Source organism: Cyprinodon tularosa, unplaced genomic scaffold, assembly GCF_016077235.1.
Source record: "Cyprinodon tularosa strain WSP-4 unplaced genomic scaffold, ASM1607723v1 ctg318, whole genome shotgun sequence".
In the NCBI taxonomy this organism is placed as follows: Eukaryota; Metazoa; Chordata; class Actinopteri; order Cyprinodontiformes; family Cyprinodontidae; genus Cyprinodon; species Cyprinodon tularosa.
In genome coordinates this window covers 137944-426301 of record NW_024039028.1, presented here as the reverse complement: position 1 = coordinate 426301, position 288358 = coordinate 137944, and the positions used below count along the sequence as shown (strand labels likewise).

At 38.5% G+C, this 288358-nt stretch overlaps 3 protein-coding genes and 1 long non-coding RNA gene across 12 annotated transcripts; 2 read left to right on the top strand and 2 right to left on the bottom strand.

The window, feature by feature from the left end:
• Positions 1 to 20415: 20415 nt before the first annotated feature.
• On the bottom strand, positions 20416 to 21890 carry LOC119788463. Its single transcript, XR_005281475.1, has 4 exons — positions 21810 to 21890; positions 21629 to 21716; positions 20925 to 21014; positions 20416 to 20728 (listed from the first exon to the last, which is right to left on the bottom strand). It is a non-coding gene; the product is annotated as an uncharacterized LOC119788463 (long non-coding RNA).
• Positions 21891 to 83864: 61974 nt separating this feature from the next.
• LOC119788482 lies at positions 83865 to 88667 on the top strand. The gene is made up of 3 exons (XM_038292839.1): positions 83865 to 84455; positions 85395 to 85825; positions 88484 to 88667. Exons 1-3 carry the CDS (start codon positions 83865 to 83867, stop codon positions 88665 to 88667), a joined length of 1206 nt encoding a protein of 401 aa, XP_038148767.1.
• Positions 88668 to 116626: 27959 nt separating this feature from the next.
• On the top strand, positions 116627 to 256368 carry slit2 (slit homolog 2 (Drosophila)). 9 transcript variants are annotated; one of them, XM_038292792.1, is made up of 40 exons: positions 116627 to 117487; positions 118195 to 118266; positions 130554 to 130625; positions 144142 to 144213; positions 209882 to 209953; positions 210621 to 210692; positions 211889 to 211960; positions 212193 to 212356; positions 212694 to 212832; positions 213829 to 213900; positions 214043 to 214114; positions 215369 to 215440; positions 215693 to 215836; positions 218103 to 218266; positions 218627 to 218650; positions 221461 to 221478; positions 223656 to 223806; positions 223928 to 224002; positions 224169 to 224312; positions 225300 to 225443; positions 225534 to 225700; positions 225783 to 225915; positions 229797 to 229865; positions 230172 to 230243; positions 231652 to 231723; positions 231876 to 231947; positions 232440 to 232603; positions 236761 to 236885; positions 237110 to 237207; positions 242416 to 242555; positions 244297 to 244320; positions 246688 to 246781; positions 246896 to 247033; positions 247259 to 247499; positions 248578 to 248708; positions 248793 to 248947; positions 250091 to 250442; positions 250545 to 250759; positions 252035 to 252078; positions 254392 to 254623. In XM_038292792.1, the coding sequence occupies exons 1-40, from the start codon at positions 117273 to 117275 to the stop codon at positions 254482 to 254484; spliced, it is 4629 nt and encodes a 1542-aa protein (XP_038148720.1). In that variant the 5' UTR covers positions 116627 to 117272; the 3' UTR covers positions 254485 to 254623. The 9 variants fall into 9 exon arrangements, with proteins under 9 accessions (XP_038148720.1, XP_038148719.1, XP_038148711.1 ...); XM_038292783.1 differs by lacking the exon at positions 252035 to 252078 and having other exon boundaries at positions 116628 to 117487; positions 254392 to 256368; XM_038292791.1 differs by lacking the exons at positions 230172 to 230243; positions 252035 to 252078 and having other exon boundaries at positions 254392 to 256368.
• A 4112-nt stretch (positions 256369 to 260480) lies between these two features.
• Positions 260481 to 266108, bottom strand: LOC119788457 (intelectin-like). The gene is made up of 7 exons (XM_038292800.1): positions 265859 to 266108; positions 265629 to 265778; positions 264361 to 264608; positions 261575 to 261733; positions 261337 to 261454; positions 261131 to 261234; positions 260481 to 261054 (listed from the first exon to the last, which is right to left on the bottom strand). Exons 1-7 carry the CDS (start codon positions 265938 to 265940, stop codon positions 260911 to 260913), a joined length of 1005 nt encoding a protein of 334 aa, XP_038148728.1. The 5' UTR covers positions 265941 to 266108; the 3' UTR covers positions 260481 to 260910.
• Positions 266109 to 288358: the final 22250 nt, after the last annotated feature.

The window sequence follows — 288358 nt, the reverse complement described above, 5'->3', positions numbered from 1 at the left end:
GCTCCAAGAATCTTTGAAGGCTTGGAGTTTTTTGGGGATTCTGCACAGTAAAACCAAGCTCAGCAGGCCTCACAGCTGAGAAAGCAGACAAAAGAAGCAAAAAGATTTGCTTTGTAAATATTATTCACAACTCACTGATCCAGTCATTGACACCAAATATTATTTGTCATTTGAAGTGTAGCTCAAAGTCTGAACCTGAAATATTTTCAAATGTTTTCATTTCAGATATTGTACCACAGGGCCAGTCTTTGCACTGCTAATATTTGATGCTGTCTATGTAATAGTAACATGAAAATGCTGCCGCTTGAATCTAGTGCTTGCTGAAAAAATTAAAATCTGACATTTTATTAAAGCTAATTTTAAGAGGAGATAATTCCTTTGGAAACGATGAAACATCTAATAACCCTCTAATCAACCTGTTCTGATGGATTTATCTTCAGAATATTTGTGCAGCATTCTCAGTCATTCAAATACTTCCTTGTGTAGATTTCAGCTAAAAAGTAGGAAATACTAGGGGTTACTCCAAACAATGAGTTCTGAGTAGTCTGTTTTACAGAGTAATTTGTTGTCATAGTTTTATCTAGAGTAACGCCTTACCAGCTTTCTCAAATGGAAAAGCCAAGGTTTGCAGGAATTAACTCTGGATTGCCACTGACACTGGTTTGTAAAGTGAGATTCTGGAGGAACTGTGCATCCATTCTCGGACTGTGCATCCATCATTATTTAGAGACTTTCTCAGTAATGATGTAACTGCAGCCCCTTATTGTCATGATTTGGAGCCACTTGTCCTATCCTGTGTTTATTGCCACCAGGGGGCATGTCTGTTGGGGGGTGGGTTTATTTAAGCCCAACCATGATTCTGTTCAGGTGTAGTTAATGACAGGAGGCAACAGTTTTCTACAGTGTTTGGTTCTGATTCATGTTGAATTTATGTATATGTAAAGGGGAAAGTAGTAAAACGATGGACATTGTTCTGTTAATAACTTATTGACTTTATTATAAGTCAAACTGAAGATTGGTGTGATAATCTTAATTGACCGCACATAAAACCAACGCCTTTGAAGAATAGCAACCAGTAGCCTAAAATATAAGAGTTTTGTCATGGTTATGTTGTGCTTTACTTTGCTCCTTTTTTTCTAGTTTTATTGGTTTAATTCCTATTTTGTTGTAATTTCTAGATTTATGTTAGTTCTCATGTTTTTCTGTTGTCCTCTGTTGCCCTCTTGTGTGTGTGTTCCTTTCCCCTTGGCTCCCTCGTTGTCTCCTCACACCTGCTCCTTGTCTGCTCGTTAGCCCTCCCTTTGTCTCTGTCAGCTATTTATGCTCTCCTTCTGCTCTCACTCTTTGTTGGTTCCTCTGTTGTCTCTGGTCCTGTCTTCGCTGTAGTCGTCTCCCCTCGTCTCTCCCTGGCTCCTTCTTCGTGTTTTCCCTTGAAGTCTCCATGGTTCTGGTCTGTAACATTTTTAGTTGGATTTTTGGACTGCCTTTGTTAACCATTTTCATTAAAACTACAAGTATTCACCTCTGCCTCTGCATTTGGGTCCTCCAAACCACAACCATCCTTGACAAGTTTAGCCTCTACAGGGCTCTTTTGGGTTTGATTTTGAGCTAGTTTTCTGTTATGTTTATTTTGAGCTTTGAATATTAGTTGAAGTTATAAATTCAATTTCAAGGCAGCCTATCCTTCTTAGGTTCTTCTGGAGTTTTTTTTTTTTTTTTTTTGCAGAAGCCTGTTATTAGATTTGCCATTTGCATCTTTCCTTATTCTGTGTTTTTCTTTTTTTGCTCTTAGGGGTTTGCCACGTTAATTTGGCTTGACAGTTGTTTTGGTCTAAACTGTTACTACAACCTTTTACAAAAAAAAAAGGTTGTGTAAAATACTGTGAGGTAGGCTATTCCTATATGTTTTTTCAAGAAATGATGGTAACCATATAGTTCTTTGCTAGGAATGTCAGGAGGTTCCTTTGCTAAATGAATTGGTGCTATGAAGCACCCAGCTTCCTCTAGCTTGTTCCTTAGTACGAGCACTATACAGATAGCCATCATTATGTCGTCAAGTTTCTGCCGTGGCTCAAGTGTCCTTACTGATTAAAAGTATTTGAATCGAGCCCCACCGTCCCTCAGCCAGAGCTTTCTTATAACTAGATAATTCTCTGCAACTGCATGTCGTCATAATTTTCGACCATTTTCACCTGTTTTCCGCACTACTTAAGGTCTAAGTCATTTGCCAGTATTAATTTGGTCATCATTAAGAGCTTGTCTTCTGGCCTATAATTGTTTAATTTGCCTGAAATTAAATCTTAAAACTCACACCGTTGCCCCTGTCTATCAGTCTGCATTTTGTTTCAGAACAAACAATCTTAACGTTTTACTTTTAAGTAAGTTTTTTTTTTTTTTTTATGAAAATGGTAGTAAATAAAATTTCTCAATAAATCCAGAATCCCAGACTCAAAAACACAGGGTTGGGTATTGCATAAAGTTGACTCAGACATGTGGTTCCAAAGGTGTGTCTGTGTTGGAAGAAGCAAGGGTGTAGTTGGTTTTAACCTTTTCAAACAAGTATAACCCTTTTAAATGATGCTCCTGTGACCAATCAAATAGATAGCTGATATAACTTCCTTTCCTAATTTAAGTTTGATTTGTTGCAATTGTCTTTATATGATGCATCCATGGTCCTGGAATACCCCAGCTCTTACTCCCCAGACAAGCTGCTGGCAAGAGGTTTGTCAAAAACAGGCTCATCGATGAGTCATGAGCAGGGCAGACTCCCATCACCCGAGCCAGTTTACAGTCACTGAAATCCCCAAAAGCGTAAGAAGAGAATCGGGTCTTATGGTTTTTGTGCTGCTAATTAAAGATGCTTTGTTCTGGCATCTGTTGTAGATAGTTTAATTATGACTGAAGCAATGCAATCATCTTCAACATGTACACGCCCTCTTCTGGCAGACAGTTTTCAGGATCTCCTTTTAATCTTCAATTATGTACTGTTACCAGTTTGACTTCTGACCCTGGAGATGGCCTGTGCATGGGTGCCAGGTGGCTGGTTTTCATTTAATATGTGATGTCTGCAGGTTAGTTGTCAGTTTGAGTGTAAAGAATGATCCTTAGTCACATTTCCCATGGTGGATTCCAGTTTCTCCATCACTTCTTTAACCTCTTGTTCTTCCCAGTATCCTCACCTCGCCTCCCTTTTGTCTTCAGTGACTCACTTTAAGGGTGTGGGTGATGGGTGTTTCCTCTCTTATTTTAAGGCACCCTACAAGTATGTGTTTAACATCCACTAGATTTTTTTTTCTTGCCAGTATGAGTCCATTGAGCTCTCTAACCCATTCATAAACATGGAAAGGCTGGTGCGGTTATGCTTACAGCATTGCAGTAGATTTCATTTGTTGTGTACCATCTTGACCCATTTAGTTAACATCACCAATTGGCTTCCAGCTGTATTCTTACAAGGATTTAGCCAAGAGAAGAGTTTGATGTGGCAAAAAGTCTTTACCACCAAAGTAAAAAAGAAACTGTGAGAGGTGCACAAAAAAAACAAAACAACGAGTTACAGAAACATATAGCTGTTGAGCTCTATTAAGAAAAATTTAAAAGACTAAAATGATTAACCTTATATGTCAGCATAATTTTGGCCTGGAGCATTACACTGCTTTTTATGGGCTTATAACACCCCAGCTAACATTTTTCTTGGCCAGAACCTGCAGGACAAGAAATTGTGCCTTTCTTTAATGCATCACTTTCAGTCATGTTTTGAATTATATTTTTCTTATGTGTGGGTTTTTCAGCAGACTTCATTAAACCTTGTTTTTCTGCTAATGCCAATGATTTATGACAGTTAGCATGACTGTGGGAACAGGGAGCAGAGTGATGAAGTTGTCATCTGGTTTTATTTACGTACTACACCAGTGTCTCCAGGAATTAAACTGCCTCTTAGAGGATCTTCACACTGAAGGAGAGAAAGCTCAAAAACAGGCAGATGTTCAGACTTCGTCAGGTTTATCTTTGTTGGGACAACCTAAAATAGGAACAAATAAGAAAAATATGTTATACTACAGATATGCTTTGGGGTAAATCAGGAAAACGTAAGTCTGTAAGAGGTATAAAACGAGAGATCAACGTTTGAGACAGAAGCACAATCGTGCTAAAGGTATTACTAAAAACAGCATAGTTTGTTAATTACAGAGTCATCACAGAATTAATTTCTGTGTTTTTACTGAACATGTACTATAACCACATAACCATTTTTTTTTCACATTGTTATTACTCTATATGAAAAAATGATGGTAAATGGCCTGTACTCATATAGAGCTTTTTCAAGACAGGAGATTTGACCAAAGTGCTTTTCACTACATTCAGTAGTGAATGTGTGTGTGAATTTACCCGTTCACTCACACACTGTTGAAATAACAAAAAAAAAAAAAAAAAAAAAAAAAAAAAAAACTGGAAGGATGCAGACTGCTCCACAACTTCAACTTTTATCTTATTAATAAATATTTCTCATACTATAAAATCAATTTCAGTTTATAAAGCACCAAGGCTGAAAACATACAATCTAAAGGCACTTAACAGAAACAATTCACTCAAATAATACACAAAGTTTGATTCAATTTAAGGAAATCCAGCTGACTGCATATAGTCATTGACTTTGCAGTATTTGATCTCTTTTTTTTTTTATAAAAAACGTAGCTACTAAATAGGGGGGAAATTAATTCCAAATAAAGGAAACAATCTAGATAGAATATACAGGAAACAGAACTAAGAATCAACTAAGAAAATGGACACAAAGGGCTTAACTAAAACAGCACCAGTTTAGAGACAAGAGGGCTCTCTCTACACTGGAAGTTTTTGTTGAATAAAAAAGTTACATTTCTAAATTTTCAGTTGCTCTCTGTCCACAAACAACCACAAAAACACACCAACTTTAATGCAGCTCTTACCATAGGAGGGATTGAACTCTCTACAGCAGGAAATGAAATGAAACCAGATTCAGCTACAGAAAGCTTTATACGAACATTTGTATTCAGCAGTATTTAATTTCTCTAGAAACATGTATTCACAGGTGCACATCAGTTAACAAACTCATTTTCCCACCCAGAGTTTCAGCTATTTTTGTGTTTTTATTTAGTACCAGAAATTCAGCAGGTTTTTAGTTAGACTTACTTCAGCTTAGTCAGTCAAACCAGTGTTTACAAGACATCTTGAAGAGAAAACAACGATTTATGGAGTGACAAACTATTACAATGAAACCTAAATGGGTCACATGTGAGATCTATGGTGACATTTTCTTCAATGAAGGGTATCCCTTTTTTCACTTTATTGCACTAAATGCAGATTAACAGGCAATTAGCTTCACAAAGAGAAAAGGGACAAAACAGAAAAAAAACAATCTTTCTAATCTTTCACACAAGCGCAACATTGTAAAGGGTATAGCAAATATCTTATCTAGTTCTGTAATCCAAAAAGATATAATATAGTTCTAGAAAAGCCATAATAATAATAATAGAAATAATGATAATACCTGCCTATAATATGTGTATCGAAGCCAAGCAAGATATTCAGTAACAGGAGTCCATCTTCTCTTAAAAACAGGTACTTTTAGCTGTAATTGGGCAATCCTGTATTCCATCATCTATACCCACTGAGTGATCATGGAAGGATCAGTCTTCATCCAATTAATAGTAATACTTTTTCTTGCAATCATCAACACAATATGTAATATAATTCATTGTTCTGTGGTAAACAGGTGGTCAGGGAACACATCCAAAGGAAATAACATAGGGTCCAGAGGAAGGTCCACTGTCGAGTTATGCATTTTATAAAGAAATGAAAACATCTTATTATAGGTAATTGATACATAAATACAAGATAAAACAGGGACAAAGGAATTCATGACTTTCACAGTAGAAGCAGACGATCCGTCATGGTAAACAGTGACAACCTGCAGCATGGATTTTTCTGTCGTGCAGAATTTCCTTTTGACATGTTTGACTATTTAGCTTGAGGACAAATAGGCCCCGCATACATCTTTTTGTGTTTCAGTCGAGTAGTAAAAAGTGACAGGGCCACACTGTGGAAACCAGTACACTAATGGCATGTGACAAGGTTGTACAGCTCTGACCTAGTCTCAAACTTTTTTACCCCTTTTCATTCCTTTTTGAATCATTTTTCTGCATCTGTTTCTGAGCCTTGTTGACAGCAGTTCTGTTGAGGCGAAGCCCTTCAGGATTGTTTTTCCATGTCACAGCGGCGCACTGTCACCGGGCCGCGCCCCCTCCTGCCAATAGTTATCAGCTGTAAATCTCTTTTATGCACTTTGTGTTACAGCGAAGACTATAAGCACACTAACCAACTGATGTGTAACTTATAAGAGTGAGCTCTGTAAATCTGCCCCTGATTTGAAATGAGCTAATTAGTGCTACTTTATAAGCAGGGGAATGCAGGGATTTGCACAAAAGACCAGAAGAGGTGTTTATTTGTGTGTGTGTGTGTAGGAACCGAGAGCATAAAAATCAGGAGAAAGAAAGAGGATGTTAACCGACCGGTGAGGGTCATGGAGAGTGTGAGTGGGTGTTTGTGCATGTCTTAGTGAGGGAAAGAGGATATGATAATGAAGCTGTTAATCACCTGGTTTCAATCACCAAGGAACCCAGCAAGCCTTGAGGTTGAATACGTCGAAGTGTTTATGCGAGTGTCAGCCAGGTATGCAGTGGACGACTGGTTACCTCATAAAGCTCTGCCTGGAGGAAAACTGTTTTTCGCAGCTCTAACTTTAGCTTTCAACCAACTCTCCCAGAGCTCCTCCCGCACCGCTGGTCTGTTTTCCAGCTTCATGACTCTTCAAACTCCAAAAAGCCACAACCTGCAAACCCCATAAAAACGTCTCCTAAAGGCCTCCTCAACGAACAGGATGACTGTCACCGGAGAACTTTAACTTCACCGTCATTTCAACAGCGGAGTTCAGTTTCACCTAGCTGCTTGCCTGTCAAAAAGCTCAAATATCAAAATTGCAACATCTCTAAAAGAAAAATAAAACATCATAACTGTCAGAAGCAGCAGTATCTGATATCTGCAAATATCTACCATTTAAATTTTACTGAAGAGAGAATTTTGACTAAGCACAGCTGTCTGACAAAATAAGAAACCTTTTGTGTGGAAGTTTTATCTTATTTTGTAGTTTTACAGCCACAAACCTTATATTATGTCAAGTGGAAAAGGGATATACTTTTAGAAACAGAAAGAGGCTTCTAGAGACAAATCAACAGAATTCAATAATAAGATGCATATGCCTCCATGTGTTGACTGTGCCTGTGCCTCTACCAGCTTTGTACATCTAAATATTTTTTTTTTCCATTCTTCAGTAAATATTTGACATTTAATGAGAAGGAGCTGAGATTTTCTTCAAACAGCAGTTCTCAAATCACTGAATTTATGTCAACTTTGACTATGCCGTTCTAATGGTAATGTAGGATTCCCCATTGGAATGTAGCAGAGCAGCAAACATGGATTTCTTTGCATTTCTATATTGCATTTCAGAGAAGTGGAGACTAATTTAACAATAAGCAGTATTTTAGACTGATTTTATGAGGAAAAAAAAGTAGCCTGAGGCGTGAAACATAATCCTTAAGTATTTTTTACAAGGCAAAGGACTAAAACAAGCACTTATTCATTTCTTTATATCACAATTTATATATAAAAAAAAAGATACAATAAATCATCTTCACTCCTCTGCCAGATGTACAAGAAATCTATAGCCATCCTAAGATTTAAAAAAAACATTACGTTGTGCATAAAAGGTTCTTGGACAGATGTTGGTGTTTGACTTTGGCCCAACTCAACCTACCATAAATCTTCCTTCAGTTATAGCAACTGCAGCATCAATGAGAGTTAGGTTTCGAATATTGAATATTCCTGCCTTTCACATAGCCTCTCTGAAGAGTGTTTGTGGGGCTGAGTTTGTCTGATGACATACAATATATATGCCTATCTATACTCCCTCTGCTTGTTGTGAGTCATTACACTGAGAGTTGCCCACACACATTCACATAACTCAGTGTATCTGGAGGTCAGCCACAGTGTTTTCCTGGTTCTGCTTGGTGATCAAATGGGAGGATGAGAAAAGGAGAAATGATGATGCAGGTCTCTAATGGGAGGACGGCTGATAAAAGGATGTGGAATGAGGGTGAGAGCACTGATATTGGTGGAAAGAGGGGAATATACATTTAACAAAAGGCTTGATGGGTTTATTTATAATAGCATATATACGTTTACATTATCCTTTAACTGTAATCTTATTGAAATACAGCATCTGTTGTTTAAAACCGCCCATGTCGCATTATTCTGGTTTATGAACATATTTTTGAAATCCTAACCAACCTTAAACAAAGTTAGTGGAATGAAAGTTTTTTGGCTTGCAGATGCAAATACAAATATCTTAAGATTTATGATTATTTGCAGATACATAAATATGAGGCAATAAGTAAAATTATGCCACTGTAGTGGATGAGATATTTGTCCTTGTATAACCACATTACTCCCTAAGTGCTCCAATTGGCCACACAGCTTTTGATTAAAAGTATGGCCTGTCATCGGTGCGTTTATGATTTACTACCTAAAAAGCATAAAAAAGAAAGCTTATACAAGGATTTATAGTCTTTTCTTAAAAGACAGTGTTGTAGCATATTTTATAATATTCTTTTTGCTTCCTATGTTTTCTGTGTGTTTATGATAAAGGGTAAAATCCACCTTATTCAGGAACAGGACTATACAATGTATGTGTAGTTAAGGAGACAACTGGTCTCTTCTGGAGCAAACAGATCAAATTTTTTTTGCCACGTTCATCGCTATTTTTTATAAACTAGTTATTAATCTACTGCATTTAGGGTTTGAAATAAACATTGTTCATTATTTTCAATTTTTAAAGTTGAATTCTGACGTTTTCTGTTTTTAATTTTGTCAAATTAAAACTAACATTCAAAACTTATATTCAAGAGCTATCATTTAAAAGTATCACCTCTTCACTGTAAGACTTCTTCTGGTATTGAGTAATAAACTCAGAAGTAGACTTTTCTTCAAGACCTGGGATCCGTTTCAAGAAGCAGGTTTACTGAAAACTCTAAATTTTCTTAACCTGAACTCAGAAAAACAGATTTTCCGTTTCACATGAGAGTTTACTCAACCTCTTCTGTTTCTGTTGCCGTAGTAACATCCTCCCCAGAGCTAACCTTGTCGGGAGCAGGTTTTGTTCAATAAACTCAGAGTGTCCTCTGTCTCCAGCTTTCCTTAAAACCAATCACTGTTTTATTTACTGATTTAGTAAGGAGAGTTTTCTCATAGCTTTGTGCGAACAATAAATAAAACAAAACCGTTTGATAGGTCTGTTAGACACTTTAGGTGTTAAAACACAGACATGGCACGCAGTTTTGAGGAGAATCCAATTAAAGGATGAGATGCATTAATTTGCAGAAAATTTTATATTTATAAGGAGAGGTTTCTTAGATCATGTACCTTTATATTCAATGAGTTATATTCAGTGCTTCTAAATGTCAATATGGCCTGCCATACAAAACTACATGTAAACGTACGCATTAACTCCAGCCAAAATCTTCTTCTATTACATCTTTGGAGCTGTAGCTCTGTTGCTCTGTATTTAATTTAAACATGTTCTTAAATTCCTCATTAAAATCTCTAATTCCAGTGGTGTGAAATTGGCACTTCCTGTTGCCTGCTGTTATGGTGAGTTGTCGAGGGCTCACCGTGGCTCCACTGATAATGGCTTTTCATACTTTACGCACTTGCTAACTCTGAGCGAACCTACTCAGAGTTGATTAAACTAATTCACAGTAGCTTTTATTAAACCAAAAACTGTTTCCAACCATAGGCTAGAGCAATTCAGAGTTGAGAATTTCAGTTTGAATGTTTTAAATCTGGACAAGGATCATGCACAAGGATCCTGATGATTATAAAAATGTTTGAACATGTCTGAAATTGGACATAGAACACACGTTTTTTTCAATTGACTTTCATTCATATTGCATTCAGTTCTATGGTATAACCCTGACCCTAACCATTACCAATTCATGCCTTACCCTAACTCTAACCTAAATTCAATTCACACCTTATTCCCATTCCTAACCCCAACGCAACAGGAGAACTTACAATAAAATAGGCCTCATAAGGTCCCCAAAATGTGACAAATACATAGCCACATGGTACACACACATTTATAGCCTTAGGGAATGTGCAAATCAAAATCTAACCTGACATACATGTTTCTTGATCGATGAAGAAAACAAACAAAAAAACAATGAATCTGGAGAAAACTGTTTAGGGAGAATACACACAGACAGAATACACACAGACACACACAAAGGCCCAAGCTAAAAATCAAACCGATGACCTTCTAGCTATAAGGAGAAACTGAAAAACTCTCCTGCACTGTGCAGCAAGGGCTTCTGAACTTCCTTGATATATTTGATTTGATATTCATCCTATTAAACTGACATACTTCAATATGGAAATAACCTTGGACAAAGAGTTAGCTCATCAATCACACTTAATGCATAAAATATTGGAATGCGTGGTTCAAAGGCAGAGTAAAAACATATTCACACAAGCTCTTAACGTTTAAATGAAGTGCTATTACAGCAGTCAGAAAATTACACGTAATCGGCACTGGAGCTTTGGCCTTGTAGTTCCTTCACCAGTTTGTTTCATGCTCTCTAAGCCAAGAAATACAAGATAAATATGTTCTTTGTTTATTCAGTTCAGAGCATTTCAAATACAGCTTAGTCTGCGTTGCCTCTCTCCTTTCCGGGCCTGTTTTCTCCATCACACACCCATTCCTGTAGGAATCTGACAAGGATATTATTAATGCGATAAAGATTTCTTATGCTTCCTCCCACTCTGCTGGCCTGTAATGAAAAAATAAAATGCATAAACACAGCAGCCTGGTCCAGTTCAGACACTGAGCAGACCCCTGTCATGTTTTCAGATTGAGATCTCTGGCTGGTACTGTGTAGTGGAAACCCAAAGCCAGAGTTTTCTTCATTACTAAGAAATGCTCAAATGTCTGAATTAGAGCATGGCATGCCAACAGCTATGTAAACAATTAAAGAAAACCACCACACACACACATACATACATTGTGTCGCATGATCCTTACAGGGACTTTCCTGTAGACCTGTTACCATCAATCATTTTTTGTGCATTTTTAAGTATTTCATTAGAAGAACTTGATGGAAACAAAGTGTTTTTTTATTTTACAAAAAAAGCATGCTAGCTTAGAATTTTTTCTTTACTTTTTCAAAAAATTGTAAATGAGCTAAAGAGGAGATTGAAAAAATATTTTTTGGAATAAATTCTGACAAAGTGAATAATTATCTTACATGGCTGATTAGTTTTTTCCATCAATGTTCATGTTCTAAATGTAAGAATTGGAATCCCATTTCTCTTGCGATGTCTCCGGATGGCGTGAACATCACTAATACTAGCTGACATAATGAAGTAAGCTACTTTACTTTATTATAAAGCTATTTTTTATTTGAACTCAGAAGTATGATTATTGTTACAAATACAGAAAATGCCATTTAAGTTGATGTTCTCAACAGGAAAGTTGAAGCTAACTAGATCCATCCATTTGTCCGTCTCTTCTTCCCTTCTTCTCTCTGTCCTTCCTCCCTTTATTGTCTTATTTTAAATTGAGCCATAGAGCTAACAGGTCCAGTAGGGATCACACAATTTCAAATTTATTAAAATCATTTAGAAGGATCTGAGGTTGCTCCCAGGCCAGAAGGGAAACATTTTATATTCAAGAAGCCTCACATTTCTTCCCAATTCCACGTGCCAGAAAAAATTAATGGAAGATGATCATTCTGATCCGATTAAACCACCTCAACTGACTTTTAAGGGAGACTAGAAGCAGCTCTACTCCAAGCTTTCTCTGGACAGCAGCGACATATAAGCTGACTTCCCTTGTTTTTATCCATTATTGTTTTATTGCCGCATTCCATTTGTCATGACAATGGGTTAGGATTGGAACACATGGAAAAAGCAAGCAAGACCTTTGCATTCTATCCTTCCTAGTCTTTTCAGGGGTAGATGTAAAGAAATGTCATAAAGTTGCAGCCATTATCTAAATGTTCTGAGAGTTTCTATATCAATGGCATACACATGATAAAAATGTTGTTACTCTTTGTTGAATTAAATAGAAAAACGCAATGGTTACAGCAATAAACTTAACAAAAAACAAAACAATTGAAAGTCAGGTATTAGATATCAACTATGCTTCAGAAGGAATGATTTATTGAAAGAAATTCATGCAACAGGCCTGTACAAAAATGATGATACTCTTAACTTAATACTTTGTTGCGCAACTTTTTGAGGCGATGACTGCAATCAAACAATTCCTGTTAGTGTGAATTCTGCTCCTCTCAGCAGGTATTTTGGCCCAATCCTCATAACCAAACTACTCCAGTTGTCTTATGTTTAAAGGATGTCTTCACTGAGATCGCATGTTTCGGCTCCTTCACTTCAGAAAGGTCTGATGTTTTCCTCTTAGCTATTCTTGTCAATATGTGATTCTGCAAGTTCCATTTTGGCTTTTTTATCATCGTTTTTCAGCCTAATGTCTTCCTTGGTCTTCTCTGATTGATTCCACTCAAACAATCTAATCTATTTAGAAGTTTTTCTTGGCTCTTTTGTTGTTATGATTCCCTTTGATTTGTCATCAATTTTCCTTCAGCAGCAGCATCCAGATTGGCTACAATCCCATGGATCTTCAACTTCTATAAAATATGTGCAGCGTAGTCACAGAAACGTCCCGCTGCTTGAAGATAGTCTTATAGCCTTTACCTTTAATATGCTTGTCTATAATTTTCATTTTAATCTCCTTTTTTGGTGTCCTGTTTTGCCAATATGGCAATGGGAATAGATGTCCCAGAGCTAGATGATATACCAACAGATTTGCTTTAAAAAGCATTATGACTGTTGCTATAAGGTTCCGCTAGATACTTTTACAACATATGAAACTAGGGATGCACGATATAATCGGCCCCCTATCGGTATCGGCCTGTATCGGCCTTAAAACTGAATATCGGACATCGGCCACCACACCGATATTTAACCCGATATTTGATCAGCTTCTGAGTTTCTAAAGTCTAAAAAAAAATAAAAATAAAAAATACTACTTCTTCTTCTTCCTCAAAAACTTCTTTTTTACAGACTTAAAAACTTCTAAGGACGAGGGAAAAAATATTGATACATTAAAATATCACAATATCTTCATATGCTGATATATTGCCATTTAAAAACACCATATCAATCTCTTTTACTAATGAAATATTGCTATATGTCATCGTTATGCTACGAAATCCCCCGAAAATTCACAAAGTTTTGCCATATTTTTATATGTTGATATATTGACGCGGTATTGATCTATTTTACTAACAAAATCTCACAAGAATTAGCAAAATATCACGAGAGTTTGTAACAGAATGATTCAATTTCACGAGATTTTAAACAGTAAAATAGATCGATACCGCGTTTTAAAAAATCAATTTGATATCAGCATATGAAAATATATTTGAGTATATTATTTTTCAAAGTGTCAGAAATGGATAACAAAACTGCTATTTTCAATGACTACTTATTTTTGTCCAGCTTTAACATCGGTATCGATATCGGTTATCGGCTACATGAGTTTTAAAATATCGGCATATCGGATATCGGCCAAACTCCCAATATCGTGCATCCCTATATGAAACATTATTGAAAATTATTACAGGAGTAAAATTAAATAAATTAATATGATAGGGAAATAGAGGTTAGAGAGAAAGAGATAGAGACAAGAAAGACTTCATGAAAAGAGAGAAAATAAAACAAAAGAGCAAAATTAGACAACACAGAAGATAAACAGGTCCCATGGGGCCACGACAGAGCACCCATGGGGAGCCGGTCACACCCAAGGTTTCATTTTAATCTCCTGAGACAACTCTTTCCTTTTCTTACTCTGGTCGTTGTTGAGTGCGGTACACGCTATGTCACCAAACATCACAGTAGCCCTATATATAGCCTCACTGACAGACTACAAAAACTGTAGGCACCTGTGGCACTAATTAGTGGACACATATTGGTTACATTATTTTCAGTCTTTTCTATGGGGGCCACCATTTTTGCTCTGGGCTGTTTAATAAGTTTATCTTTTCAATAATTCTGTTTAATCATGGTTGAAAAACAATGTCCGCTTTCATTGATGTCATTTGATTTTCATTTTTGTCCCTTTTTTCAGATTCAAGTTATTTATGTTACCATTGTAGGTTTTTATATCAATTAGTGAAGGGTATGAACAATTTTGTGCGTGTGTACATAAAACATCAGAGCCTCTGTTTGTTAACATGTTCTTTTAGCTGTGTGAATAAATGAAAACAAAGAGAAAAACTTGTCCATTAGTAGGGTTGGGAATTGAAAAGATTTTCACGATTCCGATTCCCTTTTCGATTCTATGAAACGATTCGATTCTTTATCGATTCTTTTTTCGATTCCAATTTGGGGGGAAAAGGAGAACAAACAGTTTGATTATCAGAATCAAATTTGTTTACTTAACTATTGCACAATCTTACAAACTCAACAAGATCAAGATGTCCACAGGAAATGTGAAACTGGAGTAACATCTGTGTTTAAATGAAAAATCAATATACAAGAACAAACTTAATAACCAACAATGTCTAATAACAAATGATGTGATAATAACCTATTTTAAATAACAAAAAATACTAATTATAAAACAGTAGTAGGGAAAATTAACAGTTATTTTGCAGAAAGATGAGCATATCTGCTTTTTCTGGAAGGATACGGGATCTTTCAGGGCTTATGGTGTCTCCAGCCGTGGAGAACACCCTCTCAGATGGGGTGGAGGAAGCCTGCACACAGAGGTAGTTTTCAGCCAGTCCAGATAGCAAGGGCAGCACATCTTGCTTGTTCCACCACCACAGTGTGGCGCTATCCCTGCAGGGGATGGAGGGCAAGCTTTTATAGAGCTGGATTTCCTGATCTACCCTCTGGGCTAAGGAAAGACGGGGCTTTGATTCACAAAGTGACCGCAGCTCGTTGTCTTCCTCCTCGAATAGTTCTTCCAACTTGCGTAACTTGCGTAACTTGCGTAACTTACGTAAAAACGTGACGTAAGTCGTGCTCCCCAGAGCCGGCGCTCTAGGCTCTGGTGCTGCGGGAATCGAAAAAAGAATCGTTCAGTGAGCTGCCAAACGATGCCATGGAATCGGAAAATACGGAACCGGTTCTTAACAGGAACCGGTTTTCGATTCCCATCCCTATCCATTAGTATTACTTATCATATTTAGCACCAAAACAATTAGAACCAGCCTGTTCCTGTTCTGATCGGAACCCCTGATCAGGCTACGGACTCCTGGACCTGTTTGCCTTCCTGTTGTGATCTCTTTCCCTGACCTGGCTCGGACTCCTGCTTGCCCTCCGGGACTGCGGCGCTGCAGATCCACAGTGTCTGTCATTTTAATAACTGCCACTTAAGTAACAACTTCCTGTCTCGCCTAAATTTTGGGTCCTACCTTCTGAGCTTTATGACAAACACACTGTGTTAAGGTGATGCCATTTCCAAATCCAAGATTTAACAAAAGAGAAAGAAATGAAAACAGCTTACACTTCATGCCTCAGCTTAGAATTACATTTTCAGGCATAGGGCCACTTACAGTCTTAACTGTGAAAAAATAATTTGAAATTGGAAGAACAGAAATTGCTCTCATGAACTTACCTCCACATTTAAAAGATTGCCTCAAGTTCAACAAACCAATAATGTTTTGTAGGATCAAGGTTAGATCTTTTGGTTGGAAGGACCCCAGTCTGCTAGATAAAGTTATGCATTCAAAGCTTAGATGTCAAGACTAACATTAATGAAGTTTTGGAATGGGACTAACATTTGCATGTGGATAGTATCTCACATAAGTGGAGGGTCTGCTGGAGACCAAGGCTTAGCCCTAATGGGTTTTGTGGGTGCTGCATTTTGAAATGAGGACCAATAGCTTTCCCATAGATCTTCAAGGTTAACCTAAATAGTTGATGGTCACATCCACTCTGGTTTCCTTTAAGCAACTCTCATTCTTCGGCGAATTGGTGCAGACATGTAAGAGTAGAACTTAAAACAATAATAGACTTAGAGGGACAAAAAGACCTTTAAGGCAACCACAGTTTGTTCTTTCCACCTGGAATTTAGTGTAGGAAATGTTTGGTTTATGTCAGCTTGAGAGGGCCAAGTTTTTATGTCAGATTTATGACCTCTTGATTCCAGAAAGCACCTGAACATGCGAAGGACTGTAGATCAGAAGACAGGCAGCTACAATGCAGTTATTCCAAGGAGGCATATTTCATATGGTAACAGTAGTTCAACCCTTAAAAGTTGGCCTCAGCTAAAACCTATTGGCTCATTAAGCCTCAGGGGCCCACTGGTGGGCCCTCAATGTTTTACAAACTCAATCCATTTTTGATTTAAGATAACATTCTAATGCAAAGGGGGGATTTAGTAATTGCATTTTTATATTTCCTACTGATACTTAGCATCTAAGAAACTAAATAAGTTTTCAAAAGCTTTGTGTGTTTGACATCTATAAAATTCTGAAATGACAGTAAAGGAATGACAAAGCCTTACTGGAAATATTTCTGCCACCATCATATAGTAATAAAATATATTCATTTCCCTTTCTTCATATTATATGATATGCTGATTCATTAAAAAAATATAAAATAGATTCAAAAAAGTCCTGACCGAGATATGAATAATATTCACAACATACAGGTGCTGGTCATAAAATTAGAATATCATGAAAAAGTAGATTGATTTCAGTAATTCCATTTAAAAAGTGAAACTTGTATATTATATTCATACATTACATACAAACTCATATATTTCAGATGTTTATTTGGTTTAATTTTGATGATTACAAATGACAACAAATGAAAATCTCAAATTCATCATATCAGAAAATTAGAATATTACTGAAGACCAATAAAAACAAAGGATTTATAGAAATGTTGGCCAACTGAAAAGTATGAACATGAAAAGTATGAGCATGTACAGCACTCAGTATTTAGTTGGGCCTCCTTTGGCCTGTATTACTGCAGCAATGCGGCGTGGCATGGAGTCGATCAGTCTGTGGCACTGCTCAGGTGTTATGATAGCCCAGGTTGCTCTAATAGTGGCTTTTAGCTCTTCTGAATTGTTGGGTCTGGTGTATTGCATCTTCTTCTTCACAATACCCCATAGATTTTCTATGGGGTTAAGGTCAGGAGAGTTTGCTGGCCAATTAAGAACAGGGATACCATGGTCCTTCAACCAGGTACTGGTAGCTTTGGCACTGTGTGCAGGTGCCAAGTCCTGTTGGAAAATGAAATCTGCATCTCCAAAAAGTTGGTCAGCTGCAGGAAGCATGAAGTGCTCTAAAACTTCCTGGTATGTGGCTGCGTTGACCCTGGACCTCAGAAAACACAATGGACCAACACCAGCAGATGACATGGCACCCCAAACCATCACTGACTGTGGAAACTTTACACTGGACTTCAAGCAACGTGGATGAAGTGCCTCTCTTCTTTTCCTCCAGACTCTGGGACCTTGATTTCCAAAGGAAATGCAAAATTTACTTTCATCAGAGAACATGACTTTGGACCACTCACCAGCAGTCCAGTCCTGTTTCTCTTTAGCCCAGGCAAGACGCTTCTGACGCTGTCTGTGGTTCAAGAGTGGCTTGACACAAGGAATGCGACAGCAGAAACCCATGTCTTTCATACGTCTGTGTGTGGTGGTTCTTGAAGCACTCACTCCAGCTGCAGTCCACTCTTTGTGAATCTCCCCCACATTTTTGAAGGGGTTTTGTTTCACAATCCTCTCCAGGGTGCGGTTATCTCTCTTGCTTGTACACTTTTTTCGACCACATCTTTTCCTTCCCTTCGCCTCTCTATTAATGTGCTTGGACACTGAGCTCTGTGAACAGCCAGCCTCTTTAGCGATGACCTTTTGTGTCTTGCCCTCCTTGTGCAAGGTGTCGATGGTCGTCTTTTGGACAACTGTCAAGTCAGCAGTCTTCCCCATGATTGTGTAGCCTATAGAACTAGACTGAAAGACCATTTAAAGGCTTTTGCAGGTGGTTTGAGTTAATTAGCTGATTAGAGTGTGGCACCAGGGGCCATCAATTTTGAACCTTTTCACAATATTCTAATTTTCTGATATGATGAATTTGAGAATTTCATTTGTTGTCATTTGTAATCATCAAAATTAAACAAAATAAACATCTGAAATATATGAGTTTGTATGTAATGTATGAATATAATATACAAGTTTCACTTTTTAAATGGAATTACTGAAATCAATCTACTTTTTCATGATATTCTAATTTTATGACCAGCACCTGTATATGTCTGAAAAACATTTAACATTTAAAACAAAATAGGAATAAACATGACTATATTATTTTTAGACTTCAAAAGGGATCTGTTTTGTAATAATTCTTTAGTCTTTGTCAACTTTGCTGAACCTGCTTGTGTTTCGTTTAACAAGGATTGTGGTATTTAACCCTCATTTTCTAACTGTTTTTTAGCACCTGTTTGAGAAACAGGACTTCATATTGTTGTTATGGGGTAGATGATTATTACATTTATATCAGGTTGGGTGGAGGTTTTGGATGACCCAAATGCAAATAGAGGCAGAGATGAGTTCAGGGAAAACACGCATTAGGAGCCAGGAAACGACGAGGAACCAGCAAACAATGACTGAACATGAAGCCTGGAGCAGGTGTGGACAGAGGAATCAAGAAGGGAGCTAGGAGAAGGAGACTGACACAAAACGGCAACAGACAGTAAACAAGAAATACATAAGAACTCAAAAATATAACCAAAAACAACTAGAATAACACAAAATGGAAATGAAACCATTAAACAAGAAAACACAGAAAGACATGAATAAAAGCATAACTGAAAACTAAGCTCAAAAACAAAACTTGCACAGAACCAAAAAGTGCAGAGTCATGAAAATTTAATTTCATGTATCCCAAGAGTATCAGGGGCGGATCCAGGATTTTTCAAAGGGGGGTGCGCACCTAAGGGTCATGGGGTCACGGGGTCAAGGGTCACAGGTCAAGACAATGTGAGGCTAAAAGACCAAAGAATACCATCTTCACTCTTTCACGCTACCCTAATTATTCATCCAAGGGTTTATAATTGATAATTTTAATGGATGAACATAAGTAGAATTAGCATGATTACATTATTGTAATTAAAAAAGGATCTCTCAGTTTTTAAAGCATGCACAAGGTTAAAAGGTAGTTTGAAGAAAAAAAATGATCCTTATCAACAATTAATCAAACAAGGAGTTTCTTTATTTCCAGAAATTATATTTACACAGAACATTAAATAAAAAAAAATAAAAAAAAACAAGGACTTGGGTTCAAGTATGGTTCAAGTAAGACAAAGGAGTTTTGAATATATTTTAACAAGATAAACTGTTGAAAAACAAAAAAAAAACAAAGTTAAACCAGACAAAGAATATTGTTCTCTACTACAAACTTTATGATGATGATAATGAGTTTACAAATGTCAACCTTCTGGGATGCTTCTGGGCAAATGTGTCTATGATTTTGTTGATGTCTAGCTGAATGTCCTTGTGCACATACAAAAGTAGCAAAGCCACAAACCTTTCCTGTCCCATTGTTGACCTCAGCAAAGGTCACTGCTTTAAGACCCGAGTTAGCACGTTCCACAGAAGCACTGGTAACAGGAATGACTGACAGAAGGTGAAAAATCATATAAATGTTTGGGTAGCACTTCATATTTGTTATCTTTAGAATTTCAGGGAGAGAGCGGGGTTTTTCTAGCCTGGGTGCCTTTCCGAAATTAGTCCCGCCCACAAAGTTTAAGGTCGGGGAAGTTCGGTCTGGCTCTGCTCCATAGTAGCGCGAGTATTATTGCCCACTGTCAGGCGATCCAATCAAATTGTCAGGGCGGGCTTTATACGATGATGGACAGATGATAAACAGTAACGTAATCAACCACGTGACCAAAGCGCGCTTGGGTGACAACAATAATGGCTGCCGCTGGAGAGTTGAGGTGAGTAGATTCTGCTATTAGGTCTGTTCTAGAAGATATCGACAGCAAATTAATTTTAAAAGAGGAACAGAGAAACGCGATCAAGGCTCATCTTCTTATTCTAGGCGTGCAACTGCACGCTTTGATTTTTGTGGACAACAACTATGCCTCGCTTAACATACGTCACGCACTCCGTTGCTCTTATTGGTTGTAGATTTATCTATATATTGAGTGCAGAGGCATTTTTTTTTTCTGGTTCGTTCGAAACCACCCCATAATCACAGCTCTATGGAGCAGCATCAGACTCATTCTGACTAGAATTGAGTCGGACTACGTCAGGCTAGGGTTTTTCCACTGATGATACCACTTTGTGTGCCACAACTTCACTTCCTGCCTGAATGTTGATCCTGACGGTAGATCATCTTTATATGATGTAAAAATGATAAAAAGTCATACTTGTCCAGCCAGTCCCTCTGGCATGTTCTTTTGGTCACCCCACTGGCTCTTCGGTTGTCTTTAAATTCTCTGGCAGGGAAATTGAAAGATTTGGGTGGTTTTCTGGTCTGAAGAAGTTGGAATTTTTCAGAGTCGTCCATTTCACTAATCCGGTCCTTGGCCTTTGATATATCTGTAATAACATTGATATTTACATTGTCAATTTTGCATGGGTGCTGGTGGAGTTGTAAATCTGCCTACATGAAGATTTTGTATAGTCTTGCTTTATTACCGTATGAAATAATTATTATAAAATGTAAGATTTCAAGATTAAGCAAAAAAGTCAATCATGTAAAACAAAATTAGTTGTTTTGACAACTATTACTCACCTATGTCGTAAGTTGTTTGGGGCAAATCTGCTTGGTTGAGCGCCGGCTCTTCAGTTGTCTTTACATCGAAACACAGTCCTTGTTGTTCATCTGGAAAAGAAAATTATTTTTGTGATCAGGTGAACCTTGTAATCTCAGGAGGAGCCACAAAACAATTTAATGTTGTGTTTTTATCGTAAATTATTAAATTCACTGAACACATTTCACCAGGTGCACAAAACTGAATTTACTTAAAAGTAAATTGTATTTTTATTGTAAAATATTAAATGCACTGAAAACAAATAACACCAGATTTGTAGTTATCATATCACAATGTTAACAAGACTCCCTTAGACTCCAAGCATGTGCTTAGAGCATTCATTGATTTGGATCCTTACCAATTGATAAAAGTTAGTAATGTTTTCATAAAGGATACCATTCTTATTTTTAACAGTACAACACATGTGGTACAGGTTTAGACCCAAAAATACACACTACAAAATAACTATTGTATGCATGTCAATGGCAACTAATGTTGCTTATTTTTCTTAATTGTACACTCTTTTTATTACTTATCAAACACTGCAATTTTCATAACTTTCCCGTTACTGGTTAAAGTATTTCTACAATTGCATTACTTTGCAACTTTAAACAACTTGTTTATCAACAATCAACAATGTTGATAATGTTTTCTCATTATCAACATTTTCTAGCAATCATCACACCTTTTATCTGTGTGTCTCCAATATCTGAACGTTCATACTGGTCAACGCTGTAACATTGTGGTCATTTTCTGTAGTTGTGCCAGGTCGACTGAAGAATAGAAAACAAGATATAAACATTTCAATCTGTGTTATTTAGATTATAGATATAAGCCTTTAGAAAATAAAGTTGGTTTCTACTTACCCTTTTGTTGGATTGGACCAGAATCTTAAAAGAGATGGTTGTCTGGTTTTCTTGTTTGGCCTTAAATCTTCCAGGTCTCCTCGTGCTCGCAACGACGCTGTGGCAAGCCGATTGGGCCAATAATCGTCCGTACAATAACGCGCAGTTCCAACCCGTATTTTACGCGAGTGCGCGTTTTTTACGTCACCGAGCGTTTCCAGCCACCAGCCAGAACGCGCGGTGACGTAAAAAACGCGCACTCGCGTAAAATACGGGTTGGAACTGCGCGTTATTGTACGGACGATTATTGGCCCAATCGGCTTACCATATGCCAAAGGGGGGTGCGCGCGCCCCCCGCGCCCCCGCCTGAATCCGCGCCTGAGTATGCCAATAAAAAGATTCAAAATTATTATTCCAACTCCTTTAGATGTGGTTAGCTAACCTTGGTAAAACTGTTGGATCAAGAACATGAGAACATACAGTATTTCTCAAGTTTTGCAGAAGAATTTCTGGTGTTTCTTTTTGTTTGGGCTATTTGATATACTTAGAATTAAACTTGTACAACCTTTATTAAAATTAAATTATGTTTTGTACAGCTTTAAGAACATTTCCATTCCATAAAGTGCAGCAGTGATTAAATATACCGTATTTTCACGACCATAAGGCGCACCGTACTAAAAGGCGCAGTCTCAGTCATGTGTGCCATTTCTGTATTTAACACACACATAAGGCGCACCGGACTATAGGGCGCGTTTTTTATATACAGGTACATGTCCTCTACTAACTTTAAATACCTCTACTGCATATTTAAAAATACAGCGGGCCCAAAACTGAGTATGACTGTGCTTTATTCATGTATTTATTACAAAGTATTAATCAAACCTGGGAGCTGGCCGTGAGACAGACACATCGCTGATGACACAGCACTGTGATCACTCCTAAATTAACTTAAAATCCTGAAACCTGCCGACGGAATATGTTCGCTTTTTTAGCCGGTATCCTGGTGCCTGCAGTTTAAATTATTTAGATGAAAAACATCTGCCAGCCACCGTGGTGAACCCGGAGGCTACCCAGCCTAGAGGCTGCTGTTGAAGGGATTTCTACTGTCGGCGCACCGCTGGTATGTGGGGGTCTGAGCGCCTCCGACAGAAATAGATAATCTGGATGAACTGACTGCAATTATGAAGTTTTCAGGTGGACTTTCTCACTTAAAAACATATTAAAACTACTTTATTCCCACTGATCACAGCAACTATAGCTGCAAGATTTAAATTATTTAGATGAAAAAACACCTGCCAGTCGCCGAGGTGAAGAGGAGGAGACCCGCCCAGAGGCTGCTGTTGAATTAAGTTTTCAGGTAGAAAAATAGAGCGGGAGCAAAACTGAGTATGATTGTGCTTTATTCATGTATTTATTACAAAGTATTAATCAAACCCATCAAAGTCATCATCCTCTGTTTCTGAATTAAACAGCTGCGCTAAATCAGACATGCCAATTTCCCCTTCTTCGCTGTCAGAGTCACTTTCCGTGCCGTGCGGCTCCTCAGAAATAATGCCGGCTTTTGCGAAAGCTGGAACAACAGTGCCAGCAGACACGTTAGTCCAAGCATCTACAATCCATCCGCAAACGGTGGCGTAACTTACCCGGCGCTGCCTTCCACTTTTCATTAAACTGTGGTCTCCGTCGGTCATCCATCGCTCCCACGCCACTCGCAGCCTTACTTTGGACGGCCGGTTCACACCGATGTCGAGCGGTTGAAGTTCCTTTGTCAGACCTCCCGGGATAACAGCGTTCATTTGATTCACCTTTTTTTTCACATCGGCTGTGAGATGGGCACGCAGCGATGGTGATGCGTGGAAAAAACCACCTGGTCTCCTCACATACACCTGCCTCAGCCACGCTTTCATCATCTCCTCATCCATCCAGCCCTTTTTATTTGCCTTAATATCATATGTCATCAGAGCGATGTGTCTGTCTCGCTGTCAGCTCCCAGATCAGCTTCTCTGATTGGTTGATGCGGCGCTTCCAGCAGCAAAACTTCAATTTTTCCATCTCGAGCAGCAGCAGCGCGTTGGCAGATGCTTAAACGCACCCGACGCGCTGCGCCTGCTGCTCAAAACGCGCTGCGGGAGCTTTTGCTGTGCCTATACTCGCGTCAACCATTGACTTTGCATGTAAACACGCTGCTTCTGCTGCACCTGCTGGGTCCGGTTCACACCGATGTCGAGCGGTTGAATAACAGCAAGCACAGCATTCATTTGTTTCACCATGTTTTTCACATCAGCTGTGAGATGGGCACGCATGGAGTTACAGATTAACAGCGATGGTGATGAGTGGAAAAAAAACACCTGGTCTCCTTACATTCAGCCACTCTTTCATCATCTCCTCAATGAGGTGGTCTCAAAAGTCGCAGTTACAACACACATAGGGCGCACCGCACCAAAGGGCGCACCGCACATTTTGAGGAAAAAAAAAAGACGTTTAAGTGCGCCTTATAGTCGTGAAAATACGGTAAGCAGTTCACTCACAATTTGACAGATTTGATTTGATCTGATCCAGGCCATTGTATGTGTCTCTGTTTTCTTCAAAGATTTTCAGGTTTTTATTTCCATTAATATTTTTACCAATTTAAATAATGTTTTCTGTTTCTAATTTTGAAACAATTCATATAAAGAATGAATGACCCTTTTTACCTGTTCAGCAACTCCTTCAGCTGGATTTTATTTCAGGATAATAGAGAAACAGGACCTGATTGCAAAAACTGTGTGCCAAAGGTCTCCTGATGTTTCCGGATGGCATGAACCATCACTAATACTAGCTGACATAATAAAGTAAGTAAAATTACAACACTTTTAATAAAACCTTGACCCATCACTTATCTGTGGCCTGCGCTAGTCTACTTCCCGTTTACTACAGCCAAGCATAATCAATGTATGATGACTTGCACCTACTTTAGCCTCATTCATTTATTGCAATGGATAGAAAAACGTCTAATTAACATTTTTGCATTTTGTGTAGTCTGTGTGCCATTAATCATTTTAAGTTATATTAACTAATTATTTTTAGTGTCGTTTTTAAGGAAAAAATATCCTCTTCTTTGAATATTTCATTCATGGAACATTAAAGGGAATCTCGATTCCCTTTTACACATAAACTATTTTATTTGAACTCATTAGTATGAATCTCGTTGCACATATAGGAAAAAAAATGGCATCTAGAGTTGGCGTTCTCATCAGGAAAGTTGAAGCTAGCTAGATCCCTCAGTCTGTCCGTCTCTTTTTCCCTTCTTCCCTCTGTCCCTATCTCCGTCCTTCCCCTCCTTCATTTTCTCATTTGAGGTCGAGCCATGGAACTAACAGTAGGGATCACACGATGTCCATCTCCCCAGCCACTTTCTGAAAATCATTTCGAAGTAAGAGGTTTCTCCCAGGCCAGAAGGGAGACATTTTACTTTCAACAAAGCTCAGATTTCTTCCCAGTGCTTTGTGCCAGGAAAAAAAATGACCAGTAAGGTGACCATCCTGATCGGAGTAAACACCTCAGCTGACTTTTAAGGGAGACTAGCAGCTGCTCTACTTTATGCTCTCTCTGGACAGCAGAAACATTTGAGTTGATTTTTCTTGTTTTTTCCAGGACCACCTTATTGTCCCAATCTATTTGTCATGACAATGGATTAGGGTTGGAATAAATAGAAAATACAGTAAAAATCAAGAGCTTTGTTTTCCAGCCTTCATTTTTCTTCAGGTTTTAGATTTGATTGGGTTCATGACAACTACTAGACCAAGGTATAGACTAAAATGCTGGTATTCACTGTTACTTAATTACAGACATCTATATAGACAAATTAAATGTCAAATAGAAAGAAAAGCTTTCAGAAACAGCTTTAGAATTATTAAGTCATTTTTAAAGTAGAATGGAAATCTCATTTCACTTTATGAGACAAAAGCTGCCTGAGATTTATACTGCAGTCCTTTTGTTCCTCAGTTGTTGGCATCTCTGCTGCTCTTCTAAATGTTAATCCAAGCTACTTCTTCTGCAGTTGTTAGTGGTTGGCATCCATTGGAAAATATCACTGTTGCCACCCCCAGTTTTATAGAAGGACTGCTACCTACTCCGAAGGTATTGAATTACGTCCACATGGGGGGTTGACCACAGGTGTGGCCAGGGAATGGTTAAGGGAGGCCCTATCTTTTCCCCTGTGAAAAATTAAGAAATGTATTATCTGAAAAACATTAATTATAAACCCAAATGGCTAAAAATAAAGATAGTATATGATAAAACCTGTTACAATCAAGTAAAAAAACAAACAAAAGCCTAAAACAAACACCTTTGGTTTGTGACAAATACCCCATAGATGAAGTTTTCTTTACAAATATTTAAGCAGGTCATTTTTTTACATCTCTTAATTTTGCTTAAAACCTCTTTCAAAAGTTTTGTTAGAACTTTACCATCAGATTAGAAAATTGAATAAAAATAAAATTAGTGAATCAAATTACTTGACTCGATTAGTTGTTATTTTTTCTAGCATTCCTTCATAAAATAATAGATCATACAAACGTAAATGAAAAACACTAGGCAATGAAGGATACTTAAAAACTATTTTAAAACTGTTTCGCAATTATTCACATCAGGGAAAATTAGGTGGGCGAACAAGTGCAAAGGACCAACATTCAGTTACAGCAAGGACTTCACAAAAACATGGAAACCAAACACTGGGAGGGGAATTTCTATGCAAATAACAGGTGGTTTAACAAGCATAATGGAAAAAAAGACTGACAAAGGACAGATTTAGCTACAACTCAACAAGCACGGATGCAAACACCCACACATGTGCAGACTGGACTGAAACTAAGAAAAAGAGTAAAACATGGTAGGCTACAGTTAAGCTGTGTGGTAACGTTTACCTTCTTTTAATGAAAATAATTATTGATAGGGTATGACATTGTAATAATATCAGTTATTTTCTAAGTGGAAAATTGTCCATTACTTGATATAAGGACTGGTTTCTGATTTCAAACTGAACAATTGCAATGTGGAAGTTTGATATTCACCAGACTTGTCAGAAACCCCAAAATATAAAAGGGTAATTGTGTCTTTTCTTAGTGGAGTCACGGGACTTGAAAACAGGCAGGACGAAGGCAGAATCATATGATAGTTAGTGCTTTAATGCATAAAAAGTCCACAAGTCAAAAACAATAAATCCAAGGAGGTAATTTCATCCACATATAATTTTTAGAAGTATAAGGTATGGGAGGACTTGGAAAAATCAGGAACCAGAGGGATGACAGCATGATGACCCAACAAAGAGAGATAAAAACAAGAACAAAAAAAACACAGCACTATGATTTTAACATAAACATTATTTAGCCATCTGCATTTCTTTTCAAGATTCAGACAAAGCAGAACAGTTTGGTCTAAAAGTGTTCAAAGCCTTGATTTACATTAAAACTACGTTAAAAATCTGTAAATCAGTATGAATGCATACCTACTTTTTTGGTGACAAATTTGTAGAATCAGTCAAACAAAGAAAAAAGTTATTTCTATTTTGTGACAGCATAAAATTTAACCCATAGGCATAATTACAGCACGTTCTTTAGACATGTGTGTAGTAATTGGTGAAGTGGGGGAGTGTTGGCCTAGTGGTTAGAACAGTGCGCTTGTGCTCTGAGAAGGTTGCAAGTACCCTGTCCGATCCCCCCACCTGGGTCCCTGAGCAAGACCCTTAAACCCACACTGGTGAGAAGAGCGATGAGAACAACAGAGAAGATCATCAGGGCTCCTCTTCCCTTCATAAAAGGGATTTAATCCCAGCGCTGCGTGTCCCGTAACATCATCAATGACCCCTCACCCCCCCACCATGGACTGTTCTCTCTGCTGCCCTCTGTGAAGAGACTTTGAAGCATCCGATGCAGGTCCAGCAGATTATGAAAAAAAAGCTTCCTCCCCACTGCCATTAGACAGCTGAATGTTGAAAAACTCTAAATCAAGTCACAGACTCTGCATCACACTGACATCACCAAACCAAAACAGTGCATAATTGCACCTTATATATTTTTTGCTCTGAACTTCCATATCAGTCATATTTTTGCAAAATATTTTTTCTCCCACACTGTTTACATTTGATCACTGCTGCACTTTAAGAAATGGAAATATCATGAAAGCTGCACAAAATCAAATTTCTTTTTTTCAACAAAATGACAATAAAAGTTGTCTAAGTCCAAGTCACTGCTCCCCGGGTGCCGCACAATGGCAGCGTACTGCTCCTCAAGGGGATGGGTTAAATGCAGTGATAAATATCTCCTATGTTAGATCAATAAAGTTGAATTATTATTATTATTTATTATTATTAAAAAACAACATGCATTTTAATCTTGAGTGTTTTTTTTTTTTTTTTTACATCAAATCTTTACAGGCTGCACTGTTACAATAAAAATTTGTATTTCTGAAAGTTACCCAAAACAATAATACGATGACTGGCAGACATTAAAAGTCAAGGACCTAAATATTACTTGTGCACAATAAAGGGTGTAATTGTTTAACATTATTAAAGATACAATTTTATTTATGGGAAAGACTTGAGTTTTACTGTACCTTCTTTTTACTTCTTATATACTCCCCGATTTCGGCCTGAAGAGGTCTACATTTCTAATTGATATCTAAAAACACACAGAAACAATCGCTTTAAGACCAAACAAGTTTTAGACTAGTTGTCTATGGACCAGTTATTGTAGTTGCCTAGTTACATTTTGTTACAAAAAATGCAGACTTAAGAGGAACAACAATAATTGGAGTGAGGACAACTTACTCTAAAGCAAAGAAGAGGGGCTGACTAGAGAACCTTTGGGAAAAATGGCAAAAAGATCTGGAATGAATTAACAGAGAAACACTTGGCTCACTATTATGGCTGAAAACTAAAAAATCTAAATGCCAAAGCCTAAGAATAAACAGAAACAGAAGAATAGAAAACTGAAAACCAAAATCACTCAGCTCAAAGCCTTAGAGATCATGACAGTTAGTTAAAGTGCACCCGGGTTCAGCCAGTTAGATCAATAAGCTCTTCTCTTTATGACGTGATACAACTCTTACTTTTATTTCTCAACATTACAAATGCCGTCAAAGCGTGGATGTGGCAGTGATTGCGTAAAGCTAATTTTTATAGCCGTTAGTCATTTCTTTCTCTCACCGTTACAGGAGTTTTTCTGCCCTGGCATCAGTCTCTTTACATTTGTCATGTTTATGAGATTCTTCAAGTTACAGAAAAGGTCATTTTCTTTTCACAGTTACTTATTCTCAACTGCATTTAATTTTATGTAATTCTTAACCTCTTACAACAGCGTGCTGTGGATCTATTTGATTTAACATTATAAAGGCCAAAACGCAGCGTTAAAGGATCATGTTACGCTGTAACAAAACTCCGCAATGCCACAAGAATGCAGGTCCTGAATATGTGGTTCAAGCAGATATAAGCCAAACATGTAATTTTAGAAATGTATTGCTATGCAGGCAGCAGAGTGTAAACAGAGTCCACAAATCGGCCAAATTGATTTACAGCAATCTTTAACTTGTTTTCCCCTAAATTCAGGCCATACAACAGTTTCATGCTCTACTTTGAAGGAAAAAATACTTTTTGCTTCTTAGAATAAATTTCAGCCATTTCCTCACTTTATTGTAAAGACAGCTGGTCTTGTGTGTGTGTTAGATGTGTGTGTGTGTGTATATATATGTGTGTTACAGTGGCAGGAGATGATAGCTTTGTGTAACGATACCCTTGTGTATGATACCCTTCCCTCTCACACACTCTCATGCATATTTTTTCCAGCCTATGTAACTGTCCAAGCAGCTGAAGGTGCCAATAGCCTTAAAACCACAGGAAAATTGCATCTTGGATACATAAATTCAATGGTAATACGAATAACAGTCAATCGGAGGCAGGCAGCTCACTGCTTTCCCAGTGACAGCAGCAGCCTAACTGAATGTAAAGATAATGGCTTTTTCCACAGGCTAAGGTCACCTTAAATTGTATCTCAACTTACCGAGCAAACAGGCAGTTAAAATAAAGCTTCACTTGAACCTTGACGGTCACTTCATTTTTAATAGGCTGCTCCCAAGAGCGTCTTCAAATTATTTAGTGGTCAGCAGATGCGAATGCTAAGGAAGTGTATGCAGTGGGCTGCAGCAGCTGAGGATTTGCGGTCTGTTTTGAACCTGAACAGAGGCTTTGCACGTGCAGACCCCATGTTTGTTTGTTCTTGTGTGCTTAAATGCTAATTCTCCATCACACAAACACACATAGTTCCATACTGAAAGGCCTGTTTTCTGAGAAGGCCAGTGAGGTACTCTGGCAGTGGTGGTTGCTCTCAAAACATTGTTTCATTGCTGGCATTTTTCTCCGGTTCTAAATCTGGGGCTGTGTTTGTTGATGCAGAGGGTGGAATGAAGCTCTACATTTGTTTTTCTGTGGCTGGTTGATGAATGGCACTCATCATAGGCCATTTCTAGTCCTCTCAAATCTTGTGGAGTGTATTTATTTAAAGGTGCTAAGGTTTTGGTGTACAGGAAACTTTTTTAATAACTTCACACGCTCATTATAAGTCTGCAGCTTTGCCTCTGTGTGAGTTCCCTCCCTTCAACAAAGTTTTCTGCATTGGGAGAGTGATGAAGAAATTTATTTCACAATGTCCAGTCTTAATTCTTTCTGAAATACAGTTTGTATTTACCCTGTTTATCACAGCACATCTTATTGTGTAAAAGTGTTGATAGCTTGTGAAAGACAGTTAATGGTAAATGGCCTGTTCTTATATAGCACTTTTTCAAAGCAGGAGACTTGACCAAAGTGCTTTACAAACATTAAGTCATTCAATTAATGTGATATAATTGATATTTATGACTAGACAATTAATTCTTTAATGGCTATATGTATATATATATTTATAAAATACATGATTATCGGTGCCCTGCGATGGACTTGCGACCTGTCCAGGGTGTACCCTGTCTTTTGCCTGTAGACAGGTGGAGATAGGCACCAGCACCCCTTGCCACCCCGCTTGGGATTAAATGTGACATGATAGGTAATTTTGACAAAAAAGTATTTTAAAAAAAAGAAGCTAAATGCTAAATTCTATTCAACATTTCCACTCACGTTCAGGTAGAACACCACAGATTTTTATCTAATGTACATAATGGTAGAACAGAAAGATGGCATAGCATTAGGTTTTGAAATATCCAATCTGGGGCTTAAAGAACTAATTGGATTACAGTAATCGTGATTGATCAATTATTGATATGATCATCAACTATTTTAGTAATTAGCTGGAGTTTAGAGATTATAAATCATGCCTTTAGCTGACAGAGCAACACATTTAGAGCAATATTTATATCAAAATTGTATAAAAATATATAAATATTTTGCATTTAAGATAAAATAAAATTTCGTCTGTCAATCTGCTCTATCCAGAACTCCTCAAGTGGAAAAGTTTTAGTTTCATCTGGTTGAGTTTTGTAAAAAAATCTTCTTTAAGAAAACTTTGGCTATCTGATTATTAATTCATTAATCGAAAGAATAATCAGCAGCCCTTATCCAATCACATTATTTTGCCCTTGGAAGCCTAATGACAAACGAAAGGTAATAGGAACGTTTTTTTTGGTTTGGAAGCAGAATGACTGACAACAACAGAATAGGACAGCAGCTGACCAAGTGAGGATGCACAGAGTATGAAACAAATACATCAATGCTTGCTCATGAAATTACATCATTTACTTTATGTATTGCTATGCACACAGGGGGTTGACTGTCTGCATAGCAATGGTTTAAGTAATGCTGGTAGCTAACACCCGTACGTTTAGATGACAAAGTGGTGGTTGCCCTGTGAAACCTATATCGGATAAAGTGAAAAAGAGAGAGGGTACTACCCCGTCCATCATCCTTTGTGATGTTTGATTTCCATGGTTACTGAATAGCAGCTGGTGAACAACCATTACTGACCAAGAAGTCATACATATTTTTTGGTTAAGCTGTTTCAGCATCAGGAGATGTGCCTTCTGCTGTTTGGTTCCGGACACGTGAGGAATAACTCTACTTCACAGATTTTCTTTTACCATATAAATTTTACTATAACTCAAATAACAAGATGGTGCTTACTTTTTACACATAAAGTGGAAAGTAATGCTTAGATTTTTCAAACTAAAATTAAACTAAATTGTCTTTTATTTTCATAAAACATTTACATTTTCAGTTCAGGAAAACAGCTTTTTTAATGTTACCTACATTTCAGTGTCAGTGTGAGTTGCAAATAAAAGGAAATGATAATTCACCACAAAATAAAGAAATAAATGAACAAATAAATAAATAAATAACTGACTGTCAAGGAAAATAAACCCTGGTAACAATTTTATATTGTTAATGTAAATATGTTACATAAAATAATTTTTTACAACTTTTTGAAAACTCAGCTGTGTTATTTTGTTGCTTTATGTTTGTAGCCAAAAATAACTATTTATCAACAACTGATTAAAACAAAAACTTTTATTAAACAGTTTCAGTTTAATTAGAGAAGAAATTAGTTTAAGGCCCTGTGGCATTTCTTTCCCTTTTTGATAGAAAAAAACTAACAACACAATGATTATGAAAACCTAATTTAGCTGATAAGACCACAACTGCATCAATAATAAAAAAATCAGTAAAATATGACTCTTTATAAACCAGGGAAGGTTTTGAAGCACATTCTCTGCAAATATCAGTAGTTATGTCTGATTTAGTAGATTCTGAATCTGTTCTAAAAATATGCTAAATATTTTGCTACATCCTCTTTCCTCTCATATAGTCTACTATACTTTTTTTGTGTACTCCATTTTCAATTCATATGTTTTCTCAAGGGACTTTACAGAGAGAATTCAAACAGATCAAACAGTCAGATTGGTTTGCTGGTGAAGATTCTCAGTCATCCAGGTCATAGTCATTCCAAAAAAAGTTAAAAAACAGTCCACTGGACTTTGTTTCCAAGTTTGAAGACGTTTCGGTTCCCATCCAGGAAGCTTTTTCAATTAAAAATGTCAGAATTAGCGCTGAGTTTGAAGCTTTATAGAGTAGCACAAACAAAGCCTTGTTTTTGCTTATAAAAATGATACAGAATAACAGGTCTGCCCCTTAGGAACAGGCAGTCGTTTGGGTTCTTTGATAGCCTGCAATACCTGATACAGGTCTATGCCACTAAAAGGGTTACGATGATAATGGGAAGGAATCAAGGAGGAAGGATTTTTGAGTGCTGAAACCTCAGTCCACCCCCTCTGTTTAAGGTTGGCTTAAATGGCTTCCTTCCCTTTCAAACGACTTGTCTTCTTTGTCCAAAATGTCACATTGGTTGAATGTTTTCTATCTAAGGAAAACCAGCTGATTGCATCGACTCTGACTTGAAAGCAATCTCTCACACCAAGCATGCTTGTAGTGATAGTGGAGAGGAAAACTCTCTTTTAACAGGAAGAAATATCCAGCAAAACCAGACTGTGTGAGTGGCCATCTGCTGAGGCCAACTGGGGTTAAATGTTAAAAGAAAATAAAGTTTATTAGTTTTTGAAATAAGCCCCACTCACTTGCCAGTAAACAATTTTGGCATATGAATGTGAGTGCATAATAAGGTTGGGAGATTTGTAAGAATTTTCCAACCGAATACGTCATTCCAACAAATGCCGATTGACGATATTCATGCAGGGCGAAGACAAGCACCCCTTTAGAGTACTTCTTCTGCACTGCTGGTAATATTGTTAACCACCTGCACACACTGCTAAAACCCATAAAGTAACCATGCTGGTTTTCTTGTCAAAAATGTATAAGTTTTGTCCAGTGCTAATATTTTTCTCTTTTAAATATAATATTATGTGACATTATATAAAAAAAAAAAAAATTCTTTTTCCTTTTTTTATCTGAATACAAAAAATTTAACAGAAGGAAAAGTGGGGCAGGGAATTTTTTTTGATGGGAAGCATAAAAATGGATGGTGGTACTGGGGAAAAAAGCTGCAGCTGGAAGGAGTTTGTGTGTACCATTAAAAACAGCATGATGTTTTTAGTTTTGTTTTGTGGGCTGTGTCTTAACCCTTTGGTCAAAAAAGAAACAAAAATAATTGCTCTTAACAAAAATAGTTCAAGGGCTGAGTATATTGTCAATGGTTTATACAATTAATTTCCCAACCTTAGTGCATAAAATCTTAAAACACCAGGCTAACATGATGGATGACAATAGATGAAAGCATTATGGTGTGGGGCTGATTTTTTTTTTACGGTAGGTTGTTGTATATATTTGGTAAGACTGTGAATTAACAAGTAATAGAGTGTGTCTTCAAAACAAAAAGTCATGGGTTCAATTCCCACCCCATGGTGATGTGGACAAGACATTTAACATCAGGTAAATGAGTATGAAAGATGGTGTCCATAGAATAACAGTGAATAACAGTGTTTGGTGTAGAAATACTGTAATTGTCATACTCCTAGGCCTGGGTGGAGGCCGTTTTTTCCTTTTTTTCTCTCAGCAGGGCTGGACGGGCAGGTGCTCTTCATCAAGCTGATTTCCCCCTTTCTTAAGGAGCTGGAATCAGGAGGAGGGCGTCAGTTCGTTAATGCTCCAGCGTGGTACAACTGATCTTTTACCAAGCCTTGCTTCTTAGCTTTGCCTAAATCTTACCCCATACTCTCTGCTCCTTTTCTCAGAACCCTGGACCCCAAGCCTGAAACCACTCCACAGAGACCTCTTCGCTCTGGACTCCTGTCAGAAAGGTTTCAGTCAGCCTCAAGGAACCAGTGAGGCTACGGGCCTCACAATTAAAGCCCTCCTGCCTGAGCTCGCCTGCCTGTCCACCCTCTGACTCCACCATCAGATCTCACCCACCGGACCTGCACCATTCGCCTGGACCACTGATCACCATCCTCCCAAGACAGATACCAAGCCGCCCTCTCTGTGAGTCACAAACATCCCTCACTTTTCAAACCAGCACCGAACTGTTGCTCATCTGTCACCCAACCTCTTCCTGCAGTATCCAGAAAACCCTGCATGCCGGACTTCTCTGTACAGCCTCAAACCATCAATAAAAACCCTTTAACTGATTATTGCCTCCGTGATTGTTCTTTTTCAGAGTATGTATACCTAAACAAGACAGTAACTCTTAGATAAAGACAAAATGAAACAAAAATAATTACTTGACTTCATTCCAACTGGATATTTAAAGAAAGAACTAAAGATCAGAGGCCCAAAGAACCTTCAACATTTGGAACACTCTTTTGTAAAAATAAAATGGGTTACTCCTGAGTAAAAAAAAAAGTCACTAGTTTGTTGATAACAAAAAATGAAATAAGAATGATTAATTCTTTATTTTAATTCCACTTTATTATTATCAATTTAATTTAGGGACTAATTTGTTTTCAGTTCTTTGATTCTTTGTTTTATATGGATAGTTATTGATTTCTGGGTAAAACCTGATGTCAATAGTTTTAGAGATAAAAATGAAATGTTTTAAAGGTTATTTGCTTTTTTCTTTGCATGTTTACATAAGAATATTTTTTCAGATTTAAAAGGAATGTTTGTATTTTAAAAGTCTGAAAATTGAATTCTCACACACGCTGAGAAACAAAATACTTCTTAAGGCACAATTTAAGGAAATACAATTTTCTACATGTGTATGTTTTTTTTTTTTTTGTACACATCCAAACAGAACATTTTCCTAATTTATTGTGCCCATTCCTACATCTAATCCCTAGTTTTTAGGGAGACAAAGAACTCAGTTCTTACAATTGCCACCATGCTAATCTGCCTTCAAACTACAAAGGCCCTTCAACTGCCTGCTCCCCTTCTTCTGCAGGGATTATCATTCACTTATTGGCTGGGCTCTTACGAGTCGGGAGCATTTGGAAAGCGGAAGAAAAGGGGGAGTTGTGGTATACAGTTTGGAGGAGTAAAAGGCAAAAACATACTTATTTTCCCCTCTGATCTAAAAGGTTGATTGAAATGGTAATGCAGGTGAGCCACAACAAATTCTCCACTCAGATAAATTTCTCCATCTGATTTTCAAAGCGAAAAAGACAAAAAGGTTTGGAAGAATGTAGAGAGCCAGGTGGAAAGTGTAACAAAGACGTAGAGTGTGGAATGTGGGAACAGCCAGTAAAAGTAGTTTGTATAATTACCATCTTAATCCTTATAAAATAACCCAACAGAGATGGTATGTGTTTATTTCTGTCTGTGAGACTCTTGATCTTCTTTTGCTTATTTATTTATCATGCTAGTTTGAATCTTAAGTATTATGTGAGCTTCAAGATTTCTAGTCAGACCATTCTAATGTGTAATCAGTTTATTTTGTGCTTCCACAAATCTGTACTCCACCCTATCTCTTACATGTCTCAGTTTCCGAATCCTGGAAGTTAATTCCAGTCATGCCTTTCACGTCTGCAACATGCATAAACTGATCATTTACATGGTGCCTTTGAGGAGGATGGTCAAGGATGAAATCTGACATTAACAGGACAAGCTTAAGCTTGAAACTTTTCTGGATTAGCAGTCAATTTTGCACAAAACAGACAATTCTCAGCTCTACACATTGGATTATGTTTTTCGTATAACTCTAATCCACCTTCTTCCTTTCTTTCTTGGTGAATTTTAAGTGGAATAGGACCAGCAACGCAATGTACATCACACTTTGCTCATAAATAATAAAACCTGTACTGATAAAAATATTACAAAGGCCATGCGAAAAGCATTTCAAACTCTGACGCATGCTACAAATACATCCTGACTGTGTTATTGTACTACTGCACATAATTGTTTAGGAAATTAATTCAGACTATTGAATGTGCTCTTAATTGCAATGAATAGAGCTATAGAAATGAAGGGACAGATATAGGTTATCCAGTTTCTTTTAAAAGAAATAACATAAGGTGAAGAAACAGCATTTAGAATGATCCTTTTCAGTCTTTTTTTATATTTCTATGTTAGTTCTTTGTGAAACACTCAAGTGCAGAGATAAAATAAGGAAGGCTGAATTTTAAAATAGAAAGTGAAGACAAATTACAAAAATACTAATGGAAGAGCAGTCATACAGAAAAATCTAGAGGAAAATTAGAACAAACTACAAAGCTTAAGGACATAAGAACAAATAGTTTTCTAAAAGAGATATACAGCAACGATGAATTCAGAGAAAGTTACAATATAAGGACATTAATAGGAAATAATCCATATACCCACATAAAGAAAAAAAAAAGTCAAATACATCAAAATCATTACATTTTATGAAAGTCTGTTGGGTACAGGAGTGATGTCATTAGAGTCCTCAATGTGAAACACAGTTTTAAGAGGATGTTTAAGCAAAATCCGAATAACTGGGTAATCATTTTAAAGGGTCTTTTGTATCTGGCATTGGTGTTGATAACATTATAAACACATCAATCTTTGTGTTTATACTGTATAGCAAAGTTATATCAAAGATACTTTTGTTTCTGTCAAATAACAAGGGGACAAAACAAGCTGCTCCCTTAGATGAGACTTTCAAGTGTCCCTTAATTTAGTATTGCATTCTCTGTTATTTCAGATCCACAGTGTCGTGGGAAAAAAGTATTCAGCTATTCATCCTAGTTAAATAAACGGAGATTGATGGATTTCACTCAGTCGGCACATTTATTCATATCTTTGCAAAGAGAGAACAGTCATCATACAGCCCTAATGGCACAGCATTCTGCCCTGTTCTGATCTGGGCAGTGTTCGTTCCCCCTTACTTACAACAATGGAAAGTAGTCAGAGTCTAACCAAATTACAAACACTTTGGTTAAACAGTAAAATGTTATGAATAAACCTTGAGAAAGAACCTGATTTGTTATGGGAAGAAGCTATGTCTGGTCTACAAACACCATCCTGCAGAGAATTGTGTGGCCTTGAGAGAGAAAGAGACTGAGTGAAAACTTTTATAGTGAGTAAATAGGATAAATTAATATATAATAGAAGAGAGATACAATTTTTTCAACAACAACAGTTACTAATGGTTTGTGAGAACTTTTATTCATGCAGAGAGGAGGAAGGCAGAGATGAAGATCCAAGAACAAAATAGCAGAAACCAAAAAACGGGGAAAACACAAGAGGAGCCAAGCAATGACAAGGATCCAGCACTGAAGAACTGCACAGGGAGAGTATATGTGGGAGAAAGAACAAAGACTGGGGTAATCAGATGATATGGAGCAGGTGTGGATAGAAGTGACTAGAACATAGCTGGGGGAACGGAGACAGGCACAAGGGGGCAACAGAGAGAAACTAAAGACTGCTTAAGTATAACACAAAATGGAAAATAAACCACAGATTAAAAAAAATCAGAATGACTTAGATAATTGAAAACTGAAAACTCTTATTCCAAAAGGGGAGAACCATAACAGAAAGGCCCTTTGAGTTAAAAAAAACAACATTTTTTTTTTTTTTGTCCTGGACAATAATTTAAATTTTTTCCATTCTTCTTTGTGTTCAAATGCACAGCTGTATTTCAATCTAGTTGCCTGCTGCTCTTTGTACCAACAGACTGCCAGTTTTCTGAGAGTTTGCCCATCCTTTGTCTAACACTAGGATTTTGAATATGACTATGTGGAAGTAGGATCCCAAACCCACATTTGAACCAAGCTTTAAATCCATGCAATTATATTTTAACCCTGCACTTATTTCATTATGAGTTGGTTCATACTGACTGCCACAGTTTTACAGCCAGTAAAAAGGATTTATAAACAGCCTCTTAAAATGTTAGAGAAAAAAACTCTTTGAGTCCTATCATGTTATATTGTTCAAAAACATAAACATGATTACATAAATGTTTTTACATTTTAAAACTGGCCTCATGGTGTTGCAGTTTATTAGCCCTGCTGCCTTCCAGCACGAAGCTTCCGGGTTTGGTTCTTGGCCCAGGGTCTTTTTGCGTGGAGTTTGCATGTTCTCCCAGTGCATGTGTGGGTCCTCTCCAGGTACTAAAAACAGGACTGCTAGGTTAGTTGGCAAATTATCTAAATCTGTTATGTAAATTATCACATGCGAGTGCATGGTTGTGTGTCTTTTTGTGTCTCTGTGTTACTATGCGATGGACTGGTGGCCTCTCCACCGTGCACCCTGCCTTTCACCCACAGACTGCTGAAGAGAGGAACCAGCCTCACCGCAACCCTGATGGAAAACAATGGATGGATTGACAGACATTTGACAATGTTATTCTCTTCTCCAATGTTAGTTTAGTTAATAAAATGTTACGTAATCTAGCCCCACATCCCATGGAACAGGACAGAGAACAACACGTCCCTCCTGCAGATGAAACTGTTTAGTAAACCTCACATCCTCAGCATTTGGACCAAACTTTTTTTCTGTTAAAGCTACAGAGATTTGGAATCACTTACCACTGACTATTCAGTCTGCAACAGTTCAAATTTTATGCCAAGAAATGATTGAAGGATGGACAGATTTGTGTTCATTAATAAGCTATATATTGTCACTTATTTATATATCAATTGTGAGTAATCTCTTGCTAATGTGTCTTACTGGTGCTTGTAGTGTGTTTTAAAAAAAATGTTTTTAAATTTCCTGGTATTTTGTACATTGTTACCTGCTGTTTCTTGCCACTGCCCATAGATGACAGATGAAAATGAGCTTTTAGATAGATCTGGTTTGTGCAATACATTTGTTTTGCAATGCCCCTGACAAATAAAAAAGAACCATAAATAAATAAAAGCAATCTTTTAAATAGTGCGATTCAATCTGGGAAATGTGAGAATTCGGAGGGCCATAACAAAGAATGTAGTTCTTTGTTCCTGGTTGGTGGCCCTTAGTTGCATGACGACTGGCCAGGAAAAGATTCCATTTTTCTGAGTTTCTGGGTTTCATTGGAAAAAGCTGGTATATATATTCCAGCTTTAGAACAAGATAAAAAAAATCTTAAATATGCAGATATAAAACTTTATATCAATGTTTCTAATTTTCAAAAGTCAAATAAATGAAATTAAACAGTGACTTTCACTTCTTGCAGCACTTAGTGGGTGTTAAAAATACTTCTCACATAATATATTTTACGTGTATAGCTGAGAGCAAATCCAGGAATGCATTCTGGGAACAATGAAGCCTCCGGAACAAAACTGGGGCAAAGCTCTCACCTTAATCTTTTTTGTTTGGGCCACTGCTGTGTCCTCTGACTGACCTTTCTGTAACCTTGCTAATTCTCTTGCACAGCCATTGAACTCTACATAATCGCTTCTGTGTTCACGTTTACATCTCCTTCTTGGCGACTGTCTGATTTAATGAGTCTGAGACTTTTTCTTGCATGCAGAACATAGTCATGCAAAGATTACAAATCCATTATTGTGCAAGCATAGCAGTCATTTCCAGCAATATGTTTTGTCTAATACAAGCAATTCATCCGTGATGATTGCAAACTTCAGTTCGAATATTCTTTTAAAGTTTATTAAGTTTTCTGTATTTTGGCTTCAAAAAAATGCTTTTTTTTTGGTTCATAATTGTATTTTCCTGGAAAGAAATGAGCATGATATTAAGTCTTTAAAAAGCATTTGTAAAGTACTTGGCTCCTGAAAGGGTGTATAAGGGCAAATAGGCCTTTCATGTGGGTGGTTTCTGTTTTACAGATGTGTGTATTACATTGGTCTGAGAGTGTAGACAGTTCTGACAGAACTTGCCCGTGTTTGCACAGGTCTGATTTATTGTCCTTCCTGGTCGTGTGTGAGTGCTCACATTGGTGCTTTGTGCATATCTGCAGGGCATTATTGCCCCGCCGTTTGCCTGTGTCTGTGTGAGTAAGATGTCGGGCTGATATGTGGTTTACATTAGTTCTGTTTGATGTCTTCATCAGAGGCCTCTCTCCTCCTGCTTCAACGCTACTGTTTGATCTGAACCAATCTGGTCCTGATCACTATGCCTTTGTTTACATTCAAAGACACCTTTTTTTTTGTTTCTCCGCTCTTACTCTTATTCTGTGACTCTCGCTCTGTGAGTCTGTAGGTTGAACATCTTTTGCTCCCTGAACAGATGTGTTTTAGAATAAACTATGTCAAGTTTCCTTTCTTATTTTTTTTTTTACTTTACGCATTTTCAGCATTCCTGTATGGAATTTATTTGTCTGAGGAATTTGCTCTTTATTAAAAAGAGAAGAAGCATAATTTTCTCTGGACATATTTGTGAGGTTTGGATTACAGACATGCAGTTTGTCAGCAAACTGATCTCCTGTGTAGCTGCATTCTTTCCCTAATTTTCATCAGATATTACTTTTCTTTCGTCTCCATATATCTTACCTCCACTGCCTGTACTCCATGCACTGCTCAAAGAAAAAAAATTACCTGTTTAAATATTTTAAAATAGTATCACACAATTATTTCTCAGTCTTTCCTGCTGTCCTTTTGCTGTTATTTGTTTCTTAAAATTTTGTAAGAAAGGGTTAAAAAAAGGTTTATTTTTATTTGATGTTTTAGTTTAAATTCCAATACTTCTCAAGTAGATGAATTTAGTCAATAACATGGCACCCAGTTGATGCATCTAAGCATCTAGATGTTGTGAAGACAACTAGCTGAAGTTCAAACCAAACATTAAAATCGGTGGAGAAAATGAGATTTAAATGACTTTAAACATTTCATGGTTGTTGGTCCATGACTGGCTAGTCTCAGTTTTACTGAAAGTGCTGATCCACAGGGATTTCTAAAAACAATATGTCTCTACTTAACAAAGAATGGGTCAAAAGAAAAAGAAGCGATCAATCAATCATTTTACCTTTGTCATCAACAAAGCATTTCAACAACAAATTATGTTCTTGATGTCATTCATAGGGGCAAAGGCAAACTGGTTCTCCATAATAAGAAGGCAATGGTAACCCAAACAATGAAGAGTTAAATCCAAGGTATGTCCGTTACAGTCTCTCAAAGCACATCATGTAAAACCCTGGAGCAAATTAGCTACAGCAACAAAAGACCAGCTCAGATGCCATTCCTTACCAATGAGTAAATGACTAAAATTAAATGTCAACAACTCAAAAAGGCTTAAAAAATATTTTGCCTGTTCAGAAAAGTCTCATTGTCAGGTTTAACTTTTAAGCCACAGGGGTAATTTGGGCTAAACAACATATTTTTTTTAACCTGACTCCGCCAGATGGATTTGCTCCGCATATCCATCTGGAAACCTTCCGTTGAAGTAATTTTGGGAAGGGGCGAAAATACTGGTTAGCTGATTGGCCTATGTTGGTGATAGACGGGCCAAATAAACCAATCAGATCAACGAAGCATATGACGTACTAACAGAGCGACGACGAAGACGAGCCAATTGGTAGATCAAACTCTTCCCGAAACCAGTCAGGAGAAGAGCAAAAACATCTTTTCCTCTGAGAAAAGCCTCCAGAGCAGTGTTTTGCTCTTCTTTCAGTGAAGAAATACTCTGTAATTCCGATAAAACTTGCTCGATAGCCACGCTAACACTATTTTCATCGGCTGAAGCCGCCATGTTCTTTAGATTGAACTGTCGCGCTTCTCGTTGCGTCACATTTCAACCCCCCTCAAAGCCAACACCGATTGGACGTTCGTTTGGTGAACGGCTCCAAACTTTCTTTAACAGAGAGTCTCCAGACTGATCTGCGAGTGAAACCTTGAAAGCTTGCGAGATCAGGATGGTCTCACGAGGCTATATTTTTTTACCCTATGATGTATTAGCTGTTCATGTTGGTCGGATTGCTGCACTAAATGCAGCCAATAGTTCCTGGGCCCACACTGAGCTCCTGATATCAGTTTGGCACCATTTACTAAATGAGTATTGCTGCCAACCATGTCCATATCTTTATAACCGCAGTGCATCCTCTGATGGATACCTCCAGCAGGATAATGCATGATGTCAAAAGGCTGATCTAGAATTCAGACAGACAGAACAAATGTCTGTTAAAATCAAATGCTTTATTAACTGCTCAGTATATTGCGACTCATCAGCTGGGACTGGCCTGCTTGAATGTCTGTAGAGATATATACTCAGGTTGGTGACCACGAAACTCCAATGAAGAGTGATAACGAGCATGTCAGGCACTAACCTGGTTCTTAAATTCTGTCCATGCCCAGAGGAAGGATGATTTCTCCACAGCAGCGGCTCCCACTCTCTGACTGGAAACAGGCAGCTCAAATAAGTGCTGGAACGGGTGGATCAGATGAGAGCAGATGAAAACTGGGCAGAGCATGACAGAATCGTCATATATTAATGTTTTGAAAAAAAGCATTTCAAAGACAAAAATGCAGTCAAATCTGGAAACATGTAAGGTGTGCCTAATAAAATGGCATATTAATTATATATATATATTTTTAGCATCACATTAGTATTAGTATTGTAACTGTATCTCCCTCATCAGTGCTGTTAGCAACGCTGGAAAGTAAAGTTTTATGATCTTATGATTTTATTCCAACCACAGACCCTCATATGTTGCTCCATCACAGGTTAACACCTTTGACAAAGTTTTTAACAGCATTTTGGTTTCAGTTGTTTTTAGTCCAGATCTGACTTAGTCTGTTTTTTAAAAGTTTTCTGCTAATTTTAGAATGATTTTTTAAAATAATTTAATGTATAACATATTTGAATTTGATTCAATTAGTTACAGATCAAAATAACAGTAAAAGTTGTTCTACTGTTTTATAGATTTTGCTTATCACATCCTAAAATGCAATAAGCAAAGTTTAAGATGTGTTCAGCTCATCTTTGCATGAATTAAAGACTGTCTGTGGGTTTCTGAGCAGACTATTTAGGTCACAAGATGCAAACAGACTCGAGAAATCAACAGAATTTCTTCTTTACTTTGAAAGTTATTTCTAAACGCTTAAGAATACAAAGTTTGCTTCAATTTATCCTGAATTTCTTAGATGAAAAAAACATCTGCGTGTAAAGTGCAGTTTTGCAGGCCTAGCATACAAATATAGGCATTAGCACATTCAAAAAAACAGCAGAGTGTAATCAGATCCTGATCCCAAGTTATAGAACATTCCTTGCATGTGTTTTTCAAGTCACACTCATGGTGTTGCTCATATAGAATGCAGTGTTGTCCTTTATTCGTTATACTGTTCTATAATATCCCAAAGAAAACAGAGTCGAAATGACAAAAAACTAAAGCTTCAGTTTCAGTATTACCATTCAGTCATAGCTCGTGCTGAAGGTCCAATAATGGCAAAGCTAATTTGTCAGCCAACTCTTCATATCACCCCTATTTGTTGTTTAGTGGTAGACAGTTGATACTGTCACCATCTTTTTTATGGTTCAGTGATTGAATTTGTAAAAGTTAATTAGGAGTTAGAACATTGCCCTAGAAATTATATTAGGATAAGTCAGTCACTTCATTTGGATGGGATTAAACTGATTTCAGATGATAAACTAAAAAATCTTGGTGTCATTTTTGATCAGGTCCTGTCATTTAAGTTCCATTTCAAAGAGTTTCTAGAATTTCTTTCTTTCATCTGCAAAATATTGCAAAAGTAAGAAATATATCCCGTCCAGGGGTGATGCTGAGAAACTAGTCCATGCATTTGTTACTTCAAGGCTGGACTATTGTAATTCTTTACTATCAGGAAGTCCACAAACTGTAGTTAAAAGCCTTCAGCTGATCCAAAATGCTGCAGCCAGAGTTCTGATGACAATTAAAAAGAGAGATCATATATCTCCTATAATATCTTCTCTTCATTGGCTTCCTGTTAAATGCGGAATAGAATTTAAAACCCTCCTTCTCACATATAAAGCCTTAAATGGCCAAGCTCCATCTTATATAAGAGATCTGATTGTTCCTTATGTTCCTAACAGAGCACTTCGCTCTCAATCTGCAGGTTTACTAGTGGTTCCTAGAATTTCTAAAAGTAGAATGGGAGGCAGATCTTTTAGTTATCAGGCTCCTCTCCTGTGGAACCGACTACCAGTTTTAGTCTGTGAGGCAGACACCCTGTCTACTTTAAGGCTAGGCTTAAAACTTTCCTCTTTGATCAAGCTTATAGTTAGGGTGGCTCAGGTTATCCTGAGCTATCTCTATAGTTATGCTGCCATGGGCTTAGACTTCTGGAGGACATAGGGACCCCATTTCATCATTCTGCTTCATTCTATCTCTGGTCTCCTACTCTGCAGAATCTGTTAGTTTAATCCCTAATGTTATGCTCTCTGCTTTTTCTAATAGTAGCTTCGCCTCGTCTGTTCTTGTTTGGCTCTGACCCCATTCTGGAGAAAAATATCAGCTGTGCTGCTTCCATCAACACCTTTGTCTATAGATGTTCGAGTTCTGCTTGTTTTTCAGTTAGTTCTTTTTCTCTGACTGTGACTGGCTGGATGTGCTCTCTTCATCCTCTGACATGGAAGTTGGCTTGGAGCTCGCCTGCCTGGCTGTGTGTTTCCTGGCCACCTTTTACAGTTGCTTTTTGTATCTGTGCTTCTCTCTCCTTCAACCCCAGATGGCAATTCACACTGAGCCTGGCTCTGTTGGAGGTTTCTTCCTGTTGAAAGGGAGTTTTTCCTCTCAACTGTCGCTTCAAGCATTCTTTTGCTGTGTTCACACCGGACGCAGCAGGCGCTGCAGAAGCAGCGAGTTTACATGCAAAGTCAATGGTTGATGCGCGTCAAGGTGCAGCAAAAGTTCCCACGGCGCGTTTTAGCAGCAGGCGCAGCGCGTCTGAGCAGCTGAAGCAGCGCGTCGGGGGCGTTTAAGCATCTGACGCGCGTGACGTGCCGCAAACGTGCTGCTGCTGATCAAGATGGAAAAATTGAACTTTTGCTGCTGGACGCGCAGCATCAACCAATCAGAGAAGCTGATCTGGGAGCTGGCAGCGAGACAGACACATCGCTGATGATACAGAGCGATGTGATCGCTCCTCTGAAACAGTTTATTAACGCCTAAATTAACTTAAAATGCTGAAACCTGCCGACAGAATATGTTCGCTTTTATTATCCTGCTGCCTGCAGTTTGGATTATTTTGATGAAAAACACCTACCAGCTGACGCGGTGAACCGCGAGGAGGCGACCCGGACAGGGGCTGCTATTGAATGGGATTGCTACTGACAGCGCACCGCCGGTATGTGGGGGTCTGAACGCACTGACAGAAATAATATTGGTAGATGGGATTGTAATCTTGATGAACTGATTGCACTGATTAAGTTTTCAAGTGGATTTTACCACTTAAAAACATATTAAAACTACTTTATTCCCACTGATCACAGCAAATATAGCTGCAAGGCAAAGAAAGGATAGAGTAGCTCCGCCCAACGCGCGTCAGACACACTTTTGCACCGCGCAGCCAGAGCAGCAAAGCTGCTTCAGCATCAGAACTAACTGGTACAAGCAGCAAAAACGAAGCAGCAGACGCGATTTTGCTGCTCTTGCTGTGTCCGGTGTGAACGTAGCATTAGTGTGAGGGATTGCTGAAGAGTCAATGAGTCAATGCAATCCAGACATGGGCAATGTGGAGTCAACAAGTCATCTCCATGTCATGTATTTAATCTACCCAGTCAATTAACCAGGTGAGTCCAATCTGCACAGGTTAATTCACGGTGAAGATTGGACTCACCTGCTTCAGTGGCTGGGTAGAACAAATACATGACATGGAGATGACTTGTTGACTCCACATTGCCCATGTCTGATGCAATCAACTGGTTTTCCTTACATAGAAAACTTTGAATCAATTTGACTGCATGATCTGGTGAACTATAAAGTGCCTTGAGGTGACATGTTGTGAATTTGTGCTATATATATAAATATATACTGAATTGAATTGAAAATTTAATTTAAATATCTAAACTAACAAGTGGTTTTATAATCTGGAGGCTGCTCAGTTCGATGCTTAAGATAAGGTTTGCAAAGTTTCCAAGATCATGCCTGTTCAATCGGACAGTGCTGAAGAGCCCCACTGGTTCTGTTGTGAAATGATCAGATGAATATCTGCAGGAGAGTGGCAAGCTCCTTAAGAACACCCTTGCAGGTGGAGTTAAGCAGAGAGGCAGAGAAAACATAGAAGAAAGGAACCCCAACACACCCCAGGCTTTCTGCAGTGATATCCCTTGAAAAGTTGTTGAATTTCACATTATAAACATTTACCTTTTTTTGCCCTTATAAAATTTCTGTTATATTTTTAGTATTTTTACAAAAAGTCTTAGCTGTCAAATCATTATTATTATTATTCATTTATTTGTCTTATTCTTGTTCACCTCTGCTTCCAATTCTCCTTTTTTGTATTACAAGGTCACCCAAAAAAGCGTTATTCACAGAAGATGAAATGTGGCAGTTCTTTTGGTTTTATCTTTAATCCTCAGTTGTCCTCATTATGCGAATCACAAAAATGTTGACTGAAATATTGTTAACAGAAACTCTCTCTTTGTCATGACTCCTACTATTTTTCATCATTAGGAAAAACAGGATGAAAAAAAATAAAATAAGGATAATTTGTAGCCACGTGTTGCAGCTTATAATTCTGTTACAGAATGCATACACCAATATGATGTTGTGCTAAAGTTTATTGGATACTTGTCTAACACTGTGGCCTGCTCTGAGTTTAAAAGATTGCTGAATTCTCAAAGGCTGCAGGCGCCTTAAGACCCATTAATACAAAGAGCTGTGCACATATGATGAAACTCCTCTTCCCAACACACACTAACTCAACTTGAAGAGCATTTATCTTGTTCTTACTCCACCCAGCTCTGGAAGACTCTTCCACTGACAAACAGACACTAAACATGAAAAAGAGGCAGACTGGGAGAATTATAGTTGCAGCAGAAGGAACATATTTAAAGTGGATGAGAAAGTAGAGACAACCTGTAGATGCAGAGCCAGCAATGTGAGTGTGAGGAAACTGTGTGACTGTATTTGAGCAGTTTTAATCATGCTGCCATGTTTAGCAGCTCATACTTGAAACAGACGATGACATGATCATGTATACAGCGCTGATTCCACTGACTATGTCCTGATTACATGTGTCAACACCATGGTAACTACAATCCAAAGCTATTCCCTGCAGCAGTGGAAGGGTTCTGTCATGTGCTTGGTTTTGAGTTGTTATGAGATAGGTTGCCACAGAGACACCCATGCATCGGGCTACATTTTTAGATTCAGTCTAATTTTCCAAAGTGCAAACTGTTTGACTCTTGCAAGATAAAAATATTAATTTAGGGGGTTAATTCTTTCCATGTGTTGCAGAATCTATGTGGTGCAAATGAAGCAATCACTTCGTGATTAAATAATTTGTTTGAGTCAGGCCTTGCACTCGTCAGTGTTTAAATCATCCCTGTCAGTCACCTTACTACAACTCTGTAATGAAAACCACACAGCTGAGGACTGAGTGCTGATTAGACTAGATATAATTAGGTCATAGGATTTTGAGATAATGAAAGTCAGCATTGCTCTGCTATCGCTTTGAGTGTTCAGAGGTCCTTTATAAACAAAAAAGGCCTGTTAAACTTTATTAGTGGGAACAAGCTCCCTGAGTCCACAGAACACTGGGCCTGGGACAGAGCCCTACAAACAGGGGCCGTAAACACACCAACAACAGCCTATTGTCTTTGGGAGACAAACGAATGGAGAACAGGGTGGACTGATGAATGAATGGCCTGTTATCCCATGGACAGAGATATCTTTTGAGCAGCAGTAATTCACTCAGGAAGATATATCAACCCCCAAGTAGTCCTTTATAAGCAGCATAATTACAGCAAAAAAACGATTGAGGGTTTAATTGTTGGAACACATCAACAAGCTTTAATGACTGATGGATAAAAAGTGGTTTACTGGACTGGGTTAGAGAGTGCTTCCAAAGGGTTAGAACTCTGAAAAATGTTCACATTTTAATTTTATTCTTTTAATTAGTTACTCAGCTAACATAAATTAGACTCTGAAGATACAAGCTGAGCCTTATGAATCACACCAGTAAGAGTTAGTACTAACTTATGCTTCACTAATGGCCTCAATGTGCTTACTTAAGATTTAGAAGAATCATCTTTGAAAATAAGGTGGATACAAATAAATGGGAAAAAAAATTAAATTAAATAACCAAAATGCTGATTAAAAGATTAGCTTAAACTGAAACCACAGCTTGTTTAATGATGATGTGCATGCACTTCTTTATATTTACATTGTTACTAGAACTGAAACACTGAACTGTATTTGCTACAACTTGTGCTTATTTTTTTTGTTGGTTATGTTTTTCTAGCCAGACGAAACACACAAGAGCTCCATGAACACAAATTATAATATAGAACATAGAAAAATAAATCACAGTAGAATACATATTGCAATAAATAAAACTACTAAAATGTCCTCTACATAACAAAACTTACACTTTTAAAGTGTCATTATGTTAAAGTTTAATCTTTATGTTACTGTCCCCAGTGCTTCAATGACCACTTGCACTACAGTTGCCTTCACCTTTCAGGCTCTCTCTCGAGTTCTTCCCTTAGCCCTCGTATTTTTCCATCTTCTCATTGATCACACTGAATCTTATCAGTGATCACAATGTCTGGTTGGTTGCTCACAATAATAATGTTTGTATCTGGATTTCCCAGAGGATCTTAGCTCTTTCATTCTCTACCACTTTGGGAAGTGTCTCCACTTTTGACCTCAAGGTCTCAATTTGTATGCTGCATATTTGTTTCTGTACACTACACCAGCCATGGTCCATGTATACCTTTCCTGCCAGTATCCTGTTTCTCGGCCTCTTTGAATAACCTGTGTCTGGAATCTTGTCTCGTATTGTAGATCTGGGCTATGTTCCTCTGGTGCTCAAGGCCTACTCCTGTGCTGCCAAGATTAGTGTTTCTGTGTTATACTTCAGCCCGGCCCTCTCTAGCCATTGAAAATATTTCTTAATTCCAATATCTGTCTGAGTTACATGCCATGTAGTGTTTTTTCCTCCCATGATCATTCCTCCAGTTCCTTCATTTCTAGCATTCTTCTTGATCTATTCTTTGAGCTGGGATGATTCATCTTCAGATGTGGCTCTTATGCTCACTAGGCCTCTGCCTCCTTTTTGCACGTAGTATATAGTCTATGGATACAGGATTTGGTGTGGAATCCACCATGCATGGTGAGTAGCCTTCTTGTTTTAAAATCATAGACCTGAATTTCCTCCTTAAGTCAGTCTCTTAACCCAGCAAGAAATCTGATAACTGGTATGGCATAACTGTTGATTGCCTGGGCCTTTTTCTTATCATTGAACTGGCTTTTCAAACTTGCTTTACTCATTGCAGGTATTTGGCTGTTGCAGCTTTCCTCTTTGGTGTTGCTATTTGCCTTTGGTATTCCAAGGTACATTCAGCCCTCTTCTATATCTGCTATTCTCACATCTGGGAGAGTGATCCCCTCTGTGTACATTACCTTACCCCTCCTCATCCCCATCTGGCCCCTCTGGAGTTCTGAGAGTTGGCTTCTTCTTTACATGTTGTCCTGATTTTAGCTTCCAACCCTCTCTCCCATGGTGGACATTGTCAGCTGTGGACACTCTAAATGTTAACTTGACCAAGCTTCTCAGTACCCAAAATCTGGGGTGTTAACAGTGGTCCCCTCATCTAACCTGTTTTGGTCCCTATTGATATAACTTCCATTTTTTGGATCTACTGCCACTCTAACTGTTTAGTGTTTGTGAATGTTTGAACACTGAGCTACTAGGCGTTACTACTAGCTGTTAGTTCAGACTGTGGGTACCAAAGGGCAGTGTTGGGAAAGTTCTCTTTCTATGTGAACTAGTTCAAAGTTCAGTTCACACATTTTAAAATGAACTAGTTCAGTTCATAGTTCATAATTCAAAATTTTTAACTAAGTTCACAGTTCCAAAAAATGAACTAGTTCATAGTTCTTTTTTTTTTTTCATATATTGTTCAATTACACCATAGCCTACTGTAGAACCACAGACAGCAATTATTTTATCAGTTGTAACACTGAAACTGTGCGTCAGATTTCATCTTCATATCCAGTTTTGAATCCTTATCCAACCAGGGTTTACATTAGCATTGAGGGGACAGCATTTCCCCATTGTTGCTTTAATGCTTTGTTGCTGTCCATTCACTTCACACTAGTAGCAGCTGCAGCTTTCACCCCTACAGTATATTCTCAAAAACATCAGGAAAAATGTGCTGCTTGAATGGTCTTTTTTATGAGGAATTATTAAAAGAAAAACAGGAAAGTAGTCTTTAAGGTGCAAATGTTTTTTTTTATTTTAATAATTTTTTCAATTTGAAATTCCATTTCAGTACATACTAAAAAGGAATCCTGGAAATTTATACCAGGCAGGTTTAACAAACAAGTTACATGAATAGTAAAACCCTCAAGAACATTTTACTAACACAAACTGAGGGACCAGGCTGAGGTAGGAATTTAAGGTTACTGAAGTGCGGATTTTTTTACTGAAAGCCGGCGGGCAAAGTTTGCAGAGAAATGTAAGATTGTTGCCATCATCCTCACCAACCACCTGGTCATAAAACTGTTTTAAGTGATCATACTGCTGCTTTTTCGCCTCCACGGTAGCCTCCATGCTGCTGTGGTTTCCACGCTGCATTTTGTTTTGATGACGCACGCGGCTGTAGGCTACGACGCTGATAGCTGGTGTTTTCAGATTGGGTGTTTTCCCTCTACATATTAAGGCCTGTTTACGGTGTGATTTAGCCGGGGTTTCGCCTGGAGGGCTCTATAGAAATCTGGCAACCTATTGAACGAAGTTGAACTGAGAGAGCGTGCCGTTCACAGACACCAGAATGAACGCGTTCACAATAACGTTCATCAGGCAGTAATACGGTACGTTCAGTTCACGTTCGCCCAAAATATGAACGAGTTCATGAACTTTCGTTCAATGAACGCGTTCAGGCACAACACTGCCAAAGGGTCCATAGTTCCAACACTCTTCTCATACTGCCCTGCTAGTAAGGGTTACTGAGGTAGCAGCATTCCAATATTACCTTATTATGTCCTCGTGTCCATTGTTTTCTGGTTTCAGCAGCCATTTGTCAGCACAGTGTCTTGGTCCTTCTACACTGAACAAAGACCTTGTCTGACGTGGCGATGTCTGAGCCAGTATGGTTCTACGTTTATTCACTTACATATTATGAAGTAGGCAAACAGTCAACACTGGATGGTGTTATAAGCTTATATATAACCCATGATATACAATATATTTCAGATGGCTCAGACATATGTATGATGTTCAACTACCAGAGCATGAAAACTTATTTATCCAGCAGCCAATGCAAGTTTAAACTCAACTTAATGTAATAGACTTTGTATAACAGAATATATTATTTAAAGTTATCTTGTAAACCTTTTAGTTAAGTTCATGGATTTTTAGAAAGTTAAAAGAAAAGCTACATATGGGACATACATTACCTCTCTGAGGATTCATTTAGTTTTCTTTTTCTTTATAGCATTTCTTACTCCATTACAGGTAAGGGAACTACTATTTGTGAATTCAGAGAACCACTCTTTACAATATCTAATTCCTCTAAGGGTGTCTCATGCAAGAGCAGCTGATTGTCTTTCCCTAAATATCATTATTTCCTTTTTGAAAATGCAGAGAGCATTTAAGTTTCCTTATTTTTATTTCAGTATTTTTTTGAGAGAAGATTGCATTTGGTGAGAAAGGCCTTCTGACCAGCTTTTGTAACGATAACATTTTACCAGAATTTTTACTTGAAACGTTGTTTGCTCTCATGACTATGCATGATCATGACCCTATTATCCATTGCTTTTTTGAGTTCCCAATGTTTTTCTTGGTTTACTTTGTACTGTTTCCAACACCAGCTGCAACTGAGTCATGTATATCAGTGAATTCATTCTGTGGCAGCAGTTTTTGTTTTCTTTGTAAAATTGTGCTCCGGGTAAAAATTATTAATCAAAAAGTGCTGAACATGTGTACTGAACATCCCTTTGGGATCCCACCTGTCATTTAAGAGCTGATGTAAATTGTAGTAATATTATCAAGGGATCACTGTCCTGATTACCGGAGACATCTATCTTTTAACTGTTTAGACAAAAGGGACAGCTTCTCTGATGGACATGAGTTCACCCCTCTGTGTTGACGTTGAAGAGGCCAGGAACACCTACAGGACACGGACATTTTAGAAAATTAGTGCTGTATAGATACAGTTACTCAAAGTTACAATCAGAGACATGTTTATTTGATAAGTTAATCAATTATGACAGAGGAATAAGGCAAACTTTGGATGGTCTTTCAGTTAATGGTGTTTGAGTTACAGCAGGTGCTCTCTCATCAGTGAGTGCACCTTTTTTGTGCACTGTGTTTAATCTCTTATTACCAAGATGCCAGCATCTTGGTAACAGAAACTTGTTTTGTATTTATACATTGTCGGATGACAGATTCCACCAGTAATTCAAAAATGAAATACTTTATAGATTTCACAGGGCCTTACGTTTTACTAAACGCGGATTATTTCTTTTGTGTCATAACAATTTTTTATGTAACAAAAGCAGAAAAATAAGACAGACAGCAGATGCAGCTTTAAAATGAACTAACTCAGACGTTTCAAAGCCATCAAATGATGTCCCATTGATCTCTCCTCTTGGAGGTCCGTGAGGCATTCCCAGCTGGGTGAAAACCCTGCGTCTGATACAGGCCTCAAAGCAAGGGTTATGTCTCCCACTTTGCCCTTGAGCTCCTTTAGATTCAATCTCCAAACCATTAAGTTGTAGAAGTGGGGAAGGAAGTGTGCTTTTCCAGGTTTTGCTACTGCAAGAAGGAAATGGATCAGGGCTATGATTATCAAGATCTTTGGTCACTCTCTCGGTGTGTGTGAGTCAGCACTTATATTAATGTTCATTGTGAACTCAGCTGCAGCAGGTGGAAATCAATGTGTTTGCAGCTATTTGGAGTTGATGAGTCCCTAAAGCTTGGGCCTAATGGCTCTACATTTTCTCTCTGCTCTGAGAATAATAATTTCCTGTGATTGGAAATTGCTGCGTTATGCGCATTAATCTCTATCCTTGCTGTAATTAATTACAGACTTCATGCAGCATATTTGGTGTTTTACGATTTTGTCTCAAAGGGGAGAAAGTCTAAAACACAAAGAGGGTCTTTTTATTCTGTATAACCTGCAAGGAGAGACATTTTTTCTTTTAAATTTCTTTTTTTTTCATTCTTTCTTTTTTGTGCTTTTAGAACGTCTGCGTCTCAGTGATTCCTGAACTTAATTGTATCCAGAATGTTTGTTTGGAAATTTGTTGAGTTCTCCATCACACGCCACCAGAATCACAGCCAAGGCATCCCTCTCTGTAGGCTCACAAACTTACACACAGAAAATATCACATGGGGTCCTGCTAAGAGCAGGCTGCCACTGAGCAGTGGGTCAGGGATCTTTGGGCTGTATGTTTACATTTGTTTAATACTCTGGTCTGTATGTGCAAGAAAAAGTATTCACACCTGTGGAATGCTTTACCTTTTTGCAGAAACATGTTTTAATTCAGTTTATTGGGGTTACTCATTAACTTGTAAAAACAAAAAAAAAAAAAAATGTAGACTATCTTTTAGGCTTTTACTGAGCCATTTTAACACATCGATATACTTTGACCATAACCATTTTATTAGGTCTCTGGTGATAAAGTTAGGTTTGTTTCCCCAGCTTTCTTTCTTTCCAGTAGCACAATGCTGCTATGTTACAATGTTTGTAAAAAATGGGAAAAAGGAAGATTTGTGGGGTTATTTGTCTATCCTGATATTCTCTTTTGTTTTGTGTGAAGCTGCTTCTCCTCCAAATTTATACCATGGGTCCATTTGTTTTTGCTGTGATTAATCCTCTTATGGTTTAGCCTAGGCTGAGGTAGCAAGGGGTGCTGGTACGTATCTCTATCTGTCAGTGGGCGGGAGGTGGGGTACACCCTGGACAGGTCACCAGTCTATCAAAGGGCAACACAGAGACAAACAGGACAAACAATATTTCACACACTCATACTTAAGGTAGAACATGCAAACTCTGCAGAAAGACCCCAGGCTGGGAATCTAAACTGGAAACTTCTTGCTGCAAGGCAACAGCGCTACCCACTGTTGCACGGTGCATCCCATGATGTAAATCCATTATCAAAAATGTGCTGTGTTCTTGAGATGCAGAAGTTCTATACTAGCCCATCCGCTGTGTTTCTTTAATGTTTATGATGCTATTTCTATACTATGGTTTGTTAATAAATGTCAGAGGCCTTCACAGAAGAACTGGATTAATGCTAAGGTACAACCGAGTTGGAATTTCATCTAGTGATCTGAGGGCAATTATCTGCACTGGATTTTATTTCAGGTATAAGAGAGAGCAGGTTTGAAACCAGCTCCATACAATACTTTTCAGATTTTCATTTGATGTTAAAAATGTAAAAAAACAGACAAATAAAAATTGCTGTTATAAAGATGGACTTTTCAAGAAATATGTTGTCATTAGATCAGGTTTTATACCTGTTAGAGAGAAACCATGTCCATCTGTTTCGTTTATGATTGCTAATTCTGATAGTGTTGTGGCACTTTATGGAACAAATCTGTGTCCCAACAAGTTGTGTTGAACTTAAACACACTGGAAACCCTCCTGTTTGTGTATGTGTTGTCATGGGAAAGCTACTTGCTCTTTGTATCTCACCACAGCACTAAAAAAGGTGAGAGCACCACCCTTTCCCTTCCGTCTTTCATTTTCTGCTCTGCTTTGTTTCCCTTTGTTTTTGCATCCCTCCTGCAGCCCGCTCCTTCCTTCGTCAGTCTTTGCTGTTTCTTTCTCCATCTCTCTGACTCTCAGCAGCATCCCAGGGGTATGGAGGAGGTTCCTTCCCCCCGTATTCACCTATAAACAAATATTAAAGCATTTCTTCTCATTGATAATTAAAGGCAATAGGCCTGTTGGTCACGTAATACACTATCAGCAGATTCTGTGTTTCCAATAATACATTTCACACTGAGCTGAACCTGTCCTCCTGCTGTTGTGGGGCACACCTCTAAAGTAGTGTAGAGATGAGATGTGACAGACGGGAGAGAAGAAAGTGTTGTGCTGGTTGAGACAAATGGTTTGGATGTGGTGAGAAAAGTAGGGAGAGGGAGGAAGAAGGAAGAAAGTGAAGGCAGAGAACTGAGCTGGGTGACAGTGCTTCAGAGGGGCTGTGAGGTGCTTTCCCAGTTCTGGTCTTAAATTCATCCCTAGAAAAACATGTGGTCTGAATTTGTGTGGAAGGAACAGAGGGACAAGATCACACAGTAGGGCTTAACACAGGTTTCTCACACACACACTTCCACTCTACTTACTGTGATGCATGAAGTCATGTCCTGCTGCAAGTGGGAAAAGACAAAGTGCAGCAGACAATCAAAGGCAGGGATGTAAATAAAAGGGGTAATTTTTATTGAGTCTGAATGTGTTATTCTTTGCGGTTGTGAGAGCTCATCGATTAACTTTATTTGACAGTTTAAACACAGCATTTGGCCTGTTTTGGAAAACGTGTGTGTTAAGATACAGTACTTTGAAAGAAATAGATAAATGACAGAGTCAACCATTTACAGAATTTATCAAGTAAAAGATGGAGATGTGCTTGTTTTGGAAATCTACATTTCAAAACTTTCCTTCCCTAAACTTTCATCACCTCTCTTTCCTCGTGTGTTTTTAATCATTGAATAAACTGCTTCTTCAACTACTCAAGTTTCCCTTTGTGTCTTTCTCCTTCGCACCTTCCTTGTTTGTTTTACTCTTTAATTTTCTTTTTTGTCCGACAGGCTTTCATTCAACTGTCAGAGACTACAAAGGGAAAACCTGAATTTTTTTTGGCATTCTTCATGAGAACGCTGTACACAGGATCACATAAAACAAAAACAAAAAAAAAGCTCAAAGTGTACTATCCCATAAGTTCTAAGTTCCCATTTAAACTACCCTCCCTCTAGGAGGCGAGGAATCGTGCTAGTGAGGTTGTTAGTAACCAAACTCGGCACGGATTGGTGTTCAGAGGGTAGTGTATTTGCGGTAATAGTAACCCTAACCCATCATTTATAGTATGATGGATTTCAGGATCAGCCATAGTTATTGTTGTCATGCTAAGTAATGCCTTAATGCTATTGCATGACAACACACAAAGAGAGTAGCAATATCATTAGATGTGTAATTTGTTGATAAATAAAATAAAAAAAAAGCTTGCACATTCAAGACTTTTTATTTAAGGCTGCTAGTGTCTCTCTGGACCAAATATGCAGAAAGATAGTCTGGAGCAGAACAGTTAGTAGAAAAATAATAGACAGAAATAATAGAAATAGCCTAAAACAAAAGGCATGATGTGGATAAAGCAAAACACTGAAAGAAACTCTCATGGATGAAGCACTGGCAAGGCGTAGGCAAGAAAATTGCAGATTTAAAATACAAGACCATAAGTCTAACAAGCCGGCAGCAGATGGACTGAATAAGCTTGATTACATGGCAGGGGAAGGAATTGAACAGAAATACTTGGAAGGATCACCACAGCCTAACACCTCAACATTGCAACATTTGATCCATTTAGGGAGACACAAACATATGGGTATTAAAGGCAAAGAAAAATTAAGAACACAACCTTGTAATGATATTTTGATTTCAAACATTTTCCCCCACATTTTATTACAATGCAACTGCAAACAAAAGAAAAGAAAGTCAAGAAAACTCCCTCACCCCCCCCAAGTTCACTATAGGATATGATAGATGCTCATGCTAAGTCAGGCATTGTTCACACAGAGACAAGATTCACAGTATCTTCAAACTTAGTTTGTTTTTTTAAGCTATGCCTTCACACACGGATAAAGTGCTTTGGGAGATCTGAATTATTTGAAACAAGGTCCCAGAGTGTTTCTGTGGCCACATGCCAGCTTCATGTGAGACAACACCTTTTATCAAACAATAAGGTCTCCATCTCTCTGTGTAACCTTACTGTTTACCTTGACTGACTTTCTATGCCCTGTGTTTTTTTGTGTGTGTTTCAGAGGCAGTAGCTTTACTGTTTTCTGTGGTGCTGTGTCCGCTCACTTATTTTTTTTCTGTTCATGAAAACGCTCTATGCATATTTTTGCATCGATGGTAAATTAATATGCACCTTTTATGTCTGTCTTTTTCTCATCTCCTCTCAAGCAAAGTTCACAATTAGCAGCTTTCAGAGTGCTTCATTTTCCCAAGCATCAACCATAGCACCTTCTATCTTCTTCTCATCTACCAGCTCCATTATAGCTCAGCGAGAGCTGTTTTGCCAGCTTGTTGTACCGTTATATTATACACTTGCACATTCATTTTCCTGGGTAATCCTAGACTAGTCTCTTTGGGCAACTTTCTCTAGTTTTTCAAAAACTATTGGTAAGCAGGTAGTTAAAGTAACATCTCAATCATTGTGCTTTGAAAACCTTAAAAGGTTTTTCCACTTCCAGCAGGTATTGGCCACTCTGACTTCTTAGATCTGTAAAAGTAAACGTGTAAAAATTATTCTTTTTGAGAATATCTGCAGAAAACACCATCACCCATTTACTCTCTGATATTGGCTATCATAAAGAAATTCTTCACTGGAACTAACTCAATTAAGTGACTTACAGTAAGTCGGTTTTAGTCCTGTTTTTGTGTATCTACTTACACCCATTTAGTAAGGTTTTAGACGAGCTTATAATTTCAAATTTAAGTCAAAGCATGTATATTATTTGCACACTGCAAAAAATCTAAATCTTGATAAGTAATTTTTTTCTCAAAATAAGTGCATTTGTTCTTGAATTGAGGAGATAAAAGAGACATCTTGCCAATGGAACAAGACAATTTAGATTTAAAATAAGAAAACAAAATTGCATTCTCTTATTTCAAGTGAATACTATCTAATTATCTTATTTTAAGAGTAAAAATACTGATTCCATTGGCAAACTATCTCATTTACCTACTCAAATCAAGGGTAAATACACTTAATTTAAGAAATTTTTACTTTTTCTAGATCTAGATCGTTTTTCCAGTGCAGGGTCTTCCTGCATACGTAGATGACTGAAATATTCCCTTGCTGACCAAGATGTAGGGCAAAAAAGCTGTACACAATAATTAAAATCTAGCATTAAAATCACTTCTTAGACTTAGACTCATGTTTAGGTGAAGATTCTCAGTCATCCAGGTCATAGCCAAGCCTGAAAAGTTCAGTTTAGGCAACAGGACATGAAGTTTTCTACAAGCAGCCATTTGGATGATAGGCAAAATGTCTTCTAGCAATCTTCACATCCAGTTGCCTAAACTGGACTTCCTGTGTCCTACCTTACATTTAAATACTTAAAACACATATTCATCACCCAACAAGTAAGCTGCCAGCTAAAGAACAAGCAGGATGTTAACAGGTTAACATGTTTTTGATTGATTGATTGATTGATTGATTGATTGATTGATTGATTGATTGATTGATTGGTTGATTGATTGATTGATTGAATGATTGAATGAATTTATTGATCTCACTCTGGAGGATTTTACTCGTTACATAGGCTCAAAAAGCCAAAAAAGAACAATGTACCAAAGGAAGAAAAAGGAGCATTGGGTATATAAGTTATATACAGTGCATCCATATACACTTTTAATAGTATGATCATTATATAGGGTTAGTGTGCACTGTTGTGTTTCTGTTGTTTCTTTAGCATCACAGACACATCAGTTTTTTTAAAGTCCATTTAGAGCATAGCAGTATGATTGATGGCTTGCTATTCAATGGGGGTTTAAACATTTCTGGTGATTGAGCCATGTTCTAAGAGGTTCAGTAGCTCATTGACACTGTGGCTTGGCTTGGGAGAACCCGCCTTTAACAGTTATGACACAATCTAAATCTATTTTAGTTTTTAGTGTAAGGAATCTGTAAAACCTCTTTGAATTAGTTGACTTATATTATGTTTAGTATAATTATGTATAGTATAATTATGTATATGTATAGTTATGTTAGTCTTAACTCTGTAATAGTTACAAAGCCCCATAGGGCAGATTAAATTATACCAGTGAAGTGATATAAGAACGTCATAGAGGGCTTGAAATTAGCCCCAATAAGTGATAAACAAATTGCAACTAAAAATCATTTGAGAAGCAAAACCAAGCTCTCCTGGGGAAGAACAATTGCATTTTTCCGAAAGGGCCTTACAGGAACCAACACACATTTGTACAGATTATTTCAGCCATTATCAGCAACATTTGTATCACATTGGAACACAGTCTCCAATTAAAGTAATTTCCTTTACAGAAAAGGACATTAGCTGCAGAAATGTTGCATAGAATCAATCTGTATAGTTATAATTACTTATAATGCATTATGTGAAACAAAAATCTGTCAGAAGTTAAAGAGGCAATACATAATGTGAAACAGAGCATAGCTGAGCTGTTGTAAGCACCTTTGCCTAGATGTGTGGTTGTTAGACCTATGGCTCTGACCTTTGAATAGTCATCGGCTCTAAGTGTTATAAATGTATTGAGAGGGATTTTTAATATTCACATTAAGAATCATTCCCAGCGAAGAAGCTCATTCAGAAGCCTCTGCTGCCTGATGCTGTTGCTGCCAAAGTGAGTGTATGTGTACGATGGGTTTTAGTGTGTTCTGTCTGTATCTCATGCTAATTCTGCCAAAGCATGGGGAGTGCCCCGTGAATTTAGAGTTGTGCCAAGAGGAGCTCCAAAAACTGCTGGAGTTGCTCATTTGCATGGAGGCTCTTGAGACTCTGCAAAAGTTGAGCAACAGTCCAAAGCTAATGTCACTTTTTGATTTGTTGAAAGTGTCGATTCTCATGAAGGGTGTGTATAGTGTGTTATCCAGCATCAAAAGGGAGGGAATATAAAAGGTGAATGTCAGTCTTTGATGCAAAGCTTCCCACTGTTAAACTTCAGCTTCAATAAGCATCTTAACTGCTGCACACAGAAAGAAGGATGGCAACAGTTTCACATTGAAGACTTCCCGATACAAATTAAAAAAGAGGCCAGACAGAGCTTGCAAAGGAATGATCATCCTCCTCACCTGGCTGTCACACTGCAGATTGCTTCTTGGTTGTTTGTTTCAGCTTATATGTCTGTCTACTTCTTGATATAGCTGCTGGGGTGTTTGTGTTCCTTTATTGTGATTATTTACGTGATCAAGCAGGGAATTTGGCATAGGAACACCAGCCTACCATCTGCTACTTACAGAGGGAGTGTGTAACCATGCCTGAGTACACAACAACACTTGAGCAATGCTTCAAAATGCCATCCTTACATGTATTTTGTCCTGTATTACTGAGTTTAAAAAAATAAACTAATGGAAAATGAACAACAAGGGCACGTTAGATACAAAACTTACTATAAACTTGTTCCTGTCCTGCGTTGTGACCAATGAGCTGACATACAGGTGCTGGTCATAAAATTAGAATATCATGAAAAAGTAGATTGATTTCAGTAATTCCATTTAAAAAGTGAAACTTGTATATTATATTCATACATTACATACAACCTCATATATTTCAGATGTTTATTTTGTTTAATTTTGATGATTACAAATGACAACAAATGAAAATCTCAAATTCATCATATCAGAAAATTAGAATATTACTGAAGACCAATAAAAACAAAGGATTTATAGAAATGTTGGCCAACTGAAAAGTATGAACATGAAAAGTATGAGCATGTACAGCACTCAGTATTTAGTTGGGCCTCCTTTGGCCTGTATTACTGCAGCAATGCGGCGTGGCATGGAGTCGATCAGTCTGTGGCACTGAATTGTTGGGTCTGGTGTATTGCATCTTCTTCTTCACAATACCCCATAGATTTTCTATGGGGTTAAGGTCAGGAGAGTTTGCTGGCCAATTAAGAACAGGGATACCATGGTCCTTCAACCAGGTACTGGTAGCTTTGGCACTGTGTGCAGGTGCCAAGTCCTGTTGGAAAATGAAATCTGCATCTCCAAAAAGTTGGTCAGCTGCAGGAAGCATGAAGTGCTCTAAAACTTCCTGGTATGTGGCTGCGTTGACCCTGGACCTCAGAAAACACAATGGACCAACACCAGCAGATGACATGGCACCCCAAACCATCACTGACTGTGGAAACTTTACACTGGACTTCAAGCAACGTGGATGAAGTGCCTCTCTTCTTTTCCTCCAGACTCTGGGACCTTGATTTCCAAAGGAAATGCAAAATTTACTTTCATCAGAGAACATGACTTTGGACCACTCACCAGCAGTCCAGTCCTGTTTCTCTTTAGCCCAGGCAAGACGCTTCTGACGCTGTCTGTGGTTCAAGAGTGGCTTGACACAAGGAATGCGACAGCAGAAACCCATGTCTTTCATACGTCTGTGTGTGGTGGTTCTTGAAGCACTCACTCCAGCTGCAGTCCACTCTTTGTGAATCTCCCCCACATTTTTGAATGGGTTTTGTTTCACAATCCTCTCCAGGGTGCGGTTATCTCTCTTGCTTGTACACTTTTTTCGACCACATCTTTTCCTTCCCTTCGCCTCTCTATTAATGTGCTTGGACACTGAGCTCTGTGAACAGCCAGCCTCTTTAGCGATGACCTTTTGTGTCTTGCCCTCCTTGTGCAAGGTGTCGATGGTCGTCTTTTGGACAACTGTCAAGTCAGCAGTCTTCCCCATGATTGTGTAGCCTATAGAACTAGACTGAAAGACCATTTAAAGGCTTTTGCAGGTGGTTTGAGTTAATTAGCTGATTAGAGTGTGGCACCAGGGGCCATCAATTTTGAACCTTTTCACAATATTCTAATTTTCTGATATGATGAATTTGAGATTTTCATTTGTTGTCATTTGTAATCATTAAAATTAAACAAAATAAACATCTGAAATATATGAGTTTGTATGTAATGTATGAATATAATATACAAGTTTCACTTTTTAAATGGAATTACTGAAATCAATCTACTTTTTCATGATATTCTAATTTTATGACCAGCACCTGTACATGTAACGATCCAGAATACACTGGATACCCAGTATGAAGAATGTGTAATTGCAAACAGTCTTCTGGTGCACCTCACTCAGGAAAAGGATTCCTGGCAGTCCAAAGGAACAGCATAGAAGTGGATGGATGTTCTTCAGGCAGCTGACCTTCCCAACATCCAAGCTGCTTTATCGTTTGTCCTTAGCATCCCATCTTTCACTGGCTTTGTGGGAAGGATTTTCTCCTTAATGAAGAACAAATGGACTGATGTGCAGAACAAATATTCCACTGAATTAATTAAAGCTGAGCTAATTGTCAGCCTCTTGCTCAGTGTTTTACTCTGCAGCACTCAAAGACAAACAACTCCTTACTGCTGTATGAGATCAGAACAAATACAAGTAGAAAAAGTAGGCTATCGCTGTCATGATTTTATCTAGAGCTCTGACCCACAAGCAGAAGACCAAACAGAGAGACCAGGGAAAAGTTTAACAGGTTTTTATTTAGAGTGAATGAGATGAGTCCAGTGCTGCTCTGAACACTGTCGAACCGGAACTGGAAAGTGAAGGGGAAGATACTGCGATTAGTTCAGGCTCAGTGGGAAATTAGTGTCTTTGACTTGAAGAAGATGATTTAGGTTGCAGACTCACGTTTCCAGAAAAAGGTGTCTCTTATTGAATCCAGTCGGTGTGGGTTGTTCCAGTAAATGTCTTGTTCGTTGGAGGGCGGACAGGGTTTACCCAGATTGTGTTTTTTTCTTGGTGAACGGAGAAGCTGACTGCCACTTAGTTTTCATGCGGTACTTGAACGGGTTATAGTGGAGATGAATCCCCTGCTCAGTGAGAAGCCCAAAACAATCCTTGAGGGGAAAAGTTGATCCAAACCACAAACTTGAATCCTCAGCTGAGTTTGGTGCTCAAAGAATCCTTCCAGGGGAGAGAAGGTCCAAAACATAGTTTGCAGGATGACTTACTGCCGAGAGGCAAAGACAAAAACAGCAAGGTTAAAAACTCAGGTAGACAAAAACTCAGTTTGGCTCAGCAAAACTCAGCTTGGCTAAAGTACCCAAAACTGGCAAACACTCTGGCGTTGAGTTAGTGGCAGTCAGCAGCTTAAGAGTCCTCCGTTAATGAGGTAACCATCCGCAGGTGTGTGAGGAAGCCAACCAGAACCAGGCACCGCCTATTAGAGGAGGGAAGACAAACAAAAACACAACCCACACAAACTGGATTCCTAACAATCGCCACATAATGTGGCATTGAGCTAATGATTTTTTTTCTGTTTTTCAACTGTAGCCTACTAAAACAAGGTAACGGCGTTACTAACGCCGTTACCTTGTTTTAGTAACAAGTAAACTAACTAATTACCTTGACTGTAACTATAACGCAGTTACCATTGCAGACACGCCATTACTGCGCGTTACTCAGGTCTCACAATTAACCTTTTTTCATGATAGGACTCGTGCGCGCCTTGTCATGCAAGAGGGGAGGATGAGATTGGTTGATGTATAGTGAGATTCCGTCTGTCAGTTGGGTAGGTGGGTGTTTCCTCTGGCGGATGTTAACGTACAGCACACACAGAGAGATGGAGAGTGGGGATGACTCCAGCAGCAAAACAGCGTTTTCCAGATGGAAATACTGGTGTTAGGTCGAGCTGCGTTTCCCCATCAGCTACGGTTTCCCCTGCATCTCCGCACAGCGCAGGCGGCACGATTCACCGCGCAAGCGACAGGAAACGCGCATGCACGCTAAAGGCGCGCAACAGTCGCCCTGTGCTCGCGCCACAGGAGAACTATGGAGAGCGTGAACGATCAAATGATAGCCTGGATGGATGGATGGATGGATGGATGGATGGATGGATGGATGGATGGATGATGGATGGATGGATGGATGGATGGATGATGGATGGACGGATGATGGGTGGATGGATGGATGGATGGATGGATGATGGATGGACAGATGATGGGTGGACGGATGGATGGATGGATGGATGGATGGATACTCTGCCTTTTCAACCTACTGTATTTTTTATTGTAAACATTATTTGAAGGCCTTTGTGGCAGGGATGGAGATGCATATTTTATGTCACACACAGAGTATACATCTGGATAGATAGATGGATAGGTAGATGTTGCAGTATCTATAACAACCCAAACACACAGGATTTCAGAATCAGACATCCCCAGTTATTAATTTCATATACTCACCAGATCTGAACGCCCTGTTAAAAAACTTCACATCGCGTTCCCCCTGATGTCATTTACGTTGAGTTGCAATAAATGCAAAACTCTCTGCAGGTTCTTGTCTTTGTCGTCCGCTCTATTCAGCTGGCTTTGGAAACACACGGCGAGAAGGTGGGGGCTAAGTGGTGAGGGTTACGGGGGCGAGAGACGCAAAATTAACGCAATAGTTACTTTTACTAGTAACTTTTATTGTGGAGTAATTCAGTTAGTAACTCAGTTACTTTTTGGGAGAAGTAACTAGTAACTATAACTAATTACTTTTTCAAAGTAACGTGCCCAACACTGCCAATAAGGTAAGGGTAGATATTAATGTTAGTTTTGGTATAACAAAAATAAAGGGTATAATTAAACAAAAAGCAAAAGAGAGGTGGAGGTGGAGTTATGGAACGAAGAAAAGAAAGGAAGGTGGTTTTATAAAATACAAAAGAGGATTGAGAAGATCGGAAAGGAAGAGGAGAGAAGAGATGATTATTTCTCGACTTAGAATAGGACACACTGGATTGAATAGATGGTTATTTTTGATAGGGAAACATCAGACAGGGAAATGTGACTGTGGGGAAGATGAGACTGTGGAACATGTCATTTTGAATTGTAGTAAATATTCCACTGCATGAAAAGTGAGATTTTCGTCCCCGTAAACTCCCGCAGATCTGCCTGATTTTCGTCAGTTTCCGAGAATTTGCAACCCGTGCTTGTCCGCGTTTGTCGTGCCACAAATTGTCGGAAACGGACTCTGACGTATGTGGAGAGCGATCAGCTGTACTAATGGCCCTAATTAGCATATGAATGCAGCAAACCCGCGCGGCTGGCCAGGTCTGGCTTGAATAACCTACTCAGTATTGGCTGAAACCACTATTCTCAAACAAATGAAATCGCTCGTGATTGGCAGCAAAACCACACGTGGCCACGCCAGGCTTTAATTTTCTTACTGAGTATTGGACGGAACCACTTCTTTTTAAACAAGTAAAGTCGCTCGTGATTGGTTGGCATATATATATATTTACATATAAATTTACATATATATATTTATTCATATATATATATATATATATATATATATATATATATATATATATATATATATATATATTTATTCATTCATATATTTATTCATTCATATATTTATTCATTCATATGGTGTGTATTTATATTATCCTACACTACTACACAATTATTATGCTACCATCAAGGACATGAATGAATTTATACAGGAAAAGAACATTTGCCAGGAAGCTGTTTATGCAAAGAAAGAGCTTTATTAAAACACACACAACTATATACAACGCGTATCCAAACACATGCGTATCTAAAAATTAAAAGTCCGTGAACGGTCCGTTTGCTTCCTCGGGGTTGGAGGTAACTGGCAGCATTTCCTCCGAGGCAGGTCCGATGTGCAGACGCCTACTGTGCGCGGCTCTGTACTTCGGCATCGCTTCTAACCGGGACTGCAGCTTAACACAGAGTTCAATGAGATCCGGCCTACGAAATGGCGGCGACCGTACAATCCATCCAGAGACACCGCCGAGGAAGGCGGACTTCCAGAGTTCCACTTCCTCATCTGCTAGCACACTCTGCCTCGCTTTCAGCAGCTGAAAAAAAAAAAACAATGAATCAGCGCACTGCGTATGGACACAACACATCTATTAATGCACCTGAAAAATAGTCACTAAATAAAGTCTTACCCTCTTTCTTCTGGCCCGACTCCGAGCAGATAGCCTCCGCACGCAGCGTGTTGGCTGGCTGCGTATATCTGAAGTTCCTGCGTACCATCTGAAAATACGTCTTACAGGCAGCTGGAAAACAATTAAATGAGAGTGGTATAAATAAAAAATCAAACGCAAGTCACAGTAACAAGGAAGGAGAAAACATTAAAACAAGTCACTTACACACAATGTCGTCTTTATCAACATCGTGCAAATCTGGACTTGCTGATATGGCTCCGAGCAAATAGGAGGTCTGTGAAAACAAAATGTACAGCTATGATCGGTATCCATTTCCTTTTACCGCAGAATGAAAGCATATTCTTTAAATCTTACCCTTGCTCCGGTTCATAGCGCCTGCAATTAGTCTCCGAATTGTGAAGACGGCGTACTGCTTCCTGTGAATCACAAAAAATACACTTTAATAAAGCTTGTTCTTGCAAGGCTACTATTAGCCGCTATTAGCCGTAGCTTAGGCTAGGCTGCTATTAGCCGTAGCTTAGGCTAGGCTGCTTTTATTTTAGCAGGCAGTAATCGAACATATATTTACCGCTAGCATCTCTTCTTTGAGTTCGTCTTGTTCGATGCAGAGTCGCCATCGCGTCCAAGAGGAGTTTTACCCCGAAATCCAGACGCTCCAGACCGCATGCACAAAGCAAAGCATACATCCTCCACTGTGGATCCAGCCGCGCCGCTCTGAGTTTCTTGGAGATCGTACAGAGCATGCGCGAGATGAACCAGGGTGTCCGCGGATCACTAAAAATAATTAAAAAATCATTTTTTTTTTTTTTTTTTTTAAATCAAGGCCTTAATTGGCACTAAAATTATTTAAATATGTTTATCGAAGTATTTATAATTCTTTAATAAAAAATGCTTATAAAAACAATTTCGTCAGATATATTATATCGCTCCAGGCGGAGAAAAAGCTAGAGGATATATATATACGTATATATGTGTGTGTGTGTGTTTACATACATACAGGAGTCATGGAACTGTGCTTACAGCTCCTTCATATTTCATGTACACTAATAACTTGTGTACATGGTTCTTGTTGATGGCATTAATATAATTTCAAATAGCATTAAAATAGCATTAAATTAGAGTCACTCATTCCTGTATGAACCCTGTGAGCGCTTAATTTAATATGACATATTAAAAAAATCCCACCATCATCCAGCATATGTTCAGTTTCTGCCCAAATATATATATATATATTTGTAGATTTTTGTAACAGGGATAAGGATAATTCAAAACTGCTTTTTTTTAATTAACTTGTTCTCGACTTCCAAACTCAGCATCTCTTTTCATTCCTGTAATAAGAAGTTTCTTTTGAATGGATTTGATTAAAGTTTAAGTCCCTCGGTATAAAATAAATATTTTGATGGAGATGAGAAATCTGCTTCCTCATTGGTGAATAACCAATAGTTTGGATCCAATCATTTAAATAAACGGTGTTAGTTTTTTTTTTTTTTTATATATATATATATAAGAATTGTGCTATAATTTCTAGTCACCGATCTGTTGCTGCTATATTTTAATTTGTTGAACCGGAATTTGTCGATGTTCTTTTTCCTGTTTGGTGCGATTGCAATTGCGGATCTTGACCTGGCCGGACCTTATGACCACAGTGTACCAATCTTCTGATGGCTACTTCCGACAGGATAATGCGCCATGTTATAAAGTGAATCATCTCAGACTCATTTCTTGAAACTTTTCCACTTAAGTAATTGTGAATTGAGCATATTGACAGACAACATTTTATTTTTTATCTTAAATGCAATTTTTTTTTTATAATTACTGCTCTAAATGTATTGCTCTGTCAGCTAAAGATCTGTTTTGGTCTCTATACTTTAATTAAATAAATCAATTCAAGCTAAAATGTAAGAGGCTATACCGAGCCTGATCTCTTTGTATTCTTACCTTTTAGAAAGATGTCACTTGGAGTAAAACCCCCCCCTGCAACCCTGATTTGCATTTGTATAGCTCACAGCATGTTCATTTACATGTTAAAGCCTCCCCTAGAATTCCATGGCGGGGAGGCATGGGGGGAACACTGCCTAAGAGAGTCCACGTCAATTTCTGACAATTTACGGGAGTTTTCGGCGAAGCCTGCAAATTGTCGTAAACTGCCGCTAACCTGAAGTTCCACGACAATCTACAGTGCCGCATATTGACGAAAATCCCACTTTTCATGCAGTGTTCGATATAGAGAAACAGGTTAATAAGGAAACTTAGTAACATGAAAATGAAACTTGACATTGTCGATTTATTGCAGAAGGAATCAGGAAGCAGAGGATATCGGGTTATATTTGAATTTTTGAAACAGATTAGATTGTATAATAGGATATAGCTGTTTTTTTCTTCTGCCATGCGGTCCACACTCCATACCAGTTAGTGGCGGTAATGCTCACCTAACGTTTTTTGCCAACCGCCAATAAAACTCAATAAGAAGAAGAGAAGGGCATCAGTTTTTTTCTAGCTACTAGCATGGTATATGACCAATCAACTTTGCTCCTAGATATTTCTTAGCCAGCTCTAATTCTGTGTCTCTGTTTTGTCCCTCCTAGTTCACCATCCAAGCAAACAGAACCTCCAAGCGTGCACCTTTCTCATCATTTGGAACTCTCTTGCCTTAAAAAAATCTTAAAATATTGTTCTATGAAAAACTGGTTAAACAAGAAATGACCGATTAACTGGCCAACTCACACCAATGATTTCTCTGGTTCCCAGCTATGCCAGTAGCCTGACGTACTGAACTTGTCGCTCTGGAATTCAAAACCACGTCTAAAATTGGGCTAATACTGTATAAACTTGCTGCACAGATGGTATAAGCGTTTATGTCTGTTTTCTTGTTTAAAAATATCGTAAAACTGTATCAAGTGAATAAACCTTAAAAAACAACATTGAACCGCTCAGTTTTTCAATTAGTGCCTCTGCAGGTAGCACCAAGAACTGCAGGAATCAACATACAGTCTCTTGCTGAACACAAATTTACCCCTTCAATTCGGGGTAATGTTATTTGAGAAGCCAGGGACTTTTTAGAAGCTCTTATTGGGTATTTTGAGTGGAATTTTGAGGAAAGAGATTCATTTGATATTTGAAAGAGAATTGTAACATAAACTGATTAGTGATGAAAATAGCAAAAGCATTTAATATATAACTTAGTTTTTCATCTGCTCGTTTTTCACTTTTCAGCTGAGTTCTCTGACTCTTGTCCTTGAGCAAGAAATATGCTTCATCCAGGAATATATCTGTGAAGATTCTCAGTCATGCAGGTCACGGTCAAGGTTCATCCACCAAAGGTTCATCCACCTAATTTTAAGTAATCCTCGCCTTTTTGCATACCCAAATGGAACATCAAATAACTAAGGAACTGCAAGCCCACATTACATGTGTGATACATCATTTGAAAGCTAACACCTTCTAGTTTCTCAAAATATAAAACCATGTGACTAAAATGCTGCCTAAACTGCATCAGTTTAAACATGAACATGAAAATGACATCTTTTGTTTTGTTTGTTGAATAGTTGTAACAACGACATGCTTGAGAATAGGCATGTGTTCTGCACAAATTGCAGAATAAATAAAAAAAAAATTTATTATGTCCACAAAAACTGCAGAACATTTCAGACCTACAATAGTTCTAGAGATATGGGACTTTTAACTTCTGGAGTCATCTACGACTCCAAACCTCTCCAAAATATGCCAAAGTATTCCAAATTCCAAAAAAATTTTTGAAGGACATTTTTCATTTTTCTAACTTTCCATCTAGCAGTGTGTAATGTTACAGGATCTAATCTGCCTGTCTGCCATTTATGCCCGGCAATATATCAGGGCTGCACTATTCAAATTAGCCATGCCTACCCTTATTTTAAAGGTAATTTCGTTGGCTAGACAGCCAAACATTGCATGTTGCCATAACCAATAGCAGCCGGAATTTATGTGGAATAATGTGAGCAAAGTATGCGTAAAGATGGCAGCTGAGAGGGAGCACTTTAAACACTTGAAGGCTGTCCTGGCATCAAATCTCAAAAACGGGACAGACGGGACAATTTTGTTTTGTAGGATGTAAGGTGAGGAAAACAAACATACCCAACATACCCAGATGTATTTTTGTTTACCTATGGTAATTAGCAAGATGGTTAGCATTAGTTATAAGGATAGAACTTTTCTGATGGTAACATACTGACTTAATTTTGGCGATTTTCACATAATGGAATGTTTTTATTACAAATATGCTAGATTACCTTTAATCTGTGGACCCTTATGGAAGAATAGAGTATAAATAATTGAAGATTGGATTTATAATATGGTGTTAATTGTGCTTTGATGCTTTCTGTTTCCATAAAATGAACTTGGTAGTTGAATTGTGGAGAATCTAAGCTTTCTAACGATGTCTAACATGTCTATATTGGTAACACTTTTACAGTTGTAATTTTCATGCGTTCTGAGTTGTTAGGTGGAAAAATATTAACATGGTCGCCGGCGACCAGGTAGCCTGACGTAGTCCGACTCAATTCTAGTCAGAATATGAGTCTGATACTGCTCCATAGAGCTGTGATTATGGGGCGTGTTTCGAACGAACCAGGAAAAAAAATGCCTCTGCACTCAATTGGATAGACCTACAACCAATAAGAGCAACGGAGTGTGTGACGTATGTTAAGCGAGGCATAGTTGTTGTCCACAAAAATCAAAGCGTGCAGTTGCACGCCTATAATAAGAAGATGAGATTTGATCGCGTTTCTCTGTTCCTCTTTTAAAATTAATTTGCTGTCGATATCTTCTAGAACAGACCTAATAGCAGAATCTACTCACCTAAACTCTCCAGCGGCAGCCATTATTGTTGTCACCCAAGCGCGCATTGGTCACGTGGTTGATTACGTTACTGTTGATCATCTGTCCATCATCGTATAAAGCCCACCCTGACAATTTGATTGGATCGCCAGAGGGTGGGCGATAATACTCGCGCTACTATGGAGCAGAGCCAGACTGAACTTCCCGACCTCAAACTTTGTGGGCGGGACTAAGTTCGGAATGGCACCCAGGCTAGCGACCAGGTAGATTTTCAATAAACTTTTTTCAAGGTTTTTTTTAGGGTATGGTGGCAGGGAGGCTGTCAGCTGATTGGCGCACTGAGGACATCGGGACCATCAGTCTGGGAAACAGGGAAACAACGGTTAACGATTTTCTTCAGACTTAAAAAGATGCAGGCCTATTGAGTCCTACCACTTAAGGCTGACACTCTGGCAATGAGGTGCTAATAGCCTCATGCTCAAGAACCATCCCTGCTCGTGATGGAACACTGATCACCTGCGAACGGCACCTCCCCGCTCGTCAGCCACCACCTGAAGAGAAGCGAGAGCAAATAAGGCAGCATCCAGCCCAGACATATCCAAAGCATCCTGACAATTTCAGTGTTAAATTCTGTTTTAACTAACAGATTATAATAAAAAATGTCTCTGGATCTTTAGAGGTTGTTGATTTATTTATTTTTTATTCCGCCCCGCTGATTGTTAATTGGTTACCCTTGTTGTAGACCGTAAACGCCCGATGTGACCTCCATGGCCAATCCAGTAGGAAGGAACGAAGCCACCTTTTTTCCCCCATAATTCTTTGTTAGATGTACAGTATATTAATGTCAGTGCTCTCCACCACTATTTAGAACTGATGAAGCCTATTGGATGAGAGGATAAATGTCTTCTAGAAAACTTCAAGTCTATTTGCCTAAACTGAATCCATCACTGCAATGCACCTTTTCCACATTTAAAATCAGAACACTAAGCATAGGAAGAAGGCCTGCTCTATAAACTACATTTTCTGTTATACAACATAGATGGTTGATTGCAGTTACTTTCCTGGGGAACATATGGCTCCATGGGACACCCTATTGAAGTGGTAAACTGGGAGTGACCATATGATGTTTTGGTTAAGTTCCACCATCTATCCCACCTATTCATTAAGATAACAGAGGACAACAGGTCCAGGCCATGATAATTCAAGGCTGTTAAAGCATTAAGAGGTCGACCACTAACTGATGAGGCATAAGGATTGGTGTATATTAAGCTGTATATTGCAGGTTATTTGTCCTCTTTAGAAAGGTGTCATAATACCCCTCCTGCTGTTTAGACCTCAATTAACCCCTGCAACTGCACAGCAGGGCGATGCGGAGAGAGTGATGGGATGCACTGGAGGAAGAAACGATCAGATGATAAACAAGAGTTTCTATCATTGGTAAACTTCCTCTACCCAGTGAAGTTGCATTCTTTCAGGTTTTTTTTTTTCATCTGCTCTTTCATCTATGCATCTACACCACCACCCCCTGACGTTCTAAGAGGCCCCCGGGGGCAGATGCTGAATTCAGGAGACGGACAATGGCAGGCCGAGGCAGCTATACAAACCCCAAACGTCAAGTGGATGGCCTGTGAAAGCCGCTGGCCTCAAGGCCTGCAAAAACCCTAACCATTCAAAGGAACATACATACACAAGGAGCAAAGGAAGAAAAAAGGAGCCCTTTCTTCTTTCTGTGGATAATAGCTATCAAAGAAAAACCATTTTACCAAATGTTGCCGGCCCACATCCCTGTGGCATGTGCGCATGTGTGTAGGTGACCCTGCAGAGGGCAGTAAGCCAGATGGAGTTGCAGCGGAAAGCAACTGTTAGTGACCGACAGCGAAATGCAGCTTTAGTGCTGCCACTTAAAGTCCCTACAGTGACCAGCCCTTTCCTGTTTCAACACAGCTTGGAATCTATGCTTGATCGACGCGAGCATAAAGTTGATTGAGGAAAAGTAATAAAGTTTTATCCCATTAGCGTCACTAACAACATTATTCTCCTTTCCTTAACAGTTGTGCCAATAAAGAATATCTAAGCTGAGGACATAAATACAGGAGGACATCAAACAAAGGCACACACACTACCCATGCTTTCCTAAACATTTCAGCTTATTAGTCTGAGTAAATCAAAAATCAATTCAGCATTTGGTTGCTTATAAATTCATGCAGGCATTGCTGAAGTAAATGCATGTGCAAAAAACATGCATGTAAAAAAGACCAACACAAACTCCGACACCAAGGGGAGAAGGAGGTCAGACAGGACTGATTGTCTCTTCCAGTCGCTCCAGAGAGCATATTGATTTTTCCCACACTCCTCCATCTCCACACCTCCCTCTCATTCTTGCGCCTCCTCTCTCTGACTCTGCTTGTATTTTTCTTTCCCTCCCTCTTCCTCCTTATTATTCTTCTTTTTTCGAAACTATTTTCCCCTTCAGACGCATGTCGCATCTTTTAAACTTTTACTCTGTTCTCTGATGGACTATATATCAGCACACTGTTGTAGCTGCTGATCAGAAAAAAAAACTTTCACTCTGAACTCAAACAAATATCATTTGTGTGATTACCCATCCATCCATCCATCCATCCATCCATCCATCCATCCATCCATCCATCCATCCATCTTTTTTTAACTGAAATCTAATCTTAAAGAGTTAACGGATCAAGCTATTGTTTAAAAGAATAAAGGAAACTGGAGAGAAAACTGCACTCCTCAGGCCTACAGGAATCCTACCTAGTCTGGAAAAATAGTTTACTGCTGTATAAGAGGCCCCTTTGTAAAACAAGAGCAGCATTTTTTTCCTCATTATTAAAGGAGAGTAAGAATAATCCTAGATTTCTTTTTAATACAGTTGCCAAATTCACCCAGAGCCATAGCTCTGTTGAACCTACCATTCCACCTGCTCTTAGCAATAATGATTTAATGGGATTCTCTATAAACAAGATTGATCTTACTAAAAATAAGATCATTAGCATGCCTCTATCTACGATTGGTTTTTCTCTGGAAGGTGAGGCAGCATTTGAGGTAGTCATAGAATCTGAACCGGGTTTAGACTGCTTTGATCCAGTTGAACTTTCAGAGTTAGCAAAACTATTGTCTTCATCTAAGCCTTCAACTTATATGTTAGACCTAGTTTCAACCAGGTTATTTAAGGAGGTATTCCCTTTGATCTCCTCCATTTTAGATGTGTTTAATCTATCTCTGTTACAGGGATATGTACCAAAAGCTTTTAAGGTTACTTTAATTAAACCTTTGCTTCAGAAACTGTCTCTTGACCCAGATGACTTGGTCAATTATAGACCTATATCCAATCTTCCTTTCTTATCTAAAATTCTTGAGGAAGTAGTAGCCAAAAAAATGTGCGACCACTTACTCCCTAATGAACTTTTTGTAGAGTTTCATTCTGGCTTCAGAGCTCATCATAGCACTGAAACAGCTCTGGTGAAAATCGCTAATTATATTCTCATGGCCTCAGATAATGGACTTGTATCTGTACTTTTCCTGTTAGATCTCAGTGCTGCATTTGATACAGTTGATCATGATATTCTTTTAGAAAGATTTGAATATTTTGTAGGAATTTAAGGAACAGTGCTAGACTGGTTCAAATATGATCTATCTGATCAATTTCAGTTTGTTCATGTTAATGACAGATCTTCCACATGCTCAAAGGTTACCTGTGGAGTACCACAGGGATCAGTGCAAGGACCAATTCTCTTTACTTTATATATGCTCCCAATTCGTAGAATTATTAGACAGCATGGGATTAATTTTCACTGTTATGCTGATGATACCCAGCTATATCTGTCTATAAATCCAGATGAAGCTAACCCATTACATATATTACAGGCATGTCTTGAAGACATAAAAACCTGGATGACTCTTACTGTAACTTTCTCCTTCTGAATGCAGACAAAACAGAAGTCATAGTCTTTGGACCCGAGTCTTTGAAAAATAAGCTGATTAGTCAGTCACTTCATTTGGATGGAATTAAACTGATTTCAGATAATAAAGTAAAAAATCTTGATGTTATTTTTAATTATTACCTGCCATTTAACTCCCATAGAAATATCCTGTCCAGGGGAGAAACTTGTCCATACATTTATTTTTTACTTCAAGGCTGGACTATTGTAATTCTTTACTATCAGGAAGTCCACAAGCTGTAGTTAAAAACCTTCAGCTGATCCAAAATGCTGCAGCCAGAGTTCTGATGAAAATTAAAAAGAGAGATCACATCTCTCCTATCCTAGCTTCTCTTAATTGGTTCCTATTAAATGCAGAATAGAATTTAAAATCGTCCTTCTCACAAATAAAGCCTTAAATGGCCAAGCTCCATCTTATATCAGAGATCTGATTGTTCCTTATGTTCCTAAAAAAGCACTTCGCTCTCAATCTGCAGGTTTACTAGTGGTTCCTAGAATTTCTAAAAGTAGAATAGGAGGCAGATCTTTTAGTTATCAGGCTCCTCTCCTGTGGAACCAACTACCAGTTTTAGACATATGGCAGATGGCCGCTCCAAGTGAGCATGGTTCTGCTGGAGGTTTATTCCTGTTAAAAGGGAGTTTTTCCTCTCCACTGTCCCTACAAGCATGCTTAGTGTGATGGATTGCATTCGAGTCAATGAGTCGATGCAATCAACTGGTTTTCATTGGATAGAAGACTTTGAATCAGGTTGACTGTATGATCTGGTGAACTGTAAAGAGCCTTGAGATGACATGTGTTGTGAATTGGCGCTATATAAGTAAACTGAATTGAACTGAATTAAAAAAGACACACAAGATGGGTCATTCCTAGACCAAAATTCTATTACTCTAAAATGAACAAGGCTCAGACAGTGGTTTATGTTCTAGCATGACCTTAAAAATACAGGGCGTGCAGCGATTACGGCACATGACCCATGTATGGAGGCCTTGGTCCTCGACGTGGCCAATCCAGGTTCGAATCTGAGCTGTAGTCCTTTCCCGCAAGTCTCATATCCTCTTTCCTGTCAGCCAACTTTGAAAAAAAAAAATGAGCCAAGTGCCACAAAAAATAAAAAATTAAATAAAATAAAAACAGCCAGAGCTACAATAGAGGGACTTTTATTAAAGCATTTTCATAAAAGAAAATGCCAATCAATGTTCAAACATAAAACTAATTAAGAGTTTTTGGCAAGACTTCAAAAAACGTATTCACATCCATTCTCTATTCAACATAAAATAACTTTTTTATTTGAATTTTTATAGGAAATAACAGATTTCTTGAATAGCACTTTGGATAAAACTACAACATTTCATTACTTTATGGTGTAAAAACCTTTTTGACTGCCTAATACCGACTTTAATACACTGCATGGGTTTATTGCTAAAAATTTCATTTTATTGCACTGATAAATTACTGTATGTTGTGATCAATGGTCTAAGCTAATTGCTGCTTTTAATTAGTGGTGCAATTTTAAATACAAAGTAATTTAGTGGAAAGATTGGAAGTTCTTTCTAGAGCATTAGTTCAACAATTAGAATTTTAGAAAAACGTCAAGAAGAACAAATTCTGCCACAAATTGCAGTACGGTGTACTACATAATAAACAAATTGAATAACCCAATTACAAACAGTGTTGCTAAAACACCTGTTTGAGATTATGTGTGGATATGAATGTCAGACAGCAGTGTTGTATGTCTTATTAAGTCCATATGGCTGCGCAATGATTAAGGATGCTGCAAAAACAATGAAGAGAAGGCATTAATATCATATAATGAAGATAATTAATCCTCATTGCTCTGTATTAAAAAAGAAAACAAAGATGATCCTTTTTGCTCCATTTTGGCTTCTACTTGCTTCTTTTCACTTTGCACCTTCCCATTTTGGCGAGACAGGAGATACATGTAGGATACGTTCAATTTCCCTCTTAATCTCCTCAGAGTTTCAGCAATGGTTTCAGACGTATGTTTAATCTGTTGTCACAACATTGATATTCCTCAAGACCAGCCTGCACAATTAGTCTCACACACATGTTTACCTTGCACTTACCAGACATTTTAGGATAATGGCAGTGGAATTGTTTTGGTTTATATCTGTAGGAAACCACAGTCATTGTGGATGTGCTTAAACACACAGACAGAGGGCAATAATTGTGTTAAGGGATTAGAAGGGCTGAGACTCTGTTGTTGCACCACAAGGCAATCCATGTACGATTAGCAAGTCTGGTTGATTCGCTGTCATTACTAAAAACAAACAGTAACCTGCTTTATTGTAAACAGTTACACCTTAGTTCATTAGTCAGTTTCACAGAAAAAAAAACATTTTTCAAAACCAATGCATGAACAGGGATATTATCAGAGAGAGCAATTGGGATCAATAGCGGATATCGTAGCCAAACGCCTAGAAATAAAACAATAAAAATTATACTTGTAGCAGTAAAATTGGGATTGTTACACAATTTTTGTAGATTATCCAATTTTGTAACAGAACAGGTCTTAATTAAAGTAATTTGAAATACAGCGTCATCAACAAAAAATGCAATGCATAGTAATGAACGTGCAAAGGAACCAAAATAGCTTTTTTAATAAAAAAAAGTAATACAAAATTGAGTCATTTTACTTTAAGTTAAAATAAAAAATGTTTATGTAAACTACTTTACCTTATTGTCAGATTTACTTACTAATTAGAGTGATTTAGATCATCTCAGAAACTTTGATGTATAACAAAGACAACCTTATCAAATACAACATATCTGATTTTAAAAAAGGGTTTCATTTATTCTCAGTAAAACAATATCCAAATCAACCTGGCTGTATAAAAAAATACAACAGTTTGTAAACAGTTGTAATGTATTTAACCCCATATTCATTTTTCATTTTCATAAACCAGACCTAATTACTTCCATATCTGTGCAATAAATAAAAAGGAAAAAAAAATCACTTTAATACAGGAGGTGTCAAAAGTCCAGTCCTTGAGAACCATTAAACCACCAGACCTGAATCACATGGCTAAATTAAATAATCAAAATGCTATTTAGATCTGCAAAAGCCTGACAATAAATCATTTCATTCAAATGGAGATTGGAATCTAAAAGTTGCTGGATACTAATTCTAGATAACTTAAGTCTTGCCATCTGCTTTGATAGAACCTGTCTGACAAAACTGGTAAAATAAAAAGTCTTTAAGCGCAATACATGATCCCTTAATCTAAAGAAGTTCAAGAACACATTAAAACCACAGTAACTGACTTTAAATTGCCTGGAAAGGATCGGCAAGATATTTCTCAGCACTGTAACCCTTTGGGACTCCAGTAAACCTCAATGAGAGCCGTTATTCACAAATTGTAAAACATTTGGAACATTGGTGAAACTCCAAAGGAGTTTTAGGCCTTCCAAAATTACTCTGAGAGCACATCAACCGCTCCTCCAGGGCGAGACATAAAACCTAGGATCACATCTAGGGCACTGAAGGCTTCACATCAATTAGGGTCAGTTATTGATTTAACAAAAGGAAAAGAGACCTGGCACAAATGACGTCCATGGAGGAGATCTAGAAGAGGTAGAATTAGTAACATAATAATTAATAACTATTTGCATACCCAAATGGAAGAGCAATAACTGAGGAACTGTAAGCCTACATGTGTGATACATCATTTGGAAGCTAACACCTTCTAGTTTCTGAAAATATAAATGAAAGAAGTGTGAGTAAAACACAGGCTAAGCTGCATCAGTTCAAAGATGACTCAAAGTTGTTTTTTTAATCTAGAAAATAATAGGTATTTTTTGAACATCAGTAATAAAGACATGCTACAGAATTGACATGTCTTGTTGTATTACTTTTGTTCTACATCAAGTCAAGTACAAATGCAGAAAATTTCAGACCTCTGGCTACAACAGTTCCACAGTTGTGGGGCTTTGAGGTTTTGGTGTCACCAGCATCTCCAAACCTCTCCAAATGTGCCAGATTGTGCCAAAACTTGCCCAATTGTAACAAATGCTTTTACTCAACTATTTGATCCATAAAAATAACACAGAAGCATTTTTTATGGTCACAAAACACTTATGAAGCAAGTATTCTCTCACTTTTTTCAGAATCAGCGTATATAACAAAATGTAACATTTATAAACCTAAAATAACATACACATCTATAGAAAAAAAATGACACTGCTGTTTTTAAAGCAAAAATAAGCTCTAGTGCCCTTTCTGAGCTTTATTTTGTTGGGGGCTTTTTCGGTCTTAGGGATCGTAATAAAACAAAATCATCGTTCAAACTTAAAAAAAAGTCAGAGCGTTGTTAGTAAACTGCTTCAAACTGTGCACAATGATCCAGTCTCAGCCATGTATTTTCAATCTTACGCAAGTAACATGACTCTGCTTTCTGCAACCCGCCATGTCTACCCTTGTTTGAAACCTTATTTTATTGGATACAAAGCCAAACAGTCCACGTGTTCTTAACCAATAACAGTGGGACTCTATGAGGCATAATATTGCTCTACTCTCTATGTCATTGGCTGACAATGCAAGGGGTGCTTGTGAGACTTCATCAACTGTCTGTACCTGACTCAAATTGAGCCATACAAAGATGAGGACGCTTTTGTCTTGTAGATAAGAAGACGATGTAAAGAAACATAACAAACACCGGGAAAAATTTTTAAGCAAGTAATGCTGCATTCAGAGCGAACGCAGCAGGAACGCACGCTGCTGCTCAAGATGGAAAATTTGAACTTTTACTGCTCGACGCGCCACATCAACAAATCAGAAAAGCTGATCTGGGAGCTGGCAGGTAGACAGACACATTGCTGATGATGATACAGAGCGCTATGATCACTCGTCTGAAACAGTTTATTAACGCCTAACTTAACTTAAAATGCTGAAAACTGCCAACAAAACATGGTTGCTTTTATTATCCTGGTGCCTGCAGTTTGGTTTACGTACATGAAAACAGCTTTCCAGCCGCCGAGGCGTGAACCTCGAAGAGGCGACCGGGCCAGAGGCTGCTGTTGGATGGGATTCCTACTGACAGCGTTCCGCCGGTATGTGGGGGTCTGAGCGGCTCCGACAGAAATAATATTAGAAGGCAGGATGGTAATCTGGATGAAGTGACTGCAGTTATTAAGTTTTCAGGTGGATTTTCCCACTTAAAACATATTAAAACTACTTTATTCCCACACAGCAAATATAGCTGCAGGGCAAAGAAAGGATAGGAAAGCTCTGCCCAACGCACGTCAGACCCACTCTTCCACCGCGCGGCCAGAGCAGCAAAGCTGCTTCAGCTGCACTTCAGAACTATACTGGTCCAAGCAGCAAAAGTGAACGCAGCTTAAGTCTTATTAGCTAGATGCTAAGCATTAGCTATGACCAGCTAACTTTTCTGATGTCAAACAACAGATGTTATCTGGCGATTCTCTCATCATGGAATATTTTTATTATGAATATTCTGGAGTTTATTTTTGTATTTTGAGAGGTTAAAAGGAAGTGAATTGGGCAGCATTGCATAGTAAGGTTGTATTACGGATAAATCCAACGGGGAACAAAGAAACCAGTGAGCTTATTTTCTCTGGTAGAGCTGGAGAATGGCAAATGAACCAGATAAATTAACCATAAAAAAATGTTGAGCAGTTGAGACAAAATGAAGGTAGGGCAAATGAAGGAAGACAACTAATCAATAATCCAAAAATCAGAGGAAAGATAAGAAACAAAAACATACCCAAAAATAACAATGTTCAGGATGATGCAGAAGGCCAGGAACACCTGGATGAGACCGAAAGAACAACTTAGGAACTGCTGAGATCTGCAGAGAAATCCTGAATTGGGACCATAGTGCCATATGAGCATGCTAAGGAGCCAAAAAAGCCGGGATGGTGTCAGTTAAGCTGCTGGAACCAGTAACATAACTCTAGGAAGTGTCATTAAAGCTGTACGAATCCCTGACAGAGCTCAGAAGAGTGACTTAGCAGTCAGAAGAGCCCTCAAAACAACTTGAGCCAGAATTGTAGGATGGAGAGAGCTTTCCAGCACCACCGTATGAGCTACGTTTGAGGAGATGAAAGGGACCCTAACTGGATTGGCTCATTGGCTAACATGGAAACAACAAATGCACAGTGATGGGCAGTAGCGCCGCTACATGTAGCGAAGCTATTAGTTTAACTACATTTTGAAGTAGCTTGACCGTAGCGTCGCTGCTTTATTTATCAAGTAATTTTCCTGTAGTGACGCTATTTTTTTGATCAAGTAGTGACGTAGCGTCCACAAACGCTACAAAATCCAGGGCATAACTAAGAAATGAAACCAGGTTTTCTATTTTTGAAACAACAATCGGAGTTATTCGTTGGACATTCACGCATGAGCCTCTATTCTGCCTCCTCTGTGTGTATCTACTGAAACATGCGCATGCGCACTGCAGTGGAACTCACCGAACAACACACTGAGCCACACACCCACACAGGATGGAGGAGGAGACAGAAGCAGAGCGAGAGGAGCAGCCAAAAGTCCCTACCACACCGTGGCCTTACCTTCACAGATATATGAAACTTGTTGAAACTTCTGAAAAAAAGTACGTGTTCAGATGTCTGCTTTGTAATCCCAAAACGAAACTGTTGTCAACGTCCTGGACATCGAACACCAACCTGATAACCCACATTCAGGTGAATCACTGATTTCCCTACTGCAGTATGCAAGTAAAAATGTCTAGCATGAAGCATCAATGTACATCCCAACTCACTTTAGCCAAATGCTGTATATAAATTAGTAAAACGAAAGCTACCTAGCTAACCAGCAAGCAGTGTGTGATGGAAAGGGACTAGCCAAGTGGCTAAGCAGAAGTGTAAAAAAAAAAAGCTTATGCAGTTTTTAGAATTGTAAAATTCGATTAGCATGTTGTTTTATAATGTTCAGTTATTCAAACGTGAGTGATTTTCAAGGTTCTTGGCCATAGAGAGCTCATGTGACCAAGACTAGCCATTTGTTTTACATAGCTTAACACTCATTAAAACGGTCAACTACAGTCAATTTTTAAAAAATAAAACTGAGAAAAATATATCAGCTTTACCTTTATTAGCGCCTTTAATTTCCAGATAGTTCCACTAAGATACTCTTATTAGAGAGCAGTAGTGAAACTTAGATATTGTATTTTCATGGCCTAGTTTACCAGACAGGATGATTATATGAATCTGTTTTAAGGCTTATTTGCACAGATAAGATATTTTTATATATGGAGGAACAGCTATGCCATATATAAAAATAAATACAAATATAAATAAATGCTCAATAATCAAATAAGCATTCAATTAATTGCCCCCAAAAATACAATAAATAAATATATGTAGGTAGAAATTAAATTATACAGTGAGACATAAATGTATATATATCACTTAATTAACTTCTTTATTTTTTCACCTTTGTAATCATTCTTATTTATTTATGTAATATTTTATCTGTTTTATTCTTCCTTTTAATTTTTTACCCTATTTATTTCTTCAATGCTATGTAGATTCGACCGATGCAGTAAATGCTAACCAACCAATGAGCAGAAGTTGACCCTCTAAGACACAGCCCTTCCTGATTTGCATAATAAAGCAGAAATGTAAAAACCACAGGCAGAAATAAATAGCGTTGAAGAAATAAATAGGGTGAAAAAATACAAAGGCAGAATAAAACAGACAAAAATATTATATCATGCACATAAATAAATACTTAAGAAAATTTTAATAAATAAAGTTAAAGATTATAACAACATTAAATAAATAAGGTAATTATTACAAAGGCGAATAAATAAAGAAGCTAATTAAAAGGGATATATACATTTATGTTTCACTGTATAATTTAATTTTTACCTACATTTCTTTATTGTATTTTTGGGGCAATTAATTGCATGCTTATTTATTTATTGAGCATTTATTTATTTCTGTATTTATTTTTAAATATGGCAGAGCTGGTCCTCCATATGAGGGGGGTTTGGGACCACAAAATAATTGTGAATCAATCATTTCTTCTTTAGAGGGTCCATCCAAATAAAATGGAATGGCTGGACAAGGAGCGTGCTCGGGCCAAAAAAAGATGTCACCAGATGTCGCCACCTGGAAAAGATGAAGACCATGACTTACAACCCAGCGTGTCACATTTTTTCAGGGGGGGCACACCCATCATATCTCAGGAACATTTCGATAAGCTGATTCTTAACTTCATAGTTCAAGGAATGCACCCCCTCCACACTGTGGACAGACCTGAATATAGACAATTATTTAGTGAAATTCTGCCCTCAAGGCATTTGATTCCAAGGCGAACATTAGGGCGACTTCTTGACAAGGAATACTCTTCCATGAAGACTGCTTTGGCTGATGTAATGTCCAAACAGAGTCACCTGTGCACCACCACAGATGCCTGGTCATCAAATAATAGGAGCTTCCTCAGTGTCAGTGTCCACTGGATAGATGAGGACTCCTTGAACATCCGCTCTGGAGCATTAGCCTGCCGTAGAATTGTAGGGAGGCACACTTTTGATGTTTTGGCAGAGATGCTTGAAGCTGTTCACAGAGAATTCAACATTAAAGACAAGCTTACTCTGACAACTACCGATAACGGTTCTAACTTTATCAAAGCCTTTAGTATATTCACGGAAGTTCAGAGAAGCATCCAGGAATACAGAGCTGAGGAAGAGGAGGAGGAAGACGATGAGGATGAGGAAGATCAACCTGTCTTCATTAATCTCACAGAGATCCTGGCGGAAACACAGGAAGATTACAGCCTTCCTCCACACCAGCGCTGTGCCTGCCACTCTCTAAATCTTGTTGCCACCAGAGACATTGAACACGCATTGACCCAGTCAGAGACATTCAAGAGATTATCGAGATCAACGCTTGCCAAATGTCAGGCTCTCTGGAACAAGCAACACAGGAGCACTCAAGCCTCTGACACCATTCAAGAGAAGCTAGGATGTCAGCTGATAGTGCCCATTTTAACCAGGTGGAACTCCACTTACCATGCCATGGAGCGCTTGAATACTTGTATCCTCACAAAAGAACAAGAATTCTATGAAGTCTGTGAGAAGCTGCAGGTGGCACGATTCAAGTCAACAGAATTCACATTCATACAGGAATACGTGAAGGTAAATATGCCTAGTGTGCAAATAGTATGTGAATATGATGACAACAAGCTATCACAATAGCCTGAATTTTATAAGTGATAAATAGGGCTGGGTAATTTTGCCAAAGTCCTGAATCAATTCGATTTTGATTCATGCAGTTCTAAATCAATTAATTTTGATTTGATCTGTTTTTACAATAATGAAAGTGGTTCAACTGTGTTTCAAAATACTCATATATTTTATTTTTTCCGGTCATATTAAACACAAAGTGCAAACTTGTAAATTGGACAGTTTAAACTGGAGATGTGAACAAAACTGTCTCAAAAGTGCAAACTTGTTTGTGAAAAGTGAAAAAGTGAAGCCTCACTCGAGCAAGCAGACGTGACACAGCAGACATTCATGAGCTGCATTATCTTCTCTGCACAAACCATATTTGCAGTGTTGTCTGTAACAACTACAGGGTGTTTGCTGCTCAGCCCCCATTTGTTAATGTCTTCAGTCGACCTATTGGCTATATTTGCAGCTGTCTGGCTTGAAGTCATCTTGAGTGCTTCTTTCCTGCTCATTTGAATTTGCACGTCACACGCGTCACTATTAAACCAATCGATCTCATTTCCTAGACATCGATTTTGCTAAAATGTAAAGGAATCAATTCAAAATTGATTAAATCGATTTTTTTACCCAGCCGTAGTGATACAGTAAATAACTAAGAAGGCACTTGGAGAGCGCAGACCTCCGCCAAGGTAAAATGGGTGACTGACCCACAAATTCCACACAGTGTTATGGATCACCCCCAAAAATCAGCTGTTCTTTGTCCCAATACCCATGTTTAAGTAAAAAACATGACCGCCTTGGCGGAGGTAATAATAACATAATAAAAACAACTAAATTTTTTTACTTAAATAATTTACCTTTTTGTGATTTATGTGAATTAATATTTTTCTTTGACTGTTTTCCAAGGTTATGACGCCTTTGGCCAAGGCTCTTGACGTCTTACAGTCTGACCGAATGGGCTTCTCGGGAGTGTTGGTGCCAACCATCTCAATTCTACTTGAAAGGATGGAAGAGATGAAGAGGGAGTGCCGGCTTCATCACTGCAACCCCATGGTAGATGCGATCATCAGTGGGATTAAGAAAAGATTTGAGTACATTTTTCAAGATACCAGGTTGCTCAGAGCCTCTGCAACTCATCCGATGTTCAGACTGACCTACATCCCGAGTGACAAGAAGGCTCAAGTTGTGTCAGACCTGAAAGTAGAGGTACACCTGCTTCAAACCCAGCCTTCAGGTCACAGGCAAACAGAAGATGACAACCTAGCTGATTATGTTGATGAGGTAACGGGATACTTCCCATCACTGAGATCAGCCACAGAGCTGAATGTAGTAGACACGTACTTGCAGTCATCTGAAACTAAACTTGTAAATGCATTCCAAAGTCTGCCACTAATGAAAAAACTCTTTCTTAAGTACAATACAGGAGTCCCAGCAAGTGCAGCCTGTGAAAGACTCTTTAGCGTAGGGAAAGACATTTTCAAACCAAAGAGGAACCGCCTTTCTGATGCAACTTTTGAAAAGCTTCTTTTCTGCCGTGTGAACAAACACCTCTTGTAAGAACAATAAGGGCTGATGCATACACCGTTAGCCCCCCAGCCCCACCCTGTTCTATTCCTTATTTACTAAAACTTTGATTGGACTTCACAGAAATTTGATTGTCATTCAGTTTAGTTCATTTACTATTGTTCCAGTGATCACTCTCTGAGCCATGCTTATTAATCATTGTGTTAAATGTAAGGTTAGTTATGTTTTTTTTGTAAGCAGTTTCATTTGTTATTTGAATCCACTTGTTTATTTGAGGTCTAAAGAAGTTTTTTCAAAGACAGACCCTAAAGATGCCTTTTGTAGGGTTTGGTTGTTTACTTGTTTACAGATTGTTTACTAGTTTGTCCACTAGTATTTATTTCAGTTTTCATTTTATTATGCTGACCATAAAGCAATGTTAACACTGTTATATCATTGGCTAATCTTTAATAAATGTTTTAACCAGTGTATCAGACTCATTTTGAATTGATATTAGGTTGGTGCAACGTTAAGTAGCTTCTGATGTAGTTAAGCTACTTTTAACACATTAGTGTAACTTAGCTTGCTATATTTCTTTAGGTGGTAGCTTTGGTGTAGTGAAGCTTAATTTATTGTTGAGTAGCTGATAGCTTAGCTCACTACACTGGACAAGTAGCTTGCCCAACACTGCAAATGCATATAGGTCCAAGGCAAAAGCAACCACCAAAGGACCAATATTAACTTCTCACAGACAAACATATCTTTGCAGAACACTCTGATAGTGATGAGAGAGCATATGCTTCAGAGATGGAAAGACTTCCAGACACCCTAAAGCACAGATGTCATCATTAACTCCCTTACGTATCCTAAAATTAGTTCTACCCAAATCTTTGGGTAGTTCTGTGAAAATCCTGCACTCTCCTTGTTACTGTTGCATCCTTACAGTTTAATCCAAAAAGTTTAAAGACAAATGATGTTTTTACTTTTGTAATGTGAAACATTTGTTTTTTTAATTACTAAACAGTCACTGTTTATTTATGTCCCACTCTTCATTTGGAAAATGTTGTTTATTAAATGCTGATAGAATAGACGTTACTTATGATCCAAAATAGGTTCCCTGAAAACAACTTGCTCATAATCAAAAGGAGTCTGCAGCAATGTTTAGCTGAGATCAGTAACCTGGTAATGACTGTGAATGACATTAAACAACTCATTTTTATTCTCAAGGCATCACAGACGCTTTGCAAAGGTCCCCAGAGGTTTTGACATATTCACAGATGACCTTTGCCATCAATTACTGACATAGTCAGTAACTGCAAATGCTGCACATTTAGATCTGGTGTAAAAACTGATGAGCGAGGAGTAAGAATCCTGTAAGTTAGGAGAACAAAGTCTTTTAGAGGTGTTAAATTACACTGAAGTTCAAGATTACCTTGAGAAAGCTATTTGTATCAGGTGTTTATCTCCATAATTTTCAGTTTTTTATTATTAACTGTTTTGATAGCTGGTTTGCAAGATTGTTTTAAAAATTTCACTTAGCATCACATTCTGGTCCTAAATGAGATTACACAACCATTCCATCATTAGAAAGGCTACAGCTGTCTTGACTGTTATTCACTTATTTTGATCTGTGGCTCTCTTTAGTGATGGTGGTCTAATAAATCTCCTCAGATTCCAGGGTTGTAAATAAGTGCTTATCTGGTTTCTCTGATAATCTTTTTTCCCCTTAGTGCTGGAGCAAAGCACTGTAGGATACAGAAAAAATGGAATGACAAATAATATTTCCTTTAAAGTAAATATTTTTACCATAATTTAGATACACAACACACTTACTGCAAAAGGTGTTGGTTCATTATATTCTCACATACCTGTAAGATGTCATCTCATCAACATATTAAGTGCTGTAAAAACATGTTTTCTCTCCATTTACATTATTCTATGGTCTTCTTTCAAACCATCACTGAAGAAAATGTCTCTGAAAAAAAAAAAAAAACTGAAAAAATCATAAATATTTAGATTGAATGAATTCAAGAAATTAACAATTCAATTCAGTTTGTTTATAAAGCATCAAGTTCACAAGGCATGTGACAAGGCAAGTCACTTTATAATTCAACCGGATCATACAGTCAAATTGATTCAAAGTTTTCTATCTAAGGAAAACCAGTTGATTGCATTGACTCATTTACTCAAAAGCAAGCCCTCACACCAAGCATGCTTGTAGCAACAGTGGAGAGGAAAACTCAATTTTAACAGGAAGAAACCTCCAGCAGAACCAGGCTCAGTGTGATCAGCCATCTGCCAACGCCTACTGGGGTTCAAGGAGACAGAAGCAGGCATACAGAAAGAAGCTGTTCCTGTCTGAATGGTTTGCCTGAACTGTCTTTGGACTCACCGACCTCTGAGCCTGCCTGTTCCTGTTCTGATCTGTTTGCCTGATCTAGCTTCAGACTCTTAGACCTCTGAGCCTGCTTTTTCCTGTTCTGATATGTTAGCCTGACCTGGCTCCAGACTCCTGGACCTCTGAGCCTGCCTGTTCTGAAGTATTTACCTGACCTGCCTTGGGCCTCCTGCATGTTCTCTGGGGCTGCAACATCTGGGACACTCTGGGCCACACCCACCGCATCTTGTTGGCAGCCCACTGGCTGGATCCTACCTCCTTCTCTGGCTGTGGACTGAACTTGTAAACCAGGTTAGTGACTCACGTTCATAATCTTCTTCTGTTAAATTTACGTGGTCACAAACCTGTATTTCCTCTTTTCAGAGTATCCTGCCTCAGACATCCTAGCAGCTTTTACCACAGATCCATTTGTTTGTAAATAAACACTTTTTGAATAATTCCACTGTCTGTCTTGCCTGAATACTGGGTCCTTCTGATCTGTATCTTGACACAGCCAGGCAGACAAGCTCTGAGCCAGCTCCTATGTCAGAGGATGAAGAGAGCACATCCAGTTAGTCACAGTCAGAGAAACAGGACTACACTGAAAAACAGGCCAAGCTCCAACTTCTATAAACAAAGGTGTTGATGACACCTCTAGGATGGATACACAGCCAGAGAGGTGGAGGTACTATGATGAGAAGCAACAGAGAGAGCAAAAAGTTTGAGGATGAATAAACAAATACTGCAGAATTAGAAAATAACCCGGACCACTCAAACTATAAGCTTTATAAAAAGAGGAACATTTTAAGCCTTGCCTTAAAAGTAAAGAGGCTTTCTGCCTTAAAAAATAAAACTGGTATTTGGTTCAATAGGAGAGGAGCCTGACAACCAAAAGATCTCCTAACTAAACCTGCAAATTCAGAGCAAAGTGCTCTGTTAGGTACAAGCATACCAGAAACAAGAATAGAGATGAAACCAAATGATTGTAGGGACATGAATGTTTGGTAAGACGGATTCCTTCAAGGTCAACAACACAATACAAGTGTCTCTTCTCTGTTGCTACATGCACAACCTAGAAACTTGAGATACAACTCAGTGACTCTACCAAAACATTACTTGAATTGACTTTATGGAATAGCTTCGGGACTAAAGTGAAATACAATGTAATTCCTTATTAACAAATGCAGAAAACATGAAAAGCAGCAAACCCTCTCACCAAAGCCTAACCTAACAAAATAATAGCAACGGCCTATCAACATAAAATTTGGGAGGTCCTTAACTATCATGAAATCATGGCAGGCCTCACTTTTCTTTTTGCAAAGTCCCAAGACATAAACATGTTCAGACCAAAAACAAAAACAAACAAACACCAAAACAAGTGTAGAAAAGGATTCTGCTCTTAACTTTTATTTGGCACTTTATAACCTCCAAGAATAAAATTGCAATTTTTAATGGTTTTTTAATATTTAGAACTTAATAGTTTTATAAGGAAAGAGATTGTAAGCGTTTCCTAATTTTTAAGTAGATGTTAAGGACGATAGATTAAAAACAGTATCCCAAATAATGAATATCTTTCAGATCATCATTCAGTTCATTGTCTTAAAAATGGAGCGTAGCACACCTGTAAAGCTATCAAGACATGGTCTGCACCATAAATTAGAGACTAGCAAGTGTCTGATTGCAGCTCAGGAAACAGCACAGTTTTGCAGCATAGACTTGATGAGTTATTGATGAGAATAAGACTATTTGACATGTGTTGCATCTTTGGCCTCATTGTAAGAGTGGCAGGAAGAGAGGCTGAAAGAAAGCCAGCCCTGCCGATCCAAAATGGCACATTTAAGCCAACAGCTCCATGTGTGGCAGAAAATCAACAAGTTTATGATTTTTGAGTGTTTTAGATTTTGGTTTAAAGATGTGCTTTGATTACTTTTCTGTTGATTATTGCTAGAAACATGAACCCATCTTAATTAGTTTCTTAATTCTTTTGTTTGTTCCATTTTGCATTTATTTTTTTTCTCCTTTCAACATGGTATTTTTTTCTTTCTTTTTTATAGTTTAGCTTCCTCTTTGTTAGCTGTCCATCCACCCTCTGTCTGCCTGTTTGCTCTCATCAGGTCTTTCTAATATCCTTATTAACTTATCTATGTGTATTAATTTTACGTCCTTACCCCAGTATAAAAAAATCCCTGCTTTTTATTGATGTTTGTTATTTGCCACCTTGACTCTGTCCTCTGTCTACTCCATATCCTGTTCAGATTTTCCAGTTCTGTAGGTTTTCATGTTTTATGATTAAGTACTTCCTCATGCTCACTTCATATTACCCTAAACAAAATAAAAAAGTCTTATTAGTGTGCTTTTCTTTACCTAAAACAGGGAAACTGGTAAATGTTGATGTGAAAATGGATTAAATAAACCACAATTGTTAAGTGAAGGCTTCAGACCAAAGTATTTAATTTGCTGTAATGTCCACATCTAATTGAGTTGGCAGTATTATGTACACTATAGATGTACATGTCTAAACAAGCAGATATCCCCAAAAAGTTTGCAAATGCAGCCAAACATAGGCTCAATACAAATGCAGATCACAGCTTTTATATTTTTACATTTTAAATGTAAAAACCTTCATATTTTTTTTCCTTCACTTACCTGTGCTCCTGATGCTTTGTCACATGAAATGACAATATAATACAATGTAGCTTTTACATTTAAGATAGGACACTTTGTGTATACACTTGTTGTATACACAGTGTTTGCTATACACCAAGATAAAGGATACAAAGCTTGTTAGAAACAATCCACCATTTAATCTGGTCCCTAAGTTCAACTGTTCAAGAACTAGGACAGAGCTACTAAGTGTGTAATCGTAATCCACCTACAATATAAGACATATTGGGAAATATCCAACAGAAATTTTCAAGACTGATACATAAAAATAGACAAAGAAGTGATGTAGAGGTTTATTTCTATTTCCATCTGGAAACAAGTTTGATTAAACCTGTCTCTACATACAAACTTCCATCAGCCCCTTAAACCCAATAAACAGAAGTTAACGTGCAGTATTTCTCTCTCCATCCTCCACTGTCTATTTGTTTTTCTGTTGAAGTGTAACTAATTATTTCCAGCCATAAAACCAACCACTAACACAAACACATTCACCTGACAAGTGAAACCAGACACACCTTTCTCCACAGGCGAGAGAATGGAGAGTTTCCAAGACGCCAGTCATTCCTGAGAACCTATTCATTTTCTCAACATCTCCCCGGATTCAACAGCAGGGTGTGTGCAGAGACAACAGCCTTCTAGTCCCATCACAACAAAGACAACAACGTACATCCAAACCAAAGAGCCTTGCCTTCGGTTTGTATTATGGACACATCTCATCAAGGCGAAACTGGAATCCACAGGAAAAAGGATTGAAAAAGAAGCTTTTGTTTGATTAATGCTGCTGTTTTGTATAGTTTGGTGTGGCCCGTTGCTCATGTTTTGGTGTCTCAGAGTAAGCATGCTTCATTACAGCTGTGCAACTATCTTCTAGGTTACCGATGGCAGTCTAAGCACAAACATATAGTTTTTTTTTATCATGTGACTATCAAGCAAAACAGACACATTTGAACCAAAATTCTCAAATGCTTTAATTAAACTGGTGTCATTAACACATGTAAGTGACATGTTCAAATTCCATCCTGTCTTTGTCCTTCTAAATCATTACGTAAACTTAGGCCATGCATAAAGAAGAAAACCTAACGTAGCTGTGTTCAGTTTTGTAGGTGTGTAGTTTTTTTTTTTACAATAAAAGGCACTCTGAGTAGCTTGTATCTCAGTAGCAGCTGTCCAGCAGTCCAGGTGGTTGCAGTGACCTCTTCACTCCAACATGGCACACTTAACCCACACCTTCAGGTTTACTGCATGGCCATAAATGAAAGATAACACAAACCTCTCCTAAATCAAAGGGTTGAGTTGATTTAGCCAGTCAACTGGCTGACTCCTCCAATTGGTGAGTTTCTACACTTTTGGTTTGGTCCGGTGTCTTACAGAGAAATGTTCATGATTACTCATGGTGACTGTTACACTTCCATCACAATGGTTGTCCTTTCCTACTGTACATAGTTGAAGGAGGCTATGATGCTTTAAATTGGATCTATTATGTTTTCTTTTAAACATGATAGCTATATTGGCTATATAAAACATGGTCATTAATTTCTTTTAACGCAATTCCTCACAATATGGATACTCACCTCCTCAGTTCTACCTATTTTGAGCTTGTTCATAGTTAGCTGTTTTAAGGCTCTTTCAATTTTATGAAAATAAAGCTGAACTGCTGGCCATGCCTCCCAGATCATTGGGATCCGTGCAAGTGTTCGTACAAAACAAATTTCTCGTTAGTAAATGTTGCATTTACCTTTTTTCTTTTATCTTCCCTATTGCACAAACTAATTTTAATGAGTGCTCCAGAAGTCTTGTACAATCAATCAGCTGTTATTGAAACCTAGTTTTTCATTAAATTATTATATTAGTTGTTACTTGGAAGCAATTGTTATTTTATTAGGCTACATCTAGGGCTGGGTATTGTTCAAAAATTTTCGGTTCCGGTACCAATACCGATACCTTCACTTCGATACCGGTTCCTGAACGATACTTTTTTCGATACCAGTTTTATAATATCAATTCGAAGAAAAAGAAAATTATACAACATAAAAAATTACAAATCTTGAGTTTTATTTTAAGCTCTGATTTTTCCATTTACATTTTTCCTCTTACATAAAAAAAAAAAAAATCAGTGTCTAATATTCACTGTTACATTATGAGGACCTTTTTACTTAGCAGTTTTCCTTTAGAAAAATTACCATGTCTGACAAACAAGCCCGTTGAATGGGATCCTACTGACAGCGCACCGCTGGTATGTGGGGGTCTGAGCGGCTCCGACAGAAATATTGGAAGGCAGGATGAACTGACTGCACTGATTAAGTTTTCAGGTGGATTTTCCCACTTAAAAACATAATAAAACTACTTTATTCCCACTGATCACAGCAAATATAGCTGCAAGGCAAAGAAAGGATAGAGTAGCTCCGCCCAACGCGCGTCAGAGCCACTTTTCGACAGCGCAGCCAGAGCAGCAAAGCTTCTTCAGCCGCGCGTCAGAAGCTGGTACAAGCAGCAAAAAAGGAGCATCAGACGTGATTCTGCTGCTCCTGCTGCGTCCAGTTTGAAAGCAGCATTCTCCAAGAGTGTCTCTCATTATTCACTTCGCTCTGGCTTTGCTCTGCCCACGGGCTGCTGAGAGGAGGATGGTCGCGCTGGCTGCAGTCCGCTCTTCTTGCAGTCAAACACTGAGCAACTTTCTGCTCTTAAATTGTTTCCGTGCACGATGTATTGCATTGCGCACTATTGGCATCAGTCTTAATAAAGTGAAGCCGCACTTTTGACCTGGGGGGCATTTTAAAGGGGTTCTACGACGCTCACAACGAGTTCACAACAGATACACATGAACCCTGGCTGTAGGCGGGACCACCTGTGTATTTTTCCTGGATGACGCAATCACGTTAAGTGTTACAGCCAATCACCGAAACTTGGTACCGAAAGACGAGGCATGTTTCGATACTCTGTAGAACCGAAGCATTTTGGTCGGTACCATAAAAGAACCGAAGTTCGGTACCCAGCCCTAGCTACATCATTATATGTTATGCAACTCCAAAATTATAAATCACATTTCTATTCACTGATGACACAACTATCGGTCACTACGCCTGCAGCTGGCATTTTGTTATCCAGGGAGCACTGATTTAATTTGCTTTTACTTCTTAAAAAAGGAAGAACAGTCAGTGAGCTCTATGTGGGATAAAGCTGCTATTGAAAAAACATCTGGAACAAAAAATGGATGGAGAGATAAGAAATGAGTTTCATCAACATGTTGCTGTTTGAAGCTATGCATTCAGTTCACTTCATGGTGCAGTGCCTTGGCTTTAGTATTACATCAAATGTAGCATTCATAAAATTAGTTTCATCATTGAAATTTAATGTTTATGTATAAGAGGGATGGAGAATGTGATGAAGGGATGATAGATGTGGTCTGGAGATGTACAGAACAGATGTGCATGTGTATCAAAAGAAGATTTTGCAGAATGCTTTGTCTTGTTGGTTGATGGTGAACGCATTTTAAGCATTTACATCTTATGTTGCACCTCTTTCCTCCACCAGTAGTGTTAATCGTTTTCAAAGTATTTTTATAGTTATTATTTTCTTCTTATTAGAACTGTTACAGTGCAACCTTGTCTTTTAAAGCTTTTGTTATTTTCCACCCCTACTTGGCTTTTACTGGTCCTTTAATTTTGCTGCTCAGCTTTCAGTCAACAGAACCTGGAATCTGAACCAGTCAAGTTTTTCCTCTTTGTTTTTGATACCCTTTTTTGTGAAAGAACACAATCTGTCAAGTGTTGGAAGTTGTACCCTTGCATGGCCTTATTAGGGTGGTAATTATTCAGATTTACATCTTGGCAATGCTCGTTCACTTAAACACAGGTGGACTGCATCAGGTCTACAAGGGGCTATTTAGGAAGTTATTTTAGGTTAAAAATGTTTGTTGAATCTGATGTGGCGCACAAATAATAACTCATGGTAAGAGAAAAAGGAAGATAAGTTTATGACAAGAATATTACATATTTTTGCATAAGTGCCAATGTTTACACTTATATCTTATACACATGAAAATGTCAGCAAACAGATGCACAGTGGATCTAACCATAGACCTGTCACACTTACTCTGAGCCAGAAGAAGTGGAGCCTACTGTACAACCAGCGAGACAGCTTCCAGTTTCTGTAAGTAACAGGGTTATGTCCCCTATTTTAACCTTTGGGTTGTGCTAAATGACAAATCATGCTTAAAATGGACAACAAAAAGAAACAAACAAGACTAATTAAGACATCTCTGTCAATTACCTATTTGCAATGAAAAATAAGACAAGACTTTATGTCAGTTAAAATCTTTTAGCAAACAAACAAACAAAAAAAACATTTGTATTTATTTGTAGCCATTTTATTTTTGCATACAGCGGTTACACCAGCAAACCAAATGTGCTCCTTCTTGCCAGTAAACAAATGGATACTTTTTTTTGTTTTTTGTTTCAAGAAGCAATAAGGACCCAATATGTAAATCATGCTTTATGGATTCCTTTTATGCTAACACAACAGAATCGGTTTGCTATATTTTAAATACTGTAACATTGATACTTCGATAAAAAATTAGGTGAGGCTGCCACACAATTATTGTTTCTAATAGTTAGAATAAATTTGTGAAATGGTGCAGCTCTCACTGTATACCAATGCCATTGCTACATTTACACAATTGTTACCTAAACATCACATTTTACGACACCGTGAGGCACTGTGAGGCAGAATACCACAGTGGAAGTACAGTAATCTGACAAAAAAAGCAACACAAAGCAACTTCAGAAAGAGAAACCAGCATAGAAGAACCATGCAAAGCAGAGCAGCCACATCTGGGGACAAAGTAAGGAGACTGAAAGGATTTCAAATGCTTAATGAGGGGCATCAGAACCATATGTGATTTATGAAGAACAAATGAACTCAGAGGAAGCTGAACAGAGGATCAAACAAACCCAAAGATTGAAAGTGTAAGAAAAATCTAAAACAATACACAGATAACACCACACACGAGACAAAAAAGTACCCCAACACAACCAAATAAAGTAAAAAAAAAAAAAAAAAACTAAGTTACACTAACAGACAACTCATAGTAATCCTAACACAAAATCGAGTCAGAATTAATAATACAAATACGTGTGAATTGCAAAAGATTCATCCGAACATGTGGAAAAACAGATGTCGGCCAACCTGGTAGAATGGATTCGCTGTGGCCAGGGAGGGCCAAAATAGTTGATTGGAAAAATATCAAATATTAGATAATCTGATGACAGTAAATATTAAACCTACCTTGTATCCACAGGTGGTGCTGAAATAAAGCAGCCTGGGGCATAATCAAGCAGTATTAACACCCAATATGAGCATTGTTTACCATGTCCACCCATTTATGAGCAATGTGGAACAATCTTTTTTGCTGTCTCTAGCAGAATATTTCCCCATAATCTAAAAATAAATTCTTAAAAAAAAAAAACTTTTTTGATCTAGAAAATCCATTCACTGTACTCCACCGCTGCAGGTTTTCATAGGATAAATCTATAGCCATGTTCAGCTGTTATGTCAATATAGACCAAAACTCTAATTCATACCTTGTTAAATCTATGCCATAGAGATTAAGGCAGTTCTGAGAGTAAAATAGGTTCAACTTGGTACAACACAGGTGTGCCCAATAGAATTAGCACAGAGCATACTTAGCAAGATAGGGACATTAATATTTTGTTCTATGATAACATATTTCCAGTATATATATATAACCAAAAAATATAAGTTACAGTTTTGAACCAACTGAAAACCAGTTGATTGCATAGACTCATTTACTCAAAAGCAATCACTCATACCAAAATTTTTGTAGTGACAGTGGTGAGGAAAAACTCTTTTAACAGGAAGAAACCTCCAGCAGAACCAGACTCATGTGAGCAGCGATCTACCGAGGCTGACTGGGGATCAAGGACACAGAATTAGAAATAGAAAAAGAAGCAGAGAATGACGAGAGCACATCCAGCCAGTCACGGTCAGAGAAACTGAATTACACTGAAAAACAGACTGATCTCAAACATCTATAAACAAAGGTGTTGGTGGCAGCAGCACATTCGATATTTCTCTACAGGATGGTGTCACAGCCAATTAGGAACAGACCAGATGAAGCTACCATGAGAAAAAGCAGAGAGAACATAGTGTTAGAGATTGAACAAACAAATTTTGCAGAGTGAGAGAATAGAGATAGAATGAAGCAGAGTGATGAAAAAGGGGTCCCTATGTCCTCCAGCAGTCTAAGCCTAAAGCAGCATAAATATAGCAATAGGTCAGGATAACCTAAGCCTCTCTATATACCATAAGCTTTATCAAAAAGGAAAGTTTTAAGCCTAGCCTTAAAAGTAGGCAGGGTGTCTGCCTCATGGACTAAAACTGGTAGTTGGTTCCACAGGAGAGGAGTCTGATAAATAAAACTATTTTCTTTCTTTTTTTTTTTGAATGAAAGTCAGACTCATAAACCTCCCATTAAATATAATTTACTTAATTCAGTTAGCCTCCCCACAGGTCCAGCAATTGCAGATAGTATATAATATATATATATATATATATATATATATATATATATATATATATATATATATATATATATATATATATATATATATATATATATATATATATATATATATATATATATATATATATATATATATATATATATACACTCACCGGCCACTTTATTAGGTACCCCATGCTAGTAACGGGTTGGACCCCCTTTTGCCTTCAGAACTGCCTCAACTCTTTGTGGCATAGATTCAACAAGGTGCTGGAAGCATTCCTCAGGGAGTTTGGACCATATTGACATGATGGCATCACACAGTTGCTGCAGATTTGTCAGCTGCACATCCATGATGCAAATCTCCCGTTCCACCACATCCCAAAGATGCTCTATTGGATTGAGATCTGGTGACTGTGGAGGCCATTTGAGTACAGTGAACTCATTGTCATGTTCAAGAAACCAGTCTGAGATGATTCCAGCTTTATGACATGGCGCATTATCCTGCTGAAAGTAGCCAACAGAAGTTGGGTACATTGTGGTCATAAAGGGATGGACATGGTCAGCAACAATACTCAGGTAGGCTGTGGCGTTGCAACGATGCTCAATTGGTACCAAGGGGCCCAAAGAGTGCCAAGAAAATATTCCCCACACCATGACACCACCACCACCAGCCTGAACCATTGATACAAGGCAGGATGGATTCATGCTTTCATGTTGTAGACGCCAAATTCTGACCCTACCATCAGAATGTCGCAGCAGAAATCGAGACTCATCAGACCAGGCAACGTTTTTCCAATCTTCTATTGTCCAATTTCGATGAGCTTGTGCAAATTGTAGCCTCAGTTTCCTGTTCTTAGCTGAAAGGAGTGGCACCCGGTGTGGTCTTCTGCTGCTGTAGCCCATCTGCCTCAAAGTTCGACGTACTGTGCGTTCAGAGATGCTTTTCTGCCCACCTTGGTTGTAACGGGTGGTTATTTGAGTCACTGTTGCCCTTCTATCAGCTTGAACCAGTCTGGCCATTCTCCTCTGACCTCTGGCATCAACAAGGCATTTTTGCCCACAGAACTGCCGCTCACTGGATGTTTTTTCTTTTTCGGACTGTTCTCTGTAAACCCTAGAGATGGTTGTGCGTGAAAATCCCAGTAGATCAGCAGTTTCTGAAATACTCAGACCAGCCCTTCTGGCAGCAACAATCATGCCACGTTCAAAGTCACTCAAATCACCTTTCTTCCCCATACTGATGCTCGGTTTGAACTGCAGGAGATTGTCTTGACCATGTCTACATGCCTAAATGCACTGAGTTGCCGCCATGTGATTGGCTGCTTAGAATTAAGCGTTAACGAGCAGTTGGACAGGTGTTCCTAATAAAGTGGCCGGTGAGTGTATATATATATATATATATATATATATATATATATATATATATATATATATATATATATATATATATATATATATATATATATATATATATATATATATATAGAGGAATAAAACCTATTTAAGAAAATAAATATATATATATTTGCTTTTAGGTTTTATACCCTTTATTCCATTTATTTGCTTTTCATATTTCAAAACAGTGCTGCCTTTGTGCTGTGCACTAAAAATGGAACAGCATGGTTGAAGGTCTCTCGACTCCTCCTCTCAGAAATGTAAATCAAGTTTGTCAAGTTGCACCTGTCTTCACTGACAATGCCAGTGCTGTCCAACTGTCTCACTTGAGGGAATAACAGATCTTTGTTCTTGGCAGGTTCATGACATTTTCATATCCTGAGAAGAGTCAGAACAAGGCAGCAAGTAAAACAATATTTTTAAAATATGTAAAATACCTTTGCCTAGTTGATGTCTAACTAAACATCAACTTTTCTTCATTTGATTCAGTCCAATTGGACAAACTTGACATGCTTTATCTGATGTTGTAAAAATGTCAGTTTTTTTTTATTTTTTATTTTGTTGTTTTTCATCAAAAATCAACATCACTCACAATGAGCATAAACATTTATAAGCTATGGATTCAATGTATTTAGATTTTTTTTAACACAATGATTTGCAAAGGAGCTGCCTAAGATGACCAGTAAAAAGGCTTTGTTGCTGATCCATATCTGACTACTTGGAATCGTTGGTTGGAATGTTTTGATTATCTTACCGTCTCTTGAGGCACGTCGCATTTACTACAGTTCCTGTATTAAAGAGTGGATCTCCCTGTGAGTCAAAATCTCCCTGTATTTAACAATTGAAGAGGAAAAGTCTATAGAAAACGTGCATTCCTCATATAATCAAGTACAAAATTTGCAACATTTGTATAAAAAAATAGCTTGCAAGCCATTGTGCTCTTTACCCTTTTATCAACAGTCAAAAAATATCAGGATGTGCACAACTAGCAGAAAGGCCACAATACACTCCCTATAGACAGTAGTGCATCTGAAATCAAATATCACTCTTGGGGACAGAAAAAAACAAACAAAACATAAATAAGCTACTTCTTATCTGACTGGAGCCCCCAATATAGAAATTCTTGTTGTGTTTCTTAATTTCTGCCAAAAAAACAACAGACTTCTCTTACAATGAAATACATGTAGCAGGCACAAGAAGCATCAGTATAGCGGAGGCAAGGCAAAGGCGTAAAACCTTGGTCGGAGCTGTTGCAGTGGGAAGGGCAGGCCTGGGCAGCTTTCCCAAGCCACGCTACATCCGTACCAGCGAAAGGAGAAGCACCAACTGGTCCAAGATGAAATCTGTGCAGAGATGGAGGAAGAACATCGCATCAAGATAGTTGGCATATCCAAGCAAGGGGCAATGACTAGGTGGGAGCATGTGCACCCTCGCAAATGCATGTGGGAAAAATCATTGTAAAGATGTGTTTAATAGGTATGGAGTTAAGCTCTTGCTAAGACCACAGCAACATAGTGATTGACGTTACAGCCCTTCGGGATCCATCATGGTGAGTATGTTTGGTATGTTTGTATGTTTGTGTGGGGGGGAAATAGAGGGGTGGGGTTCAGGCAGGTCAGGTTAGGCCTTGTCTTAACACATCTTGTGCCCTCAAGCCTTGTTGTATTGCAGGAGATAGAGGTCATCCTTTGACTTCTCTGTAATCCTCTTTTCCTTCAGCTATGATGAACCGTCATAATGACAATCCCACTCTTTTTTTTACCTTCTTCTTTCTACCCTTTGAGGTAATTGGGTGTGTGACAGTGGGAGCAGGGAGGAAGTTTCAGGAACAAGTTTATATTACCTAAAAGCTATCTGAATTCTAACTCATTTTAACATTTTAAAAGTTGGAAAAAAGTCCTTCCAAACACACAGGTTGAAATAGTGTAAATGATGGAGACATTATAATATAGCCTGGGTGCCATTCCGAACTTAGTCCCGCCCACAAAGTTTGAGGTCGGGGAAGTTCGGTCTGGCTTTGCTCCATAGTAGCGCGAGTATTATCGCCCACTGTCAGGCGATCCAATCAAATTGTCAGGGCGGGCTTTATACGATGATGGACAGATGACAAACAGTAACGTAATCAACCACGTGACCAATGCGCGCTTGGGTGACAAAAATAATGGCTGCCGCTGGAGAGTTTAGGTAAGTAGATTCTGCTATTAGGTCTGTTCTAGAAGATATCGACAGCAAATTAATTTTAAAAGAGGAACAGAGAAACGCGATCAAGTCTCATATTCTTATTATAGGCGTGCAACTGCACGCTTTGATTTTTGTGGACAACTATGCCTCGCTTAACATACGTTACGCACTCCGTTGCTCTTATTGGTTGTAGGTCTATCCAATTGAGTGCAGAGGCATTTTTTTTCCTGGTTCGTTCGAAACACGCCCCATAATCACAGCTCTATGGAGCAGTATCAGACTCATATTCTGACTAGAATTGAGTAGGACTACGTCAGGCTAATTATAATAAGCAGGAGGTAAACTTTTTAACAGTGGGGTCTTAGCAGTAGTAGTGCCAAAGAAAAACTCTCAGATTGGACACCTATCATCTGAATATTTTTCATTTAGTTTAAGCACAGGACTTAGAGCAAGAAAATCTTTGCAAGTCCATTCTCAGGGTTTCTCTAGTAATAATCTGATAGGCCGAGTCCTGACCTTGGTCATTTCATGACTATCAAGGTTTTCCTGAGGATTTTTATCCTCTACTTACCTGTAATCTCAACCTGCTTTTCTCTGTACAGGTTTCCTTTGGTCCCTCTATCTGACAGAAACCCATTCATTGAGAAGATCTCAAATTATATATGTAAATGTAAATCCTTTATTGTCCCACAATGGGGAAATTCAATTTCTGCATTTAACCCACCTTGGACAGCACTGAGCTGCCACTGTTGGCTCCTGGGGTTAAGGGTCTTGCTCAGGGATTCAGAGTGGCAGTCCGTGGGAGTGTGTGGGGCTTGACTTGAACTCACGTCCCGTGGGACCTGAGCACAATGCTCTAACCATTAGGCCACCACTCCCCCCAAGGTCAATAAAGTTGTTCTGTGGCCATGATTCAGACACACTTCAGACATGGTTCGGATCCGTTTCAAGTTTGCTCAGCAGGCTCTCTCTTGGTTAGGACAGGCAATGGTCAGGTCCAGGTGATCAATCCCACTAGTGGAGCTATTCAGGCACTTAGGGTCATGAAAGCAGAAGGTCCGAGCCTGGAATCCAGAACTAAAATGGTGGTAAACAGGTTTAGACAGGTGGAGATGGACCACAGGATGTTTAAGCAGGTAGCTGGGCAAGCGTAAAACAGACTGGTTAGGTTTACATCTGTACAACACATAGCATTTCAGAAGGCCTGAAAGTGTTACCGCATAGACAATCACAAAATCTAAGGCCAATGTGGTTGGAGGCCCATCCCTATAAAGCTGCTGATGCTGAGCAAGGTGATGCTGTCCATAAATGATGGCCACCAGCAGGCGTAAGATATTCCCTTTGCATGCTTTCTTATATGCTATGTTTAGGCAAAAGATAAACCCAACAACATACCACCCAGAAAATCTAAAAGGTTCTGTTTGAGTGATCTTTTTTTTTTTTTTTGAAATTACATCTGACTCTATCGGCTTTCCTTTTTAAGGGATATAAAAGTTTTGTTGATTACGCTGGTGGAAGATTATGCTGAGTATTGCTTATTGAAGAACACCAGCCACAGAAAAGTCAAAATTATAAAGAGATTAGCGCAAACACATTTGAGTTATGTTGATATGACCCTTAAGCGTTGGGTTCACATTTCTTACTTTTCTTACTGATCATATGATCTCTCTGTGATTTCTTTTGTGCTCTAAAGCTTTGCTGTATCCTTGGCAATTCACTGTGTTTATTATTTCTAGCAGTTGCTAGAATCATTTTTCCTTCGTGCTTAGTTTCAAAGTGTATTGCTGCATTTTGTTCTCTGGGTAATGTAGTTTCTTTTCTTGGTGGTATAGGTATGAGTAGTAAATTTTAAGTCTCTCCTTGTATGTTAGTTTAATTCCTTTGTGTTCATTATTTACATCCATTGCCCTCCCTGCTTTCATTATGCTTCAGCTGCTGCTTGTTAACCTCACACTATTACACTGGCTTCCAATGCCATTCTCCGCACATTCCTATGAATTTAAGCTCCCTGTCTCCCATTGTGTCCCAGGGAATTCCCCTGTCCCTTTCTCTTGTAACTTGTGCCTTTAATGCCTGACTATGTCTGTCTATCCCCTTTTCCATCTGCTATCATTTGATATTCTATAAATATCATGTTCATCTAATGTTTCTGTTGGCACTTGGGTCCTTCTCAACAGCTTGACATCTGTTTAATCATGATGTGACTCCTGAAGGTATTAAAATACATTAAATTTTATTCATGGGCATCACTGTTAATGCCACTGAATGCCACAGTTCTCATATTTTTACATTTAGAAAACTAAGAATCCATTTCCTGCCATATAACTTTCATATTTACGTCAATAAAGTTTACAAAATGTCTAAAAATGTATTATTTGTTGTTGAAAGGGTAAAACTGGGCAAGAAGCAAAGGCTGAGGATACCTTTTCATATTTTAAAATTGCTTTCCCTTTGGAGTACTTCAAAGAGAGCATGAAGGATTTTAAGACTTAACTTAGTAACAGTTTCTGTCTGGCCCCTTCAGTATGAAATCCTGACTGATAAGGTGATGTGCTGATTTTTAGTAATCCTGTGAGGTTCTTTCATCTCTATAAAGAAACTCTTGATCCAGGATGTTGGTAATTTATCTCTGGCTGTTGATGGCTTTGAGTTAAAAACTCTAAAACCACCTTGCATACAGTGATCTCGACTAAAAGTCCTTCTTGGAGTGAGTGCTGGATCTGCATATTTAAAATGGATCTTGAACAAAAAGACTAAATACTCTAGAATTAAGATTAATCACATTCTCTGCCTACAACTAGCAACAACAATAACATATCATTAAAAACCTGCCCATGAGTTACTACACCATTTAATTTCCCTTTGGTATCAATAAGGAATTCTTTAATTAGATTTAAATAAATAGTTTACATGGTAATCATAAACCAGATATTGATTCTATGCCTCAATATTTGGATAATGTATCGCATAAGGTAGAAAAGTGTTTAAGTATGAATATCAGAAGGAACAGCCTGTTAGTACAAAGGAATAATTTTTTTAAGAAGATTAAGACAATCGCGCAAACCAAGCCTTTAACCTTGAGCAGCCAACCAACCCTATAAGAATAGCCTAATACTCTGTGACCAGAGATGGGAAGTAACGAAGTACAAATACTTCGTTACTATACTCAAGTAGATTTTTCTGATATTTTTACTTTACTTTACTACTTATTTTTATGGCGACTTTTTACTTCTACTTCTTACATTTTTACACAAATATCTGTACTTTCTACTCCTTACATTTAAAAAATTGGCTCGTTACTTTAGTTTTGAATAATTTCAATGGAGTTAGCTTTATTATTTTTCACGTCATCAATACCAAATTCAATCTAATTGGATGGGAATCTACGTTGCATTTGACGCACCACTACAAGATGAATCGGCAGATTTGACGGTATTCATTCGCGGCAAATCATTGCAGCTTGGTGGCGGTGGCGTTAGCATAGTAGTATGGACGACGAGATGATTAAAAATGAACACAACAGAGATCTAGTCCTATTGGCAAACATCCATTTAAAATGTAGGCAACGGCATGAAAAAAGTGGTTTCTACTTTTACTTTTATACTTTAAGTAAATTTACAAGCCTGTACTTTGTTACTTTTACTTGAGTAAAGAAGTTTAATCAGTACTTCCACTTTTACCAGAGTATTTTTTAACACAAGTATCTGTACTTTTACTCAAGTACGGAAAGTGAGTACTTTTGCCATCTCTGCCTGTGACAAGCATTAACCTGCTTCTCTATATTTGACACCCAGTGCAATAACCTATATATATATATATATATATATATATATATATATATATATATATATATATATATATATATATATATATATATATATATATATATATATATATATATATATATATTTTTTTTTTTATATATATATATATATATATATATATATATATATATATATATATATATATATATATATATATATATATATATATATATATATATATATTTATATATATATATATATATATATCTATCAGTGGCGGCTGGTGAAAAATATTTTTGGTGGGGCTGATATAGCCTAGTGTATGTCTCCAACTAATCCAGAATAAGAATTCAAATAAACAATTGGACAATAAATACAATTTAACAGTAATGATTTAATTTACTATATAATAACAGTAACAGTGATGATTTTGGTCACAATAACCATGACATGAAATTTTCATATCCTACAACAGGGATGTTCTTTTGGCAAACGGGTAGATAAATAAGGATCTCACCGAATTTGGTGGAAGCTGCATCTCGTTTATTACGTTCGCCATCGTCCCTCTATGTTGGGATCTGGAGCTGTACCACCTTCCTCCAGCAGAGTGCGCTGTGGGTCTCCTGGAGCTGGAGTCTTCCAGCACACCTGAGACGCATCTACTCATCAAGAGACCTGCCCTTTATAACCAGCTGCCAGAACTTGCTTCGACGCCGCAGTGTTGACCTAGTTTGGTTAGCGACCTGAGCCTAGAACCTGAAGAATCTTAGCTATCTCTAGAGAGAGATCTGATTCTAACTCTCCCTTGTTTTTGCCTCACAGGAAACCTATCTCTAACCTGAAGCTCTGGATGAGCTTAACCTGCCGAGATTGCCCTCATGAGCCAAACCTGAAGATTCCTGTGTGGATTCCCCTGCTGCTCTTACCCCCAGATTCCACATACTCCGTCAGCGCTCCGCTCCGCCCCGCTGACGTACGTCGTGCGGAGCGCTTGTCTTTCATGGAAATCAATGAGAGCTGTTCCACATCCACCGCTACTCCTCCGCACGTCTCCGTCCACGTACGTCTTCTCCGTCCGTCACCGACAAATTATGGAGCCGAGCTATTTTTTGCTCCGCTCCGGTCCGGCCAGGTCAAGATCCGCAATTGCAATCGCACCAAACAGGAAAAAGAACATCGACAAATTCTGGTTCGTCAAATTAAAATATAGTAGCAACAGATTGGTGTCTAGAAATTATAGCACAATTTTTATAAATATCTAAAAAAAAAAAAAACTAACACCGTTTATTTTAATGATTGGATCCAAAATATTGGTTATTCACCAACGAGGAAGCAGATTTCTCATCTCCATCAAAATATTTATTTTATACCGAGGGACTTAAACTTTAATCAAATCCATTCAAAAGAAACTTCTTATTACAGGAATGAAAAGAGATGCTGAGTTTGGTAGTAGAGAACAAGTTCATAAAAAAAAAAAAAAAGCAGTTTTGAATTATCCTTATCCCCGTTACAAAAATCTACAAGAAGAAAAAAAAAAAATATATATATATATATATATATATTTTTTTTTTTTTTTTGGGCAGAAACTGAACATATGCTGGATGATGGTGGGATTTTTTTAATATGTCATATTAAATTAAGCGCTCACAGGGTTCATACAGGAATGAGTGACTCTAATTTAATGCTATTTTAATGCTATTTGAAATGATTTTAATGCCATCAACAAGAACCATGTACACAAGTTATTAGTGTACATGAAATATGAAGGAGCTGCAAGCACAGTTCCATGACTCTTGTATGTATGTAAACACACACACACATATATACGTATATATATATCCTCTAGCTTTTTCTCCGCCTCGAGCTTCCTTTCCGAACATACGGCTTTATGATCAGTTTCACGCAAATTAATAGCGATATAATATATCGGACGAAATTGTTTTTATAAGCATTTTTTATTAAAGAATTATAAATACTTCGATAAACATATTTAAATAATTTTAGTGCCAATTAAGGCCTTGATTTAAAAAAAAAATTAATGAATTGTAATTATTTTTAATGATCCCTGAAACCCTGGTTCATCTCGCGCATGCTCTCTACGATCTCCAAGGAACTCAGAGCGGACCACAGCGGCGGCTGTAGGCTTTGCTTTGCGCAGGCGGTCTGGAGCGCAGCGGGGCGGAGCGGAGCGGAGCGCTGACGGAGTATGTGGGATTTCAGGGTTAGTTTAGAGCTGGAAACTCTGATCAAGGTCTGTCATTATAGTCAGAAGCAAGATGCTGCAGCTGCTCTTGGACTCTGCTGAACAAACAGTCTCTGGACCCAACGGTTCCCTCTCTCTCAAAGAGAAGCCTGGACTCTGCCAAGGTATACTCTTGAACTATCAAAGACTCATAACTCATCAGCCCGCTTCCTAATCAAACTATCATCTCTGCAGACTTCAGTGAACCAGCCCGGACCAGTTCCTGATCCATTTCATGATCTTGTGTTTTGTGTATAACTCAATAAACTCTGTTAAACCTTTACCCAGCCTCCGTTGTGTTCTGCATGTGGGCTAAGAACCTAAGACCCATCATGACACTCTAATTGTCTGCACCTGCGCATTGGATGCAGAAGCCTGTTAAAGGGCAGTATTTTCAGCGCCCCAAGACCATAAAATTCTGAGATGCTGATTGGCCATTAAATTAATAAATTGACCTAGCAATAGTACATGATTGGCAGATTCTCTGCACATGTGGGGCAGTCTGATCAGCGTCCCAAGACAGAGACGGTAGGAGTCTGTCTGTGGAAATCCACAAATGAATGACAGTAGGTTGGGAAATGTAGTTTATATAATTTGTTTTGCTTACTCTAGAGAGTAAAACTGACATTTATGAGTAATTTGTAAAAATATATTTTACGTTTCTCTCTTCTTATCAGGGAGGGCGGTGCCGCAGCGCCCCCTATGGGCTGGCCGCCACTGATATATACCGTAAATTCTCTAATATAGGCCCGGGCCTTTATTTCACTCAAGTGCATCGCGGTCCAGGCCTTTATTGGAAGGAGGCCAGAATTAGAGACAGGCCTCTATTGCTATTTGAGCAAAACAGACTACCAGTGGAATGAATAAAAAATGAGATTTTGTGTCTATTTGAACCTATAAAACACTAGGTTCATTTATTGAACAAGAACAGTTACCATAACGGTATACAGAAATTTAACAACAAATAGCCTACCTGTAATTCAGGCTAAATTCCAGTGAAAAAAAACGTAGCAAACATACCAGTAGTGCAACTAGTGCAATGTAAACACTTAACCATACATGGTGATAATTAGGCTGTTTTATAACAAAAAGCAACTTACAGGTTTAGACACCTCCTCGCTCACTCAAATTGTCTCGCTTGGTGTGAAGTAAAAAAAAAAAATCCTCCAACTCTGTTTAATCCTCCTCCTCAGTTTCCTCCTCCTCTTCATCTCTCCCTGTATTCTCCTCATCACTCGCGCCAGTCTCTATCACAAGTTCATTATTGTACAGTTCCTCTTCGTCCTCCTCATGTTTTGCTGCCTGTCTGTTTTCTTCCTCGCGCAGACGGGCAGCAGTCAGGGCCTGTCGTCCAGCAGCGCAGGGCTGTGGTACTTGTATGTTACTACCACAAGTATAATGTTGAGGTATGCCCAGAAAAAAAGTTTATAGCCCCGGCCTGTATAAGAGACCGGCCATTATTTACCTCCGCCATCAGCGAGACAGGCCATTATTAGAGACCCGGCCACTAATGGAATACAGGCCAATATTAGAGAATTTACGGTATATATATATATATATGATAACCTGTAGATTGATCCGACTATAAAAAAAAAAGCTGTCATATGTGGACGCACTGTATATACCGTTATATGCACCTTTTTCTTCCTTCGGTACTGAGCAGATAGCTCAGTACCGAACTGAGCAAGTATATTGGCACGCTAATTAGTCGCTAATTACATACCTCTTCGGATCTCTGATTTCCTTGCTCTGACCAACAGGCACCTATTTGGATTATCCTGCATTTTTTCGCCTGTTCGGTTCTGATCACCTGCCTGCCCTCCGACCTTCGAGGCACCAGTGCCTCTGACTCTGTGGGTGGTGCCCGCCGTGTCTCATTGGCAGCTGAAACCAATCTCATACTCTAGGCTCAGACTGAACTATAAGATCAGGTTAGTGATTCACAGTTTCATTTTCATCCTCTGCCAGATAGACCTGGCCACTAGTCTGTGGTCTCCTCCTGCAGAGGTTACTGCCTTAGACACTGACACTGTTCACTGCAGTTCTGTTTTTAATAAACGTTTTGAGAAATCTGTCTGTCTGCCTCGAAAACTCGGTTTAATCATTCTGAGCCTGAAAATGAAGGTATCAATAAAACAAATAAAGAAAGTGCATATGGGCAGATGTCAGTGCCATGTTTTGGTTTGAACCTGAAATTTTATCAAGCAAAATACTTTGTAATACCATTGAGAATACTGGCTATTGATATTGGCTTATAATTAACCAAAAAGCTCTCATTTTAACCTGACTATACCATACCATAACCAGACTACCATAAAACTAGAGAAACAGAGCGCTACAAGAGGAGCTTGCTTTAAACTAGCATGTTGTTATTCTGCAGAAATGGGATCCAAATCGCATGCTTTAATTTCAGTCAACCAATGAATGTCTTTATGATTCAATATACTTAAATGTACTTAGCTGGTGTCATAATCATCATCATATGATTCACTTCTTATATTGTGGAACAATACACAATAATGTTGTCTCTATAGAGCAGGAATGTTACCCTCCCTGAAGCTCCTTCAGCATTTGATGGTAGACATGTTTTTTGTCATAATGGGCTTTAAAGATCTGACCCACATGCAGAGAAACACTCAGAGACCAAGGGTAAAAGTTAACAGGTTTATTGAAGGTTTGCAAAGAAACACAGACGGAGAGAGATATTCTGCTGGGTTATAATGTCGGACCTCAGCGGACTGGTGAACCGGGACCGGAAACTCTGAAGGGGCGATCACTATGATCAGTTCAGGGACCGTGGGAAAAAAAGACTGAGGCTTGTATTTTCCTGGAGAGGCACTCACGCTTGGGGGGCTCTTGGTTATTCCTTGGGGTTTAATCCAGAGAAGACGCAACTCGTTGGAGAGCGGACAGGCAGACTAATGTTGGACTAAGAGGAATAAAAGGAGCGGACTGTCACCTGGTATTCCAGAAGTGGACTTGAACGGGTCATGTGGAGGTTTCCCATAGCTCAGTGCGACTCAGATAATCCTTCCAGGGGGGATAGAAGGTCCAGGCTTAGCCAGTGTTTCAGGAAGGCTTCCTGCTGAAGAACAAAGAGAAAACAAGCTTAGACTCAGAGAGACAAGACTAAGGTTAGACTCTGCTAATCTCAGTATGGCTAGAGTACCCAATACTGGCAAACACTCTGGCGTTGAGGTAGTGACAGCCCGCTGCTCAAGTACTCCTCTGATAATGACCCAACGAGCCACAGGTGTGCAAGGAGGCCCAACGAGGACAGGGCACCATCTGGTGGTGGAGAGAAGAAAAACACAAAAACAACCCAAACAAACTGGAATGCTAACAGTTTTACAGTTCAGAATCAGAATCAGACCCTACCTTAATAATCCGAGAGGGAATCCCAGTTATAAAAACCTTGGAGCAGCAACTGTATCATCATACAAAGATTTTATATGGATGGTCAACATCCTGATACTTGACATCCTTTCACAAATAGATTTTTTAGGTAAGTGTTGTTCAGATGCAAATGTGTATCATTAAAGTAAGCCAGGAGTTCAACTTTACCAAAGACATACCACCATATTCTATAATATAGACACTGTTAACAATATTAATTATTTCCAGTTGTTAATGGAAGCTGTTCCACATTTACAGTGAAACCATGAGTTAAATGGTCTGACACAGCAACACCATACTCAATAGTCATACGTTACAATGCTATCAGCTGGAGAGAATAAATAGTCCAACCATGAGATAATATGGCAAGCTTTTCTTATAGATGTAGCATAGTTGGTAGCAATAACACTTTCATTCACACTCCCAGAAATTTTGCATGATATAATTAGGTTTTCTTGTTTGGATTAGCATGTCATTTGCAAACATAAAATGACACACTCTGCAAAAAGACTGTCCACGAAGCTCCATCAGGCTTTATTACAAAATCTGTCAAAAACACCTGCAACAGTTGTAAGACAGCACCTGAAGAGAGTTCTTATGCTGGTATCTTGGCATCTGTCGTGATCCCAGCCCCGGTACTCATTACTCACTTCATTCGCCTGATGTTCCCTCCCCGCTCTCTAATTATCACTTATCTTATTCACCTGCTCCTTCTAATATATATACGGTTCAGCCCAGCTATCGGGTCCAGATCATTATTCTTTGTTTATTCGTGTTTTCTTTGTTTATTTGTGTTATGTAGTTGTGTCAGTTTGTTTTTGAGTTTTAATTAAGTTCTTGGTTCATATCCTGACTCTTGGAGGCCAGTGGATCAAGAGGGTTTGGTGTTTGTCTCCTGATCGTGTCCCAGCTGACTTTGCTGAGCCCTCAGGGTTTTGGCTCTGTGTGTAGGGGGAGCGTGGGTTAGTTTTAATTCCCGTAAGCCTGGCTCCAAGGTGGAGACTAGTTTAAAGTTCTGCAGTAATTCCAGTACCATGTCTTGTCTATGTCCCTCAACCACTGAGCCTGCCTGTCTCCATCTGAGCGTGTCTGCTGCAGCATACTGTACTGCTGGACTCATAGATCTCTGAACCTGTCTTTACTCTCTGATGATTCCTGGAACCCTGGATCTGTTTGTTCCTGTTTGCATCGGAACCTCTGGTCAGGCTATGGTCTCCTGGATCTCGGACCTGTCCAGATCTGAACTGTTTTCTAACCTGGATCGACCTCCTGCCTGCTCACTGTGGTTGCTACATCCGAGACAGTTTGGACGGCTTAGAGCTGCATCTCGTTTGGCAGTCCATCGGCTGGATCTTGCCTTCTTCAGAGAGGATGGACTGAACTGTTAAACCAGGTAAGTGACTTACTCTGATAACTATCTCCACAGCCTGGATCATTTTAAATCGCTTCTTAAAACTCATTTTTATTCTTTGGCATTTACTTGAAGTGTCTTGATAATCTGTTTTTATTAATTAGTACTATTGTTTGTCCTGTACAGCACTTTGGTGCAGTTTATACCTGTTTTTAAAGTGCTATATAAATAAATTTGACATTGACATTGACATATCTCCGGTCAGATGATCATGGTCACTTAGCTGTGTTTCTCCCTCCAGAGTATCAGTGATTGGGCGGTACCCTGCCCCCCTCCTGCAGCTACTGCGGTCCGCTTGTCCTCAGCAGCCTGCATATCTGTTCTGTTCTGGGTTATCAGTCCTGTCATTAAATGTTTTGAAAATTTCCATTTTCTGACTCGCCTTAAAAACTGGGTCCATCTGTCCCCTTTATGACAGCATCAGAAGGGGCAATCATTGCCCCTGCTGATTTCCATACTTCTGACCATAATAATTTACTCCTACCAACAGTCAAAGTAGGAGTGTTCAACTGTTGATCCCAGTAGCATCAATCATAAATGCAGATGTCAGGTACCAACCTGTTGCATTGACGTTCTAGGCTATTCCAGTTTAAATTTGCCACTCTGCATCTTAGCCTAGTCTTATTAAAGAATGGTGAGTGGGCAGGTGGAAGCTGGTATTTATGCTACAGTATAGAGACTTAGACAAACTTTATTATCATTTTGCATACACAGAATGTATACGAGTGTTAATTTCGCTAACCAGGACAATGACGAAAACATTTCGTCAACGCCACTTTTTCCCGTGACGATGACGAGACGATGACGCACAAATATTGTTTCCAAAAAATAGAAATATAAAAAAAATAAAAAATGATTGTTGTCAACAAGACTAAGACCAGACAAAATTTACGAGCCATGGATGAATGGACATTAAAAAATGTAATTGTTTATAATAAATTTGTAATTTGTAATTGTTAATATAAGTGTTTCCAAAACTTCATAGAAGAATATGCGTTGCTGCCCTGTTTGTCCCTACATGGCGCCTGTCCCACATTGCCTCGCTCCACTTAGTCAGTAGTAGCAGAGGGCTTATACGCCTAGCTCAACTTCGCAGTCATTGCGTGGGGCTCGGATACTGGTGTGTTTGTTGGAGGAGCTGGGCGAAAACAACGCCTGGATGCATGGAGCCATTTTGTTTACAATGTGAAGGACAACACCGGAGGAAGGATGCCACCAAAGACTCTGAGGCTTCAAAATGGCAGGAAAGAACACAGCGAATATCGAGTGACATCTGAGGTGCCAACAGGCTGCCATATGGAAGAAGGTAAGGAACGGGTAGGCCTGTAGTAGTAGGAACGGGGGGGGGGGGGGGGGTGCCCTGGCATGCATGCATGTGGATGTGTGTGTGTGTCTGTGCCTTCCTGTGCTTGTATCTGTCCGTCTCTCTGTCACTGAAGAAAGACGTTCTACTGATACACGGGATGTTACTTTAAATTTCTTCCTCCCAACTACATTCCTGACACAGTGACACCACAGCCAAATAAGAGGTTGGAGAAGGAAGGGAAGTCTGTTGCAGAGATGTTGGGAGCACCCCCACAAACCTGACGTCAAAGAGCAGAAAGCCCTAGAGAACTCAATGGCAAAGTGGATTGGGCGCTTTGGCCTGCCTGCAAGCACCATTGAGGATAAAGACCTTGTGGATATGATGAAACAAGCCAACAAAAGGTTCAATGTGTACTGTGTGATATATGTTAAAATGAGAATCAGTGTGTGAAGTTCTATTCTGCATAGTGTTATATAAATAAAATATAGAAAAAGAGAAGCAGTGTGTGGAGAAGTTCTATTATTTACAGTATTGACTAAAATGACAAAAATTTGACCAAGACTAAAATAGATTTTAGTCTAAGACTAAAGACTAAATTGGGAAGGCAATGACTAAACATGACTAAGACTAAAATTTATTTTTTTGTCATTGTGAATAAGACTAACACTAAATTTAAAAAAGCTGATGACATTAACACTGGTGTATATAAAACAACATTTTGTTGCTTTCATTGTCCAACAGTAAAATGAACATTACCATTATAAAGTGCTGCAGTGCTCAGAATCTAAACAGTGTAGGAGAAAATAAAACCAGTTTAAAAAAGGTTAGGTTAGGGTAAGGTGTGGTTTTTGGGTGGACACAGAGATATTGACATATAGAGGGTTAGGGTGGACATATAGAGGATATGATTGGACACATAATAATTCAATTTCAATTCAATTCAGTTTATTTATATAGCGCCAAATTCACAACACATGTCATCTCAAGGCACTTTACAGTTCAACCAGATCATACAGTCACATTGATACAAAGTGTCATGATGGGTTCTAGAGTTAAGCCCAAAATGCAGAACACACACGGAAAACGGGGTAAAAGTTCAACAGAGTTTATTATGGTTCACAAAACACACGTTAAAGAACTTAATCTGGAACAAGTTCAGGGCTGGTTCACTAGAGTCTTGACTGGGACTGGAGACTGTTGGTTAGCAGAGTTTATAAGAAGCTAAGCATCTAGCTTCAGGCTTAGCATGGCAGACCTTCATCTGAGCTTCCAGCTCACTGCAGAGAACAACAGGGAATATCCACATAGGATTGCTCAGGGTGAGCTTCCAGCTCATTGCAGAGAACAACAGGGAATATCCACATAGGATTCTTCAGGGTGAGCTTCCAGCTTATTGCAGAGAACAACAGGGAACATCCACTTAGGATTCTTCAGGGTGATTCCACATAGGAACCTTCAGGTTGGCTCACCAGGGCAGATTAGCAGGTTAGCTCTCCTAGAGCTTCAGGCTTGAGACTGGTTTCCTGTGAGGCAGCTCTTCCTGAGCTTCAGACCAGAGACTGGTTTCCTGTGAGGCAGCTCTTCCTGAGCTTCAGACCAGAGACTGGTTTCCTGTGAGGCAGCTCTTCCTGAGCTTCAGACCAGAGACTGGTTTCCTGTGAGGCAGCTCTTCCTGAGCTTCAGACCAGAGACTGGTTTCCAGTGAGGCAGCTCTTCCTGAGCTTCAGACCAGAGACTGGTTTCCAGTGAGGCAGCTCTTCCTGAGCTTCAGACCAGAGACTGGTTTCCAGTGAGGCAGCTCTTCCTGAGCTTCAGACCAGAGACTGGTTTCCAGTGAGGCAGCTCTTCCTGAGCTTCAGACCAGAGACTGGTTTCCAGTGAGGCAGCTCTTCCTGAGCTTCAGACCAGAGAAAGGTTTCCAACTAAGATCAACACTGCGGCGTGGAAGCAAGGCCTGGCAGGAGCTTATAAAGGGGAGATCTCCTGATGGGTGGATTAGCAACAGGTGTGCAGGAAGACTCCAGCCCTAGGAGACCCACGGCACACTCTGCTGGAGACAGAGGGTAATCTCCAGGACCCAACAGTAACTTCAGTCCTAAGGGAAAAAATACAAAGAGCAGAAGAGGATCCTCGGCGCCCTCTGGTGGGCAAGCCTGGGGATCCCAACACAAAGTTTTCTATATAAGGAAAACCAGTTGATTGCATTGACTCATTGACTCAAATACAATCCCTCACATTAAGCATGCCACTCATAATACAGATATAAGTGGACATAGAGAGATATTTTTAGGTGGAGAATTTGTCCTCCTTGACACCAAAGGTTTGGGGAGGCTTTCATGGACTTCAGTGTGCCAGATTCTTTTCAGTTCAACCCACTCTCTTCAAGGCACCATCTTCAGGTTTATCATACGTGCAAAGACTGTGCGCATTTTGCCCCTTTTTAAATAACTATGCATGAGCAAGACCATCCTACCTGCTGCTTTTCCACCATTGCGTGAAAGAATATCCCGATTACACTCTGATCCTATTTATTTCTTTTGAGTCCTTCCAATTCCTCTCAGAAACCTGTGTAACCATTTGCTTCTTCTAATATTTTGAGACCAGTTGAACTAAAAACCGAGGCCAACTGGATACATAAACACTAGAAGTGCGCATGAATAAACAAGAGCACACACATTGGGGTTAGGTGAGCATGTCACAAAGACCGACATGTCGAACACCCAATAGATGAGATGAATCCCTGAAACTCAAAGCCTAAAGAATTTGTCCAATATACGTCAAATTTAGATGGATTACAATTAAATTATGCATGGGTGTGTAAATATTTGCATATTTTTAATTAGCAAGGGCTTTAGGGAAATCTAATCTGTCTACAATGATGGTTTTTTGGAAAATATAGACTTTGAGCTCATTCATTTTCCTGTTGGGGCAGCTTGATTAGTGTAGACTTAGATTGTGATTAGTGTAGATAGGCTACTACACTGATTGTATGCACTTACTTATTTTCTGTATCAACGAGTATTTGAGCTACAGTCAACAAGTATTTGAAGAGCAAACCTTGGTCACAAAAAATATGTTTTTGTTCACACACACACTGTCCTGTCCATCCTTTAATAGTAGGGTGCAAAATCCACATTTTGTAAAGTATATTTATTTCCTTCTGAATGACATGTTGCAGGTGACTGGAATCTGCAGTGGGAATAAGTCCTCTTCCGAGATCAAACTGTTGCTGTTTGACCGACAGCCAGATTGAAACCTCCACCTTGAAGGAATACGCAGAGAGTGCGCGCGCGTGTTTGTGTGTATGGGAGCCAGGCAGCGCGCGAGGAAAAGAGAGAGAGAGGGGGAGAGAGAGGGAGAGATGCGACAGACGCAGTAGACGTGCCCTCTCCGGTCTGCTTGCCTTTCTCCTCTCACACTACAAAGAGCAGCGCTTTGACGCACCACACAGAGTTTGAATATAGTATTGCGCTCTGGTCTCTCGCCGTGTTTTTGCTACTCTTTCTACTTCTAATCGATATTCCATTCAGTCGGAACCAGAATATCTTCACCACTGCAGAGTTTTGAAGAAGAACCTGGCGCAGCTGCTGCGCAGGAGGCGTGCTGTGAATTAATATCCAAATATACCTGGAGTTTGCGTTAACGCGCTCAAGGAAAGCACCTGGATCAGATCAAGGAGCAGCCGATTTCCCCGGTAAAGACGCACTAACCCAGGAGGATTCTGGGCACCGCATGCCGGGGACATGTGGAAGTTTGCGCCGCTGTAGCGCAGCCACAGAGCCGGTTCATCTCTATCGGAATCAAACTATTACTTCAGACGCTCTTAGAGGACCCAGATGTTAAAACTGAACCTCGTTTTTCTTCTCTTAGCAAAACTAACATAAACAGGAAGGACACGAACAAACATAAAAGAAACAGAGGGCATCCCGTTGCTTGCGGAGTTTGGTAACCTGCTTCGGGAACTCCGAAGCTTCTCTTTGTATTTCACGGGTCTCGTATCGGCCGATCATTGCGCCGCAGACATGGTGGGATTAGTGCGCTCTGTTGGCCTTGTCCGTTCCTGGGAGACTGAACCGAGGCTACTGCTGCTGGGGACCGCTCTGCTCCTGGTCCTGTTGAGCAAAGCGGACGGTCAGCCGTGCCCCCCTCCATGCTCCTGCACTGGGACCACAGTGGACTGTCACGGCCAGGGACTGCGCAGCGTCCCCAGGAACATCCCCAGGAACACAGAGAGACTGTAAGTTTAGGGAAACCAGCTCCCTTATTATGATTAAATGCTTAAAAGCAAAATTATAATCACACTATTTATTATATAGAAAGGATCTAATCTAATTAATATGATTTCTTACAGTTTGTTTACAGGTTATTATTCTTTTTTTAACTATATTAAATCAATTTATAGTAAGCAAACCAAAAGGATGCTAAATAATTTCATTATCCCAAAGGATAGAAAATTAAGCAAATGTTTCCAAAACATCTAAATAACAGGGCTTTATATAATTCCTGTCAAATACAGTAAAACGCACAAGATTTCCAAGCTGATAAATACATATATATATTTTATTAAGCCATTCAGAATAATTTCTTCCAGTGTTGAGTGTTGGGGGGTGCCGCTGTGGTCTTGCTGGTGGTTTCGCACTGTTGCACTAACAGAGCCTCTGTCAACCACGTCGGTTTGTGTGGAAACCAGCGAGTTAATCAAAAACGGATTTGGACAAGTGGGCTTTGACTCAAACAGGCCTCGTTTTACCAGCGGAGTCCCAGTGATGGAACTTGTTTGAACAGTTTCACTGCACCAGAACCTTCTCCATTTATTTTTTATTGTCTAGTTTAAGTTCAAATGATAATTAAGATTGAATAAAGAACAGACAAACCAACATAAACTAAGTCTGTTTGAGTTCATGTATTTTAACACTTTGTTTCTTCCTTTTTTTAAATGTCTAGGGATCTGAACGCAAACAATCTCACAAAAATCGCCAAAGGGGATTTTGCAGGACTGAGGCATCTGAGAGTCCTGTAAGTTTATTTAATTATGTTTTTTGTTATATTTTCTTTCTGTTAGTCTTTTTCACAGACTAAAACATATAGCCTACATGATCTTTTTTAACATGTCCTCTCCTGGCCAACAGTATAGTGGCTCTGTGTGACTTATAGTGTCCGCAGAAATGGTATTTTGATCTATTTTCAGCTGAATTCAGACTGGTTTTCTGGTCATTCTAGCACTTTTCCTTTCTCAGTCTGAAAACTATCATGAGTTTACTTGGCCCTGTATTTGGGACCCTTCCTTTTAATTTTTGTATTCTTATCAAGATTGTCTCTGTACATTTCTCTTCATAATGCAACTGCTTTTGGCATTTACTTAATCATATGTAGTTACTTTAACACAATTGTTTCATGTTAGCAGGGTAGGACATAAAACAATTGTCTTAAAGTAACTAAATATGATTAAGTGAATGCACAAAGCGGTTGCCTTATTATTTTCAGTCTTCCAGTACCTTATGCAGAGAAGCTACCTGACAACATGATGCTGATTCCTCAAAGCTTTACTTTTGGTGTAGCATTTCTAGGGTGATGTGCAGTGCCACTACTTTTCAAATGATAATGTTTGCAGTGACAAATAGTTCATTTATGTGTGAAATCTAAATATAATGTATTCATTCCAGTATTACATTGACTTGTTTAAATATTCTGCAACAAACTTTAAATCATCATGCATTTTCTTCATCAGTGAAGTCGTGTGCAGTGAGTACATCGCAGCTAATGGGGTTCAGTACATTACTTCTTTAGTGCATTGTTCTTCAGCTATTTTCTTAAGAACAACAGGGACTGATGATATGGTCTTGGCAACATATTCTCATTATCAGTGCGTATGAAATCGTACGAAAAGTTATGCACACTATTTCGTACGTTTTAGACGTTTTTCCTCAAAAATCCACATCAGTGCGCATGCGCTGGCAGACAGAAAAAAAAAGCGGATTCGAGGACGAACGTAAAACTGGGAAAAACAGTGCAATAATTACTTCTTCATGTCTCTAAGTACGTTGCTTGCTGTTTTATATCTTAGGGTTAGGGTTACGGTCAGGGTTAGGGCTAATTGTAATTTATATTCAAGATTCGTAAATGGTGCGTCAGATGCGCATGCGCATACGACGAAAAAAACTTCCAAAACGTACGAAATTACGGTGCATAACTTTTCGTACGATTTCATACGCACTCATAATGAGAATAGGTTGGGTCTCTCTAAAAATCTCTATAAGTGGTCTGTGGCTCAAAACTCTAATGTTGTTTTCTTGACTCTTTGTCATTTTTATCTTATGTAGCCTCTGGTTGATTCAATTATGACATGATAGTGCTCAAGATGACCTTTAGAATAAGCCCAACACTATTCTCCTCAGTTTGTTTTGCACCAAGTATGTTATGAATGTTTTCAGAGACTTCCCTGCTTGTATCCATCATGAGATGTTTCTAATGCAATATCTTGTTAAGGAAACCTTTTTTTATGGTCATTCATTTGGACAAACCTGTTATTATACAGGAGCAGGTATTGTTTTTCTAGGGGATTTTCTTCTCAGTAACCTGGATTGAATTATTGTTATTTTTTTGATGAATCACTTATTAATAGTAAAAGATTCCTTGAAGGCAAATTTTTACAACATTAAGGCAAGTAAAAGTAAAACTTTTCAATTTTTTTTTTATCTTAAATGCAAAATCTTTATATATATATATATATATATTAGGGATGCACGATATTGGGATTTTGGCCGATATCCGATATGCCGATATTTTAAAAACTCATGTAGCCGATAACCTATATCGATACCGATGTTAAAGCTGGACAAAAATAAGTAGTCATTGAAAATAGCAGTTTTGTTATCCATTTCTGACACTTTGAAAAATAATATACTCAAATATATTTTCATATGCTGATATCAAATTGATTTTTAGAAACGCGGTATCGATCTATTTTACTTTCAAAATCTCGTTAAATTTCATCGTTCTGTTACAAACTCTCGTGATATTTTGCAAATTCTTGTGAGATTTTGTTAGTAAAATAGATCGATATCAACATATAGAAATATGGCAACATTTCGTGAATTTTTGGGGGATTTTGTAGCATAACAATGACATATAGCAATATTTCATTAGTAAAAGAGATTGATATGGTGTTTTTAAATGGCAATATATCAGCATATGAAGATATTGTGATATTTTAATGCATCTTTAGAAGTTTTTAAGTCTGTAAAAAAGAAGTTTTGAGGAAAAAGAAGAAGTAATATTTTTTATTTTTTTTTTAGACTTTAGAAACTCAGAAGCTGATCAAATATCGGGTTAAATATCGGTGGGGTGGCCGATGTCCAATATTCAGTTTTAAGGCCGATACAGGCCGATTCCGATAGGGGGCCGATTATATCGTGCATCCCTAATATATATATATATATTTTTTTTTATAATTTTGGTATCATTACTGCTCTATCACCTAAAAGCATGTTTGAGAGTCTCTATACTCCAGCTAACGATTTATCGCTTACTATTTTAGTCGATGATTATTTCAATAATCGATTAATCACGATTTGTATGTGTTCCATATATTATGAACAGAAGTAGGGACTGAGATTGTCTTAAGTTAAAGCGCAGAGATGGTTTCATAAACACATGTGATGAATATTCATTTACACAGCTCAGATGTGGACTCTTTTGCTCCACAATGACAAAAGATTAAACGGTTTCCAATCCTGTTCTGCATTTTGAAGCCCTGCCACCTGCAGCGCTGCATCCAGTTGTACAGGTCGCTCCACTGAGCACACAGCCTATACGACCAATAAAGAACAGCTCTCTGGCACCTGTTAATGCCGTCGTGTTAATCTGCCAGTTGGAAGTGTCAGGCGGGGTTTATTTTAACCACTGGGCCCCGGGGCCCATGTGCTGGAGTGATTAACACACTGGCGAGGAAATGATGGAGGGCAAGAATGGAAAGAGATAGCGGTCATTAGGTGTAAACGCGGAGAGAGGAATGCAGCTGCTGGAAGGAAAGGCTGGAGGGGAAGGAAAAGAGAGAGAGTCAAGTAAGAACAGGTTTCCAACCTGACATCAGTCTGGGTTCAGAGTTTCTCAGCTCTGATCTGCTGCTGGGACACCTAGAGAACCACTGAGCGGCTATGTGAATGCTTCGTAAAACACATTGCTGGAATTCCTGTCGGGATTATATCCTTAATTAGATGTATAGTGTTCCGGTGCGTTTTGACGCATATCATCCTTTTAACTGTTGACAATATGCTTTTTTTTAAGATTACTGTTGTGTACAATATTTCAAAGTAAAGGAAACATTTGTTTCCAAAGTATATCTTGAACTTTCCACACTTTTTGCAAACACCCTGTATTTTGTATTTTCCCATGACTATAAAAACGTATCACATAATTATGAGGTGGTTTGAAAGTATTCTATAGATCTAAAAAAAAAAAGTAAACATACATTATGTTTATATTCGATTCTATGTAGAAGCAATTTTTGTTTCAAATATAGCTGGAAGTATTTTTTAGTATGCCACTACCAGGTTTCCAGATTTACAGACGTACAAAATAGGTAAAACATGGAATAAAGCGGATCTGTAAATATCAATTTACAAATCTTACCACAGCTTCTAAATTGTAGAAGACTGGAGTGAAAGGACAATTGACTATAGGGTGTCGAATCTTAATCCCTTAAGGGCCACTGTCATGTCTTTTTGTCGATGCGTCCATGCTAAAAAACAGCTGATTCCCGCGGCTGACTTAGCTCTTTAGCAGGTCATTAAGTTCCACCCATCCTGTTATGTTGAACCAGGGAACTAAAACATTCAGGATACTGGCTTTTGAAAACTGACTGGATAAAGCTGTACTAAACCACTTTAACAAGCACATCTGATTTCATTAAAATCAAATAAATATATTTGCATGTAAAAATACCTGTTCCCTAGAGAACAGGCTGGGTGGGTAACACGTCTACAAGACGGCAAAGAAATACTGCACTTCTTGAGAAAACTTATTTTCACTGCATGAAAAGTGGGATTTTCGTCAATATGCGGCACTGTAGATTGTCGTGGAACTTCAGATTAGCGGCAGTTTACGACAATTTGCAGGCTTCGCCGAAAACTCCCGTAAATTGTCAGAAATTGACGTGGACTTTCTAAGGCAGTGTTCCCCCCATGCCTCCCCCCCATGAAATTCTAGGGGAGGCTTTAACATGTAAATGAACATGCTGTGAGCTATACAAATGCAAATCAGGGTTGCAGGGGGGGTTTTACTCCAAGTGACATTTTTCTAAAAGGTAAGAAAATCTCTGATACAAAGTAGAGACTGACACGGGAGTGGATTTTCACTCCTGTCCTGTCCCACTCCCACAGAAAAAAATGGTGTCCCGTCCTGATCCCGGGCCAGAGTAGAAATCTAAATCCTGTCCCGTCCCACTCCTGGTGAAATTACTCCCACTCCCATCCCGCTCCCATTCAGAATGACTCCCGCTCCTGCACCACTCCCATTCTTGTTGTTTTTAGCGCAGGTGAAGCTCCCGCTCCCGTCTGCTCCCGTTAATGTTTAATCCTGTACCGTCCCAATCCCGTGATCGTTACTAATACTGACTCCCATCCCACGGGAATCCCACGGGAATCCCATGACCCGTGGGATTCCCGAAAAAATGTCAGTCTCTAATACAAAGAGATCAGGCTCAGTATAGCCTCTTACATTTTAGCTTGAATTGATTTATTTAATTAAAGTATAGAGACCAAAACAGATCTTTAGCTGACAGAGCAATACATTTAGAGCAGTAATTATAAAAAAAAAAAATTGCATTTAAGATAAAAAATAAAATGTTGTCTTTCAATATGCTCAATTCACAATAACTTAAGTGGAAAAGTTTCAAGAAATGAGTCTGAGATGATTCACTTTATAACATGGCGCATTATCCTGTCGGAAGTAGCCATCAGAAGATTGGTACACTGTGGTCATAAGGTCCTGCCAGGTCAAGATCCGCAATTGCAATCGCAACAAACAGGAAAAAGAACATAGACAAATTCTGGTTCGTCAAATTAAAATATAGCAGCAACAGATCGGTGACTATAAATTATAGCACAATTCTTACATAAAAAAAAAAAAAAAAAAACTAACATTGGATTGGATCCAAACTATTGGTTATTCACCAACGAGGAAGCAGATTTCTCATCTCCATCAAAATATTTATTTTATACCGAGGGACTTAAACTTTAATCAAATCCATTAAAAAGAAACTTCTTTTTACAGGAATGAAAAGAGATGTTTGGGAGAAGAGAACAAGTTCATTCAAAAAAAGCAGTTTTGAATTATCCTTATCCCCGTTACAAAAATCTACAAAAATATAAATATATATTTGGGCAGAAACTGAACATATGCTGGATGATGGTGGGATTTTTTTAATATGTCATATTAAATTAAGCGCTCACAGGGTTCATACGGGAAATGAGGGGCCCCCTTTTTAAAAATCCCTTTTTTAAAATCCCTTTTTGGAAATGATTTTAATCCCATCAACAAGAACCATGTACACAATTTATTAGTGTAAGAAATATGAAGGGGGTGCAAGCACAGTTCCATGATCCTTTTAGGGTATGTAAAAAACACACACACACACATTTTATACGATAAATAAAATTGCCCTAAACCCTTTTTCCCCCGCCGGGGAGCGATTTTAATATATCTGACGAAATTTTTTTTATATCCATTTTTTAAAAAAGAATTATAAATATTCGTTTTAAACATTTTTAAAATTAATTTTATTTCCCTTTTTAAAGGCCCCCTTTGTTTTAAAAAAAAAAAAAAATGAATGTTTTTTAAAATTTTTTTTTATTGACCCGGGCAAAACCCCCGGGTTTCCATCTCGCCAGGGGCCCTGTACGTTTCTCCAAAAGAACCCCCCCCAAACCCCCCCCCCCCCCCGGGGTTGGCGGTTTGGGGCATTTCCCAACGGGGAGGATGTATGTTTTTTTTGTTTTTTGTGCAGGCGGTCTGGAGGTTTTTTTTCCCGGGGAAAAACTCCCCCTTGGATCGATGGAAAACTCTGGAACAAGACAACTAAAAGAAGGGGTTTTTAGCAAAAAGGGGTTTTTTTTTTAAAAAATTTAAAAAATTTTTTTTTTCCGAATTAAAAAAAAAATTTTTTTTTTTTTTTTGGCCTTTGCCCAAAAGGTTTTTTTTTAAAGGCCTTAAAAAAGAAAAAAAGCCCCAAAAAAATTTCCTTTTTTCCCCCAAAAACCCCGGCCGAAAAAAAAAAGGAAAAAAAATCAAATTTTTAAAAAAAAAAAAAAGCCTTGCCCCAAGAACAAGCTTTTTAAAAAGTGTTATTTTTGGGGATTCACGGGGAAGCTTTTAACGCCGTTTTTCACAACTGGGAGACTAATTGCAGGCGCTATAAACCCGGAGCAAGGGTTTAAGATTTAAAGAATATATTTTTTCCTTTTTTTCTGCGGTAAAAGGAAGGGGTTTTAAACCCCCCGGGGGAAGTTTAACCAAAATCAAAGCTTTACATTTTGTTTTAAACAGAAACCCTCGCCTCCCCAATGAGGGGGGGGCCCCTCCTATTTGCCCCGGAGCCTTCTGGGAAAGTCCAGTTTTGAACGGGGTTATAAAAAACCCCATTGGAAAAAGTGATTTGGTTTTAATGTTTTCCCCTTCCTTTTTACGTGATTTTCTTTTTTTTGGAAATTTTTTTTTTATTTTTTAACCACCTCTTTTAATTGTTTTCAGCTGCCTGTAAGCCCTTTTTGAGACCGAACGCAGGACTTCAGATTTACGCACCACCCCAAACACGTTTTGCGTGCGGGGGCCCAAATCTGCCGGGTGGGCCAAAAGGGAAAGGGGGGTAAACTTTTTTTAGTGACTTTTTTTCAGGGCATTGATAGATGTGTTGTGTCCATACGCAGTGCGCTGATTCATTGTTTTTTTTTTCAGCTGCTGAAAGCAAGGCAGAGTGTGCTAGCAGATGAGGAAGTGGAACTCTGGAAGTCCGCCGTCGTCGGCGGTGTCTCTGGATGAATTGTACGGTCGCCGCCATTTCGTAGGCCGGATCTCATTGAACTCTGTGTTAAGCTGCAGTCCCGGTTAGAAGCGATGCCGAAGTACAGGGCCACGCACAGTAGGCGTCTGCACATCGGACCTGCCTCGGAGGGAATGCTGCCAGTTACCTCCAACCCCGAGGAAGCAAACGGACCGTTCACGGACTTTTAATTTTTAGAAACGCATGTGTTTGGATACGCGTTGTATATAGTTGTGTGTGTTTTAATAAAGCTCTTTCTTTGCATAAACAGCTTCCTGGCAAATGTTCTTTTCCTGTAAAAAATTCATTCATGTCCTTGATGGTAGCCTAATAATTGTGTAGTAGTGTAGGATAACATAAATACACACCATATGAATGAATAAATATATGAATGAATAAATATATGAATGAATAAATATATATATATATGAATAAATATATATATGTAAATTTATATGTAAATATATATATATGCCAACCAATCACGAGCGACTTTACTTGTTTAAAAAGAAGTGGTTCCGTCCAATACTCAGTAAGAAAATTAAAGCCTGGCGTGGCCACGTTTGGTTTTGCTGCCAATCACGAGCGATTTCACTTGTTTGAGAATAGTGGTTTCAGCCAATACTGAGTAGGTTATTCAAGCCAGACCTGGCCAGCCGCGCGGGTTTGCTGCATTCATATGCTAATTAGGGCCATTAGTACAGCTGATCGCTCTCCACATACGTCAGAGTCCGTTTCCGACAATTTGTGGCACAACAAACGCGGACAAGCACGGGTTGCAAATTGTCGGAAACTGACGAAAATCAGGCAGATCTGCGGGAGTTTACGGGGGTTTACGGGGACGAAAATCTCACTTTTCATGCAGTGTAGTGTTTGTAGTAGGGTGTTGCATATCTTCTATAAGTCTGTTGTGGAAAGTTTGGTCTCTTCAGCCTTCATTTGTTGTGTTAACAGCACCAGAGCAACTAACTTAGGAAAGTTTTGTTCTAGGAATTCCTCTTGAACCCCTGCAGGGCATTTTACAAAAAACAATTCTTTACAAAATGAATAATATTATGGAAAATTACCTTGTATTTTGCTTCATCCATCTTTCCATTAATTCTGATCTGTATCCACCTGTCTTCAAGAAACAATGCATCTCCACAGTATGATGCAGCCATAACCATTTCAATGTGAAAATGATTTGTTTTGAGTGATTATTTTAATATTTTACAGCAAACAGTCAGTGCATGCTTGCGTAATTACTAATCCTATCTGATTAGAGCACCTTTTCCAAATGATGGTTTGTCCACTGCATTACTTTTTACACATTTTAAACAGGACCTTTAATGGTGTTCTTTTTGCCAATCTTCCATATTTCCTAACAGATTGATCCTCTTATGCTGTGAATTGTTACCTTCCCTCCAAAATGGCCATGGACATGGCTTCTTTACTGATTATTGATTGCTCTACTAGTCTGACCTGTTAGTATTGGTGAAAACCATTATTTCATAGCCGCACTATATCAGGCAAATACTGAATAGTGATATCACTGTTTAAAATGGCTATGGGGATGTTGATGTTGATAAGAGCTAACCCAAATTTTTAAGAGCCATTTTCTGTCTGTGTTATATCAAACTCACCCCTCTCCTATCTGTAAGTTCAAGCTTCTCAAATAATAAAGATACAAATAAGGCCCGGGAATAAGGAGCAGTTTGTGTAAATCCCAGTGGGATAATGCACAATTAATAGTATGACATACTATGTACTAACAAAGCTTTGCAACTGCAATATTGGACCCATTGGACATATTCAATGGCAATGATGATTCTCAGTTGATATGGCGTGCCGCTCTAGTTTGCGTTATGCCAAAATCTTTCCATTTCATGCCAATGGCCTGAATTGTAGTAGAGATGCACAGATCCATTATTTTCTGTTCAAATCTGATACGTGACTGTGTGGCTGATATATGATACTTATTCAATACTACTGCTGAATGAATCAACCATATACTTCGACATGTGAGTAAAGGCATCATGAACACAGATATAAATCATCACCAGCTGCTGTGTGGGCTCTGATCAGTGACATAAGCAGGGTTGCAGTGATAAAATTGAAATCACTTTATTCTTTATTAATATTAAATATTTGTGTATGATATAAAAATAAATAGAAATGACTGGATTGGAATGCTGGAAAGGCATTATTCATCTAAGTATTCAGTATTGGAGCTGAGTATTGGATTGGTGTACTAAGTAATACCAAGAATGTTTGTTCACTAATGTTCTCTAACTAAACCGTGAGAGCTGCAAAAGAAAAGCTAGACTTATACTAAGATAATGTGAAGACTTATTAAGTAACTTCTAGAGATGATTGGTTGGCCTGTTTTTTGTTTCAATGGGTACTAGAGTAGTTAAAAGCTGTATAAGAAATGGGAAATTATGCATATTTTATATAAGACTTCACAATTAAGTGATACCCATCATGGAGTCAGTGGCAAAAATCTGATAAAATATGGAGATTTAGTGTAAATAACCATGCATATACACTCACCGGCCACTTTATTAGGTACACCTGTCCAACTGCTCGTTAACACTTAATTTCTAAGCAGCCAATCACATGGCGGCAACTCAGTGCATTTAGGCATGTAGACATGGTCAAGACAATCTCCTGCAGTTCAAACCGAGCATCAGTATGGGGAAGAAAGGGGATTTGAGGGACTTTGAACGTGGCATGATTGTTGGTGCCAGAAGGGCTGGTCTGAGTATTTCAGAAACTGCTGATCTACTGGGATTTTCACGCACAACCATCTCTAGGGTTTACAGAGAATGGTCCGAAAAAGAAAAAACATCCAGTGAGCGTTAGTTCTGTGGGCGGAAATGCCTTGTTGATGCCAGAGGTCAGAGGAGAATGGCCAGACTGGTTCGAGCTGATAGAAGGGCAACAGTGACTCAAATAACAACCCGTTACAACCAAGGTGGGCAGAAGAGCATCTCTGAACGCACAGTACGTCGAACTTTGATGCAGATGGGCTACAGCAGCAGAAGACCACACCGGGTGCCACTCCTTTCAGCTAAGAACAGGAAACTGAGGCTTTCAATTTTTTCAAAAAGGGTCATCGAAATTGGGCAATAGAAAATTGGGAAAAAAAATTTGCCTGGGTCTGATGAGTCTCGTTTTTTGCTGCGAAATTTTGGATGGGGAGGGTCGAATTTTTTGGGGTCTACAACATGAAAGCATGGAACCTTTCCCGCCTTGCAAAAGGTTTTGGCTGGTTTGGGGGTGGGGGGGCATGGTGTGGGGAAAATTTTCTTGGCACTCTTTGGGGCCCCCCTTGGGGGGACCAAATTTAGAACGTTTTCAAAAGCCAAAAGCCTACCTAGGAATTTTTGTGACCAGTCCAACCCCTTTTTGCCCAATGTTTCCCAAATTCTTTTGGGGGACTTTCAGCAGGATTTTGGGCCCATGGGCTTTTAAAATTGGGGTTTACTCAGAAATGGGGGGTTTTTTGCTGGAGTAACTGTACTCAAAGGCCCCACAGTCAACCGTTCAATCCAAAAGGCTTTTTTGGGGTGTGGGGGGGCGGGGGTTGGGTTATGGTGGTCCGACTCTTTTCGGGGGAAATTGGGGGTGGAATTCTTGGCCCCCCTTTTAGAAATTTCCAGGGTTTTTTGGCAGGTTCAGTTTGGGGGGAAAAGGGGCCAAGTTTTGATGGGGTTAAAAAGTGGGGGTTGGGTTTTTGGGGGGAAAAATTTTAATATTTGGGGGGGAATTTTTATTTTCTTTTTATTTTTTAATTAATAAAATTTTTAAAAGGGGGGGGGGGTTTTATTGTTGAAAAGGGGGGGGGGGGGGGGGGGGGGGGGCAAGGGGGGGGGAAAATCGGGGGGGGGGGGGAAAAGGGGGGGGGGGAGGGGGGGGAAATGGGGGGGGTTATTTTGTCAAAACTTTGGGGGGAAAACAAAAAGGGGGGGGGGGAGGAAAGTCCCCATCCTTGGTTGGGGGGGGGCGGGAAAACAACATCTTAATTTAAAAATTGGGGGGGGGTTTTTATTGGGGGCCCCAGGGGGGGGGGGGTTTTTTTTTTCTTTAACCCCATCAAAAGGGGGGGTTTGGGCCCCCATTTAACAGGTTCCTTGGGGGGGGGGGGGGGGGGGGGGGGGGAAAAGGGGGAATTTTCCCTTTGGGGGGGGGGGGGGAAACTTGGGGGGGGTTTAAGATTAAGGCCCCGGGGGGGGGGGGGGCGGGGGGGGGCCGGGGGGGGGGGGGGGGGGGGGGGGGGGGAAAGGTTTTTGGGGGGAATTTAAAAATTTTTTTTTTGATTTTTAAAAATAATTTTAAAAAAGGGGGGGTTTTTAAAGGGGGGGGGGGAAAGGGGGGGGGGGGAAACCTCAATAACCCCTTTTTTCAATCTTTTTGGGGGGGGGGGTTTTGGGGGGGGGGGTTTAAAAAATAATTTAAGGGGGGGGGGGGGGGGGGGGGGGGGGGGGGGGGGAAAAATAGTTTTTTTCTTTTGACCCAATAGGGGTTTTTGGGGGGAAAGGGGGTTGGGTTTTCGGTTTTTTGGGGGTTTTAAATTTTTATTTCCAAAAAAAAAATTTTTTTTGTTAATCCCTTTCCCAAAAAAGGGGGGGGTTAGGGGGAACCCGATTTTTTTAAATAAAAAAATTCAATAATTTTAAAGGGGGGGGGGGGAAGGGGGGGGGGATCAAAACCTTTTTTAAAATTTTTTTTTTTATGAATTTTTTGGGGGGGGGGGCATTTAAAGGGGTTTTGGGGGGGGGGGGCCCGGTTTTTGGGGGGGGGGGGGGGGGGGGGGGGGAAAATTTCTTTCTCATCCTTTTTAGTTTTAAGGGGGGGGGGAGGGGGGGGGTTTAAAAAAAACCAATTTTATTATTAATTTTTGGGGGGGGGGAAAAGGGGGAAGGGGGGGGAGGGGGTTGGGGGGGGGGGGGGTTATTCAAACCAAAAAATACCAAAAATGGGGGGGGGGGGATGAGGGGGGGGGGGTTTTTATTATTAAATTTTGGGGGGGGGCGGGGGGGGTTTAAGGGGGGGGGGGGCCATTTTTTATCTCTGCCTCTCTTCTCCATTGTTGTTCTCCTTCCATCTCTCTGTCAGCCTCTTCTCTTCTTCTTTTCTCTCTTAACTGCAGGTCAATCAGGCCCCTCCTGCTGTCTGGCCTCCCATGTATCCAACAGCTCCTACATTGTGTGTGTCTTTATCAACCCATGTCTTGAATTTTCCATATCCATGGTCTCACCCCCTCTTGATGTTTTTCTCACAGGCAGTTAATGGAGAACAAAATCACAACGATTGAAAGAGGAGCGTTCCAGGACCTGAAGGAGCTGGAGAGACTGTGAGTGAAACTGTCCTTTTGCAATTCAATAATTTTGTTTGTTATTTTACAAAATATTTCAAAAATGCTTTTCTTTATATATTGGCCTTGAAAGGATTGTGCACTCCAACATACCCACTTTGTGCAACTCAATTTTTGAAAAGAGATTTTGCAAGGAATTTTAAAACCTATAATACAGTTTGCCTGGAAATATCAATTGTTGTAGAGTATTGGCCTCCATTTTTCTTACTCTGCTTGTTTCCTAATAGGTGTGTCTTGTAGGAGGCCTTAAAAGGGAATTGATTACAGATTAATGGATTTTATTCTTTATTGAACTAATAAACTATAAAATAATATTATTTTGCTCTAAATAACCATTTGCCAGTACCAGGCTAGTCTCTGATACCTCTAATTTTATCAAATAAAAGACAATTCAATAAGTTTTGAATGGTTTACATGTGTATTGCTATAGCAATACATACAGCTTCAGATTAAAGTATTTTTTTTCTGTCTGTTATAGATCATTTTGGTATTGTGCCAGTCTAACTGAATTATGGTGACACTCTGTTTTGTCTTGAAGAGTTAAATATTGGGCTGTCCTGACAATTACTTTCGATACGATACCGATTTTGCAGTTTTAAGTATTGAGCGATAATATCCAAAAAAATCAACAACTTTTATTACTCATTTTCTTTCTTCTCAGTGGAATCTGTGCAATGTTGAGAAAGGCTTGATTAAGTAATATTATTCAAACACAAAACAATAGTCACCAACAATAAGTATGAGAACATTCACCTATGTATTATTAATCTAAAGGAAGAGGAAGGACAAAAAGAACTGGATAGAAGCAGAACATTTCTAACAGCTTGCTTGTATCAGGGATTTTAGATACAGAAGAATATATTCCGATATGTGTTTTTTGTGCTATTGTCATGGGCTTTGGGTCATGACGGAAAGACCGATATCCCAGATACAAGCGGCCGAAATGAGGCAGGACTCAGAGTAGTACCGCTGCCCCCGACGTTGAGAAGAGCCAAGTGAGGTGGCTCGGGTATCTGGTTAGGATGCCTCCTTGCTCCTCCCCAAAGATGGATGGATGGATGGATGGATGGATGGATGGATGGATGGATGGATGGATGGATGGATGGATGGATGGATGGATGGGCTAATATATCACATAATCAATATCAGATCAGGACATCCCTAATCAATTTTTTTGGAAATATATTTTATACAAGTGAAGATTCTCATTCATCCAAGTCATGGTCAAGCTTGGCAAATTCGGTTTAGGCAACTGGATGTGAAGTTTTCTAGACCAGCGGTCCCCAACCTTTTTTGCACCACAACCTGCTATATGTCAGACAATATTTTCACGGACTGGCCGGGGGGGGGATCAATGCGATCAGGTAAAATGATACGACTGGCATATAATCAAATACAAACAGCATAAAAATAAAACAACAAGCCGGTCCCATCTAGGCGTAATCGGAGACAATGACAGACGAAGTGTGCTCCTGATGTCCAGTCTGCTCCGTAGCTTTGTTTTGGTCGCTGTAACCGCAGAAAATCCCGCTTCACAAACATAGGATGTTATAGATAGGATGCCTCTTGACCTGAATTAACCCGTGTCAAGAGGCACAGATGCACCGACTGATGGAATTCGGAGAGAATACCGTAATTTTTTATATTTTTCAAAATAAAACCTCACTCAGACTCTGATCGTCGATAAATTATATATATATATATATATATATATATATATATATATATATATATATATATATATATATATATATATATATATATATATATATATATATATATATAAAGTATATATATATATATATATATATATATATATATATATATATATATATATATATATATATATATATATATACTTTTTTCTGTGCGGCCCGGTGGTTGGGGACCGCTGTTCTAGATGACGTTTCGCCTCTCATCCAAGAGGCTTCTTAACTTCATCCAAGATATGAAGCAAAACATTGTTCAGAGAACTTCTCGTCCACTCGCCTAAACTGAATTTGGTATTTGAGTGGCACCATCTGAGCAGCTTATGAATGTTAGCTCTCATGATACTACCACACCAGGTTCTGACATCATCAGTGTCATGCTTAAGAGTGTATAACACTTTGATTTTTGGGGGAAATGCTGTTTGGAAGAATACTGCAAACCACCTATTTTACAGTGATATCAGTCTGCCGTATGGAGACAGCTGCCAAGCTGCTGCATGTTAACAATGAGTTGTGTACAGTACTATAAAACTCTGGTTTGCAATTGTTAAAACAAATTGAAAAAGCATTATTATTATTAGTCAGTTTTGATAAGTAAATTAGGAAACATTTATTTCCATATTCTTTTCATCTCCAACTCACAAAACATCAATAACAGACAGTAGAAAACATTTGGTGGTTTAGCAGGTGCCGGCGCTCTCATCTGTATCCGATGTTTATTAGAGCCACCTTCAGCGACTGCATTTTGATGCTTTTTAACAGCTTTTCAGGGGCTGCTTTCTAACTAAATGTACCTGTCAATATTTATTTGAAACAGATTTATTTATCAATATATAACTCACACAGGAAAAAAGAAGCACAATATTAAAGACGCTCTCCAAAAAATGGGGCCTTGATCATTAAACCACAGCCCTCATTTTCTTAAAGTGTCATCAGACCAGGCAGTTTTCCACTCAGTTGGGCTTCTTTTGAGCATGGTGATCTGGAAAAAATAGCTTTGGGCATGTTGAGTAAATTGGAGCTTATTTTCAAAGGATTGAATCCAAAGTGTTGTCATTTTTTGGCAGAAAAGTAAAATACGTTTTATTAAAATGTTGAGTCCTTGCACTAGTATCATTACTTAATCTATTTTATGCTGTGGAGAATGGAATAAACTGTCAAAAAACCTAAGTATTCACACCTGTAGTCATCCACAATACTATATAACATAGAAAACACAAAGAAGGAAATTTACAAGAATATAACAGAGCTTTAAATCACATTATTGTTATTGAAGTATTACCATAAATATTAAAATACTATATTTGCACATGTTTATGCATGCACATTCAGATTAATATATCCATCAACAGTCTCCTTAGTATGAGGAGTTAAAATTGCTTTAGGGACACAATCTTTCCCAAGTGACATTAATTAGTGATATCTATCGGTTAATCACTGTGAAATGATATTGGCCTTTAATGTTTAGCTTTGACTTGACATTTTCATGTCAAAGTTTGAAAAATTTAAAAAACTTAAAAAAAGGAACGGGAGGCTGATCCCGAGCTATAATCATGGATTGAACCACAGAAATCACAGAATATGATCCAAAGCTCTTTGCAAGTATTATAATACAGCAAACTTAATTCAATTCAGTTTATTTGTATAGCGCCAATTCACAACGCATGTCATCTCAAGACACTTTACATTTTACCAGATCATGTAGGTCATATAGATCATACAAGTTTTCTATTTAAGGAAAACCAGTTGATTGCATTGACTCACTGACTCGAATGCAATCCCTGACACTAAGCATGCTTGTAGTGACAGTGGAGAGGAAAAACTCCCTTTTAACAGGAAGAAACCTCCAGCAGAACCAGGCTTAGTCTGAGTGGCTATCTGCAGAGGCCGACTGGGATTCAAGGGGACAGAAGCAGAAATATAAAAAGCAGCTATAAAAGGCGGCCCCATCCAGGAGACACACAGCAGACGAGCTCCAAGCCAGCTCCCATGTCAGAGGAGAAAGAGAGCACATCCAGCCAGTCACAGTCAGAGAAACAGGACTACTCTGAAAAACAGGTTGATCTCCAACATCTATAAACAAAGGTGTTGATGGCAGCAGCACAGCTGATATATCTCTCCAGGATGGTGTCACAGCCAAACAGGAACAGACGAGGCAAAGCTACTAGGAGAATAAGAGGAGAGAGCATAAAGTTGTAGGTAGAGATTGAACTAGCAGATTCTGCAGAGTGGCAGAATAGAGATACTGTAGAATGAAGCTGAATGATGAAATAGGAGTCCATATGTCCTCCAGAAGTCTAAGCCTATAGCACCATAACTATAGAGATAGCTCAGGTAGCTTTAATCAATTAAAAGAAAATTAGGCTACCTTGTTCATATTGTGTTTTACATTTTCATGTTTTTAATAAAAATTGCGAGAGGGGTTAAGATTTGGGGACTGTTTTTTTTATGAGGTTATAGGTTTTCTATGCTGTGTTTGTTCTAAAAACTACAAGCAGATCAACAATCCTGACTCCTTATACAACAACCCTGACTCCAACATAACACTAGATTTATTTTTTAGTGGTTTATATACCTTTTGCTTACCATGCGGTGTTACTAACAGTTTGATAAAGAAGACCATAATCATGAAAAATAATGAAATATCGGCCAAGGATTTAGTTCTATAGCAGGTAAAGCATTCACAAAGAAAATTGACACTTCAATTTGACCCTTTTTTAAGATAAATCTTGAGAAAGAAATATTGTGCAACAAATGCAAGTAAGAACTATTTGCTCTGTTTAATCACTTCCTTTTACTTGTCCATAGTTAAGCCTTTACATTCATTTGAGAAATGTTTGTAGTTTTAGTCATTACATGTTTATTCAAACTTGCAAAGCTCTGCCAGCACCACATACCTTAGGATTTGCTTCATTTGCTGTTTTGCAGTGCCTGTGCCTTGCCGAGCCTCTTTGTTTCTCGACCTAAAAAGAATGTAGCTTTGTCTTTTTTGGGCGTGTGCATGCAGATGCCATAAACAGCCACTTCCATACTCATTTGTCACTTGTCAAAGTCTGGCTGAAAATGAATGAAGACTGAGTGGCCAGTGGTATGAGGTGTGAGAGTGACTCCAATGAGTTAATGTCACACTGCAGCGTGGCGATAATCCTTGCAGTCGTAAACAGATGCTTGGAGGCCAGTAACCACACAGTAAACTCACTTATTCTCTCAAGCATGCATGGTGCACAGGGATTAATATGCAAAATAGAAAGAAAATAACATACAGATTAGCAAGAAGTGTGCAGCACAATGACACAGGCGCCAGATTCTGAGTGGAAAAAGAAAATAAAATTACCTCAACCACCAATTATTACACTGAAAGTGCTGTTTAAGTTTTTAATCTGTTAGAGTACTTTAAAACATGCAAACACATGTACACTGGCCACAGTTATAACCTGAACCTTTCTGGATATGTCAATGACTTCACCCAAAACCACTTTAAACGGGCCACGTCTGGTTTAATATCTGATCCAGCAGTATGTGTTATTCGCTCGCAGCTGAAAATCTGAAATGAGAAAAGATCCATTATCTACCAAAGCCTCACTCTATCTAATCTCAGAATCTTCCAATTTAAAGATCAGTTAAGATATAATCTTTGCCGGAAAACACAGATATGCTGAAACCTTGTCTTATCACCTGACCAGCAAATTCCTTTGCTATCAGCCAGAAATCCAACGTCATTGAAGAGCTCTCCTTGTAAGTGTTGCATGGGCTGGTGTTTATCAGCAACTAAACATTGACCATAAGAGGCATTTGTTTAAAAATGTTCACTTGACAAAAATGTTGCTATGAAAATACCCGTATAGGTAACTATGGGATGGTGTGAGATCTACACAGTTTGATAACCTTCAGCAAAACAACTTTCCAGTATATGAGCTTTCACACACCCACATGTAAAACAAAATTCATAGTTAAATCCTCAAAAAGAGTGACAGTAGTTCCTTAGTTACTATACAATAGTCTGCATTTTCTGCAACCAAATTATGGTTATCAACTGCAAAGTCTGTCTTTCTTTGACGAGACCTGGTTCCTGCTCCTAAATTTCCTATTTCTGAACATAAACATGCACTTTACTCTCATTTGTATCTAATAATGGGGACAGTCAATCAAACCTTAACTAATGAAGGTGCTTTAATCCTACAACATGCAATAATAGATGATGACGAGCTCCTTCCCTTCTGATTTTGTAACCCTGTGGTTTTAGTTAGCAATGTGTGACATCCCTATATACACAGGACAATAGGCGGAGAAAACCAGATGGTTGACAAGGGTGCAAAAACATGAAGGAGGTTAAAGGATGAATGACAGGCTAGCGGAAGCATTAGAGGGTGTGGGGGGGCACAGAAACCCAGATAAAACCAGTTCTGACAGAGCAGTTTTGGGTAAGCGAATGCCTTAATGTGAGTCTATACATACACACGCATGCGTCTGTATGTGTGCATGAGTGTGTTGTGACATGCCTGCTTCTCCCCCAAGCCCAAACTAACCCTCGTCCCTCAAGGCAACTGAACCACACCTGACCTAGCCCTGCAATGCTAGCCTTCCAGAGCCAGATGCACAGGAGGATGAGAATGGAAGCTGTTCTCCAACCCCATGGGGGGCAGTCAGTGTGGATCCATCAGCCAAGCTTTGGGTCTTCTACTCTGGGCAGCAGCGCCCAGCAGGCCCCTCCAGCCCCTTCTAGGCCCTAAGACGACAGAGGCCTTTGAAATGACCCCCCAACTCCAGACTACAGAGTTGCACCTTTGTCTGGAAGCTGTGGGGGGTTATTGATGACTGACTCCATCTTAGTGTTTTTGAACATGTCAAGCTAGAAACATTGCATTACAGCGCCATGACAGGACAACCATGTTATGTGACAACATATTATTGGAGAGTCATAGTTTTGCTATTTGTGCAGACATGTGTTTTAAGTTACTTCTTAAGATGAGAGAGGACTCTAGCTCTGTATGATGGAGATTGAGAAGATTCATTCAAAGGCGGTGAAAAAGTCCCCTTCTTGTCCACAGTTCTGTGCAGAAATTCCAAGAAGGTCTTTGCCATAAAGTGCCTTGCATTGTTTTCAAGTGAAAAACTAGCATATTCCCTGCAGTGGTCCACATAGTACCCTTCTCTGACAACAAAGAGCAGCTATAGTGCAGTAGAGAGAAAGGCTAGGCGTGATAGGGCAGAGACAAGAACCCTGAAGGAATCATAATAGACTATCTGCTTCATCCCCACAACTTCCAAATAGTTAACCCAAAACAGCTATCAAATGGGGAAAAAAACCTCTTTTGAATAGTACTTTCCACATATTAGTTTTGTGTATGCACACAGGGGTATGCATGATTTTTTTTAACTCATAAGAAAGAAGAGAGGATTATGGTGTGCCTTTCATTAAAAGCTTGTCTGTAAGACTCTGAAAACATGGTTAAAGGGCTGCTGAGTGGCAATTTTGCACAAACAGACTTAAGTGTGCATATTCAGTATATAGATTACACCTTGCTAAAGCTACAGCTGTCAGACCAATGGTTTGTGGGAGTTTCTGTGAAGTGGAAGGAAAATGAAGTTGAAGGAAAATGATAAAAGAAATACTTTTATTAACAAAAGAGCTCAAGCTCCTTTTGACTAGTTGGAGAGAGATGGTTAATCTTCACCTTTGCATTTGTGTACAGCTCTTAGTGGATTTTAGGGATGAAAAAAGGTATCGTGCTTAATCAATTATTAAAATCTTCTACTAATTTAGTAATCGATTAATCATTAACTGGAGTATAGAGACTTTAACAACATGCTTTTAGCTGACAGTTACCAACTTAGAGCAGTAATTCTACAAAAATTGTAAAAAATATATAAACTTTTCGCATTTAAGATAAAAAAAAATGTTTTTGACTGTCAATAAGCTCTCTCCAGAACTCCTCAAATGGAACAGTTTTAATTTGGTCTGGTTTAAGTTCGTAAAAAGTCATTTTAAAGGAATAGTACACCCAAAACATGATTAGCCTTCATTTTCTACTCACCCCCATGCTGAACAACACTCTGGAGTACTTTTTTGATATCTCAAATGCATCTGGAGATCTGGGAGGCTTCTTGCTGTCTGCTGACATTCAAATAATGGAGGTCTATAAAAGTCCACAAAAAACGTGTCAATATTCCTCCATACTGCTCGTCCAATGTATTCCAAATGTCCTGAGTGGGTAACATCCAGAATTTACTCGAAACGAAGTCATTTAGAATGTTTTTAGAGCATAAACAGTAGTGTATAGGATTTCCTGAAAGCGCGCACCTGCACGTTCACGACACTACGGAAGCCGGCAGACCACACCAGCGCATTCAGCTCGGCAAAGAACTCATGCTCTTCCTCAACACTGAAGTCCTCAGACATTTTTCTTTCGTTGTTTCTTTCTTTGCACAGGTAAACAGCACATTTCTTCTTCTACGCTTGCATTATTGGCAGAGCAGACGCTGAATGCGCACTTTCATCTGGTTTGGTCTGCCGGCTTCCGTAGCGTCGTGAACGCGCAGGTGCGCGCTTTCAGGAAATCCTATACACTACTGTTTATGCTCTAAAAACATTCTAAATGACTTCGTTTCGAGTAAATTCTGGATGCTACCCACTCAGGACACTTGGAATACATTGGACGAGCAGTATGGAGGAATATTGACACGTTTTTGTGGACTTTTATGGACCTTTCTGCCTCGGGCACAATAGACCTCCATTATTTGAATGTCAGCAGACAGCAAGAAGCCTCCCAGATCTCCAGATGCATTTGAGATATCAAAAAAGTACTCCAGAGTGTTGTTCAGCATGGGGGTGAGTGGAAAATGAAGGCTAATCATGTTTTGGGTGTACTATTCCTTTAAGGAAGCTTTGGCTTAATAGTTTATCAAAATACATATTCTACTGTATAAAATTTTCTTTATAACATTTTTTTTTATCAGTGTTGTATAATTATTTATCATTTATATAATTAATATAAAGAAAATAATTTATATCGTTTTCCATTGCATTACTTGGACTACACCTGAATATGGAATAATTCATAGAATAAAAAGAGAAATCAAATTTTTGGGAGAATATGGATATGTTATTAATATTTGAGCTTAAATTAAAAAAAAGATATTACATTTTTGCTTTAAAACAGTTAAAGTAGTATCATTTACACAATTGTAGGGTCATAGGATATTCACAGCAACATGGACAGAATATGGGTCCATTTTCATAAAAAAAATATTTCTGTAAAAACAGGAACTGCCTGCTGGTTGGTCAAATTTTGTAGTAATTTTGAAAATCAGTCCACACAATATAAATATGCGGGTCATAAATGTTCTCTGGACCTAACTCTGGACAAGACTGATCTACTCCATCCGAACCAAGGGTAGATACACTTCAGCAATATGGAGTTATCATTGTCAAATTGAAAGGCATATACAGTATTATCAATAACATGTCCACCATTTTACTCTTGACCATCTGGGCCGTTTTTTAAATGTGTTAGTTTGAATTAATTTTTATTCTGATGTCAAGAAATTCTAGAGAAATGACCCTCATGCTTGTTGTACTTGTCATAATGTCAAATGTTATTTCTTTTAAATGAGGATAGAGGAAACCTTCCATGAAAGAATGAATCCAGACTAGGCATTAAAAAAAAACAATGAATGCTCTCACACATGACGGCAGAACAAACTAATGCTTCTCTTAATGCAACATCTGTTAATCATTGGTTATATACTGTAAACAATCCCATAACAAGATTATCAGAAACTAAAGCAGTGGTCTGAAGGTACATTCCAGGTTTTATAAATTCAATATGTGAAACAGGAAATGCAACATGATTTGGACCTTCCAGCTGCTGGCAAGCTAGTTTCTCACTCCTCTACTGTTGATGTAAACAAAACAGAGCAAGGAATCTTGAAGAATTTGTAGCTTCTATTTATGTTATATTAACACGTGTATGGTTACCCTTACGGATCACTGAAATAGTGCATCATTTCTATTTAACTTTATGACCATAGCCAACCTCGCAGGGCAAAGAGGCAATCAGGTTGGTAGTGCCAAGAAAACCATATTTAACCAGAAGGGAAGAAAAACCCATGTGAACTCCACTGCTGACAGAGAAACACCCAATGCACAGAAGTCAGACTGCAGTTTTGAATGGATTTAACACACACACAAAAAAACTCCCTGGTCATATTTAGCATTATATGTAGTACAAATTGCAGACATAACTCTATTGCTGTGATGAAACATGGATAGAGCCTGCCCAGTGTTGAAAGGTTAGGCTTAACTTTGTGAACATTCTTCCGAAAGAGTAAGTCAAAGTTCCAGTTGGTAAAATGCTTGATATTTTGCTCCTGCCATGTTCATTTGTTTTATAACAAGAAACTCAATTATTAATCAATTTTTGGAGGTTTTAGGGATCCATCCAGCTCATGAGATGAAATGGCATATGAAAGTGGCTTCGTGAGAACTTTACAATACAAGATGGTGCAGTGACAATATTGTTGGTAAAATGGGAATTCTTTTAAAGAAGATCAATGGAGTTTGTTTCCTCATAAGTCTGGCATTGGAGACAACTGCCTTGGATAAAATATGTTACAAAACTGGACATGAATATAGCAAAACCACTGATATCAAAGGCGACAATAAATACATGAAGAAAAGTTCATACTAAAAGTCTAATGGTGAATTATTTGCTGTAATCTATAGTTGCTCCTCCGATCCATGCTGTATTGAGAGATTTACAATACTTTGCATTATTGAAAACCAGGTAAAAAAGCAGCTTAACAAGGAGGAAACTTTCAATAATTGAAATGAATAATTTATGACCACAGGGAAGATTTTGTGCTTAAAAGAAGCTGAATTTGGCAAAGTTCAAGAATAATTTATTTGTTTAATTTGATTAAATACTTGAATACAGGCAGGGTATCAGATCAATACTCTATCAGATCAATATGGCATTTTTCAGACTCACCAAGGCTTAGAGTAGAGGACAAGATTTTATTTCTGTGTTTTCCTACTTCATTATCTGGTTCTTGAAGTCTGACAGCATTGTGAGACTATTTTAAGAGGATGAGCTCACACCACCTTTCTAGCATGGCCACTCCAGCACACACCCTCCCAGGGGGATGTCTAGCCCACTAACGGGCTCTGATGGCCGAGCAGGAGCTGCAGAGGGGAGTGGGCCTCTCTCTCTGGGACCATGTGGGGCTCTTAGCTGCAAGAACGAGTGTTAACGGAAGAGAAGTGAATAATTTAAAAACATCATTTCTGCTGGGCGTTAAATATTTAAGCAGCCTCTGATGTAACTGGGGAACATGAATGTGAGTGCGTGTGCGCGGGCATCACCCTACGTCCGTGCACTCTGGGGTGGAAGGCGGATGCAGGGGGGTGATGTTATTTAAGGAGAGTACAAGCCGTGTTATACTGATTTAAAAAGAAGTGAAAGACAGTTAGGAGGGGGGAAAGTCAATGAGGTAAAAAATGACAGGTCTTTAAATTCTTGAATGGAGTTTGTGTTTTCATGGATGTATAATACAAGACCAACTCTGAGGGTTTTATTTGTTAACAAAATAGCCCCTTGCAAAATTAACAAACTTGCATGTATTTTTTCTAATTTGTGCAAGTCTAGAAAATGTTTCAAAGGAGTAGGAACCTTGTCAAACACCCTTTGATTGCAGTTACAGTTGTTCGGAGGTATGTCTCTACCAGCTTTGCCTGTAAAGAGACAGAATGGGTTACCAGATTCTGGAAGGCCCAATATAAATGTGCACACTTTTCATTCCACTTCAAGATTATCTGCTGCTTTTTGTTGGTCTTTCACATTAATCCCAAATCATTAACGTCTTGGGTTGTAGCGTGACAGTTGGTGATTGACTTCTAATTGGCCACATATATTTTTAATTAAAACTGAGCCTTTTTTTCCGACACATATTTATTTTATTTTATCCGTGTCCAGTAGCAGCTTTATCCGTGTCCAGTGGCAGCCCAGAGAGCATCCGTAGCTGACCCTGTCATGTGTGTAAGTGTGGGTGTGTGTCAGGGTTAAACTGTTTCAGCAGCCTGTTTCTCATTGTGTCACTCTGTCGCCTCACTCCTCTCTCACTCACTTTAAGACTCGGACACACACCAACATGAACTGGCACACAAACCTCTTCACTCCTCTCAACTGGGGTTAAATGATCGCACCCAGATTATTAAACTCGCCCGAATTCTCTTAGCTCTTCTGTTTCTGTGTGTGTTTGTGTGTGTGAGTGTGATGATGAGTTATTGTGGGTTCTTCCCCTGTGAGGGCCTTGTTTATTCTGTGGGGTCCTTTTCACACATTCGGTAGTCCAGCCAGACTGCCTGTTTGTTTTTCCCACATCGTCTCTTCTCCCCCGTCTTTGTGGAAATAACATTCCCCATCACCCCCTTCATCCAAACCCCTTCCCTTCACCTCCCCCCCCCCCCCCCCTCTCTTCCCTTCATCTTTCACAGGTTCAGTGTTTGTTTGGTGGCTATATTCAACCGCTTAAATAACAAATAACCTTTCCATGAATGTACACAGCCATGAATATATTCGTTTTTAAAAAGTATCTATCAGTCGTGTGTTTGTTTTTGTCTGCAAAGCTTAAAATTTTTTCTCAAAAATGCATAAAAGGCCTTAATAAAAAAAAAATGCACTGAAAATATAAAATGTAATTATCCCTACAGGGACCATTAGTGTGCCAATCGGCATGGTATTGTTTCTTTGCATGGGAAACTGCATAAATGCACAGTTAATAAAAAAATTATTTATACTACCATCAAATTTTGGTTTGAAGTTATCTTTTAATTTTAAGACAATATTTCTTATGCAGACGTATCCAGGCGCAGTTGTTAGCACCGTTGCCTTGTTGAAAAAAGAAAATTTACGGGTTTAATTTTCAATCCAGTTTTTTTGCAAGCAGTGTTCTATCTGTGAAGTCCTGTTTCTTCCCACAGTTCAATAGATTTATTTTGTCTGAAGAGGTGTCTGCCTGTGTGCTTGTACTTGATGTGTGTCTGTGATGCCCTATAATGGCAACCTGTCAAGGGTGTACCCTGCCTCTCTTAAAATAACCACTGACCAGACTGACTACCCCTATTCCAACACCCCTTCCCTTTGGGCTGGATGTTTGTACTTACTAAAAGTAATATTATCGTTTTGGTTTGGCTAGATCACTGATATGACCTAAATCCAATACAGGGGATCTGGGAGGCAGAGGTAGCCTATGGAAAACTGGTCAGCAGATATTACAGTTGTGTGATTTATGTGATGCTAACAGAGAAATTTTTGTTCTTTTTTAAAGAAAATATAGAATATTAAGGATTTTGTCAACTATAAATAAAAAAAAAATATGTATATTTGTTTCAAAATCCATTCTTCATTAGTTAATATATTTTGAGGGACACCTACTTTATTTCCAATCAGAACCAGTCTTCTTGTTAGAACCAGAATGATTTTACATTTAGATGTCAAGGATATCAATCATTTACAGCTGTAAAGTAATCTGTCTGAAATATCTAAAAGAATGTCAATTGTACTGTTAATCATTAATTTCTTCCCAGGCTTTCTAAAAATCTTAAATGGTTTTGCCTAAAGATCTGCCCACATGTCTGTTATAACTCTTACCCCCAATCTTCATTAAAGCCCACAAATGTGGACATCAGGAAAAAACAGATCATTCTTTGAAATGCAGGTTGTCCCCATATATATCCCCTCTTTTGTAAATGAAACAGGTTTCTAATATATGTTGTGTTCTTACAGCCGACTGAATCGGAATAATTTGGCCGTGTTTCCTGAGCTACTTTTCCTGGGAACAGCCAAGCTTCACAGACTGTAAGTCATTCTGTTTTTTTCTTCTTATAATTATTTCCCCATTGATTTTTTTTATTATAGAAATTAAGAAAAAGAAACAACTGTAACAAAGCTTAGATAAATGCAAATGCTTCAAAGGATTTTGTGTTTTTATAAAACCAACTTGTTTAAATGTACAGAGTCCAATTCAAAGATGCCTTAATTGATGCTTTAATTGATTTAAATGTGTAAAAAAAAAAGGCTCTTTGTGACAAAATGTGGAGGTATCACTTGGATAAAGGTGCCAGGAGAACGAAGGACAAAATTTGCACGGCCCTGTCTCTAGCAGCCAGTTCAGTAGCTAATGGAGATTATCACCCTAACAGCTGCTGCCTCCTGGGAGAGAGGTGTGTGTTTTGGTCTGCTAGAGGAGAAAGTGAGAATGACCGACTGAAGAAGGCCTAAGCAGATATTTTGAAACTGGTTCTTCCTCTCTGGTTACTTCTTCACCACAAAATAGTTTCAGTAGCACACATGAATGCTCTGGTTTCCATTCAACCCAACAAACCACTGTTTGTTGTCATTGAGCACCTTCCCCTAGCTTCTCCCAGTGTCCTCCGTAAACTGAGCTTTGGATTCCCAGTACTGTTATGCTGGGCTTGCGACGCTGCTGAAACTGTGGGAACTGACTTCCAGTCATGGTCATTTGCGCGTCTTTGGGAGTAATTATGGTTGCATATATTTATATGTGCGGTTGAATATATTTATCTAAAGCTATGCTGAAATGCTAAGTTGATTCACACAGTGTGTGAAAGTTGTTTATGTTCTGCGGCTGCCGCAGCGGTCGCCTGCGCCTGACCTGCTATGTTTAAGGGTGTGTGTCTGCATGCATGTCTGTGATTCTGCGAGTGTGTGTGCCTCTCAAGGCCAAGAGCTGGCACTTTGCTCAGCGTGTGGGCCGAGGTAAAAATACAACGCGGATATGTTGCGCTTCTCAACATGTCACTGACAACCAGTTTTATGTTTGCTGCGTCAGCGTTGATGATATATGAATATTTAATTTCAGCAAAGATGCACTGACTCACAGATAATGAAAGCGACAGAGGAAGATTAAAAAAAAAAGTATTTGGAAAAACTCATACAATTGCTAAAGGATTACATTTGCAAGCTGTGAAAGCACAAAAGTATTCTTTTGGTCATCTCTTCAACAGAAAAATAAAATCCTGTCTTTATTTTTGTAGACTTTTCACTTTTATAGAACAAAAGAAGCTCATGAGACCTCTGAAATACAATCGTTTGGGGTTTTGTATGGAGGGCTGTAGGTATGTGCTGCAGCAGCTTGACTGGCTTTGAGTTTTGCAACAGTGCAGCTATAAATGAGCACTTGCTGAACCTGCTATTATGAAAATGTTGTTTTCAGTTTTTGAGGCTTGGAAATGTGTGTGTATGTGAGTATTTACTGTATCGGTTAACCTTAGCACAGCTCAGTGGTTTGGCCTTAGGAGAGCTGAGTTGTATCATTCAGGTATGATATCTGTAAACTGTTACTGCTTCTTTGATTAAACATATAATGTTTAATATTCCTGTTAAATAAGAGACTTTAGCTGTCATATATATGGACGTAAACCTTTTCTTCCTTTTGGCACCTTCTTCTTCTTTTTGAAAATTGAACCAATGTAACAACTAAATTTCTCAACTACTGCTACTGTATATAAATAATATATACAGTAGCAGCCATTCAAAATGGCCCTTCCTAGTCAAACCCCATGGCAGACCACTTCCCTGTAGCTCCCAGTGAAATCCCATTCAACTTCCAGCCACTTCCAGGCATGCATATTTTTTTCCTGACTTCACCCTTTCACTGAATTACAGGGTCTGACCAGGAGATGGCGCTTCTTTTTAGATCTTAATGTCCACAAATCACGACAGACGGAATATTTTAGTACAAAGATTGATGTTTAAAAAGGAATTGTGGGGGACCAGCCAAGGGCCTATCATGGAAAGTGGGGACATTTTGAATGACTACTATTGTAAATACATTCGGAAAGTTAGATGCTTTAAAATTTGCTGCATAAAAAAAGAATTTTCCAACCAATCATAACCTCAAATTTCATACAAAAAGTAACCCTGGTGTTGACTTTAAACTGAAGCTGAACGAATTGGTTGGTAATAATGTGTTCTATTTTCCTCATCTAACTCTCCTGGCCTATAAGAAATAAAATAATATGATGTTCGTCCACCTTTAACAATGTTTACAGTAAAAAGAAATAGGAAAAAATTCACAGCTCACCATCAGTGTTTGGGAAAAAGACTGCGCATGGAAACAACACATTCAGTCTTAACACTGCAAAGCATTATGCTTAATAAAAGAAACTTTTACTGCATTTTGTTCATTTACAATTTAGTTTAGGGCTGAAACAATTAATGAGATTAATTGATTATTGAAATAATCGTCAACTAATTTGGCAATCAATTAATCATTAACTGGAGTATGGAGACTCTAAAACATGCCTCTGGATGATAGAGAAACCAACTTAGAGCATTAACTATACCAAACTTGTACAAAAATATATCAACATTTGGCATTCAAGATAAAAAAAAAAAATGTTTTTTCGTCTTTCAATATTCTCTTTGCAGAACTCCTCAAGTGGAAAAGTTTCACCTGCTTTAATTTCATAAAAAGTCATTTTTAAGGAATGTATGGCCACCCTATTATTAATTGAGTAATCCAAATAAAGTAATCGACAGGTTAATGGATTCCCAAAATAATAATTAGTTGCGGCCCTAATTTAGTTGAACCTTTAGGAAAAATGTCATTGACAAAATATCAACAAAACATAAACTAAAACCAGGATCTCATTCTAAATGCTAGCAAACCTTTAGAATGAGATCTGGATCATCTTTAATGGACCAGTTACAAACAGCAGTGTCCAGACCTCTGCAACTCTTACATCCCTCATTAGATATCTACATTGATAACCTGAGCACTCCAGAGCCCTAACTCCTTTAAACAGACACATCTGGGAAAGACCTTGTTCTGGTTCCCACCCACCCCTAAAAAACACATTATCTGAATGTGACACAAACATAGGCATAGCCCCCTAGTTTCCCTCCCCCACTGTCTCCACATAGCAGCAATGTTGAGGACCACAGCTGGGGCTGTTTGGTCTGAGGGGAAAAAAGCAATGAGACACTTTTAGCAGGAAATTAAATTCAGCCACTTCGTTTAGAGGGACTCTGAAAATTAAGGTGGACCTTTAATAGCTTAAAGCTTTAAACATCAGCCAAGAATTAAACTGCTAAAGACATCCAAGAAAAAATACAACCCCTAATAAACTTTTTAAAAAACAATCTGTAGTTGAAATAAAGGTCATTTCTATAAACGCACTTAAACAAAATAAATTAAGACAGAAGACTACAATAAATCTTCTATTTGGATCTTTGAAAATCAAATCCATAATGTGTATGTTTATTTACTGTAAAGATAGATGATGTTCTGTTTGGTTTCTTTTTGCAATGAAACTGATAAAAACAATTGAAAAAAGTAAATTGTTGCCTAATTGATTTTCAATCTTTTATCTCACTAGTTAAATCTAGATCTGTTACTGCCTCTCCTGCTTCTTCAGTTATGATAATACTTAGAGAAAAGATGAGTTAATATACTGGCTATCACATTCTTTAGAAGAGTAAACTCAAACTTTAAGCAAATGTATTTAGTCAACAAGGTTTAGTTTAGATATATTCATGGAACCTAATCCATTAAAGCATATCAAATGATTGTAGAACCCTGACGTTATGGAGTAAATGTGTTTACATTATTTTTTCTTTTCTTTGATTTATGACTAGGCTCTATCAGTCTCCCTCTGATTTACTGGTCTGTGTTTAGATATTTTAAATGGCACTATATTAAAGGAATAATCATTGGTTTTATTTTAATAAATGAGTGTGACTTAAGTAGAAAGATGTTTTTAAATACTTCAAGAAAAATACATTTCTTTATATAATTTTTGATTTTTAATATTTGTTGCAGTAAATTCATAACCTCTCATGTGACGATTCAGGCCAGTTTTACTTTTAATATGTAAGGATTGTTTCTCATGATGATCCTTTATTGATGACCTTCTGAATTTTCCCTGCTTTTAAATTCGGTCTCTTATAAAAAAAGAGTATTCTTTGCTCTGTTTCCTGAATGGAATTAGGTCATCAGCAGACCCAGAAATTCCTTCTATCTGACCTTTTTGACCCTTGATTGCACTATTGCACAACAGGTATTTTGATTAAAAGAAGCCAATTTCAGGAAGACTTGTATCCATTCTAACTGTGTCATGGTACATGTTGCATTTAAATGTAATATCCAAAAGAAACCCGAGCAACTCAACTTCCTCAGGAGAAAATGTCGTATTGCATATAACTCTTTCTGTCATCTTGACATCCCCTCTTTAGAGTACAATTATTTGTATGCAAAAAAACCAAAAACAATAATGTATATAATGTGCTACAGTTGCTTTATGGCATACAGGAACTCTAACCTGAATTGTTGCTCTGTATCTACACCAGCATGTCAGCTTTAGGAAATCCCATTTTAGTGGCTGATGTAATATATTGTGAACACCTTTTATACCATTATATGCATCACTGTTACATGACAGCCACCCTTATCCCCCTTCTGTATTTTTAATGCTGTCGTTGACTGAGATGTTTTTAGCTTCTTTCATTCATCTAACAGCAACTGAAGGGAATATTCTTCCTCATTCTCCATTCATCCATTACCTTATCATCTATTTTCTTCTTCTTAGTAGTTAGATCCAAGGGAAAAAATATTTTAATTAAACTTAAACATGGTTTCAGTAAACTCGTTGTTATATAAGTTTGATATTTTTAGATATTTTATTAAATGTTTGTGAAACTTGGTAAATATTTAGTGATCTGGTTTGCCAAGATTAAACTTTGAAAGTGACAGCGGAACACAAAGCAACCGTTCCTGAAGCTTTTCACCATCAAGCGTACAAGCAGGCCTCCTATAGACACATTTTTTATACATGGAATGAGAATGAATGGTAACATGGCAAGCTTGACCCAAAGTATGCTAAGGTGGACTTTTAGTTTTAGCCGCTCTGTATTACCTTCTCAGACTCTGAAATCGAGCTGAACGTTTCCAGTAATGTTGGTAGCTGACAAGTTTTCATTCAGAAAATAAAACATTGGCTCCACTGCATGACTGTTTTAACAGAACCTCAGAAAACATTATTGTAAATCACTTAGTACCTAACCCTGTGCTTGCTATGTCTTTCTAACATGCATGCTAACAGTGAGAACCCAGTTACTCAACTTTGTCAAACCTACTCCTTGTTTGGTGCATTAACTTTTTATGCGATTGTCATTTTACATTAGTTTTGCAATAAAACAGTCAAATGGATTGTTTTTTTTTTACATTTTAGCTGGTTTGATAACATTAATTGAATAAATAAGTCAGATAATAATCCGCTGTGCCAACTATAGATACTGAAGTTTTATTGTAGTTGATCAATTTTGCTTTCCATAGCAAAAAAAAATTTCTCATTTTTATCTAGGAACTGTTTTACGTGTTGCACTTAATTTATTAATATAAAGATTGTACAAATAGAGCAATGAAAAAAAACTTTGTAATATTTGATGAGTGAAAGTGAACCTCACCTTTAAACTGTCTAGGTTACTCTTCCTAGACTGTTTAAAAGTGAGGTTCACTTTCACTCATCAAATATTACAACGCTTTTTTGTCACCTTAAAAAAACCTTATTGATAATAAAAAAAACAGCAACTTTCCCACTAATTACATCAGAACTGAATAAGAGTTTGAACTAATGAGTTAATTAAATTGCATTTTTAATGCGCGTTTCTTGACTGTACTGTCTAATCCTATACGAAACAATTTGATGACGTTTTGCCATGGAGCACTGATTCTTAGTGTTGTAGCTTTGCCTTCTTTGAAAGCTTAACCTTGCTCCATGCACACTCTTTCACTGAGACTCTCACACACAGGCCCTGCCAGTACTGCAGCCGCGGCGCTGCTGCGGCGCAAATGTGCAAAAAAAACTTCAGGGCATATGGGCCTTTCAATCATGTCAATGGTTTGATAGTGCATGGAGAGGGGAGGAGAAAGGGAAAGGAAGAGAAAGGTCAAAGGTAAAGGGAATGAAATTTTCTCTGAGTAAATAATGTTTTTTAATTAAGATAGAGGTGCTCCAGGCCTTTTAGTTGCCACAGTGACGATGACCTCTGGGTATGACAGCGGTCAAAGGTGAAGAATGTTCAAGACGGGAAATCTAAGTAGGGGGTATTTTATACAGGCAAAGAAGTTGGTTGTCCCCTCCCATTAACAGATTTGCAATTAAGTTAAACCTTTCATTGCAAGAAGTCTTGAAGGAATTTCCTCTCAGCTAAGATAAGACAGTTTTAGCTACATGTTACTTTAATTAATAAAACTAAAATCAAAAGCAAATAGCTTTGTGATATTGTTAAAAAAATCTTAACAGTTTCCCGAATACCTAGTTTTGACTTCCTCAGACCTTTTCTGCTATTTCAATAACAGCGTTATTAAAAGAGGAGATACACCAGGAAATGTCATTGTCACCTGTATCAGATTGTTTTTAGTTTTACTGACCTTGACCAGTAACTACCACCTTTTCGACTCTTTGAGTTCAACAATGAGATCTACTAAACTACATTAGTTTGCTTATTGTGGAATTTTGTCAAATTGCCCAAGGAATCAATTGACGTGACTTTTAACTCCGATGGACATCGAAAGGCCTGAATGTGTGAGGCAAATTTACCATTTAATTGTTGTTTCTCTTTGATTGTTCAACCTGGGTGAGTTAGGTCATGGAACATATCTGACTTGGAAATTTTGACTGCCTTTTATGAACCTCAAAGTTAAGGTAATCATCGGTGTTGTCGGGTGAATATAGAAACAAATTGAGCCAAGGCGGATGTTCAACTGAATTGACCGGATCACTTACCCTCATGCAATCAGAGGCTCATCAGCCATTATTAGTATTCATCCACACCTCCTTGTATCCCAATTAGCATCCTAGTCGTGCTTAAAATACCTTCATATCAACAGCTCAACCTGCCACCAACAGGCATCTGAGTTGGATCGCATGTCAGACTTTGATTCTGATGATTCAACCCTCCTGCATCCCCTTCTCCACCATCCTCGCAAGCTCCATCTGCCTCCTTCTTTATGCTGCTGCTTGCCCCTTTTGAAGTAATTCCTTTGACTCACACTGCTTTTACAATGTAGCCGGTCTGCCAGAAGACCACTCTGTTGTGTCTGGTTCTGCCCGAGATTTCTTCCCACTATCGCTTCATGCTTGCTCATCATGGAGGTTCATACAAACCTGCTCCTTGTTCTAGCTGGCATCTATCTCCATTCCAAGACCAGTTTCAGACCTAGGAGGCTTCATCCCTGTTCTTATTAAGAAGCTCATGCATATAGTCAAAGTAACATGTATTGTTGATGTAACTGAGGCCTGAGAACCAAAGTCTTTAAATATTGTTCCAATAAATGTGTTCTAATTGCCTCCCTTATTTTTCAGTTTTTAGGTTGAAATTTTTACATGTTTGCTGCACTAATTTTGCTAATTTCAAAATGCTAAAGCTATTAACATCAGATCATCCTGTAGTTTAAATTAAGTAGTAAATGGCCTTTTTACAGTAACCTCACATCTCATACTCACTGACAATGTGACATCATCTCTGCTTGTATTATTAAAAAAGTCAGCAAATACTCAATTTATTAACACTAAGATAAAAAAAATATTTTAAACTCTCTAGTTTTAAACTTGTAATCACTAAAATCAGGAGTAGCAGCCTTGTGGTTAGAGCAGAGTCTGAAGAAGGCTGCAAATCCCCAGCTTGATCCTTACAGATTGCCACTCTTGGTCCCTGAATAAGACCCTTGTCGCTACAGGGCTCCCTGAGTGGTGGAGCTGCCCATTGCTAACAACGTTACAGCAACAATAATGTTTATTATCCTTATCAGTAATGGCATGTTTAAGAAATAGAGAGATATGATGGCAATCCAAACTCTTTAATTGATGCCTCTGTGCTTTTTCCTCACAATTCTTTTTTTTTTTTGGATTTTTTTATCCTGAAACCTTTGCACAAACAATCTTTTAGATTTTGTAATCCCCCCTCGAACCAGCAAATTGTTAATATGGCTTATATACACTGTCAATGTCTTTTAATGCATGATTTACACAAACAGAGGATGTTGTTGGGAGAACTTTGCCACCATCAAGCTGTCGAGGTTACGGTAGGGAAAATGGAAAATGTAGCTAATATGCATACTAAATACCTAAACTTTTTGTCGCTGTTATATTAACAAGTTCTAATTGCTTAGAAGCTTTTATGAGCAAATTCTGTATTTTTATTTAAAGTCAGATTTCCCCTTGATATCCATTTGCTCACTGAATTTTACAGAAAACTGAAAAGAATAACTCACTGGAGAATAACTGAGCCAAACGGTTCCCACATACACAAACTCTAAACATCATAAAAGCACCATGGGCTAATTAAAAACAGAAACAAACTTTGGCAATAACTAAATAGAACAGGAATGACAAAGTTCAGAGGCTCTCTTTAACTTGTCCAGTTGGTTTAACAAAGTATGCCTTTTTACAGCTTCAAAATTCATCTAACATGCAGTTTAATGTGTAACTAATACAATTAAATTGTTCTTTTGAGTGCTGAGTTTACCTTTGTTTCTGTAATGTTCATTTTAGCAATTTTCTTTTACAGTTTGTAAATATGTGCAATGGTATACGGATCTCTGTTTTCTGCCTCTTTTCTGTTTTTTTTTTGTTGTTCTTTCTTCATTGAACAAGCAAGTTTAACTACTGGCACAATGTCTTACCCCTTAGCAATGATTTCCTCCCATACCCCTCCCACCAGTGCGCCCTGGTCTCTGTTTCTAACAGTTGTAAAAACTCACTCAAATGCACTCCAATAAACTAACAGCTATTTTAGCACACATGTGCACAAACATGTTTTTTTTTTTTTATTCAAGAGCTGTTTTCATCAGCACTCTTGGATCACACACATCGTGTTTAGTCAAATGTGAGGGAACAGTAATTGTATGTTTGTTTCCTCGCTGTTTAGTGTCTTTGTTTGCAGATTGTTTTATGTTGCTATACTTGCACAGATTATGAGTCACCTTGGGTACCAGCTAAGAGATACAACAGTTTTTAAGATTGCAATGACTCACTATTATATGAATCTTATGACCTCCTATCTGAACCGCTCAAGGCGACTCATTCCTAAGAAGTGATTTGTCAATTCCGATCTTAACACAATGCCGTCATTCAGGGCTTCCCAGCTCAAAGCCCCACTGGGAATGTTTAGAGTGCAACGGAACAACAGATTATTTTATGCTTTAATATGTTAGATGCTGTGTGTTTGCCTGGTCTTTAAATCTGTGCAGAGTTTTTAAAATGTATTTATTTATTTTTGCTAAGCTTACATCTTCAACATTAGCTGTGTGCCATAAAACTGACGTTGAGTTCTGGCCTGAAAACTGCTGGATTTATTAGCTCTGGCTTGCTAAATTTACCTAAGTTTACTATGAGAGTGCTAGAATGAGGCAGCTTTATTAGAGTAATGGGGACATTTGTTTGGATTTATTGCTATGCTAATTGTAGTGGTCGGAATTTCTTACACTGCTCAGCAGTAAAGTGATTTATAATAACAATGAAAAAGAAACAAGTTTGTTTTGACTTTTACCTTGTCTGTGAAAACATTGTTTCAAAATTAAAAACTCAAAAGTTAGCAATCTGTGTCTGATTTGAGATGTTTTTGTACAATAAAATAGGACTTTTCTAACAACATATATGTTGCATAAAACATTACAGTTCTTTCTCGCTTACGAGAACCACAAATTATAAATATGGACTAAAAAATCCATTTGAAATATGTAACATAAAACAAACAATATTTTCTAGCTTGATATATGAGAGGAAAATTGGTTTACTACTGAATTAGTTAAATAAGTCAATCATTCATTAATTCATCAAACTAGTGATTTTCTGTGTTAAGTAAATATTACTGATCCATTTAAATAGTTGATAGAAGTGATCATGTCTACAATTAAATATGGTTTTATTATTACTGCATAACAAAGAGAGAAAAAACAAAGAAACAGAAAGTAACTTTTTTTAAGGGATTAGAATGGTCAACAATGCTAACTGTAAAAAACTGTTTTCAGAAATGTTGATCTCAAATGTTCTTCTCTTCTTTGTTTTGTTTGTTTAGTGATTTTCATCATGTGTTTTAAATAAGTGAGGCCATTTTACTAACTTTGTGTTAAATTTGTACTCAGTTTTCAAACCGATTGATTTAAAAGCGCTGTTAGAAAACATGATTTAATGATGCCAATATTTAATATTTACCTATAGGAGGTCAATCAGATATACTATGGCTCGCTTGGGGCATCTTGGTCTTTCTTATTTTAATCAAAATCAATTGGACAAAATAAAAATCTGTACAAAAGGAAATAATTAATAAATATGACAAACAATATAATTAATAAATACAAATATACTTTAGTAAGTATATTTATATTTATTAATCTCTTTTTTAAACTTTAATGAAAATTCGATTGTTTGAAACATGACATTGAAGTTGAATAATTATTACTGAAGCAAATATTTGTCGCTAAGAAAAAGGAAGTAACTCCTAGTAGATAAACGTACCACTGCTATGAATGTTCCTAAAGCCAGCAGACTTTTCCACATCACAGGAAAAATTAGATCAACATTATGTTTAGCCTTCCTGTTATTTACATTGTTGTTTTTCCCTGTTGAGGCTGACATGTGTCTCTTTCACCTCATCTAACCATTTTACTGATATTAGAATTAGATAAGACCTTTTTGCCTTTGTGACAATTTCCACAAGAAGATTGTTGTAGCAAGTCAAACCAGCTGCCCAGAAATGGTGCATTTACTGACCCAGACCAAGACAGGAAATTTAACTTTCCAAATGGATGATTGTAACTTACTTACCCACTGATTTCTACGCATATCCCTAAAAAAATTTACTAGCTGTGAGAGGAAAATAAAATTAAATAAACATAGAAAAAAAAAACTTAGTTTATTTTCTTAAATGGTGCAATCCAGCACCATTCCCAAAGGGCTTTTATTCAAATTGTAAAGTTCATTCAAAAACAAAAATTTAGAAGAATATCTGCTATTTCACAGTGGTAGCACCGTTGAAAGAAAGAACCTGTTTGGTTTCTTAAATTAAGACTTCCAGATTCATATTAAATGTAATTTAGCATATGATATTAAAACATAAAGCAGTCTATCTAAAGTTTGGCTGGATGCATGCAGCTTTATTAATCACCTGTCACTCGGGGTGTATGAGAGTCAGAGTTCAGAGCAGCGGGGCAAAGGGTTAGGGAGCGTTAGTGTCAACCGATGAGATATCCAGGATAATGGAGCTGCCAGCAGTGATGCCTGTGCTTCGCCCGTCATGTCACACCAGGAGTGAAAGCTACGCCTGGAATAACTTACAGCCTGGGAGCAGGGGTGGATACGGACAGAATGAATGAAGGGAATTTAAAGGAAAGATTAGAGACGTGTTTGCTCTCTTAAATGGTGTGGAAAAAAGAGCTGTGAGGAATTTACAGAGGTGAAGAAAGAAGTTTCCTCTGCATTGTGAGCTAGAATGTATGTGAAAAGGGGAAAACTTACAGCTAAGGCAGGGAGTCGTGGAAACGATAGAGGAAAGGTATTTCAGTGCTTAATGTAGATGGCTTGTAGCCTAAAGCCTGGAGCCTGTAAGTCTGTTAGAGAAGTGCCCAGGTGTTTTATGTGTGTGTGAGTTTGAGTAACTTGAATCTGGATTACTGGCAGAGGGTTACATACCAATCCAAAGTCAGGAAGAGCTTACCTTGAAGCAGGTAGTTACATTGTGAAACAATGTGTGTTTGTATGTGAGAATTTATGAGTGTGTGAGTTCTTCCAGATCATCAAAGTATAACGTCACCTTATGTGTGATTAGAGGTCATAGTGTGTGGTAATACCTCCTACCTTTTCCCTCCTCACCCCAGGTCTCCCTCCTTTCCTCCCACTCATATGTATTATTTTTGTTTGAAGACCTCAAGCAAGTAAACTTCTGTCTTGTCGAACTGAGTACAAAACAATGTAACCTCTCCTGTTGTAAGCTGATCCTTTTTGGGGTTCTGCTGGTTGCATGTTGATAGATGAGCTTGCTGGATCGATGAATTATGAGATGGATTATGGGACAATCAGGACGATTAATCATACACCGCTCCTCTACTCACCCCATACAAACAAGCAGCTTCTCAGCAATATTGACCCATTCTTACTGTGTGCAGTCATGACTTGATGAGATCTATATACCACCAAAATATTAGCTTTTTTTGAGTCTGTAAAGGATAATTCAGGGTCTTTGAAAGTTCCAGAAAAAAAATATAGAAAGTAAAGTTAGACTGATAAATTTCCCCACCAATATCTTATCGATATTTAAGGTTAAATAGGGTCAATATTTTTATAGATACAAGCATGCATTTTGCTGATTCATTAGTACATTCAGCATTGCTACTCTCTCTATTTACTATCCTTTGAAAAGGGTTTTTGTTTGATTTCTGTCTTGTTTAAACCAATACTTGTGTATCACTGTGTATTTTTTATCAAGAATTTTCACCAAATGTGTGGTGGTAACATCTGTCTTACAAACATCTCTAATAGAAAGTGAATATCTCATCTGCCACAGATTAATCTCTCTTGCATCTCTTGCATTGCAACAATGGAGCAGCTTTGATGTTAAAGATTTAAAATTGGAAAACACCATATATCAGTAAATTTGATATGTTGTGAGATCCACCTTCATTTTAAATAAGTTTAATATATTTTAAATCCCCTAACATTTCACCTTAATGTTTAATCTTGCTAAATGATGAGGGTTTGCACCAGAGATGAGTGACAGATATTCAGAAAAATGTCAAATTAAAGTAAACAAAATAAGTATTACTGAACACAGCCTTCCCCCACCTAATTCATGCATTCAAAACTTTATTGAAATTAGGCTTTTGGTTACGTGGAGCGAGCTAAAGAGCTAACAAATGTGTCGGTTAGCCTGCACATATACAGTAGTTGGATTATGCATTTGCTGCCCAAGATAACTGTCTGATTGCTAAAAAAAAACAAACACTGGCAAACTTTAGTAAATGTCATATTTCAATTTTTACACATCCATCAATTTTCTGTCAAGCTTATGCCGGCTAGGGTCGCAAGGGGTGATGGTGCCTATCTCCATCTGTCTACAGGCGAGAGTCCATCACAGGGAAACACAGAGACAACCTAACAGTCATGTTTTTGGATTATGGGAGAAAGCTGAAGTACCCGGAAAGAACCCATGCAGGGAGAAAAGGCAAACTATATGCAGAAATAGCCCTTGCCGTGAATCAAAGCTGTAACCTTCTTGTTGCAAGGCTGCAGTGCTTCCCACTGGTCCTCTGAGCAGCCCAAATTTTTTACACAGCTCTGCTTTTTTTAAAATTATTATTATTGTTTAAAACCTGAAACATGATTACACAGGACGATCAATGGTGTTGCACCATAGACCTCTTTAATGTTAAATATTAATTGGCTTTAGTATAAATAGCAGTCTGATCGAGTTTTCTTTAATTCGACCTTTCTTTAATTCGACCTTGTTGAAACTTTACTTTTTACTAGAGTAGATGTCATCTTTAGTGTTGGCCTTTTCAGACTAACTTTTAGCTTCGTCCTCTGAGAAATCTGTATTTATGCTAATTGGGATGCCAAGGGAGTTATCTCTTACTCTTACTTTAAAAAAATGTTAAAATACAAAAAAAAAAAATAATTAAGTTTAGCAACTACTTCTCAGTTGATTTTATTCACATGTACACAGTGGCGACATATGACTAATAAAAAAGCAAAGACAAGAAACTATAGATATAAACTCACAGAGCTTAACCTGCCAAATACAAGAGGAAGGGTTTACTTTATTTCAGTCAATCAGCAGACCTAACCTGGCTGCCTTTCTTTTCCTCTGGAAACCTCTCTTCTAACCCCCTCACATCCCAATCCTCCATCTTGGCTCCATGTCAAGCTGCCTTGTCCAGTTGCACAATGTCCCCTCTCCGAAGCAGACAACTGCATCCCCTCTCTGGCTCCATTAGTGCCACTCTGCTGGCATAGTCGGCATTCTCCAGTGGGACCGTCATCACTGGCCACTCCATTGGCACCCCTGTCACTCTGTTACAACCACAAAAGAAGAGCTCCCCGTCCTCCCTCCATCGCCTCTCATGCTCACTTGGTCTTTCTTTGTGCACCCCCTCCCCACCATCACTGCCATTTTCTTCCTCTCCCTGTATGTCTCTCGTCCTCCTGCTATTATCTTCATTTTCTCTTTTTAGCACCTTCTCTTAATTCTTTTTCGTAGCCTACCCTTGCTCCCCAGTCCCTTCCCAGTTCTCTGTCCTCAAAGCCCAACACATTGGTTTGGAGAGGCTTATGCAAGACCCTCAACCATGGTAATGAAGCAGAAGAAACCAGAAGAGGAAACTGGGAGCTGACCAGTGATTGCTCCCAGAGATGTTGCTCACAAGTTTAGAGTCTCTTGCATTATTTCACTAAAAGCCGAGTGTGTTTGAAGTGACCACGGCAACCCTGACTCATTAAAAGGCACTATGTTTGCAGAATAAGGGGGCTTGGGACAGAAAAAAAATCCACAACATAGGCAGGCCTTTTGGAATAGTTTAAAAACGTGTACCAGTTAATTTTTGTATTCTAAAAATGTACATTCAAATGTGTCATTTGCTTTCAGATGTGATGTTTTACCTAGCAAAAGTATTCATAATCATTTTTTTTTTTTTTACATTTTGCCATCTTGCTACCGATCTTTATTTGAGACTTTATGCCATAGACCATTTGAATGTAGTGCTTATTAGGGAAGCAAAATAAAAATTACTTGTGTTTTTTTTTTTCTGAGATATTAAATAAAGAGAACCTTGTCAACCGTCATGTTTCACAAAGCAGATTTACCAAAATCACACACAAATCCTCAACTCTGAATTGATCTAGCCTGGGGTTGGAAACTCTGAGTTTTCAGTTTTTATAAGAACTGCTGGGTGTTAGCCGAAGACCCAGAAGTTCTAAACTCTAAGAGGACGTAATTAGAGTTTAATCAGCTCTGAGTAGGTCCACTCAGAGTTAAGCACGTGTGTAACAATATGAAAAGCCATTATTAGTAGAGCCCCAATTCGAAAAATCATCATGACGACAGGCAATAGGAAGTGCCTATTTCACACCACTGGAATTAGATTTTAATGTAGAAATGAAAAAAAAAAAAAACGAATTGGAGAAAGTGTTTAGAATTAGTGTTACAGCTGCTCAAGGATATACAGGTGCTGGTCATAAAATTAGAATATCATGAAAAAGTAGATTGATTTCAGTAATTCCATTTAAAAAGTGAAACTTGTATATTATATTCATACATTACATACAAACTCATATATTTCAGATGTTTATTTTGTTTAATTTTGATGATTACAAATGACAACAAATGAAAATCTCAAATTCATCCTATCAGAAAATTAGAATATTGTGAAAAGGTTCAAAATTGATGGCCCCTGGTGCCACACTCTAATCAGCTAATTAACTCAAACCACCTGCAAAAGCCTTTAAATGGTCTTTCAGTCTAGTTCTATAGGCTACACAATCATGGGGAAGACTGCTGACTTGACAGTTGTCCAAAAGACGACCATCGACACCTTGCACAAGGAGGGCAAGACACAAAAGGTCATCGCTAAAGAGGCTGGCTGTTCACAGAGCTCAGTGTCCAAGCACATTAATAGAGAGGCGAAGGGAAGGAAAAGATGTGGTCGAAAAAAGTGTACAAGCAAGAGAGATAACCGCACCCTGGAGAGGATTGTGAAACAAAACCCATTCAAAAATGTGGGGGAGATTCACAAAGAGTGGACTGCAGCTGGAGTGAGTGCTTCAAGAACCACCACACACAGACGTATGAAAGACATGGGTTTCTGCTGTCGCATTCCTTGTGTCAAGCCACTCATGAACCACAGACAGCGTCAGAAGCGTCTTGCCTGGGCTAAAGAGAAACAGGACTGGACTGCTGGTGAGTGGTCCAAAGTCATGTTCTCTGATGAAAGTAAATTTTGCATTTCCTTTGGAAATCAAGGTCCCAGAGTCTGGAGGAAAAGAAGAGAGGCACTTCATCCACGTTGCTTGAAGTCCAGTGTAAAGTTTCCACAGTCAGTGATGGTTTGGGGTGCCATGTCATCTGCTGGTGTTGGTCCATTGTGTTTTCTGAGGTCCAGGGTCAACGCAGCCACATACCAGGAAGTTTTAGAGCACTTCATGCTTCCTGCAGCTGACCAACTTTTTGGAGATGCAGATTTCATTTTCCAACAGGACTTGGCACCTGCACACAGTGCCAAAGCTACCAGTACCTGGTTGAAGGACCATGGTATCCCTGTTCTTAATTGGCCAGCAAACTCTCCTGACCTTAACCCCATAGAAAATCTATGGGGTATTGTGAAGAAGAAGATGCAATACACCAGACCCAACAATTCAGAAGAGCTAAAAGCCACTATTAGAGCAACCTGGGCTATCATAACACCTGAGCAGTGCCACAGACTGATCGACTCCATGCCACGCCGCATTGCTGCAGTAATACAGGCCAAAGGAGGCCCAACTAAATACTGAGTGCTGTACATGCTCATACTTTTCATGTTCATACTTTTCAGTTGGCCAACATTTCTATAAATCCTTTGTTTTTATTGGTCTTCAGTAATATTCTAATTTTCTGTTATATGATGAATTTGAGATTTTCATTTGTTGTCATTTGTAATCATCAAAATTAAACAAAATAAACATCTGAAATATATGAGTTTGTATGTAATGTATGAATATAATATACAAGTTTCACTTTTTAAATGGAATTACTGAAATCAATCTATTTTTTCATGATATTCTAATTTTATGACCAGCACCTGTATATGAAGTCATATAAACCTATGTCAATATGGCAGGCTGTTTTGGCATTTATTCAAAGGCTTCTCCTCTCTGTTGTTCCATTCCTAGATCACTGAAATTGGATTCTTCATGGCCAACATCAAATGCCTAGTTGGAACTGTAATAATGTGTTTTCTAAATTACATTTGCAGCAGAAACTGAATTTCAGAGAATAAAAAAACAAACTTTTTGTTTGTAAGAATAAAGTTTCATATACCGAGAAATGTTTACACATTTTAAGTGGCCATTTTGACATTTAACAGCTTGACTGAATATGTATTTATGATATCTGAAATGCATTTCTTCATATTCAAAATAATACAAATTATGACTAGTGACAGTAGTAATATGGAGATCTGAAATTTATATTTAAACATCCTGAATACTTATTCTCGATCTAAAGAATGTCATTTTGTTTGAAATTTTTATTTTGACAAGGGAATAATGTATATCAGATATCAGAATTACCTTTTCAGATAACTAATAAGTATCTAAATGGCCTGCCATTGTATGCTTTAGTAGTATAGTATGTTTTAATCACGATAACATTACAAGGGAAAACTAGTTCACTGGTAGTATTGGATCAATGTCTTTGGGTGAAATCTCAAAGGAGAGAAGCGCACCTGTCAGCAGGTGAAGATGAAGGTATATAAAAGGTATAGGTATGTAAAAGTTGTTCAAACAGGTAGGACCTGGCCATCATGTCATGGGGTTCATAGGTCATGGCTTATCTCAATTTCTCTGATTTCAGGTTTAATAAACTTAGTTTTCAGTAAACCTGAAATGGGTAAAAGGTGTTCAATGAAATCCGTATAAACGCGCGTTGGGGAACAACCACAGTGTTAGTATTATTGGACTGTAGTACAGCAATAGCCACAATTTATAATATGTTTTAGTGTATTTGAGTCAATGGAAACCTGCGTCGCCCTCTTTAGTACAGCACTGGACTGGTTCAAATCCTTCTTGAAGGACAGGGACATTTTTGTGTTTGTATGTAACCTTAAATTAGAGATGCCATGAGAAACCACAACAACGTACACATTTTAGTATGATTTACAGGTTATGGCTCCAAATTGCCTTAAATGAAACTCTGAAAAGTGTGGCCCTTATTTGAATTGAATGCCTTAGCCCCATTTACACTACCTTTTTCAAACTGTGCTGAGTTCGGTCTGAGCACGGCAACCAAGATAACTGTTAAGAGTAAATGGCACGCAAAACTAAACCGGACCGTTACAGACACAAAAATTGGTACTAGTTCATCAGTAGGGCTCGGCACGGTTCAGTTCTGGCATGGGCCTCAGATAACAAATAGTGCATGAGCAGACTGTGTCATCCCTTTACAGTCAGGCTCCATAATCATGAAATTTCAGACATTCCTAAAATTGATTCGCTTCCCTAGCCACACGATTTCCAGTGACGATTCTGCTTAGCAGTGTGATGAACCTCAACGTCTGTCATTGATTCCTGCGTCTGTAAGCCCTGATTAGGCAATCATTTGTTGTATTTTTCCTCTTTCCAAAAGCTGACTCTGTCAAGTACATTGTAGTAAGTAAAAGTAAAAGTTTTGTGCACAGCTTTCAAGTTTCAGAGGACCTCTTGGCTGCTTCTCAGATTAATGCTCTTCTTATGTGACTTTGTTAATGGTACGTCTTGTCACAGTAGTTTTGCAGTTATACAGTACCATACTCGTTGCATTTTCTCAGTGATTTACAGAGCTTAGTTGGATTTTAAAAAGCATGGGACATTATTTTAGCACCTCACTCTGATTAAGACTCACCACAACCCTTTCCCTGAACTGCCTGCTGTGTTCCTTGATCTTTATGATGCTCTAAGTCTAGCAGATCTTGATTAATTGTTATTATACTTGTATAAGAGGCCACACTTATTTTTATAGTTGAACAAACTGCTGAAAGCTCTGAATCTGTGGGTTTTCATTATACTTGACAGTGTCTGATTTCAAACTCGTTTTCAACAGTGCTTTTTTGGAAGACATGTCTGATAAACATGTCCATTAATGTTCTCTGACAAACCTCTAGGTGTTCACCTAAGGTCAATGTAACATCCCCTCCTATTTCAATTATACCTGGGTTGGATTTTTCTATAACATAGCATACTTTAAAGTCTGAGGTTGCACTGTGACAAAATGAGAAAATGTTCAAGAGGTGGAACATTTTGTCAAGTGGAAGTAAATTAATATAGACTTATGTGACATTCAAAAAGAAAGGAGCCCTGTAGCTGTGTTTAGCTCTAGGCCGGTGATAGATCAGCAGGTTTCTAATCACAGGTTGTTACCCGACCTGTGTGTGTCCCCGTGTGGGCTCGCTGGTCTGTGTGTAAGTGTGTCTAATGACAGGTTCCAGCCCTGATGTGTCATTATCCAATTACAGTTTTCTCTCATCTCTACGGCAACGCCGTGCTCCCCGTAATTGGACGACTGCTCAAGAGAGCCCTGACCTCTCAGCAAGTGTCAGGCAAAGGGAAGCACACACTCACACGCCCACAAACAGGATGCCGGGAACGTTGGGTAATCCAGGATAAAACAGATGCTATCTGATGGAGGGATCAGATAAACCATGCAAAGACAAGTTTGAACTTCATTTTACATATTCCTCTTAGCACCCTCCACCCCTTTCTTCACCCATTTGTCCTCTAACTCTTCTGTCAATCTTTTTCTTCCTCTCCTGCCAATGCGATGCGTCTAAATGAACTTTAATGGGCCAAGTCGAAGAAAAGTTTTTGTGGTCTGCGGTTCTTCTTGAGGCTGTCTTCGTTTCTGTCTCTACATATTTTCATAAAAGCAACACATAACGGATTTCCCCTACTGTCCCTCCTTAGTAATTCAGATGGTTAGAAGGCTTCCCAGCCAGTCTCCTCCTTGTTTACATAAAGAAGTGCGTAGATTGCAAAACTCCATGGGGTTAAATATGATGCCAAGACAAAGACAGATGCTTATCATTATTGGGAACTCAATTATCAACTATAGCCACAATGAGAGAGATTATTAGGAACAAACAAGAGAGTGCCTGTTTAAAGCCTTTCCCTGTTGTTGCATCAGATGTCAGTCATTAGGAAATAATGTCATTTGAATCTAATTGACAAAGAAGTTAAGATTTAAGATAGAGGTTTTAAACACAACACTGATGAGATTTAAACGCCTCTTTGTCTTTTTGGAATGATGAATTAAATTCTGTGTGTTTATTCAGTGTATTTATTAAGAAAATTCGATCAGACCATACAGTCAGATTGGTTCAAAGTTTTCTATCTAAGGAAAATCAGCAGAGATATAAAAGGTAACTGTCAACCAGCTCCACAGGCGGCCCCGTCCTGGAAAGACACAGCCAGGCAGACAAGCTCCGAGCCAGCTCCCATGTCACAAATGAATGTAACCCACTCAAACGACAGAAACAATCCGAGAAACTTTTGACGATACCTATTCCAGTTAAATCATTTGAGATTTTTTCTTCTTAACATTTCAACCCAATGAAGCAGCTGGGTAATCGATAAAAGTATCGCAATTTGAAAACTTTGTGATATTTTCTATCTTCTTCAACAAAATAATGTCGCTATTTAGTTATTTTCCAAATGTCCAAAATTAAGCACGCACAGTGTTAGGTTGTATGTGCTTATTTTCTTTTGTGTGTGTATGTTTTGAGTTTCGGGAAGACATTATTAGACATAATTATTTTGGGAGCCACCTCCTATAATATATTTCTACAAACAGGAGGCAGCTGCAAGAAACACACGAGTAAAGCACTTTACATACACAAGGGCATGTGCAGCCTCTCGTTATGATGTCAGCCTGTTTTATAGCTTTGATAATTACAAACAAGACTCTAGAGAGGTGAGTTACTGTTAGTATACGTCTGTTTACTGCTCACAAGACTCCTGCCAGGGTAGATGCCTTAAGGACATCTCATCAGCTGACAACACTGTCTGTCCTTAATGTGTTGTACTATGAGAGATTACATTTTATTTTTTTGTGCATGTTATGTCAGTAGCACTATCTACTAAAAAAGTGTCACTTCAGCAGTAAGTCAATTTTATCGCAGTGCATAAAATTAGTCGTTGTATTACTATATGGATCTGTTTTTATGTTAGGATTTAGTTGAGCATCAAGCCAAATGGCAAGAGTACTACCTAAGGTAGCCAAGCTGATCACATCTGGCAACCTACTTTGCTTAGTATTAGGGGTCATCAGAGAGAACAGAGTGGATACAGCAGTACTTTTTTACTGGAGAGAAACACAAAAAGTAGGCAGAGTTATTGGCTCCTTCGGGGGCAAAGGAGAACAAAGAAGTACTCGGTCAGGAATACTTTTTATATATGATGAAAAAAGTGAGCTGGTAAAGTAAAGATAGGTACACGCTCAAAAGCAGAAGTGCTTGATTATGAGTACTTTCTATGGAACACGAAAAAAGAGTACATACAGCAAAGAGTTACGGCCAACATTCGCTACCATTATTTTATTCATTTGCTGTTGAGTTTTAACATGATACTTATATCAGTATGTCGTATTACTACACATTCACATAATTCCGATAACAGCTGGAAAAAAAAAAATATATATATATATACAAAGATAGATATAGTTATATGTAAATACACATATATATGTAGATATAGATATATACATATTCCAGCAATTGAAGATTGGAATTGGATTGAAAAATGCTCAAAATTTTTAGAAACCTCAATCAAATTGATTCTGGAAAATTGAATCGATATCCAGGCCCTTTCATGAAAAAGCCTCTTTTAGGCCTGAACCATGAAGGTCATCTTCCCTTACAGATCTCAAACACCCTTATGTATAAAATGTTTTTTTTTTTCAAAATCAGGACTGAATTTCCTATACCTTGAGTTAAAAAAAAATTACACATTTGTTTTTTGTGCCTTCCTTCATTTCTTCAAAAATACATTTTTAAGCAGGCATATGGGTTAGATACGTGAGGATTTATATATAATTGTAGAGTTTTAGATCAGACACAAGCAAGTTAATTTTTTTTGTCCATCTTTAAACTTAGCCTTAAATAATTAAGAGGCTAATAGCAGATTGCATGAGGACCAGTTTAATGTATGTTAGCAGCACTAACCATCCTTCAACACCTGTAAAATGGAAAGCGGTGAAAAAAAAGTTAAAAAGTGCTGTGATGAGATGAAAGCTAAGGAAAGGAGGATGGGAAAGGAAAGGGGTTTTACTACTCACAACAAATCACAGCTTGACATGCTCTGACAAAACCTCATAGTGGTGATACTGACACTATATCTGTGTGTGTTCCGCATGTTAGTCCCATGCAGGTTTGCTAAAGGTTGGAAAGTTCAGTGTTTGAGGTTCGACATGCCTCATTTAAACAAAATGTTCATGCTCACATGTGTGTATGTTACTCTCAGGCGTGTCATCATCCAGCTGGTAGGAGACAAAGAGAAAAATATTGTGGATGTGCATTTTTTTTTCCAGAAATGATGGCACAGCTCCAATCTCCTGCATCATTTCCTTTTATCAGCTCTCTCAAGTGATAAAAACCATTGGGCTGGCTTGGCTGAGTTTTATGGAGTTCTCACTCAACTTTCTTCTCTGACTCCTATTACCTTCAAAAATGATTTTTTTTTTTTTTTTTTACTTGTATAAGATTTCTTAAATGTATGATAAACCTTTCAAATTCCATAGTGGCTCTTGAATATCATGACAGGTAAAAACAAAGAACACTGAATCATGTGTAATTTTAAGTAGAAAAAAAATAAACCTGAGTGCTTAACTAGGGTCATATTGTAATGAAAATGATTTTAAAACTTCCAGGTACATTTAAGAAATTGTCGCATTTTATACCTCTCATCACATTAATACACGTTGGTCTTGGTCTTCTGTGATGTAGTAACAAACCAATACATTAAGGAAATATATCCTTCTGCACATTTAACACCAATTAACACAAAATTAAATCAGTCTGAGTTGGAGTAACAGTGTTACTGAAACCTTATGGGAGTCTGCGAAGACGGGAGGACGGCTTGAAAGAGGGACAAAACACAGCAGTTTCCAGGCCACAACGGAAATTTGATAGCTATGTTTTTATTGTTAAACTTTGTGTGGCTGCATTTTACACTGGAGTTAATAAATGATGCATAGAAAGACAGCTAATCATGTCATGTAAAGGTATTTGTTATTTAATTATTTTACATAATATTTTTTTGATTCACAAATTACTGTGCACCTTCATTTTTTATAGTCCCTTTTCCAAAACATTTATTTTGGTGAAAGTAACTATAAAGTGATCAGTAACTTATTACTTTACACAGATAGTAATAATGTAAAGAAACATGTTACTTTCTAACAGAGTTAACTTGTAAGATCAAATAGATTCAGTTTGGAAGACCTGTCAAACACTGACTACCACAGAAAAGATCCCAAACCCCTTTCATTTAACTACTGGTACACGTTACAATGGATGTTTCTCTACTTACAATGATTTATTCATTTTGGAACACCTAAAACAAAAGTTCTCTAAAGCCTTCCAATAAAGTAAAAAAACAAAACACAAAAACACTGCCACTCACTTAGTTTCCAAGTTTGAAGACATTTTGCTTCCCATCCAGGTATCTATTTCAATTCATAATGTCAGAAATAGTGTTGACATTTTGAATTAAAAAAGCTTCTTGGATGGAAAGCGAATCTTCAAACTTGGAAACTCAGTCCAGTGGATTGTTTTTTAACTTTTTTGGAATGACTATGACCTGAATGACTGAGAATCTTAACCAGCATATTCATTACAATCAAAATAGAAACCTGAAAGACAGAAGAGGAATTTGTATCAAACAAAAAGTAAAACAATTTCCTTTTTATATACATTAAGACACACACATTCACAGCAAAATAGGAAACGATGAATAATAGCAGGACATACGGCTAAGTAAAACAAATTGTGTTTAAAATTTGCTCTTATTTTATTTTACGCTGTGAAATGTCTTTTTCCCCCTTTATGTCCAAACTCTTTTGCGATTGCCAAGGCAGAAATAGACACAGACAGGTGATGCCTGAAGGTGATGACTGCTGCTAGTCAAGCAGAATGAATTGTCCTAATTGAACAGTGCAGTTGTGTATGTGGCTGTGTCTACACTATATTGCCAAAAGTATTTGCTCACCCATCCAAATTATTGGAATCAGGTGTTCCAATCACTTCCATGGCCACAGGTGTATAAATTCAAGCACCTAGGCATCTAGACTGTTTTTACAAACATTTGTGAAAGAATGGGTCGCTCTCAGGAGCTCAGTGAATTCCAGCGTGGAACTGTGATAGGATGCCACCTGTGCAACAAATCCAGTCGTGAAATTTCCTCGCTCCTAAATATTCCACAGTCAACTGGCAGCTGTATTATAAGAAAATGGAAGTGTTTGGGAACGACAGCAACTCAGCCACGAAGTGGTAGGCCACGTAAACTGACGGAGCGGGGTCAGCGGATGCTGACGCGCATAGTGCGAAGAGGTCGCCAACTTTCTGCAGAGTCAATCACTACAGACCTCCAAACTTCATGTAGCTCAAGAACAGTGCGCAGAGAGCTTCATGGAATGGGTTTCCATGGGCGAGCAGCTGCATCCAAGCCATACATCACCAAGTGCAATGCAAAGCGTCGGATGCGGTGGTGTAAAGCACGCCGCCACTGGACTCTAGAGCAGTGGAGACGCGTTCTCTGGAGTGACGAATCGCGCTTCTCCATCTGGCAATCTGATGGACGGGTCTGGGTTTGGCGGTTGCCAGGAGAACGGTACTTGTCTGACTGCATTGTGCCAAGTGTAAAGTTTGGTGGAGGGGGGATTATGGTGTGGGGTTGTTTTTCAGGAGCTGGGCTTGGCCCCTTAGTTCCAGTGAAAGGAACTCTGAATGCTTCAGCATACCAAGACATTTTGGACAATTCCATGCTCCCAACTTTGTGGGAACAGTTTGGAGCTGGCCCCTTCCTCTTCCAACATGACTGTGCACCAGTGCACAAAGCAAGGTCCATAAAGACATGGATGACAGAGTCTGGTGTGGATGAACTTGACTGGCCTGCACAGAGTCCTGACCTCAACCCGATAGAACACCTTTGGGATGAATTAGAGCGGAGACTGAGAGCCAGGCCTTCTCGTCCAACATCAGTGTGCGACCTCACAAATGCGCTTCTGGAAGAATGGTCAAAAATTCCCATAAACACACTCCTAAACCTTGTGGACAGCCTTCCCAGAAGAGTTGAAGCTGTTCTAGCTGCAAAGGGTGGACCGACGTCATATTGAACCCTATGGATTAGGAACGGGATGTCACTTAAGCTCATATGTGAGTCAAGGCAGGTGAGCAAATACTTTTGGCAATATAGTGTATGTGTATAACGGCGCTGCATATGGTAGTCATTTCCACAGTAGTAATTGTGTTATGGGAGCTTGTAGGTCAAGGTTAAATGGCATGTAAAGATTAAAAAAGAGCACAAGGACAGGGTTTACACATTTTTTTCTTACCTTTAATGTTTTACAATGTATATTTATCATAAAAAATTTTGCTTTGTACTGCATATCATTATATCATGAGTCAAATAATGTTTGCAACATTTGTTTTCTAAAATATTCTTCTGTAAATCTACACTTTAGAAAAAGTAAAAAAAAAAAAAAAAAAAAAAAAAAAAAACAGAAAAAGTGCTGGTAATTTTCTGCCTTTTAGTCTAAAATGTTGCCCATTGTCATGAGTGGAGTTGTCAGAACTTTCTTACCTAATCGGCCCTAATAAATACAGTTGAAGATCCATAAAAACAAATCATGGAAAATTCCTTCACATAAATACAATACCTTATGCTGTGTATTTACAGACATGTCTTACAGTTTAGGGATCCAGACACTGACATAGGGATTATTGAATTAGCACTCTGAAAACACTCTCTATCATGTGTTTTTTTTTTCTTTTTAAATGTATTAAGTACTAAAACTATTGGCATCAGGCAAATCCAAATAAAATGATTTTACATATGTCCATTTATATTATAGTTGATCAGAGTGTCAAGAAACATACTATTTATCTCCCTGCAACTGTCAGTAGAAGTGACAAAGAGGCTATTTAAAGTCTGTCAGTATGTCTTTCAATCATTTAAATATATTTGTAGACACACACATGTTATGTCCTGCTATCCTTATGAGGACTCTGCATTGATTTCCAACCATTTTGCATTACCCTAACCATTAATAGCATATACCTAACCCCAGGCCTAATCACTACTATGACATAGGTAACCGTTAATCTAAGCTAAACACACACTACAGCATTTATCAAGAAATAATGACTGTTAGGTTCACTTGTCTCTACAACTTCTCCATAAGTTTGATTCCGTATGCATGGTTGTTATTTTTCCTGTATATCTCTGTAAAGCCTGACGGACTGCCAACCTTTCCAGGATGTACCCGACATCTCTCCTATTGACAGCTGGAGCTTGACTCCAGGCCTCCATGACCCTGCAGGAATAAGCAGGACTGATAATGGATATTAGGTTTTTAGAAAGTTAGGTGAGAACATACAACTGTATTGCTATGTTTTCCATTTTTGCTGATTTATTTTTACTAAATTACAGAAGGTATTCTAGTGATAACAACCTGCACTGTGAAAGTCCTGCAATGTGTTGTGAATATTTTTTTTAACCTATAAACTTCTGCCTTTAAAGGTATAATGGAGGATTTTCACTCATTTTTGAAAAGGTCCACCCTCTCCACAAAAAAAAAAAAAAAAAAAAAAAAAATCAGAGAGGGAACGCTTATTAAACACCTGTGAGAGCATGCATGAGCCAAGCACGACCTTAGGTAAACATATCACCAGAATGATTGACAATTAGGAGGACCACTTCTTTTGATGATCCACCTGGAAAAAGAATATCCTTTAACTGTTGTAGGATTTCTGTTAATCTCTTTCAGCAGTCACTTTTCCTACTAAACTGTACCATCTGAATGCCTGTTGAAGAGGCCTCCACTCTCTTATTCACAACTCACCAACACAAATCCTGTGGTATGAGCACGCTTAATGCGAATGTGTTTATGGTGATTGATATGCATTAATGATGCAAGGCGACCGCCCATTAAAAGCTGGAAAACTGTACTCAGATCTGCCATGAGCTCAGGACTTACTACTATTCAGAAAGTTTCTGCTGCTGGCAAAAACACAAGGGACTGCAGTGGCAGATGTTAGAGAAAACTGTGTGTGTGAGAGTGTGTGTGTGTGAACTATCAGTAGCAGGTGGTAAGTTTATTTCACCCTAACCCCCCAGCCCCTAGCCAAACCTCACGGTCATGGGGGATTTTACTGCAATCTAAGGCTCAGCTGCTTCTGCGCTGGAGATTCATTTACAATAGTGTTTACAGGAAAACTTAAAAGCTCCTGGACAGATTGGTTCATTCAAATCTACTGGATAGATTCATGCAAGGAGATTTCCACATTAATGGTGATATCAAATGAAACCTGGACAAATCCAAGTGGCTGATTGTTTTTGTGCAACTTAAAAGAAAACTAACTCATCCGTACTGATCTACTGTAGCCAGGTAGCCTCAAACAATATATCTTATTTGAATTCAAGTCATACTATCTTTATTTTGCCTCTTCACATGGAAATGGAGCTAATTAAAACTAGTGGCTAATCTTTTTGGGAGCAAACAGTGAGGAGTGTTGGTACAGTTTTAGTATCAGGTTTCTAGCTGAGTGCTCCAGTTGGCCACGTTTGATCAACTTAACACAAACTGGGGTCCAGCGGCTCACAAAGGACAAGATATTTGTTACTGGGCTCACTGTTTGCAAAAGAAAGGTTGAAGGATGGGAAAATCGAGATCATTATTAAATTCCCTTTTCCTGAGGTCAGTGACGACGAGGCTTTTAGAGAGCACTGGAATCATTGGGCTGCAACACCCAGGCTAATTGCTTAACGACATCTGATGTCAAAACATGCCCCGTTCACTTAGCGCCAACATCATTCTTCTTCTGTGGTGCTGTGCTCTTTTGGTTTTCTATTTAAACTGTTGCATTCTTTCCCTTTTTTATGCATTTTCTTAAACCTGGTTTACATCACACAAAGTATTAGAATACCAGAATTACCTGTGGTAGTTTTGTAGCGCAGGCCAAAAATTTCTAGTTTTTGTCACTAAAAATTTTTTTATGAATAGGTTGCATTAAAAAAATTGCAGAGCATCCTGAATTAATTTTCTGTGGTCCACAAGAAGTGAATAATTTGTTATTTTTTGCGTTTCATTGAGAACAAAGTTCTTTCTAGACACGAAATTTCCTTTTTTTCCTTTAGATTTCCAATGCACAACTCAATTCAAATGTGTAAAATTTCCTAAGTGAAGTAAACATTGTGTGCCTATTCCTTCAATACATAAAAAAGTGTCTGCCAGGGAGCTGTGTACAACAATCCTACAATCATTTTTTGTTTACCAATAATAGTTACAGTCATATTTTAATCTAAATGACTCAATAACAATAAAATTCAGATAAGCGCTGAAAAATATTGATCAAATTTTGCCAGAACGAATGGATCCATTTCATGAAAAAGAAAGTAGCTGAACAGTAAAGTGTTGGCGGGTTGTAATTAAAACCTCTCCCGGTTCTATATCTTACAGACCACCATGTCTGACAACTTGACCCTCTGTCTCTCTGTCTGGCTGCATCCAGTTACTGAAGAACCCCGCACCAAAAATAACAACACGTCCAACCTCTCGTTGCTGCTTTCTCACATTGCCCATAAGCTTCACAGCTCTCCGTTGTGCCGATACTACAACACAAATGCACAACGAAAGCTAGATTAAAAGTGTTCATCAGGGGTCTGTTTCCTAACTCTATCATTTTCTCTTTATATTCACTAGAAACTCGCAAGAGACTGAACTTGGATCTTTTTTCCTGGAAGCGATTGTCTCCTTAATCAAAAATTCAGTGAACCGTGTTCAAAATATTGAGGCCCCTCATGTTGGTTGTCCTCCCCCAACTGGATACCCTAATTCCTAACCCTGCCTTACACCCTAGGGGGACAACAGCAGTGACCCATATGTGGCATGAAAGATCAGAGATACATCTGAACCCCTACGAGCAACGTACCTCCACCCCCCCACACACAGGCACATGAAAACCCACATTTTCAACCCCAAGGAAAAAAGCTCTACACGTATTCATCCTGTGGAGCTCATTCATTCAGCTACGCACACCCTCACACACATGTCGGGACAGACGACAGAGAACAGAGTAATGGACTTAGAGCAGTAGAGCTTCATGTGTGTTATAATCTTGTCATGATACTGTCCTAATCCTTCCCTAATCCACTTCTCCACTGGAAAAATTAAAATGGGATTACTCTTGTCTCTGTCTCCATTACACAAGCATCTTTTCTTGCGGTGTGTGTGTGTGCATATGTGTGTGTTGCCCTATGAGGTATTGCAGCATTCCCAGGAATGTCAGCTATCGTCATGCTTAGAGTTTTTTTCCGCTGATCCCAGGGCTCTGGTTTTTTCTTGGGCCGTATGACTATGTGAGCTTCTGTAAGCTTCTATTAAATGTCTTGTAGGCTCAAAAGCAAATCCCTACAAAAAAAGCATAATCAGATTTTACTATGAAGGGTAAACGCAAGTTTAGGTTCTAGCATGAAATGGTTTTTGTAAAGATTATGATTAATCTTCTACAGATTAACAGAACTCAATAAATTGACAGATGTATTATCCTATTTATGAGTCTTGGTTTGTGTTTATTAGCTGATTGTTTGTGTACAAATACTTTCATGCAGTGGAAATAACGTGTTTTCTTTCTTGCGGCACCACAGGGAGAGCAATAATGGAGAAGTTCGTCCAAACACACACATTGGGATGGAGCAGATGGTCGCTGTGTGTGTGTTTGTTTGCGCTCAAATGATCATTTATATGCATAGTGAAAAATTAACATACTAACAAGCTGGCTTTGCATATGTGTGTGAGTGTGTCAATCTCTGATTACCGCTGTGGTCACACTCTGTTTGTGTGTTTCTTTGTGGGCAGATATGAAATGGTTTGATTTACCATGAAAAGCCTTTATTTCTACTTCTACTTTGTTAGCAATTGGAATTTTTGAAGCTGAAAGTAGTTTAGAGCTGTTGGAGTAAGTGGCCTCAGATATCAGTGTTTTACCTGCTGCTGGCCCTCAGATTTTGCTTTCTGTGGTGGAAATTTAAAATCTAGTGGCTGTGTATATTGTCTTGATAAATCTTTCCTGATCCATTTGCAGTCAAACTGGAGTCCGTTTTCCTAATAGTCCTACATTGTGCAAACTTTGTAATTCATTCTTTCTTCAATGATTTTGACTCTTTAGCCTCCTATTGTTTTGTCGTAGGTTTTTTCAGGACTTTCTGTTAGACTTTCATCTTGATTGTGTTTTTTGTTGTTTTCTTTTCAATGGAGGAAATATCAGTTTCAACAAATAAGATCTTTGCAGGAGTTATCACAAATAGGCAAGAAAGGATTGCTTTGAGTCATTGAGGAGGACAAATAAAAAGAAGAAAATGAAGTGTAGTGGCCTGCACAGTGATGGAGATTGAAACAGAAGACAGAAGGGGGAAAAAAATGAGGAAACCGTAACACATTGCTTTGGCAGCTTAAAAAGGCTGCTGTGACTTTTATATTCTCACAGTAAAGACGGTCTTAAAAGACACTGAAATGAGCAAAGCTTTGAGTGTGTGTAAGGGTATGCGTGGTGCATGTGTTGCTGTGTGTTTAGTTGCCCTCAAGGTTTTGGCCACTAATGGACAGCAAAAGTCTTTGTTCTCGTGCAACATGATTTTTGAGTAATGGTGGATGCACTCAGGAAAAAACATATTATTCATCATTTGTGAATAACTGATGTCTTGCATCTTTTGCTGCTCACTTCCTCAGCATCATGAGTGTGTGTGTGTCTCGCCATGTATTTGCTATCTTATGGGGACAGCGTAAAACCAATTTCCTATTAGTATGCTATGCTGTGGGAACTTACAGGTACTGTTTGGGACTAGTCAACTGGATTCCCATCATGAAAAATTCTTCTCTAGGGTTTGGGTTTAGTTTTTGTGCTAAGGTGTGAATTGAGTTTAGGTTTTAGTTGGGTATATGTTATTAATTGTTAGGGTTAGGGTACTGGCCTGGGTTAGGGCAGAGACAAGAGTATGAAATAAATGGATGTCAATGGAAAGTCCTGAAAAGGATAGCAGGCAAATCATATGTGTGTGTGTGTGTGTTTAGGAACCAGGTTGCATTTTTGTGCATTCCCTTCTGGTGGGAGATTGCAAATGCTCCAAGTCACATTCTTGCAGGTCATTGGCTAACTGTTGCCCCGGGAGACGACTCAGCCGGCCGTGATTGGCAGTGGATCCTAACCCACTCTGACAGCTTGTTAGTGCAATCTGATTGGTCAATTAGTAACATCTCTTACTCTGAAATCCCTACACAGAGAGAGAGGAGGGAAAGTCTTGATATCAGTTTCTTTTCTATAAAATGAGGGAAACGGCTGTGCAAAAGACACTGTTTTTCCTGAGTGAGGCTGGGTGTGCAGGAAAGGGCATGTCCTTTAAAATAATGGAAAGATGACTTAAAGGAGTACAAGGAAAACAGCAGACCTTTTCCTGTTCAGTATTTCTATAAATTATAGATATGTTCTGGAGGAAAGGATTTATTAAATGTTAAATGATATTGATCCAAGAAATCGCTTTGTCCATTGGAGAAAATAATCCTGATTTGTTAGAATTCAATCAATCTTACTGTTAATAATGATTTGATTTTACCTTTTAGAGTACAGTACCTTGATCATTTTGTGACACACCTTGAACTTGTTAAATATTAACATCATAATGACCACAAAAATATTAAGAGATTTTGTTTACATTCAGTTAACTCATCATCATCATATCTTAATCCTTTGACGAGCTATCTCGTTGGCCTCCTGGATATCCTTGTCACAGCAGGTTGGGGCAAGTTTGCATTCATGCAGAAAGTGCTCAATGGTCTGGGGATCTACTCCGCAGTGTGATTGACCTGCAAAAAAGTGTTTCTTCTTTTTTCTTTTTGATCAAAGGGATAGGATGCATGATTATTCAGCACCATATAATCAGTTGTTTTAACAGAACCCTTTATTGGAAAAAAGCTGCTAGTTTGTATCAGATTTAAGTTTTTTTTCTTCAATTTTCTTTACAAAATAGTTCAAGCTCAGTCACATTGGATAGAGAATGTCATGGAAGATACATTTTCAATTGTTGTACTTATTCTCAAATAGTATGTATGGCTTTTTCGGGCCATTCTGACATACATATATGCTGGGTTCAAACCATTCCATTGTATCTCTGGCTATATTTTAAGAGTTACAGAAAGCATCTGTCCTAATTTTAAGATCTTTTGTGCCTTTTGGATTTTTTTGCTTTCTTTTCAACTTGTCTTGTATTTTTCCTCATGCATTTTCCCATCCACTCTCCAATGTCTCTATCCTCACTAAGGTTAAGCATCATCAGAGCATGAAGCTACTGTACCAGAACTATGTTTTATTACGGTGCTCACTTGTAAGCAGAAAAAATGTGATTTCGATCTCACTTTACAGAACACCATCTCAGACACGTCTGCTGTGTCTTTAATGGGTTGAAGGAAAGTGCAAACGGGATTTACCAGAGGCTTCTTTCATGTAGATCTAGGATGAAAAAGAAAATATTTAACCTAAAAGCAAAGAATGCAACCTGAAAACAAAATCCCAATAAATCACAAAAAACTGAAATACTTTGTTAAATAAAGATGTATTGTTTTTGTTTTTGTTCCCCTTTTGTTTCTCATTTTTTCAAAGGTTGAAATCTTTCCGATCTCAGGGCTGCTCCAAGAGCAAATCAGTAATCTGGACCTTAAATAACTGGAAATGATCAAATTCATCTCCTAAAAAGGAAAACAAGCCAGTGATTTTCGTAGTATAAGTTTAAAACAAAGCATAACTTCCATAGAAAAGTCTTTCTTTCAGCTTCTATTTGTTGCTTGTTCTCCATCTTGTCTTGCAGACTTTTTTTTTTCAGGCAGCTGAGCGGAAATGGGCATTGCTGTGTTCATGTCGTGCGGTGCTGCTTATAATACAGTTTTGTTTATACGAACGGCAGCCATGAACAACTTAATGAACTTGTTTAGCTCACAAGACGGCTGGGTAAGACTGTGTCAACACACTGATTAATAAAGTTATGTTATCACAGCAGCAGGACGCCTGCACAGCACGGTGCTGTTAGAGGCATCTCATGCTGTGTGTGAGTTAATAAACTTATGTGTCCTTTGACTGCATGCAATACAGCTGCCAGAACTGTGTGATGGTTGCATTACAGGAGGCATTTTGATTTGTCAGGGCAATGGGCTCGAACCAAATGCCTCTCAGTGTGATCAAGGAAGCCATAGCAAACATGGGAAGATTCTTCCTGGCTCTGGGGTTGCGTATTGGTGTATTTTATCAATCGGGTCTTCTCATAAAGGGGAAATAGAGAAACTGCAAAGAGGAAGGTGTTAACAGAGGTAACATGGGCTCTACGAATACATTGAAACAGAAATAAAGATGTTCGGTATGCGGCTTCTGTGTCAGGTGAAGCCAAGAAGATTTGACACCTCGTCAGAAAGTCTCAGAAAGCAGGCAGGAGATCTCACTATGCGACACCGTGCTTTTTTTAGAGGACAGGGAAGGGGAGAAAGCTCCAAATGGACCACCCCTATACCTCAGAGACCCTCTGACACTGTGTTAGAGTGATTTAAACATGCATTTGAATTGAAGTTAAGACTTGAGATTGGCTAAAATGAACCTTTTTCATTTGGAGCTCCCTGACTATAAATGAGAATGAAAGGCACTGTTAGTTTGTGCCCTAACTTCCTTTAATGTCCTTTATTTGAATGCTGTGAAAAATAAAAATATAGAATTCAATGTTAAAATTGTTAGAAAACAACTTGCTGACATAATAGTAAGTAAAATCCAAGGATTTTACAAAAGCATGGTTTGTTATATTGAAAAAGCTTAATTAATGTGAAGGCCAAAATATTGTCTTTGTTTTTAAAACCTCTGATTGCTATGAAAGGAGACATTTTTTAAAGGAAACCTTTTTTCCTCTCATTTTAGAGTTGGTCAGTGTTTGTTCCTTTTCTATTATTTGACTTTTTGTTTTGGTCATGTTCTTTAAATCCCATTTAGATTTCTTATCTATACAGAACGATTTATCATGTTTTCTGTTTCCAGCAAAACGTTTCAGGGGACCACACTTTTGTCAAAATATTCCTAGAGGATTTCAACATCGACACATCCTATAATTTCATAACAGACAAGGGTTATAAATCTTTTTAAAACAAAACACCTTTTGTTTTGTTTTAAGAGGCTTCCTGTTGATACTTGCAGCATTTTTCTTCTTGCCTATCATGATCAGTGCAATAGTCAGGCTCTGTTTTAAGCTTACAGATGTTTGAATAACACACATAAAGAGGAAACCAAATTAATGTTCTTTCAAGTTAAAGAAAATAACTAAAAAAATTTGCATAAATTATATAGTGAATATTTTTAAATAAAATATTTAGATGCCAACAAAGGATCAGATTAGTCCGAGTTGTCATAGTTTACACAGTTCTACTCACATTTGCGTCCTATGAGTTTTTAAGTAGAATTTACCTTAGCATTATTTATTGACCTGGTAGATTTTGGTTCAAAGCCATCTTTAATGTGATTGCCATTTTTTCTGTAATGTAGTAATGGTCACCTTTTGGGGTATCCAGGCCAGAGTAGTGGTTTAAATCTGAAAGAGGATCTATAGAAGGAGCCAGTATTTAGTAGAGAAGTTTTACAAACCGTGAAGACTTGCAGTTTAAGACCAATGAAAGTTATGAAAACAGCAGTCAAAGCATATGGAAAGATGGTCAGTGATCATTAAAAAGGCTTGATAGCTGCAATGCAAATAAAAATGTTTCAATAAATGATTAAAAGCGGGATTAATATATATTTTCATAAAATGTAATAAAAACAAAAAACAATACTCATTTTACATTGTTTTTTGTTGTTGTTGTTTTTGTTTTGTTTTGAAGAGATGCCTGTCTCATAGACATCTGTGTTACATAAAAACAATTAAATCTGCCAGGAGTAATAATTTGGTGCTTAGCTGTACATATCTGTGCCTATACAGCTGAATTTAATCATGAGTATAAATAGTTTTGACTGCATGATAAATGGGATTTAGAAAATAAAAATGTCACACAGTGTTTGGCTCAACCGTTTTTTTTTTTTTTTTTTTTTTGTGTTTTAGTGTGGTTATTGTCTGGTTGTGTATGCACCGCCATGCACACCCTGATCAGTATGAGCATGTAAATGGGGCTGAATAGGGCTCTACAGGAATACCAGCCCGTCTAAGGAAGATGAATGTGCTGATATGACAGTGATACATGGAGATGTTTACAGTAAAACCAGGAGAGGAAAGAGGAAATCTGACCTCAACAGTATTAAAAGAAAGAAGGGTGAACAAAGCAGGAGCTAGAGCCAGTAGGATGTTTTTTCTCCACTCTGCTGACCATAAAACAAATCAAAATAAACAAATAAAAGAAGACAGTTGATCCGTCTCATTGTGTTTAGAGACGCTGCTCTCAGTCTGCGTTGTGTCGGCGGAGGGACCGTCATGTGAACTGACATGATTGGCTCACGTTTGCTGCTTGTTTGAACAGCCAGCATGCCCCCGCCCCCTAAAACACACATTCACAAACACCCAGAGATGTATAGACACATGAAGTTGGCTCTTCCCAACCCATTAACACAAACATTTCTTACAATGTCTTTGAATTACAACACGCCAAGGCTGCCTCATACAAAGCAAAGCTCAGTCTGTTCACTCAGCACACACATGAATGGAAAACAGGAAACAGGAGTAAACACGGACAAAAGAAAAATAAGGCCATTTCCTTCAGTAGCATTATGGTCTCCATTAGATTACCTTGGCTTATAATTGGGCTCCTTCACTCTAGGAATCCTACCAGTAAGTTTAGATTTTTGGAATTAATCTTACAGCAGAAAACTATTGTGTGCAGCTTTTTATACCCAAAATAAAACTACTGGCTGGCTTTAGGAGACATAACACTGGTGCTTGTGATTTGTTGTAACTTTGTGGGAAAGTAGACTGTGAGTGGGATAAACCCTTATGCCAGCTCCTGAGAACGTGTGTGGTTATGTGTGTAGAAGTGCATGTGTGTGAGCTGATGGATGAACTTGCAGTCTGGTAAGGAGGGACATTCCCCTCTCTGTTCTTGCTTTGTGCCATGGAAACCAGACAGGAGGGCTATGGTGGCCCACAGGAGCCAAATGAGGCGGCAATAATGCAGCGCTTAACCCCACATTGAAAAATGACTTTATTCTCTCGTCAATGGAGCAGTTCCTAACGCCCCGCCACGCTTATGCATGCATGTACACACACACACACACACACACACACCGGTGCGTACACACACTCGCACATGAGTAATTGAAATGTGCTGTGGGAGTTTCCCTGTGGTTGAGGTGTGATACAGTTAACAATTATGCATTTCTGATGCACATTTCCACACACAGAAGCTCAGTCTCAGTTTCATACACAGCATGATTCTTGCCTGTTTAACTTCGTACAGTAAAAATATGCATGTACTCATGTGCCTTTTTGCAGTCAGACGTTTGTTTGTGTAACTTTTATGAAATATGAGAGGCCGTTGGTTTCCTGTAATATGCTCTCTCCACCCTGTCTATATCTATTAATATATTTTAAACCCACTGTAAAAGGACATACAACCTTTCTTGTTTGCTATCTGAGTTTAAGTTGGACTAAATCTTTGATTTAGGTCAGTAAAGATTGCTAAAGTTATGCTGTATTGCATAAATGCCTAAAATAGATGAGATGCATTTTAAATTTTTTATTTTTTTTTTGTTGTCAGTTTTTTTTTTTACTAAAAAATAATAATAAACTTTATTGGGGAATATCAAAGTAAAGATGGATTTACAAAAAAAAAAGGATCAAGCTGCACTTTTTTGGATTTGTATTTCCTCCCTTTATTGCTTTGCAGTTCACTTTTTAATTGTGCTCCACTTCATGTTATCCCACCTATAATAGTTTTTAGGTGTAACGCGACAAAATCTTAAATATCTAAAAGACATGGAAGTGTTTAAAGATACTGATCCAAAGCATCTGTTTGTGTGTCAAACATCTGCAAGCTTTTTCAAAACCCTCTTTCTTTCTGTTTCCAGGGGCTCTGTGTTCACTTAGCGCATGTATTGTATGCCACTCTTCCATTAGTGTGTGTGTGTGTGTGTGTGTGTGTGTGTGTGTGTGTGTGTGTGTGTGTGTGTGTGTGTGTGTGTGTGTGTGTGTGTGTGTGTGTGTGAGAGAGAGAGACGAGATAAAAAGGAAAAGCGCTAGACATTTACGGTGTACTGTAATGTCATCATAAGTTGAGCCCTGAGGGAAGCTAAGAGCTTTTAGAGAGACACCAAAAGACACTGATGACAGAACGGTAGCCAGGCGTGACCGACAAGACAGACAGGCAAGAAAATGAAGTGAATTGAAGAAGAGACAGAAAGAAAAGAGAGACTGCAGACAGAAAAAAAAAGAAAAGAAAACATTTTATATAGAAGAAAATGCCCTTTCATTTCTATCAACTCTGAATTGTAAGCTTAACAATTAGGGATCTCCCTTCTTTCCTGCTATGTATTTATGTGTAATTACTAGTGTCTCAAAGAGACCACTTAGTATCTCCAAATTAACCTTAAAAGAAGGTGTTTTTATCTAAAAAGTTTTTTTTTTTTAAGTCCGGTGATTATATTTGTGTGTCAAGCTTGCCTTTAGGCTTTTAGGTTCAGCCTTTAGGCTTTATGTGTCTATTGGTGTTTGTGATTGTGTATACTTGCCTTGGGCTACATTTCTTTATGCTTTCTCCTCTAAGGGCTCGTATTGAAAGCCTGCTGAAATTGTAGCCTAAAGATATGAATGCTTGTATGCACCAGAGATTGAGAGAGAGTTGAAGATGTGAGAGATGCACAAAAAAAGAAAAAGAAAAGCTTAGAGTAAGTAAAAAAAAAAAAGTCAAACATAAGGAACTGCTTTTAAATGACTTTTTTAATCTGGGAAAAAATGTCAACCGTTTTAACAATTTTTATCATTCTGAAACAATCAGTTGGTTGCAATGAAATTATACAAGACTTTCTGCCACAAAAGCGTATTAATTTTCAAGGAGCAGAGGTAACATTACACCATGTGTTTACACAAGAGTTTGAAAGAAATAGAGCCAAATAACTCAGAAAATGATTCAAGAATCTTAGTCAAAGTTATAAACACATAATGGGGATTTTGTTTTCCAATTTTTTATAATTGTATTCTCAGGTAACAGTTTAATACAGTTAGCAACAATCAATGTCAAAGTTACCTCTCTCTATGCATTTGCCAGGTTTTAAAAGTGTCTTAAATGCCTGTGTAATTTCTAAGTCATCTGGGTCATGGCAACCACAAACTGGCTTAAATTGGAAGGCAACCAGATTGTCGCTATGTTTTTTGAAGACGTTTCGCCACCTCTCCAGGAAGCTTTCTCAATTCTGGAGAGGAGGCGAAACGTCTTCAAATCTTGGAAACCAAGTCCAGTGGATATTTTTTGAATTTTTACGGAATGACTATGACCTGGATGACTGAGAATCTTCATCAGCATAGACACCTATCTGGGAGTCTTTGTCAATTATTTTGGTTCGCACCAGAGAAATCACTAGTGAAGCGCTGATGTATTTCAGCACCATGGAGGATCATCCTCCTGCAAACATTCCAACTCAGATGCAAAGGTGGCTATTTTATTTGCATCTGACTTACTAATTTTGTTCCAGAGATATTGAAGATTATTTTTTAGATCATCCTGAGGTCACCATCCCCTCATTAAGCTCCAAATTGAATCTTAATTATCTACCTTTTCAGTGCTACTTGATTTGTGTAGGTTAAATTGTCTTTTCTATTGATTTGAATTTTAAAGGAATAGTACACCCAAAACATGATTAGCCTTCATTTTCTACTCACCCCCATGCTGAACAACACTCTGGAGTACTTTTTTGATATCTCAAATGCATCTGGAGATCTGGGAGGCTTCTTGCTGTCTTCTGACATTCAAATAATGGAGGTCTATGGTGTCCGAGACAGAAAGGTCCATAAAAGTCCACAAAAAAACGTGTCAATATTCCTCCATACTGCTCGTCCAATGTATTCCAAGTGTCCTGAGTGGGTAGCATCCAGAATTTACTCGAAACAAAGTCATTTAGAATGTTTTTAGAGCATAAAGAGTAGTGTATAGGATTTCCTGAAAGCGCGCACATGCGCGTTCATGACGCTACGGAAGCCGGCACACCAAACCAGATGAAAGTGCGCATTCAGCGTCTGCTCTGCCAATAATGCAAGCGTAGAAGAAGAAATGTGCTGTTTACCTGTGCAAAGAAAGAAACAACGAAAGAAAAATGTCTGAGGACTTCAGTGTTGAGGAAGAGCATGAGTTCTTTGCTGAGCTGAATGCGCACTTTCGTCTGGGTTGGTCTGCCGCGGTTTCCATAGCATCGTGAACCCGCTTTCAGGAAATCCTATACACTACTGTTTATGCTCTAAAAACATTCTAAATGACTTCGTTTCGAGTAAATTCTGGATGCTACCCACTCAGGACACTTGGAATACATCGGACGAGCAGTATGGAGGAATATTGAAACGTTTTTTATGGACTTTTATGGACCTCTCTGCCTCGGGCGCCATAGACCTCCATTATTTGAATGTCAGCAGACAGCAAGAAGCCTCCCAGATCTCCAGATGCATTTGAGATATCAAAAAAGTACTCCAGAGTGTTGTTCAGCATGGGGGTGAGTAGAAAATGAAGGCTAATCATGTTTTGGGTGTACTATTCCTTTAAGATGGTATAATTCTTAATTTTGACAGACATCACCATCCCAGCAGATTTTAGTCCTGCGCTTGTTACAGGATATACAGTAAAGTTATTGGATAACATAACAGGTTGTTCCTGTGCGGTATTTAATGTAACAGTCGGCATGTTTATCTTATTTAGTGGCTGGAATGATTGTTTAATATTTAGTAGTTTATCAACCTCCCATATCCTTCAGTTTGGTCCTGGTGTTAGCCCTGGCAGCCCATTAGCAGTTCCTGTCAAGGTCTCGCTGTCAGCGTTTTACAATAAAAGCTCAAGTTAAACCTCAAGGAGTGCTACTAAATTGTTATATCTGCAAAACTTCTGAACTGGCTTGGAGAGACCTTCAGTTTTTGGAAAGGCCCCAAACGTACTGTAAAAAGGGTGTGCTTTGGTTAATCCAAAGTTGCGTCTGGATGAAGGTCGAATTTTACCTCCTTGTAATTCTACCCATGCAAGGAGCACCGCTGCCACAGAGTGGGCAGTGACAGACTGGGATCTGTGCTGGAGGTAAGGGAGGATGACTAGTCCTTCTAGGGCTAAATTAAAAACTCTACAAAGCAGTCCTTCTTTCTACCTTTGCTAACATTATTTCCTCTATATTCCATTTTAACTCGAAATTTTTTTTTGCCTTGGCTGCACTTCTTTAAGGTATGTCACAACTACAACCAGTCCCTGATTGTACTCAAAATTGTAAGAAATAACAACCTAAAGTTAGAAATCTCTACATACATAGAGAGGCATTAAAACATACAAAGAAAAAACAAAATGATTCACATCAAATTAACTTTTTTCATAAATATGAGACATTTTTGGATGTGAGAAAGTATATAATAAGAGGAACAAAGAAACATTGAAATAAGTAGGTAAAAGATTTTTGTAAGGATGTTTCTGAGAGCATCTTTGAGCGTGACTCCAGACACCAGGGCTGAAGAAAAGATGGAAGTTACAGGCCGATAAGTTAACCTGCATACCTGTTAACAATAACTCAGTAGGACTCCTTCAGTCCCCAGCCTGTCTCAAGTACTCCTTGTCACTCTTTAGAGTGTTCTCTTTCTGCTCAGGCAGTTTGCTCCAATTCCTTCTGTATGGCCTCACCAGGCCCTCCTTAGATCCCTGTGGTAAAAAAAAAAAGACAAAGGTTTCACAACATCAATATCTCCACTCATCTACTCCCAGGACTGGAGACATGAAGTAAAACCAGTGTGGTTAAAATTGCAGCATTTTCCTTGAAAGTGCTTGATGCAATCCTGCAATTCTTATACATTTATATTCAAGTGGTCATTAGCTGCTTTTTTTAAAACCACCACTTTACCCACCCTGTAGCCCTCATGACAATTAAACACACAATTACTGTGTGTGAAATGTTTCAGCTGCTTGGTCAAATGTCTGGACCAGGGGTCTGTAACTCCAGCCTGAAGAGCTCCTGTCCTTCATTTTATTAGTCCATCCATGTTCCTGTCAAATTGATTCAAACAATACCTTAGTCTTTGCCAAATTTATTGGATTACTAAAAGGGACAATCAAATAATTTTATGTAGACGATGTTTTAGCAAAGAGTTACCAAAAAGCAAAAACATGCATGCAGCGCATAACTTGCAAGGGAAACTGGTTATTGTGGTGTATACATATATTCCAACTAAACAACCACTTGTTTTGTTGCTTTGTCGCCAATATTGTATAGAAAAACATAAAATTTTGAAAATAAATATTAGTTCCTTTTAGTGTATTGGGATCATCCACCATCATACAGCAACACCAGTTAGCAAAGGAGTAATACTTTTTACATATTTGCCATCCCACAAAATCCATCAAGCTGTTTTTATGTTTGATTGTTTTAACAATAAGTTAATGTGTTGTTTTCTGGAAAATTAGGCATTTAACTAATAAATTATTGGAAGAACTCATGTGCACAACTTAATTAAACTTAATTCACTTTGGGATGCTAGTACTATTACTGTATTTTTTTAAACCCAGATTATTCTGACCTAAAACAACCAAAACAGAACTGTGTTACCCAAGCCAACTCTTTGGGTAACAACTCTTACCAATCAAAATTCATCAACACATATGATTTTTTTACATATTAAAATAACAAAATATGTTTAGTAGTCAGATATAAACGATTTAGCTTAGTTATCTTAATATCCTCTTACACCCTAAGGGGGTATAAATAAATTTCTGCCTGACAAAAACACACAAAAGTAAATAACTTATAGCCTCAAAGCTATTAGATTTAAGAAGAAACTTTTGGTACGTCTGTAAAGGTAAGATGTCATAGAATGGTTTTCTGGTGTCAGCACCATTGTAGCTTTGACCCTGCCTGAAATATTAGGGACAAAATACAAAATATTTTGCATTTTTTGAACCTCGCCAAAATTTTCTTTGAAATAAACATTGCAAAAGACAACCAAAATATTATTTATAGCACAAAAAGGTAGTACAGACTTTCAAATCTAAATGTTGTGTAAAAATGTACCAAATTTGGACTCAATCAGATGAATCATATTTATTTTAGAATGGTATTAGTGAGAAATTTCTTAGGCGGAGAGGCCATTTTGGCACATTTATCCATAAATGTCACCAAACTGTGCCAAATATGTTTTTTACATCAATACTGGGGGTTTGGTAAAACTACGAGGTCACGTAGCAGCTGGACCCGCCGGTGGGTCCGTAGGGTTCAAGGGGTTAAGTACATATAGAGGCTGCCCTCTCCAATTTTCCATCTGTTTTTTTTGTGTGTTTTTTTTGGCAGCCCTACCACTATAGATCCAGCTTATAAAAAAAAAAAACAGTAGAAACCACAGTTGCTGTATTAAGCTACAACATGTTTCTGTTTTTTCCTTCCGTTCAACTTCACTGCCTCTGCTTAATGTGGGGTACTTAAAGAAAGCATGCACGCCATTTTTGGTATGCAGGAATTAGGGGGGCATATACTGTAGGGTGGACTAAAAGTCCTACTTTACCAAGAACACAACCTCAGTAACCAAGAATATAATTACTACTATTGTTTTTCCAAAAGAAAAAAAAGCTGCTTTTTTCTATCATATTTACCAAAGTCGTGAAATATAAAAGACAAAGTCTGGACAAAGATTTCACCACCTGCTATGATAAAAAGGGAACAAGAAACTGACAGAATGGCAATATGTATGGGAATAGCAGAATGGAGGAGCAAAAAAATGTAAAGAAAAGAGAACTGTGACTAGCGGAAGAGGATACAGACAAAAAAATTCAGGATACAGACAAAAGAAAAAAAAAGTTAACTATATGATGAAAGTGAAGATGAAGGAAAGACATTTGCAAATGAGAAAAGAAAAAAAGGTTGCAGAGCTGGGAAGAAATCCAGTAAAAAAGAAAATAAGCCAATAGGATCTGATAGCTGGTTTCAGGAAAGTGATTGTAGGGAACAATTTACATTTAAAAGACAGGTAGGAAGACAATGGGAGTAGTTGCAAGGTATCAAAAATAATAACAGGAGAAAAGAAAGAGTCGGAACAGTCCTATCCCAAAACATAAGGAAGAACAAGTGAAAGCATAGGAAATGAAAGAAGCAGGATTTAAGAGAAAAAGTAAGTCAAAAGCATGTGTATGTGTGCATATACACTGTATTCTGCAGGCAGGGGTGAGAGGTCTATGTCTGTCTTCAGCAGGATTAAGCTTCACCCCTTATAACAGCCTCATTACATCAGTCTACTTCTTCCATTACAAACACACTAGCTGGATGCGGTTACTGGTGTACACTTGTATTCTTACTCACTCATGAATGCACACACACATACTTACACATTTAAAAACAGTCGCCGCGTCAGTTGGTCTCTAAGAGGTCAGGGCCAGGGCCAGGGTTTAGTTAATCAGTTTATGTGTATGCAAGTGGAGTGGTTTATATATATATGTATATATGTGAATGTGTTTGTGGGGAATGTGGGTGGACGTGTGTCACAGCTGTTCAATGCATTGCCAACTAATGTAACACTCCTGTTGCACCCACAGACACTAACACCCACACAAATTCAGAGAAGGCCTGGGAATCTAATTTAGTTAACAGCGGTAGCTTTCAAAAAAGGTACACGGATGTGTCTAGCTGCTTCTTAAACAGCACTCCACACATTCAGATCCACAGCCAGTCCCTTTTCCCGAAACCCCCACTCTCATGTGCTCTCTGCATGCAGTACAGAACCTAACCTGGTTGTTGTAGTTGCTCAGGTTGGATTTCAAACCAAACTGCTCATGTTGTTCTGTGGTCAGTAAATGGAACATGGCATCAGTCAGATTCCGAGTCCAGCCGCAGCCTGCAAACTGAAGAGTCTCACTTCGTTCCCTGGAAATTTGATGTAGAGACCCAATCTCGTCCCAGACGGCCCCATTGTGCCTGATCAGAATCACAGTGAGGGCCAAAGGTCCTTTGGTATAGTTAGATCATAATTAAGTAAGTAATTTATTTTTATTTATATAGCACCTTTCACAGATGTTGCATTCACAAAGTGCTTTACAAAATTAAAATACAAATAAAATACATTTACTCTCACAAAAGACATGGTCATAAAAAAAAAAACTTAATCTACTGGAATTAAAATGCCTTCTTTAAGAAATAGGTTTTTAGTTCACACTTAAAAACAAGAATCAAGTAAGCTCAAGGAAAGCGGAAGATCGTTCCATAGCGCTGGCGCGACCGCCTGAAAGGAGCAATCTCCCCTGCTACTCTAACAAGTACGGGGGACCATGAGCATTTATTAGTGTTTTTCACATCTATCCCCAGCAGGGATAGATTAGGTTGATTACACTTTTTAAATTTATATATATATATATATATATATATATATATATATATATATATATATATATATATATATATATATATATATATATATATATATATATATATATATATAAATTTAAAAAGTGTAATCAACCTAATCTATCCCTGCTGGGGTTGTGAGGGGTGCTGGTGCCTACCTCCAATAGGGGGTTTTCAGTGACGTCACTGGCCAGCTTCCGGTCCGCCATCTTGGGTGGCATATTATCGTATATTAAATATATCATGTCGCGAATGGATAAGTACGCCAGCACGCTAGAGCCACCAGATCATGGAACATATCTGAGGAAATGTTCCGTGATCGACCATATGGACCCCTATGCCCTCCACGGTGCCTTGTTTAGCACTAATCCAGATGATTGGCCAAATGTAGAGCACGGCGACATAGTTCATTACCCGGTGTTCAGTGAAAACCCTCTGCACACTCTTGAGGAAATGAGAGCGTACAAGGGTCTAGACGCCCACAACCAGTTCACATCTGGTTGGGTACGAGATGTTGAAGTGATGTACATGAAGGAAATCGCCATCATACGTGGACGGGTGAGTTTTAATAAGATGCTAAAAATGTAAACAATCCGACGCAGGGCTCGCTATGCTAGGTGGCTAACGGCCGGCGGTGCGCGAACAGTTCCAAAGCTACAAGTCCTTGGAGTCTCATGTGCAGTTTACGAATGGATGGGTTCAGGAGCTGCAGCTCATAAAGCCAGCAAACAGTGCTAACCGTTAGTGCTAACAACCACTCAGGCATATAATGTACTTTTAACTAGCTGCTATGTGTTTCAAAGGTTTGGTTAGTAACGTTAACTGCCAAACCTCCCTAAACCCTCCGGGTTTCTCACATATTTGAGCCTTTTCGCGCTGGTTGAAATCAAGTTAAGGTGAAATTAATCAAATTAAAACACGGCTGAAAGAGGGAGTCCAGTACGCGGTAGTCATAGGCGGTAGTCTGAGTAGCGGCGGCGGAGACGGTCAACATTGCGGCCACGGAAAGTAATACGTCATGACGCCCAAGCCCTATTATTAATATATTCTTACATGTTTTAAATGCTTGACAGTTAATTACCTGTGACAAAGAAAGCACTGCAGACTCTGGCGTATTCCAGCTTAACACCGTCCAAATCGGACCTGGATATCCGTGTCAGCCATAGGTGACGGCGTTGTTCAGATAGCTGTTTTGTTTTTTCACATTGATTCACGATTACGGCTGGTATGCGATAGAAAGAGCGTTGATCTCCACCTCCACAGGCCGTGCAACCAACAATTACACACGATTTCACCATTTTTCACTGTCAATACGGCCTAAGGCTGCCACCCAATATGGCGGATGCGCTGGGTAGTCACGTGAGCGTGACGTCACCTGAAAACCCCCTATTGTCTACGGGCGAGAGGTGAGGTCCACCCTGGACAGGTCACCAGTCCAGGGCAACACAGAGACAAACAGGACAAACAACCATTCACACACACACTCACACCTAAGGAGAAATTGGAAAAGCCAATTAACCTAACAGTCATGTTTTTGGACTGTGGGAGGAAGCCGGAGTACCCGGAGAGAACCCACACATGTTCAGGGAGAACATGCAAGCTCCATGCAGAAAGACCCCGGCCTGGGAATCAAAACGGAACCTTCTTGCTGAGTAGCCCATAATGAACCTAATGTAAAACAGTAAAAATCCGACTTGTGATAAAACTCACTTTAAATTTATGTAACACCATTATTAACACATATTATTATTACTTCCATTTTCATTTTTACAGAATTGTACAAATAATTTTTCGTCCAAATGGTTTCAAATTAAAAACACCAAAGACACTGAACTGAAAACGTTTTGCAATAGAGTAACTAAATGGGTTGAGCAATTTTAAAGTATTTAAAACATGCAACATCTGGATAGTAAAAAAAAAAAAAAAAAGACCTTTTCGTAATTAAAGGGTTGGCACAAAGGCTAAGAGAATGTGTCAAATGTAGGAACAGACATTATTCTAAACATGTTCCAGACAATGGAAGCACAGGCTAAGTAGCTCCAAAGTGTTCCTAATTGTCCAGTTTATATCATCTGGCTTACAGAATGTACACACAGATTATTTCTGTCTAAAATACATCTACGGTGTTTAAATGCAGACACAAGTCTGCAACAGTAATGAAACTGGAGCAAAATCAAAAAATGGATAACTGTATCCTATACTTGGTGTTAAACTTTAAAACAAAGCAGTTTGTGAACGCTGTGTAACTGGGCTTTATTTTCCATCAAGCGTGTTGATAATCTATTCCAAAGGCAGTCGATGCGTTGAATTATTCTGATCGTTTGTGACATTTCTTTTTGGAAGAATTCGTATTTGTGTGTGTGTTGCCTGGCTTCTGTCCAGGCGACTTAATTGCCAACACTGTTTGCTTTCATGGCCAGTCTTTCCATCCCACTGCTCAAAGGAATGCAGCGCACACGCACACAGCAGTGCAGCTCGTTCCAGTGCATACGCTGTTTAAGTGGAAGTTTTTTTTCTGGAAGATGTAGCAATGCTTTATATTCTGTATGTCTATCGATTTCTTATATTTCTTGTGCACATTTATTTATTTTCTTTTGATTTTCACGCATTTCCCTCTACATCGTCTCTCTTTTAATCTTTGAGACACTATTGAGCTTGACACGGACTATAAACATAAATTGTTTTTGGCTCAAGGGTCTTTGCCAACAACCGCCACATTTGAGCAACAGGATGTGTGCGTATGTGCATAAATGGGGTGTGTGTGTGTGCTCAGTGGACAGTGGACAGATGGCGCATGACAGCTGGTCCAGAGTGACAAGTGTGTGTGACCCAAGCCTCTGCCGTGGTGAAAGAAAGAAAGACAACATTGACGGAGGGAAAGTATTTGAAGAGGAATATCTCAGCGAGCCAGCAATTGTCAGGAGCTGGCAAATAGGAAGTTTTGGGGGAAATGAAGTGGGGAGGTGGGAGGCATCTTGAATAGATTTGGATCTAAATAGAAAAGAAGGAGGTGGAGCAGCGATAAAAGAAGAAAACTTTGATTTTCTGCCAACTTGTTCTTTTTTTATTTAAAAAAGAAAAACTCTTGGATTTCTTTTTGATTACCACAAATGTTTTTCTTGCATCTTTTTGTCCTCAGTCACTGGCATCCTCCCCTTCTTCTGCTCCATGCCTCAGGGCTAAAAGTGTTGTGCAGGTGTTGGCTGAGACGCTTTAAACTGCAGCAGCCCTGTCGCCCTCACACAGCCGAGTGGCTGACGGATGAATCCCTCATTTCCCTAAACAGCCAAGAGAAGACGATTGACAAGAGGTTCATTTTCACACAGACTCTAAGTGAGAGGCCTCGGGAGAGGAAACACTTTCTGTTTCTAATGTACACACAGTGCACAATAATAGTCACACACACTGTGATAGCGCCTGGAGGGAGAAACCGGATCTAGTTCCAACAGCCAAAGAGGTACACACTGATTTCATGTTCTTGAACAATTGAAAATTTTGGTCAATAAAAACAAAATACTGAAGATCTTCATTTTAGATGTCTGAATCTTGCAGTCAAAGGGTTATTGGTTCAATTTCCCTTTCTTACAAATCAATGTACCTCTGGGTAATAGACTAATATTAGGACCAGGGTTTCTGCTGCTCTTCATATGTAAATCCCTTTATTGTCCAAAAATAGGGAAATTCTTTCTCTGCATTTTGACCAATCCCCTTAGGGAGCAGTGGTCTGCCAGGGGAGCAATCGGGGGTTTTCGCTCAGGAACCCAGAGTGGAGGCTGTGGGGATCAAACCGGATACTTGCAACCTCCTCAGACCACAAGCGCACTGCTCTAACCCACTAAGCCAACACTGCCCTAAATTTGGTGTATGTGTGTAAATTTGTAAATAAGATTGGGTTATTGTGGCTATTTGGTCTAAAGCACAGCTCTTTGAGCTGTCTGTATGATTAGAAAGGTGCTATATAAACTTTGTCCATTTATAAACCAGCACAAAGTTGTGCATCATTTTGAAGTGGAAGGAGAGGTCATGCCTGGTATTAGAAATAATTTTTCCTATGAAAGTCTGATAAAAGCACATTTGCATTCTGATACCACCAATACTTCTTGTTAAACGTCTACAAAGGATGTGTTATTGATCAACAGAACCTTCTTTGTGGAATTCAGTTTTAGTATGAACCCAGTTGTTCACTGAAAACCCTGTGAGAACCTTGGTGCTCAAAGTTTTACATTTGGATCAATGTGATGATCAATTTATCATACATATACAAAAAGAATACGATATATGTATGTTTAATAAAAGACCAGGATAGGAGAATAATAATCACATAAGCAGCCAATGGATTCGATGTAACTCTGGAGGAGCTGTACTGATCTACAGCTCAAGTGGGATAATCTGTATACACCTCAACTATTGCTCATGCACTTAAAAAAAAAACTTTTTTTTAATTACAAACTTATAGTTAAAACTGATCAAATATCACTTCCTGTTTTGTAGATGTGTAAGTGAACTAGCTTAGGCAAAAGGATGCACTGTGTTAATCTGCTGAGTTATCTTTTAATGTGATGAATTACTTTTTACTTTACTTTTATGGTATAATGTGAAGTTTAAATATAAGAACACTGAATAAATATATATTTCATGTCATCGTTGTAGCACTTTAATTTTCAATCTTGGCTATTGGACGTGATGTATTCTAGAAGAGTTTTCTCCTCTCATCCAATAAGCTTTTTCAGTTATAACTACTAGTAGGGAGCACTTAGATAAATAATAATAATAATATCCTTTTAAACTTGACCATGACCCGGATGACTGAGAGCCTTCACAGATATATCATTGTTGTACAAATCTAACTAAAAACTGAAATAATTCAGTACTACAGGTTTCTATCACTGCTAGAATCCTTCCCTTCAACTAAATCTGTTTTTTGCCTGTTTGACTCTTAAAGGATGATCATCAGGGTAAACAAACACCTGCATTATTTCTTGATTTACCTGGCATTTTTTTAATGCTGTACTGCTGGAAACTGCCGGACGGGCCGGAAACTCATCTTCTAAAAGGACCATTACCGTAAACATTTAACCAGAGCTAAAATTAGTGGGCTATGGACTAATTCATATCTTTGCATTAGAATGTTCTTGTCTAAGTCCAGACCTAACTGACAATCTGTAGCATGTCTGTAAAGTATAGAACGCTAAATTTACAAATATATTAATTGCATTCATGTGTATATGCTTAAAAGTGTAGTTTAAGATCTACAAAATTCTCAAATGTCATGATACATGTTTCTACTTGTGTGTGGGGGGTGCTTGGAAGTATGGCAGTAAAACCTGTGTAAACTTAGGAAAGGGAAGACAAAACCACACACATTGCTAAATCAGGGAAGTTCGTGTTACTGTCTCTGTATTGTCATGGTCTGTAAACTGTGAATAGGGACACTAGGGTGAGTAACACATTTCCATTACTTTTTCTCTGCTCTTATTCACACTCAAGTACACACAAAAAGTTTAATGCTAGATAAACCACAGCTCATTTTAGGTAAGATATGAAACATTGGAGGTTTTTTTAAAATGGCATTTAGTCATTCATATATTCCATACAACTTTTATCAGGCATATCAATTAAAATGCAATGCACCAAGTGAGGTGTAAAAACAGTCTTTGTGAACTGAAATATCTCCATGTAGAATTGGAGAAACTGTTTGACATGTGAAAGTGCCAGAGTCGTGTAAAACAAACTGGGATCATAAACTGGAGATATAACTGTGTACAGACGGATGCAGACGTCTCTGTCAGACATTTTCTTTTTGCTTCAATCTGCCTGCAGATTGGAAAAATATGTTTTATATTATTCTAATCAGGGACATTTTAAAAAGGATGAAAAAATATGCAGTCCTTTCACATTCATCAAGTCTTTGTGTCATTTATCATATTTCAGTCCCACATTAAAGGTAGGACAGATCAGATCAGATACCAATATGTGTGATATATCAGTCCACAAGATGAATACTCCTGTTTTGGTTCTGGTTCTTCTGTTCTTATGTTGTTTGAGTAATATCTCTTGATAATGCCTATTCTAACATTCTACACTATGAATAAATAGTACCAATATTAATCTGATGTATCAGATTAACATTGGTGCAGGTCAATACTCAAAACTACTGTACTGATATCATATTAGAAATGAAAAAAAGCAATAACATCCCTAGTTAAAAAAAACATTAATTACTGGGCTATATATATTTACTTAGATAATTCAAACAAAGCTTTTCTGCAAACTGTGTTCTCATCTGTTGTAAAATATGACAAATGGAAATATTTAAATACAGAAACTTCTTTCTTTTAACTATTGTAAAATCCATAGGAGGAGCTTTTTTGGTCTGACTTTTGCGTTAATGACTGGCTTTCATTGTGTGATCTGTGCATGCTTCCCTGGGCTGAGAGGAGCAGAACCAAATGTATAAATTGGAGATAAAGGCTGAACTTTCAAGGCTTTTATATGGCCAGTGAGTGTAAATTAATTTTAGGTGAATTAATAAGGAAATAAGACTAGTTACTTTTAACATTACAGTTAGTGAACCTTAAATATTTATGTTCAGCAGTGAAGAAAATGAGCTAAACTGCTACAAAAGTGGTTTTATGGGGAATAAAATGGTCGTGTCTAGCGTATTCCTGTCACATTTCTCTCCTTAATTCTACACGCCTGAGCCTGTCCAACCAGACAGCAGTGGAGGAAGACTGATAGCAAGAAGAATGATTGATGCATTCAGAAAAGTGATGCTATGATTGAGCGATCAGCAGAACAGTGCAGCAATTCATAGAAGCAAATTGTATAAGAAAAAGATGATGAGAGTCTATGGCTGGAAATCACAAAGAATTGCTAGAAGTCAGACGGACATATTATCTGGTGGTAAGATAGTTTTTTAGATGTCTTTGGACCTAAAAAGGATTTGCGACAGCGAAGAAGGGAGGAGGCTTCTTTTTCCTTTAAACTATTGGGTCACAGAGTTTGTGGCAGACCAGGTCAACGATGTGGCTAAAAAAGAAAAATCAGTTTTGGCAAAGAATATCCAGGCTGACATACTCAAATGCACACAGATACAATAATCCGCATGAAATGACCCAGTCACACATTTAGGCCCTGTCATTTACCGTTATTCTTTTCTGTTTATTACATTGAAATGTGAGAAGCAAACAGGAAAAGGATATGATGTCACTCTCCATGAGTTTGTGGTGATGGAGTGGTCTGGCACCATGTCCAGCGGTGGTCATTTTAGCTGCGGTGTAAGTCTACATTTTGTGTGTGCTTTGGACGCTCCCCTAGACAAGGACTGCAATAAATTTGGTCGTAGTGCTGAGCTGGTTTTAAAATCTGCTCACAGACACCCGCACACAGAAACACACAACCTAAATGTCATAGTCTGTGTGTAGGTGTTAGAGCGGGGGTTATTGACTCGTAGAGACGGAGACAGCAGAGAGCCGCAAGTGAACACACGGCTATCGGAATACGATTAATACTGTCTGGCTGATGGATTAGACTCATTACCCATGGAGCAGGGCGAAAAGGGGATGGTGGAGAGAGGAGAGGGTGTAAGAGAGAAAGAACAAAATGGGTGAGACAGAAAAAAGGGGAGATTGAAAGAAAAGAGTTCTGAGGGAAAGCAGGAAAGAGGTTACATTTTTTCTAGACAAGTCAGCAGTGGGCAAGTGGTGAAATCCTTCCATTCATTTGCTCTATGCTTTAAAGACAAACTCTGGCAGCCACCTCACCCCCCACCCACATTTAAATTGTCAATATGAGACAGCTGAAACTAGAAATGCATCACTTTTAGGTTATATTACACCATCATGGATATGACGGACATCTATAATTTTTGTGCGGAGAACAGGCTTTCGTATCACCAGAACTGTTTTAGATGTTGTTATGTGGCACCTAAGACATTTTGTGTTTGACAAGAAGTGCCCAAAAATGTTTACCCATTTACTGTGTACGAATTTCCGCCCTAACCACTATATAGGGCACTTTATAGTGATTATGCCATTTTAGATGAGTTTTGAATGTGTAGTGGATGAAAAAGTAGTGGACTCGAAATTTCCCACAATGCACTTTGAAAAATAGTGATAATCCATAGTCACTAGAAAAGCAGATATAATCTGGAATGTGTGTGGAGAGCTCTCCTCGCAAAGCATCATGGGATTTGTTGTCACAGCAGCCCTACGGCTGTCGCTACCCTACAGCGGCAACAAATAACAAAGATGGCGCAGGCACTGCGTGGTGGAGGCAGAGTTACTTGACCAACGGGCAGGGAAAGGAAGTGATCATCTGCCTGAATGGTCAATTAACTGAGTTCACTATAAAGCCCACTATATAGTCCCCGCTCTATATAGTGTTTGAGGGATTTAGGGATTAAGGCGGACGTTCGGACACAGCCATATATAAATTGCATTTATTTGGTCATTTTTTGGTCACTAAATTTAGCTCACTCCATGACTCAAATCACACCAGCCCCTTAAGATAAAGTATATATCACCTGTGAGCATTAATTGCAGTTTAAATCCATCTGACTGGCTAAATATGATAGCCTGAAATTTAAAATATCACATCCCATTATTTGTTGCAACCAAGATCTGAAAGTGATATTCCCCATTATGTTAATGTGAAGAATAATCTATTTACATATACTATAGATCTCATCTAAATGATTCCAATCCTGTCATTTCGAATAAAACAGCTTTCTTTATGCCTCTTTTCTGTAAAACACCAGATCTGTGGAATGCATTTAAATTTATCGTATTCTAAACAGGCTTTCACCTGACTTTGGTGTTCTCTAGTGTTTTTCCTTTTGGAACACTGGACCTTCACAGGTTGTTTTGAGGATTTCAAAGAGTTTTTCCCATTAGTCCACATGTGATTTGTGGAACTGGACAAGGCTTTTGACCGTGTCTCTCATGGTACCCTGTGGGGGGCACTCCAGTGGTAACATAGTAAGGGGCCCCTCTCTGTGCAAGCAGAGCAGAAGTCTAGTTCACATTGTTGGTATTAAATCAAACCTGTACCCAGTACATGATGGACTCCGGCAGCGCTGCTCCCTTCACAAGTCTTGTTAAAAACTTTATTGGACAGGATTTATAGGCACAGCCAAGGGTTTGGGGATCAGCGGATTTCATCTCTGCTTGCACTGGTTTTGATTTTTCCCTTTTGCCAAACCCACAGCACTTTTTCAAAGTTAAGTTCAATGTAGCAGAAGTGAAAATCAGCTCCTCCAAGTCCGAATTCATGGTTCTCAACCTCTAAAGGGTAGCTGTCCAGGTCGGGGTTCCTGTCTTAGATAGATGATTTCAAGTACCTCAGGGAGCTGTTCAAGGGTGACTAGAGAATAGATTAGAACTCAACTGATTAGGACTCACTGAGAAGACGGTCCTGGCATGTTTAACTGGAAGGGGCCCAGGCAATGGCTCAGAACCCGCTGGAGGGACTAGAGGAGCTGGAGAAGGATTGAGGGAGCAAAAGATGGCTAGTCAAGTACATTATAGTAAATCCAAATTCAGTAGTCTACAGGCCTAAGTTATCTTAGGAATCTTCAGTGCCTCCCTGAATAATTCTTTCCTTGCCTCACCTATCAGTTTAGGGGAAAAACAAGTCTAAAATATGTTTCTTGGACTACATGATGGTTGTTCAGTAAAGGTAAAAAACTCCTCTAGGGCCTTCACAGAATAGCTCCATTTACAGGTGATGGTCATAAAATTAGAATATCATGAAAAAGTAGATTGATTTCAGTAATTCCATTTAAAAAGTGAAACTTGTATATTATATTCATACATTACATACAAACTCATATATTTCAGATGTTTATTTTGTTTAATTTTGATGATTACAATTGACAACAAATGAAAATCTCAAATTCATCATATCAGAAAATTAGAATATTACTGAAGACCAATAAAAACAAAGGATTTATAGAAATGTTGGCCAACTGAAAAGTATGAACATGAAAAGTATGAGCATGTACAGCACTCAGTATTTAGTTGGGCCTCCTTTGGCCTGTATTACTGCAGCAATGCGGCGTGGCATGGAGTCGATCAGTCTGTGGCACTGCTCAGGTGTTATGATAGCCCAGGTTGCTCTAATAGTGGCTTTTAGCTCTTGTGAATTGTTGGGTCTGGTGTATTGCATCTTCTTCTTCACAATACCCCATAGATTTTCTATGGGGTTAAGGTCAGGAGAGTTTGCTGGCCAATTAAGAACAGGGATACCATGGTCCTTCAACCAGGTACTGGTAGCTTTGGCACTGTGTGCAGGTGCCAAGTCCTGTTGGAAAATGAAATCTGCATCTCCAAAAAGTTGGTCAGCTGCAGGAAGCATGAAGTGCTCTAAAACTTCCTGGTATGTGGCTGCGTTGACCCTGGACCTCAGAAAACACAATGGACCAACACGAGCAGATGACATGGCACCCCAAACCATCACTGACTGTGGAAACTTTACACTGGACTTCAAGCAACGTGGATGAAGTGCCTCTCTTCTTTTCCTCCAGACTCTGGGACCTTGATTTCCAAAGGAAATGCAAAATTTACTTTCATCAGAGAACATGACTTTGGACCACTCACCAGCAGTCCAGTCCTGTTTCTCTTTAGCCCAGGCAAGACGCTTCTGACGCTGTCTGTGGTTCAAGAGTGGCTTGACACAAGGAATGCGACAGCAGAAACCCATGTCTTTCATACGTCTGTGTGTGGTGGTTCTTGAAGCACTCACTCCAGCTGCAGTCCACTCTTTGTGAATCTCCCCCACATTTTTGAAGGGGTTTTGTTTCACAATCCTCTCCAGGGTGCGGTTATCTCTCTTGCTTGTACACTTTTTTCGACCACATCTTTTCCTTCCCTTCGCCTCTCTATTAATGTGCTTGGACACTGAGCTCTGTGAACAGCCAGCCTCTTTAGCGATGACCTTTTGTGTCTTGCCCTCCTTGTGCAAGGTGTCGATGGTCGTCTTTTGGACAACTGTCAAGTCAGCAGTCTTCCCCATGATTGTGTAGCCTATAGAACTAGACTGAAAGACCATTTAAAGGCTTTTGCAGGTGGTTTGAGTTAATTAGCTGATTAGAGTGTGGCACCAGGGGCCATCAATTTTGAACCTTTTCACAATATTCTAATTTTCTGATATGATGAATTTGAGATTTTCATTTGTTGTCATTTGTAATCATCAAAATTAAACAAAATAAACATCTGAAATATATGAGTTTGTATGTAATGTATGAATATAATATACAAGTTTCACTTTTTAAATGGAATTACTGAAATCAATCTACTTTTTCATGATATTCTAATTTTATGACCAGCACCTGTATACTAGGGTTGTCAAAAGTATCGATACTGAAACGTTGTATCCGGATACAATACTCATTTTCAAAGGTATCGATACAGCCATCTAAAGTGCAGAATAGTGGAAAATGCACTTTCTGAACACTGTGTGATTGAATAATTCTGTGCATTTTTCAGTTTCAGACTTTTTTTGTAACAGGTGCAGCTGCTGAGAATTATTTTTGTTTAACTGGTTTGGCCAGTGTCATTGATATGTCTGCAAAACATAGCCAAGGAAGGAACTTTAACTTTGTAAGTTTTTTATCAAGCTTGCTTAATATTGTGCACAGCATACAACCTCAAAATATTGTTCTTATTGTTTTTTTGTTTATTTCTTTTATTTTTTTAGTAATGAAAATAATTCTGTTGAATTTTAGAGTCTTTGTTTTCATTCTTGTGGTATCGAAAATGGTATCGAGTATCGAATATTTTACTTAGTATCGGTATCGAGTTGAAAAGTTTAGTATCGTGACAACCCTAATATACTAATATTGAATTGTATCTAGTTTGACTCTTTACACTAAATGACTATTGAGGGTAATTGATTGCTGTAGAATTTATTTTTGGAGGTTAAAATTGAGTGGGCTGAAATACAAATGCATGTCATTCAATTATTTTGAATAAATTGCTAAAAATCATGTAAGTTTCCATCATTTTACCAGTTGCTCTCTTGTTTGTTTCAGTCTATTTGTCAGACTAAACCTGAAATGAAATCTTTTTGACTGTACTGTTAGAATATTTAAAGAGTTCAATGCTTTTCTAGCCCTTGTAAGTTTTACATGACACATTACTTAGGACTTGGCAGACATGGTGTTGTTTTTTCTTAATTGGCAAGCTCAGTCAGCTGAATCAATCTTAAGAAATTCAATAACTTAACAGATGTGTCTGTCTATATGGTTCTCAAAGATTGGAATGTTTTTTATCCCTGCAACCAGATTAGATGGCTTGTTTTAGCGTAATGGAGACATGACCAGCATGTAGAAAGCTTGTATAAACATTTGGAGAACCAACATTAGTACACTGTTACATCCTGGCTCCTAGATTATATTTTATTATTTTAGAATAAGCCATGTATTTTAGTTATGTGTACTCACACACAATTGAAAATTTACTTTGCAGTCTTTGCGAATAACCCTTGTTATTTAGATAAATATAATTTTCTATGAGTAACTGATGATCACAGGTGTGCAGTTTAGCTGAAAGTTTGTTGCAGCAGTATTTAGATCTTAGGACCATCATCAGATGTTCCCAATCATGAAGTGCTGCTGAAATGTCCTCATATGCAATTACTGTATTACTGCAAAGCTCTGTCAGTTTTCCCTCTTTGTGGCGTATGGGTATGTGGCTTTGTACAGCAGATGTATTTCTCACTTATATATAATTATGTGTGTAAACATTTCTGATGATGTCATAGCCTCATGCCGCTGACTAATCTGTTCCTGGGCTTTAGAAAAGCATAGCCAGACTGGCTTTCACTAATGTACACAGAAAAAAAAAGTGTCAAATCTGTTTCCTTTCAGCTGTGTTATGTTACCAGGGAGGCATGGCCGGGTTAACGGTATCAAGGTTTTAATAAGTAGGGCTTTAAAACCACAAAATTTTTCTCATAAAATGCTCCTACAGCTTTAGGATGGCAGGGAACTCACTGGTACAGGGCGTAAAGCCATGGCTACTCCATGTTGCTGCACACTGCCATTCAGCAGCTTGTAGGCAGGCAAGTATTTTTCTCATACTATTGCAAAAGACAGTACAGATGTTTCTCCATTTTTATACACATCTTAAAAACACAGGCATTTTCAGTCAGGGTTCAATAGAAAACAAACTCCTTGAGATTGATAAAAAATAAACAGCTTCAATCTTTAATGAATGTACATGTTTTGTCTAGCTTTTTTCATGTGGTGCACTTTGGTAATGCAGATGCTGCACTGATCTGTTGTGGTGAAAAGAGAGGTGGTTGACCAGGCAAAGCTCTGGATTTACCAGTCAATCTACTTTCCTACCATCATCTATGGTCATGAAATCTGGATCATGACCAAAAGAACAAGATCCTGGTTGTAAGCAGCTGAAAATAGTTCCCTCTTTAGGGTGGCTGGGCACTCTCTTATAGATTGGGCTAGGAGCTTGGTCATCCAGGAGAGGCTTGGAGTAGAGCCCCTTCCTCTCCACATCTAGAGGAGTCAGCTGAGGTGGCTCGGACATCTTTTTCCGATGTCACCTGGCGCCTTGGGAGGTTTTCCAGACATGTCCCACCAATAAGAGGGACAGGGGATGACCAAGGGCATGCTGGAGGGACTATGTCTCTGGTCTGGCCGGGGAGTGCCTCGGGCCCAGCAGAGCTGGAGGAGCATTTTGTGGAGAGTGAAGTCTGCAGAGAGGGAAGTCTCAGCTGAGATTGCTGCCCCTGCGGCCGGTAAAGTGGAAGGCAATAAGCATCTTATGACTTAGACAAACTTTATTGTCATTTTGTACACACAGGGTGTATACAAAACAAAATTTTGTTCAGTAGGGTACAGCTCTCAAGATATTTCCATTTCTTAAAGTGCAGCAGTGATAAAATGTAACCATGGTGATCAAATGTAAACATAAGACTGAGATATGATTTACAGTTTTTGTTTTTTCCAACATTCAGCTTTTATTTTATTTTATTTATTTATTTATTTTTTTCATGCCAGCCTCACTCAGGAACAGCCTCTCCTGGAACATTCACTGCTAGAACTGAGATGCTAGGATGTCTTAGATGCATCTCCATTTTCTATACTTTTACAAAAACATGCATGGTTATAATTAAAAATAAGAATATTAACATCGAAATTTATTTCTAAAAAATAAGATAACCCCAAAAATAGATCATATAAGGGCAAGTATTGTACTCTAGGTAGAGATAGCGTAGCAGTGCACCCCTATTCTTCTACAGCTACCATCTGCTTTATAAACTCATCATCAGTGACTGTTGTGCACCTATGGAGAAGATATTTCAAATAAATTAAATTCAGTTTATTTATATAGCGCCAATCCACAACCCTTCATCTCAAGACACTTTACCCAGACAATTCAATTAAATCCTCCAGAGAGATTAGATGTTCTTTTTTTGTTGTTTTTTTAAGGAAGCACAGCTGATCGCATCAAGTCATAGACTTTGCAGGATTCACTCCTTCTGGATAAACATACAGCAACATTGTTCCCCTACCTCATACTTCCCTCAAGTACTGCAGCATCTGCAGCAGCACATAGACGTGCAACGCTCTGTTATCAGATATTGAAGTCTACACTTTTACAACACAGCATTGTCAAAAATGTGCAGCAGCATTGAAGATGGAGTATGTTGTTGCCCATTCGAGTCTCATAGCCTTTTGGAAATTATCCCAGCAAATTCATGATGAAAGGGTGAAATGGCTGTTTTTATCGGTAATAGTCCCTTCAGCTGCAGTCAACAGATGTAATATCACTGTGAGATTGTAGAAAATGGAAGACAGCCTCTAGAGCACTGGAAGGAGCAATTTACTACTTGAACTGAAAGTATTCCTGTCCATGGAATGCTGGCCCATTATCACTGCTTTTTCATCACTTAACCTTCCACAAAATATATTGTTAGTTTTTAACAATTTCCCCAACTGATCAATATGATTGTTACTCTAAAAAAAGTTATTTTGAAACATCCATGCTGCAGATTCTGCAGAATGGAACAGTCCTTTAGTTCCAGGCAATTGTTGTTTTATTTCCTCTGTTTTATCAATGATTAAAAAAGAAATAATACTTATATATAAAAATGCAACACTTTGTAAAATGACAAACTAAGGAGAGATTATTTCTAACTCTGTCTTTTTCTCACACATACACAGACACCCTTATCTTTATTGCTTCATTTGCCCACCAGACGCTCATATGCTCAGGGGACATACACTCTGTCAAGTCAAGATGTCCCCTAGGTGTCCACCCTTGTCCGGTTACCTTAGCAACCATGTTACCTGGCTTTTAAACTATGTGTGTAAGGCGTGATGTTGAATAAGGAAAATAGACAATGAGATGGGGGAGAAACATTAGAAGAGAGACTGCAGATCTGTCATTCACCAGTAAAGTCAATATTAGTTTAGAAGAGCGAGGCCGGGGTAAACGTTTGAGAAGAGGAGGGGGTTGTGTCTGAAGGGAGGAAGTCAGCTAAAAAACAAGGGAAAAAAACAAAGTTGCATTTTGTTGTAATGGTAAAATCTTGCAAGCAGTAACCTCCTAGGACCAGAATGCACTCATGTTTAATCCCTATAAGTTATGCTTCACCATCACCCAAATGCACAGTTATATTCCCTGACATTCCCAGGTGCCAGTCCCAGCCCTGTGTGCTCAGTCCTCAACATTTGTCTTCAGGAAGCCTGATTTCCTCCCTCCTCTTTCTTTGGGACTCTTTCTGCTTCTAATTGCTCACAGAAGTGTGATCTTTGGGGGTCCATTAATGGCACTGCCGCCTGAATTAGCTGCAGGATTCACACACAAACATCTTCCCGCCTCTTCATCGTACGCTCTTCAACATCCACCTCATCTTCCACCTTCATATTTCCCCACACTCCATTTCTTTTTTTCAATTTTCCTTATCCACTCCTTCCAGCTCTATCTTTGGTCATTTGCACATTTGTATGCTTAATAGGATTAAGTTCTCAAAAAGGGATTTAAACAAGATGATTAGTTTACTGGTACTCGTATCTAGCCACACATGCACATGCACTTCCACAGGAGCCAGGAGTTTGGCTGACCTGGGAAGAATCTCGTGGCGTTAATTCCCATACAAAGAGATTCAGAAACTGTACAACAGTGAGCAACAGTGTGTGTGTCCGGGGTGAGAGTGAAAGAACAGGGTGAAGGGACGAGGGGTGCATGTGTGAGAATTGAGTGCAGCTCTTTCATGGCCAGGTCTTCTTAGACACGGAGGGTGTCAAAAGCCCCACTCACTCTTAAAAGGACTCTTTAGAAAATCAGCACTAAGCTCTTAACACTGGAGACCTGACTCTATCAGGCACACACATACACACACTCACATCTTTGGCCACCAGAGGTGAGAAAAACACAGAGAGAGGAGGGTGGGAGGATGTGGAAAACTTCACCAGACAAGCTTTAAAGTCCCAGCACAGATCTGTGTTGACTATTTTAAAGATTTTGTTCATGAAAGCCCTTAAATAAAAAGCCAACGGCGTTAAGCAGTGCATCAAAGGTCTGGTCAGAGTGGACGCGATGGGTTTGTTTAATGTGTTTAACCTCAGTCTGTGTTTTGCTTTGATCAATTGTTCCTCTTTTCACCTCTGCTGAAAACATTTCTTAATGTTTTATGTTAGCCAAGAAAAACTGAAAACTACTGATGTACTGAAGCAAATTACTTATATCCTAAGTGATTTAATCCTCTTATGGAATACCATTTAAAAGCATTAAGATTCCTTAACCTTATCCACATTTTGTCATGTTAATAGTAATTAATTGCATGTATTGTTCAAACAATGCAGCAAACTAACATAGTGTGGTTTACAATTGCAAAGGAGAAAATATCAGGCTTAACAATTTATAAAAAATCTAATCTGGAAACTTTTATGTGCATTTGTGTTTACTCCCCTTCCTAATATGGTACCCCCCAATAAAGCCCAGTCTATTTCTTATTTCTTTACTATTGGAGGGTCCTACTTTTTATGAATTTTGATTACTTTTATTAAGCCTTTAAAAGATTTTAAATTGAGCCAATTTTTGTTATAAATCTGGACAGAAATGAAATCTCTGACTTGCACCTCTACATCTATAAACCTGCTATAAAACCTCCTATGCTGAAAATGTCAGCTGTCATGGATTTATTGAAAACATTTTGTTTTTTTGTTTTTTTAAAAGGACTTTTGTCTTCGCTCTCAGACAGTTTTTAACTTAGCTGCCTGATAGAGTTCCTGTGTGGCTCTAATAACTTTGGCATCTTTCAAACACACACTCATACATCCTGGGCTCAGCTGGAGCCTCTTTTAATGAAGCCAACCTCCCCGCACAGGCACAGGAGCAGAGGTGAGGGGTTAAATCTTGGGAAGTCCAAATACAAATCTATTTTGGGGGGAAAAGAAGAGGGATGTGGAGGAAAAGGAAGAGGTTAAGGGGAAGAATTACCTAAGAAAGGGGGAAGACAGCAGTGGGCCGAACATTTAGGAGGAATCAGGTTTCTTTGAGATGGAAAATCCTCCCTTAAGTTCATAAAAACTCAATTTCCTAGTTGAAGTGAAACCTGCTACCCACTCTCCATCTGTGGTGATGAAAGGAGGTTAGGGTGACCGTCTGCAGGTCATCAGGAAGTGAATGTACTTCCACACAGAAGATTGGCTTTAAGCATTTAAACTCCTGTTAGCATGGAAATTTGATGTTTCTGTGATTTCAGGTAGAAAGTGAAGGTCTCAGATGGGATTTTAAAACAGCCGTTCACAGCTTTGCTCATTCTAAATGTTGGATACTTTCTGGCGCATGGGGTGAACAGGGAACATTATCCCCTGGTTTTATAAAATACTGTTAACAAGATATCCACACAAAATTATGTCTTATTGATTTGTTTGTTGTTTGTTGCATCACATGTTGTAAGCTTCAGGAAAAGAGTCATCCACTAGTATTTACAGTTAGTAACAATTAAAATTAAATGAAAAAAAACTAAACAGATAAACTGAGCAAAGAATAGAAACATTAAGTAAAAATATTTAGGAGTAATGCCAAAAGTAATGAACTAAAAAAACAGATTAATACAGTAAATATATTCAAAATATGAGCCACCAGAATGTAAAATACTAATAAAAAGATTTTTTTTCCAGAACCTGGAGATGGTGTTAAAGGTGTAAAGTGCTTTTAACTAAAACAAATATTATCTTAAAGCTAAAAAGCTTCTGAAAGTCTATGACAGCTTATAGTTTTTGGTTGTGATCCCAATTTATCAGCTGCCCCACTCTGACCCCCTTTCCAAGACCTTGTAAAAGTATCTTTGTATTAATGTTCAGCTCGAGGTAAATTATTGTTTGAGTTCCCTTACATAGATTCTTTAATAATCTTTGGGAAACACAATATATGAGGGTTGAAATACAATGTGTACTTTTTAAATCAAACTAACATTCTGGAAACTTTTTGTACACAAAACAGATGGGAGATAACAAAGAAATGCAATGAATACTGGAATCCACTGACCTGAAACCCTTCATCTGTTTCCATAAATGTAAAATTTCCTCTTTATTCCTTCCCAGCAGCACTAATTTGGCTTTTTTTTTGTTTCACAAGTCTCCTCTTTAAATGGAAACTGATTTTCATAGTCTGTGAAAGCATTAATTTTCCTTTTAAAGGTTGATTTTAGAGAACAAGGAAACAACTACTTAGAGCTCTGAGGCTTTTTGACCTCAGTGTTTTCTTTTCTTTTTTTTAGCACAAAATTGCCAGTTTAAATAAAGTTTGTAGCAGGAGGTAGGAAAAGAAGAAGGCAGATTAAAAGTTACCTGCAGTGCTGATTATATGACTGCAGCATGAGGAATGTGAGGAATGTGGATAAGCATTAGCTGGTAGTTGATTTCTATTGTTTGAGGCCGCAGACAAGGTCAAGAGCCGGAAGGTCAGCAGTGAAGGGTTATGTTGTCTGTCAGGAGATGGCTGAATGATATCAGAAAAATACATAACTAGCATGTCTCATTCAGCATATCATAGTATTTTCAGAAATCAAAAAACTCTAAAAACTTTTTTCTGATGGTGGACTTCAACCACACACTCCTGTGTTCCCTCAACTACAAACAAAATAACATCTTTCTTATGGCTGTTTGGAACATATTGCTGGCAGTATTATGCCGTGGATGTGTTTCTTTTTCTTTCCTGCAGCGATAAGGAAGGTTCAGGATGGATGAGGTTAAATACAGGGCAATTGTGAAAGAAAAACTTTTGGAGGAAGCACTGCAAAAATTGAAATCTACATAAGTAATTTTTTCTTAAATTAAGATCATTTTTTTCTTGAATTGAGCAGGAAAGTGAGACATTTTGCCAACGGAACGAGACAATTTACACTTAAGATAAGAAAAAACATTTGCTTTGTCCTATTTGAAGTGCATATTATCTATTTATCATATTCTAAGAGTGAAAATAATCATCCCATTGGCAAACTGTCTCATTTACCTACTCAAATTAAAGGTAAATACGCTTAATTTAAGACATTTTTACTTATTTCTAGATCATTTTCCCAGTGAAGATGTGACAACTGGACCCTAAATATAATCTGTTAGAAAAGTTCAGTCATGGTTCAGACCTAAATCCAACCGACAAATTTCAGGAGCACTTAAAATCTGGTTTTGGAATTCCTTTTCAATCCAATTTGACAGTTTTGAGGCATTTTGTACAGAAGATGGTTGGAAATATCAAAGCTGGTGGACTTTATAGGGCTTTGACTCAATAGATCTGTATTACTTTCTTTTAATAGATGTTGAGCAGTTTGCTTGTTTTTTTAAGATAATTACAACCACCTATGAGTCAGTCACATAAAAGCCTTATGAGACATTCTGTTCCCAAACAATATACAAGAATTTCAAAGAATCAGAATATTTATTTGCAAGGCACTGTACTTACACAATACTGGATGTGCTCTCTTCATCGTCTGACATGGGAGCTGGCTCAGAGCTCGTCTGCCTGGCTGTGGCTTTCCTGGAAGGGGCCGCCTGTGGAGCTGGTTGACGGTTGCCTTTTTTATCTCTGCTTCTGCTACCCCAGTCGGCCTCGGCCGCTCACACTGATTCTGATTCTGCTGGAGGTTTCTTCCTGTTAAAAGGGAGTTTTTCCTCCTCACTGTCGCTACAAGCATGTTTAGTGTGAGGGATTGCATTTGAGTCAATGAGTCGATTTAATCAGCTAGTTTTCCTTAGAAAGAAAACTTTGAACCAGTCTGACTACAGTATATGATTTGGTTGAATTGTCTCTTTAAAGTACCTTAAGATGACATCTTTTGTGTATTGGTGCTATATAAATACACTGAATTGAATTGAATTGAATACACTAGAGGCATTTTTCTCTGCAAGGGCAACTGCTTCTATGTTTAAGGGAATATTTTGTGTGTGTGTGAGAGAGAAAGTGTTCTGAGTCATGCAGGCTACAGCTTAGTTAAAGAGGCTGAATGTTCAATCTCGTAAAGCCCAACGCTCCTGGTCACACAAACTGACATCAATCACTTACTCCTTAAAAGCAGGGGATGGAAATGGTTGCTAAGATTAGTGATGAGAGAAGAAGCTAGAAACCATGAGGGAAGCAGAGGTCAGCAGTGCCCCCTACAGTTACAATTAAAGCCTCCTCCTACCTGCCTCACGGATGCCAAAAGGCCACAGTTGAGTAGCAGCTGGCTGTAGAGACACGGACACTGAGATAAACAGAGACAGATGAGTGTAGTTTGTGAAGTGAGGGGTCTCTGCGGAACGACCTCAATTTTGCCAATGATCTTTCTGGCTCTGATGTTCCCCTGCTGCATTTTGGTGATTACATCAAGTACTTGTGCTTCAAAGCAAGTGGCTCTGTGACAGCTTGACTAAGCTGCCTGCCAAATAATTTCACTGAACGCCCCCCCTCCACCCCTTCCTCTCCTCTCTTTGTCTTTGTCCAGTGACCTGAGTGAAAACCAGATCCAGGGGATTCCAAGGAAAGCCTTCAGGGGAGCTGTGGAAATCAAAAACCTGTAAGTTCCACTTTCACCACCATACTGTCAGTGCTTACACATCTGTAACTTGCTCCTCACCGTGTCAGCTTATGTGCACGGCGCTCACTCGACCATGCATCAATATTTCATTGTGTTAAATGTCATGTGCCTCCTGCTTGCCGTATTGACTGGCACCCGCTGCTCGTCAGCAGCGATATGTGTGTGTGTGTTGCCTCACTGGCATTTTGCAGTTTTCTTTGTTTAGACTCGCTTATAGTCATAATCATTTTTTTTTCTACTCAATTCACAACAGGACTTCTATAAATATTGATCCCTCCACCAATTCACTACTTCCTGGGCTTTTTTACACCACCACATCAGATAATTTTCTCGAAATGCCGTGCAATTATTGTTAAAGGACAGGGAATTATGCATGTGTGTCAGAGTGCTGGCGACAGCTGATTATTTACAGTTCCTGTGTCTGTACAATTAAATTGTTTCAGCAAAGGTTTTGTGAACAAAGAGAGAGAGGTGGTAAATGCTAAAGTCTACTACATAAAGAGTAAATGTCGTATTGAAGAGAGCAGGAAACATAAATAGGTGCAGAGGCAGCTATATTACAACCAGGAAGAGCCCAATAGAAAGGAGGTGAAGGGAGCATAGACATCATTTGGACTTTTTGTCTTACCTGTCGTTGTGTTTGCAGACAGTTGGACTACAACCACATTAGTTGCATTGAAGATGGAGCCTTTAGGGCGTTACGTGACCTGGAAGTGCTGTGAGTACCTGTTTCCTCAGTCATCTTACTTTTCTACCTTTTACCATTTCTTCTGTTTTTTTCCCCTTCATCATAAGAAAAGACGAAGAGACTTTGATCAGCAACACTAACAATGCTGAGATACAGAGCAACTAATACTCTCCTTGACCTTTTAGGCACTGCAGAGCCTCTGCAGCAGCTTTAAAGGAGTTTTATATTGTTTCAGCTGTGGCTTTCCTATTTCTTTTTATGCATAATGAAGTTAGTTTTTTTCTTGATATGTTAACTGCAGACTTAAATAGGGCTGGGCAATTAATTTCATTTGCAATTTAATTGCAATTTAACAAAATGCACTTTTCAAATCGAAGGTGCATTAAAATGTGGTCACGTTACATTTAACAAGTCTAAGAGACTAATTTTTCTTCACACCAGCCCTTAGGTTGGTTGTAATATGTTTGAAATGAGCTTGCTGCCACAAAAAAGTGAAGAGGAAAAACCCTGCGAGCAAACCGATCTATGCAGGCAAGTAGAAGGAAGCCATTTCCAAACAAAGTTACAAAGCTAAAGAAAACAGTAAAGTTCTGCAACAATTGACTCTGGACAAGCAAGCTTTAACGGTCATGAAAAATCTAAAACCCTGGAGTGACACTTGTGGTTGTGCTTAGTGCAAAGGAAATTGAAAATAAAATCGCAATATTTGTAAAAAATAAAATAACAATTTAGATTGTTGGCAGAATTTTTCAGGCCTAGTGCTAAATCATTTTGTGATATCCTGCACCTTTCTCTGAATTTCCTTAAATTTGGTACTTCTGGATTCATGTCATGTGTTACACAATGAGAAAATGAAGAAAAATTAAGCTGTTGTCCCAAAAAACTGTTCAGAAATAATTGAGAGCTACTGCTCAACCTTGAAGAAATTAGATTTCTGTTGTCGGAAAGCAGCATAAAGGAATATGATTTTAGTTTACCCTTATGTATGATGTATGTTTAACTTTAGCACTCCATTCTGACTAACAGAACTATGTAAAGCTCTTTTACTGTTTCGGCAGAGGTGAATATGATGGATAGCTAGGTAGAGCTAATTCATCCAGGTCTTCCTCAACCGCCAACTGAACAAAGATGTAAAAGGTTATTTTCTTATGAGGATTTTGCTGTTTCACTGCATTCAGGATTGCATGTAGATGAGCATGTTGTATATTCTGCTCTTGTCTCTTTAGCACTCTGAACAATAACAACATCAGCCGACTGTCTGTGGCCAGTTTTAACCACATGCCAAAGCTCAGGACCTTGTAAGTGGCATAGCTTCATATTTGACACACAACACGATAATCTGGAAAGACATTCCTCTCATCCGTACTTATTTAAATATTTTTTAATCCTCCTTTGCCTCCCCACTCCTGTCTCCTCCAATCATTTCCATTATTTGCCCTCTCTCTATCTGTGTGTCCCCCTACGATCACCAAACACATCCCCTCCCCTCCTCCTCACTTCTCCCCTCCCTTCTGCTTCACCTCTGCCCAGCCGCCTTCACTCCAACAACTTGCAGTGCGACTGCCATGTAGCCTGGTTGTCCGAGTGGTTACGACAGCGCCCCCGCCTGGGCCTCTACACACAGTGCATGGCTCCTCCTCACTTGCGAGGGCACAATGTGGCTGAGGTGCAGAAGAAGGAGTTTGTGTGCACAGGTAGGTTGACCTTACTTTGGTTTCCTTCTGTGGCTTCTACCTCTTCTTACTCTTTTACATCAGAAAACATGTTTGTTCCTTTCACTGTGTTTTTGCTCATGCCTGTCAAGACGCTGAGGAAGGTAAGTTTTCCCCATGATTTGCAGGGCTTTGCAGGAAAGTCATGAATAAAATGACAGCACAGAACGACAAGGTCACATAAACAGACAGGATAACTTTGAGTCTTATGTCTCTCTTTGAATTATTTGTTCATCTACAGCTTTTGGCCATTTTGTATTTAAATGAAGCATTAATATCAACTACCCACTGATAATCCAGGGTCCTTGTCTCTGCGTAGGTCATCAGTCGTCATCATCTTCCTCCTGCAGTGTGTTACAGTGCCCAGAGTCCTGCACCTGCAGTAACAACATTGTGGACTGCAGAGGGAAGGGTCTGACAGAAATACCCACCAACCTGCCTGAAACCATTACTGAGATGTAAGACATGCAGATAAAGTACACACACATCTGCTTCGCTCAACACACATACTGCACTCATTAAGACACACTGGGTGCAGTGATATTTCTCTTGCTCCTTTTATTGCGCGTCCCTCTGTTTCCCTTCTTTGTGTTCTACCACCTTTCTCTTTCACTCCTGCTGTTTGTCTTTGTGCAGTGAAATAAAAGCACACATCTGTGAAATGAGAAAGCTTGGTCATGCAGTGCATTCCTGCTAAATGAAACAGCAAGAACAAAGAAAGAAACGGGGAGAATAAAGGAGCTCGGAGATTAATCTGAGCTCTAAAGAAACCTATATTTCTACCTGAGAATTAGATGGGGTGAACTTGAAAAGCCTGCCTGCTTCTACAAAATGGAAAAAAAGAGTGATATAAAATTCCCTCATGTAATTATTTTGTACGGCTGAAGTAACTGAATTTGTTTAAAAAGTAATGTGATAAATCAGAAAGTAAAATTTGACCTTAAAAAAGAAATACTTTGATAAAAAATGTGATAAAATATTTTTTAGTGTAATTGAAATGAAGCAATTATTTACCATGGCAACATTTAAAGCATAGGTGGTCAATAAAGAACAGAAACATCAAACGGTTGGCTTAAGGGAAGGGCTTCACATTGAAATGACCTTTGCCCTTATTGGGTTCATTCCTTCTTTTTGTCCTTCATACATGTGCCGCCTGGTGCGGTTCTTCAGGAAATGACTGGGCATAAAAAAAAAAAACAGACCAAATAGTCAATTGTGTGAGTACTCTCCTAAGTTTGTGTGCCCGTCTGGCTGTGCAAAGGTGAAGGAGGGCAAAAGATTGGCGATATGTGACAGAAAAATGGCTACAGTCATCAAAGGGCCTTATCTGGAAAAGTCCCCCTTAGGCAGAGCCCTTGGGAATGAACAGCGGTTTGCATTACAGCATAGATAAGTGTATGATAGGGGAATGTTAATGTCTCATTGCAATGGTCTGAGGGTATGTTTGGTTCCAGACGACTGGAGCAGAACGCCATCAAGGTGATCCCAGCTGGGGCCTTTTCTCCATATAAGAAGCTGCGCAGAATGTGAGTAGAAAAGCTGTTAAGCTGCAGTCTGTCAACCATGGATCAAAACTTAATGTTGCAGCAGCATCTGTAGTTGGTTTTGACCTTTTGTTATTCTGCTTTCTTTTGATTACTTTTCTTTTTTTTATCACTTTTTTTGCAGAGATTTGAGTAACAACCAGATCTCAGAACTAGCTTCAGATGCCTTCCAGGGTCTGCGATCCCTTAATTCTTTGTAAGTGTTCTATTTCAGCTTTGATTTTACTTTTAGCTCAGAGATATTCATCAGAAACTATGATTTTCTTTTTATAAATGTTGCTATAAAAGCTGCATGTTTCTGTAACCAACACTTCATATACAATTAGCCAAAAACAGGGAAGTTAAGTTAAATCAGAGCTCCAGATTAATCCAAAATGTCCCCATTAAATAGAAGATTTAAAATCACAATAGACATTTACAGACAACTGTATTTCATTTAAAGCAAACAATATAAGAATAATAAGATGGACCTAGAGCTTTCCCAGGTGTTCTCAAACAATAATATTAAGACAAAAGAACTTAGTTTTCAGGTAAATTTCATTAAACCGTATGGATGTAAGTCAATACCTGCAGAAACAGAGACACTTGGAACAAACTGCCCGGTTTCATATCCATATTGGAGAGTGGTGTTCAACTGGTTAGGGCATAGAGCTTGAATCCTGAGGTTGTGAGTTTGAAACCCACTGCCACTCTGGGTCCCTGAGCAAAAAGACCCTTAACCCCACACTGCTCCATGGGCGCTGCAAATGGCAGCCCAGTGCTCCCAAGGGGGATGGGTTACTGTAAATGCAGAGAGTAAATTTTGTTGCTCTGTACTTGTGACAGGGTAATGACATATAAATATATATACCGGTATATATATATATATATAAACCCAGTTCAGTTGTGACTAACATCATGTAAATCCATTTCTAGTCCGATAATGAATATTTTTCCTGCTGTTTGCATATAGAAACATCGCTTTGTGTGTCATTATGACCTACATATTGTTTGCTGTAGTTAACAATTTCTTATATGTATTGACTACTTTGACTCTAATACTGCAGAAACTCTACACTTATGTGGTTACAGAATACATATTACTCATATTCTCCATAAATAATTGTGAATCTGAGATATTTTTATTAGAGGAATCTTAAAACAATTATCTTATAGTGAGGGATCAGTGCTTGTCTATGGAACTGCCAGTCTTTAATAATATCTGCACCAAAGCTTTAAAAGGTCAACTTTTTTAAAAAATGTCATTGTAATTCTGAATCATGTGTCAGCTTGTGATATGCACCACAGCCCAGAGGATTGTTTTAGCAAAGATATATTTTATAGAGAACACATTCTTTAACAGAGGTGCTTGGGGATATGCTTTGACTTTCTTTGCAGTTTATTCTGTTGATATTAAGGAAATCTCTGGATTCTTCTCAAACTGAATTAATTCTGTGTTTGCTGTGTGCAGGGTCCTGTATGGGAACAAAATCACAGAGATTTCCAAGGGACTCTTTGAAGGATTGTTTTCACTGCAGTTGTTGTAAGTGCACACACACCCACACTAATGCACACACTCATAGTTAGGTTCAGTTTAATGGTCACATCTGCATCTCATTGATATTCGGCTGAAAAGTGCTTACCTCAAGCACTGCCACCCGAGAAGAGACATCCTCACTAAAAGCCATCATCTGTGACCTGCAGCATCTGAATGATTTTTGCTGGAATGATAACAAGATAAGGTTCCTTTTATTTTTTTTTTCCTTTCTCAAATATTGTCACTTCTTTGTTTCAGGTTGCTAAATGCTAACAAGATAGCATGCCTGCGTGTGGATGCATTTCAGGACCTTCACAACCTCAATCTGCTCTCTCTATATGACAACAAGCTCCAAACAATTGCAAAGGGGACGTTCTCCTCACTACGAGCAATACAAACCCTGTATGTACTCTCACAAATACACACAAATATCCTTTTGTTAAACATATTTACCTGATTAAGATTTGCATGATGTTGCTTTCTGTGACACATAAATGTTTCAGATCATAAAAAATATTTCAGGGTCTAATGAAGAAAACCTTGGTTTACTCAGCAAGCAGTTTTCAAATATTGATATCATATAAAAAGTGTAAATAATAGAAATCTTGCTTCTTGGCAGAAACAAACCAAATATCTGCAACAAGCAATAAACATTGTGCATCATTGTATTGGAAAACTGCTCCAATCTTATAACAAGATTGCTTTTTTATTATTCAGCAGTCTTGGTGGATTTCCAAGGATTGGCATCATGTTTGACAACCCCCTTTTTGTAAAATCAGGTCTAAATCTGGACTAGGCAGCTCCAAAAGTCTTACTTTTTGAGCCATTCATAGGTGCTGTTCTGCTTCTTATCACCATCCTGTGTAAATAATATCTGCACATTGTTCCTATACTAGAGAGCAAGAGCTGTCTTCAATTTCATTTATTTAAAAGGCATGAATGAAACAAAACAAAAAGACCAAAGAAAATTGTAAGAATGAAAATAGTCCTTTACTCCTCCAAATATCAGTGGAATTGAATAAACAATTAAGCCGCTTAAAATTAAAAGATCAAGAGTAGCTTATGGCCTCCATCATTATTACAATGTTGTTCATTTAATTTATAACTTTAACATGTTTCTTAAAATATGGTTCTTACTGATTCTTAGGCAGATGCTAATCGCCCGTCTCCCTGTTTATCTTATTCTAAAGAAGGGTATAACTTGCAACGCTTCTTCCCACACGCCATCAAATTCTGACATCACCCCTGATTATGTGATAATAATACATTATGTCCCTCCCACTTTAAGATGCATAGACCATACAATGGCATTAAAACCTGTTGTCATTGTCACGTTTAATTGGTGCTTAGTTTTTGATTGATTCACTGTCCATGGTGCTGAACTAGCACACTGTTTTACAGTAACCATGTCTTCTGTTATTTTGCCTTGAAATTCTTGCTAACCTACATGGAGGCTCAAGTTAATATATCAGATAGCTTTATTTTCAGAAAGAAGCTTAAATAGACCCAAAACAAGACAATTAACAGCTAAAGAAAACAAACAAAAAAAAATTATGTTTTGCGTTTGAATGAATACTTTGGTTCTAAAGCACACTCCTTGTGGTTTGCCTGCTGCAAGCCCTGAAAGTACAGACAGCTTTATAGTCTCTAGGGATGGAAGACCATGATGTAAAAAATATAGTGATCTGCAAAATAGCTTTTTGTGGTTACATGACTATTGTGGAGTTGTGATTAGTATTTTCAGATACTGTCCTATTCTTATGGCATTAATTGCAGAAAAGTAATCTCAGTTTAATGGAGAAATCATTTTAAATTTAATAAATGTCAAAGTACAGCTGAATGACCTGTAAAAAATCCTTCTGAGCCAGATCTAAAAACTTGAAATCATATGTATTAGGTGTGCCCAGTACAAGTTTTAGTTATTTAAATGTTGTATTTTGCCTACAGTCTGTGTGTCCTTCTTTTCAATCTTTGTATCCTTCCTTTTTTACGTTCCTTGTTTCCTAACTTCCTTGTACCTCTCCCTTCTTCCTTTGTTTTGCCCTACCTCCATTTATTAATTGTGTTTCTTTTTCTCTTCCATCCCGCCTTTCCTACTATACCTCAGTTTCCTCTTCATTTCCTTTCTTTCTTTTACTCCTTTAATATGTGAACAGATATGTGAACCTTCTATTCATATATCTGCATTACATTATGAGTAAAGGGAGTAAAGGTTGTATTTTTGGTTAGAAATGGTTTTGAATAGTGTTATGGAAATACATTCTATTTTAGAATAAAACACCCAACCATTTGTAATTCTTTCTGTATATCTCAAAGCAACAGACTCTAGATCAGTCAGATCTTTTTTTAGGAACCAATTTTCAAGATTTGGTTTGTTTTAGAATGGCCCCTCCTTTCAGTAACAACTTGATTTTTTTATAAGATTATTTTAGTAATTTGCTTAAGTGCCTTCACTCTGAGTGTTGTATGTTCACATAACCCCACTTTAAAGAAACTTTAGTCTTACTTTAACTCTACCTAATGCCTCTTGTATTTGTTTCACTTTGTTCAATAAACAAAATGTTAACTGCATTTATATGTATATATAAATGTAAGTATGGTGTTTCAACATCTTCTTTATGTGTTTTGTTTTGTGTGTGTTCCTTTGTCTGTTTGTGTGGTGAATCAGTCATTTAGCTCAAAACCCATTTATCTGTGACTGCCATCTGAAGTGGCTGGCTGACTACCTGCAGGACAATCCCATTGAGACGAGTGGTGCCCGCTGCACCAGCCCTCGGCGGCTCGCCAACAAGCGGATCGGACAAATCAAGAGCAAGAAGTTTCGCTGCTCAGGTACAAATCCCTGGCACAGCACAAATTGAATACTCATAGAAGAGATGAGCCCACGGACATGTTCCCTGAGGCTTTTTCTTTCTGATAACCAAAAGATGGATGTCCAGACTTTCACACATAAAAAAATCAACCTAAGACCAACAGTCTTTCCCTCTGTGTTCATTCTGTGTTTTCCTGCTGGGTTTTTCCCTCAGCCTTTCTCTACTAACCACACATTCCCTACCTCTAATATTTTCAGTGCTCTTTTCAATGCCTCTACATGCACAAAGAGTCAGTTGTACACCATGAACCTTCTCTTCTATTCTGACTTTTTTTTTTTTTTGCTGACTTCGATTTTCCTGCTATCTGTCTCTCCATTAGCTAGAGAACAGTATATCATCCCAGGTATCGTACATGGAGCATGAGTGCTTGTTTTTTGTAACTATTTTCACTGCACACTCACCAAGTGCAGTTTGCCATGACTGACACCTTTTAAATCCATATCATCTCTTTGGATTGTTTACTAATGAAGCACCATGTCTAACGAAGAACAGGATATCCATACTCATACACTTGCACTGGCTTTATGTTCACAACCGTGACCTCGTTTGAAAAAGGTTAATAGTTTGGTTTCTGATGTCCTGTTTGGGTTACAGTATAAAATCAAGTTTATATATACTCATGTTAGTGCATGTGAAAATTATTCCTTAACATTTAGCATTTATCATATTTTTTCACATTACGACAAAAAATTACATTGCATTTATTGGAATTCTGTGTGATAGATTGACACATAGTATTGCATAATTGGCAAGTGGGAGGTGTATGAAAAGTGTGGCATGCATTTGTTTTTGGTAACCTTGTAATTAAAAACGACTATAAGTCCAGACAATCAAACTGCCTTCAGAAACCCACGCATTGTGAATACATTTAACCCCTGAGTGTTTTCATCTTAGCATCTGTACAACTGGGTCCTGGTCAGGGAAGCATTGCTTAAAAAAAGTAAGAAAGTTATCACTGAAATCACGCTACAGATTGATTATTAGCCATGTAGGGACACATCACCCATTGAAGAAGTTCCTCTGGTCAGTTGAGACCAGGGGTCTGTTTGAAGAAGCAGGTTTAACAAACTCAGAATCAAATCCTCAACTCTAAATTGATCCAGCCTAAGGTCGGGAACTCTGAGTTTTTGGTTTCTCAAGGCTGCTGTGAATTATTTCAATCAACTCTAAGTAAGTCCACTTAGAGTTCCTAGAGCTGAACACATGTGTAGCAAGTGTGACAAGCCATTATCAGTGGAGCTCCGATTCGACAAGTCACCATAACAACAGGCAACAGGAAGTGCAAATTTCATCCTATTGAAACTAGAGATTTTAATGAAGAAATAAAAAAAAGGAGAATGTGTTTAAAAGAGAGAGAGACAGCACTACAGAGGAATATGGCGAAGAAGATTGACCCTGTTAAAATAGGAATATGGGGATCTGAGATTGATTTCTCTAAATCCAGAAGGTTTACTCTAGATGTGAAGAATGACATTTTTTTAAATGGTAATTTTGACAAGGATTTTTTTTCCCCCCAGATATTAGAAATACATATTCAGTAAAACTAATACATATATAAAAAAAGACTTACCATGGGCTGTTGTGTACACAACAACATTACAGGTTTATTTCTTGAATGGTAGGGTATCAGGGTATGTATTTAGGTGAAATTGTTGGGCAGCAGGTAAAGATGAAGTCTACAAACATTGTTCTAACAGATACGACCTGTGCATCGTCTCATGGGTGTCCTTAGTTTTTAACCTGTCTGCCATCACACAGTAAATACTAAGTGGCTGTTTGTATCCGCTTTGGATGTTATCATCCCAATAAATGTGATTACTAGCTGGGAAGTAAAATGCACAAATCATGAAAATGCACTAATTGCGTCCTTTTGATCGTTGTTCAAAAAATAAATAGAAGACATTCGGCAAAAATGGCTGCAGTGCAGCCTTTTTTGTTTTGTTTCAGCTTGCTGCTTCTAGTTTACGTCATACAGGTCACTGCATTTCATTGATCCAAAACATTAACTGTATGAGGGTTTGTTTGTCTATTTGCGTCTGACAGAATTTATTTTTGGAAGTTTGTGAAATCACAGATCTCACAAAAATTAATCTTGCTTGCAAGGTAGCTCAAGATCTACTGTTAGATGCATCTAAAATCTGTTTGCAGATTTTTAATACATCCTTGCTGTAACACAGCTAATTTAAATGACCGAATTCTCTTTTTAGCATGGCATCAAGTTTGGCAAAGGAGTGGCAACGGGCCATTAATTTCATTAATATGTTTTGGATCAAGGATGAATCTAATACCTCTGAGACAGTAGATCTTGAGGACCAGTGTTGGGTTAAAGGGTAAATCAGTATGTTGTGAAGAGCTGTAAACTATCGTCAATGTCTTTTTTGTCCAAGTCTAACAATAACTGAGGATTTTGGGCGTGCTTGTGAGCATATGTGTATGTTTCTTACTCTGCAGAACATCAAAAGGTCACACAGTCACCATGCTCAGAGGGGTGTTGGGAAATATGCAAATTTGACTTGCATTTGAGATCAGTAGCAGGGCTAAAGGCGGTCATTACCACAGGGAAGCGTCAGGGTGTGTGCAGAGTAAGACACAGTCTGTGTGCGTGTGTGAGCGCGTGCTTATTGCAGTCATTAACTCCGAAGCTCACCAGGGGGACAGAGGTTTCAAAGCCTAGATAGCACATAGGGGGCAACGCTGAATAATTTAACAACATGTAGGGCTGTAAAGTTGAATAAACATACTCCGTTCTTTGGTGTAACCTTGCTGTTGCATCTCAGAGCAATGCATCTCAGATCCTCCAGTTTAATTTGCAATATGTTCATGGATTACAGGTGCTCTGCACTCACACCGGCCGGAGTTTAATGTTTGCACAGTTGGCTCCTTCTGAAGGTTATTTGTCCTTTCAATGTCACACTCTCACAGGAAAGGGTTTAAACCTGCCTTAAGTGCGAGAAAATCTGGGAAGATGTGTGCATCCTGCATGACTCTCACAACTCATTACATTACTTTAAATCTCTCCCTGGGAGAGAGAACCCACACAATCTGGATTTTTTTTTTTTTTGTTGCCTTTTTTCATTACCTTTTCTTACCCCTCTGCTTTAACAAATGAGTCAAATCCCTTCTTCTTTTTCCTAATGCCTTTCTAACACTCAGGAGTACACCATGTCAGCTGTAAGTAACAAAAACACATGACTGTCCATCAACCTCCAACTCCCTCACCTCTTTTCCCAGAGATGACCTGCAACCTTTGACCCCTCTGAGACTCCTCCTGTCTGAATAATAAGATATAAATGATATTATATTTGTATGTCTCAGTGTTGGGGAATCAAGAGAGTTTCATGTATTCTACTCTTGTTTGTATCTGTATGATGGCATCAGTGAGTGTGTGTGGTACCCAGAAGTAATGGTTCTCTTGTATTGCTGCTGTAACTCTCCTCCCACTCCTCTCTAATAACTGCTCTCTTCCTATTGTTTCTGAAATGTGGATGTCTGTAGATGCTTTACTGTTATACCCTCTCTGCTTTTTAATCAGGCTACCGTTCCTGAGTTTTTCACCATCCCTCTTCCTCTGTTTTATTTAATTTGTAGGTATTTTGCTACAAATTAATACCTTAACCTTATTTCCTCCCAATATATTTGTGTCTCTTTATTGTTAATTATTTTGTAGATTACTAGCATTTCCTGTTTTTTTCATCCCCTTTGTGCTATTTTCCAAATTAACTTTTTCATTCTTTACCCTCTTTCCAACTCTCTTTACTTAGTCCCTCTTTTTGCTCACCCTAATTCTAGCCTTTCTCCAAAATATCGTGCCTTGAAAAAGTGTTAATACCCAGTGAACCTTTTCACATTTGTTCACTTTACAACATCAAACCTTCATTTTTTTTTTAAATAATTGATATATAAATACAATCAAAGCTTTAAGAAATATAGCTTTTACACATTTAACGTATTTTATTTCTTAATTATTTACAAAATAGATCATGCTCAGTTCAATCCAATGAGGAGCTTATCTGCAGCTCATCCAGCGTTACTTTTAAGATCTGGCTCCTTCTCTGACTATTGTCTCCTTTATTACACTGTCAGTTACCGTGCAAGGCCATGAATTGTTGGGTTTGAGGTTGCTTCTTTCTCAGGTAATGAGAACATCAGAATATGTTGGACAGCTAGATTATTACTGAGATGAAAAGACGCACAGCCCAGAGTTCACATAGATTTTTTATTTTAAAAACTGTTTTTATTATCTTCTAAATGTAGCTGTTACAAGACAAAATAAAAGTTAGGGTATATGAATACTTTTGCAAGGCACTGAATATTCCAGTTTCTTTTCATCTATTTAAAATCCTACCTCCTTCATCTCCGTTCCTTCTTCCCACAGTCAGAAATTTTGCAAATCCGCAGAGAAAATCCCCTCTACTGTCTGTATGATCCTCTCTCCCGCTCATCTGACCCTTCCTCTCCCTCTTACCCTCCGCCCCTGTGTTCCAGTGGAGGAGCAGTCAGTCGGCAGGTTGTTCCTTTGTGCTTGATCTAACCATGTGGCTGCAAGGTTCCAAAAGTGGAACATGGTTCTGTCAAGCACCATGGAACGGCGCTGCAAATCCCTGCAGCATGGCCGAGACGCAAGAGAAACCAAACTCCTGTCACTCCCTGCCTGTGTGTTTGAGCATGTGGTGTTTGGGTTTTGTCAGTGATCTCATTTTTGATACTGTTTGGTCTAGTTTATAATACTAACACTGGGATTTATACCTGAAAAGAAAGAAAGCCTCTAATCTCTTTTCTCCTGTGGGTGCAAGTGTGTCTGTATCCTTATATGTGTCCTTATGTCCTTACATGTGTATTACGTCTTCTCTATGTCAGTGATACGCTAAGAAAATGCTTGTGTATCACACTGTAAATGATTTGCTTCTCGCCAAGCAAAGAAACAAAACAAAACAAAAAAACAATTTGATATAGAATTTTATTGTTAATTCAAGAAATCTAGTCAAGTGAATTTAGGTTGGTTAACTCAAAACATCTACATTTATCTGTCCGTTAAACTTTAACGGCCGGATAAATGTAGATGTTTTGAGTATTTTCCTCCTTGGATTTCTTTTTTTATCTTTGTTTCAGACAACCTATTTGTTTAAAGCACACAGATGCATAGAAATTACTTATGATCAGTGTTTTATCTTTTTTTTTTTGGCCATATTTAGTTTCTTTTGACAGTTTCTACTATGCGAAAAGGAGCTCAGCTCTTTGTACCACACCCTGAACCTTGGATATGCACATGGTTACTGATGGAAACCGTGTCAAGGTTTTCTTACCACAGCAATAGTGTTCATTAACATCTTAGCTGTGATTGTGAACAGGTAACGAGGATTACCGCAGCAAGCTCGGAGGTGATTGCTTCGCCGACCTGGCCTGCCCAGAGAAATGCCGTTGTGAGGGCACGACTGTCGACTGCTCTAACCAGAAACTTACCAAAATCCCAGATCACATTCCTCAGTACACCACTGAGCTGTGAGTCACCCTTTGTTTCTTGACTACAGTTGGATTTATAAGAGAAACCTCATGTCAGTCTCTACCCCCTCTTATTTGCCTTATACTCATTATTCTTGGATTTTACCTCATGTGTTTCCAGGCGTCTGAACAACAATGAGTTCACGGTGCTTGAGGCGACGGGAATCTTCAAAAAGTTGCCTCAGTTGAGGAAGATGTGAGTCAGTCTTGTTGATGTGATTAGAAAAAAAAAGTGTTACTAAGCGATGTCATAAAATCAAGTTTGGATCCAGATGAAAAAAACCAACGACTATAAAGTCGTCGTCTTTCCATTGCATTTCTACTGCCTCACCTCTCTCTCTGTTCTGTACTTCCCCCTGCAGTAATCTGAGTAATAATCGTATCAGTGACATCGAGGAGGGGACTTTTGAAGGAGCTTCAGGGGTCAACGAGTTGATTTTGACCTCCAACAGACTAGAGAACATACACCACCGCATGCTGAAGGGACTCAGCGGTCTCCGTACTCTGTGGGTTCATACACACACATAGATACACTTAACATTGCAACCACAAAATTTGATCCAATTTAGCCGAAATGTGTTGTGATAGACCAACATAAAGCATTGCACTATTCTAAAGTGTGGAAATAAGCATAATTTACTCAAATACCAATAAATAAAATCCATCACTTTTGAGTGCATTATAAAGTCTACTAATTAATCAGTATTGCTTTTCTTTGTATAATTTGACCTCGGCATAAGTCCTATACTGTTCTATAAATCCATTCGTGGTCTTTTAGAGAACCATAGAGAACCAACTGTGAAGTATCATGAGAACTGAGGAACACAACAGACAGGTCTGACACTTTGAACATCTCACAGTGCTTAAAATATCAATTCATCCATAAATGGAAAGCAGATGTTACAACTGTAAACCAACGAATACATGATCATCCAGGGAAAATGACATACCTGTACTGGGTAAGGAAAGCATTAATCAGAGAATCAGTCAAGAGCTTTGTTATAATTCTTGGAGGAGCTGCAGAGACAGACAGCTCAGGAGGGATTGGCTGCTGACAGGATTGTTACTTGTGAACGGTAAATTTGAGTGTTACAGCAGCAAAAAATTATAGCAAAAGTGGTCACACAAATGAGGACCCTAAAAAGTGTATAAAAATAATAGAATAAGTGACAGAGTTAAGCAAATAGACAAATAAACTACTTAACTGTACCATTATTGTTTTCTTATTGTAAGCGAATGCATATAAGAAACAGCTCCATAATGTTTGGAAAGCGTTATTAATTCCACTCCACAATCCTGTAGCTACTATATACAGTATGCTGTCACGGTCTATCACATTAAATGCAAATAAAATAGCTTTAATTTATATCATTATTTTAACATAAAGAAATTTTGAAAAAGTTTCCACTCACTGCTATTATTGGACCAAATATACACTCTTTGAATTTTGCTTGAAGTGTATTATATATTAATGTATTTATTTGTGTTCATAGTATGCTGAGGAGTAACAAGATCAGCTGTGTGAGCAACAGCAGCTTCGTGGGGCTCAGTTCTGTACGGCTCCTTTCACTGTACGACAACCAGATCACCTCTATGAGCCCCGGAGCCTTCGACACACTGCACTCCCTCTCCACACTGTGAGCTTACGTCACTCTATGAAACCATCAGGCTTGTGCTCAGTAGCTTTAGCTCAGAGTAAATCTTTGCTTGTTCCATTTGATCTCCAGAAACCTCTTGGCCAATCCTTTTAACTGTAACTGCCACCTGGCCTGGCTCGGTGATTGGCTGAGAAGGAAACGCATCGTCACAGGGAATCCTCGCTGCCAGAATCCTTATTTCCTAAAGGAGATTCCCATCCAGGATGTAGCTGTTCAGGACTTTGCCTGTGAAGATGGTGAGTTAGAGCGGCTGCAGTTATCTGTTCTTAACTAGCACTTTTTCTTCACTCTTATTGTTTTCCTCAATGTATGCAACAGGTAACAATGAGAACAGCTGCTCTCCTATTCTGAGGTGTCCAGCCGAGTGCTCTTGCCTGGATACTGTGGTGCGCTGCAGCAACAAAGGTCTCACAACTCTGCCCAAAGGTGTCCCAAAAGAAACCACTGAACTGTGAGTTCCTGTCCTACAAACTATTACATAGTTTAAACTGTAAAAAAAGTACAGGTATTTGCAAATATCCATCCACCCATTGCTTATGTGTGTTTGTTTGGGTGTGTGAATATAGATTTAAAAACTTCAGAATTTATCAAATGTATTACTCATTTTCTGTTTTGTATAAATATGTGACATCCAAGAAGGAAACACTGATGTAACATAAATTTTATTTGATTTGAAACATAAATCGACGAATCTGGATTAGAAAAGAACTCAGTTTCAAACTGCAAATCAGTTATACAGGTAAAAGCCAGTAAATTAGAATATTTTGAAAAACTTGATTTATTTCAGTAATTGCATTCAAAAGGTGTAACTTGTACATTATATTTATTCATTGCACACAGACTGATGCATTCAAATGTTTATTTCATTTAATTTTGATGAGTTGAAGTGGCAACAAATGAAAATCCCAAATTCCGTGTGTCACAAAATTAGAATATTTTGTAAGGGTTACATTTTGAAGACACCTGGTGCCACAAACTAATCAGCTGATTAACTCAAAACACCTGCAAAGGGCTTTAAATGGTCTCTCAGTCCAGTTCTGAAGCCTACACATAATCCTCATAACACCTGAGCAGTGCCAGAAACTCATCGACTCCATGCCACGCCGCATTAATGCAGTAATTGAGGCAAAAGGAGCTCCAACCAAGTATTGAGTATTGTACATGCTCATATTTTTCATTTTCATACTTTTCAGTTGGCCAACATTTCTAAAAAATCCCTTTTTTGTATTAGCCTTAAGTAATATTCTAATTTTGTGACAAACGGAATTTTGGATTTTCATTTGTTGCCACTTCAAATCATCAAAATTAAATGAAATAAACATTTGAATGCATCAGTCTGTGTGCAATGAATAAATATAATGTACAAGTTACACCTTTTGAATGTAATTACTGAAATAAATCACGTTTTTCAAAATATTCTAATTTATTGGCTTTTGCCTGTATACAGTGATATATGATCTCCTTATTTTTCAGTGTTGTAAAATTCATTTTCAAATCAATCCATTTGATATCTAATTGCATACTTATTTTATTTGAGCATTTCAGATTCAGTTTCTGATGTCACAAATTTCTGCTGATAATGTTACATCAAAATATTGCCAAAAAATATATATATAATGTCTTCTGATGTCTCAGTTTGAAACGTTAGAGCTAAGAAGGTATAATTATTCATGGTTTGTGGGCTTGCCCCTTGCTTCAAGCACCCTTGAATAGAATAATATAAAAAGTAGAAAAAGGAGTTGTTGGGCATGAATCGATCCACCTCTGCTAAGTTATGCTTATTGGCAGTTAGGTCCTTGATAACCAATATGCTGCAAAGCAAATGTGACTTTGTTCTAACAGGTTAAGTTTTAGCAGGTTGAGCTATTCTACATCAGTGTAAGAGTTTAGATGGTTACTGTGTTTTTAGGGTATGGGTTAAGGCTATAACAGAACTTGTATCTCATTAGTTGCCTCAGAACTGAAGGGAGTCATATTGTCAATTCTGGGAGATTTTTAGGTCTTATTTAAAAGACTATAAGGAATTTTGTTTATACATATAACAGTTGAATGTAGCTATTAATCCTTTTGTTTTCTCTTAAAGGAACAGTGAAGGATTTCCTAGAATTTTTGAAAAGACCCACCATCTCTACTTTAGAAAAAAAAAGCAAATGCACAACCCTGTACCCGCTCACAGGAGGGAATGCCTATTAAATGCGTGCGAGAGCGTGCATGAGCCCATTTCTCCTTGTGCACTCTGTTTAAAAGTTGCTGTTTGCATCGTTCAGACAAGCTTACTTTCCAAAAGAAGATTAGCAATTTTTCCACTATGTCAGACTCACTAACGCTAAGTGAAAATAGGGACGAGCACGTAGGACGGCCTTACAAATACATATCACCAGAATGATTGACAATTAGGAGGACCACTTGTTTTGATGATCCACTCGGAAAAAGAACATCCTCAGCTATTCCTTTAAGTGAATTTGAACATTTTATTGTAAAGTATTCATGGTGACAGCTTGGTATTTTGTTTAGACTATGTTCTGTTTTATGTGTTTTTTAAAACTATAAATCATTGAAATGAAAACAAGAATGCAAGCAATGTGTTAGATGGCTTAAAACGTAACAGATAATTTTTACAATACATTTTCAGATAAATACAATAAAAAGGGGAAAATATTTGTAACCTTAAAAAACCTTAAAATATTTGTAACCTTAAAAAATAACTAATTAGCTTTTATTGTTTGGTTGTATTTGAACAGCAGTAAGTGATTTAGAAATATTTTGTGACTGTTCTTTAAATGAAACGATAACAAATTTGAAGCTATTTGATATAGACTTTTCTTTTTTTAATAATTACTTAAAAGTAATGTCAGATTTTTCCCCCAAGGAACTAGATTATTTTGCTCTTTATGCTAAACTATCACTAAGTCAAAATACCAAGTCAGGGATGAAGAAATGATCTGGGACTGCTGGTTTTACACCCCCTTTAAAGCTATCTATTAAACCAATGGGCATACTTAACATTTACGGGTCTAAATGTCAGTTTAATTGCTTTACATATGCAAAGAAAAAGGCTAGCTAGCACAAAGGTTAATTTTTAACATAAAAAAATAATTTTGGTTTAAATCCAGCTGATTAAAGCTTCACATAAAATAGTAAATAGAAAACCAAAATTGACTGCAGAGGAGTAACCAAACATACAGTTAAAGGAAAACCCCTCCATGATTGTCAATGCAGTCATGGAAAAATCATGATTCAATACTTTATAAAAGTGATTGTTTTGCGCATGACTGTATCGGTTGGGGAAGGCCCAATCTTTGGCCCAATCCTCCTTAGATCTTTGTTTCAGTTCTTGGAGATTTGATGGGGTTGAAGGGAAACCTGATTGAAACCAGACCTTAGATGACCTGATTCTTTTCTGCTTTCTCTTCTAAGGCTGTGGCTCCTGTGTCTGAGATCACTCTAATGATGATGACTCGGTTTTTTTTCTGTTAGAGAGAGAACTTCTCTTCTCTTGAATACTTTGCTTTACAGAGGTTATGGTTGACTGCATTGCTATAAGATGCAAAGTGACTGGGACGGGAAGGCAGTCCCATACCATAAGCCCTCCACTCCTGTGTTTGACAGTTATTGTGTTGTATTTATGCTGTGATGCTGTGCATCATGGAGAAGATTTCTAGTTCAGTCAATTACTTCACAAGTTTCTGAATTGTTTAGAAGTTGCCTTATAACCTGTATAGTTAGCAACCAATGCTTTTTTAAGATCAGCACATTTAAGATATCTTTGCATGGTCAGGAGCAGGAAACTATCAAACCTTCAGTAGAGACTATTCTTAAACTTTCCATTTTAAACCCTGCTGAAGCTTCCTGGGAGAACTTAGTCGGCATTCATTACAGCTTTTTTCTTCCCATAACTTTAAAATCTGAGGTAGATCCACTTGTGTGAAAAAGAAGAAATGGTAACTTTAGAATTAAAAACAGGCACCAGAGTTAGGTTTATTTGTTATAAAACAACTACTCTTAATATTTGCTTACATTTCAATCAATTAAACTTCGATCTATATCCATCCGTGCTGAAAAAAAACAACATATTATCTCACCAATGTTTTTCATTTGTGCGTCATACAAAAAAAAGTGTGAGGCTCCAATGGGAATATTGCATTTCAGTGTTTATTATGGCTGCTTACACCGTTTGAAATAGGGAATTTCCTGCCTGGCTCTTAATCGCAACTTCATTTGGTTTTCACTCCCAGACTTTCCTTTTAACTTTTCATATTTCTCTTTGATCTACCCAAATCTTGTATACAAATCCCTTTTATGAGTGTTTTTGTTTTTTGTTTCTGTCTGCAGGTATTTGGATGGAAACCATTTCACCCAGGTTCCAGTGGAGCTTTCAAATTACAAACACCTAACACTTATGTAAGTTTTAGCTCAATAAACAAGGAGTAACTAACCAACAAACCATTGAGACAAAATAGTTTAAACAAACATACATGGAGGACAGTGACTCGGCTGATATTTCAAAGCCAAACTCTAACAGACCGCTGCTGCTGTGTGAGATTTCTGTATTGAATCATATTGATCTGGCACTGATGAGGGTGTAACAGTCAGACCAAATGAAAACAAACAATGATCATCTGCTGTTTGTAATCTGTGTGCTGTGTGGATTCAGTTTCGCACGCATGATTCTGTGTGTGTTTTATGCATCTGTTGTTTCCTTTTCAGTGATTTGAGTAACAACCAGATCAGCACGTTGTCCAACCACAGCCTCAGTAACATGTCTGAGCTGCTTACACTGTGAGTCTGGCTTCACATTTGTCCCTCTGTAATTTGGGTGCAAGTGTGTGTGTGTGTTTGTGTTTGTGTGTGTGTGTGTATGTGTGTGTGTGTGAGGACTTGGCTTGGAAATCACTGCGTGTGCATATCTGTTGTTCCTAGGCATAATTTGAGCAGAAGTACTATAAGATGCTCTTACTGGCTGTGTCCGAATGTCCGCCCTAATCACTATATAGGGCACTATACAGTTGTTAAGCCATTTTAGATCAGTGTCCGAATGTCTAGTGGATGAAAAAGTAGTGTACTTGAAATTTACCATAATGCACCTTGAAAAGTAGTGATCATCCATGGTCACTAGATAAGTAGATATATCCCGGAATGCTTTGCACTGAGAGCCCTCCTTGTAAAGCATTATACGATTTGCTGTCACGGCCGCCTGCTGTCAACTATGGCTGTCGCTACCCGACAGCGGCGACTAATAACAAAAATGGTACAGCCACCGCGTGGTGGAAGCGGAGTTACCTGATCAACGGGGATAGAAAAGTTGTGATCATCTGTCCGAACGGTCAGTTAACTCAGTTCATTATAAAAGCCTTTACAAAGTCCCCGCTCTATATAGTGATTGAGGGATTTAGGGGTTAGGGTGGATTTTTCAGACACAGCCACTGTTTACCTTTGCCTAAGTGTTACATACTAAATACTCAAATAAATGTGGCTGATTGTGTCACAGTCAACTGGTTGAATTACAAAAGTTATTTACACAGACTCAGACTATATTCCATGGAGCTGATTTAGATATCACAGTTAAACTAAATCAAATCACATCAATAAGGTAGGGGTGAGGTACTCTGGCTGGCAGGTCACAGAAAGCAGTTAGATTTGCTACAAACAGAAAAACATGTCACAAACACATGAATGATGTAAATTACAAAAACAACAGAAGAAAAACAAATGCAAAAGATAATGAAATAAGAAAAATTCTACAATCACAGAAAGTATAAGCAAAATCTTCAAACTAAAAAACAAAAAATGCTACAACTTTTTAAGACAGACAGGAAAAAAGGAAGAATACCACAAATACAAAAAAACCACCAAATTTAAAAAGCTGCAAAATTGTTGCACACAATGGAAGAAAATCCCAAGAATCCATTTAATTTGAGAAGTTGTGAGATGTGCTGACAAGGAAGAACATATTGAACTTGGAGAACTACCAGGTTCTGCTGGTAATATGTTGCCAGATAGCACGGCAGACTTTAAGGGGTTGTATTTTAATCCATATATTAATGAATCAAAATAGTTTTGGTCGCAAAAACAGGGAGAGATGCACTATTATTAGGCAGGTGGTCATAATGCTATGCTTGATTGCTTTATATTGATTTTATTGAGCATAATCCCTGACAAAACTCTATTTTTTTACTTCTTTGAAAAGAATCCTGAGCTACAACCGTCTAAGATGCATCCCAGTGAGGGCATTCGATGGTCTCAGGTCTCTCCGTTTGTTGTGAGTATCTGATTTTTTCTTTTTTTTTTTTTTTTACATAGAAAAAAATAAGCTGTCAATGTAGACACGTACCTAATCAGGTTTTAAAATCTGGGTGTCCTCATTTTTGATGTTCTTTTTCCTCTCTGCTTTTAAACCTCTTGCTGACTTAGATCTCTCCATGGTAACGACATATCCTTGATTCCAGAGGGAGCCTTTAAAGACCTGTCATCCCTGTCTCATCTGTGAGTATCAAAAATCTGTTGCCAAATCCAAACAATAATTTAATTAAAGTGACCTTTACAGCATCAGAAAACAACATTTTTGTTATATCCATACTCTCCGTTATTATGGAGAAAACAAAAAATGTCTGCATAAAGCAAAGTAACACAAACCATCTTTTTATTTAGTTCATTGAACAGTTCAAGACTTGAGATAAAGCGCCATCAAATACTTTCCAGTTTTTAAGGATTTTAACAGTTGCTAAATTATAAATGCTGTAATTCTTAAAATCCATCGTATTACAGAAGAACTTGTCTCTATGAGGTTACTTTCTAAGATCCCTAAAATCTTTCATTTTTACTATTCAGAACAATTTACTATTTTACAGATTATAAAACATTGTTAATCTAGCTGCAGCTCTTGTGTTCTTACACACAGTGACAGTCTGACTTTAACTTTCTAAACATTCATTGTGGAGGATATTGCTTTCAATCTTCCTTATGCTCGTGCTGCAGGGCTCTGGGTGCCAATCCTTTGTACTGTGACTGCCACATGCAGTGGCTGTCTGACTGGGTGAAGAGTGGCTACAAAGAGCCTGGCATCGCCCGCTGTGCTGGGCCCGGGGACATGACTGACAAGCTACTCCTAACAACACCCTCCAAGAAGTTTACCTGCACAGGTAAAGGCACATGTCTACAATATCATATCACAGCAACAAACAGACCTACCTCTAAAATCATTTAGCACTGTGTCTTCCTTTTGAAGTACAAAATAACAAAAATAAAACAACAAGAAAGCACAATACAACTGCTTCAACTAAAATAGCTAGCTTCTGTTTCACAAAGAAATAACAGTAAATCTTCCTGAATAGAGGAGCGTGCAATAAAAATTTAAGCTAAATAATAGAAACTATGTTCTGATCTGAAACTTTACTTAAGGAACTATGAAAAGCATCTTTTTTAATACATCAGTTTAATTTAATCAATATGATTTGCTTTAATATCATGATCATGACAAGTTTGATGTGAGAAACAGTAAGCTGATGGTATCTGTGGACAAATGGTTTTGGTAAAAGTAATATATTTTATTTATTTTAATTACGTAATGCTTTCAATATTGTTTTCTGTGTGATCGTGTCTTAAGATATCAAAACAACACAGAGTTGATTACTAACATTTTCACATTTTTGGAAACTCAATTTTGTCATGCATTTGCCCTGTTAAAAACCTTTATGAATTTGTTAAAGCCATAAATTATTTCTTTAGGTTATCAAACCAATTGTAATATACATAACTAAAAAAAATGGGCAGCTATTAAAACCAATTATCACTCAATAATTGTAATTTTTAATGGGAAATAAATCTGAAAATTACTACAGTAGTGTTCACTTTCAGTAATTGTATGATAAAAAGGTCTAAGGTCAGGGTTTAATAACTTTCGAGGGTCTGGATGGTTTGGATGTTTGGATACACATTTTTTTCATAAATAAAGTATTTCTTTGAAAACACTAAGCTAAATGATGTCAAAACCTATTCTGAAATTGTTATTATTGTTATGGAGAGGTGATTTAAGGTCTTATTTTATTATTTGAGTTAACTGTTGTCTTGAAATTTTAAGCAGAGAAGCTGGAGTTGGAGCTGGAGATCCCAAATTAAGTTATGCACTGACAAATGTTAGAAAACACCAGCACATAAATTATAAAGATATTTGGCTTTGCAAATAAAAAAATGTGAAAAACATAGCACTAACACTTTGTGACAAGTAAAATGTTTAGTTTGCAACCATACCAGTTTTTTTATTTTATTTAAAACATTGATAAAACACATATTAGTGCTAGCAGATCTGTGTGAATTGTTAATGTTTCCATTAGCTCTTCAAATTTAGATTTGATTTGAAGTTTTACTAAAAGGAGCTAGTACTGAGTGTTGACCTTGTTGTTTTCACCTAATAATTTCAAAATAAAATTGAATACATGACTGAAAACTATTTTTGACCTAATCTGACTGACGCACTGTAGAAGTTCCTGGGCCTTGTGGTTTTCCTGTGCCAGGTAAAGTAGCCAGTCAACTCCCAGTATTTCCCCTCCAAACCCTGGTTCCTGGATGATCCTAGCCCTTTTTTCCTCAACCTTGAAAATCCTACCTAAACTGAACCATTTTGTTTCCCTCTTGATCCTTATCATGTTCCTATCACTGTGCCATCTGGTTGTTGAATGTTCTGCCATTAAGGTTAGGAATATATTGTATGTCTTCTGTATTGAAAATGGTCATGCACAGAATATGACAACTTTCTTGTCTTTCCGTATAATGTTGACTGCAAAAGTATTTGCTCACCTCTCTAAATGTAATTGAATTTAGGTTTTCCAATAGCTTTCATGGTCATATATGTAGTCCTATGCAATGCAGGACCTAGACCAATACATTCTCACTCCCAGCTTGTCAAATATTGACGCTTTCGGTCAAAACTCCTTCCACGTCACATATTGATGCCCAGGGTAAATAACAGGTTATGGACATTGTATCACGTGTGATTTATGTGATCCACGATTGTTTTTCCTGTTCTTTCCTACAAAGTTCTGTTGGTAGCTTTAAGCTTGGTTTATGCTTGATTTATTTGCGAGGTCCATGCGGCCAAATTACATAATGTTTTGGCTTTAATGCCCCTCCTTTGTCCTCCATGAGCAACTTCAACTCACCACCAGGGGAGATCTTTGGACAGCTCCATCCTTCTCTTTACCTAAGTGTCAAAAACACACAGCTGAGGCTCCAAAGATACAATTAAAAAGTTGTTTATCCAAACCTGGCCTAGAGTGTCCTTGTGCCAGGTGTACTGAGGAACAGCCTTATTAAACATGGTGTTCATTATGGACAATTCCTTTACAAAGATTCAATACGAAACACCACTCAAGTTAAGATTTAAGCACTATTCCTACCAATCATACCCCTTCAGGTGTCACTGATATTTCCAGAATGGGCATTTATATTAAAACTGGCCCCACTATTTCTAGCCGGTTAATCTTGACATTCAGTCTTCTCAGAGCAAGTTTAAGTAACTAAGATCCAGTCTAATATAATTTTGTTTTTCATTTGATTTCAGTTCATGTTTATGCACGCCACAGCTCTAGAGCTAAGTATGACTACTCAGTCGTGTCTGTCTGGCATTCCAAGAACAAATGCACTACCATTTGACATACTATGTCCCTTGAGACAGTCTAAGTGTCCAGGGATCAATCATCCTGTCTGTCTGGCAGTCTGAAGGATAAATCCTGGTTATGTGTTTGCCAAAAGAACAGTAATGATATATTTTTGCGAAAGGGATTTTTGACGGACGGAGAATGTGGTATGAGGCTGATCTTTGGGAATTGGGCTCTGCACCAGATTTCCAGGTAACGGAACCCTCAATTTGTCAGGAAATTAAGATGAGGGAACAGTTTGGAGATGGTCCCTCTTTCTTCCAACAAAACAAGTCACCCATGTACAAAAATAATCTCAAAATCTGAATGAGTATGTTTGAAAAAAAACTTGACTGGCCCAATCTTAACCTGTTAGATAAGTTCAGGGATCATATATAGTGGAGATCAAAGGACAGGATTCTTTTTCTCCCAACATCAATGTCTGACTTCATTAAAGACCTTGAAGAAAAATGGCTAAGATATTGTATTAACCACCTCACCAACCTTTTGAAAAACCTTTACCTATAATTGAAACTGTTATAGCTACTTGTGGTAGTTTAATCCTCATTAAACCCTAAATTAGGGGTTAGTATTGGCATTGTTGTTGCGACATGATATGTATCACGATACTTGGTTCACAATATGATATTATCACGATATCGCAATATCAATAAATATAGCAATATTTTTTCCTGCTATGAAAAGTAAATGTATACATAAAAAAGCAAGTGCTCTGTATGTTCATCAATAGATGTTGAAATAATTTGTTTTATTTTTTCAAATCAATATTAGAAACTGAAAGATTGAAATTATACCGGGAAGCCAAAAATTACAATATATCACCATATCATTTTTTTTTCCCACACCCCTATTAAAAATGTAATTCAGTTTATTTATATGGTGCCAATTCACAACACACGTCATCTCAAAGCATTTCACAATTCAACCAAATCATACAGTCAGATTGATTAAAAGTTTTTTATTTAAGGAAAACCAGTGGATTGCATTGACTCATTGACTCTTGAGCACTCCCTCACACTAAGCATGCTTGTAGCGACAGTGGAGAGGAAAAACTCCCTTTTAACAGGAAGAAACCTCAAGCAGAAACAGACAATTAAATGAAAATGAATTGTAACATATATTAATGCAGATGCACTTTTAAAAAATTTAAATGTCTTGAGAGCTGTACTGAACAAAATTTCTTTTTCTGTACACTATGTGTGTACAAAATGACAATAAAGTCTGTCTAAGTCTAAGATGAGCAAATACTTGTGGCAATTATTGTATTGGAGACATCTTCTCCAGGTGCCTTATAATTTTTCTTTCACAATGTTTGGTTAAAAGTTTTTTTTTTTTGTTTTTTTTTTGTTGTTCTGTTTAATTGGTCTTCTTAATTCTTTTTATATTCAAACGTATTGAAATTTATTCAGGAAGAAACTTTTTTTGCATCATAGCTTTGTTTATTACATCATATCACCATTAAAACTACACACATAAACCTTAATTTTATCTGTGCAAGGCCATAAATACATACAGCCATGTAAGTGTTTTGTAAGTGTTAATATTTCCCCCTACTCTACTTGCTTAAATCAGTGTTATTAAGTTGCTATGAATAAAATGTTCATGTATATGTGTTGTTTCATGTGGGTTGGTGCCTCACACAGGCCCAGTGGATTTGAGTATCCAGGCCAAGTGTGATCCGTGTTTGTCCAGCCCCTGCAAAAATGACGGCACATGCTCCAGTGACCCTGTGCACTACTACCGCTGCACCTGCCCGTATGGATTTAAGGTACTTTCATGTTGCTTCAAAGGTCTGCATATGTGTTACACTGTTTAATGTGATACATTAAACAATGCCATGTTTCCAAAAGTGAAAAACAAATATTTTAATATTTTCCGGATCAGTGGGATAAAATATGTAATTATTTTTCTACACTATAGCCAGTTTAGATATTTTTACAATGTCTGATGTTCTGTTAAGGCACAGATTTTAATAAATGTGCACATTTGTAGGGACAAAACTGTGAGGAACCCATCCATGCCTGCATCGGTAACCCCTGCCAAAATGGAGGAACTTGCCATCTGAAGGAAGGAGAAGGAAGCAATTTTTGGTGAGATACTTTGAAAAAACTTTTTACAGATTGTGCAGGTTTTTTCCTGTAATTATTGTTAACCTTACCTGATTTCAAATCTTGGCTAAATGCTTCCAAAATTGGAATCACCGTTTCTTTGCCGCAAGAAGGTCCTGGGTTTTAATTCTGGGTGTTCCTCATGCTAAGACGGATACTCCAGTTTCTTCCTTTTCACTGCCCAAAGTCATTCATTTAAAGTTAATTATCCTCTATGAAGTCTGTCAGTGTGTGTCCAAGGTTGTGGTGTGTCTCTGTCTGGCGACCTATCTATACCTGCCTGTTGCCCACTGACTGCTGGAAATAGGCACCAGCTCATTCATGACCCTGTAAGGACTAAGCTGGCATTTAAAATGGATGATTATGAATTTCAGTGGCGTAACTGCTCATGCAACAAACATGAAATCATCATCTTTCTGAAACCATTAATTCAGTGCTTGCAGCAGTAGAACATTATGTCGCTTTATATGAATATTAACCAGAAGATTCATTTTTAAAGCACTGAATTTAAGCCATTAGGAGTAATGAAAGAAAAATGTAAATCATGCACCAAACTTATGCAAAGGGCACTGTTGGACATTTTCCTTACCACATGATGAAGATGGTATCTTTCCTTGAGGAAGTCTCGGGGCTAAATCGCTGTAGAAAAAAATACTAATCAAAAGCTGACTTTTTTTCTTAGATTGCTGAGAAAAAGGAAAACATGCAAAATCAAAAATCTATTCATGTTTTTCATGTCTATTTTCCATCAAACTAGTTGATACCTGCAGCTGCCAGATAATGCATATCCTCTGTAGAGATGTTTAACCAAATCAAGTGCAGCACAAAACTACCTTAGCCTGACAAAAAACTGACTGAATAAGTCGGTCGGAGCAGGAGCAGATATTTAGGGTTAGGGTGAAAAAAGTCAACTTAAGCTATGAATATAATATATTTAATATAATTTGCAGAACAATATTTTATAATACAAACAATCTCAGATCTCTACTCACCCGCTCAGCTTCATCTCAGCATTCACAAGTTGTAAAGCTTTATGTAAATTAATCACACCAATTACACAGCGAGTGAGTGGGGCTCAGCATGAGCACATACAGAGATGAAGTCAAGCGTGCCCAGAAACATTGCTGAGCGTGCAATTTTAGAGTTAAGCATGCAGCAGACAGGTTTTCAGCGAGGGTCTGTGAGTTTTAACGCCATACATTGTTCTCACTGCGTGCTCAGACTGATAACTGCACGCTCTGACTCCGAGCGGACGGCAAGTTGGCTGGCAACATCCTGCAGACTGTTCAATACAGCCGAGTCAACCTCCACATCCATCTCAGCTGAGATGGATGTGGCAAACGAAACTGGAAGTAGTCATTTAGTTTGTTACTGTCGACATAATTCGCCAGAGGCTTAAATCATTGGCGATGGCTGTCAAAGAACTTTCCATCAGGAAAATGATCTATCATAAGAACTCAGGTACTCGAGTCTAGGCTTTTGGTTTAGGCAGTAGCAGTAGGTAGGATCATGCACATCACTCTAACCAGTCATGCTGAAGACAAACGTTAGAACCACCCACCTCATTAACAAATGGAGGCAGAAATGAATAAATGAATAAAATTGGAAATAGAGAAAAGAACAGAAAAAAATGTTGGAAGAAATAAATAAAAGTAGAAACGAATGAATGTAAAAATAGATACATGAATAAATACATAAATGTATAAATGCAGAAGAAGAAAATACATGAATAAATGCATAAATAAATAGACAAATACTAGTTAAAAACTATAGAACTAGCCTTTTTTATGATGAAAACATATTTATTTGTTCATTCCTTGTTTTATTTAATAATAATAAATATATTTAATAATAATATTTAATAATTTATCCATTTGTACATTTTTATGTGTATTTATTTATATATTTATTTTGGGTTTTTGTCACTTTTGTCCCTCATAGGCAAAGAAAGCAAATGTAGTTGCACACGACAGACAAATAATAGGCTTGTGTATTTTTCTGATATTTTAAATGTGACTGAATTGTTGGCAAAAACTGATATAATATATAGTTTACCTAACCAACTATCTGAACATAGATTTGGACATTAGTTTGGTATAAAGGACTAGAAGTGATTCAGAACGCATCCAAAGACATAGCAGATGTTCCTCAATCATTGTCACTAAACCTGTTATAGGAGCTGCTAATGAATTCACAGACCTAATTAGCTCAGGGGGCTTCTTCTGTTATTTCTGAGTACCTTTATAGGCCTTCCAAAAAGGCCTAATGAAGAGGCTGAAATCTGATCATGAAGCTATTAAGTGCCAACAGGAGGTAACCTAACCAAATAGATATTAACACAGATAATTAGACAAACTCCCAAATCACTCCTCCTTGTGTTCCCCCTCCATCTCCTGTTAATACCTATCATACATTTTTATCATCACCTGACTTTTTATACTAATCTGACTATATTCCTTCTGAAGTACTGCCACTGACTATAATGAGATATCATCATCAGAGCGCGTAACGCATAAAGAGCTCTTGATTAAACTCATAATATAGCACAGTATGTGTGTTCATGTGTATGTGTGGTAGCTATGGAGTAGCTACTAAGCTGAGACACGTTACCCTTTGGCACGTAGATCTGTAATATCAAGACGTCCCCAAGGAGACTATAAATGTTCTAAATTATAATTATGCAAGTAATTCTTCAGGTATGGAGATAGAAAACTCCAGACACTCAGCCTATTTATTTACTGTTACAAAGTAAAAATGGGCTTTTGGATGTAGACTGAATACTTCAGTTTGAAAGTTTATTTTAAGGGGCTACATAGAATAGGAATGATGGCATGTTAAAGTTGACTTAGATATAGAAAGTATGGAGGGCAGACAGGTTGCTGAAGAGGTCAACCCTTGGAAAAAGAAATCCAAGAAAGCTTCTTGAAATGAAAAAGTTTGTCAGAGGCTCTAGGAGAAGTATAAATAATTTCCAGGCTTTTTACCTGAAGGGACATGGAACATGGGGAAAAGTTACAGCAGTAACAGACAGGATCTAAAACTTACGATACATTTCAAAGAATCACCCTATTTAGGTTGTACGAAATGTTCAGCAGTCTTAACTTTACCAGGTTGGTTAATCGTCAGGCAGTAAAGAGCCGTCTGGCAGCTCATTTTACCCCAAGTATAAAAACAGGAAACACACTCTGCTCTGAAAGGAATACCCACAGAAACATACAGGTGCTGGTCATAAAATTAGAATATCATGAAAAAGTAGATTGATTTCAGTAATTCCATTTAAAAAGTGAAACTTGTATATTATATTCATACATTACATACAAACTCATATATTTCAGATGTTTATTTTGTTTAATTTTGATGATTACAAATGACAACAAATGAAAATCTCAAATTCATCATATCAGAAAATTAGAATATTGTGAAAAGGTTCAAAATTGATGGCCCCTGGTGCCACACTCTAATCAGCTAATTAACTCAAACCACCTGCAAAAGCCTTTAAATGGTCTTTCAGTCTAGTTCTATAGGCTACACAATCATGGGGAAGACTGCTGACTTGACAGTTGTCCAAAAGACGACCATCGACACCTTGCACAAGGAGGGCAAGACACAAAAGGTCATCGCTAAAGAGGCTGGCTGTTCACAGAGCTCAGTGTCCAAGCACATTAATAGAGAGGCGAAGGGAAGGAAAAGATGTGGTCGAAAAAAGTGTACAAGCAAGAGAGATAACCGCACCCTGGAGAGGATTGTGAAACAAAACCCATTCAAAAATGTGGGGGAGATTCACAAAGAGTGGACTGCAGCTGGAGTGAGTGCTTCAAGAACCACCACACACAGACGTATGAAAGACATGGGTTTCTGCTGTCGCATTCCTTGTGTCAAGCCACTCTTGAACCACAGACAGCGTCAGAAGCGTCTTGCCTGGGCTAAAGAGAAACAGGACTGGACTGCTGGTGAGTGGTCCAAAGTCATGTTCTCTGATGAAAGTAAATTTTGCATTTCCTTTGGAAATCAAGGTCCCAGAGTCTGGAGGAAAAGAAGAGAGGCACTTCATCCACGTTGCTTGAAGTCCAGTGTAAAGTTTCCACAGTCAGTGATGGTTTGGGGTGCCATGTCATCTGCTGGTGTTGGTCCATTGTGTTTTCTGAGGTCCAGGGTCAACGCAGCCACATACCAGGAAGTTTTAGAGCACTTCATGCTTCCTGCAGCTGACCAACTTTTTGGAGATGCAGATTTCATTTTCCAACAGGACTTGGCACCTGCACACAGTGCCAAAGCTACCAGTACCTGGTTGAAGGACCATGGTATCCCTGTTCTTAATTGGCCAGCAAACTCTCCTGACCTTAACCCCATAGAAAATCTATGGGGTATTGTGAAGAAGAAGATGCAATACACCAGACCCAACAATTCAGAAGAGCTAAAAGCCACTATTAGAGCAACCTGGGCTATCATAACACCTGAGCAGTGCCACAGACTGATCGACTCCATGCCACGCCGCATTGCTGCAGTAATACAGGCCAAAGGAGGCCCAACTAAATACTGAGTGCTGTACATGCTCATACTTTTCATGTTCATACTTTTCAGTTGGCCAACATTTCTATAAATCCTTTGTTTTTATTGGTCTTCAGTAATATTCTAATTTTCTGATATGATGAATTTGAGATTTTCATTTGTTGTCATTTGTAATCATCAAAATTAAACAAAATAAACATCTGAAATATATGAGTTTGTATGTAATGTATGAATATAATATACAAGTTTCACTTTTTAAATGGAATTACTGAAATCAATCTACTTTTTCATGATATTCTAATTTTATGACCAGCACCTGTATACTAACCCGAATCATGACACGCAGTGTCAAATTTTGAGGAGATTTTGTTGCTGCATTGAAGGGAAGCTGGTGAGTTTATGAAAAATAAATGCAAAAACATATTAAACACTTTAAAATGTCCCTGCCTGGGATAGGGAGAGCCATTCCCTGGAAAAGGAGAAGCCCCCCCCACACACACACACACACACAGACACTGAGCCGACCAGCCAGCGTGACTCGATCTTACCAGAGGGGACGCCATGACCAGATAACCTGTCACCAGTTTCATTATTACCACAGATCTTATATCATCTGTAGTTTGCTGCGTGTAGCTATTTTCCTAATCATGAACGATTATATGCCTTTATGCGTACCTTTAGGTGTGTGTGTCCTGAGGGCTTTGAAGGCGATACTTGTGAGATCAACATTGATGACTGTGAGGATAACGACTGTGAGAACAACTCCACCTGCGTGGATGGAATCAACAACTACACCTGCATGTGCTCCCCAGAATACACAGGTAACACAGTGCTTTTAAAAAAAGCAGGAAACAAAGAGGGTCCATGGTTGGCAGCCTGTTTTCACCCTCAGTGTATTTCCACTTCATTGATTCTAATCAGTATTTAATCACATATTTTGAACATAGAGTCAAAGGAGACATTTTCAGAATGTACAACAATCTCATAAAATTGTTGTCTCATATCTTAATTATAATCACTTTTTTTTGTTGTTGTTGTTTTTTTTGTTTTTTGTTTTTTAACCTTTTCCACTTAGATCTAATACAAACCCTTGCTGCTCTAAATACTGTCTGTCTTATTCATAGAGTGCCAGTTTTAAGTTAACTTAAACTCTTAAGGACATCATAACGATTAATTCATAAGTAGAATGATTGTGAAACATGCAATATGTAATTTTTTAATTAGGTTCATTGATTTTTCATTGTTGTTGTTTTCTATAAGCTTATAATACTTAATAAAAACAATAAAAGCATAAAATACATATAACACAATTAGAAAAAAAACTGCATAGGAACATGCGTTTTTAGAATTGTTTTAAAATCAGACAAAGAGGTACACTCTTTGATACGCAATTGAAGGTCGTTCCACATTTTTGGAGATGCCACTCAAAAAGCATGATCCCCCCCACCTTTCTTTTGGTTTCCAGCACCTACAGAATCGCTGGTCAGCTGACCTTAGTACATGCATGACAGTGCAGAAGCTCAGAAAGATAAGATGGAGCAAGACCATTGGGTGACTTCATAAGAAATCAAATAACTTTTAAATGAATGCTAAATATACAAGGAGCCACTCTAATGAGGCTAAAATAGGGTTAATGTGTGATGTATAAAAGCCATGCCGCAGAGTTTTGCACTCTTTAGAGTCTATCAATATTGGAGCCACTATCCCCCACATAAAGTGCATTACAGTTATCCTGTCAGGTAATAATGACGACATGGACTACTCTCTCTAAATGTTCTCGGGGGGGGGGAATGGGCTTTAATTTCGCCTCAATTGAAGGAAACTATAGAGTTGCTTAAATCTGGCTGTCAAATTTACAATCCACTTTGTCACCAAGGTCAATAATAACCGACTTCCTGTACACATTAATTATCAGCTTAATGGGCAAATGTAAAAGTGGAATTTCTTACAGATTTTTGGTTCCAAAATTGCTTAAACAGCCAAAAATAAAGTCTATGGAATGATCTTAACTTCTATCCTGTAGAAAAAAAAATAATGCAAAGTGTTTCTTGAAATCTTCTCCAATAATATTGGTCCATTTGCCAAAATTACATCATTTGAATAACTCTTTGCAAACTTGTGGGGTTTTAATGCAGTTTGCTGATGGATGTTAAAAAAAAAATTAGTGGAGAAGTAAATTCATGTTTTTTTTTGTTTTTTCCTATACATGTGATTTTCTCCTAATACAGAGAAGGTAAAGTCAGAAGCAAATATAAACATAAAGGCCCAGTTATTATTTTGGTGTAATCATTGAAGTTGTAAATTCAACCAGCCCCAAAAATGGAAATCTAAATAAAAAAATAAATTCCCACATTCATCTAAAATTCTTTGGTGAGAAACAGATATTCTTACTTTATCTCTGTTCTATTGCTTTATGTCTGTCTGCCTTTGCAATGTGCTGATTGTCTCTGACTGCTAACCTTTGTGGCGATGTTCTCTCTCTGCCTGTGGATGTTTGTTTGCTGTCTTCTCTCTGCTCTCTTGCTTTACTTTTTTTCATCTGTCATCTTTTTGTGGTTGCAGCTGCTACCAATGAGGTGGAGAGAGGTTAGTCTGGTCTTCTCTGTGTCCTTCCTGTCCTTCGCCCTCTCTCCTTCCTTACTTTTTGATTCCATCCCTAAATTGAATCATACCCTTCGCTTTGTGTGCACAATCCATAGAAAATCTGACCCATAACTGAACAGATAACTCAAAGTCTGCAAATTTGCTGCAAATTTACTGCTTGGAAGCAATAGAGCAGAGAACCTGTTTGCTGCTTATCTGTCATTAGAGCTCAAGGTCAGCTTGTTAGACTTAAAGGAAAGGGAAAGTAACATTTATTCAAAATTCAGGCATCAAAAACCTAAGAAAAACATATGGTTTTTTAATCCCTAAGATCCCCCCAAATGCTTACTTTTAGAATGAACATAGAAATGAAATGAACATAGAAAAACATAGAAATGAAAAAGATCATGTATAAATATCTGATTATCCATATAAGTTATAGAGTAAAGTCAGACCTATGACTTTACTCTGATGTGATTTTGGGACCTGTTTTTAGGAATGAACATAGTTATATTTGGATTGGCTGGTTGCTGCATTATCCCTGTGTTTATTTTACTAAATTTTATTTTTTTTCTCTCCTTTGTATTGACAGAGTGGCAAGTCCAATGAAATGTCAGTTAGTCTGTAAATGTACTATGAGCTGATATGTCTTATAAGCACAAGGCTAATGAGCCTACAGTGCAAGGCATATGCATTTGCTTATTTTGTCCTGTTACAACCACAAAAATTAAAGCTTTTAAAGTTTTGTAAGTGCAACAGACAGTAGAGTATAACATGTGAAAAAACAAAGACATAAAATAATGCAACCTTCTTCTTAGTCTCAAGTTTTGCATCATGATCTGCTCCAGAATTATCATCGAAGCTCAATCCTTTTAACATTTAACTACTAGATTAATTGGGTATTCTTAAGAAAAGCAACCCCAGAGTATGATTCCACCACTACCATGTGGTCGACTCTTTGTAGTATTACTTTTCTCCCAGATTTCAATTCAGCCATTAGTACACAGGATGCATTTCAATTCACATGTTTACTCTGTCTCCTACATATCTTGCCTTCTTTTAATAGTGGCTTTCTTTTTGCCACTTTTCTGTAAATTTTATATATTTGATGTGTGCAATCAACAGATATCAATAAACTGTCCTGATGATACGTTTTGTTAAATGGACTCCAAACCTTTGTTGCTCTCTTAGGATTAATATGGCTCTTTTATACTCTACACACTTATAATACACACTTTTTTTTTTGCCCCACCTTTAAGACATGTCATGCAGACAAGTCTTTAAGTTCTTAAAATTTTGCTGTACATATATCTTAAGGGATATGGGATGTTCAATGTAGGGCTGATTTTACAGGTATTTCATTTTCCAAAACTGTATCCGTGACAGTCCTTCAGCTTAACAGTTAATTAACTTCCTTGTATTTATTTTCCACATCAAGTCTCAGTAAAAAGTATAAAAGTTTGTGGTTCTAACATGACAAAATGTGAAGTTTATTTGTTATTGAAGACATTCAACTCTGCTAAACTATTACACATCAAATCCTTGACAACTGAACTTAGAAGCACTGATTGTTACCCTACTGTACATCTGTTGAATCCTAAGATTTAAGTGGACATTTAAATTACAGAGACAAGTCGGAAAATATCCAAGTTGTTGACCTTACAGCAGGTCAAAGTCTGATCAAACATCTGAAGTAGATGCTCAATTCAAATTTCCATATTATCTCAGTCGACCAAAGGGGATTTTGTCAATGCCTCACCTATTCTGCCAGAGCATTTCACATTTGATTAAAAAGAAAATACAATCAACACGTATTATACTATACAAAGTGTTTAGTTCACAATTGCATGTTTATGAGCACCTTTTAAAAGAAATTGTATTCACTTGCAATACTACCTTTTTCTAAATACCCATTGCTTATTTTTTTACAACTTAAAAAGATTAAAGGAACACACACACATGAACGTTCACCGAGATCCCCATGGATTTGTGTAATTATTCCCTGAGTGGACTTTCTGCTGCCAGGAGTATCGGTTTATTCCCTGGTGTCTCATCATGGATTCAGTTGAATTCAAATGATCAAGAGACACTCTGGAATATGACATTTTCAACAATGAGATCATTTATCAGACCCCTGTGTTGGTCTTGGCCACAAGAGAGTCATCCATCATTAGAGCACACACCCAAAAACCCACACGGCCACACACTGGATATTCACTCGCTCTATGTCATGCTGATGCAGAGTTCCCTAAACACAATTTTAGTAGATACATTTTTAAAATATGGATTTTCTTTCTATTCTAGTCTGTTTATAACATTATCACTGTATAAACACTAACTGATGTTATCTGTTTATGTGTTTGATTCTAGGAGAATTGTGTGAGGAGAAACTGGACTTCTGCGCCCCAGAACTGAACCCGTGTCAACACGACTCAAAGTGCATTCTCACCCCTCAGGGATACAAGTGAGTTGATTGTAGGGCTGACTGACGCCGACTGAAAGCTAAAATGTTTTTTTTGACTGTTTTTTTTTTTTTTGACTGTCAAATCTTTTATCTGAAATTATTTTACACATTTAGGTGTGAGTGCACTCCAGGCTACGTTGGGGAGCATTGTGAGTTGGACTATGATGACTGTGAAGAGAACAAGTGTCAAAACGGAGGTCACTGCATTGATGCTGTTAATGGATACACCTGCATCTGTCCAGAGGGATACAGGTCAGGAACACAACCAAAATAATGACTATGAAAGCAACTTAATCTTATGGGCCATTAACTGTAACATGTTCCATGTTAGAAGTAGATTTTATCATCTCCTTTGCATGCAGGATAAATCCAGAGTTTTGTTTTTGCCCTGACACCTTTTATGTTTATACAGCAATTGAAAGCATAGCTTAACCGCCGGTCCTACAAGTAATCTATGTGCCAATATGACTTTTTCAGTGGGCTTTTCTGCCAGTTTACTCCCCCAATGGTCCTCCCTCGAACCAGTCCCTGTGACAACCACGACTGCCTAAATGGAGCTCAGTGCGTTGTTGTGGGAACAGACCCCCGCTGTCAGTGTCTTCATGGCTACGAGGGCGAACATTGTGAAACGCTTGTGAGTGTAAACTTTGTCAACCGGGAGTCCTACCTGCAACTTCCCTCCAACCTCCTCTCACCACAGACCAACATCAGCCTACAGGTACTGTCTACTTTCTATTTATAGATATTGTTGCACCATGCACTTACAATACAATGGACATACAATAGACATTTTCTGCTTGGGTAGAAAAAGCTTCTCAAATGTAACCTTTTCCAGAATTGTTATCAGATTTAGTCTCGGCAAAGACAAGTTGAGGAGAAAAAAAGGAGATCGTAATTTCATTGTAATAAGAGATCGTTCTCTATTATTTTATTTTTTTTAAATTGAAAAGTGCTTTATTCATTTGTAATTAGCCCTTTGTTACGTTATTATAACCAACCTCCAAAAAAGGGTTCGGTTGAGAGACAATATGCAAAGGTTTGAACATTTCAGTCTATTACCTGAAGATGCAGGAGGCGCACATTAGCTGCAGATTTTGCCTTTTCTTTCCCCCTTAACTGGATGATAAGAACCTTAATAGAATAGAATAGAGAAAAGAATTCAACTTTCATGTCAATACGCTGTCAAAGTACAAAGCCTAAAATTTAACTCTCTGCATTTAACCCATCCCAGTTGAGAGCAATGGGCTGCCATTGTGTGGCGCATGGGGAGTAGTGTGTGGTTAGGGGTCTTGCCAGACCCAGAGTTCAGGCTGTGGGGATCGAACTGGTACTTGCAACCTTCTCAGAGCACAAAAGCACTGCTCTAACCACTCGGTCAACACTCCCCCTAATTAGAGAAACAGCAAAGAAAACCTTATTACCTGTGGAAAGGCTGCAGAAATCCACGGCTCAGGATGTTTCAAGAGAAATTCCATTCTTAAATAAAAAAGAAGTCATTAGAAGATGAAGCCCTTGTATGCACTTTTCCATGTGTAAGAGGTTGCTCTGATCCCTACGCAAGCTTGGCATTAAGCAATGCCCTGAGCACACTTTCTACATGTTAGCATTATGCTAATAATGGGGAAAATAGATGGAAATAAATCAGATGAAAAATACAGGTACACATACTAATACATACTAAAACATACTAATTCATTTCACCAAGTAATTAATTTGTCATTGTAAGAAATAATATGAAGGGATTTTTCGACGCTGCAAGTGTGTTTAATAACAGCTAAATCAACCTGTATTTACAGATTGCTACTGACGAGGACAGTGGCGTCTTACTGTACAAAGGTGATGATGATCACATTGCAATGGAGCTGTACAGAGGACGTCTCAGGGTCAGCTACGACACTGGATCCTACCCACCTTCTGCGATATACAGGTTTGTTCAATATATAAAAACCGATTTAGACATACTTTTAAAGAAAGAAGCTGCTACAGTTTCTCCCTCCTCTATTTTTCTCAGTGTGGAGACAGTAAACGATGGCAGTTTCCACTCTGTGGAGTTAGTAGCAGCTGACCAGACTCTGTCTCTGTCCATTGATGGCGGACCACCCAAATCCATCAGCTCCATCAACAAACAGTCCACCCTCAGCATTGATTCCCCACTTTACCTGGGAGGTAAGAACCCACATAATGGCAATGTCTTAGTTACTAAACCTTGATTTAAACAGGAAAGTCACATTTAATACATCACACATACATCAAATCTCCAGAATACTAGCCCCAGAAAGGGAGCGCCTATTGAATGTGTGTCAGAGCACACACAAGCCCATTTCTCCTTGTGCACGTTCTATTTACAATTTGCTGTTTGCATCGCTCATACAAGCTTACTTTCCAAAAGAAGATTAGCAATTTTTCCACTATGTCAGACTCAACACAGGTAAGTGAAAATGGGGACGAGCACGTAGGACAGCCTTACGTAAACATATCACCAGAAAGACTGACAACTAGGAGGACAGTTTATTTTGATCCACCCAGAAAGAGAACATCCTCCACTATATTTTAGAATTATTATTGGTGCACAGAGCATTGTCAGAACCATCACTGTTTTAAAATCAGTATCCCGATAAAATGACAAACTGCAAAGTAGTTACCATGTTATGGTATACTTTTTATTGTGTAATCATATGTGTTATTGCATTTGGGAAGTATACATTTAGCTAACTTTGAAAAATTTTATTAATTTCTCTAGTTTTTTTTTTATATTCCTTGACTGGTTCTGACTGCTTCTGTTATATTTATATCTAGTGCCCTTTGGTTTAATCTAAACAATGCTTTTTATTGTAATGCAGATGAAACTCAGATTTTGTAACCCTTAAACCGAACGATAACTTCCTGTTTAATCCCTTATTGAGTTGTTTGACCCATCATGATGTTAATGTGAAGGACTTGAACTTGATATTGGTGCTCGGTATCCTTGATATGTCTTTAGCTTGTGCGGCCATATTGCTTTCACCATGAGTGTTAAGGATAGTATGTTTTCTCGTTTTTCCCAACAGCAGTGTGGGACTTTATTTTTTCAAATTCCTTCAGTGGTATTGGCCAATATAACCAGAGCCACTGCAGTTTCCCTTTTTAGTCACTTAGATAAATTGAAAACCTGTTACAGAATGGTAAGAGGAGAACATCAGGGAATTTTCTAGTGTTCATCAGATAGTGTTTTAGCTTGATGACTAAAAAACATTAATAATCCAAATTTTAAAGGCCATACTTTTGAATATAGGTGCTTAAGATCCAACATTTGTGCTGCTCTTTGTGCAGGAATGCCAGAAAAGGCTTCAGGCTCTGGTGGCTTTTCTGCCCTTCAACTCAGCTCAGGAGGCCGCAACGGTACAAGCTTCCATGGATGCCTTCGTAATCTTTACATCAACGGAAAGCTCCAGAACTTGGGAGCAGGGCAGGACCAAGACACTCCAGCTCCAGGGAATTTACAGAACAACAGACAATGGCTTGGAAATGGGGTGGAGCCGGGCTGCCAGCCATGCCAGAGAGATACTTGCATCCAGGGTGACTGCCACCCAACAGGTCACCAAGGATTCACCTGTACCTGCCATCCAGGATGGACTGGGGCTCTGTGTGACCAGCAAGTTACCAATCCTTGTGATGGCAATAAGTGAGTGGGATTAAAATTCTACAGCTTATTGAAACTGAACTAGTAAGGTATATCTATTCCCTATTATATCGCCTGTTTTGTCGCTTCTCCTCCAACGTACAGGTGTATTCATGGTACCTGCCTTCCAATAAACTCTTACTCCTACTCCTGTCGGTGCCAGCCTGGTTTCTCCGGTGTTCTATGTGATGGTCAGGACCTGGATACGGCCAATCCTTGTAGCGCGTCCCATTGCAAGCATGGCAGATGTCGAGTGTCAGGCTTGGGAAAAGCATACTGCGAGTGCAACAGTGGATACACAGGGGAGGCATGTGACCGAGGTCAGTTGATTTATGTTCATATAAGTGCAATGATATGTAAGAATGACAGTCATCTGTGTGGACAGTAACCAAGTAATTGCTTTGTAAATAACACCCTTATACAGCAGAAACTTGTTTTATTCTAATACATTTCTTTTAAAGGAGAATTCCGGTTTTTAACACTTTTAGCCCATTTTCTGTAGTGTCCAGGATGAAATCGAATGATCGACACCAAAAGTTTGACAATTGGTCCTGTCTCTGCTTTTTGGCTCATTTAGAATCCACCCCTGGCTGCTTCAGAATGGCTTTCATAGTGCATGTCCGATAATGTCCTTAAAACAACCTTAAACGTTCTTTTTTTAAAATATGCTACTCACCGGGTCGTCAGCGCTGTTCAATGACGTTCCAAAAAAAGTTTCGTAAAGAAAAAACGTTCCTGTAGTGTTTTATTTAGCATTTTGTAAATCCCATTGAGTTCTGTTGGAATAGTCAATATTCCCCTGCCACCGGAAACGGAAATGGGGCCTGTTTACACAGTTGTAGTCTTTTCGCTTCACTCTGTGTACTCCGACGTCGAGAATCAAGAATCCACCTTTCGTATTCCATTTTCAGAGTTTTTTAAAGTGTTTAACAGAGACGTTAGCACCTCGACGTCGGAGTACACAGAGTGAAGCGAAAAGACTACAACTGTTTCCGGTGGCAGGGGAATATTGACTATTCCAACAGAACTCCAGAACAAAATGCTAAATAAAACACTACAGGAACGTTTTTTCTTTACGAAACTTTTTTTGGAACGTCATTGAACAGCGCTGACGACCCGGTGAGTAGCATATTTTAAAAAAAGAATGTTTAAGGTTGTTTTAAGGACATTATCGGACATGCACTATGAAAGCCATTCTGAAGCAGCCAGGGGTGGATTCTAAATGAGCCAAAAAGCAGAGACAGGACCAATTGTCAAAATTTTGGTGTCGATCATTCGATTTCATCCTGGACACTACAGAAAATGGGCTAAAAGTGTTAAAAACCGGAATTCTCCTTTAACTAGACCTGGTCTTCAATGAAAAAAATAATGCAACCATTTTTGGTATTTACTTAATAATATTTAATTACTTTAACACAATTGTTTCGTGTTAGCAGGGTAGGTCATAAAACAATTGTGTTAAAGTAATTAAATATGATTAAGTAAATGCCGAAAATGGTTGCGTTATTTTTTTCAGTGTTGAACAAATCTCTTTATTTGTGTCTTGACACAGTTTCTTTTTCTGTACTAACACTTCTAACACTTTTTTAACTTAGCATCTCCTGAGCTTTCTCCTAATCCCACACGGGGGACTACTCAGGTATGAACATAAACTTCTCATCTTAGATTCCCCAGTATTCTCTGGTTACCAGTGCAATCAGTGTTGTTTTTGACAGCTTTTATTAGATTTTGTCTTAGTTTTAGTCTTCAGGATGGAAACTATTATTAGTCTTAGTCATATTTTAGTCGTTACGATGTGATAGTTTTAGTCTAGTTTTATGTTGTAAAAAGGTTAACCTTTACAATTTGGAATAACAACCAGATTCTTTACCAGATTGACATCTCTTGCCTATATACTACAATTGCTGGGTATGGAATGCTGTTGTGCAGTTCATCATTGTTGTTTGGCAGAAAACCTTTATTTATAGAATTTAAATATTTTTTTTTTATGTATTTATACCCTACTTTATGAAAAGTGTCTCACAAAAGCTGTAATAATAGCAGATCTAGTTCAACACATCCTATTGGTCAAAATAGCAGGCAGACAAGCTAACAAAATAGACAATAAAGAAACATATTAGGTTTCCATCCCAAAGCAAACACTTCCTGATCTACTATGAATTATGCATTACACACAGATCAATAAAATCTTCATTACTCCAAATAACAAAAGCATTCTTCTTTCTACTTTGGCAATGTTGGCTTTACTTCTGAGAATTTCCCCCTTTGTTACCACTGCTCAGGGATCAAAGTAGATTTAAATTCACAGGGTTTTGATATAAAAAAAAAAAAACAGAGAGAACGTACATAATTGCCTTGTAATGCCATGGCAATCCAGACATAAATTTCATGAATATTTCAACTAAAATGTTGACATATTCAAATAAAACATAGAAAATGTTTTAATGACATTAGAGGAAACATTTACATCATCATATTTAAATAAATAGAAACAAGAACTATGAGAAAGAAATATTCAAAGATCTATGTACCTTTTCATCTGGCTCTTTATCCAAAAATAAACAGTAATCAATTAAATATTTGCTTTTGATATAATTTAGGGGTTCCTTTTGGTAGAAATTAAAGGATATTTAGTATAACCTCTTGTGAGCTGGAAGAAATAAAATATTGATAGTTAGACAAAGGGATTTTTTTAAGCTTGGCGGAGGATGATCAGCCACATATAGTTTACTAAGTAGCGAGAGCAGCAAGAGCCATACTGCTGAGAGTGAACCATCAGTGTGGAGCGAGAAGCGCAGACTAGCTTCACATTTCTGCTAAAGCACAGCTGGTGAGATCAGTTTGTCAGAGTTGAAGGTGCAGTACCGAAAAATTCTGGGTTATTTTCTACCCTGCTGCTGCTGCCATGGTTTATCTGTTGTCATGCAGAATATGCAGGAACACAGGACAGCAGCACAGCTCATACTGCTTAGGTTTTCTAACAGATTACAGCACAAGGATGCATTTTAAACGCGTGAGCGATGACCCACTAATTTTCATCCAGTCTTGTCTTGTTAACGAAAACTCAAACCTATGACTAGTCATGTTTTATTCATCAAAGATGCAAATTTATCTCATCAGTTTTTGTTATCGTCATTAAAAAAAGTAGCGTCAACGAAATAATTTCGCCAACGTTGTCGAAAACAACACAGAGTGCAATAAAAGACAATGGACCTCTATCTACTTGGCCTTCTTCATTTTTGTGTGCAATCATCAACAAATATTGTACTTTACCCATCACATTTTGGAACCTCTTATAAAGGTGTTATTTCATGGACATAAAAATACATTATATTAAGATTTTCAGTTTTTTTTTTCTAATTAGACTTTTGTTTGTATCATATTCCACACAACAATCACTGTATTGCCAAAAATATCTTTTCACTAAGCCTTTTGGTGTTCCATAGCAACAGGTGTTGAAAATCAAACACTTTGGATGACATTTTAGAAAGAAGGGACAGCTTTCAGGAGCTCAGTGAATTTGAGCATGTCTTCATCATTCAAAGCATGAGATGAAGAGTATGAGCAAAGTGTTTTTCATTAAACATCAGTATCTAACCTCAGAAATGCTCTTCTGCAAGAGGAATTGTCAATCATTTTAATGAAATCCCTCTAAACCTTGCAGAAATGTCTTTTCTGAACATTGCCAATAAAAGCCTTTGTAATACTAATGGGATAGTAATGTACATAAGATTAAGCATCTCAGTACATTTGGCAATATAGTGAATGTGGACAATGTTTGCTTTGATTTAATTTACACTAACTACATTATTTGTTATTATTTTTCACTCATCCTAATCCTTTTGCATGTTTCATTCATCGTATAGATGTCTCTTTTGCATTCCTTTTCCACCTCTATGATGCATTACTTAGAAGTTTTACTCATATTGTTTAATGCTCTCTTTTCATACAGAGGTGGCCTGCCGAGGGGAACGGGTCAGAGATGTCTACCAGAGACAGCAAGGCTATGCGGCGTGCCAAACCCAGGAGAAGATCTCCCGTTTAGAGTGTCGAGGCAGCTGCCCAGGGGGAACAGAAGGACAGGGAACCTGCTGCACCCCCCTCCGCAGCAAACGCAGGAAATACACCTTCCAGTGCACTGATGGGTCTTCTTTTGTCCAGGAAGTGGAAAAGGTTGTGAAGTGCGGCTGTACAAAGTGTTCTTCGTAAAACAAAAGTTTGTTTTTTTCTCAGAACAGTTCCTGCCACCCCTACCAGATTGATCATCTTTTTGTTTTCTGTGGAGAAACTCTCCACACCCCAGGAGTACTTCTCCTAAGCACCACAATTTTTGTAAGCCCTCACAAAAGAAAAAGGAAAAAAAATATCTAAAGAAATCACAGGAGAAACAACTCCAAAAATGGCTACTTTTCTCATCATTGCTGGACTGATGAGCGATGCTTCCTCGTTGAGGATTTTGAATTGTATTATAAAGTACAAAAGCAGACTTATTTTTATTATGAAGTGGGGAAAAAAGACAAAAAAAGAAAGACATTTTTCTTCATCTACTTCTGTTTTATTGGTTGTGAATACTCCAGCGGTGTGCCACACTGTGCAACACTTTCTGCTCCCCGGAGAACTGGCGGCTCACCAACAGTTCACCACTTTCCAGTAGACGTCCAGCGCCCTGTCTCTGAGTTGTGTGTCTTTAGGAGTAACTGTAATTGGTAGTACTACAGACTCACCACCAGGAGGAGCTGCCTTAAAGCATGGCCCAGTATGGGCATCTATTACCCCCTTCAACATAAAACACAACACAGAAACCAGCACAGGCTCCTTTGGCAGGCCTCCTGAGTCCTTTGTGACTGTGCGCATGATGGTACACATAGCTGCGCTGAATCTTAAGGTTCTCTTTACAGCTATTGAGCAACGGACATGCGCCTACACCTGCAGACAAAAACAGGTTAACTACACAACACTCTTGTTTGTGTACCCCATCCCCTCACCTGAGTCATGAATGACAAGTATTTATTGTATCATAAATACCTGTACTTATTCACTAGATTCCCCATGTATCAGCCTGAGTCTTTTAATATATATTAATTTATATTTGTCCTTATTTTTGTATTAAAAAGACATACTCTGTCAAGATAGCTGAACTAACAAAATGGTGTCCTTTATTTTTGGTGTAAGAAAAGTTTTGTTTTGTTCTTGATCACTGAAACTTTTGTGCTTGCCAGAGACCTTAGTTACATTTTAATCTGCAAATGTGACGTGAAGACATTGTATATTTTTCCTGAGAGTTTGTACTGTGCCATTACCAGAAAGTTCTTTATATTAGAGTATAAATGTATATTTTTCCCTACCTATGTACTCCACACACAGACTTTGTGAGTAGCATTGACCCTAGCAGATGCATAGAGAAACTCTTTTTACCTTTTTAACAAATTTAAAGAATACTGTGACTTTTTTCTAAATGAAACTACTTTGTTAGCCCCTTTGGTCTCAAATGTTAACATGTTGCTGCTAAGTTTTTTGTACCGTAGACTTGGATCCTGATCTGTATCTTATATAGAGCTTCCTGCCCCTTCCTGTTTGGGGCTGCCTTGTGTAACAGATGAATATGACCCCCTCCCTCCTCCATCACCACCTTTACACATGTGCATTGTGCTTTATATTCTCCTACTATTTCTCCATCCCAAGACTAATGTCAGTTTTCTGACTGATGTTTGCTTATTAAACACAATATTTACCTCAGTATTCTCATTTTTTTCCTTTTTATGTTGCTTTAAGAAGTTGGTGTGAGACGATCCCTACGACCCACTGAAGACGATTTTTGCAAATTAGAACCCTGATAGGATTTGTTATACAGATGTTATTTTATTCTCAATGTACTTCTTCTCGTCTCCTGTTGAATATTTCATTTTGCAACATTAAAACATTGTCCCTGTTTGCCTGTCCTTAATCCCTAATGAGACAAGCGTAAAAGAAAAAAAACATTACCTTGCAAAAAACATTTTTTTAAGTTTTCCACATTTTCTCATGTTACAACAACTTTTAATGCATTTTATTTAAGTGCATGAGTGGAAAATTAAAGGGAAATCTTTAATAGCTCAATCTCCATTAGCTGTCAAGGCATATTAGATAGTTCTTTTTTTTGTCAATTGAATGTAGGTCTCTGCCATTCTAACTACAGGATATGCTTTTACTCTCACAGTGCAAAGCTATCACCACTATGAGTGTGGTTTGTATTAAATGTTGAATTTTGGACTCATTAAAAGTTATTTCTACTCTAATACTCTGCTATGAGCCTCCTACATGGTAAGTCACAAGCTTTTCTTCCAGGAAAGGCTTTCTATTTTTCTAGTCTCAATAAATGGCAGATCTGTTTCTATGCAGAACTTATTTGTCCTCTTGCAACTAAGCTCAGATCTATGTAGGACATGGTTAGTGGTTGTTTTTGTAAATTTGCAGTTTAGCTATATCCCTTCAGAGTAGCCCTTATTATTTGTGACACATGTTTAAAGCAGTCAGATGATTACAGCTGCTTAATGATTACTGCTTGCTGGATATTTATCTCTTATTCCAACTTGTCCCTAATGAAGAGGTGGGTAGAGCACCACAAACCTATACTGAAGTTAAAATAGCACTACTTCAATATATTTCTACCCAAAGTAAAGAGTAATTGCCCAATAAATTACTCGAGTTGGATTTAAAAAGTATTTATTTGTATTTAAGTGTTTTATTGTTTAATATTATGCAATCAGACAGACCATAACACAAACTCATGTGATAATTCCTTTACTCAAAGAAGCTATGTAAAAAATGTAAATCCCTTTATTGTCCCGCAATGGGGAAATTCATTCTCTGCATTTTGACCCATCTCCTAGGGGAGCAGTGGGCTGCCATTGTGTGTGAGGTTAAGGGTTTTGCTCAGGAACCCAGATTGGAGGCTGTGGGGATCAAACTGGGAACTTGCAACCTTCTCAGAGCATAGACACACTGCTCTAAACCACTAGGCCAACACTACCCCTGGTTAAATGATAAGAATAAAATAATAATTGGAAAATAAAACCTGGCAAAAAAAGATATTTATCCAAATCTATTTTTTTATGTAAAATATATGAAACCTTTCCTAAGGTATTTAATGACAGAGGAGGGTAAACCTAACCTGGCAGTAGCCAGATTGATATGTGTAGAACTGAGTTGAGTCCTACGTCATCATCGTTGTTGTGAGACTGAAAACTCAGATCTCGCAACAATCCAGCTAGCTGTGCAAGGTCAGGGTAAACCGCCTCACGTGAGAAAACACACTTCACCATCGTTTTTAAATTCTCAGAAGATAAAAATAGCCTTATAACACAAATGAATCTGGTGGATCTTTGTTCCATGAGGATACTCACAGTGACAGTGCAGCCAAAAAGGGTTACTCACATAACTTTTACTCGTACTTGTCCTCTTCCTCTTAGCAGCAGTCTCAGCGCAGACTCCCACCCTCTGAGGGAAGCCCTATGTTTTCCTGGGCCAGCCAAGGGACATAATCCCTCCAGCATGTCCTGAGCCGTCCCCTGGAACTGCTCCCGTGGGATGTGCCTGCATACCGCCCAAGTATGGTGTCCATTGAGTATCTGAAAAATACATTTGAGCTTTCCTTAGCTGACTCTTCTCACTTTGGAGGAGAAGTTGCTTTACTACAGTGTCTGACCAACCTGCAGAGAAACCTTATTTCAGATGCTAGTATCCAGCTTGTCTTTTTTTAGGTCTTAATCAAAATTTCATGGCCATAGGAGAGGACAGGAATGTAGACTGATTGGTAATCAAGAGATTTGCCTTTTGGCCCAACTTTTGTTGTTGGCTTCTGACATTTGGTGTGATACTGTCAAAGTGATTAGTACCAAATACGCTAAAATTTCCTTGATTTTAGTTAGAACATGGTTCAGAGCTGTGCTTATTACTCTATACATACTTTACCTCTCCCCTCTACTAAGCTAAGAAGCTCGCTGATGTTTATCTTCATCCACAGCCAGCATTAGAGATAGAAACCTCTTGCATGCTGCTGGTACTCAAAAATGATATGGTCATTAGGTAACATAATGGAGGTGTGATGATGATGATGATCTGTCATAGGTCATCCTTTTTTCTTTTTTTGCAGTGAGAACATATGTTAAAAAAGCATGTTTAAGTATGGCTAACTCCTACATTAGGATAAAAATGATTAATTTTTGATACAGCGGGTGAAATAAGTATTGAACATGCCATCTTTTTCGCAGTAAATATATTTCTAGAGGTGCTGCTGACATTACATTTTCACCAGATGTCTGTATCAATCCATGCAATCCACACATAAAAAGAAATCAAACCGTAGATGTCCAGAAATTAAGTTCTGTCTAGTAAAGTGAAATGGCAGAGGGAAAACGTATTGAACACAATTATTGAAATTTGTTTAATACTTTGTACAAACGCCTTTGTCAGCAATGACAGCTTCAAGATGCCTGCAGTATGGAGAATTAGTCACATGCATTGCTCAGGTGTGGTTTGGGCCCATTCTTCCACCATTCTTCAAAACCTGAAGGTTTCGTGGATCATTTCTATGAACTGTCCACCCACGTTTCATCTTCATCATCCTGGTAGATTGGCAGTAGATTTTTATCAAGAATATCTCTGTAAATTTTTTACATTCATCCTTCTTAAAATTATTTAAAGTTTGCCAGTACCGTATACAGCCCCACACCATGATGTTTCCACCTCCAAACTTAACTGTGGTAATGTTTATTTTGGGGTGATGTGCAGCACCATTTGACCTCCAAACACAATGTGTATTATGGCATCCAAAGAGTAAAATTTTAGTCTCTTCTGACCACACTATATACTCCTAGTATTTCACAGGGTTGTCTAAGTGTGCAGCAAATTTTAAGCAAGCTTCAATAGTGTTTTTGTGGTGAGCGTGCATAAAAGCCGTGGCAGTTCGGTGCATTACTTATTGTTTTCTTTGAAACAATTGTACCTGCTAATTCCAGGTTTTGCTGAGGCTTTCCACAAGTGGCCCTTCTGCTCTTGGACACCTGGTCATGGTCGGTTTATGGTGAAATTACGTTCTTTCCACTTCAGTATTATGCCCCCAACAGCGCTCACCCGAACATTCAAAGGTTTAGCAATCCTTCTTTAACCAATGTCATTATTAAGGTCTTCATGGTCTTGAGAAAGCTCTTTACTTTTACCCATCATGAGATGTTTCTTGTGTGAAAGCAGAGACACCATTTTAAAGGCCATCATTTGGGACTGAAGCAGCTAATTTTAATTAGCATTGACAAGGGGCAGGATTGCTTTCTAACTTTCTTACTGAGAGACTTCGGCTGTTGTCTTGGCTTTCCGATACACAGAGAAAATTTGTGTAATTGGATTTGATATATGCAAAATCCCTACAGGCTTTTCTCACCTTTTTTAAACTGACAGGTTTCCAGATTTTTCCTTTCATGATTGATATGATTTGTAATTGTTTCAAAGTTGTCTGTCTTATACACAACACCAGAGTAAGCATAAGCATACAGTAGATAGAGCAAAATTTTCAGATCTTAACATCAAATGTACTACTTTTACAGGGTGTCTAATCAGTGTAATTTAAACACTTGGCTGCGGCTAGATTTCGGTGAACATTTGACGAGTTTGTGATGTCAGCTGCGAGGAATTTATATGTGTAAAGGCTCTGAGATTTTGGCGTAAATATCAAGTTTGCAGGAGACGATGGTCATCTTGGCTTCCTCAGAAAAGAAGCTGTTGCTCACCTGGGATCTTTTTCACCTTGAATTTCTAAATCTTCCATAGAAGGTGAATAAATATACAAACAGCTGAAATCATTCATAAACTTAATTGTGTTGTTGTTTTCCAAGCTTCATTCACTAAAAGTCCACCCTTTTTTGCAGTGTTGTTTTACAGTGAAAAAGTTACTTTGAGAAACATGCAGAAGCCTTGCTGCTTAGTAATTCTCTTAAAAAACACTTAATCTTTTAAAAAAAGACATATGAGTTAATAATTTATTTATTAAAGCAACAAATTCGACTTCAAAAAAACAAAAGGCCAGTGTTTGTGGACAGATTCATTGTATTGGGAGACTGTGGGAAATCTAACCTCCTCCAATTAGTATCCCAGTTACATGAATGTGGTTTATTCTTTTCATCATGCTGTATTTCCATGCATCCATCTTCTACCATTTATTCCATCAGGGTCATGGTGGGGCCAGTGTCAATGTCCAGCAGTCTATGGGAAAAAGACGGGGTACCCTGGACAGCTCCCCAGTCTGTCGCATGGCAACATGAGACATACAACCATGCTTTCACACACTCACCTAAGGACAATTTAGGGAAGCCAATTAACCTAACAGTCCTGTTTTTGAACTGTGGGATGAAGTTAGTGTACCTAGAGAGAACAACACAGAATTATAATGCCATCTACTGGGGAATTCTTTAAATACATTTATCTAACAGGATAAATGCCTTCAGCGATAAAATAGCAGGACAGCAGACTCAATCATTTCCTTAGCAGCGTCCCAGCCTTGGTCTCCTCCCACTCGGTCATAGTCAAATGAGGGGAAATCTCCACACTGGTAGGAGCTGAAATATCCTGATCCTCCTATACAAAACTGCACACAAATATGGCATGACTGTTACAGCTAGCATCATCTGATAAACATATCCAGTCAAGCTATCCAAACTCACATGTTCTGTGTCGCACCCTTTAGGTTTGACCCCAGAGCAGATCGCCATGGCAGCTCGTTCATTGTTTATGGGTCTGAAAGTGATGAAGCCTGGATCAAACTCACCTTTGTTGCAGAAAACAAAAAAACCCAAAAGTTAAAGTGTGGTTGTTCCATTACAGTGAATAGTACTGTAAAATAAAAAACAAAGAATTGTGATCTATTTACTTCTTGCTCTTGGTCCATATAAATATCTAGTGGACTCTGTGTCTCCATGGTCGTACACAATGGGAACTGCTGGTCCTCTATTGGAGCAGGAGCCAATGTTGTACCTTACTGGAAAGTGCTGCAAGTGTGACAATTTTGTCATTAGTGCATATAGACCTATGTGTTGGTGTAAGGAGTTTTACAACAATATTTTTTTTATCAGAAAAACTTCAGGTATTTTTTACTTGTTCTACTTGACCTTAAATAAGTTGAAGAGGTTTCCCCCATAAAGACGAAGGAAGTTGCTTTCAGTATGGTAGCGGAGAATGGCTGCCAGGTTCCAGTGCTCCATTGGGAAGTTGTTAGGGACATGCCACACAGACATGTCTCCTGCAGCAATATCATAGTATCCTGGATTCTGAAAACAGAAACTTTATCTGTGATCCCTAGTTAAATGATTTTATAGGATAGAGCGACACAAATTACTGCATTATGCATAACAATGAAAGACTCTGTTCTTCTTAATAATAGGGCGGAGTCAGGTAACAGTTCCAGTTATGGTACACAAACAGGCAGAGATCTGGCAGGAGTCAGAAGACAGTTTAGGCAAACAGATCAGACGGGGACAGCCAGGCAGAGAGGTCGAGAGGCAGAACATGTCAGAATTAGGTAATCAGAGTACCGTACGCTAGAATTCTTCTCACCAACGGCTCGAAAATAATCTGGCACTGATGACTGGTCTGAAGGCTGGTTAAATAGAGACTAGTACAGGTTTATCAGACAAGCAGGTAATGAAAACTGGGCTGAGGCAAGCAGGTGTGTGAAATGAGTAATCAGACCAGGCATTAGTGCCAAAATCATGACACTGGTCAGACAAGAGCGGAGTTTTACTTTTATGCCTTTATGTCCAATCATGTAAGACAGAAAGTAATTACATTGAATTGAAAACTGAGTTAGAAGAATCATGGTGGTTAAGGTATCATTCTATAAGTAATAAGGCATATTAATTAGAACGGGCAAGTTCTGGGGGGTTAAATTCCAATTTTGAAAATAACTGTTTTATTGAGATTATTCAAAGTACTTGTGATACAAAATTGTTAGCTAAAGGAAATACAGTAACAAAGGTTTTTATTTTTATCCAATTCAGAAATATGTGTTGGTTTGTGTAGATCACATGAAATCCCCCAAAAACATATACAGGTGCTGGTCATAAAATTAGAATATCATGAAAAAGTAGATTGATTTCAGTAATTCCATTTAAAAAGTGAAACTTGTATATTATATTCATACATTACATACAAACTCATATATTTCAGATGTTTATTTTGTTTAATTTTGATGATTACAAATGACAACAAATGAAAATCTCAAATTCATCATATCAGAAAATTAGAATATTACTGAAGACCAATAAAAACAAAGGATTTATAGAAATGTTGGCCAACTGAAAAGTATGAACATGAAAAGTATGAGCATGTACAGCACTCAGTATTTAGTTGGGCCTCCTTTGGCCTGTATTACTGCAGCAATGCGGCGTGGCATGGAGTCGATCAGTCTGTGGCACTGCTCAGGTGTTATGATAGCCCAGGTTGCTCTAATAGTGGCTTTTAGCTCTTCTGAATTGTTGGGTCTGGTGTATTGCATCTTCTTCTTCACAATACCCCATAGATTTTCTATGGGGTTAAGGTCAGGAGAGTTTGCTGGCCAATTAAGAACAGGGATACCATGGTCCTTCAACCAGGTACTGGTAGCTTTGGCACTGTGCAGGTGCCAAGTCCTGTTGGAAAATGAAATCTGCATCTCCAAAAAGTTGGTCAGCTGCAGGAAGCATGAAGTGCTCTAAAACTTCCTGGTATGTGGCTGCGTTGACCCTGGACCTCAGAAAACACAATGGACCAACACCAGCAGATGACATGGCACCCCAAACCATCACTGACTGTGGAAACTTTACACTGGACTTCAAGCAACGTGGATGAAGTGCCTCTCTTCTTTTCCTCCAGACTCTGGGACCTTGATTTCCAAAGGAAATGCAAAATTTACTTTCATCAGAGAACATGACTTTGGACCACTCACCAGCAGTCCAGTCCTGTTTCTCTTTAGACGCTTCTGACGCTGTCTGTGGTTCAAGAGTGGCTTGACACAAGGAATGCGACAGCAGAAACCCATGTCTTTCATACGTCTGTGTGTGGTGGTTCTTGAAGCACTCACTCCAGCTGCAGTCCACTCTTTGTGAATCTCCCCCACATTTTTGAAGGGGTTTTGTTTCACAATCCTCTCCAGGGTGCGGTTATCTCTCTTGCTTGTACACTTTTTTCGACCACATCTTTTCCTTCCCTTCGCCTCTCTATTAATGTGCTTGGACACTGAGCTCTGTGAACAGCCAGCCTCTTTAGCGATGACCTTTTGTGTCTTGCCCTCCTTGTGCAAGGTGTCGATGGTCGTCTTTTGGACAACTGTCAAGTCAGCAGTCTTCCCCATGATTGTGTAGCCTATAGAACTAGACTGAAAGACCATTTAAAGGCTTTTGCAGGTGGTTTGAGTTAATTAGCTGATTAGAGTGTGGCACCAGGGGCCATCAATTTTGAACCTTTTCACAATATTCTAATTTTCTGATATGATGAATTTGAGATTTTCATTTGTTGTCATTTGTAATCATCAAAATTAAACAAAATAAACATCTGAAATATATGAGTTTGTATGTAATGTATGAATATAATATACAAGTTTCACTTTTTAAATGGAATTACTGAAATCAATCTACTTTTTCATGATATTCTAATTTTATGACCAGCACCTGTAATGGATTAATGTAAAGGCTGATTAAGTCTACCCCAATAGATGTTTGTATGGCTGTCAAATTTCCACTTAATTGTCTGCTGTTAAGTTCGTTTAAGTCATTTTGAAGATTTTTAATAGTTCAAATTGTCTAGTTAGAACAGGGAAGTCTTTGATCTCAGAGAAAAAAATAACATGCCCTCTGACAGTCCACACCAAATTAAATTGGCTTTCTAAAGTGCCTCTCTTTATCTAGATTGCCCTGCATACCTTGTAATCATCAGAAGTGGCGCTCTCTACTAGACCAAAGGTGTTTCTGTTGGACCAGTTTCCATCACCATCTGGCACGTTTGGATTGTTTCCCTGCTGACTCGACCATCGATCCCCCACACTGCATATTCCATAAACGCTGTTTTCATGAACACTGGCCACCAGAGTCCAGCCCCCTCCAGCAGTGTTCATATCGCAGAAAGTCTGATACTTCATTCCATTATTAGTGGTCAGGTAGTATATCCCATCTGGAGACATTACATCAAATGAAATCAAGTGACTTATAATGAATTAGATTTAGACCTCTGGGTTCCTTCTGAACTCCTTCGCTTCCTTAAGTCAGCACCAACTATCTGGCCTGATTCTGAGAAATGGCTTCCATCTCTCAGAGCTGTTACAGAGCTACTATGATCTGGCAAAGGCTGAACTCTGTCTCACATGTCTTCCACCTACTATTCCTTTTGGGCCAGAATCCTTTCGTAACATTATAACCAAAACTAAATATTTGTAGTATGGACCTATCAAAATATGTACACAGGTACCTCATTCCTGAAGGTTGTTCTCTGGTGTCTGTAAATATTCAGTTTTATTTTCTTATTAAACATGCCACAATCTAGAAGTTGAGCTGTGGATTTTTTTCCATTTTGGTTTAAACGCATAAAGACTTTTGCCTCCACCAGCATTAATCTGTTCCAGACTAACATATTTTTCCCCTCAAAAACGACCGGGTACTCTGTTTCTGACGGTCTAAATATCTTCACGTGCACACACAGATTATCTCCATTGTATGTAATTGCACAAATGCCTTATTTGCAATCAAAGAATGTAGAAATTCTTCCATAAATTTGCACCTGACTTTTATATATGCTAAAATTGATTTAAAACTGCAGCCATGATATACTTCAGGTTTAATAAATTTCTTTGCAGGTCGTATGTATTTGCAGTTCAATATCTTCCACTCATAAATTTGTGCAATTTGGTAATAAATCAATTCAATTCAGTTTATTTAAATATGAACTTCAGCTTCTAGAAGGCAAACATGCAAAAACTTTGTGGCCACTGTTCCTCTCCTTTTACACACACAGTTCAATTGCATGTACATTCTAGAAAACCTATACACCTGCTAAAACTTTGCCCAAAACTCAGCCCCATATTAGATTTTGTCACTGAATCTTACTTATGCTAAAGCTATTTCTTTGTTATCAATGTGTGAAATATAGCCATTTGATAAACCAGCTAAATAGAGGATTATCAAGCACGGTGCCTACCTTCTCGTTCACCATGGATATCCAGGATCTCTTTACAGCTTCGGGCAACATATTTGAATCTGTCGCTCACTTTCCGCAACTGTTCATAATTTGTCCTGGTGATGTTTTCAAAGTCCTCAGTAGACTCTTTTATGTCAGTCTCATTTTTTCCTGAAAATATTATCAGACTCAAGAAGTTTAACAAAATACTTATATGAGGAAATATTCCATAAGTATAAGCAACACATTACCTTCCTGTAGAAAGACAATCTCAAGCGATCCATTCCCCAAGATCAGAAAAATGCCCAAAAATCTAAGTATATGGCAAAGCATGGTTGCAAAGTATAATGATTAAAAATGTGAAAGAGCCACCTATATGGTTTAGCTATTAAAAGTACAGAGAAAAGACACAGAAGACAAAAAGCCAAATACAATGGTGAAAAGGTTTATCTCTTTCCTTATGTACTTCTCGCAGAAAAGCACTGAAACCTACTTCTCACACTGCTAAAGAACTGTTGCTGCCGTTCCAAGCACATCTGACATATATATGGGTAATTTTGTGTATAAACATTAACCTTTGTTCCGTGAGTATTGAGTTTACGTGTAGGTTTTTTTTTACTTCCTTTTTTTCTTGGCAACAGTTACTGAAGTAACAAGCAAACCAGGAAACAATTAATGAATTTATTAATTTTTTTATTTTCATTTGTTTTATTTGTTCATTCATTACAAGAAATCAACATAATAAAACCTGCGCAGGTGACAACGGAAATCATGAATGAAAGAAAAGGTGCACAAAGATGTAACAAAGCTATAATATCTGCCCCTGATTTCAATAAAGTAATACTTATTGAACTCAGATATTTACAACCATAAAAAAAAATATATATATATATATATATATATATATATATATATATATATATATATATATATATATATATATATATATATATATATATATATGTTTACCAATACACAGAAAACAAATTCTGTCAAAGGTTTTCTTTTATCTTGTTTTGACCTCCAGGGCAGCACGTGGTGTGGAGGTATTACCAGGGCCTCACAGCAAGAGGGTTCTAGGTTCGAGTCCTGGGCCTTTCTGTGTGGAGTTTGCATGTTCTCCCTGTGTCTGCGTGGGTTTTTTCCGGCTTTGGAGGTTTCCTCTCACAGTCCAAAAACCTGCCTGTCAAGTTGATTGGACATTCCAAATTGCTCTTAGAGAGACACACAATTACTCATTGGAGGGACATTGCACTAAATTACTGACCATGTATACTCTCACTACCAGTAGGCCTCTATCTGTACCAGTGCACAAAGCATAGCGTTTTAAGCTAAAATCATATCAGATTACATTATTAAATGGTTATTTAATTCACCAGCTGAATTTATGCATTTGGCCTTTTTGTGCTCAAATACCTGATACCATCCCTAAATACATCCTAGTTAATGATGCTACTGGCTGCTTCTCATTTCAGTTCAAACTGCTAGAATGTGTCCACATGATCGGTGCAAGTAGATTCATGTTGCCTCTATGAGCTCCCCTTGTCTCACCTTCTCAGACTCGCACTCTTCTTTGACTTCAGCATCTGACTCACTACAAGAATAAAAAATTGGTATTAACCTCTTAATGTACAATTAACCCTACTTTTGAGAAAAAGCTCACTTTGTAATTCTAGAGCCATTTCAGCACAAGATAAAGTGCTAAAAATAATGAAATATATGGCCAAGTGCTTCCTCATTGTGTTTTATTGTCACTTTGTATGCACAGGGTGTATACAAAACAAAATTTCGTTTTGTACAGCTTTCATGACATTTCCATTTCTTCAAGTGCACTATTGATTAAATGTAAACAGTATGGGAGAAAAAAACATTGTGAAAAAAAAACACATTACCAACGCAGTCAAGTCTAGTCACCTGTGACCCACGAAGCGCTGTTATATATGAGCCTGCCATCTTCATTGGATCCATCTCAGACAAAGATCATCCAACAATCGGTTTCTTTTTTCTTTTCTTGTAGGAAAAGAGGTAAAAGATATTGGTCTCAAACTACAAATCCCATCTTTTGGTAGGCTCAACTCTCCAATGCCACATAAAGATGTTAAGATGACAAAGAAAATAGCTAAGCATAGGTATAATGTGGAAAAAGCAATGCCAAAATAAAAAAATATATAAGATTGTTTCTGGATCCCAAATAGACATCTTGGAAACATAAATCAATTTTTGTTATGTGGTTACCATGTTGTCCAACATCCAATCTCACATAATCAAGGACAAGATTCCCCCAGCTAATGATGAACTCAATGGGAATGTTTTGGATGAATAAAATGGTGGAATTCAAATCTTATAAATTTTTTTTTTTTGCTTTCCCTAGTTCAGTCAAGAACGTTTCATATACCTGATGGCTCAAACCACTTCTAAGAGGGTATGTGCTTTGTCCAGCAGCTATCTTGATAGGGAGTCTGCTGACCAAGTAAATGATGGGAGTTCCTGTTTCATTATCATCGGTTATTGAGAAGACCCTATTTCATGCAAAAAAATGAAAACAAAATACACGTCAGCAAAACTAATTTTCCAATGTCTAATACAGGACGATAGGTTTATTCCTATTCATATATACACTATATTGCCAAAAGTATTTGCTCACCCATCCAAATTATTGGAATCAGGTGTTCCAATCACTTCCATGGCCACAGGTGTATAAATTCAAGCACCTAGGCATGCAGACTGTTTTTACAAACATTTGTGAAAGAATGGGTCGCTCTCAGGAGCTCAGTGAATTCCAGCGTGGAACTGTGATAGGATGCCACCTGTGCAACAAATCCAGTCGTGAAATTTCCTCGCTCCTAAATATTCCACAGTCAACTGTCAGCTGTATTATAAGAAAATGGAAGTGTTTGGGAACGACAGCAACTCAGCCACGAAGTGGTAGGCCACGTAACTGACGGAGCGGGGTCAGCGGATGCTGACGCGCATAGTGCGAAGAGGTCGCCAACTTTCTGCAGAGTCAATCACTACAGACCTCCAAACTTCATGTGGCCTTCAGATTAGCTCAAGAACAGTGCGCAGAGAGCTTCATGGAATGGGTTTCCATGGTCGAGCAGCTGCATCCAAGCCATACATCACCAAGTGCAATGCAAAGCGTCGGATGCGGTGGTGTAAAGCACGCCGCCACTGGACTCTAGAGCAGTGGAGACGCGTTCTCTGGAGTGACGAATCGCGCTTCTCCATCTGGCAATCTGATGGACGGGTCTGGGTTTGGCGGTTGCCAGGAGAACGGTACTTGTCTGACTGCATTGTGCCAAGTGTAAAGTTTGGTGGAGGGGGGATTATGGTGTGACGTTGTTTTTCAGGAGCTGGGCTTGGCCCCTTAGTTCCAGTGAAAGGAACTCTGAATGCTTCAGCATACCAAGACATTTTGGACAATTCCATGCTCCCAACTTTGTGGGAACAGTTTGGAGCTGGCCCCTTCCTCTTCCAACATGACTGTGCACCAGTGCACAAAGCAAGGTCCATAAAGACATGGATGACAGAGTCTGGTGTGGATGAACTTGACTGGCCTGCACAGAGTCCTGACCTCAACCCGATAGAACACCTTTGGGATGAATTAGAGCGGAGACTGAGAGCCAGGCCTTCTCGTCCAACATCAGTGTGCGACCTCACAAATGCGCTTCTGGAAGAATGGTCAAAAATTCCCATAAACACACTCCTAAACCTTGTGGACAGCCTTCCCAGAAGAGTTGAAGCTGTTCTAGCTGCAAAGGGTGGACCGACGTCATATTGAACCCTATGGATTAGGAACGGGATGTCACTTAAGCTCATATGTGAGTCAAGGCAGGTGAGCAAATACTTTTGGCAATATAGTGTATATATATATATATATATATATATATATATATATATATATATATATATATATATATATATATATTGTGACGGGGCAACGCGGTCCCTCCCGCTGATACGCATGCACGCACACATACATACACAGAGAAATGCACGTGCGCACACACCCATTCAACTGCGAGTCCCTTCCCGTGTATGATAGTTACAGATCAATCGCTTTACTCACTTACATTTGCCTCTTGTGTGATGTGGCACGACCAAGGGTGCACACTTGGTGATGCCCATTAATCGGAACTCATACATTTACACTTAAACACATACACACGTTTGCACTTACCCATGGAGCGTTGTTTGAGAGAAAGTGGGCGGGGCATTTTCAGGGTTTTTTCTTTCCTGTTTGTTTCTCCTCATAAAGGAAGTCAGTGATTTCCGCTGGCAAATTTAATTGTATTTTTTTTTTAAGATAGTAACTTCAGAATGGAAACAGAAAATTATTATTATTTTTTTTTCCTCTAGGAATAAATGTTTTTTTTATTTTTTATTTTTCCCTTATTATTATTAAAACCAATACTCAATTGTTTGCTGATCTAATTGTAGGGCGGGGCTTAGGATTTATAAGGAGAGCTGCTGACCTTACTGAGTCAGTCTGGCCTGGTTACAGAGAAGGTAACATTGCTGTGCAGCACAAAAGGTATTTTTGTCTCAAATGATGGAAATACTACATTTGTTTCCATATCATTTTTTTTTGCATTTTCCCCTGCTACTCTGCTCTTATTTTTGGGAGGTGTGAAATAAATATGATAAACTGAAGACGTCGACATGCCCTCCATGATGTTTTTTCTCATGATTTTGGAGTCAAGTTGACCGTATCGAGGTCTAACACAGAGGCTGTTAGGAAGAACCCACGACAGATGGTGTCAGGAGTGGGATGGCATGTCGAAGGAAAACCATCCGCCTCCCAAAGCAGAGGACTGGACTGCGCTCTCAGCAGCAAGAGGAAGCTTCCAAAAAAAAACACTAGGGAAAAAACTCAAAAATTTCTAAAATCTCGATGAGAAGAGGGAAAGCAGCCCAGACTCAATTTGGGGGAGTCGGGGAAAGGAAATCGGTCTCTGCGCAAAACTTCATGGAAGCACAGCAGAAAAAAGGGAGGACTCATTGAAAAAACATTCTTAAAAGGACCTGAAAAGATTTTCAGCAGCAGTACAGAAACCTCCATCGAGACGGGCTCAGAAGAAAGTCCAAGACTTCATCTGCCAACCCCACCTCCCCGGCGCCCGTTTGATTCAAGTCTTCATCATAAACCCCCTCCCCCCTTTTCTTAAACCCCCAACTGAGTCCAGAAATAGTGGGTCAAGGAAAAAAAGGTTTTTTTTGGGAGGGTCATGGGACCCAAAGTTTCCCTCCCAAAACGCACGGTTTTGGGGAAAATAGGGATTTATTTAATGGGGGTTTGAACGAAAGGGCCAAAAAACCGGGGAAAGGGCCCAAGACAGAATGGGCATGCCGACTTTTTTCCATTGCTCTCTGGTAAAAGGCTTTTAACGGCCTACACAGCAAGGGGATGAAACAGGCCCACTGCTAAAATAAACGAAAGCGCATTATTGGAAAATTTGACATATCTCCAGAAAAACCTTTACGGGCCCGGGGTTTCCGGTCAACTGTGGTTCCCCCTTTTAGACCCGGGGGCCGAAACCTACCCCGATTTGAAGGGGTTTTTCCCGGGAGCGGGAAATTGGGGAACCTACACAGCACACAAAGGGCAGTTTGGAAAAGGCCATCATTCTGGACCCATTCCTGCGAGTTCAAAACCCCCTGAGATGAGGCCATGGGTAAAGGAAAACACGGGGCCGAAAGAGGGAAACAGCATGCACAAAACTGGCGATACATTTCCCTTTAAATGCCCGCAAGGGGGCGGGGGTTTAAAAAACTTCATCAACGGGAACCCCCGGGGTTTACAGCGCAGCCGGCCCCCAACTAAAAAGCTACAATAAAAAACAAAGCAACGGGGGCCCTTTCCCAAAGGTAATTTCCCCAGGGAACCGCCCCACCACCAGCTGGGTAAAAAAATTTGTTTTTTTTTATTATTCCCAAAAAACCCGGGGCCAAAAAAGCTTCGTGTTTCCAGTGCGAAAAAGTTTAAGGTCAGCGGGGCCTGTTAAATCCACCCCGGCTTAAAGAGGGGATTGTTGGGACTGAAAAAAATTGGCAGACACTATAAAACAAAAAAAATGTTAATGGACAAAATGGGGATCCCTTTTTTGGCCCACGGGGAAGTTTCATCTCGCTCAAAAAGAAAGGTCTGGAAACCAGTGGGCCAGACAGATTTTTTTTTTGGAAAAAAAGGGGGACTTTTTTGGGGTTTCCTTTGGGAAAAACCCATAAATCCCCAAAAGCAACTTAACAGTTGTTATTGATGAACAACCCTATCTGTTACTTTGGTGTTACTGAAAACTTGCCCTAGATGTAATTTTCGGTCGGGGAAATTTTCCCGTGCTTTTTTACTTTTTGAAGGAAAAGCATCCAACAGATGGGTTTTGAAAAGGAGGGCAATACCCAAGTAAAAGAAAAAAACTCTTGTCCCGGGGGTCACCCGAGCCCAAATAAAAGGGGGGTGTCCAACCATTTTCCAACCCTTTGACAGTAGTTTAAAGTAGGGTGGGACAAAAAAGGGCCCAAAAAAAACCGAAGCCAACGGCGTTTTTAAAAAAAACTAAAAGGTTTTTAAAAAACACAGATAGATCATTGTGGGAATACCAGAAAACATTTCCCCTTTTTACAAAAAAGAGGGTGGAGTTTTTAAACCCCCTATTCCCTTTAAACTCAAAAAAAAAAAAACTGGAAATTGTGTGGTTTTAACCAAGGGATGTTTTTTGAAAGGGATTGGGGGTTGAACATTGAAAAAAACACCCAAATTTGGTAAACCCCCCTAGATTTAGACCTCCATTATGTATTTTGGGCCCCCAAAATTTGGGCCCGGGCGGGGACATCTGGGTCGCCATTTAAAATAACTAAGGCAGGTTGGGGCGCTTTTTCTGGCCAACAATGTAACCAATATTCAGACCCTTTTTCGCCAAACCCGCCCCGGGTTTTGTCAAAAAACATGTGCCACCCACAAAGTGATAGGGCATTTCTTTAAACCCCCGTGTCATTTCTACCCATTTCCCCAGGAAATTTCCATGGGGCCCTTTTGGGGGGCCACTAATTTAAAAACAGCACGGCCATCTACACTTTGGGTTGTCGGATTTTTGGGTACCTTTTTCCCGAGGGTTTTCCACTTGTTTCCATCTCTGCTCCCTTTGGGTTTTCCGGGCTTTAAATGGGAGCTGTTTTCTTGGGTTTTGGGTTTCCCCGATGAAAAACATAAACCCCCCAAGGTACAAAAAATTTACCTCCAAGCTTATGCAAAAATGTTTTTCAAACAGCTTGGTAAAATTTTTCCCAAAAAAAACTTTTCACCATATCACCCAAAAAACTGACGGGCCCTTTTTGAAAATTTAATTTAAACATTAAAAGGATCTCCAGAATTTGTGGATGAGGGCTGGAAGGAAATGGGACCGGGGGCTGCCTTACCTTCTGTTTGCCCTTTCAGGGGGGGGGTTTTTTTCCCCCGGCATCAACTGGCTTTTTTACCCTTCGAAAATTTCTGTATGGCTGGGAGTCCAAAGGGGGCCCTTTTGGGTTTTTTTTCCGAAAAGGCTGGGGGGTCACCATCTGCAGGTGAAAGAAAATAAAAGGGGTTTTCCATTTGTGCTGGAGATGCGGGGGGGAAAGACTTTTCCCGGGGACCCCGGGGAAAAAGCAAACTCAAAATTCGGGGGGCACAGAAAAACCAAAAGGCTTGGTATGAAAGCATGCCCGTTTATCCTTTTTCCAACCTGGGCAAAGGTTTTGTTGCTTCTTCCTACCTCCAGCCCAAAAAAATTTAGGGAAGGGGCAGGGGCCATACACAAACAGCCGGGAAAATGGGTCCTGGACTATGAGGGACCCATCCAACAAGAAAAAGAAAAACACCCGACTTACCATGTCCAAACCAAATTAAAAAAAGGAAGGGGTCAACCCTTTCACCACAGTACCAAAGTTTGATGGCCATAAAAATTACCCAGAGGCGATGAGGGGGCAAAACCCATCCAGGGAAAGGGCTGATGACAACTGCCCTCCTAAACTGGCACATTTTGCAAAAAGAACAAGTCCACAACTCCAAGGGGGTTTAAAGAAATTTTTCCCCCTCTTTTTTAAACCCAAATTTCCCGGCCCAAAACCACCCTGGCCCAAATGACAAACAGGGGTGAAGGATAAAAAAACCTGTTCGCCAGCGCCCTTACAGGGGTTTCCCCCGCAACTGGGGGAAAATTTCACTTTAAAAAAAAAAATGTTTAAAATTGGGTGATTGAGCCTTCTAATTCCCGAATGGGGGCGCCCAAATTGTCATTAAACCTTTTTAAAAAGGATGGGGCACGCGGGATATTTTATCCCAAAAATTTTTTGAAAAATCAAGCAATTTTTCCCAGTTTGAAAGCTTATTTCCCAAAGCCCCAAGTGGATGAAAATTTCTGGTGAAGATTGGGACTGCCAAAATATATCACCACCTTGACCTATGTAAAGGTACTGGCAGAATTCCCCTTGAGAAAAAGTTTCCCGGCCCTTTTTCAGCCCTTTCCCGGTGGGCCCGCGGGTTGTTCCAGTTTACTGTATGCCATTTGGGGTACATGGGGGACCAGCCACCCCTTTTTTAAAGGGGAGGGGCAAAGTTTTTTCGGGCTGTGATCATTGAGTGCAGCCTTTCCTTTAACCCATTGGTTTGGTTTTTTAGCAAATTTGGGGAAGGCCAAAGTCCCAAAATTTTCCCCGATCAGGGAAAAATCCAGGAAGCGGGATTTTAAACCCCAAACCCCCTTTAAAAATGCAGGGGCCAAAAAAAAGGCCCGATACTTGGGGTTTTTGGGAGGAGGGGGATTCGACCCCCAAGTGGATAATGGAAGCCTCAAAAAATGCCTAGAAACCCCGAACCCAAAAAAAAAAGTCCGGTTCATTTCTGGGGCTGGGTGGTTGGTACAGGGCGGGTTTTTTACCTCACTTTTTCAACTATTTTCAGCTCCACTAAAAAATCACTTTACAGGGAAAAGGGCAAAAGGGGAACCCCGTAACTTGGTCAGATGAATTTTGAAAAGGGATTCGCATTTCCGAAGACAATGCTTTGTTTTTTTCCTTGTTAAAAAAGCCCAGGGCTTTGATAAAAAAGGGCCTTTACGGGTTTTATTCCTTGGGAGTTGGGTTGGGGGCTGTTCTGGGCCCAAAGGGAAAACCCCGGGGAAAGAACATCCAAATGCGTTTATTTACCCCAAATTACCCCCCACGGGAACCAGATATTCTACTGTAGAAAAAGAGGGCCCGGCCAAACAAGGTTGGGGGACTAAAAAAGCTTGGGATTTCTATTTGCTGGGGCGTGGAAAATTTTACTTGGAAAACTGACCACAGAAACCCTAACCTGGGAAAAAACTTTCCCTGAAGGAAACCCTAATAGTAGGGTCAAAACCCCAGGGGATCTTTCATACAAAACCCTTAAAATTTAATGTTCAGCATCGATCTGGCCAAAAACCAAAGTAGTGGTTTATTACCCGTTTCCCGGTTGCCGGGACCCTCGTTAAACCCTTTGGGAGGAGGAAAATAATGTGACCCGGGAACGCGTCCCTCCCCTTTTTACGCATCACGCACACATCATTCACAAGAAATGCCCTGCGCCACAACCCCCCATTCCCAAAAACATCCCTTCCCCGGTTTGATTTGTTACAATTTAATCGTTTTTCTCACTTCATTTTCCTCTTTTGTGATGTGGCACGAAACCCAAAGGGGGCACAGTGGTGATGCCCATTAATCGGAACTCATACATTTACACTTAAACACATACACACGTTTGCACTTACCCATGGAGCGTTGTTTGAGAGAAAGTGGGCGGGGCATTTTCAGGGTTTTTTCTTTCCTGTTTGTTTCTCCTCATAAAGGAAGTCAGTGATTTCCGCTGGCTAATTTAATTGTATTTTTTTTTTAAGATAGTAACTTCAGAATGGAAACAGAAAATTATTATTATTTTTTTTTCCTCTAGGAATAAATGTTTTTTTTATTTTTATTTTTTATTTTTCCCTTATTATTATTAAAACCAATACTCAATTGTTTGCTGATCTAATTGTAGGGCGGGGCTTAGGATTTATAAGGAGAGCTGCTGACCTTACTGAGTCAGTCTGGCCTGGTTACAGAGAAGGTAACATTGCTGTGCAGCACAAAAGGTATTTTTGTCTCAAATGATGTAAATACTACATTTGTTTCCATATAATTTTTTTTTGCATTTTCCCCTGCTACTCTGCTCTTATTTTTGGGAGGTGTGAAATAAATATGATAAACTGAAGACGTCGACATGCCCTCCATGATGTTTTTTCTCATGATTTTGGAGTCAAGTTGACCGTATCAAGGTCTAACACAGAGGCTGTTAGGAAGAACCCACGACATATATATATATATATATATATATATATATATATATATATATATATATATATATATATATATATATATATATATATATATATATATATATATATATATATATATATATATATATATATATATATATATATATATATATATATATATATATATGTCTTTGTGTATATGAATATGGCAGCGGTATGCTTTTCCATCCGGTTTGCATTTAGCTGGTGTCATGGTCCTGGTTCTGTTAAGTTTTCTTTTCAGTTTCATTTTGATCCATGATTTTCTTTGTTTCATTTTGTTGTATTTTCTGTATATATTAGAGTTCTTAGTTTTTTCTTGGTTGCGCTCTTGTGTTGGTCTCCGTTTCCCTAGCTACTTTTCTAGAAGCCTCTGTTCACACCTGCTCCCAAACAGCTCATTGTTCCTGTATTTGTCTCCCATAGATATTCTCCCTATGCAGTTCCTCATTGCTGGTTCCTCGTCTTTTCTTGGCTCCCCACATGAGTTTTCCCATGAAGTTGTCTGGTTTCCTGGTTCCATGTATTTTGCACTTTGGTTTTTGGATTTTTGCCTCAGTTATTCAATTAAATCTTCAAGAACTCATCTCTGCCTACTTGCCTCTGCATTTGTGTCCTAAAAACCACTACTCCCTCTCCGGTGGGTCAGCCTGATGCCTCCACTTCCTCTCCAGCTGGTCATCCTGACGCCTCCACTTTGCCGCCAGTGGCACCAGCTTTAGTTCTCCTCCTAATCAGGTCAGTTATCCCTATGGTCTCAGTCATCACTTCCTTGACCAACAGCTTGTTTCACAGGTTGGAAAGCTTAGACCATTTCCCTCTATTACATCACCCGCAGCCAGAGCTCCTCATCTCGAGGAGTCTAATTTATGGGACTTCTTTTATGGGGAAACGATAGACCTTTTCCCTTTCCTGTCACCTCCATCAGCTCCCTGCCAGCCAGCAGTTTCCAAGTCAGAACACCTTAGCGGGTTAGTTCCCTTCGTTTCAGAGCACTTTAGTGGGCCAGTTCCCTTAGTTCCCGAGCACATTAGCGGGCCTGTCCCCGAGCCAGAGCACAACCTGTGCCATCCAGAGACCCCTGAGCACAGCCTGTGCCATTTAGAGACCCCTGTACCTCAGGATGGATCTAATTGGGAAACTGTGAACTGTGTGACATCCACAGTTGTGAAACCTCCAAGGCCCCTCAGAGGGTGCTCCTCGCCTCCAAGGCTTGTCAGAGGGTACTCCACGTCTCCAAGCACCCTTAGAGGGCGCTCCACACCTCTTCGTGGGTCCCAAGCTGCGCTGCCCCTTCGTGGGTCCCAAGTTACTCGGCCCTCTCCAGGGTTCCAGTGCCACAGTCGGCCCCTTCCAAGGCTCCAGTGTGGCAGTTGGCATCCTCCAGAGGCCCTCCTTCGTTGCCTCATAGCCAGCATCTAGAGACCGTTTGTCCTCGCTCACCTTTGGTGGATTGTTTTTTTGTGGGGTTTTGTCTCTTTGCCTCCTTCCTTTTCCCCCCTCTGCCTGCCCTGGGTGGGTTGCTTTGAGTTTTGGCCTTTTTTGGTGTTTGTTTTGTTCCTGCCTCAGTTACCTCTGAGTACTTTCATTAAATCTTCAAGAACTTACCTCTGCCTCCTCTCCTCTGCATTTTGGATCCTCGAAACCTCAACCAAACCTTGACAGTTTTAAACTGATTTATTATTTTTTGTCAAATTGTCTGAAATAAATTCCATTTCATTCAGTCATATACGGCCTTAAGTAGGTCACATACTCTGCAGTTATTAATACTTGTTCCATAATTTAATTTTTTATTAATATTTTAGTCTTATTATCAAGTAGATTATAAATCTTCCCAAAGCATTTATGGAATAGTATTTCTCAAGATAAATGCTTTTAAAAACATCTGCACACTAAAGAAAACATTAACAATTTCAACTAAATAATTCCAAATTCGACAAATGGGCTAGAATGACCCAGGGATCATAAGTATTTTTATGTTTGCCTTGATCGGAGGACTCCTGTACTCAAAAGCTTGCTAACCTTTTTCATCTGATTCCAAAAACACAACAGGTCAGTGACGTCTTTAAACAGTTTATTGAAAAGACAGGTGATAGAAATGCTGTCTCTTAGGCGTACAGCTCTCGTGTTCAGGCTGGTATGTCCTGGAGACAGAGGGACAGGTTAGAGGCAGCACTGGCATGTTGAAACTGTCTGATGGACTAACCTGACTACGGATGAAGTCCTGACTCTGAGAGTCAGCCAGGGACAGGCAGGGTGTCCAGAGATAGGTTCAGAAATCCAGAGGGGATATCCACCAGGTTTGTCCAGTTTCAGATCCAGGTCCGATCTCTGAAAATCACAGGACATTGGGGAAGGCAGACAGGCTCAGTAACTTACAGGCCGAATGGGTAATAATCACAGTTAATCAATCCAGTATCCAGAGACTGACAGAGCTGGTCTCAGGCAGGCAGACAAATCCAACAAGGGGGCAGGCAGGCAGGCTCAAACATCAAGGGAACAAGAAAGGATCTATAACAGGCAGGCAGGCAGACAAGTCTTCAGGAAAAAGGCTGGAAGGTTCTCACCGGGTTGGCTTGATACGATCTGGCACTGGAGACTGATCAGGAAGGTGCTTATATGCAGGTGGTGACAGGTGAAATCAATAGAGATAATTGCAGAGGGTGGAGACTGAGCCAGAGTGATAATAGGAGACAGAGTCAGCTTCAGTGCCAGGATCATCACAATAAACTAAGCATCCCTCAATACGGTACATAATCCTTTATCAATTCTTTAAATTTTTCTTTATTTCTAATTTGTTTCTCTTTGTTTCTTCATCTTATTTTTTCCTCTCTTTATTCATTCTTTCTTTCATATAATTCTTTTAATGGAAATTTTGCTCTATATTCTGGGCTCTAAATACATGGACAACTTACATAAATTCAGATCAGCCATGGTAAGATTTGACACCACTTATAATTATGTGTCCTGTACAGAGAAAGAAAAAAGTTTTGACTTACCCTTTAAAGATGTGCACTGAACCAAATGTGGGCACTTCACTGTCCTTACGTGTTTTCTTCCCCTCCCAAAACCAGGGCATAAACTAATTTTTTTTTTCATCACATTTGCAACTCCAACTACAACTATAAGCAAAAGCCCCCCCTATCAAGAGCCCTGGCTAAGTTTGAAAAGGTGTAGCAGAATCCGACATAGCTGCTCTGAAAAGGATTACAGGACTCCGGAGCTCACCCCATTTGTACCTGTTGGTTGCGATTCACTCTCTTCAGTTGCATCTTTACCTGACTTCTAGAGGCAGATGGATGGAAGAGGAGGAAGCAGCATCTTCTTCTGATTTGGTTAAAAACAAATGCATAGAACCAGGTGGCCCCATAGAAGAGGTCAAAGATGAAACTTTTGAGGAGTGAGAAGAAAGTTTTAGGTCCAAGGAGGGCAGGGTGTTTGATTTTAGACAGGAGAGAAGGATGCTGAGCTTGTTCTTGAACTGAACCTTTTAAGGAATGTCCGTTCATTGGTTCTGTCCAGACTTCTCCTAAAACTTGCTATGTGGTTACCATCTTTATGCCACCTTGCTTCTTCCTATCCTAATATTTATTTCTGCTCAGTTTATTATTAATAACTACCAATCACACTTTTAAATTAAAATTGTTAAAATGTTTTTGTGGTTAAAAAAGAAACAAAGGTTAAAAATTTATACCCACATTTGATGGAAAATTTAGATAATAATTGTTAGTAATCATTTACAGTGTTAGTTATAATTATAAAAGGCTGGTAGCCCTTAATCACAATCATCTCTTGTACATAAAACACCAATAATCTGTGGATAATCTTCCACAAAATATGATTTCAACAAAATTGATTTTCTTCCAACTATAATTACAAATAATTATTTATAATTTAAAAGGGATAATTGTGCAATTTTTCTATTTACAAAAAACTATCTATTTAAACACAGAATTAAAATAAATAATGGCAACATGTCCAGCTTTGCTGTTTTAGGTCAAGCAATTGAAAGTCCACTCTGGTTGTCTTGTCTCATGCAATGGTTTCCACACACATATTATATGGCAGACATGTTAAGCAAGGTGATAAAGCTTTTAAATGCACGTGGTTAAATTATGGTTTTGATAAGTTGCCTAGGCCTCAATCTAAGCAGTCATGTTTCCACAATCTTTATGCTTATTGTATTACGGAAGTAGAACACCTTGACCTACATAGTTATTTCAAAACAATACTTACAGTGGAAGGCTTAATGAGTTGAGTTGGACCTTTGGCCTGTAATGAGGATGTTCTTTTAAGTGAACACACAGAGTCATAGATAAAGCTGATACCATATCTGCTACAATACCATAAGAATGCCAGTCTGTACACAGAGGGCCGGATCTATCAAAGGTTTGCGTGTATAAAAACGTGAGCTATTTCACTGCGCTAGCTAAAAAATGTACAAACTGATCTATCAACAGCGTGCTTAAAGGATTTGGTCTTTAAAACGTGCTAAATAGGGCCTCTTATCCATTTAGCACTTTTTCTGCAATGAATATGCAATATGGGGCGTTTACACGCAAAAGTGCGTCTTGTGGGAGGAGAACATGTAAATATATTAATTTAGTGATTTATTAAACCTGAAAGCAGTTTTGCTAACGGTATCTGACTCTATATTTAACACGTTTCAAAAGAAGGTGCAAATGGTCTGTATGCGTAATTGCGCACACATGGCAGCGGTTATTGTCGCAAGAAGGAGACATCGAAATGAAGCAAGGAGACGCAGAGAACGCATTTTTTCACTCCGTCTGAATATTTTTGGAATGAACGAGGAAACGATCAAAACATATCGTTTATCCAGCATTGCCATTTTGGAGCTGTTGGGGGAACTCCGAATGGATTTGGAGCCACAAGGAGGACCCACGCAATACCAGATATCACAAAACTCCTTGCAACATTGCACTTTTTTGCATCTGGCTCATTCCAGCGTACGGCTGGAGCTGGGATCTCCCAATCTCGTTTTTCAGAAGTGCTGTCCGACGTTCTAAATGCCATGTCGCCCTGACGCCCTAATGGAGAACCCCGACCTCCCCCCTGCGCCTGTGGAGCAACATGCCAATGCTGCGGGGATGCGTAGGCGCAGTAATCTCATCCACAGTCACTTCTTGTGAGCCATTTGGTATGTGCATTTTTTCTACAGGCCAATACAAAACACCTGTTTTTATTTGTTTTTTTTTTTTACTGCAGTGAAGTAGAAATTCAGCCACATACCACCTAAGGGAATAAAGGTTGCCAAAGTTTATATATATATATATATATATATATATATATATTTTTTTTTTTTTTTTTTTTTTTTTGGAGGGGGTGGGGGTGTCACTGTAAGATTTAAATTTCTTAATGCACTAGTTTGTACAAACTACAAACTACTTTGCCGCAAACAACAAAACGCGCAAAACCATCATTTAAATAGGGCGTCTCCAACAGTTTTGCACCTGCCACCAGTTACGCAATCACTCTTGTTAAATCACCCGCAAACCATGGTTCAGCCCTCGCGCAAAACTCCAGTTTGCGAGCGCAAATTACTGCACGCAAAATTGGATCTTGATAAATCCGGCCGAAAGTGTAGTGTAATTAGAAAGTGGAAGAAAAATTAAAGTCAAATTTTTTCTGAATAAAAGCTACAGAGCATGGCTCAAATTGGTATTAAGCACCCTTTTCAATGATATCGCTGAAGAAAACTAAATGCCCAACAGTCTTAGGAATTGACCACAATAAAGTGCCCCAGTTTGATTAAATATCACTATAATGAAGTTGTTATATGTGTGGGGAGTAACGTGACGTGACGCTCGGCCAAGGAGGGAGAGCGTCAGGTGTAGAGAGAGAGTGGAGATGCGGAGCAGAAGAAGAAAGGAGGGGGAATTCCGACCGGGCAGTGGACGCCAGAGGGGGAATTCCGACCGTGCTGCGGACGCCGACAGCCAGAGGAGTTTGGTGCAGTGAAGATAAATGCCTGCAAGTAAACTTGACTTAAGAAAAGTTCGGGTGTTGGAACCGTGCGAGTGGTGACAGCTGGCGAGCCGCAGCGAGAAGACGGCGCTGGGGTCCATGAACGTTGGTTCGCTCCGATCCGAACAGGTCGAACAGTCCTTTCTCTACCCTCTCCCTTCTTCTCTTCTATGGAACTGTGAGTATACCCTGCCACCTGACTTCACCGAAGACAGCATTGCTTTAAGGAGGCTTTTGCACTTTGGGGACAGAACTTTTGTGCAGCTGCGGGGCGGGGTCTCACCGAACGGATAACCGGTATTCGATTCCAAGGAACTGTGCTTACAGTTGTGTTGGTGGACATTCGGGACGCCGTGACGTTATTGCCTATATTGTTTTGCTGTATGTTTGTGATGTATTTGTATGCCTAGACTGGCGGTAACACTGATGATGTTTACTTTATGAGGGTAAATTGGGGTTGTCTCACCACGGTTTGCATTTTCAAATGAGGTTACTGTTAAATGATCCAGCATTTCAGTTAGTACGGTCCCGGGACATATTTTATAGTTTTGAGGTTTTCTTTAAAATTTCGATTCAAAATAAGAGGTTGGGTTCATAAGGAACTGATTGCATTTAAGTGCCTCTGAAGGCTATTTGGTGACATAATTTTCTGTTGATTAATCCAGGCCAACTTTTATTTTATGGTCCGATTGTTTCGTTAAAAAAAAGCAATTTACTATTCCATTTCCATTTACCAGTTTCTGAGCTTGAAGCTCTAATAAAATATAATTGTTTATCCAAACTGGTGGTTTATTCTAAGTTGTGGGGGGGAAAGACATCAACATATCACACTCTCACAGGCGCATACTTCAAATAACTTCTACGCTTCTTAACCTACTACTAGTAGTATTAAGTGATACAGGATAGAAATTCTCATGTAAGTTCAGGCGCTTACATATGGTGGTCTATGAAGTTTGTTGGTGAAATGAATGAACAAACTGCATCAAAAAGACCAGTGCATCAGTAAAGACGTTTAAACCAGGGTTGGGTTAGAATACAATCATATATGCTTTGGTAATCACTAAACACTGATTAAATTTATGCAGCATTCAAACATTTATGCAAAAATAAAAAATAATGGCAGAACTGCAGACCTGTTAGGACAAGGCTCACATCCCAAGGTGGGCAGAAGAGAGTTAACTAGAGTAGCATTAGAAACCTGATGGTGTCATTGTTTTAGGGTGTTTGGTCCACATGCAGACACAGACGGAGAACAAGGAGCAGTTTAATATGTTAATTTAGGCTATACACAAATATAAATAGCTCACAACATGAGCTGCAGGCGAGGTTCGGAACGTCAGCATTAGGAGCACTGTGGGAGAAAAGAAGAAACTGATCACGCTAAGATAATAAGGGAGATCTGCGCAGATGCTGCTTCACTTACCGCCAGGTACGGATAACCTATCCGCGGGGGTGAGTGGAAGAAAGGGTTCTACAACTCACTGCTTTCCGATGGGAGGAGATGGCTAAGCGACAGGTAAGCTAGCGAATGGAACTTAGGAGGGAGCCTGAGCAGCATCACAGCAGAGAGAGGTTCGAGGAGCAGCTGAAGGAACCAGAGTGAATCCAGGAAGGGGGTTCTCTTGTCCGGCTTGGTAACACCGAGGGGGCTAGAGGGGAATGCCAGAGCAGAATCTGAGCAGCAGGGATTCAGGAACCAGTCTTCATTGCACGGTGTGCTCCAGTCTCCGGAGCACAACGAGCTGAGGGAGAAAGGGGACAAAGTTAAAATTAGGAATCTAAAACATCAAATTCTCAGAAACGAAGATCTATCGTCAGGACAGAGGCCCAGGCGTACGACAACGGTTTAACACTCGGCAATGCCCAGCTGTCAACAACAGCCACCTGGGGAAGAGAATGAGCAGAGCACACAACAGAAACCTGACAGAGGGAACAATGGAGAAGCTGCAGAGATTAACAGCTGAAGAGTGAAAATGCTCAAATAGGTTGGCTATTAACCTTGTATCACATAGTCCTTTGGAAAGATTGTTAAAAAAAAAAAATTGGTTAAAAATTCCTGTCTGTCAATGGGAATTACTGTGGAAAGGTTTACACTTGTTCTACAATTGTTTCCTAAGATAATCACATCCACTGTTCTCATGCATAATGCTGGTAAAACTTTTGCTGCTAAACAAGTTTTGTGAGAGGAAGGTTTCACCATTTTGTGAAAATATTCTGTAAGCTGCTTTCCTCCTTGCTGTCAATGTCAATTAAATGTTTGCTTGCACTCATCCTTTTGCAATTGTCTTATTTAAGTGTTTATTTTCTCACAACAATTGGTAAGAAGCACTGTAACTGTTCTGTGTGCAGATTTCATGTGAAAAGTTTGCCATAGTGAGAAATTGTGAAATTTGTAGCACATAAAAGTTTCTGAGGTACGAAAAAGTATGCATATGTGGCACCGTGCACTTTAACTTATAGATCAAATTTGTGTGGAATTAACCCCAACCACCCATCAGAAGTCAACCATGGTGTGGTCAGGCCATCACAAAGAGACTTTTCAACACACCTCAGGGATATTTTATTTTTTTTTAGCCAACAGCTACTGGAGTAACATCATCAACTCATTAAGCAAAGTAGCTCAAAATATAAAATGCTTCTCAGGGTCTCACCTCTTTGCAACACACTAGTCGAGAGATCTGTGGCCAGGGGTCTTTCATCTCTTCATCCCCAATTCACGATGGATCCTACCTTCATCCTAATGGCCCCTGGAATACTGGTCATTTGTTTTGTAGTGGCCATTTCAGGCCCAAGGTCGATATTACCTCTAAATGAAAAATCCACACAAATAAACTGTCCACACATGGAGCTAAAATATAACAAGGTTTTTATTAGCAAGCATCTGGCGGGAAAAATAAATAGCATAATTGCAGCAAAAATTAAGTTACATCCAGAAATAAAAGGTAAAATTAAAATCAATACTATTTCTTTCTTTCCAATGATATTGCATAGCTTCAGATAATAGACTTGTCCTGTTAGGTCTCACTGCTGCATTAGCTACAGTTGACCATAATATTTTTTTAGAAAGGCTTTAATATTTTGGAATTAAGTGGACAGTGCTAGACTAGTTTAAGTCGTATTTATCTGACAGATGTCAATTGACATTTTCATGCTTACGGTTTCCCTGAAGCATCCTAGTGGAGAACCACAGGGATCCAATTCTATTTGCTACACTATATTGCCAAAAGTATTTGCTCACCCATCCAAATTATTGGAATCAGGTGTTCCAATCACTTCCATGGCCACAGGTGTATAAATTCAAGCACCTAGGCATGCAGACTGTTTTTACAAACATTTGTGAAAGAATGGGTCGCTCTCAGGAGCTCAGTGAATTCCAGCGTGGAACTGTGATAGGATGCCACCTGTGCAACAAATCCAGTCGTGAAATTTCCTCGCTCCTAAATATTCCACAGTCAACTGTCAGCTGTATTATAAGAAAATGGAAGTGTTTGGGAACGACAGCAACTCAGCCACGAAGTGGTAGGCCACGTAAACTGACGGAGCGGGGTCAGCGGATGCTGACGCGCATAGTGCGAAGAGGTCGCCAACTTTCTGCAGAGTCAATCACTACAGACCTCCAAACTTCATGTAGCTCAAGAACAGTGCGCAGAGAGCTTCATGGAATGGGTTTCCATGGGCGAGCAGCTGCATCCAAGCCATACATCACCAAGTGCAATGCAAAGCGTCGGATGCGGTGGTGTAAAGCACGCCGCCACTGGACTCTAGAGCAGTGGAGACGCGTTCTCTGGAGTGACGAATCGCGCTTCTCCATCTGGCAATCTGATGGACGGGTCTGGGTTTGGCGGTTGCCAGGAGAACGGTACTTGTCTGACTGCATTGTGCCAAGTGTAAAGTTTGGTGGAGGGGGGATTATGGTGTGGGGTTGTTTTTCAGGAGCTGGGCTTGGCCCCTTAGTTCCAGTGAAAGGAACTCTGAATGCTTCAGCATACCAAGACATTTTGGACAATTCCATGCTCCCAACTTTGTGGGAACAGTTTGGAGCTGGCCCCTTCCTCTTCCTACATGACTGTGCACCAGTGCACAAAGCAAGGTCCATAAAGACATGGATGACAGAGTCTGGTGTGGATGAACTTGACTGGCCTGCACAGAGTCCTGACCTCAACCCGATAGAACACCTTTGGGATGAATTAGAGCGGAGACTGAGAGCCAGGCCTTCTCGTCCAACATCAGTGTGCGACCTCACAAATGCGCTTCTGGAAGAATGGTCAAAAATTCCCATAAACACACTCCTAAACCTTGTGGACAGCCTTCCCAGAAGAGTTGAAGCTGTTCTAGCTGCAAAGGGTGGACCGACGTCATATTGAACCCTATGGATTAGGAACGGGATGTCACTTAAGCTCATATGTGAGTCAAGGCAGGTGAGCAAATACTTTTGGCAATATAGTGTATATATATATATGTTCCGAATTGGTCCATAGATAAACTGAATTGAATTCTTCAGAACCTCACACCTGGTTTGGTCATTTTTTCCTTCCAGACATCCAATTCTTCTTTTTTTGGCACAACTTGGTAAGTCTTGGATCTTTTTTAAGTGATTGCTAGGTGTGTATTTCTATACTAATCCTGAAAAAATAAAATCTTCATCCCCTGGATGGACAAAAATGTATGATTATTCGGCTCCTCGAAAACCTCTCTCAAGTGATGAGGCTGAGCTGGGGTAGCAGGGCTTCATCGTCTGTGATAAGGAATCTAGGTAGTGCCAAGATGCAAAACCTCGTGCCTTTTAACCTGTTACACAAACAAAGAACCCATCTCTTTGGCCTATAAGATGCAACATGTCCATGTAAGGGTCTGAGGGTGATCACCTCATCGTCCAAGCCATACAGACCACATATGGTTTGTCAGACATCCAGAAGCCAGTTCAGTCTATCTATATTTCCTAATTCTTCCCTTCACGTATGAACAGTCTAACCATCTTTAACAATTATTGTGTCTTCATAGAATCAGCTCCTTCATTATCACTCTTTATAAACACACATCACATATTTAATACACATAGCAGTGAGTTTTTTACGTTCCTTCTGGAATATACCTACACCTTTTGAACATTTTCTATGTGGCTGCTTTTCATAACTTATTTGTCATGTACTTCTGCTTTCCATAAAACTTTCATTATTTATTCTTAATACAAAAACAACACGACTTCATCTTGTTACATTTCACACACTGATATAACAGAATCATTTTTCAAGTACTTAGTTTTGTCATAGGTACATATCGTCAAAACAATGTGGGATCAAACACTTACACAATTGTTTAACTCATGCGAAAATGAGGCCGCTTCCTTAATTTGTCACTTAGTCTTTTTAAATTACTTTTTAAATCTAATTTTTATTATAGGTCCACAGCACAGCAGAACTACACACTTCATTTACTCCATAATGGTGTAGCCAACTTTCAGTTGTACAAAAATGCTGAAATGCTCTGCTCCTTCTTTTATACTGCCAGGTTACATGGAATACCATATACTGTACATATTACAGATATACTACAGATAATTCTGGTTTGATTACATTGTTACATACTGTAAGGACAGAATCACAGAAGCAAATCAAACTGCTTCACATTTACTAGTCTTTGGAAGCGCTGCTGTGACAGGGGTGATGCATCACTTCCTCATTTACTCCAGACAGTCAGTTGTGGTGTTTAATGTTAATACTTTACTTTACTCTTTAATTATAAGGATTGCTTCGATAGTTTTTTGGGGGGAAACAAGATTGAATTCACCTCACATGACACTATCTGTTGCTTTGAGCTTAGTTGGTTGTAATGTAAATCAAATCGTTATGATTCACAAGAACATGGAAGCCATAATTTTATACTAGGAACATGTCACCCTACAAATTGGGAGTTTAATTAATATTCTAAATGATTGAGGACATCACAAAGGAAGAACAGAAAAACATAATCCAGCATGTGCACACAGTTTGTTTGAAGTCTGTCCTGAGGCACATTTTCACATCAAATAATATAATATAATTCATGTAATATAATAAGAGCATGTGCCAAAGCTTTCATGGTGATGACATCAACAGCCTGACTGAATGTATCACTGACTACATGACCTTCTGTGTGGAGAGTACTGTGCCCACACAATGGCTACAGATCTTTTCAAACAACCATCCCTGGGTGACTTTCGGAGCCTCTTGAACCAAAAGAAAAAGGCTTTCAACTCAACGAACAGAAAAGAGCAGCGTTGAGTTCAGTGAGAGCTCCAATGGAGGATCAGGGCAGCTAAAGGAATGGTTATACTCCTGCAGCAATGTGTCGCAGTGAGCTTGACGCAGACAATTTTTTATTTATGCTTAATATTAATGTGTGGTCTGTGCTATACACTGTGGGTCTACATACGGCCGA

Bases quoted from the DNA above. Each gene is read 5' to 3' on its own strand.
- LOC119788482 (XM_038292839.1), top strand. From the start codon at position 83,865: ATGCTTGAAGCTGTTCACAGAGAATTCAACATTAAAGACAAGCTTACT. The intron at 84,456-85,394 runs GTAAATATGCCT...CTGTTTTCCAAG, and splicing joins TCATACAGGAATACGTGAAG to GTTATGACGCCTTTGGCCAA. The intron at 85,826-88,483 runs GTACTTGCAGTC...CTGATATGTTAG, and splicing joins GAGCTGAATGTAGTAGACAC to CCTGACCTGGCTCCAGACTC.
- slit2 (XM_038292783.1), top strand. From the start codon at position 117,273: ATGGTGGGATTAGTGCGCTCTGTTGGCCTTGTCCGTTCCTGGGAGACT. The intron at 215,837-218,102 runs GTATGTACTCTC...GTGGTGAATCAG, and splicing joins CTACGAGCAATACAAACCCT to TCATTTAGCTCAAAACCCAT. The intron at 250,443-250,544 runs GTGAGTGGGATT...TCCAACGTACAG, and splicing joins AATCCTTGTGATGGCAATAA to GTGTATTCATGGTACCTGCC.
- LOC119788457 (XM_038292800.1), bottom strand. From the start codon at position 265,940: ATGCTTTGCCATATACTTAGATTTTTGGGCATTTTTCTGATCTTGGGG. The intron at 265,779-265,858 runs GTAATGTGTTGC...TAATATTTTCAG, and splicing joins GATTGTCTTTCTACAGGAAG to GAAAAAATGAGACTGACATA. The intron at 264,609-265,628 runs GTAGGCACCGTG...TAATGTCTCCAG, and splicing joins TATCCATGGTGAACGAGAAG to ATGGGATATACTACCTGACC.